The 288,358-nt window shown below is 45.0% G+C and overlaps 1 protein-coding gene across 1 annotated transcript; it reads right to left on the bottom strand.

Annotated features, from left to right (window-relative positions):
• Positions 1–48,951: 48,951 nt before the first annotated feature.
• ankrd50 (ankyrin repeat domain 50) lies at positions 48,952–246,861 on the bottom strand. The gene is made up of 4 exons (XM_072495683.1): positions 245,316–246,861; positions 155,122–155,351; positions 54,566–58,134; positions 48,952–51,067 (listed from the first exon to the last, which is right to left on the bottom strand). The coding sequence occupies exons 1-3, from the start codon at positions 245,774–245,776 to the stop codon at positions 54,569–54,571; spliced, it is 4,257 nt and encodes a 1,418-aa protein (XP_072351784.1). The 5' UTR covers positions 245,777–246,861; the 3' UTR covers positions 48,952–51,067; positions 54,566–54,568.
• Between the last annotated feature and the right edge of the window lie 41,497 nt (positions 246,862–288,358).

Genomic DNA, 288,358 nt, shown 5'->3' with positions numbered 1-288,358 from the left:
AGCTCGTTTCACTCCTTACAGATGCTGCCAAACCTGCTGAAACTTTCCAGCATTTTCTCTTTTGGTTTCAGATTCCAGCAAGCGCAGTAATTTGCCTTTATCCCACATTAAACTCATCTTCAAAGCTGAGCCCAAACTGTACAAATTCAACCCCCACAAAAACAGGAAAATGCAAAATAAAACATAGAGCCCCAACAATGCAATGATTCAACATGCCCGTCCCCAACAACTAAAAAAATCAATCACACTGCGGGTAACTCGTGCTTCTTAACAAAGGAGTCCGCCCCTCCAGACTCATCAAATAAAAAGTCACTCTTAGCCATGTGGGGTACACCACATCGAATCGGACTCCACTGTTGTGCAGAGAGGCCTTGGCTTTGTTGAATACAGCCCTCTTCTTCACCAGCTCTGCTCCATGTCTTGATAAAACCTGATGGCATGGTCTTCCCATTTGAAGTCATGATGCTCCCTCGCCCATCTCAGAACTCACTCTTTCTCTTTCAAGCTATGGAACTTCACTATTACCACACGTGGTGGATCCTCAGGGTGAGGCCTCTGCCGGACTGTTCAGTGGGCTTGGTCCAACTCAGGAGGGGATGGGAATCCATCCTCCCCCACCATCTATCGAACATCTCTGCAAAGTACTCCGTGGGAAGGGGCAACACAGTGGCGCAGTGACTAGCACTGCTGCCTCACGGCGCCAAGGTCCCAGGTTCGATCCCGGCTCTGGGTCACTGTCCGTGTGGAGTTTGCACATTCTCCCCGTGTTTGCATGGGTTTCACCCCCACAACCCAAAGATGTGCAGAGTAGGTGGAATGGACACATTAAATTGCCCTTTAATTGGAAAAAATGAATTGGGTACACTAAATTTAAAAAAAACCCAAAGTACTCCGTGGGCTTCCACCACCTCAGGCAGGCCCACAATTCAAACATTTTGCCTCCTGGACCGATTATTTAAATCATTTACCTTGGCTTTCAGCGATTTATTTGCTTTGGCCACCAGAGACATCTCCGCTTCCAGTGAGGCAATCTGATCACTATGTCTCGAAAGGGCCACTCCCATGTCTTTTATCATGGCTCCATGAGTTTTTACGGTTTCATTGTTCATCTCCAGAGTCACTCGGATGGGAGCCTTTATCGATTTACAGAGATTATCCAACACAACCCATCAATGTTTATTGGATTATTTCGCCAGCCTACTTGGAAGCACCTCAACCATTAGTAGAGTGACGGGAGCCCCAGAGGCTGCCTCCACCATTTTAGCTTCCAGCGAGCTTTGAGAGGCCTCCGATTCCACCGACCAACTTCTAATGTTTGCATTCTTTCCCCTGACTTTTCTGGACATTTCACTCATATAGGATCCATATCGCATGAATTATGTGAGCTTTCAAAAGAAAATACTCTGAAACTGAGATAAAAGGGCAAAATGTGCAGTATTCCAGCAGGAGCCACCTCGTGCACGTCTTCCCCCTACATTACACCACTGGCAGTCCTTTAGTTTGCTATAGCGCTGGTTTCCACACTCCATATCCCCACTATTGATGGCAGGGACTCAGTTGACTAGGTCCTAAGCTATGGAATTCCATTTTTAAATGTTTCTGCATCTCCACCTCTCTTTCCGGCATCAGATCCTTCATAAATTCTGCCTCTTTGACCAAGCTTTCAGTCACCCTAAATATAGTCTTTAGTTCAGTGTCAATTTTAGTCTGATTACGCTTGGTGTGAAGTGCTTGGGATGTTTTCCTGTATGAAAAGCACAATATCAAGGCTAGCTGTTATTTTGTTGCTCAGACTAGTTTCTATTGTTCTTTGTAGTAAGCTTACATCGAAAAGACATGATGCAACATACAGCTACATTGCAAGAGAGAGATACCTTCTTACTCTCTACCCTGCCTTCATGTGCACCAATTAAAAGCCCTTGCACACCCCACAGCAGTTCTTGATTGTGCCTTGCCAACTGCTCCAGCTCAGAAAATTATTTTGTGGTTATAAGAGAAAGTTTTGATTTTCTTCAACTCAAAAGGAAAAGGAATCAATGGCTGCTGCAGACCGAAGGGGTTAAACGTTTTGCCACAGAGGCAGCGAATAGGAGTCTATTCTCAGGTCAAGAATCCAAATCTGGTGAGAAACTGATTAAAGTCACAATTCTTTGCATGGGTGAGTCCTTAAGTGTTATGGAGACGGGTTCCCTGTCCAATTAGAGGCAGGGATGGAGGTTGGTCAGATGAAGTGTGGGACTCAGTTGGACTCCCCACAACAGCTGTCACTGAGGCTGTTAGTTGTCCAGAGGGAACACATGTTCCAATTGTGTCAAAACACTTCCACTTCACCAGAGGGAAACAAGATGTCACAGGCAAGTCAAAGGCCTGTCACTGGCTCATGGCTGCCCTTTGCTTTATCGATACTAACCTTGGCCTAATGTTAGAGACCTTGAGGGAGAGGAGAGAGGTTGTGACCTTGTTGGGTAGCAGGAGGAGGCCACAAGGTGAAACTTACATACAGGGAGCTGCCACTGTCAATGGCAGAAGTGAGATCAGAAGAATTTGGAAACAGTGCCGGAAAACGTTCAATGACCTCATAGGCCTGGAAAGGTGTATGCCACCCCAAACCTCTGGGCAGGTCTCAGGCCTTGCACCGACCAGCAGATGCACAATCTAAGGAGAGGTGCTGTTCATCTACCACATCACACCAAGGAAGCAGACAGTAATGGAGATAGCCAAGATGGTAGAATAGGGAGCAGTTATGGCATGACAAAAATGGGAACTGGTGATCACATTGAGCAATGTGGTCATTGAGAGAGCATAGTGCACCCTCCCCCATCTGATAGTATGTTTCATACTGAGTAACATTGAGTAGCCTCTGCACAGCAGTGGCTTCTACTCTCCTAAACTAGCTTATCATCTCTTCTTGGGTCTCCTGCAAATGCAAATATTCAACCCATTGCTGCCTTCCCCTGTCCTTCTGTGGACCCAAAGCAACAAGAAGGAGAAGGAAAAGCACAGTCACACATTATGAGTGCACCATCCACCCTCTCAGATATACTTGGTGGGTCATTGCACGTGGTTAGATGGAGTGGCACAGGGCAATGATCATGGCACTAGTGTGCAAGGAGGTAACAGAGCTGACAGAGGCCTCTTAAGGAAGGGAGAACAAACACAGCCTTGCTCAACTGAGCAGAGATGCAGGGCCTCGGGAGTCACTGGAAAGAAGGCTCTACCTCTATCAGCAGCAGGATGTGTTCCTGCATGTTGGAGTTCCCTGAGGCAGTGTGGGCTTTTGGGCAGAGAATGGAGGAGGCCATCCAGGTCATGTGCAACACATGGTTGAAGGCAATGAGCGTATGTGCTCCTCACAAAGAGAGTGGTCGACCTCTTGGTTAGCACTCAGTGCACAGGATCTCTGAGGTATTGGGTAGCATGGACATGTCAGCGGCATTTTTAGGGCAGAGATCTTTGGAGCCAGCTGTGCCCAGTTGGTGTCCTCTGCCAGACATCCAGAGTATTCAGCAAGGGCTGAGGATGACAATGAGGAAAATGAGTGTGCTACCCCTTATGGGCCATCTTGGCCTTCTGACTGTGGGACCATCCATGCAGCAGGACAAAGTAATGGAGGCTACCCCTCCAATGGTGCAACAGCCTCTGGAGATGCTTCCATGGGCACCTCCACGATGAAAACAAAAGCCACTTACAACTCGGCTGCAAGCTTAGACAAGTGAGCAGGCCCGCACTGCTTCAGGGAACTCCCAACATGCAGGAACACATCTCTTGCTGCTGATAGAAGCAGAACTTCCTTTGTAATGACTCCTGAGGCTGTACATCTGTGCTCCGCTGAGCAGGACTGAGCCTGTCCTCCCACCTTCCAAAGGAACTGACCACAGCTCCGTTAGTCTCTAGTACCTTTTTTTCCTGTGATGCCGCACGGAGAGTACAGCGTGGGAATAGCCACGCCTTGAGGCTATTGCCCCAATGAGTTAATGGGTGGGTGTCTTCTTTCTGTTTCTGTCTATTGTTTTCCTCTCTTTTCACTGTATAAATGATGAACTTGTAAGGCATGCATCTGGATCTCCTCTCATTGTTACCATGATAGGAAAAGAGTTATGAGATGGTGAAAGAGGAAGTAGAATTCACCACAGTGAGGGCAAAACCTCTGGGCAGATATACTTCGTTCACTGGCGGGAGGTAATTCAATATTCCAGGCTGTGTCTTCCATGGATGCGTTAGCACAGATATCCCAGACCCTCTTCCATGTCATGCCCCCCAAGCCAGCTCAGAGGGGTTCAGTAGAATCAATGTTGCATCAGGAGATCCGTTGCCACAAACCCTTTATGTCCTGAGCCAGCTCGTTGTGCAGCCGGTAAATCTGTCTCTCAGAGACCTCTTCATCCTCTTCTAATTCTTCCTTTATCACCACCTGCTTTACTCCGGGTGAACTGCCTAATTCCAGGTCCTCACCATCCTTAAGCTCCATGGCTCTCTGGAGAACCATGTCATGCAGAATGCATTACAGTGACTGAGACCCTTGAAAGAGGGTATTGCAGGGCACCAGGGGGCTGGTCCAGCCTCAAGAAGCACACCTTCAGAAAACCATTGGTCTGCTTCAATGGTGGTCCTAGTAAGCAGATGGGTTTGGTGTTATTGTCTGTGTGCTTTTGTCTGGGGATCACAGAGGGGTGAGTAACACTATGTTCTTGAGGATCTGTCTCTGCCCTCTGGAGGTTTGACTGAAGATCTGAATCAGCCTGGACTAGCAATTGATGAAGGAGACACGGCAAGTGAACACACATATAGAATCATAGAATCACTACAGTGCAGAAGGAGGCCATTTGGCCCATCAATTCTGCATCAATGCTCCGATAGAGCACCTTACATAGTCCCATGCCCTCACCCTATCCCAGTTATCCTGTAACCCCAGCTAACATTTTGGACACTAAGGGGCAATTTAGCATGGCCAATCCACATAACCCACACATGTTTGCACTGTGGGAGGAAACCAGAGCACCCGAAGGTAGCCCACGCAGGCTCAGGGAAAGAGTACAAACTACACAGGCAGTCCTAGGCTGGAATCGAGCCCGGGTCCCTGGCACTGTGAGACAGCAGTACTAACCACTATGCCACCGTGCAGCTCCCTGAAATCAGCACCTAAACAGGGACATGAACCCTGGACCCTCCTATTGAAAGTCAGATGCTCAACCGACGGAGGTACCCATGGAGAAAAATCTTGTATGATCGCTGACCAGCTAACGGCTGAAGGGCTGGCAGCCTTTTCTGCTGATGAATCTGATGCATTTGATGATGCCCTGCACTTGAACTAATCCCAGTGATGCTACTGAACCACACTGCCCTCTGCCCCTGTGAGGCTGTGTCTGTCATGAAATGAATGCGCTGTTGATCTCTGGCAAAGAGGGCATCAGTAAGTAGTGATATGCAGTTATGTTTTTGTGATGCTATTAAGGTCCACAGCTGATCCTTGGAAGGTGATGGTGAGCAGTTTTGTGAGGTGTGAGAGGTTTGACAGCAAGTGGCACAGATGTCAATGACCATCTGTCTGGAGAGGCACTAGATCATGGTCATCTCCAGTTAGCTCTATCTTTGGCAGTCGATCTGTGTTGAGGTTGTGGTCTCCAACTCATTCTTGCCCATATTTCCTCACCCTGGCCTCCTGTTGCTCAGGGTTCTGCCCTTTCTGTGGAGGCTGTTCTTTTCATTGTCACTGGACAAAAGATCTGCCAGTTGTGCCTCCATTGCCACCTGAAGCCTTCTTTTTGGGCAGTTGCTGCCCCATTGTGAATGAAATTAATGAATGAAAATGAATGTGCATTGTCCCCTGCTCTTCTGCCTCTATGATGCCATAGATGTGATGTCCCTGTTCAATGAATGTCCACTTTGTCCACCACTTGCACAGCGCCAGGTGCACCTCTTTTCTGTAGTGGTCAATTGTTTGGTGTTATTAGAGTCATAGAGGTCGACAGCACAGAAAACGTCCTTTGGCCATCACGTCTGCACCAGTCAAAAACAACCAGCTAACTATTCTGGCCCATAGCCTTGCATGCCTTAGCATCGCAAGTGCACATTTAAATACTTCTTAAATGTTATGAGGGTCTCTGCCTCCACTACCCTGTCAGGCAGCAGTAGGTTCCAAACTCCCACCACCTTCTGGGTGAAAACCTTTTTTCTCACATCCCCTTTAAACTTCCACCCCTTACCTTAAATCTATGCCCCTTGGTCATTGATCCCTCCACCAAGGGGAAAGGTTTCTTCTGGTCTATTTTATCTATGCCCCACATAATTTTAAACATCTCAGTCATCTCCAGCAGCCCCCCCCCTCCTCCCCACCCCTCACCCCCAGTCTCCTCTGCTCCAATGAAAACAACCACAGCGTATCAAATCTCCCTTCATAGCTAAAGCTCTCCAGTCCAGGCAACATCCTGGTAAATCTCCTCTGCACCCCTTCCAGCTATCACATCCCTCCTATAATATGGATTCCAGAACTGCACACAATAGGCTAGCTGTGACCTAATCAATGTTTTACACATTTCCAGCCTAACTGCCATGCTCTGAAACTCTATGCCTCAGCTAGTAAAGGCAAATATACCATATGCCTTCTTAACCACTGTATCCACCTGCTCTGCTGTCTTAAGCGATCGGTGTACATGCACACCAAGGTACCTCTGATCCTCAGTGCTTTCTAGGGTCCTGCCATTTATCATGTATTGCCTTGCTTTGTTTGTCCTGCCCAAGTGCATCACTTCACACCTCTCCACATTGAATTCCATTTGCCATTGATCAGCCCATCTGGCCATCCCGTCTATATCCTCATGTAACCTAAGATTATCCTCCTCACTATTTACCATCTCAATAATTTTCATATCATCTGCAAACTTATTGATCATTCCTCCAACATTCATGCCTATTTCCTCGCCATGATCGATGAGTTCTCCCGTTTCCCATTCGCCATTCCCTGCACCGACATGACCTCAGCCACGGTGATTAAGGCACTGCACAGCATCTTCACCCTGTTCGGTTTCCCTGCTTATATCCACAGCGACCGGGGTACATCGTTCATGAGCGATGAACTGCGTCTGTATCTGCTCAGCAAAGGCATCGCCTCGAGCAGAACGACCAGCTATAACCCACGGGGAAACGGGCAGGTGGAGAGGGAGAACGCGACCATGTGGAAGGCTGTCCTTCTGGCCCTGCAGTCGAGAAATCTCCCAACCACCCGCTGGCAGGAGGTCCTACCCGATGCCCTACACTCCATTAGGTCACTCCTCTGCACAGCCACAAATGAGACCCCTCATGAGCGATTGTTTCTCTTCCCCAGGAAGTCTACCTCCGGGGTCTCGCTTCCACCTTGGCTGACGGCTCCGGGACCTGTTCTTCTCCGGAGGCACGCGAGGAGCCATAAAACGGACCCCCTAGTTGAAAAGGTCTGACTGCTCCACGCCAACCCCAGTTACGCCTACGTGGAGTACTCCGACGGCAGGCAAGATACGGTTTCCCTCCGGGATCTGGCGTCCGCTGGATCCTCCACCACAGACGCCCCTTCCCACGCCGCTCCCCTGCAGGACCCGTCGCCCCCTACAACACACCCCCTTCCGGCCCTACCACCCGTTGGTGAGCTCCTACCGTGCGCCCCCCCTTTACACACCCCGCCGGCGCCGGCTCCGCTACCCCCGGCACTGCCGAGCTCCTCTGCCCCGACCCGGACCGAAGCTCCGACCTCTGTGCTCCCGGATGTGCCCTCAACCGGGACGTCCATGCCCGCCGCACCACCGCCCGAACTGAGGAGATCGAGGAGGACGATCCGGCCGCCGAGACGGATGGACCTATGATGGCACTTCACCCCCGCCGGACTCCTTTTTAAACAGGGGGTGAATGTGATGAACGGTTACTGCCTTATCATCATGTAAGGTGATGTCCCCTTTAAGACCAGGCTTGGAACCCTGGGGACTCCGCCTCTGGCTCCGCCCATCTGGGAGCCATACATAAAGGCCTGCCTCATGGTCTGTATAGCAGTCAGCTCTCGTCCAAATCTGTAGCATAGTTATTAGCCTAATAAAGCCTTCTTTACAGTTTAATCTCTAAGCATCATTATTGAGGGTACCTCACCAGCCTTCAGAACAGCGACCACGACACCACATAACCCTGCCATGGCAATCTCTGCAAGACTTGCCAGATCATCGACATGGATACCACCATTACACGTGAGAACACCACCCACCAGGTACGCGGTACATACTCCTGCGACTTGGCCAACGTTGTCTACCTCATACGCTGCAGGAAAGGTTGTCCCGAAGTGTGGTACATTGGCGAGACCATGCAGACGCTGTGACAACGAATGAATGGACATCGCGCAAGAATCACCAGGCAGGAATGTTCCCTTCCAGTCGGGGAACACTTCAGCAGTCAAGGGCATTCAGCCTCTGATCTCCGGATAAGCGTTCTCCAAGTTCAGGACGCGCGACAACGCAGAATCGCCGAGCAGAAACTTATAGCCAAGTTCTGCACACGTGAGTGCGGCCTCAACCGGGACCTGGGATTCACGTCGCATTACATTCATCCCCCACCATCTGGCCTGGGCTTGCGAAATCCTACCAACTGTCCTGGCTTGAGACAATTCACACCTCTTTAACCTGTGATTATCCCTCTCTCTGGATCTGTAATGACTTAATTACCTGCAAATGCTCTCATTCTAAGCATTGTTTTGCATCTTTGAATTTGTCTATATATATGTTTCTGGAACAAACCTCTTCATTCACCTGAGGAAGGAGCAGCGCTCCGAAAGCTAGTGTTTGAAACAAACCTGTTGGACTTTAACCTGGTGTTGTAAGACTTCTTACTGTGCTCATCCCAGTCCAACGCCGGCATCTCCACATCAAAGCTCTTAATGCGCTGCTTATGTGCTTCAAAAGGACATAGACAAGTTGGTGGAATGGGCAGAGATGTGTTAGAAGAGGTCGGAAGAACATGGGGAGACAATATAAAACAAGGGATGCAATTCTTAAAGGGGTACAAGAGCAGGGTGTATATGTGCATAGATCAGTGAGGGTGACAGGACAGAGAGAGAGAGAGCAATTAATAAAGCATATCTTATTCTGGGCTTTATTAATAAAGGCATAGAGTACAATAGCAAGAAGATTATGCTGAACCTCTCCAAGACACTAGTTAGACTTCAGTTGGAATATTGTGTACAGTTCTGGGTGCCATATTATAGGAAGAATGTGAACACATTGGAGAAAGTGCAAAAGAGGTTTCCAGGAATGGTTCCAGGGATGGGGAACTTCAGTTATGAGGATAGATTGGCGAGGTTGGGACTGTTTCCTTGGAGTGAAGAAGGTGGACAGGAAATTTGATAGCGGTGTTCAAAATCATGAGGGGGCTGGACAGAGTAGATGGGGAGAAAACTTTCGCCCTTGGAAAAGGATTAAGAACGCGAGGGCACAGATTTAAGGTGATTTGAAAAAGAAGCAAATGTGATGCGAGAAAAACTTTTCCACGCAATGAACGGTTTGAGTCTGGAATGCATTGCCTGGATGTGTGGTGGAGGCAGGTTCAATTGAGGCATTCAAGAGGGTATTAGATGATTTCTTGAATAGAAACAATACGCAGGGGTATGGGGAAAAGACAGGGGGATGGCACTAAGTCACAATGCTCATTTGGAGAGCTAGTGCAGACTCAAGAGCCAAATGGCCTCCTTCTGTGATGTAACAATTCTGAGTACAGTGATAACTGGCCTTAATCAGGAGGGGGAATGGGATTAACACCCAACCCAGCCCATCCTGGTGAATATTGCTCGTGTTGGGAATGACTTCATGAAACTAACACGCCAGCTGACACCAGAGTCCCGAAAGACGTGCTGTTAGTTGAATTGGACGTTCTGAATTCTCCTTCAGTGTATCCGAACAGGTGCCGGAGTGTGGTGACTAGGGGATTTTCATAGTAACTTCATTGCAGTGTTAATGTAAGCCTACTTGTGACACTAATAAAGATTCTTATTATTACATTTTCAGGCAACGCCCCTCCGCTCCCCCACCACCACCTCTGCCCCGTTCTCACCATCGGCGAGGGATTGGGGATGGGGGCGTGCAGAACCTGAGATTTCAGCCCACAATGCTTTGAGGAGAAAGAGCGGGATAGGCAGAAAGAAAACAAATTTGCAAAAGCCTGAATTGGGTTCAGAAGGAATAGAAGAAATAGAATCTGATCATTGTCAAACTATTGCTGAAGAAAATACTTGTTTCAAAAAGTTAAGAATGTCAAAATGCTTAGATGGAGAAGAGGTGATCTGTTAGCTTCTTACCCAATCAGCTGCAATATTAAATTGAAAACAATTTTTTTATTAGAGTTTTCCCATTTTTACAAATAATGCAATAAACCCTCAGACCTGTACAGTACAACATAAATGTTTTGCGTACATGAATACAGGAAAAGACAGGAGAACACCAACACAGTTGGTTCAACTTAATCATTAAGCTTCCGATTATACAATGAAAAACATCAACCAGAGAAGCTACAGGATGGGGGAGAAGAGGATAAAGCAATGAAAACATGGGAATATGATGCACACCATCACGTGCAGCAAGTTCAAGACGGTGCTACATAATTTATGGAGAACCTTGTCGGAGCAAGTCGGACATAACAGAATCTATAAATTTGAGAAAGGGGTACTTTATGCAATGTATCCGACTTAGAATGGAGTATGCAAATTAGGAACTTCATTGGGATACATTACATGATCATTTTATGCTAATTCCGAATTGAAGGATATTTATTGCTAATCCAGGAGCAAAAGATGTTCTTCCGTGCTACAAAAGTTAGGATATTATACAGCCTGGTCTGTTTTATATAAATTGGCATTAAAACTTTAAATACCTTGTTGGTATCCTCTGTCTTAATCATTCTATACCCTTGGAGTTTAACACAGAGTCGTAAAGTCAGCCTCTTCCAAGTGAGAAAAGATAGGTATCTACTTGGTTGGTTTCCAAACTCATGTAACTTTTGTTTGGTAAACTTCAAACTCCTCTCAGCACATTGAGTAAACAAGGAGCCCAGTGTCATTGGAATTGCATTAATTCCTTTCAGCATTGAACGGTTAGGCTCCTGCTTTACTCCCTCTCTGTTTCAGCCAGTTTTACTTCCAGCCGGCGCCATCACTCCAGCATTTTAGGCCTTTTGTTGGCCATATGTGAAATGACCAGCCCCCTAGAATAAGCCTTCCAGGTTTCCCCACAGGATAGAGAGGCTTACATCAGAGAGGGAATTGACTGAGCAGAAGAAATCAAATTCAGTCTTAAAGTGTGAGGTCAAGGTTATCCTTGAAAAAAGACAAGTCAAATCTCCAAGACCTAGATCTGCGGTAAATGTTCCAGGGAAACAGGAGAATGGTTGGAAACCACAACACTATCTATCGAGCAGGAAGCCATTGAGTGAGGAGTAGAAAACAAATTGAATTTTTCATCCTTAGAATGACGTGTTCTCCACACATCCAAACACCCCACCTCCTTGCAAACCAATGCTAGAGCCCTTGCCTGTTGGGTGGGGGGGATTTCTGGTTACTGGGAGTTTGTCTATCAGGGGGCTAGGGTGACAGCCCCCACCCAGGAAGGAATTAGCCAATGCCAAATCAGCTAAGCCCATGAAGCCTTCAGTAAAAAAAAATCAGGGGAATAATTTGTTGGACGATACACATTTATTATTGAGACAAAATCCTCATATACAAGTCCTTTGACAATCACATACCTACACCCCTTATCCTTCACACAGTCCTCCATTTTGAAAGGCACGTTTTTATCGGCTAACACTGCGACATTACAGCGACTGGTCGAGAACAAGGCAAAAATCACCTGCCCCACCCAGCTCCTCTTCAACTGTAAGTGCTCCTTTTCATCTAAATGAGTTTCTTGCAATAAAATCCATGTGAATTCTCTTTTCTAAGGAAAGACAAAGGCCAGAATTCTCCAGTTATATGCTGGCGGGGGAGATCTCAGGTCCCACCGGCAGTGCACCCCTGCCCCGCCGGTTTCTCAGCAGCCTGTGATGGCTAATTCCCATTGACAGTGGCGGAAACAAAGATTTCCACCATCAGCGAACTGCGCCTCGCCTCCTGCCTCCGAGAAACACATGGCTGGCAGGCCAGAGAATCCCGCCCAAGATCTTTATTCTCTTAGAACACAGAACATACAGTGCAGGAGGGTGACATTCGGCCCATTGAGTCTGCACCGACACACTTAAGCCCTCGCTTCCACCCTATCCCCGTAACCCAATACCCCTCCTAACCTTTTTGGACACTAAGGGCAATTTAGCACGGCCAATCCACCTAACCTGCACATCTTTGGACTGTGGGGGAAACCGGAGCACCCAGAGGAAACCCACACACACACGGGGAGAACGTGCAGACTCCGCACAGGCAGTGACCCAACGGGGAATCGAACCTGGGACCCTGGCGCTGTGAAGCCACAGTGCTAACCAATTGTGCTACCGTGCTCGTAATAGGACGATGTACTTCCTGCACAGTCAGGAGCAAATTTTCAAAGTAGCTCCCGCTATTGCTCATTCAACCAAAGAAAATATCCGGCAAAATGTTTGCGCCTCATTTGGGCCTGCACCAAAATATCCCTCCCCCAACTACCAGAGTTATCAGTGACATATTCTAACTTATTTTTCTTGGATAAGAGATCTGGTTGTACAAAACGTGAAGACATTAGTTCTAAGGGGGTATTCTTCAATGGATGTGGGTATCTGTCGGACTATCCCTACAACCTTGCCATCATTACACTCAGCAGTCATTCTCCTCAAAACGAGGATGTAAGATATACTAGAATGAGTACCAAATGCCCTTCCTGCATTCTAACCCCTCCCATTAGGACTTAAACCACTTGTCCACCCCCCGACTGTGGTCCTACTCATACTTACCATGGTTAAGGTAAGGAGACCATAAAGCATAGACTACCTATCATAAACGTGGGTAAGGAGAAGAAAAGACTGTGTGAAGGACAAGGGTGTAGGTGATTGTCAAGGGACTTGTAGATGAGGACTTTGTCTCGATAATAAAAGAAGATTTACCACACCACCTACACAGTGCACCCCTTAACTAGAAGGAGCTTGCTGAAAGATGTTCTCGATTCAAGACAAATTGACATCCTTGATATTCTTAAGGATAAAGCATTCATTAAAATGCTCGACTGCCAACACATCGCTGTTAAAATGATAAATAACAACATAAGATCAGGCAGGAATTATAATAACAATGGATAGAGTCCCGAGTTTACAGTGAACTGCAGATTGTTATTCCAGATTATAGCAGGCAGCACGGTGGCGCAGTGGTTAGCATTGCTGCCAGGTTTGATCCGGGCCCTGGGTTACTGTCCGTGTGAAGTTTGCACAGTCTCCCTGTTTTTGTATGGGTTTCGCCCCCACAACCCAAAGATGTGCAGGGTGGGTGGATTGGCCATGTTAAATTACCCCTTCATTGGAAAAAATTAATTGGGTACTCTAAATTAATTTTTTTTTAAATTCCAGATTATTGCATCCCACCGAGTTCATAAAAGCCAAGGCATTAGCTGGATTGTCGAATGTCTTCACAGAGTTGTCGCATACCACCCTCAGTGTAGCAAGATAAAGCAGGGCATAGTTTACTCCAACAGCCTTGAGTTGCTTTCGAACTTCATCGAAGCCTGTCGAGAAGTCTTGAAAGAAAGAGACCTTTGCCCCTCATAGAGCAAGGCCCCACCATGCTTCACCACTTCAAATAGTCTTTGGTGATCTCCAAAGTTATGAAAATGAATAATTATGGGCTGGGGGCGCTGATTGTCCCTGGGCCTCAAAGGCAGGATGTGATGTGCCCATTCCAATTTAAATATGCACAACTTTCATATCCAGTTTAAGAAAATGTGGCAGCCAGCTCTCAAAAAATTCAATCGGGAGTTTACCCTCCATTACTTCTGGCAAGCCGACTACCCGGACATTTTCCTTCCGATCTCAGTTCTCCAGATCATCCAGGATTTCTGATTTACCAAGTAGTTGATTTCTCAAGGATTGCAAGCGGGCCTCAATTGAGGAAGTTACATTTTCGACAGTCAGGATTCTCTCCTTCATATTGTTTCCATTTTATTGAGGCTCAAGTAAAAGAAAACGATGGCAGAGAGTATGAATAAAGAACTGTAATTTTTTCTCAAGATTCATGTAACATTTCTAAGAATTGTTCTCTCTTCTGCCATGGCGTACAATGCAAATCAAAGCACTTGAATACATTACGGCCTTATTATTCAATCTCATTTCTCAATAATTCTATGTTCGAGCAGCACAGGAAGATTGCAACAGGGTATTGGGATACAGGGAAGAGAGAATTACGTTACCCTTGTTAAATAATACACAAGATGCAATTTTGACTAAGCAGAATTTGTGCACAAAAAAAAGCATTTCCAAGAAATACTAGGAAAAGCACATCTGGTTGAGTGTCTGAAGCTATTTGATCCAATAAAGCTTGTTCTACTCCTTTAAATGGAGTCCTGCTTTCTCATTGATTGAGCATACATATATATATATATCAGACAACAGATGCTTATACAAAAGACTGCAGAACTTAGCGGGTTTGTGGTTGCTAGGAGCAAATAGCTTACAGTCACAAAGACTATATGAGAGTGGGATTGGCTGGACAGTGCAAGAATCGCATAGGATTCCTGAGCCACAGCCTTTGTTAAAATAAATACTTTTCAGTGGGACAAAGAGACACAGATGAAGCAGCAGTGCAAGAGTGGGGCTGTAATCTTTTGTGGAATAACTTTCATTTAGTTAAAATAACTGAGAAATTAAATATAAATACATATAAATATAATTAAATATGAGAAATTAAATGTAAATATAAAATAAAATGAAAAACTGATTTAAAATAGATTAAGCTGAAACATAAATGCAGACTATAGTGGCCTGTGCAGGAGAGCAATAATAATTGCACGACTTTTATAGCATTTAAAAATGTACAATTTTTGAATGAAGAACTACATGGATCACAAATCATCTCATTAAACAAGTATTAGTCTGGATAAAAGTGAACATTTTTGGATCAATCTATTTAACAAGGACGGGTTTTTGGTTCTGACATCTTCCAAACGGTTGGTGGGCATCATAGATGTTTCACAACGCACTAGGAGACAACTTAGTTTGTGGCAGCGCTGGTTCTAAAACAACAACCCACCCGAACCCCACTTTCCACCTCTTGGCGCATCATTTTAAATCTTCAAGTGCACATCCAAGTACATTTTAGATATGATAAGTGTTTCTGCCTCTGCCACCCTATCAGACAGCGATTTTCTAACTTCACAACCCTCTGGGTGTTAGAACTTCTCAAATCCTTCCTTACCTTTTCATTGACTACTAAGCCCCCTGGTTATTGCCTCTCTGCTAAGGGAAGGAGATCCTTCCTATCCCTTCTATCTCGGCCACTCATAATGTTTTTTTGAAAATATTTTTATTCGTTTTTTTAACATTTTATACATAAAACAAAAAACAAAAGAACAACAACCGCCCCCCCCCCCACTCTGTCAACCAACACCCCAATAACTCAAAATGTAGCCCCAGCCCTACGCCCCCAACACCCCCCTTCCCCATGCAGCTGACATTCACCAGCCAATTTAGGTTTGCTAGCGAGGTAGCCCCCATCAGAACCCCCTCCCCTACATACCTAGTACAAAAACCAACAGAACCCCCCCCCCCCCCAACACATTATCCCACTGTCCTCAAACCAACCCCTCTCAACCACAACATAAGAAAAAAAAGTCCAAACTCAGTTCAGTCCCAATCCTTCGCCTTCACGATCGCCTCCGTCTCCTCTGCCATCTCAAAGTAAAAGTCCCTGGAGTTATGCGTGACTCTCAACTTCACTCGTCCCGAACTGCACATTAATCTTATAAAGTGCCACCTTTGCCCTGTTAAAGGCCCTCCATCAGGCTCAGCGGCATGGTGGCACAGTGGCTGGCACTGCTCCTCACAGCACCAGGGACCCGGGTTCAATTCCAGCCTCAGGTGACTGTCTGTGTGGAGTTTGCACGTTCTCCCTGTGTCTGCGTGGGTTTCCTCCGGGTGTTCTGCGTTCCTCCCACAGTCCAAACATGTGCAGGTTAGGTGGACTGGCTGTGCTAAATTGCACCTTGGTATCCGAAAGGTTAGGTGGGGTTACGGGGAAAGGGTGGAGGTGTGGGCTTACCAAGGGCCATTGCAGACCTGATGGGCCAAATGGCCTCCTTCTAAACAGTAAATTCTATGATCATCTTTCCAGCTCCACTGTGACGTCCTGGTATATACCAATACCACTGGCCTTCCACCTCACCACTCTATTCTGCTTGGCCCACCTCAGCACCTTCAAATGATAGCTGTTGAAACAGACTATCACAGCTCTCAGTGGATCATTCACCTTTGGCTTCAGCTGGAGCGACCGATGAGCCCTATCCAGCTCAAAGAGGGTGGTCAAAGAGAAAATGCTGGAAAATCCCAGCAGGTCTGGCAGCATCTCTCCCTACAGATGCTGCCAGACCTGCTGAGATTTTCCAGCATTTTCGCTTTGGTTTTAGATTCCAGCATCCTCCGTAATCTGCTTTTATCAAAGAGCGAGATGTTCTGCTCCTCCCCCAACAACTTGGCAAACATCGCTGAAAAAAATCTCCATTGGCCTCGGGCCCTCCAGCCCCTCAGGCAGACCCACGATCTGCAGATTCTGCCGCCGTGACCTGTTCTCCAGGTCCTCCACTTTGGCTCTCAACCCTTTATTACTCTCCTCCACCCTCCGCAGCTCCTCTTCCAGCTGGTTGCTGTGCCCCGACAATGTCTCCTCCATTCCTTTCAACACCACTCCCTGCTCCCTCACCACCGTCGACACCTTTCCAAGAACTTCTTTTATCGGGGCCAGCGTGTCGGTCACCAACGTTTTGAGCGTCCGCATCACCTCCTTTCCATGCTGCTCAAAATGCTTGGCAAATGTCACTCAAACTCCACCGGCATTACCTCGGCCAGCGTGTCCACTATAATAACACCAGCCCCACCCGGCAAGCTTGCCCTCGCCATCTTTTCTCCCTCAGCACTCTGCATCAAACCCGAGCTCTTGGGCGGACTAGCGCTCGTACCGTTTTGTCCTGTGTTCTTCCATTGGGCTTTTGACATCCTCTAATTACCACAACTTAACTGGAAACTGTTTATCTAAATTTTCCCCCAAACTGAATGAAAAGGACCAAAAAACGAAAGCTCTATTGGGAGTCACCCAACCTGCGACCTCCACCTAAATGTTGCCACTGGATGTCCCCCCCCCCTCATAGCTTTATACAACTCAATTAAATCTCCTATCAGCTTCCTCTGCTGCCAAAGAAAACAACCCCAGCCTATCTAATCATTCCTCACAGCTAAAATTCCCTAGTCCTGATAACATCCTGGTAAATTCCCTGTCTTCCCTCGAGCTTTATTCACTGTGGATTCTGAAATGAACCTTTGTTTTTAAAATGAACAATGTGCTGCTGAATGCGAGCTGGGCTGGCCCATGCATTCAAAAACGGACTCACTGTCTAACGGAGGTAAAAGGTGGCATTCCTGCTAAAAAGGTGCCTGAGACCATCAGAGGACATTTGTGAATTGAATGGCTGCATTTGAAACAAAGGAGGTGATTTAACCCCCTCAGGATCAGAGTCTTAAACAAAAACCAGGGGCGGGATTCTTTGGAAACCGGCGGGGCGGGCAACTCCGTGAACCACTCCGGCGTCGGGCTGTAGCCATCTGGGATGGCCACTTACAACCAGGAACAGAGAAGGTCGCAAAGCATAGCGGGAAAAATGGACAATGCGAGATACAGGCAGGCTCAGAGCCTGAAATGTATATTTGCGAGTGAGGAATCCTGACGGTATCAAAACCCCAACCGATTAGCATTTGATGGCCCATCTCCACCAGACAAAGGACTGGTACTTGAGCCACCGGTACAGTCCCAGACATTTCGGCGCCACCACCTGTACTAGGGAAGCATAAACAACAGGGTCAATGGCCGCTTGGGACTCGCCCAGCCATCAAGGCGCCCGCCCATTTATTGGCTCGATTTGAACATAGTGATCGGGGATCACCCAATTAGTGGGGTCCAAATTGAAGGACCGCCCAAAAGAGCATGAAAACCCCCAAGCATAAGAAGAGAGTCCACCATGTGTTTGGCCTCTTTTGGACCTGGCGCCCCGGCAACGTCCATCTCCAATCGCAGCACCACCAGAAGCAAGTTCAAGTTCAACGCCCGCTACCAGATGGATGAGCCTAGCTCAGCAGCAGTTACTTCGGCAGACCCGATAGATACAGATCCGAACAACGGCGACTGTTCCTCTGACCTAAGCCGGGTGCCTGAAGTTAAGTACAGGTTGTCTTAGTCGATAGGTGTAGTTAACTAATAGTGTTTATGTTGCATGGCTAATTGTATGTAAATAAAGTACCCTTGACCTTGAACTAACTAACTCGTGTTTGGCTCTTTGATCGATAGCCGGTTGAACCTTGTGGTGGTATCACTTGATACCTGGCGACTCTTGAGCTTTAGGAAGGAGGGCAACCTCACTGATTGCCATATTTGCAGTAGGTATAAAAGGCAACAGGGCCAGCGCCAGAGTGGTTTGCGCCGCGCCGGCCGGCGTGGAAGGGGCTTGGCGCCACACCAACCGGCGCCGAAGGGCCTCCGCCAGCCGGCGCGAGTTGGCACATGCGCGGGAGTGCCAGCGTGTGCTGGCGTCATCCCAGCGCAGGCGCAGGGGGCTTCATCTCCGCGCCGGCCATCACGGATCGGTACACCAGCCGGCATGGAGGAATAGAGTGCCCCCACAGCACAGGCCCGCCCGTGGATCAGTGGACTCCGATCGTGGGCCAGGCCACCATGGGGGCACCCCCCCGGGGGCAGATCCACCTGTGCCCCCTCCCGAGGACCCCGGAGGCTGCCCGCCAAGCCAGGTCCCACTGACAAATACCTGTCGTAACATACGTCGGTGGGACCCGCCGCAAACGGGCGGCCACTCGGCCCATTGCGGGCCGGAGAATCGGCGGGCGGCCGCTGCCAGCAGTTGTCGACCGGCGCAGCACGATTCCCGCCCCCATCAAATCCCTGGCGCCGGAAAATTCGGCAGCCGGCGGGAGCGGGATTCGCGCCACCCCCTGGCGGTTCTCCGACCCGGCGGTGGGTCGGAGAATCCTGCCCCAGGATGTGGTTCATCAGCTTAAAATATTCGGTAAAAGGACCATATTGTGAACAGGCATTTTCCCCTTTTAATCTTTAAATGTTGTCCGCAGGAAGAAAGACGGTGAGAAAAGGTAAAAACATCTATGCCTTAAGAACCGGAGGCTGTAACACCATAAGATTTCCAAGCCTGTTTCTTTTTGGGTCCACCAATAGTGAACTGCTTTCCTAGTACCAACTAGTAACAAGCAACTAGTTTTGTGACCTGCAGAAAGTCCATCTTTTCGATATAATCCTGAAAACATCTGTGGCATTAAACTTCTGCTGTTGAATTCACCCAAACTACTCTACAGCAGTGAAGATATCATTTCACCAGCCTGCAAGACATGTTTTTCAGAACAAGACAATCATATGAATTATTTTTGTTTTAAAAGTGCACTATTCTCTTCAACTGTACTTTCCTCAAGTGTGTTTGTGTATGTGCATTTGTATGAGTGAATGGCGCAGTAATAGGTTTCTGGGCTAGTGATTCAATAAACTACGGGACGTGATTGCTGGCTGCGTGGAGCTCAAGTGAGAGCACAACGCGGCTGCAGAATCCTGGCAGAGGCCTCCAGCGAGCCTCCCGGCAGCCTCCGCACCTCGTGGGATTCACCGAAGTCCTGCGAGATGCTGGAGCCGGAACTCCGCCCCAAATGGGTGTGACCAAGTGCCGCTTCCGGAAGTAGGTCGTAAACCTACTTATGACCTACTCACCTGGGATCCACCGGCCTTCATTGATTCACCGGCCTCCCCAGGGAGAATACAGCCGGGCGCTGATCAGTGCTGGTCCGCACAAATGTGGACCAGTTGGAATGGCACTCGGGGGTCTCCCAGACCTTCAAAGACCCCTGAGTGGTCAGGATAAGTACAGGGTGGCTCTCTGGCCCCCCCCCCCTCTGGAACGCGGGCAACTTGGCACTGCTCAGCTGGCACCTTGGCACCACCACCCCAGCACAGTGAAAGTGCCTGGATGGCACTGCCAAGCTAGCAAGAGCATTACTTGGGTGCCAGGGTAGCAGTGCAAGGGTGCCTGAGTGCAAGAGTGGCACTGCCAAAGGTCAGGGGGTGTGGGGGCCCATTCCCATGAAATGAGGGTTGAAGGGTGGGAAAGTGCAGGGCAGGTGAGTAGTGGCCTCTGGGAGATTGGAGGGTGATGGGTGGGGGTCCAAGAAGGTGTCTTGGGGGGACCTGAAGAGGGGGTACCATTGGGACACCATAGTGGGGTGGCCTCACTTAGGGGTGTGGGGTAGTGCCTGTCATGATATGCAAACATGCAACCAATGAACACTCAGAATAGGACACAACCAATGGGCAGTCAGGACACTCAGAGGTGGCATCACCACAAGGGGGCATGACATAAACACTATAAAAGGGATGAGGCACTCACACCCTGCCTCTTTCCACAGACAGACATCTAGAGAGTTAGACAGGGTTGATCAGCCGCATCACACCCCAGCACATGGCTTAGAGCAAGCTGGTACAGTTAGACTGAGTTACTGCAGTTAGATTAGCAGAGAGTCGAACTCATTTGAGAACTGTGTTAATAGTTCAATAAACACATTGAACTCATTTCAGAGTCTGGAGCATCCTTTAGTTAAGACTGCATCAAGTAGCAGCCTGTGTTATCCGAAGCAGCATAACACAACATGATACCAGGAGTGACTGTTCAATCAATTTAGTTCAACTCAGCAAGATCCGTGACAACCAGCTACTGCATACAGGCACAATGGACAAGATTCAGGCTCCTCATCAACTCAGGACCACCGGCAATCTTAGTGCCAACTGGAGATCATTCAAGCAGAAATTTCAACTATACGTGGAAGCATCCGACCTCAATGGCGCGACCGATGCGCGGAAGATAGCTCTTCTACTCACCACTGTGGGTGACCATGTGATCGAGATCTTCAACTCCTTTCACTTTTCCGAAGGACAGGACAAAACAAAGTACCAAACCAACCTGGACAAATTCGACAGCCACTGCGAGGTGGACACCAACGAAATCTTCGAGCGCTACATCTTCAAGCAGAGGATGCAAGGTAAAGGCAAATCCTTCACCTCCTATCTAACTAACCTTAGACTACAAGCGCAATCCTACAACTTCGGTGATATCACTGACTCCATGATCAGAGACCAAATCATTTTTGGAGTCCACTCTGATCCTCTGCGAGAGCGAAAATCAAGCATATGACCCTGCCAGTCGCGATTGAAATGTGTACTGTGCATGAGCACTCTAAAAATCGCTATTCACAGTACAAAACGGCAGAAAGAGAAAAACAAGCCTCCCACGAGGTGGCGAGTGTTCAGGCCATCTCCCGGATGCAGCGCCTCCACATTGACAAAAGCGGCCTTTTTGCGCGCTCTTCCCATGCCTCGACGCATGCGCAATGCGATCGGGGACACGAAGCGGCCAAAAACCGCACTGCGCAGGTGCAGGCGTCTGAGAACCGCACCGCGCATGCGCAACGACGCACTGAGCGTCATGACGATGACGTGTGCGACTGCGGCACCGCCCATTTTTTAAAAAACTGCCCTGCAAGAGGCAAACACTGTTTAAACTGTGGGAAACCAAACCACTATGCAGCCCTGTGCAGATCTGCACCACCAGTCAGGAGCCAGCGCTCCCAATTCCGACAGCGGCGCATCAGAAGTGTGCAACACCGAATGCATGACTCTGATCCAGGCAGCGCGACGGATCCAGGTGATGAATACCTGGACAACACTTACTGAGTGGGCATTATTACGAAGTGAGAATACGCCGCACCGGACAGATCGAGAGTCCAATCAATCCTGGCCGTGGATTCCGAGGACGAATGGCATGCAGTGATGAAGGCCAACTACTGCCCCAACCAGTTCAAACTGGACACAGGTGCCTCCGCAGGTGGACTTCAAGAGAATCAAGAAGCCCCCCACAATCCTTCTAGCTGCCTGCATCCTCATGGATTACAATGGAAATGCAATCAAGGCACTAGGGTCCTGCCATCTATAGGTGGCCAGCCAACACACACAAGCAAGTTTACGCTTCGAGATTGTTAAACCAGACAGGGCGGCCCTGCTAGGTGCGCACGCCTGCAAGCAACTGAACCTCATTCAAAGGGTCTACACCATGACCCCGTCCCATTCGGATCTTCAGGCCAGCATCAACATCACCCTAACCCAGTACCCAGATGTATTTAGCAGGATGGGCACGCTGCCGTATGAGTACAAGGTTTTACTGCAGCCTGATGCCATGCCAGTGGTCCACACACCATGACGTGACCCTGCTCCACTGAGAGAGCGCCAAGGCAGAGCTCACGAATTCTACAACAAAAAGGCATCATCTCCATGGTCACTGAACCAACCGATTGGGTCAGCTCGACGGTGTGTGTAAAGAAGCTTTCGGGGGACCTACGCATCTGCATTGACCCCAAGGATCGAAACAAAAACATTATGCGGGAACATTACCCCATCCCGAAGAGGGAAGAAATCACGAGGGAGATGGCACACGCGCACTTCTTCACAAAATTGGACGCATCCCAAGGATTTTGGCAAATCCAACTTGAAGAATCCAGCAGAAGGCTCTGCACCTTCAACACACCTTTTGGCAGATTCTGCTACAACTGAATGCCATTTGGCATCATCTCGGCACCAGAGATTTTCCATCGCATCATGGAACAGGTGATGGAGGGAATAGAAGGGGTTTATGTCTACCTTGACGATATCATAATCTGATCCACAACCCCAGAGGAACATGTGTCGCAACTCAAGAAAGTATTCCGACGCATACATGAACATGGCCTCAAGCTAAACAGGCCCAAGTGCTGTTTTAGGACATCCACACTGAAGTTCCTGGACGATCAGATTTTGCTACACGGTGTGCGCCCGGACACAGACAAAATTAAAGCCATCGAGGCAATGAAAGTCCCAGAGGACAAGAAGGCAGTACTGTGCTTCCTGGGAATCGTCAATATCCTTGGCAAGTTCATCCCGCATTTGGCCACACACACCACGGCCCTACGCAACCTGGTGAAAAAAATCAACCGCCTTTGAGTGGAAGGCGGAGCACCGAACGGAATGGCTGGAGCTGAAAGCCAAGCTCACCACTGCACCCATCCTTGCATTCTTTGACCCAGACCGAGAGACCAAGGTATCCACAGATGCGAGTCAGGATGGCATTGGGGCGGTGTTGCTTCAAAGAGACAACACGTCATCCTGGGTACCAGTAGCATACGCGTCATGGGCAATGACACCCACTGAGACCAGATATGCGCAGATTGAGAAGGAGTGTTTAGATCTTCTCACTGGCATCCTCAAATTTCATTATAATGTCCACGGCTTGTCAACATTTACTGTTGAGATGGATCATAGACCTCTGGTCCACATCATCCAAAAGGACCTGAACGACATGACGCCTCGTTTGCAGAGAACTCTGCTCAAACTCCGGAGGTATGATTTCAATTTGGTGTACACACCTGGCAAGGAGCTCATCATCGCCGATGCATTGTCCCACTCCGTCAACTCACCCAGTGAACCACTGGAGATCATCCAGCACACTGAATTGCAGGTACAACTGTGTGCAAGCACTCTCCCGGCAACAGATGAGAAGATCGTTCTCATCCGCGAAGAGACGGCCAAAGACCCCCTGTTGCTGCGAGTCATTCACAACCTCAGCAATGGCTGGCAGAAAGGGCAATGCCCTCAATTCTACAACGTCAAGGATGACCTGACGCTGATCGGTGGCATCCTGCTCAAGCTGGACAGGATAGTCATCCCGCTACATCTCCAGAGCATGGTGCTGCGGCAGATTCATGAGGGACACCTGGGCCTAGAAAAGTGCAGACGCAGGGCCCGGCAAGCTGTCTACTGGCCCGGCATCAACCAGGACATCACGGACATGGTCCTGAACTGCGAAACCTGTCAGAGGTTCCAACCAGCGCAGAGCAAGGAGATGCTCCAACCACATGACCTGGAGACCTCTCCGTGGTCCAAGGTTGGCATTGACCTATTCCACGTGAATGGACGCGACTAGATCTTAATCATCGATTACTTTTCGAACTATCCTGAGGTGCTGAAGCTGCCAGAACTCACCTCACGGACCGTCGTCAAAGTGTGTAAAGAGACATTCTCACGGCATGGCATCCCAAACACCGTCATGAGCGACAATGGCCCGTGCTTCCACAGTAGAGAATGGTCCACGTTTGCCAAGAGCTACAATTTCAGGCATGTCACCTCCAATCCCCACTATCCGCAGTCCAATGGCAAAGTTGAAAAAGGGATGCACATCGTTAAGCAGCTCATCCGCAAGGCCTCGGACACCGCTTCCGACATACACCTTGCACTACTTGCGTACTGGGCGACTCCCTTGTCCACTGGCATGTCGCCAGCTCAACTGCTGATGAACAGGGACCTGCGGACGACGCTTCCAGTCATACAACTGCCCAATCTTGATCACCTCCCGGTGCTGCAGAAGATGCAGCAGCCAGAAGCAGGGCTATGACGCACATGCCACCGAACTGGACGTGCTATCCCCGGCAGACACGGTCAGGATCAAGATACCGGATGGTGGGTGGTCTGCTCCGGCTGTCGTTGTTTGACAGGCCCCTGTCATACGTATGGCTGATGGCTCCATTGTGCGAAGGAATCGAAGGGCACTGCGAAGAGTTGCTTGCTCACAACCACTTTCCCCTCCATTTCCACATGTTGAATTGCCATCTCCAGATACCTCGAACCACGAGGCCACCAGTCGTGCCTCCCACTCACCTGTCAAGACACCCTCATCCCCTCCACAACCTCTCCAGCGGTCGACGAGGGTCAGGCGCAAGCCTCAGAGACTGGACTTATGAGCATTTGTTTTGTTTGTTCTGTTCTGTATTCCTCAGCCAGTCACGTTAGACAGACACATTCACATGTATATCCATCTAAAAATAAAACAAAAAAAAGGGGGAGATGTCATGATATGCAAACATGCAACCAATGAACACTCAGCGTAGGAAGCCTTTAAAAATGGCGGCCCGATCTCTGAGTTCAGCTCCCCAGTGCTAAAAACAATTTGCAGTGTGGGCTAAACAGATGAGAAACTTCCCAAGGCCCAGAAAAGTGACTAAGTGTCATTGAATAGCAGTGAGCAACTCGCCAGCTAAAAGCCCACCACAAATTAACTTAGAAATGTTTGGGGAGAATCGTGCCCATCTTTTTTTTTAACCGCACAAAAAGCGTATTACTGGTTCTGTACACACTGGAGTTAAAAAATGCACATATCGTCGTCTCAGAAGTTCACTAATTACAGATAACAGAGAAAGGGGACAAGGAGTTCAGCAGTTCCCACTCACCCTATCGGTAGCACATTGGGCCGTAACCATCGAGCTCCAGGGTTTGTATTGGGCAGGTACCTCAAAGATATGTTGGGGAATCCCCTTCGGAAATTCTCGGGTAAGGTTTGCACGTCAATTTCCAGAAGTGTAAACTTACCCTGGGCAAGTGCTCCGTACTGGGAACCATCTGACAATTTGATTTAAAATAGTAAATTTGGAATGTTTCTGCCTGGATTACGCCAATAGTTACCTCGGAAAACTTAGAAGGATTATAACCACTTCTAACCTCCGGATAACTGTGTACAGGCCAAGGAGACTACCCGCCCATGGGACTCCCCCACTCCCCTCATCCCAGCTGTCTCCCCCTACCACCTGCGTGACCATCTGAAGTCTCTCCCACGCCAGGTTTTGTGGTGGGTGAGAGTAGAGAATCTTGCGGGAGAGAAAAGATAAATCTGCCAGTATGAAAAGTTTGCAATTGGCGGGTGCCATTTATCCAGCTGTGTAGTGGCGTGAATGTCATTTGCATTCATTAACACCCTGTGAACGTCACCAAAAAGCTGCTTGCCAGAATCTCCTCATGTCTTCCAATCTTTCATCATGCCAGCGGGAAATTACGTCAGCCTCAAACCCATTTGAAAATTAGTGGAGTGCGCAAGTTGGACCTCAGTTTGCTCAATTAGAGTGCAATAGACAGAGCCTGCATGCCATAGCGCTAGATCACTCTTGCTGCGGGGACCCAACACTGGGGTGGGGGGTGGGGTTGATCTCCTGCTCTTTGCTGATGTTGTCCACAAGAGCACTACTGCATCGCGGTAATCATGCAGGCCTCCACTGTCTTCTCCCCTGGTGGCTACCACCATTGTCCACAAGGACATCATTGTCCACTGTGCTATGGTACTCAGGCAGAATTCCACTGTCACCATCGAGCATTGCGACCGGAGGCGGGATGTGAGAGGAGATTGGGGATGACAAAGATAAGGCGGGGTGATGGGGAAGGAAGGCTGTGAAATGGCTGAGAGGGAGGGAAAGGGATGTAAGGCAGAAAGGCAAGGAGTTGGAGGAGGATGAGGAACAATGGAAGGCAGAGGGTAGACCAAGGAGTGGGACGCTGGGGCCCGATACATGAAATGCTGACAAACAAGGCGGTCAAAGGGATTACATGTTTTCGACTGGAAGAGGATGCACACAGTCTACCAAACAGGAGGGCGTTGTTAGTGTGGGACATGGGGGATGGGTTGCATGAAGAATCAGAAGGTGAGGGTGGGGGCTGATTTGTGAAGGGTCACTGTGGCCCTTTGTCGTCCTTTGTCATCATGGCAATGGAGAAACCTGTGAAAATCAAAGTCCTTGGCTTGGGGCTTGCAGTCAGGAGTTACAGAATATCGGCATTCCTGTGGCAATGTGGAAAGGAGTCACAGACGGCAGGTTGTCTAGGGGCTATGTGAACCGCATAGTCAAAGGCCACAGATAGGAGACAGTCTAGGGGTGCATAGGGCATGCAGCAGGAGAAATCATTGGGAACATGGTGTACTCCAGCTGCAGGGAGGAGAAAGGGCTGCAGAGGAAAAAAACACAGCTTGGTGTGCAGGCCCGTCTCACAATCACTGTTCCTAGGTTTGGCCATCTCTGTACTGGGCTGCAAATGGAATGGTAATGGTAACCGGGGGCATCGGCTGCCTGTAGATTGGAAACACATCATAAAGGGGAAGGTGGGGGGGTGAAGCTCTCCTGTTGGTTCACATTGGTAAGTGGCCTCAAGATGGGGTGGGTAGAGGGTCACATGGGCATGGGCACTTAATAGGAATATCCACCATAACAAGCTTGGGATCCAAGATTATTGAGGGAGGCTGGTGAACGACAGGAGGAATCACTACCTTCACATCGTGAGGTTATAAGTGTATATCAGGTGCAGTCAGTGAGAGAGGGAGTGTTGAATTTCCCCTGGAAATATAAGTGAAAAACCATCTTGCTGTACCACAGTACTGGTGCTGCCTCAAACCGATAGTACCAGAAAGTCTGATCAGGAGAGTCAGTGTGTGAGGAACATACTGCTGGACGAAGGGTCCCCTTCCAGGGCCGCTCTCTGACTGGTTGTTGCTGCAAGAGTGAACAGGAGTCGGCTTAGTCAGAAAGGAGGAAGACTTTCTTGGGAAGAAAGCTACTAAAAGTCAATGGGCGTGATTCACCGGCCTCGTTGCGCTTTCGCTCAAGCGTAACGAGGCCGGTGAATAGCAGGAGGCGCCAAAAACGAGGTCCGTGCCAGGCGCCAAACAGTTTTTGATGCAACCGGTCCGCTCCCATAGGCAAAATCAGGATCTCGCCGTAGCGTGGTGAGAAACCAATTATCACCACTCAAGCCCCATTTCTATACAATTAACGAGAGCCACTCCATATCCAACAGCCTCCCGTCAAGTGGTCACGCTGGCGCCAATCAGTACTCCTTTTGAAAAAGGTAAACCAGGCGGAAGGGCTTCTGTAGGGAGCTGAGGACGTGAGTAGACGTCTGTGCTCACAGGCAAAGAGCCTTGCGGCGCTGGGCTTGCCACCCCAGTGCTCAGTGTGGGGTGGGGACCCTCCACAGGGGTGAGCCGCCATGAGGGGTGTGTGAGCCTGGGGAGGTGGGTAGAGGGTCCGGGGGTCAGCCCGCATTGCAGAAGGTAGTGACAGAGGTTTCGCAAAAAAGTGTTTAATGTGCTATACAAACCCCACTCCTACGGTGCCACCTCCCCTCACCCCCCAAACCCTACCCCCCCCAACCCTTCCTCCCTCCCCTGGTGCCCTCAATGATCCTCAACGTGCTTGGCCCTCCTAGCTCTACCACTATGTCTTGGGTGTTTCCCCAGGATGCACATCAGAGGTGGAGGCTGCCAGATGCTTACCTCATCCGTGGCCTTATGTCACATTTCAGGAATGCCTCACTTCAATGTATGTGCCAGCATCACAGGGACAAAGCTGCATCAGCCACCAACCATGCACGTAGGGTAGGAAAAGCTGTGGACCCTTACATTTCCCATAGGTTTCATATTTAGAGCTTCATTTTCATGACCATTTAATTATTCTTGTCTTCAATATTTCATCTCAGAGAGGAGGCAAAAGGAAAAATAGATCAAAGGCTCAATGCTGCCTTTGCCAGAGTCCAATGCAATGAGGGCGGCGAAGGAGAGAAAGGCAACACCAAGCGCAGCTTCAGCAGGACACTCCACCTGAGGAACATGGTCAAGGGGAGCCAGAACATGAGCAGGAGGGTCGGGGAGAGACCAAGACAATGGAGGCAACTCATCAGACTTGGGGTTTAATGTCGAAGAGTCTCCTATTTACAAATGAACGGGAGGCAATGCTGGGCATGTCTATGCTTGTACTGAGATTTGGTACATCACATATGTCACATGCTTTGTGAAGACCTGATGCACATGTGGGGTTGGGGGCTATCCACTGCAGGTTCCTTTGAAGGTGGCTGCAGCACTCAATTTCTTCGCCTCTGGGTCTTTCTAGAGATCAACAGAGGACCTGTGAAGCATTTAACAGCCTGCAACACATTGATGCATAAAGATGGTCACAGATACCCTTTATAGGAAGGCCCATCATTATGTCAGGTTTGCTCTGGACAAAGATAGCCAGGCTCAACTATTCACCAGCTTCGCTGCCATCTTTGGCTTCCCCACAGTGTAGAGTGCAATAGACTGCACCTATGTGGCTATATGGGCTCCATATACATCTTGCACATTGGTGCATGGTACCTTGGCAGTTACCACCAGAGGCAAACCTCAATGAAACACACAGCGCTGCAGCGTGGGGGCCTGGCCAATGGGGATGCCCCATATGGAGCGGTTACTCCTGTGGTGGGAACAACATGGGAGCACCAATCAGAGACTTGGTAGCTTTAAGTTTGCTGCTAGGTTCATTCTGAGCAGAACAATACAGAACAACATCGCACTCTGATTGGTGAACTCCCTTTGAGAGCGGGAAAACAGATTGCCACAAATTGAGTGGTGGCGGAGACTTAGAGCAGTTCGGACATGGATCTCCTGAATTGGTGTGAAGTTTCTGAACTTTCATTGAGTAAAGGTGCAAAGCAACAGCCAGGTTTCTGGCATTGGGTCTGGCGAACAGCCTGAGGCAAAAGTGAGGTCGCCAACCGAACATCGGTCTGTGAGCTGCCAAGCCTACAGCAAAGCAAGGAGGAGATGCTGTCCAACGGCTGTCAAGGGGATCAGCAGGGTGTCTCTCGAACTCCAGACCAGGGCCGAGGAGGGTGGGCAACTAATCATAAAGATCAGAGGCCATCAGACCAGATAGTATACGTGGTCGTTGAGTTTCGAGGCCCGGCCAGCCAAGTGAGTACCGAGAGGTGAACAGAGCAGCAGTCAGGAGGTGCGAGGAAAGCTAACCATGCGCTGCCATAGTGTCTCGGGGAGCAGTGGCCAGCAGTAAGAGGTTAATTGAATTCTACCGGGAGGACATAAGTCACAAATCCTTTTGAAGATGAAATGAAACAATTCATTTCAATTCATCCATTAGTACAGGCTTTTTGTTGTCATACATTAAAGAGCATTACAGCAGTCTGTAAAGCAGTGCGTTTGGGTTTCTGTGCCTTGCATATTGTGCATTTCAATAATTCATTAACAGTACATTCATCCTTCGGGGTGGGGCACAACATCATTTGGGGTGGGGCTGAACGTCATTGGAGGAGGGCCACCACATCACAAGGGGGTGGGCTGTAACATGGGACCCCTGCAAAGAGGGAGAGTGTGGGGCTCCCAAAAGTGTAAGTCCGCCCCTTGTTTCTATGACTCCTACATCCTGAGTCACTCCCAGGTTCCTGAGATTTTCAAGGGGACAGTAGGTCTGCAGGGATGGCTGCTTGGGAATAAGGGGTCCCCACTGAAATACTGGCTGATGACACCAGTGTGTTTCCCTCAGATTCATTCTGAGGAGAGGTCCAATGTTGCTCACAGCTCCACATGTTCCTTTATAGAGCAGACCATCGGATTTCAGACCTTGTGCTTCAGATACTTGAACTACCCAAGTAGATCACCGCAATACAGTCCAAATGAGGTTTCCCACATCATCACACTGTATTGTGTCCTTCGCAATCTGGAAATGCAAAGAGGTGATCTCTTGCCAGAGGATGACCTGGAGGAGGATGAGAGTGCATTGGAGGAAGAAGAATAAAGTTAAGTGAGGGCATATAGCCAGATTTCTCCCAGCCCTCAATGACATTCCTTTTCATCTCAGGGGATGTCCAACCAATGCAAGAACGAGTCCTGCATTCACACTTGCACGTTGTGGTCTCATGAATCACCAGGCCACAATCTCTGCATTGGTCTGTGGTGCCCTGTGAATGTGCTCATTCTGAGAACTGAGAGTTCACTGAGGAACTAGAGCAATGCAGAAGACTTGAAACTTATGCTACCATCCAATGATACAAATGACTCTACAATGGAGATGAGGTTGTGCCTAGCGATCTCCTCTTCCTGTTCATGTTTTGTGTTTTGACACTATCACTGAGGAGTCACAAATGCCACTCGAGTATCAATGCTGATGAGCTGCCCTCACCCAATTGAGGAACAAGGGTTAGAAACGGTTACATCACGCGCTTCAAATAAAGTTTAAAACACATCGCCCTGTCTAGTGTGGAGACTAGGGGCTGGATTCTCCGTTTGCCGATGCCAAAATCATGAAAAGTGAGAAGGCAGAGAATAGCGTCCGACGCCGAAATCGCGGTAGACGCTGGTTTGACGTCAAATCGGGATGCTCCTGCACCCCAAAATGGCGTAAATGCGGTGCTCGCCGCAGGGGCTGAACATATAGTAGACATATCAATAGTGGGCCTGACATACGATGCTCCGATGCTCCGTGATTCATCTCGTCTGATGGGCCAATTTCCCAACGGTGTCGTTCACGTGTGCCCTCACAAATCGTGAACCTGGCATCCTGGCTGCTGAGCGAGAGAGGTGGAAGCAAATGGCGTGGAGTGATTGCTGGCTGCCGGCCCGGACACTGGCCGTGCTGGATGTGGTGGGTGGGCCCTGCCAGGGCTGGGGGAGGGGAGGTGGGGGGGAAAGAACAGGCTGAGCAGCCGGACTGCCCCCCTATGGGACTGGGGCAGTGCCCAGGCGCCGGCCGCTGAACACCCACTGACCGACCACCTGCCCCTGGGTCTACACAGTGGCACCAGCCGTATGGGTGCAGCAACCCCCTCACACCCCCAGCCATAGCGCCCCCTCCCCTCAGCACCAAACACTCCACCAGGTGACAACCCAGGCCACACACATGGCAGAAGCCAGTGAGAGCAATGCCAGCCAAAGGTCCCCTGGCAGCAGGGATGGGCGCCAGGAACTGGGGCACTGGTGGATAACAGGCCAGGAGTGAGGGGGGTGAAGTGGGTGAGGCTAAGGGGTGAGGATGAGGGATGTGGGCATCCAAAATGACGCCCGCACAGATCAATGGGAAATTGACCAACACAGAGACAGACAGGCTGCAGCTTGCAAATATACAAGGGCTGCAGCCCACACCTTGCAGAAACTAACACAGGGAAAAGGCCGTTGAAAGGACATCCAGGGACAATGGGCTCCAGGTAGAAAGTAACACAATGTGGCAGACTTGGTGGCGTCGGCTTCCTTATTTGGGAAGGCCTATGTGCCTCGGACACTAACAGCCATGCAACTGGGACCCGCCCCGCCATCAAGGTGTCCACCACCAATTGGTTGAGTTCGATCAGGGTGATCAAACCCTGATCGATCTATTGGACATCCACATGGGACCGCCCAAAAGCGCATAAAACCTGCAAGGGATAAAAGGTGCTGCGCAACACACCATCCGCTCACTCGACCACCGACGACAACAACCAGCCAAGGAGAGGACCATCCATGCCATCCACAGAAGGACCAGAGCCGGGGACACAGACAACCAGCAACAGACATCCAGCACTGCCAGACGACGGATTCCAGATAAGGCCATATGTGCTCTGCAGCTGCAGATTTACTGGCACGGGGCACCCTGCACAGTAGCGCAAGCCTCAATTCACTGATCCCGAAGAAAGACAAAGAACCAACAAAATGCGGGTCTTACAGACCCATCTCGCTGCTAAACACAAATTCCGCTTCTTGGGGATCCAAATCACTCATGACTGGAAAGGGACCCACAAGTAGAACCTGACCAGCCTGATGGATTAAGTTAAAAACGACTTGCAGAAATGGAACACACTCCCACTCTCCCTGGTGGCAAAGGTGCAGATGATCAAGATGAACGTACTGCCCAGTTTCCTCTTCCTGTCTAGATCCATTCTGATCTACATCCCCAAGGCCTTCTTCAACTCAATAGAAAAACTGATCATAGGGCAGCACGGTGGCGCAGTGGTAGCACTGCAGTCTCACGGTGCCAAGGTCCCAGGTTCGATCCTGGCTCTGGGTCACTGTCCGTGTGGAGTTCACACATTCTCCACGTGTTTGCGTGGGTTTCACCCCCACAACCCAAAGATGTGCAGAGTAGGTGAATTGGCCACGCTAAATTGCCCGTTAATTGGAAAAAATGAACAAGGAACAAAGAACAAGAACAAAGAAAAGTACAGCACAGGAACAGGCCCTCCAAGCCCGTGCCGACCATGCTGCCCGACTAAACTACAATCTTCTACACTTCCTGGGTCCGTATCCCACTCTTCCCATCCTATTCATGTAGAATTGGGCACTCTAAATTTATTAAATAAAAGAAAAACTGATCATGGCGTTTGTGTGTTTGTGTGTGGTGGGGAGGGGGAACGTAAGGATCCCTAAAAGGGTACTGCAGAGAGCAAGAACCATGGGGGGGCCTAGCCCTCCCAAACCTGCAATTTTATCACTGGGCGGCAACCACAGAGAGGGTAAAGGGGTGGATAAAAGAGCCAGAGGTCGAGTGGGTGCTCCCTAGCCATGGCAACACTTACACCCCCACCAAATACTCAACGAGCCCAGTGGTGATTGCAGTGGAACCAGCTGCGACAGCACTTCGGGCTAACTGAGATGTCCGGCAAAACCCCCATCTGCAACAACGACAGGTTCACACCCATGACAATGGACACCACCTTCAAAAGCTGGAGACAGGCGGGGAGGGGGGATGCTGACAGTTAGGGATTTCTACACTGACAACAGATTGACAACGCTTAAGGAACTATCAGAGACGTTCCATCAGATGGGGGGAACAAACTAAGATACATGCAGGTCAAAAACGTCTTACGCAGGGAAACGAGGACACAACCACAACAAATCGCGACTCGAGGACCAATCAGAACCAAATGCTGACCGGAAAACAAAAAACAAGCTGGGACCATTGTAAATATCGTAAGGTAACCGATGTAAATAACAGAAGTCAGCCGATGTACATATATTTCTCTTTATTTTTCTTTTATTTTCAATATACGTCCATGCTTAGCTTTGTTCTATATTACAAAAAATCCTCAATAAAAACATTTTAAAAAAAACTTATGCAACCCCATACACTGTGGCGCAGCTTGCTGATATCACGAAAACAATTGGGGTGTTCGAACTAACAGCGGATCTGAACGCCTTCTTTGAAATACCAGTCAACACAGGATCGTAAAAGGTCTAGACAGGTATCGCCCTTTCCACACCTGCCGCCCTAGGGGCTACAGGATAAGATAGTGTGGAGAACAGGAATGGGGTAGGGGAAGGTATTGGAAATGTATAAGGAGTTGATGGACTGGCAGGGAGCTCCGATAGGGGAGGGGAAGCTGAAATGGGAGGAAGAGTTGGGTAGGGAGCTGGAGGCTGGGTTGTGGGAGGACACCCGGAGGAGAGTCAATGCATCTTTGTTGTGTGCCAGGCTTAGCCTTATACAATTTAAGGTGGTCCACAGGGCATATATGACTGACCCATACGAGCAGGTTTTTTGAAGGGGTGGAGGATAGGTGTGCGTGGTGTGCGGGTCGGCCCGCAAATCATGTCCATATGTTTTGGGCTTGCCCGAAGTTTGGGGGATTCTGGCAGGGGTTTGCCGACGTCATGTTGGCGGTTCTGAAGGTGAGGGTGGTCCCGAGTCCAGAAGTGGAGATCTTCTATCAGAAGACCTGGGAGTCCAGGGGGCGAGAGAGGCCGATGTTTTGGCCTTTGCCTCCCTGGTAGCCCAGAGACGGATCTTGCTTGTATGGAGGGACTTAGAACCCTCAAAGTCGGGGGTGTGGGTGAGTGACATGGCTGGGTTTCTCAGGCTTGGGAAAATCAAGTTCGCCAAGGGGCTCGATGCTCGGGTTTGCCGGGAGGTAGAAGCCTGAGAAACCCAGCCATGTCACTCACCCACACCCCCAACTTCTTTGGAAAGGACAAAGCTGTCAGCAGGGGTGGGGGGAGAGGGGTTAAAAAGGGGAGACGGGGAAGTTGAGAAAGGTAGGGAGTAGGTCAGTGGGGAACTGTTGTTGCAGTGTTATTTATGTTTATGTAAGCCATGTTGGTTGGGATTTTTGTTCTTGGTGTGTGGTTGTTCATGGTGTTAACATTTATAATATAAATGCCTCAATAAAATATTTTTTAAAAAAGGGCTAGACGATGTAGAGCAGTGTTTTTCATACTTTTTAGCCCGGGACCCATTTTTACCAACTGGCCATACTTTGCGACCCACGCCGGCCGACCTGGGAAAGGAAGGTTGACAATCTCAAACCACGAAGGTGTGGAAAATGAACACCATCCAGCCAAACACGCACCCCGGCCCGGTATAGCGGAATGCGGGGAGCAGGAATAGGATTCGTAATCATAGAGGTTATCGGCCTTCATATGCTCCTCCCAACCCCAGAAGCAGAAATGAGCCCAGAGCAGACCCCAGGTATTCACCTACCTAGGGGCAGAGCTATAATTATGAGCAGGCAGGCCACTTTGTTAGAGAGTGTTGGGCACCCCGCCAACAGCCGCAAATGCAGTCACAATTCCCAGAGCAAAGTCCCGACACATACCACTGGAGGACCTGCCGACAGACCACAATAACCTCCAGAGACAAACCGGACAACCTATACAGACCGCATCACCAACTGGACACCGAACCGAGCGCATGACGGTGCCGGGCCTCACTGACTTGGGTATGTAACGCCAAATGGGATAGTAGACCCTGGTACAAGGTGAAGTAGGAGGCCGCCCCGTCGAATCCCGCGACCTCGGCAATACAGGGCGCACTCGAAAAAAGATAATGTTGATTGGCTTCGCAGGAAATGTGCAGGAAGTCTCAGAAACTGACCCATTATAATCTTTATTATTGTCACAAGTAAGCTTACATTAACACTGATTGGAGGACATGGTGTGCAACCGCCCGCCATCCTAGTCAACCTCCACCCTGAAGCGGAACACATCCTAGGCTCTGACTACATGCAAAAGTGCAATCTCATTGTTTGACTCAGCCAATTGTTGTGTATGGTTAATGGCCCAAACAAATGAACCACCGATAGAGCTAGCCACGGGGAACTACTAGACAGAATTTACACCATCGGAGAGTTATGGATTAAATCCACCGATATGACAGACGACCCAGGGGCACAGGGAATATTAGCGAAGCACACACACACAGGCATTTGCAAACCACAAACACAACTGTGGCCAGATGATAGGGGAAGTCATTACAGAAGACCCCGATCCAAAACCCCAAGGACAGTACGGCTTCCCTAAACAAGTCGAGAGGGATGTGGCCAAAGTAATTAGCAGCTTATTGCAACAGGGAGCTCACTAATAATTCCCCACTTTGGCCGCTCAGAAAACCGGATGGGTCACAGAGGCGAATGATCGATTATCGGGAACTGAACCGAACTACTACGATCAGAGCCCCCACAGTAGCGACTATTTCTGAAGTCATAATGAGGCAGGCCCCACACGCCAGGTATTTCATGGTGCTGGATGTCAGCAACGGTTTCTGGTCGATTCCCCATCAGTGCCAGTATAAGCTTGCCTTCATATTTCAGAGGCAACAATATTCTTGGACATGCCTACCACAGGGCTTCCACAACTCACCCTTCATATTCCACCAAAGACTCGCAAGGATCTGGAAGGGTTCTCAAAATCTGAGTGTTTGGTTCAGTATTGGAACGACCTCTTCCTCCAGACTGAAACCAGGGTGGGGGCAGGGAAACACCTTAAACTGCGAAGAGAACTGCTGAACCGCCTTGTAGTGATCTCTGTAGGTGCATGCACACAAGGAGTTAATGGGTAAATAGAAGCACCACATGATCACCAGAGGGCTGGACCAACAGGGGTATAAAATCAGCCACACGGGGTCTCTCTCCCTCTCTCTCGTGGGTGCACTGTGAACAGGGTAACATCAAAATCACATAGATAGTGAGTGGAGTTACGTTTAGTTATTATTGTTAAATCTCGTTAACCAATTCCTAGCTTCCATGTTAAGGTAAAGAACTCATGCAATAATAGTTATAGTTACTCAATAAGTCTTTGTTGTTACTGGACGAGTTTGTGTCTTCTTCAACAAGATTCAGAGGACCTCACCATCAACCAAGGATTGAGTAACACGTGTTATCGACCACGCAGGTAACACAACATGCCTCAATACACTGGGTCTAAAAGTTAACACCAAGAAAGCCCAGATTATGATATCACAATTCCCATATGTGGGGACAGTAGAGACTGGGAAGCAAGAAATAGAAAGAAAGCAAATTGAGTCAGTAACATGCCTTCCCCTGCCAAAGGGCCAGAGTCCGTTGTGCTCCTTTCTAGGCTTGGTGGGGTACTAACGAAACCACGTTGACGGTTTTGCCACTAAAGCTGCCCCTCTTTCAGATCTTTCAAAAACTGCCCCATGGGAATTGACTGAGCACCAAATCCAGATTGTCTTGGATTTGAAACAGGCCAAGCACTGCAAGTACCTGACCCAGACCTCGCCCTTGCAGTTGAAATAGTGGCCACGGCAGCACGCTTGCAGCCGTAGTTCTGCTAGAGCACCATGGGAAGCTCAGGCTGGTAGCCTAAGCCTCTCGACTCCTAACCCCAGTCAAACAGGGTTTCTCAGTATGCACAAAGCACTTTTTAGCAGTTCAACGTTTCCGCTACAGCTTCAGCCTCAACCCGCTAACCATTCTCACAGAGCACACCTCAATGCAGCTATTGTTGGGCGGCCGATCCAGGATGGAACAGTCAGCTAAAACCGTACAGCGCGCTGGAACCTCATGTTCCAGGGCTGAGACATCGCAGTAAAGCGTATCCGTGTCTCCACCTTCCTAGCAGACAATTTGAACTGCAGAAGGGAACCTCATAAGTGCCAGGTCACAGCGATAAATGACCCCAAGAAGCCATTTATGCTAAAACAAAAGGGGGAGGACCCAGGGAAACAAATAATCTGATCCTAAAAGTAATATGTAGACAGATCTTCTATTGTGGAGGATGGGAAGAGGAAAACATAGTGCGGCATTTATATAGAAAACAAGGAAGGCAAGCCCTGAGGAAATAGCCTTAAAACCTCCCACCTATATGAGTGCCTATGCTGCAGAGCTGGGAGTTGTAACTTACGTGGTCAGCAACCCTGAGCAGTTCCCCACACCAGCAGACATACACTCAAACAGCACGTATGTCTGCAATAGTTTAACTGACTTTCTGCCACTATGGGAAGCGAGGGGACTTGGCTCAGCAGACGGGAAACCTTTACCATTTGCACCTTTATTAAAATTCATTTTCCAAACTGCCTGAGGCCATGAGTATGGCATCATTAAATTTAAAGCCCATCATCGGACCTCCCCAATTGGGAATATAAGGGCGGATGAATTGGCCATACAGGGCACCCAGGAGGGACGGCCATGGCAACTCCCGATCACCGAACGGATCGATGCCGTGACTGTCAGCCAGACTAAGGTCGAGGACCTGAAATAAATTCAGGAAAGGGCACCCTACCTCCTTTGACAAATGGTGGGATACACTCAGCATACAGGATGTGCTAGTCCTTAAAAATGGCCGATATGTGGTCCTGACCAGGGACCAAAACCAAATTATCTACCAAAACCACAATGTCCAGGGCCACCAAGGGGCAGGAGCCACGGGTGAGCACATTAACAGATTGTGCTGGTGGCCAGACATAGACCAAGACATACGGTATTACGTTGAAAACTGCAGAGTCTGTGCCTAGAACAATCCCGACAAATATGCCCACAAGGGAGACCTGAGGCACACCTGCCCCACAGAGGTCCCCTGAATGAATTCGCAAATTGCTTACATTGGTCCCCTACCACCCAGTACAGGAGGTTACAAGTACATCCTGGTTGTTATATACACTTCTAGTAAGTGGATTGAAGCCTTTCCCACTTGGACCAATACAGCCAAGGTCACGATAGATAGCCTAGTGCAGCAAATCTTCAGTAGGTGGGTATAGATTCGAATCAAGACACTCACTTCACTGGCCAGGTGATGCAGTGGGTAATGAGGTTATTTGGAATACAACAAAAATTCCACGTTGCGTATCATCCTCAATTCACTGGGATAGTAGAGGGGGTGAAATGCATCCTTAAAGACAAGATCCGCAAGACCGTCCAGCAAAACAACCATACCTGGAACAAAGTCCTGCCCTTTTGTACTTATGATGGTGTGTAACTCAGTTTCCAGCTTCTCATGGCAGGGCAGCCCATGAGAGGGATTGAACCCCTACTCGGATTGGATTTAGCTGAATCTGAGCTCGCAGCCCTTAGCCATAAGTGCGCAGTTAAAATGCTGTTGGAAAACGTGCACAACTGGCAGCAGCCGTTAAAATAGGTAAAAAAGAAAAAGCAAAGTAAGGCCTACTTTGATGGTAAGGTGAATCCCATTGAATACGAGGTTAGGCAGAAAATAATGCTCCCAGTCTTCCGGCACATTCTTAACCCCTAACTACCTAGGACCGGGTACTGATGGATCCCGCAGATGGTATCATGTGAACCAAATGAAGGCATTTGGTCCCCCCTCACGAATTCCACCCATACCATATCACCCTAGAGGGAATTGAGACAGCAGACCCTGACCCCCTACCCCAGGATCTGGACCCCGATCCCTTGGTTCTAGTCGTACCCCCATGAACTCCAGACGAAAGACTTCGTCTAAGGGCACTCAGGAAAGGGAAAGGAGCCGCAATTCGTGTCCATTCAAAGGCACCTGGCACCAGGACCCCCGGAAGCGCCTGGTACGACGCTTTGACCGAGAGGCAGTAGAGAAGCAGGTTCCAAATAGTCAGAGCCCACCCACTTAAATCACATCCCCACACGGAATGCAGGGACTCTGCAGTTCCCAAGTGTAAATAAAATGTGTATTGCCCTTTTGAATTAATAACTTCAGGCCCTACAGCAAACCCCTTGCCCCCTTACACCCCCTACACATTTACGTCTTCCTGTTTTACGAAAGATGACCTCCACCATTTGACACACAATGTTTGAGAGATCCGATGTCCAATTCGTGGAACTAGTAGGCCTGATACCAACCGACTGATATCCATCATTATATATGCCTCGGTGATCTCACTACATTGGCAGGCCTTCGCCCGCCGTCTCTTATCACGTTATCCACCATCAAATCCACCATCGTCATGCATATATGTCTCATTATTCACACAGCTTCTGGCTGTGTGAATGAATCTGCATCTTACTCTTCCTACATCTTCTCTCTTTCTTTTCACATCATCATCATCTTCTCATCTAGCTTCTGCTTGTGCGGCAAAAGCCATGATTCATCAATCCCAGGAAGCAACCTCCTTAAATTAGAATATAGAGGGCCAGCCAGAAAACATTCTGGAAAGGCACAAAGATGGGTATAAAGATCAACCACCCAGGACCCTCCCGAGCGAAGACTCCGCCCAGAGGTAATAGAGAAGATCCAACAACAGACCAGAGACTAAAGGAAGCAGCGCAAGTCTCACCTTCACGGACGAAGGCCCTGAGACAACTGAGACCCAGAAAATTGGACCCGCAACTCGATTGAGTTCATTGGCAGTGATAGCATTAAGAATCGTAGGATTATTATTATTTGGGATAATTTAAGGGGTGACTGTTTTACTGTGTTTAATAATACATTTGGTTGACTCATTGTATTTGTCCTTTGTTCATCTCGCAAAGAAAGGCACCTGAGCAAAACGTTTGAGTAATAAACTGATCGAAGTATCTGAGGCTTTACAGACAACAGGGGCATGTTACTCACACTTATCAGTTCAAGCCTGAATGCTGCCCAGGACTTGCTGAATACATACAGGACTGCTTCAGTAACAGGAGTACTGCACAGTGCAATCATCAGCAAACATCCCCACTTTTGACTGGATGGAACATCACTGGTAAATCAGCTAAAAAGAGTTAAGGCTAGGGCTCTACGAACTCTTCAGGAACACATGAAGCAATTAGTTGGTGCTGAGATGATTTGCCTCTTATAAGCACTATTATCTCCCTTTGTTCTAGGTGTGACTCCAACCAGTGGATAATGTTTTTTCTGATTTAAATTTTGTTAGGACTCATTGATGTCACACTTGATCAAATAATGCTTCAATGTAAAGGGCAATCTTCTCACCTCAACTCTAAAATTCAGCCATTTGTCTTTTTGAACCAAGGCTGTAATAAGATCTGGAGCTTAGTGCCGTTGGTTGCTGAGGCCCTAAGATTTGATGTTTCCTCCCTAAACCTCTCTTCCTTCTTTAAGACACTCGCTAAAGCCTAGCTCATTCACTAATCTTTTTCAGTGAATTAATATCTCATGTGGTTCACGTTAAATGTTTTTAAAATGTGAAGTTCTTGGGAAGTGTTCATATGTTAAAGGAGACATACAAGTACAACTGCTCAATGGCAGGTGAAGCTCATCCTAACCCATCACTGTAAAACCTCTGGAAGTCAGGGGAAGAAAAATTGCTATGAAATCCTGCCTTCCCTCTGAATTTCATGGGCATTTGGGCAGGGAAGATTTAGGTCATCATTATATCAGACTGTGGTAGTCTGTGTAGAGGTATTACGGTACCTGGTAATGCTGGAACACGATTGGTAGATATTGTATGTTTCCTATTGGTCAAGCTGTATGGTAGCTTTGCCCTGCAAGGCGGGGTATAAGAGCCTATGCCGCCCCAGCAGCCTTCATTCTGTACCTGAGCTGCTGGGGGAAACATCTAGTTTATTAAAGCCTTCACTTGGACTACAACCTCACTTTAGTGGTCATTGATCGTGCATCAATTTATTGAGCTAGATTTAAAAGGATGGAGCTTCAAATCAAGCTGGAGTGTCTGCAACTCAGCCCCCACGCTGCAAACTCAGCGGCAATCTTCAAGCACTGGCTGGCGTGTTTTAAAGGATATCTCAGAATGGCCGAAAACACACCCATGGGGGAACAGAAAATGCAAGTCCTGCACTCGAGGGTGAGCCCAGAAATTTACACCCTCATCGAGGACGCGGAAGACTTCGATGCAGCAATAGAGCTGCTAAAAGGACATTATATTCACCCGGTAAACCAGGTCTATGCCCGATATCTGCTAGCAACGAGGTGACAAATCCCTGGGGAATTGCTGGAAGAATTCTACCGTGCGCTCCTGGTGTTGGGGAGAAACTGCAGCTGCCCGCAAGTTTCGGCGAGCGACCACACAGAACTCTTGATCCGGGACGCTTTCGTGGCAGGTATGCTGTTCTCCCAAATCCGCCAGCGATTGCTGGAAAAAGACACCCTAGGCCTCAAGGAGGCACTGGCCCTTGCAGGCTCCCTGGATATGGCCTCCAGAAACGCCCGTGCTTACGTTCCCGACCGTGCGGCAGTGCCCTGGGCAACATGGAACCCCTCCGCAGCCGACCCCGAGACATCCCCCATCCCCCCACAAGCTTGTGCTGCAAGGTGGCCTGGCAATCCCGGGGGGCCCCGCTGCTACTTTTGCGGGCAGGCCAAGCACCCCCGGCAGCGCTGCCCAGCCATCCACCTGCAAGGGATGCGGTAAAAAGGGCCACTTCGTGGTGGTATGCCAGGCCCGTGCGGTCGCCGTGGTCTCCGGCGGAGAATGCGGACAACCACCACAAACCTCTCCATGGTCCCCGTGCGGCCAGCGGGCGCCGCCATCTTCGTACTCCAGGGCCACGTGCAGCCCCCGGGCACCGCCATCTTGTACCGCGGACGCCACGTTCAATGGATGGGCGCCGCCATTTTGTGCACCCCCAGCCATGTGCGACCAATGGGAACCACCATCTGGATGGACTCCCAGCTTGGCTGACCGTACACCGCCCGAAGAGAACACTCAACTGCTGAGATTAGCCTCGGTGGTCAGTGGATCAGTCTCGGCCTCGAACACTCTCAACTGCTACAATAACAGTACTAATCAACGGGCACGAGACGTCCTGCTTAATCGACTCTGGGAGCACTGAGAGCTTCATACATCCCGACACGGTAAGGCGCTGTTCTCTTCTCGTCCACCCCGTTAATCAAAAAATCTCCCTGGCCTCCGATTCCCACTCAGTAGAGATAAAGGGGCTTTGCGTAGCAAACCTCAATCCAGGGAAGGGAGTTTAAATTACCGGCTCTACGTCCTTCCCCACCTCTGCGCATCCACACTCCTAGGTTCAGACTTCCAGTGTAATCTCCAAAGTCTAACTTTCAAATTCGGCGGCCCTATAACCCCCCTCACTATCTGCGGCCTCGCAACGCTCAAGGTCGACCCGCCTTCCCTGTTTGCGAACCTCACCCCGGATTGCAAACCCGTCGCCACCATAAGCAGCGGGTACAGTGCCCAGGATCAGATCTTTATGAGGTCAGAGGTCCAAAGGCTACTGCGGGAAGGAATCATTGAAGCTAGCAACAGTCCCTGGAGAGCTCAAGTAGAGGTGGTAAAGACCGGGGAGAAACATAGGATGGTCATCGACTACTGTAGCCACCTGAGTTGGCCACTTCCCGACTTAAAATGGAGAACCACAAAGGCTGAAGGGAAGTTCAGCCAACACAGGCAAAAACTAGCAGGCACAAGTTTACTGTGTATTAGACTCTGCAGAAACCCAGACAGCATCGATACAAGCAGCCATCTGCATAGTAATGTAGCAGCCATCTACATAGTAATAAGCGATCCCTGGGAACAATCGAAACATTTTAAGGTAAACAAGGCCAAGCCAGACTCCTCGGCGCCAGCAGGAGCCAACACAAAAGAGGTTAACAGACACTTAAAGACCGCCCAACGATCAGGGAATAGCTCCAGTATTGGAGAAATCGAATCAAGATATTGGAACAAAGTCCAATCACTTGAAACCAGGTATGGGGTCCGCCCCGAAGGGCGGGAAGCCGCTGGGGACTATAAAGCAAAGCCCCCAAGTTCAAATCGTCCTTCTTGACAGGGTCACTCAGCAACGCAAAGCAACCCCTGAGAGTGAACAGTCCAGCGGCCTCCAAGAAAGTCTCACGTCAACGCTCGCTACGAGATAGGCGCTCCTAGCTACCAGTCCATACCAGCTTTTGAATCCTGCAGTTTCAGAACCCGAACAAAAGGCCATTTGTTCCCCTGACCTGGTGGGCCAGTCCGAAGCTAAGTATAGGCCTGTTAGTGATAGAAATAGCCTAGAAAGTAGAGTTTATGCATGAGTAGCGATTTGTGTATAATAAATGTGCATTGATTTGAATCTTACTACTTGGTGTGTTGAGTTATTGATCATTACTTGAACTTGAACCTCGTGGCGGTATCATAAAGATACCTGGCGACTCTAGAGCAAAGGTTATAAAACAGAGCCCATTGAACCAACCAAAAGTCAGCAACACTACAGTCAGACCATCAACAGGTTTACGCAGCTGGACGCGTACCCTCTCCCCCGCATATCCGACCTGGTAAACAGGATCGCGCATTACAAGGTCTTCTCCACGGTGGATCTTAAGTCCGGCTACCACCAGCTCCCCATCCGCACTAGTGACCGCATATACACTGCCTTCGAGGCAGATGGGCGGCTCTATGACTTCTTAAGGGTTCCCTTCGGTGTCACCAACTGGGTCTCGGTCTTGAAGCGCGAGATGGACCGAATGGTTGACTGGTACGGTTTACGGGCAACATTCCCGTATCTCGATAATGTCACCATCTGCGGCCAAGACCAGCAGGACCACGACACCAACCTCCGAAAATTCCTCCAGACCTCAAAGATCCTTAACCTTACATATAACAAGGATAAATGCGTGTTTAGCACCGACCGCCTAGCCATCCTCAGCTACGTAGTGCGAAATGGAGTTATAGGCCCCGACCCTGAATGCATGCACCCCCTTATGGAGTTCCCCCTCCCTCACTGCTCCAAGGCCCTGAAGTGCTGCCTAGGGTTTTTCTCTTACTATGCCCAGTGGGTCCCTAACTATGTGGACAAGGCCCGTCCCCTGATCCAATCCACAGCTTTTCCCCTGTCGATAGAGGCCCGCCAGGCCTTCAGCCGCATCAAAGCAGACATTGCAACGGCCACGATGCACGCCATCGACGAGTCCCTCCCCATCGACGAGTCCCTCCCCTTCCAGGTCGAGAGCGATGCATCTGACCTAGCTCTGGCGACCACCCTCAACCAAGCGGGCAGACCCGTGGCCTTCTTCTCACGTACCCTCCATGCTTCCGAAATCCGCCACTCCTCAGTGGAAAAGGAGGCCCAGGCCATAGTAGAAGCTGTGCGACATTGGAGGTATTACCTGGCCGGCAGGAGATTCACTCTCCTCACTGACCAACGGTCGGTTGCTTTCATGTTCGATAATACACAGCGGGGCAAAATAAAAAACGATAAGATCTTGCACTGGAGGCTCGAACTCTCCACCCACAACTACAAGATCTTGTATCGTCCCGGGAAGCTAAACGAGCCTCCTGATGCCCTGTCCCGCGGCACATGTGCCAACGCACAAGTGGACCGCCTCCGAGCCCGCCACGAGGACCTCTGCCACCCGGGGGCCACTCGATTTTTCACTTTATCAAGACCCGCAACCTGCCCTACTCCGAGGAGGTCAGGACAGCCACCAGGGACTGCCAAATCTGCGCGGAGTGCAAACCGCACTTCTACCGGCCAGAGAAAGCGCACCTGATAAAGGCGCCCGGTCCCTTTGAACGCCTCAGCATGGACTTCAAAGGCCCCCTCCCCTCCACCGACCACAACACATACTTCCTGAACGTGATTGATGAGTACTCCCAGTTCCCATTCGCCATCCCCTGTCCCGACATTACCGCAACCACCGTCATCAAGGCCCTCCATAGCATCTTTGCACTGTTCGGGTTCCCCGCTTACATACATAGTGATAGGGGGTCCTCCTTTATGAGTGACGAACTGCGTCAATTCCTGCTCAGCAAGGGCATCGCCTCAAGCAGGACGACCAATTACAACCCCCGGGGTAACGGACAGGTAGAGAGGGAGAACGGAACGGTCTCGAAGACCGTCCTACTGGCCCTACGGTCCAGGAATCTCCCAGTCTCCCGCTGGCAGGAGGTCCTCCCGGATGCCCTCCACCCCATCCGGTCACTGCTTTGTACCACAACCAACCAAACACCTCACAAACATCTCATCTTCCCCAGGAAGTCCTCCGCTGGGACCTCGCTCCCGACCTGGCTGGCAGCTCCCGGACCCATCCTGCTCCGAAAACACGTGCGGGCGCACAAGTCGGATCCGTTGGTCGAGAGGGTCCACCTTCTCCACGCTAACCCCCAGGTGGCGTACCCCAACGGCCAACAAGATACGGTCTCTCTACGAGACCTGGCGTCCGCTGGAGCCCCATGCACACCCCAGCCACCAGTCCCACCCTCCCTCCCACCAGTGCACCTTACAGGAGGATCGATCCTTCCACCGGCCCCGCCTAGGCCCCCCCACCCACCGACGCACCCCGCAGACGCTCCCTTCCCAGGTCAACCGTTTTCCCCACCAGCGACGTCTACGGGTGTCGAAGCTGCCACAGAAATCGAGGCCACTCCCCCGGAGTCACAGACGCCCGAGCCTCCACTGGAGTCACCGCCGAAGCGTCGACGATCACAGAGGACAACCAGGGCCCCCAATCGACTGACTGCTTAATTTTAAAATGTATAGTTAATTATGAATCATAAATTGTAAATAGTAAATAGAATTGAAATAGTTACAAAACGCTGTACGGAGGTATTACGGTACCTCCATAACTATAATTTCTACCACGTTACCATGTTGTAATATGAGGCCACCCCCCCCCCCCGCCGGACTCTTTTTTTAACAGGGAGTGAATGTGGTAGTCTGTGTAGAGGTATTACGGTACCTGGTAATGCTGGAACACCATTGGTAGATATTGTATGTTTCCTATTGGTCAAGCTGTATGGTAGCTCCGCCCTGCAAGGCGGGGTATAAGAGCCCATGGCGCCCCAGCAGCCTTCATTCTGTACCTGAGCTGCTGGGGGAAACATCTAACTTATTAAAGCCTTCAGTTGGACTACAACCTCGCTGTCGTGGTCATTGATCGTGCATCACAGACCAACCATGATCTGCTGAGGTATGACTGAAAGTCAGGCCATTTGTTACTGCCACCTGTGTTCTCTCTCGAGGGCCTGGAAAGTTAAACGGAGAGAAAGATTTGAAGGCCAGAAAAAGACTTAGGAGGAGAAACATGTATAGGAGGGGGATGGGGGCTGCAGGAGGAAAAAACAAATGCAGAGTACTGAATTGAGGACAGCGAAAGAAAGTAAGAGTGATTGGAGTACAAAGAGAGCCACGATGACTAAAAAGATCATACAAAAGAAACCAATTATTTGCGGAAGAAAATGACAAACCTAGAGTTTACAGTAATACAATTAATATGACATGAGCATCAACAGTGGTATTTCAATATGACGTCTCCCAATGTATTGTTTTAACTATGGAGGAACGATTGGGAGAATCACTTCTAGAAATTACAGCAAATAACTAAATTCATCTGTTTACATTATTTACCCAACGTTTCCATGAAACTACAGTGGGAAGGTTAGAGCAGAGTATTTCAAACTTTTTTTCCAGGGACCCATTTTTACCAACCGGCCAGCCTTCGGGACCCACGCCAGCTGACCTTTGTGACCCACTGCGGCCGACCTTTGCGCCCCAAGCCGGCCGACATTGGCACAATTAATAAATCCATACCTTAAAAAAATCTTCATTCTGCTTTGTGCCCGATTTCAGCTTCTTCTTAATAGTCGGTTCACCAGAAACCCTGGACCTCACACCAGCACTGCTTTGTCATGTTGTGAACCCTCCTGAACAGCTCACACCAGCACTGCTTTGTCCTATTGTGGACCCTCCTGAACAGCTCACTCCACCACTGCTTTGTCCTGCTGTGGATTCTCCTGAGCCACTTTCTCCAGCAGGTTTAACTGTGAGATCCTGGCCTGTTTGTATCTCTGGTCCTCTCTTCCTTATAACAAAACGATCCATTTTAATTTTACTTGTTTGCTGCTCACAAAATGGAGGAATCGCAATCACGTCCAAAGCACATTTATTCAGAGTTTGGGGAGTGTGACCTGCTCTCTGCTTCGCTTCAGGTAGCTTCAGGTAGGAAGATAACATTGAATTAAAAAAAAAATCTTCTCCTGCGTCAGCGTGCTGATGTCAGGAAGAGGCGCTGCTTCTCGCTGGGTGCTGCACATGAGCACTGATGAGCGGGCTTGCATGTGCAGTGCGCACGCATATTTGTAAATGGTTACGGCCGTCATTTTCTTTTTAAAAAAAATTTAGAGTACCCAATTAATTTTATCCAATTAAGGGGCAATTTAGCGTAGCCAATCCACCTAGCCTGCACATCTTTTGGGTTGTGGGGGCGAAACCCACGGAAACACAGGGAGAATGTGCAAACGCCACACGGACAGTGACCCAGAGCCGGGATCGAACCTGGGTCCTCAGCGCCGTGAGGCATCAGGGCTAACCCACTGCGCCACCGTGCTGCCTCGGCCGTCATTTTCAAAGTCACTCTCAGCTGGCATTGTTAAAAGCTGGCTGCTGCGGCTGTTGTGCGTGAGTTCACGCAATCGGGAACGCCGCGATGGACGGCTCCGTGACCCTCCCGACACCCGCCCGCAGGTCGCGACCCCCACTTTGAAAATGCCTGGGTTAGAAGAGCCCTATGAAATCCTATTCTACCTCAACAAGTAAGCAGCACACGGCTGATGAGCAGCATGTGTACTATCAGTTTATGCAGTTTCAAATGACTTTTCACTTTTCAGTTTTTTATCTTTAATTAATTTTGTAAGAATGGCAGGAATGGAAGCTTGCTGTTAGAGAGAAGTAACATCGGTGATGATAATTAACACACAAAATTCTGAATCAACTATATGTTAAATCCAAGATTGCTTACATTGTTGTTTTGAGTCATTCTTTTGACTAGTATGCCACTCTCTCCACGATAGCATCAGAAAGTTAGAAAATCACACTTCATTGTAACAGTTCGATTTTTTTAAACAGTAAGAATCTCTCTTCAATTAGACAATTAACGATTATGGTTTGTTGCCCAACAATGTTTTTCACTTCATTCTTAAGCAAATCCATCCAACTGTTCAGGGCACAATAATGTGGTTAAAATAAAGTCAATCTGCTGAAAAGCAAATATATTTATTAAGCACTTTACTATACATAAGGACTTTTTGCTCAATATAATACAAGAAATAAAATAAAATCTTACAATGCAAAATTCAATGTACATTAAAGCTATTTACAACCAAATACAAAAACAAATGATTTAAGTGTAAATCTAACTAACTGAAATGCCAGTTAGGTGACTATTTGAATAAACAAAATAGATTTGCATAGCAAAACAAAACTGATTAAAAAAATAGAAACATACAGAATTGAAATACTGCCTGGAGTTAAAGATAGGAGAGTATGTTTGGAGGGAAAAAGCCACCTGTAATCCTCTTCGGTTGCTTTTCTTTCAACTGAATGAATGAGTTACTTTGGACATTTTCAGTTTAGTAGAATCAAATACGTAAGTAGACAGTCAACCCAGAGTTTTAGAGTCAAACTCCAGTGAATAAGCCCAAGACAAGAACAGATGTCATTTTTGACTCAAGCGTTCATGCTTCAAACGATTCAATCCTCCCCGCACCCCTCTCTAAATAATCCTCAACCCACCTCCCTAACAATGCTTGGGGAGTTGAGATACAAACTCAGTCATACTCACTCATGATTCAGTTCTGGGAATTTTCTCTTTACAGTATTTACATTGCAGGGGCATTAAACAAATGATATTTGTAATGAGTTTAAAATCAAAATATTAACTCCCAAAACTCCAAAGAGAGACATTCTCTCTGAAAATTTTAGCACCTTATGAATCAAGCTGACTATTGTCTAACCAGTACAATAATAAGGAAGGAATTTGTAAAACCTAATTAATAAGAAAGGCCGCAGGGATTATTTGAAACTTTTAAGCACCTTCCTCCTCTGGGTAATAAAACACAAACACTGCCCACAATGAAGCTCTGCGAGTTTATTATGGTTATTACTGCTACACAGTACCTGGGGCTCTGTTTTGAATTCTGCAATGCAATGATACATGATCAAGCCTGTAGAGGCAAAGTCAACATTTCCAAAATCTGAAACTGCAGTCTGTCGATCAGACAATAGTCCCACAGGGACAAAAATACTGTATTGGAATACAAGCTTCTCTAACTTTTCCCACAAGAGACTACTTTTAATACTCATATACAGAACATTAAATGATCTGGCCTGGAATCAGCTCCTTGTCTAATATGAACATGCACTACACCACAGTTGTCCTGCCATCTATACCTTCAACACCTTACACGTGACACCTTTTTTAAAACACAAAGTCACAAACATACAGAAAGCAATCAGCTTGTCTGTAACACGTTATGTAGCTGGGTGCATTCTGTCTCTTTCTTCCAAGAGGAAAGAAAACAACACACAAAATTCAATGCGTTCTTGTACTCCCATTATAATTTGTACATCCAACTTTCATTAACATAGGAAAAAGATCTCCCTTCAAAAATCACTACTCAATTTGAAGTCACCTTTTTTTATATGAGTTTATGAATGCAACACTGCATGACAGAAAACAAAAGAAGTATTAGATCAACAGTTCCAGATTCATTTTCAATTTCACATGGATGGCTCTGTAATGTCATCTCATCAAAACAATTTAATCAGAGGCCAGGGATAAAAACTCCATGCATGCTTATTCTACAAATGCAGATCTGAGCCCATAGCAATAGGTGGGCATATTTTGCTACAACCTTCAGATCACATCAATAGTCGTAGGACATCAGCAATGCTTTGCTTGCTCAGAATCATATCCTTCTATGGACTGTGACCAAATTCTAAATTCACATTCTGCATGCTGAATTCCCCTCAAAGCATCATAAAATAACAATAATTGTTAGGGTGTAACATATTGTTTTGTTATGAAACTACAAAACATACGAACAAATATAAAGCATAGGTGGCTATACTTAAAAGACAAACTTAAACATAGGTACAGTACAGACTTGTTTTATATGAAGCATTTATGTAGTTGTAAGACTTCTCCACTGCTGTTTTCACAAAACAAATGTGCTTTAAAGACTGATAGCGGGTGACTTCCTCAAAATCGAGCTGGTGTTCCACTGATTCTGCAGCTGGTTCAGTGCTTTTTTGATTCTGGCAGCAAAATATGATGGTAAATGCTGAAATTCACTGAAATCCATTAGATTTTTTCTGGAAAAAAATGGACAATGGTTAGATTTAAACACATTAATAAGCCACCAGGATTTTTCTTGAATTTGTGTAAGTTATCATGTAGTTTTTGCAGTTAAATGAAACAGTACTAATTGATTTCAGTATCAAGAAGTAAAATCCTGGCTTCATTTTTCGATCTCCACCCCAAGGTAACTGAAATGGCACGCCTCTTGCTACTACAATTAAAATGATCTAATTCATAGACCTGGGTATCATAATTGGGAACTATTTGGGTCTATGTGGCCCAGTTCTAAGGTGGCAGCAAATTAACTAACTCAATCACCAGTCATAACCTTTATTAATACAACATATTGGTGTTACAATATGATAGATGCAGATTTGTAATAAACTAGTCTAGTTTTTATCCAGCTAACCACTTAAGTAAATCCAATTGGTCTTTTCTACATCAGCTCCAGTGTTTCATCTTTTCCCATGAGAGTTGGTGGGTCAAATACAATTATACTAAATCTAACTCAAAAGATGGAATTCACAAACAGAAATTAGATTTTGAACCATGAATTGACCCTCATTTCGAACCAAATGTACACAGAAGCCAAATATATTCTCAACAAAAATAAATCAGGCACCATTGTCAATGGAATCATAAGTTTTAAGAAAGCAGGACTTGCATTGTTCGCTTGAAATCTCTCTTGAATTTATTTAATCAGTCAGAATATGATAGCAATTGTTTTCTTTAATTACATTTTTCAGTAAGATAGACTTATACACTTTTTTTAAAAATCGCTTCCAGTTGTGCATAATATTGGCAAGGCTGTATTCACTGTCTGTTCCTAGTTGCTCACAAAGGTGCTGCAAGCTCTCTTTGAACTGATGTACTTTCTCCCCTTGGATATGATGCTTCACAATGATAGAGAATTTTAAAATATTGGGCGGGATTCTCCTGCAATTGGCAGGGCGGCCCGTACCGACGCCAAGAGCGGCGCGAACCACTTCGGCGTCGGGCCGCCCGGAAGTTGCGGAATTCTCTGCAGTTCCAGGGGCTAGGCCGGCGCTGGAGGGTTGGCGCCACGCCAACCGGCGCCGCAGGCCGGCGCAAGTTGGCGCATACGCAGGACTGCCAGCATGTTCTGGCACATGCACAGAACCACCGGTGTGTTTCCTGTGCATGCGCAGGGGGTTTGTTCTCCGTGCCGGCCATGGCGGAGCCTTACAGAGGCCTGCGGGGAGGGAAAGAGTGCCCCCACGGCACAGGCCCGCCCGCAGATGGCCCCTCAGATGCATTTATAATAAAGGCAATCTAACAGCAACTTGAGAGGCAAGCACACACACAGCTAAACGCAGAAAACCAGTTGTTGCTGGTAGAGATACCCAGGGCTGGATTCTCCGCCGGCCGGATGCTCCGTTTTGCCGGCAGCCCGGGGGTTTCCCGACGGCGTGGGGCTGCCCCACAATGGGAAACCCCATTGACTAGCCGGCGTAACGGAGCATCCCGCCGGCAGGGTGAAACAGAAATGTGGTGCGGCGGGGTGGATAATCCAGCCTCCTGTTCCTTCACAGGACGAGCTTTGCAGTGTCCACTCTGACAGAATCAGCATTTAAATGACTGCAATGGTGTGAACGTGCAATACTGGTCTGTTATTTCTGAACTAAAATAGCTCAAATCGGGATGCTGAATACACATCTGTTTTTCAATAATAATGCAGTGTCACAAGGGATCAGAGTACAGAAGTAAAGATGCAATTGTATAGAGTCTTGGTGAGATTGCACCTGCAGTATTGTGTACAGTTTTGGTCTCATTGTCTAAGGAAGGTTACAGTTACCATTGAATGAGTGCAACAGATTTTCATCAGACTAATCCCAGGCATGGCGGATGGCAAGATTGCCTATATGCAGGGCCTAGCTCCCTGATCCCGTCAGTATTTGGCGTGCCGTAGTACTGGAAGAGTTGAGAAATAGATATCCAGTGCTTCTGGATATTGCACCAGCAGTATTGTGTACAATTTGGGGTTCATTATCTAAGGAAAGATACTTGTCATAGAGCAAGTACAAAAAGCACGGGGGGGACCATGACAAAGAGGATCTACAGAAAATCGACATGATGTTGCATGCATTAAGTCATTCCCCGATGGACAGAGCATAGAGCAGCATAAAGCTCTTTTGGCAATGCACTAGGGAAAAAGTTTCAAAAGATGTTTGTGGATTTAGGTACATGAAGGTTACTCCTGGCGCCAAAACCAATTTCCTGCCCATTTTCCCCTTCCTTGCCAGTGCCAGACTGTTCAGTTCTGTGGAGGAGCCATCAGCCTCACGCTTCGGACTCCAAAATTTGCTGTTATCTTTCAAATGAGGTCCAACAGGTTGGGCCTTTGGTGAAGTTCATTGGGCAGTTAGGGTTCACACTCTGTGCAGTGTCCTTCTGGTGAACAGAGTAAGTGGTCACATAAATGTCCCCATGATAAATTATTTTACAAAAAATATTAGCTTTAGCTCTTATATTAAACTACAAACCACCATCATATAACTAGCTAATTTATTCTCTTGCTGCTAACAGAACAAAACCTTTTTTTCTAAATGGGATAATTCTTTTTTGAAATTTATTTTGAAATGCTTTAAGACAAAGCATTTCATAACAACTAATTAATTCACTGTGGTTTGACAATGGCACGTTTAGTGCCAGCTTTACTATGCAAAGATGAATTATTACGCATCAGTTGTAAACAATTTAGACATCCACCAGTGCTGAATTTATTTTGATGAATAACTGTATCTGTATTGAACCTACATACTCAAGCTCCCACAACCTAAGAGTTGCGTTCCTATACTCAATATTTCCTTTAAATCTTCCAGTCTCAAGAATTATTGGAAAAATACATTTTCATAAAATAGTTCAATTGTGAAACCAGCTCGTGGTTGTATGAATTTATATATAGCACCAATAAAATCATACTTAATCCATCAGCTAAAGAAGTGTCCAGCACTAGTTTCTCATCCCTCCCACAGGTGAAACAAACTTGCTCTTTGAAGTATGCTCAACTATGAATGTGTGTTGAAGTTAAGATTTGAAGTCTGGATCTCCTGGGTAAGAATGCAGGGCATTTAAGGGATAGAATCTGTCTTCACCATCTGGGTGGCAATCTGCTGGAGTGGACTACTTGTCTGTTGTAGAATGGAAAATAGATCAGGTTACATAAAGGGCAATGACGTGCTCCATTTGTGTACCGCCAAGTGGTTAAACTGAAATTCTACCCCTTTTATTGGTATTATTTTACATACATTCCCATGATACGACTAGCTTCAGATCGAGGTAGTCTTCTATTAGCGATAGTTATAATATCAAGTGATTTGAATCCAGATATTGCCCACGACTGTTACTATGCGCTACTACTGGCTCACGTAATAGATCAAAACGCACTTAAAGATGTTGAACCTTCTAATAGGAAAGTTGAATATACAGCACTGAAAGATATCATAATATAAACATTTATATCCATTAGAGTTGCTCACAAATGGCAGTACCTGCTACAATGGAGTCTCCTTCTTGTAGTTAAAGCTAGGGTCCGTCCCTTCAATCTGTAATTTTAGGGCTTGCTTCAGACTCAGTTCAGTCTCTGCTAATGGATAACCTTCCAAACATTCAGTATGACCTCTTTCCTGTCCACTCCTTGGAACTGCAACCCTGCCCAGGAAAACAGGATTTGCTTGCAAATAATTTGGATTTGTCATTATTCCATTTCTTTTCTTTTGCTCACTGTGTTGTTGAATTAAGAACTGTTGCTGAGCCCTTGAAGTTTCCTGTGGACTGTGTGGAATCAGGATCTTGCATTGTGACTCGGGCGGTATTTCTTTTAATGACACTGCATTATTCTGTACCATTTTATTTATGGTTGTTCGTTTGTCTAGTTGTGTCATTTCATATTCCAAAACCTTTGGCTGAGATGAGCTGTTTTGCTTGTTTTGAGCTGATCTCTTCCCAGATGAACTAGTTTTGGTGGAACTTTCACTGGGTTCAATGTGTCCAGTTTTGCTACTTTTACTAGATCTCATATTGGGCTTAATTTGTCCCCAATCACAGTCACTAGTTGTGGAACCAGCATGTTGTCCTATGGAGCGTGTGGTAGATGTCGGAGATACAACAGACTGCCTGCTTCGACTGCGTGGCAAAGAATGCTGCTGTATCTGCTCTGTGAAGGACATGCCATGGAAACTGTCCATAGGCACAGTTTGGGCTGTTGCTGTGGATGATGTTGTGCGAAGTGAGGAGTTTTTGGAACTCTTCAGTGAATTATTGGACAATGAAGATTTTTGTCGATCAACTGTTGAATCTGGAGATTCAGAGGGTGAACTGAAAGGGTGTTGAGGGCCATTAGAAAATCCACGCAAGGCAGACTGAAGATCTCCTCCACCAGTGCTGCCAGAGCTATTTGATTTAATTGTCAAGGAGTGCATTTTCACAGTGACAGACTGAGGGGCTGCCTGTTCCATCGTATGAACTGGAGAAGGGCTACATCCATTTAGACTTGATGCTCCATACTTTTCCAATAACTTTATAATCTGTGCATGGCCACCTTTTGCTGCAACACGCATTGCAGTCCGTCCAAATTGGTCTGCATGGTTTGGATCAGCACCATGTTCCAGCAATGTCTGAACAACATCCACGTGCCCTTCCTGGGCTGCAATACAAAGAGCAGTAGCACCTTGGTTACATGTGTGATCTACCAATGCTCCATGGTCAATCAGCAACTGTACAACTTTCACGTGACCCTGCCATGCAGAAGATTGCAAAGCTGACCGCTTCTCATTGTCAGCAGAATTGACATCAGCATGATAATTTATCAAAAGCTGGGCCATTTCCAAATGCCCCTGCCAGCAGGAGACATGGAGAGCAGTTCTCCCCTCTGCATCTGTGCTTTCCACATTTGCTCCATTTTCTAATAAATACTCAGCCATTGCTAGTTGATTTTCAAGTGCCAAGATGTAGAGTGTTGGCCGGTTGTCAGCATCCTTGTAATTCACATCAGCCCCATGACTCAAGAGCAGTTCTACTATATCTCGATGGCCTTCTAATGATGCAACACGTAATGCATTCCTACCATCGTAGCCTCTCTGGTCCACGTTTGATTTGTTTTCAAGCATAACCTGCACACAGTCGTAATGGCCTTCCTGACCTGCTAGTATTAAAGGGACTCGACCATCATTGTCCACTTCATTAGTTCTAGCACCTTGTTCAATAAGTGCTTCGCATACTAGTCGATGACCCTCAAATGCTGACATATGTAATGGAGTCCAACCAGCATCATCTCTATGATTCTCATCTAGTCCTCTGTCCAGCAGAGTACGCACCACTTCGACATTTCCTTGTGCTGAGGCTATACTCAGTACTGTTCTTCCTTCACTATCAATAGTATCTACAGCTGCACCCCAAAACAACAATGTATTTACAACAGATGCATGGCCCATTGATGCGGCAGCCAGAAGAGGAGTACGACCATTGTTATCTGTGTGATCCACATCTGCCCCTCCTTCAAGAAGCAAATCAACAACGTCCACATGACCTTCATAGGCAGCTACTAACAGTGGAGTCATACCATCTTTGTCACAGTGATCAACTTCTGCTCCTCGGTCAATCAGCAAGCTAACTACTGATGCATGACCTTTACTTGCAGGGACGCACAATGCAGCTACTGATAGGGCTGTTCTTCCATCCACATCTTCATGATTGATCTCTGCACCATGATCTACCAGGTGTTCTACTATCTCTCTATGCCCCATGTATGCTGCTGCAATAAGTGCAGTTCTTCCTTCATTATCTGCTTTGTTAACCTCTGCTCCATGTTGAAGCAAATTTAGAACAATGTCCTCGTGTCCTCCCCATGCTGCAGCCCTGAGAGCAGTTCGACTGTCTGCATCTGCGCAATCTACCTTAGCTCCAGCATAGAGAAGTGCAGATACAACCTCCGTATGCCCTCCCCAAGCTGCTGACCTTAATGCTGTCCAGCCATCTTGATCAGTATGATTTATGTTGGCACCATGTCCAATTAGGCAATTAATAACCTTGGTATGGCCTTGCCTTGCAGAAAGTGTAAGTGCAGTCTGTCCATGGTTATCTTCAATTTCTAGATCAGCATCCCTAGATATTAGTAGGTTAACAACATCCAAATTACCACTGTAGGCTGCACTACCCAAAAGTGTTCTCCCATTCGAGTCACTTTGATTAACAGAAGCACCATTGTCTAGTAATGTTCGAATGGAGTCCTCCCGCTCTAGTGCCTGCCGTACAATACATGATGTGCGGTCATCATCACTGTTCACATGAGCTCCTGCTTTGACTAAAAGTTGTAGTATTTCCTGCTCTTTAGGAACCATTGTTGACAAAGCTCCTTTTACAGGTGTGCTGTTCCAGATCATCCACAAGGCCAAGTGATATAGCTCCAGCTGCAGGTTAGAATTAAGCAGGTGCAGTGCAAACTCCTGTACCTCCAAAGGGGAAAGTTCTTTTGCACGACATGTGTAACTCATAGCAAGCATTCTATGGCCCTCTGCTGCATTACACAAATATTTCTGTGTGCAGTGCTTCACGTCGAGCAACCACTCAGCGAAACTGTAATGAAACAGAATTTTAGTGCTCCCCAAGCCATCTACAAGAACCTTTGATAATATATCTAATTTCCGTTGAAATTCTTCAATTGTCATGGTCATGTTTTTTGTCCAGACTGCATGATACAATTCCAAAGTAGTTAACGGCCTACAGGCAGCCAAAATTACATTCAAAATAGGTTGCACTTTTGCAAACTGTTTTCGCACAAAAAGCCTCTGACAAAGCCAGAGATACAGTCCATTCAGTGTTCCTGGAATATCCCTAATCTCTCGCAGCATAATAAAACTTTCCACTACTCCATCAAGGACACGTTCGAGGTAAAGAAAACAGCCACTGCTTTTAATATGGAGCTGGTTCAACATTTCAGCTGTTTCTTTTGTCAAATGTTGTCTCAATGCTTCTTCCTGGTCCAAACGATACAGGATATACTGCTGTACGTCTTTTACAATGTAGGCTTTACGTAGATCATCCAAGCTAATTTTTCGGAAGCCTGAAAGAAAGAAAAAAGATTAAATGATGTGCTTTATGCAGCAGTTTATTGAGCTACTGGTTGCCCCTTTAAAAAATTTTTTTTAAAGTGCCCAAATACGTTAAACTCTTTCTGCAAAGCTGTCGTTGTTAAATATAGTTATGGACGATTCATTCCTTCATCTAGAAAATCTTTGAAATATTTTGAACTTACTGGTCCTGATTTTCAGAGTCGCACCAATTATACACTAGTAAAATAAAACCGATTGAAGTCTTGTTTCTTTGCTGTTAAAGTCAAAATTTGAAACACAAGGAAAATGTTTCAACATGATTGCAAGTTTACTTAGTGATGTGAAAAAAGGTAACAAGGTCTTTCAATTTAATTAACAACTTGTAATAGAAAATGGATTCCATATATTATTTTATTACCTGATGATTTTCTAAAATCCAGTATTCTCATTTTACCAAAGGTGCTTTGTTGCTTAATAGGTTGTGCTACTGCCTCTTGAGCCAGAAGCTCTGAGTTCAAGTACTACTCCAGGACTTGATGGCCACAGAAAGGGAATTCATGGCTCAGTTCAAACTGGTGTTAAGAGCCTATCCTCCTTGCTTTATCTTTGCTGTTTTCATTTTGATTCATGGATGATTAATGGACAAACATCTTTAAGTTGAGCAGGGGAAAAGGGGAACTCCAAGTTCCAATATAGTACACTGTGCTAGATTTGGACAGCAGAACTCAGACCTTTCAGCACCCGAATTAGTTCGATTGGTTGGCTGGAGGCCAATGAATTGGCCAAAAGACCATATTCTGCTGGTAACAGGCATTGCTTGGGTCCTGCCTGAGTGGAATGATTTTCAAAGAGCCTGGGGAAAGGCAATTGGAGACCTGGACACTTAGAGGAAAGGAACTGTCTGTCTCTTGTTTTCTCCAGAAAAGCTGTATTGTTGCTGTATTTCTGAAACTGCAGAGACCTGAATGAATCTACAGTGAAAACCATTACAGACCAGAAATAAAAATTGCGAACTGACAGTTTATATCAAAGAAAGGTGTGCTAAAAAACAACCATCTGAACCAAGGACTCTTATCTTTTTACTTTCATTATTATTTTAGCCCCCCCTCTTCTCCCTCTGTTTGTATTGTCATGGGAATGTCACTTTAAGAAACGTTTGTCTGCTCAAGTGGCTGCAGTATGGATGGAGCTGAGCTCTGGCTCTGGTTTTTAGTTACGCATTGAGAAAAAGTTTGGGTGTGTCTGTTTTTTGTTTTTGTTTTAGTGTTGGAGCTACAGCCAGCCAAAGGTGTAATTTTGATCTCTGCAATCGAAAGACTATCTCTAGATCATTTGGTGAATTCAGAGTGATAACTGCTTTCAGTAGAGAATTTAAACCTGATGTGCTTCTGTAAAAAGGATTTTTGTCTTATGGATGTTAAAAGGAAAGTTTAAGGATTATTTAGAGTGTTGTATTCTTTGGGGGGTGTATTTGAATTGATGGTTGCTAAGATGTTCACTGTGTTTTAAAAAGGTTAACTGAGTTCATAGAATAAACATTGTTTTGCTTTAAAAATTACTTTTAAATTTCTGCTGCACCACACCTGTAGAGTGGGCAGTGTGCTCCCCAAACCACAATCTATTAAAAGTTGTGTGTCAGGTGAACTCCATGATACACTCTGGGGTTCTCTAAACCCTGGCCCATAACAAATTGGGGGCTCGAGGGGGATGAAAGTCTATCTATTGGGTTGGCTTAGTGAACTTAAAGACAGTGAGGGGTGAGCATATTGTGGTTGCTTTTCAGGTGTGGTATTTCAGTTTAAGTAGGGAATATGTTGTGAACAATGGCTCTTTCAGAGGCTCTGAAGTTTTTGGGGGTGAAGACAGTCACACGCAGTACCTTACGGAGAGACTAAAAACAGTCTTTTAGAGTTGGCAAAAACATTGCCTGACAAAATGCGAAAAGATGAGGTAATTATGACGGGGGCTAAGCATTTAAAATTGCCTGAGATACAGTTTGACTCATTGGAAATAGCAAAAATTTAGTTATAAATTAAACAAATGGAACATGAGAAAGAATTAAAGCAGCTTGAATACGAAAGAGAGAGAGAGGAAAAAGAAAAAGAGAGCAAAGAATGGAAAACAGAAAGAATAGCCCTAGCAGAACAAAAAGAAAAAGAAAGGGAGATACAGATCAGGGGAAAAGATAAAAAGAGAGAGTTTGTACTTCAGAAAATGGACACGAAACATGATAGTCAGTTAAAATTGGCGGACATAAAGGGAAACAAACGTACAGTTGGAGGATAGTGATGAGGATAGTGAGAAAGAGTGTCATAGTCGAAGGCTTGGTGGGGATCAATTTAAATATGTCCACGCAGTGCCAAGGTTTGATGAGAAGGAGGTAGAAGCCTTTTTCTTTTCATTTGAGAAGGTACCTAAACAAATGAAATGGCCACAGGACATGTGGGTATTACTAATTCAAACAAAGCTGTTAGGTAAGGCTCGTGAAGTGTTTGCATCACTATTGGGGGAGGTATCTGGGACGTATGAGGTGAAAAGATCCATCTTAGGTGCATATGAACTAGTGCCCCAGACATAGGTTTAGAAATTTAAGGAAAGAATGTGGTCAAAATACATGGAGTTTGAAAGGATCAAACAAGAGTAATTTGATAGGTGGATAAGGGCTTTGAAAATAGACCAAATGTATGAAGCTCTCAGAGAAATTATACTTTTGGAGGAGTTTAAAAATTCAATTCCTGATGTAGTGAGAACTCACGTGGAAGAGCAGAGGGTTAAAACTGCGAGGTTAGCAGCAGAAATGGCAGATGATTAGGAATTAGTTCATAAATCAAAGCTTGGTTTCCGACATCAATTTCAGCCGGTGAGGGATAGAAACTGGGCACATGAGAAATACTCAAGTGGTAGAGGCAAAGATGATCTGATGGGAGATAATAAGGAGATTGTACCTCAGATTAAAAAAGAAATCCAGGAGGGTGGAAAAGACATGAAAAATTTCAAATGTTTTCACTGTAATAAACTAGGCCATGTAAAGTCACAGTGTTGGTGGTGGAAGAAAAGCACTGGGAAGGCTGATGTTGTAAAACAGGATAAGACTGTGGGGTTTGTTAAAGTGGTAAAGGAAAACCCAAGTGAAGCAAAGGAGGTGCAAAAGATTGTACAGCCTGATCAAGAGGTGATTGATAAGAAGGTCCCAGATCTCTTTAAATAATTTACTTGTGTGGGTAAAGTTTACTCATGTATATCAGGAGGAGCAGGTAAAGCAGTCACAATTTTAAGAGATAAGGGAGCTAGTCAATCTTTAATGGTAAGAGATGAGGAGTTATGTAGTTTAGGAGGAATATTGCCAGAAAAGGTGGTAATATGTGGAATTCAGGGTGAGAAGAGTAGTGCTCCATTATATAAGGTAAGGTTGGAAAGTCCAATGAAGAGTGGTGAAGTGGTAGTAGGAGTAATAGAGAAACTATCTTGTCCAGGAATACAGTTTATCTTGGGTAATGATATAGCTGGTTCGCAGGTGGGAGTGATGCCTATTGTGGTTGATAAGCCAGTGGAAAATCAGACAACTGAAGTGTTGAAGGACGAGTGTCGTGGGATTTTTCCGGATTGTGTAGTAACAAGGTCGCAAAGTCACAGGTTAAGACAAGAGGAGAAATCAAAGAGTGAAGATGAAGTTGAAGTGCAATTATCAGAAACGATTTTTGATCAGATGGTTGAAAAAGAAGAACAGGTGGAGGATAAGGCGGATATTTTTAGTTCAGGAAAATTGGCGGAGTTACAACAGAAAAATGTAGAAATAAACCGGATGTATCAGAAAGCATACACGGAAGAGTATGTATACCAGAGTGTTATTACCGTAAAAGTGATGTCTTGATGAGAAAATGGAGACCTTTACATATGCAGGCGGATGAAAAGTGGGCAGAAGTTCATCCAGTGGTATTGCCGGTAGAGTATAGAAAGGAGGTGTTGCGAGTTGCACGTGAGGTACCAGTGGGAAGTCATTTGGGTGTAAGGAAAACTCAAGCTAAAATACAAAAGCATTCTTATTGGCCTGGATAACATACGGATGTAGTTACATTTTGTTGATCGTGTCACACATGTCAAGTGATAGGGAAACCTCAAGCAGTGATAAAACCAGCACCCTTAATACCCAATCCAGCATTTGAGGAACCTTTTAAAAGAGTCTTAATTGATTGCGTAGGACCCCTTCCTAAAACGAAAAGTGGGTATCAATATCTTTGGACTATAATGGGTGTGTCTACTAGATTTCCAGAGGTCATTCCAGTACGTAATATTACGGCTAAAAACATTGTGGCGGAGTTACTTAAATTATTTACTAGATATGGACTACCCACAGAAATACAATCGGACCAAGGATCAAATTTTACCTCAAAGTTATTCAAAGAAGTTATGGATAGCTTAGGAATAAACAATTAAAATCAAATGCAAACCATCCAGAATTGCAGGGAGCATTAGAAAGGTGGCATCAGACATTAAAGAGAATGTTGTGGGCTTATTGTCAAGATTATCCAGAGGATTGGTATAAAGGAATTCCATTCGTACTGTTTGCAATTAGGAATGTACCTAATGAGTCAACCAAATTCATGTCCATTTGAACTAATTTTTGGTCATGAGGTAAGAGGACCATTTAAATTAATTAAGGAAAAATTGGTGAGTGAGAAATCAGAATTTACATCATTGGATTACGTGTCAAATTTTAGGGAACGATTAAATAGAGCAGGGGAATTAGCTAGACAACATTTAAAAGTTGCACAACATGTGATGAAACGGGTAGCGAACAAGAAATCCAAAGTTCGTAGTTTTGCCTGTGGAGATAAAGTTTTAGTATTGTTACCAGTGGTAGGTGAACCTTTAAAAGCAAAGTTTTGTGGACCGGATCAGATTGAAAGGAAATTAATTGAGGTGAATTATGTGGTAAGAACGTCAGATAGAAGGAAAACTCACCGCGTGTGTCCTGTGAATATGCTGAAAAGGTACTTTGAAAGGGGAGAGAAAAAGGAGTAGGTTTAATGATTCTAACTCAAAGTGATGAACCAAATCCAGATGACTGTGAATTTGACATACCTCAAATTGAATTGGAAAACGAGGATGGTCTTAAAAATTGGGATAAATTGTTGAGTTACCTTCCAGAGGAAAAATGGACTGACCTGAAAGAGTTATTGATATCACATGGGCAAGTTTGTGGAGATAGGTTGGGAAGCACTAAAATGGCTATACATGATGAAGATGTGGGAAATACTGTTCCAATCAAACAACATTCATATAGACTTAACCCTTTAAAATTGGCACAGGTTAACAAAGAGATTGAAAGTATGCTTAAAAATGGCATAATTGAAGTGGGTTGCAGCCAATGGAGCTCACCCATAATAATGGTACCAAAACCGGACAGTACCCAACGGTTGAGTGTGGACTAAATAAAGGTTAATGCAGTTACAAGAACAGACTCTGATCCTATCCCACACTTGGAGAATTGCATTGAGAAGGTGGGACAATCCGTTTTTGTTTCCAAATTGGATTTACTTAAAGGTTACTGGCAGGTACCATTATCCGAAAGGGCGAAGGAGATTTCAGCTTTTGTGACTCCAGATGGTATATACCAATTCAAAATTATGCCATTTGGCATGAAAAACACCCCAACCACATTTCAATGGTTAACTAACAAAGTCGTTCCAGGATTACCCAATTGTGCGGTATACATCGATGATCTGGTCATTTTTAGCCAGACATGGACAGAACATTTGAAGCATTTGATGGGAGTTAGTCATCGACTTCAGGAGGAGGGTTTGGTGATAAACCTAGCCAAAAGTGAATTTGGAAAAGCCCAAGTCACTTTCCTTGGCCATACAATCGGACCGGGTCGGATGGTCCCACGGGATGTGAAAACAAAAGTTATTGGGGAGTTTCCAAAACCCTTGACGCGAAGGGAAATAATGCGATTTCTGGGTATTACCGGAAATTTATACCGAATTTTAGCAGTGTGGTCGCCCCACTGACTGACTTGCTGAAGAAGCATAACAAATTCCAGTGGACAGCGGAGTGCCAACAGGCATTTGACGGCCTGAAGGCTGTGTTAACCACTGCTCCGGTGTTAGCCATCCCAAATTACACAAAACCATTCAAAGTGGCTGTTGATGCGAGTGATGTGGGTGTAGGTGTGGTGCTTCTACAAGATGACGATGAAGGGCTAGAGCGACCTACTGGTTATTTTTCAAAAAAATTTAATTCTCACCAGAAGTATTCCACGATTGAGAAGGAGACTTGAGCTTGGTGCTGGCTTTGCAACATTTTCAAATGTATGTGACCAGCTATCTGTCTGACACGATTATCTGTATTGATCATAATCCACTGACGTTTTTGGCGCGATTCCGGAATAACAATGCCAGACTGTTTTGACTGAGTTTATTGTTACAGCCATTTCATTTAAAAATAATACACGTGGCAGGACGAGAAAACGTGATAGCCGATGCTTTGTCAAGAATGTGATGACGAGTTACAGGAAGAAGAACTGAAATGGACTATGTTATTATGCCTGTTTGCGTGAGTTGTTTTTTTAAACGAAAAGTATATTTACTGTCTGCATTTCTTAAAGGAAAGTGAAAAGGTGAAAAATGAAACCATCTTGAAGTTGATGGTTTATTTTTTTTCCTTGGGGGGGGGGGGGGGGGTGTCATGGGAATGTCACTTTAAGAAATGTTTGTCTGCTCAAGTGGCTGCAGTGATGTCAGAGTGTGGGTGGAGCTGAGCTCTGGCTCTGCTTTTTAGTTTTGCTTTGAGAAAAAGCTTGGGTGTGTGTTTTTTTTGGTTTCGTTTTAGTGTTGGAGCTACAGACAGCCAAAGGTGGTGTAATTTTGATCTCTCTGCAATCTAAAGACTATCTCTAGATCATTTGGTGAATTGAGAGTGATAACTGTTTTCAGTAGAGAATGTATACCGGATGTGCTTCTGTAAAAAGGATTTTTGTCTTATGGATGTTAAAAGGAAAGTTTAAGGATTATTTAGAGTGTTGTATTCTTTGGGGGGTGTATTTGAATTGATGGTTGCTAAGATGTTCACTGTGTGTTTTAAAAAGGTTAACTGAGTTCATAGAATAAACATTATTGTTTTGCTTTAAAAATTACTTTTAAATTTCTGCTGCACCACACCTGTAGAGTGGGCCGTGTGCTCCCCATGCCACAATCTAGTAAAAGCCGTGGGTCAGGTGAACTCCATGATACACTTTGGGTTCTCTAAACCCTGGGCCATAACAGTATGTCATGTGTATGTGCGTGTAGAGGGTGGGATGAGTTAGGAATTAGATAATAGTTAACCTGTTGTATTTCCTGCATATTTCATTATAATTGTTATCAATAAACTTAATTGTGTTTACATTTATAAACCTGGTGACTATAGTTATTGAGCAGTTAAGGGTGAAAGACTTTGGGTGTTTTTTTCTCAAAAAATGTATTCATTTCTTTTTTATTAAATTTTTAGAGTACCCAATGCTTTTCTTCCAATTAAGGGGCAATTTAGCATGGCCACCTACCTGTACATCTTTGGGTTGTGGGGGCGAAACCCACGCAAACACGGGGAGAATGTGCAAACTCCACACGGACAGTGACCCAGAGCCGAGATCGAACCTGGGACCTCGACGCCGTGAGGCAACAGGGCTAACCCACTGCGCTGCCCTCCATGCTGCCCGGAATGAACACTCTAATGATGACCATGAAACCATTGTTGATTGTTGTAAAAACCCTGGTTCACCAATGTCCTTTATGGAAGGAAATCGGTCATCCCTACATGGTATGGTCTACATGTGACTCCAAACCCACAGTAATGTGGTTGACTCCTAAGTGCCCTCAGGGATGGGCAATAAATGCTGGCCCGGCTAGCGACGCCCACATCCCATGAACGAATCAAGAACAAAAAATGCAAAAAGGTTAGATGGCGAATGATGACTAAGCCATGGTTGAAGAAGTACAGACATGAGGAGGCAGATAGAGGTCATGGGGTGGGGAGTGGGAATTGATTGGGGAAATGAAAAGGAGGGGGAAGAGTAATGGAAGATGGGTACTGACAGAGGGAGAAAATTGGAAGCTGACCAAAGGTAAAAATACAACTTTGTTTGGGTGGCGGGTGCGGTGATGTTAAAACAAACTTATCTTTGCAGGGCCAAAGGAAGAATGCTACGCTCTTCCAGGGTGTCAAACTGACTTAGTTGGGTGTTGGCGGGAATGGGAAGCAGACTTTCTTACTTTTCTGGCAGGTGACAGAGGTTCTTGTTCAGCATATTTAGCACGAAGGGGCCTAACTTAGGTGGTGAGTAGAATTTGCAGGTTCTCATGAAGAGGCAAGGAGAAACTGTGAGATTCCTCATTGAGAATGACCCAGGAAGATAATTGTGCACCCAGGAGTTATTTAACAACAAATCTGCAAAACCACACGACAATTTAACACCATTATTATCCATATTCAAATATGGACTATGGCGTGTGCTGGGATCAAAGAACATTTGCTGTAGGAAAGGAGTCTATTCAGTCCATCATGTCGGTGTCAACTGAAAAATAAGCATTCCAGTCTAATACCACGTTCCAGTTCTTGGTCTGTTGCCCTGTAGATCACAGCACTTTAATACATCCAAATATTTTATAAACACCATGAGGGTTGCTGCCGCTACCACTGATGGTAAATTAATGTCCGTTCTTTAATTTAAGTAACTTTGGATACAGGTAATTTTCAGAAGTGATCAGCGGGATTCTCCAACCCCCCCCCACCGGATCGGAGAATCCCCAGTGGGCAGCACGAATCCTGCCCCGCCAACCGACGCTGGCTGCCGTATTCTCCGCCGCTGTTTTTCGGGCGGGGTTCACGCCACGCTGGTCGGGTCCCGTTGGCAGCGACCCCACCCTCGGCAATTCTCTGGGCCCCGATAGGCCGAGCGGCCGTCCCTTTTTGGCCAGTCCCGCCGGTGTGGGTTAGACGTGGTCCCACATGGCGGGACCTGGCAGGTAAGTCGGCTGGGGCGGTCCTTGGGGGATCCGACCCCGGGGGGGGGGACCCCGTATGGTGGCCTGGCTTGCGTTCGGGGCCCACCAATCTGCGGGCGGGCCTTTGCCGTGGGGGCACTCCTTCCTTCCGCGCCAGCCCCTGTAGGCTCCGCAATGGCCGGCACAGAGAATAGAATCCCCCGCGCATGTGCCAAAACACGCCGGCGGTTCTGCGCATGCGCGAGATCACGCCGGCCCTTTGGCACCGGCTGGCATGGTGCCAACCCCTACGCACTTTCGGGGGCTGTTGATGCCAGAGTGTTCGCGCCGGTTTTCCCGCCGGCATGGGGACTTAGTCCCTGGAAAGGAGAATCCCGCCTGATATCTCCTGACTTCCTTGCACACGCGCATGCTGACTCATCACTCCCACTTCGCTCCTGCTTTTGAATTCCAACATAATACAAAACATTGCAAAGTCCTATGTATCATAGAGGTGTAACGAGTTTTGTTGGTAAATTAAGATACTTTTGATAATGGAATATCACCAGTTTTCCATGTATTTTGAAATATTGTGATCCACCCAACAATATTAATAAATGATAGATGATCAATACATTATTTTTTGCAGGGGATGACGCATTTCAGTACAGCTTCACAGATTTCCCTGATTTTATACTTTATACTGATCTGCCATAGCGGTTATTCCTCAGATTCTTTGGCCCTGGATTCATCATTTTTCTTTGCAATCACTTTTTACCTGATAAGAAAAAATCTCAGATTGGACGTGCCAACACTTGAATAATTCTGCAGCACTTTTCCAAAAAGAAATAAAGTTTCCTTAGAACCCCTAGTGTAGATGGAGGCCATTTGGCCCAAGCCTGCATTGACTCCCCGCAAGAGCACTCCACCTAGACCCATTCCCCTGCCCTATCCCGGAATCCCACGCATTGATCATGGCCAATCCATCTAACCCGCACATCTTTGGATTGTGGGAGGAAATTGGAGCACCTGGAGGAAACCCAGGCAGACACGGGGAGAACATACCAACTTCACATAGTCACCCAAGGCCGGAATCGAACTCAGGTCCTTGGCACGGTGAGGCAACAGTGCTAACCACTGTGCCGCCATTTTGCAATACCCCAACATTTGGCTCTCTGGACCATTTCAGGTTTAGAACCAACAAGAATAGCCAATTTGATTTGACTGCTTGCAGCAAATCATTGCAAGATTTTATTTTTAAAATGTTTAATTTATTACTTTATCAGAGTTACAAAGCTAGAGCTTAGTGTGGACAGGGGCAACCCCCTAATCCAGCTCCTTGCCTGCTCCAAAAAACAATTCAAATTTAATCCAATTCATGGTCCCCACAAGAGGGACATACCAGATGCAGGCATTACACCTGACCTCACGCTCAATTTGAATTTTTTGGTTGTAGAGCTTCCCTGATTTTGGGATGGCATATGTGCCAAAATACCTTTTAAAAACAATGTAATTTTGACTTGTACGGCAAAGCTGAGCAAAAACATGACAGCTTCAAATGTTTCTCTCTAAATAGGATTTAAATGTTTTGTCCAAATCAGCATCGGCATTGACTCAGGAGTAGGAGATTCTTCTTCGCACTGCTATTGTAAAGAGATTTTCCAGTCTGATACAAATATCTTCAAATCATGAAAGTCATGCACCAGCAGCAAAAGGCTCCTCACAGCAATATTTTATTCACCATTCTAGGTTCTATAAGACAAAAACCTAATGTGATATATATCACATTTTCATAACTACTATGATATATTTCAGTTCTTTTTAAAGAAAAATACTTGGCTGAGAAGTGTTCTGGCAGAAAATACTTTCTTACCATTTAAATGTCAGCTTTAGAACATATTGTTCACTGGTCAGTGCATTACTTGAGCCATTTACAGTGCCAATCAACAATAAAGTGCACACCTAGACTGCTCCAGTCAGTCACTGATTGCCATCTAAGAGCACAGCAAGACATCGAAAGCAGCTGTACAACAAAAAGAGATATATTGTGAAAAGCTCTCAATAGCAATTATATCCTGAAGGGTTTGTCACAGTAAATGTGCTTTCCCATGGATGTTACATTCTTAAGTAATCAGTACCAATAAACTGCCTAGTGCAACACACTGTATCATCATGTCACCAGCCCAAGTGGAGACAATACTACAAAGGTAGTGCTATCGATAGTGCTGCAATGGTAATACAAATAAAGCAATGCTGGATGTGTTTTTTTGCACTGTAATTATTGAGAGAAAGCTGACTGGCTCAGAGATAGCAAGCAAAGGATATGTTTGTCTTTATATTTTATGCACCAAATAATTGTGAAAAATATTAAAGTTGCAAATTTGGCAACAGTGTGCACATTTGGGTGGGGTGTGACACTAAGAAGAATCATTCATTATCTGATTCTGCACTTCCCTGGAAAGAATTTTGCATCAAACTTGCATCAAATCAATCATGGGGTGAAGTCTATATATGAAAAGGGAACTCTTTTAAACAGCATGTCAAACGCATGAGTAAGCAGAAGGAAGGACTACAGAGCTTCTGGTGGTCTCAAATAGAAACTTCCGACTCTCAACAGGAACATATTTAATAATCAATACAGAGTGAAATCTATCTATAATGGCTACCCCTGGGACTAGCATCACTGTCTCTTTGGACCGATGGTTTCAATGGGAAGGTTTCTCTGAATGGCCAATTTATACTGTCAGGATGGATGGAAACTGCTCATTAGACATTTTTCATGATGCATTCCTTTCTTCTTCTTCTGCCTTTGAAGATTCTTCCGACCTCATACTTCCCCCTTTTCTGAAAGATAAACTATATGCTGTTTGTTGGTATGAAATAATTAATTTACCACATAACAAAACAAACTTTTTTTTGTCTTAAAATCACTGCCATACGTTGAGGTACAGTTCCAAGGGTTTTAAGTACCCAACAATCTCAAACACATAGCACCCTTGATGCATGAGTCGAACATAAGAGTAAGGGATTATGAGATCAATTATGTACTTATTTACGACAATGCAATCAAGGCAAGAAAACACGATTAATTGTTTGCCTACATAATGGGTGAGAATGTGGAACTTAAGGCCATATGGAATAGTTGAAGTAGACAACAAAGATATATATAAAGGGAGACTTATTGCATACATAAAGAAAGAGGGGATACAATGGAAAGAGACCCAATGGAAGCATAAACAAATACAGACTTCTTGGGCCAACTGGCCTGTTTTGATGCAACACTATCTAGCTTGGGAGTGCCAAGGTCTTTGTTGAAACAGTTGTGCAATTGAATCCCATTTTGAATGCTTGGTTGAACTCCAAGCTTCACTACTGGATTCAGCTCAGTGAGGGTTGTTTACACAACTGTCAAGCTTTCTTTGATTGGTAATTTTATGAGTTGAGAGAATTGTGCATCTTTGAAGTGGTTTATGATTGCCTGCTTGTTTTGATAGCTTTATGACTAAGCTTTTTATGGGGAATTTGAGTGGATGTTTATTTATTTTCATAGTTTCATGAGTATTTCAAAGTCTTCCCAGTGCTATTATATGGCGCATGAACCTTGTAAATGGTACACATTGCTGCCGCTGTGCATGTTTCTTAACAAATTCAGAAATGACATTCTATGTGATTGTGACAAAGGTAAATATCCGTCTTCGTCCTTTGACATGGTTGGCTGCACCCGCTTCTTCCAACGACTCTCCACTGTCATCCAGTTGGGTCAGACTGCACTTATCTGTTTAATTGTAGTCAGAATATCTCTTTCAATGGCTTCTTTTCCTGTCCCAGTACCCTTACCCTTGGACCCCTCCAATTTCTCTTCTACATGCTGCCCAATGACATCATCACCCGGAAGCACAGCACTGGTTCACACATGGACACCGACAGCATCAAGCCCTATTTCACCAGTACCTCTCTCAACTCCTCTAGTGTTGTTAAATTATCCAATTACTTATCTGATGTCCAGTACTGAATCAGCAGAGATTTCCTCCAATTGAATACTTGAAAGACTGAAGGCATCGTCATTGGTCCCCTGTCCAAACAGCGTCTGAGCAACTGTCCCCATCTCTCTCTCTGGCAATAGGCTGAGACTAAACCAGTCTGTTTGCAAGCTTGATGTCATATTTAATCCCCAAACAAGCTTCTGACAGACATCTGCATCCTCTTTTAAACGCTACTTTCTCCCGTGTCTGCGTGGGTTTCGACCCCACAACCCAAAGATATGCAGGTTTGGTGAATTGGCTACACTAAATTGCCCCTTAATTGGGTACTCTAAATTTATTTTAAAAAATGCTACTTCCATCTCCGTAACACCAGACTTTGCTCTTGCCGCCTCACATTTTCTGCTGAAAACTTCAATGATGTCTTTGTAACCTCAGAACATTATTATTCCAATACATTCCTGGCTATTCTCCAACATTCTACATTCTGTACAACTGAGGTCATCCAAATTCTGCTGCCCATGTTTTACATGTAACAGTCCCATTCAACTGTCACCCCTGTGCTAACTGACCAGTACTGGATCCTGGTCAAGCTTTGCCTTGATTTTAAATTTCTCATCTTTGTTTTCAAATATCTCCATAGCTTCATTCCTCCCTATCTGTGTAATCTAGTCCAGACCCACAACCCGTTTGTTTATCTAATTCTGGCATCTTGGCCATCTTCAAATTCAATGGCTCTACTTTTGGTAGCGAGGCCTTCTGCTACTTAGGCTTAAAGTTCTGGAATCCCCTTCCTAAAACTCTCTGCCACCTTACCTCACTTTTCCTCTTTAGTACACTCTTTAGAACCTACTCTTTGACCAACCTTTGACCACCTGCCCTAAAATCACTTAACGTGGTTCCGTGTCTAATCTAGCTTTATGTAAACACAAGAAATAAAGGTAGAAGCAGGCCATTTGACTCTCCTATTCCGCCATTCAATAAGATCATGGCAGGTCTTCTACCTCAACTGGACCTGCCCACACTCTTCCCACAAAACCGTTATTTTCTGAGTATCAAAACATCCTCGTCTTGAATATTGTCATGAAGATATGTCTTCTGCCGAATTATGATTATTAATCCACTAGCTGGAAACATGAACTGGACTTTTAGAAAACTTTTAAAAAACACAGATTAAAGTGACTTGAACGCGCAGCCAAGTTTAAAAAAAAATATTTGTTCAGGGGTTGCGAATGTCGCTGGTCAGCATCTATTGCCTTGAACTGAGTGGCTTGCTAGGCCATTTCAAAGGGCATTGTTAAGAGCTAACCACATTGCTGTTGGTCTGGAGTCACATGTAGGCATGGCCAGGTAAGGGTGGCAAATTTCCTTGCCTAAAAGACATTCGTGAACCAGATGGGTCTTTACGACATTTGCAATGGTTTCATGGTCATCATTACACTTTTAATTCCAGATCTTTACTGATCTTAAATTCCACCATCTGCCGCAGTGAGATTCGAACCCTGGTCCCCAGAGGATTACCCTGGGTCTCTGGATTACTAGTCCAGTAACAATATCACTACGCCACTAGCTCCCCTAATTTGGCATTACTGTACATTCCACATTCCGGCCCCATTGAGAGGGAGATGGCATGTCTGCAAGAATCCAAATATATTAATGAAACATATTTCCTATTCTATTAGCACAATGTCCAGAAACTCAAAACTGGGTGGAGAGAAACCACCAATCCTAATTACTTGAATAATGGCCCCCTGGCTAAGAAGGGTATTCCTAGACCTGACCTAATCATATTGCAATTGGAATACACAATTGGAATACACAATCATCTTTGAATTACCAGAGTTCAAGAGGGCTGTCACATGACAGCATGGGTGGCACGGTAGCATTGGTTAGCAGTTGCCTTACAGCTCCAGGGTCCCAGGTTCGATTCCCAGCTTGGGTCACCGTCTGTGCGGAATTTGCATGTTCTCCCCCTGTCTGTGTGGGTTTCCTCTGGGTGCTCTGGTTTCCTCCCACAGTCCAAAGATGTACAGGTTAGGTGGATTGGCCGTGCTAAATTGGCCTTAGTGGCCAAAAAGGGTAGGTGGGTAGGGTGGAGGTGTGTGGGCTTAAGTAGGGTGTTCTTTCTAAGGGCCGGTGCAGACTTGATGGGCCGATTGGCCTCCTTCTGCACTGTAAATTCTATGATTCTATGACAAGCCAACACTATGTTTTAAGTATGTGTTCTCAACAGAATGGAAACCAAGCAGCTGAGAAGCGGATCATTCCTCTCTCTTCACCCAACTTGCAAACTTTTGGGCCCCGACTGCTGTTGCTTGCAAAAGCACGGTGGCACAGTGGTTAGCACTGCTGCCTCACAGTGCTAGAGACCAGGGTTCAATTCTGGCCTTGCGTGACTGAGTGTGCGGAGTTTGCATGTTCCCCCCAATGTCTGCGTGGATTTCCTCTGGGTGCTTTTGTTTCCTCCCATTGTCCAAAGATGTGCAGGTTAGGTGAATTGACCATGATCAATGTCCAGGGTTAGGCAGGGGGTGGGTGTAGAGAAGTGGGCCCACGTAGTTTTCTTTCAGAGGCTTGCTGCAGGTTCAATGGGCCAATTGGCCTCCTTCTGCACTGTAGGGATTCTATGAACTGAACTCCATAGCTATGGCGCCAGAAGGATAGACAGATCATCCACCTGTAGTTTTAAACTGCCTTGACTCAAATCAGAAGACCACTGAATGAAAGTCACAAGACTACTGAATTCAGCCTGAAGCTACCAAATTACAGAACATGAAAACCTTTGAACGCTTATGGATTCCAATCTGACCGACGTATACTTCCCCACTCGTAATTTGTTTTTTTGTGTGTGGACTGACTGTGCACACATGTCTTTAGTAGGAAAAAACGGGCCTGGAGGATCTGGAACAAGGGGTCACAGCCTTAAGATATGAGGTAGGCCGTTTAGGACTGAGATGAGGGAAAATGCCTTTACTCAGAAGGTAGTAAACCTATGGAATTCTCTACCACAGAAGGATGAGGTGGCTGAATCATTGAATATGTTTAAGGAGGAAATAGACAGCCTTCTAGACTCTAAAGGTGTCAAGGGGTTTGGGCAGAGTGCTGATGCGTGGCATTGAGATAGTGGATCAGCCATGATCACATTGAATGGCAGAGCAGGGCTGAATGGCCTCCTCCTCCTCCTATTCTTCTCTATGCACACAAGTATTTTATTTTACTTAGATTGGTTTAAATATAATAAAGCTAATGTACTTTTTCGTTAAAATTCAAGAAAACCTGCCCTGTTGGTTCTTTCATGATCATTACATATAAACTGTTAAGTACTCACTGAACTGGCAAGTATATCCTTTTTCAAACAAAAGAAAACCTTTTGCGGTCAAAAGAGGAGAGGGCAAAGGAGGGAGTCACCCTCATCTAACCATAACAATATATTCAATAGTCCAAAGATTCACAACAATGTTAGTGAAGCAATCTCTTCTCATCTCAATCCTAAATAGCCAATTTCTTACCCTGAGACTATGACGCTGTGTTCTAGATTCTCAGATGGGAAACATTGCAGCATCTACTCTGTCAGCCGCTTTAAAATTTTCTGTTTCAATTAGATCACCTCTCAATCTGCTAACCTCCAGGGAATATTGGCCAAGTCTACCCCTCCTCATGGCTGCAGGGTGACCAGGAATGGGAATTTAACACCCTGAATATTCAGTATTTAGGAAGGATAGAAAAAAAGGAAAAGGTGGTGGGGTTGTATTGCTGGTTAAAGAAGAAATTAATGCAATAGGATATTAGCTCAGACTGTGTGAATGGGTAGTGCTGAGAACCAACAAGGGGCAAAAAGACATGAGTGGGAGCTTGTTTATAGACCCCCAAACTGTAGTGGTGATGTTGGGAATGGCATTAAACAGGAAATTAGAGATGCATGCGATAAAGGAACACCTGTAAGTATGGTGGCTTTAATCTGCATATAGATTGGACAAATCAAATTAGTAAAAATACTGTCAGGAGGAATTCCTGGAGTGTATGCGGGATGGCTTTCTGCACCAATAAGTTTAGGAACCAACAGAGAACAGGCCATCTTAGTCTGGGTATTGTGTAATGAGAAAGGAATAATTGGCAATATAGTTGTGTGAGGCCCTTGGGGGATGAGCAACCAGAATATGACAGAATTCCTATCAAGATGGAGAGTGACATAGTTGATTCTGAGACTACGATGGGGAACATTATTTCAAGGTATGACAGTGAATAGGCAGTGGCAAACATTTAAAGAGCACATGGGTGAACTGCAACAATTACTCATTTGTTTCTGCCGCAAAAATAAAATGGGAAAGGTGGCCAAACCATGGCTTACAAAAAAAGATAGTATTTGGTCCAAGGAAGAGGCTTATAAATTGTCTAGAAAAACAGTAGAGCTGAGGATTGGGAACAGTATAGAATTGTGAAAAAGAGGTCAAAGGGATTAATTGAGAAAATAAGAGTACATTAATAAACTTGTGGGGAATATGAAAAACTGACTGTAAAAGTTTCTATATGTATGTGAAATGAAAATGATTAGTGCAGACAGACACAGCCTGACCAACTAAATACATACTTTGGTTCTGTCTTCAAAAGGAGGACACAAATAACGTACTAGAAATGTTGGGGACCACAGGGTTTAGTGAAAGGGAGGATCTGAAGGAAATCAGTATTAGTAGGGAAATGATGTTGGGGAAACTGATGGGATTGGAAGCCTGATAATCTACATCCCAGAGTACTTAAGGAAGTGGCCCTAGAAATAATGGATGCATTGGTGGTCACCTACCAAGATTCTATAGACTCGGTCTTTGTTCCGACAGATTATGGGGTAGCGGATATTACCCCACTATTTAAAAAGGGGAGTAGAGAGGAAACAGGGAATTATAGACTAGTCAGCCTGATGTCAGTAGTGTGCAAAATGCAGGAGTCCATTATAAAATATATAATAACAGATCATTTGGAAAAAGTGGCAAGATTGGACAAAGTCAGCATAGATTTACGGAAGGGAAATCATGCTTGACAAATCTACCGTAATTCTTCAAGATGTAATTAGTAGAGTTGTTGAAGGTGGGAGGGGGTGGCTGTGGATGTTGTTTATTTGGATTTTCAGAAGTCTTTCAACAAAACTAAAGAGCATGGGATTGGGGTAATGTATTGAGGTGGATAGGAAATTGGTTGGCAGACAAGCAACAGAGTAGGAATAAACGGGTCTTTTTCTAAATGGAGGCAGTGACTAGTGGGGAACTGCAGGGATCAGTGTAGGACCACAGATATTCACAATATATATATTGATGATTTAGAGGAGAGAACTAAATGTAATACCTCCAAATTTGCAGATGACACAAAGCCAGGTGAGAGGGCAAGCTGTGTGGAGAATGCAGAGATGCTTCAGTGTGATTTGGACAAATTGAGTGAGTGAGCAAATGCATGGCAGATGCAGTATTGTGTGGATAAATGAGAGGTTACCCACTTTGGTAGCAAAAGCAGGAAAGTAGATTATCTGAATGGCTACAGATTGGGAGAGGGGAATGTGCAACACACCCACGCTGAAAATAAGCATCCGGTTCAGCCGGCGATGAAAGGCAGCAAATGGTACGTTGGTCTTCGTAGCAAGAGGATTAGAGTACATAGATACACAGAACATAGGAGCAGGAGACTTTTTGGCCCTTCGAATCTGCTCCACCATTCATCACGATCATGGCTGATCATCCAACTCAATAGCCTAATCCTGCTTTCTCCCCATAGCCTTTGATCCCATTCTCCCAAAGTGTATATCCAGTACAGGAGCAGGGATGTCTTGTTGAAAATATACAGAGCCTTGATGAGACCACACCTGGAAATGTGTCTGCAGTTTTGATCTTCTTATCTGAGGAAGGACGTTCTTGCTATAGAGGGAGTGCAGCAAAGATTTAGCAAACTGATTCCTGGAATGGCGGGACTGACGTATGAAGAGAGATTGAGTCAATTAGGATTATATTCACTGGAGTTCATAAGAATTTTTTGGGGGGGGGGGGGGAAGAGATTCATTGAAAACTTATACAATTCTAACAGTACTAGACAGGGTAGATGACAGAGGAGTCCAGAATCAGAGTCATAGTCTAAGGATATTGGATAAACCCATTTAGGATGGACATGAGAAGAAATTTCTTCACCCAGGGAGAGGTGAGCCTGTGGAATTTTGTAACACAGAAAGCAGTTGAGGCCGAAACATTGTATGTTTTCAAGGAGGTGTTAGATATAGCTCTTGGGGCGAAAGGGATTAAAGGCGGATATTGCGGAGGGGGTGGGGAGGGGAAGCAGGCCAAGGTTACGGAGTTGGATGATCGATAATGATCATAATGAATGGCAGAACAGACTTGAAGGGCTGAATGGCCTGCTCTTGATCCTATTTTCTATTTTTAAGACCCCAGTTGTGGACTTAACTGAATCACTTTCAAACTAAATCACTTTCAAACTCAATATAAAATTCTCTCATATTATGGTTACTCTTTCCTTGAAGCCCCTTTGCTACAATGTTATGAATTAATCCTTTTGATTACAAAATATTGGATCCAAAATGGTCGCTTCCCTTGTTGGGTTCTTGACATACTGATCTACAAAACCATGAATTCATCCTCCATACTTTTATTAAAAATTTGAATGTAATGGGTATTACATTAAAAGTATTAGCTGGTTCATATAAGCTTAGATCATTGAATTGAGGACTTTCCAAGGTAAAATGTTCCAATTATAAAGACTTAGCTCACAGCTCGAGCATGCTTTCATAATATGGAGTATATGTATTTAGCCATCCTGAGATGATTCTGTAAAAAATTCACATTTTCTCTTTAAAGACAAAACAAGATGATCCTTTAAACAGTCGAAATATTGGTGTGCGCGCATTTGTAATTGCCAGCCTTCTTTGATGACCAATAGAGCTTTTACTTTCCTCGAACCATGGAAACTACCACTGACCAAAGTATAAGACTTCAGCTTACACAATTAGGACAGACCTGGAATATTACAGACTGATGCTATTAGAAGGATGGTCAAGGACAAAAATATTATTTTCCTTGCAAAATGTCAATCATGAGGTACTATATTGAAACAAAATAAATTTGTATGACAAGTCCTCAAGTTTCAAAGAATTATGGTAAAACAGACATTTAAGCTACATTGATTACTCCCAACGACATGCATGTAAGACAAAGACAGCTGAAACTGTGATATATGCATATTCATCTGGTACTTAATACAGCTGTAATTTCTTATCATGCCATTTTAATTATCCCTATACACTCAATTTATACTTTTTCAATGTCATATTAATGTCTTAGGTTATGAGAACATTTCAATATAATTCTTAGTATACTAAGCCAGATAAATTGTCATGTAAACGGATAAGACCTCGACCTCATTTGCTTGATCAGCTCTTTGCAATGAATTTAACATAAAAGTTATGAAATTTATTTTTCAATTCTTGTAATTTGTGTTCTTGCTCTAACAAGCTGAACTCTTGCTGTTTCATTTGGAGGTCCCCCTTAATGGCTTTGAATAAGTGATGAATGTTAACTTGTCAGTACAGTCAGTCTCCACTTGTGCTTCTTTTCTATACAGGAATTCTGTCAATGTAAATGTGAATGATCTTGTAATCTCTTTCCTCGAGCCACTGCACATTCACAAGCATGTTCATCTCCTCTTTAATTTCTCACTACACCAATAGACACTGCTGGTCATCTTTCCTGGGTCCAAACATGTCAGATCATGAAACAGAGAGTATAGAATTAGCTTTTTCCAGCAGCCTTCAAGGCCCCAAGAAAGAACTGCGCAGTTGGCCTTGCTCTGCATCACAAGCTATAGTACATGTATATGCTTACCATTGACCGAAGTTCAACGTATGACCAAAGAATGCTATGTTTGTGATACCTAAACTGATTAACTGCCACTTACTGGGGTTTTCAACACATCAAATCAGAAAATAATTTAATGCAAGTTGTTTTGTGTTCATATTTCTTTTTCAATCATGTCACGATCTGAACTGTTATAAAAGTTTGAAAAGCATTTTCAAGGAAGGAAAATTGAAATTCAAGGCTTTTTCAAGACAACGGATCAAATTCAAGGCTTGTATGAACCCAGTGTTAATTCCTCTAATTTGTTGCAAATGCTTCACACATTCAAATCAACTGCCTTTAGCTTTGATTTATTTATCTTGTTCATGTGAAGCACCTTGCGATATTTTATTATGCAAAAGGTGTTATATGAATAAAAATTGTTATTCCTAAAGTTTCATTTTATGTTATTTGGTTAGTTTACCATGTTAGTTAGTAACTCTTTTTAGATTGTAGTTATCATGTTACTTGCACTGTTAACTTTTTTTTTGTTTGATGTGTAAGGGGAAAAATTGTGAATGAAAAATTTCAATAAAATATATTTTTTTTAAAAAATTGTTATTCCAAGAAACATAACGTCAGGCTGGATTTTCATGGAGTTGCAGAGATACCACAGATCTGTAAAAATGACTGATAGGACAGGATTCTGGGATTCCCGCCCCCATTCCCAGTGCCCCAATTTTTGGCTAGAAGGGTGTGGGCTCACCAGGCCTATCCAGCTCTATTGCGGTAAGGCATCTCCTTACCCATCCGCAAGTTCTGTGGAGTCAGGCCAGCTTCTCAAGGATCCATTGCTCAAGACTCTTCAGAGAATTTATGCATAATAGTCAGAGCAGGAATCTTTTGAAAGATATACTGTCTTGGCCATGACCCCCATAAAAATTCAAGCCCCTCCAAACGACTCCTGATAAACTCCAGATGTTAGGCTAAAGGGTATGAAAGTTACTACATAAATGCAGGTTTCTTGTTCCCTTAAATTACGGTACAAATCTTGTAAATGCAATACCCATGGCTCTCATCAGATATATGTACTTTGAACATTCAAAGGAACTTGTAAAGCACTGCTGAAGGCAGGATTTTTGAAGTAAATCTGCACATATCTGTGTAATTACTTGCAAAAGGTTCCACCTCCTACATTGCTTAATTTTCTCAAATACACACTATTTATTCCCTTCATAGAAGACACGGATGTACTAAGTTTAACAATACAAGATTGGCACAATGCACAAAGAAATATGGCCAACAATCTCTGCAAAAAAAGAATTTTTAACTTTACAAGCATTTTTGTAGCTACTCCATAGCTGTACTTGCGAAAAGCATACAGCTGCACATAATTTGAAAGGCAGAATATATTCAATGCAAAGAAATGTTATTTCATATTTTAAAAATTGTTCATTCCTATTCCAGAATAAATTTTAGTTACTTAGACCTCTGCAGTCAGAAATGTTCCGAATTTAAATTCTATTGACTACGCTGATAAAAAATAAAACATACTGGCTGAGATTTTCCATGCCGAGTGCCTACCCACCGCCATGCTATTTTGCCAGGGCCTGCCAAGAGCCCAAATGAATTCCAAAAGGGCTTCTTCCCATCTCCACTTGTATTTTACCCTGGTGGGAGACATGGCATTCTGCAGTTTTGCGAGACCAGTACATTTTAGCACTGAAAGAAAGAGCCTCTCCAGTACAAAGAATGCCCCATGACATTGCCACCAGCTGCCCCATCACCCCCAACCCACCGTGGCCTGCCTCACTGTCCCCAGCAGCCCAAACCCTATTTACTTGACTTTGAGAGCATATGCCCATTGTTGCACCCTCACCCTCCAGCTGCAACCCCAGCAGTGGCCACTGTCCCTGATGCCGCTGCTGAGACCGTTGAGCTGCCAGCCCTGTGATTGGATTGCAGTTCCTGAAGGACTGCCTTCCTAAATTGGACAGCAGCCCCAGCAGCAACCATTTAATTGGCTGCCGCCTGTAAAATATTGCACCATATCCTGATGTCTGCTAAAGAGGGTTCACAACACCCCCGGCCACCCCTAAAACCATTTTCAATCCTGATGGAAGAACTCTGCAAAAAGATTCTGGTCACTGAATTTATTGCTTTCGATCCACAAATTATTGCTTTGTTAATACCATGTCAAATTGGTTTACAATTTCAAGCAAATGACAATGATTAATGTCAACATCCAAGCACAGAGGGGCCTCAGAAAGTACACTATAAAGTTAAACATAAAAGCCCACACAGTCGAATTAACCACATTCAGCTACATTTCAACTGACATACACGCAATGGGGGAAATTAAATGCCTCCCTCTTGAGGCAGGTTTTGAAGGCAGGACGGCAAACTCCGCTGCCTGTGTCTATGTATCTATGTTGTATATTTATGTATGTCCTATTTTATTTTCATGTATGGAATAATCTGTCTGGACTGTATGCAGAATAATACTTTTCACTGTACCTCGGCACACGTGACAATAAACAAATCCAAATTTTAATTCAGTGGATGGATGTATCACAAGTGGGGATCCTGCTGCCTTCCCATCTCTGCCCCAATGAAGTGGAGGGCAGGAAGGCACATGGACAGCCACTAATGTCAACTCAAGAGCCTCATCCCATTGCATTGGCCTCTGATTGGCCAAATACTCCCCTGGAGAAGGCCACCTGCTAGAGAGCTAGTACCTGACTGGCACTTAATACTGTGAGCTCTGCAACCAGCAGGAGGTCCCACCACTGTCCCTGACTCTGGATTGAATTCCACCCAATATTTCCTTTGTTGCGGTTTCAAAATATCTATTTGGCTACAAACAATGTTCCACTGTTATGCAGTTTACTTTGGTGCAAATTACAAGCAGCATGCATGGACTTTCCAGATTTTAATGGCCAAAAAAACTCTGGCAATATGCACCAAGGTCTGGATTTTTGTGAAGGGGACGGGCAACTGGAGTTGAAAAAGATTTGCTGCAAATCGCCTCTGTTAAGGAAGCACCCTGCCCACTGCATTTTTGTTCCAGATGGCAGGGGTGAAATGGATTTGGGTCCGTCACTGCCATACGCAGGCCTCAGGTGGCAATGGAGGTGGACAGATGGCAAGGTTGGCAGGTTAGAACAGCCATCTACATTTACTGGGACATTGATCCAGGCCTAACCATGACTGTCAGGATCTAAAACTCTCACCTCCGTTCGGACAGGTCATTGACCCGAAACATTAACTCCATTTCCCTCCACAGATGATGCCTGACCTGCTGAGTCTTTCCAGAATATTTTGTTTTTAGTTCAAGTGCATAATACTGGTATCCTCCTGCTCAGGAATGAACACTGAAGTTCAATGACAAGTTAAATATCACTACAGGTCTGCATTTACGTTGCAGCGCCAACATTAGCTGCACAAGGTCCCACAATGGGATGGGAGCCTATTGACAAGATGTTTTTTTTTACATTTATGCGCATTCCCCTGCAATGAAGCATGAAATCACAGAATCATAGAAATTATAGTGCAGAAGGAGGCCATTCGGCCCATCGTGTCTGCACCCCACGTACTTACCCTACCCCCGTAACCCCCACTTAACATTTTTTAGACACCAAGGGCAATTTAGCATGGCCAATCCACCTAACCTGCACATCTTTGGAATGTGGGAGGAAACCGGAGCACCCGGAGGAAACCCGCGCAGACACGGGAAGAACGTGCAGACTCCGCCCTGTCACCCAGCCGGAATCGAACGTGGGACTCTGGAGCTGTGAAGCAACTGTGCTAACCACTATGCTACCGTGCTGCCCCCACAGTGATAAACTCGTGGCTCAATGGTCATGGTGTCAACTTAACCCAGGATTCAGATGATGTTAACCCAAGATTAGATCCTGTGAATGGTTTATAGAAGTTGCCTAAGATTCAATTTATGTTTCATAAATGCATACTTTCAATAGCTGCTGGTACTTTTATCAATGAACAGCGCACTTCATGCTTAACAGACTGGTACTGCACATATTATTACATATTGAAATTTCCAAAACCCAGTGATCATTGTCAGAAAAATCAATGCAAAGGCTGTATTGCATTGGGATAAGAGTTCCTGTACAATTGAACTCCATCAATTACATCACTGTAAAAGTCAAACCCTGGGATTTGCTTGGCTTGTATGCTGAATTTTATTGTCTATAGTGCTTTGTCTCACTTCGAACCACAATTTTCCAGGGGGAATGAACTTCTCAAGAATTAAAAATATTTTCTTCATTACTGGATAGTCATATTTGTGATAGGAATTTGGGAAACTTGTCTTTAACCAATATCCCTCACAGGGCACCTCAAGGCAAATACATGCTTTATTTTGATAAACATCTATTCATTGCAGTAGCATTCCCATAGTTTGTGCACATCAGCAGACGATTGAGTGCCACTGTCATAACTTACAGTCTGTGCCCCTGGAATTTTCCTCCTACATAATTGTTCGGATTTTTTACAAAACAAAGGAACCCGTGCTGACTTTCTTGATTTATTAATTTCCTCTTCTTTTCCATAAACAATCCTTACTCAAATGCATTTCTTGGTTTCCCTCTGAAGCCCTTGGTTATCAAAGGAATGTTCCAGTCACACAATACTTCAGAGCAAGGCATTCATCCCACAAGGGACTCAGTTCCCTACATCCTCCAAAAAAAAGTTCTATTGCACGAACACAGTTACTATAAAGTTCTCAACTTTCTCTTCATCCAGGCCTCCCCCAACACTCTGCTCAAAGGAAAATACGCAATACTAAGCTTCTGACAGCACCACCTCAAAGTTAAGATGTACAGTATACAATGCAAGACTCAATACTTACAAAATTCTGAAATATTCTTCTGGGCTAAGAAATAGAAATGTAGCTTTTATATGCAAGTATATCACAAAGTATATCAGCAAGTTGAAGTAGACTCACTGTGGAAGGGAAATTAACATAAATGAAATACTGCTGAAATATTCTCGTTTCGGCCTTATTATGAAAACACATTATCCTCCGAAAGATAACAAGGCCAAGGGCAAGAACATACGTACTACGTATTTCATCGTACATACCTTCCAAGGTCTATTTAATATAAACATGCCTGTTTACTTCACATTATAAAAACATGTTGTCTTCAATCGAATCTCAGAGTGCGGTGCCCTGGCTTTGCAGCTAGAACACTCTCTCTCCGCAAATATATTTGTGTAAATAAATTTCCTTAAATCGAACCTCGAGAAATTTGTCTTTATTAGGATTGCCACGACAAATTGGCGTAGTCGTTGCAGTTTCCCTAATTTAATGGGACGTGAACCCCGAAACGATTCTCTAAACAGGACTCTTTCAGCTGAAAGGGAGAGAGCCATAGCGCGACCCCAGCTGAAAGGGGGGGTCTGCGGCTCGGCAGCCTTAATTACTAGCCAGTGACTCATGCTAGGAGAGTTATCTTAATTAATAAATTAACGATAGCTGCATGGGAAGAAAAAGGTGCCTTAGAGACTAAAATTTAAAAAAAGACTGAGATTCGTGAAAGGATAAACACCGGTGTGCGCTCCCTGTAGTATTTGTAAATGATTTCCATGGTCGTTGTTATTGTTACATATATGTTCTAAAGTATTTTTCAGAAGGAACGATGAGCAATAAACTCGACGCCCCCTCACAGGTCATCCCGAAGCCTCGGTAAAGATATCCGGAGCGAGAAAGAAGGTGAACTCCTTAAAGAGGACAGATAAGGGGGTCAAAATGAGTAAGAAAATGAAAGGAAACAATAGTAAAGCAGCAGAATGAGGTATGAAAACCGCAGAATGAGGTATGAAAACCGGTATGTCCCGCATAGGAATCTAATGAAGCTGTCCCATCTCGAAACAAAAAACAGGGGAGTAAAAGTAAATAGAAGATTAAGGTAAAAGCGTAACAGATGGGTTCCTGTAGAAAAAGGGATTCAGATGTGTGTGAGAGATAAGGCTAACGGTTAACTGTGATATTTGTGAGCTGTGAGAATCTGTGTTTTGTTTAACCAATTAATTTTAGTCAAAGCATAAAGTGCTACGTGGGTTGTATTTTTTATCGTCTGTCATTGTGAGTCAGAGATTATAACTTAAGTGATTTTTGTTGAGATTTCTCTAATGAACGAAAACATTGCAAATTACGATCAGTTTAAAAGAAAGTGCCTTTACGAATAAAAGTAATTGAATATGGATAAGTTTTTAGATTATGTGAAAAGACGTAAATGGCATCATGCCAAGTTCTCCGCCCCTTAGATGCTGCAGGAAACATTAACCATTTCAGCAGACAGTTGATTTTTTCTGAACTGACAAAGAAAAAATATACGTCTCTAAGAATAGCTAATGCCTATAAAGTCAATCATTGGAAATTGACTTAAATGTGTGCTATTCATAGCCCCCTCCCAGGGGATGTTTTGCTGCTTCTAAAATACTCTTATGGTGCATCTTGGTCAGCTTTGAAGCTTTAGGATTGCAGTCCCACCTGGCATAAATGGGGGGCTGGGTTCCCAATAATGATAATCATTTGAATGAAGGAAATGAGTCCCTCGAATACTGGTTAGTAAATAGAGGGAAAGAGGCTATTCATGCAAGGGGCCAAGAAGCATTTAACCCCCCAGGAAGGATGTACCGCAACTAGCAACACCTGACCCTATTAGGCAGCCAGACACTCTGCAAATTAGGAACGGTAAGGTAATACATTGCATTGATAATGGAACGTTTATAGAACTGTCTCAAATACGAGCTCACCAGCTTCAAAATGTAATAACTTCTGAGCCTGCGCCCGATCGCTGTGTGTCTGTGTCCTATGCTGGCAGCTGAACGTTAAACCTTACAGTGCCACTGTTAAAAAAAACTGCAGGAATTCTTACAAAAGAATAATGACCCTTGGGCACAGCTATTAAAACACCTGAGAGAGTCCAGACGAGAGAATATAGTGACCCATTGCACGGCTTGGTATGCTCATGAGGATGAGCACACATACAATTTACAAACACAAAGTCACTAAGGAAAGCAGACCTCATTGCATATCACTCCTTTTTATTTTTCGGTGTTGTGGGATTAGGAATGTTAGTACAGTCGACCCATAGTCAGAGGGACCTTTTTAGGATGGGTTTAACTTCAGAACCCCATTTAACATTGGCCGTAAGACATCCCGCTAAGGCTCCTGCTATTTGTAATATGTAGTCCCTTATGTACATCGCGTCCAGCAACTGTAGGACCATCCCCATCACAGGACGACACAAAGTATTATGACATGGGCACAAATGCTGGGAATAATGATACCACCATTAGGAATAGCCACTAATGCATACAAGTATAGTGTTCAATTCTGGTCGCCACACCACCAGAAGGACATGGAGGCCTTAGAGAGGGTGCAGAAGAGATTTACCAGAATGTTGCCTGGTATGGAGGGCATTAGCTATGAGGAGCGGTTGAATAAACTCGGTTTGTTCTCACTGGAACGACGGAGGCTGATAGAGGTCTCTACAAAATTATGAGGGGCATAGACAGAGTGGATAGTCAGACGCTTTTTCCCAGGGTAGAGGGGTCAATTACTAGGGGGCATAGGTTTAAGGTGCGAGGAGCAAGGTTTAGAGTAGATGTACTGTAGCCTGAGTTGGCCACTTCCCGATTTAAAATGGAGAACAGCAAAGGCTGAAGGGAAATTCAGCCAACACAGGCAAAAACTAGCAGGTGCAGGTTTACTGTGTATTAGACGCTGCAAAAACACAGACAGCATTGATATAAGCAGCCATCTACATAGTAATGAGCGATCCCCGGGAACAATCGACACATTTTAAGGGAAACAAAGCCAAGCCAGACTCCTCGGCGCCAGCAGGAGCCAACACAAGAGGTTAACAGACACTTAAAGACCGCCCAACGATCAGGGAATAGCTCCAGTATTGGAGAAATCGAATCAAGATATTGGAACAAAGTCCAATCACTTGAAACCAGGTATGGGGTCCGCCCCGAAAGGCGGGAAGCCCCTGGGGACTATAAAGTAAAGCTCCCAAGTTCAAATCGTCCTTCTTGACAGGGTCACTCAGCAACACGAAGCAACCCCTGAGAGTGACCTGTCCAAGCTGCCGCATCACTGAAGTAAGTCTCAAGTCAACGCTCGCTACGAGATGGGCGCTCCTAGCTACCAGTCCATACCGGCTTAGAATCCCGCAGTTTCAGAACCCGAACGAAAGGCCATTTGTTCCCCTGACCTGGTGGGCCAGTCCGAAGCTAAGTATAGGCCTGTTAGTTGTAGAAATAGCCTAGAAAGTAGAGTTTATGCACGAGTAGCGATTTACTGTGCATAATAAATGTGTATTGATTTGAATCTTACTAATTGGTGTGTTGAGTTATTGATCATTACTTGAAATTGAACCTCGTGGCGGTATCATAAAGATACCTGGCGACTCGAGAGCAAAGGTTATAAAACAGAGCCAATTGAACCAACCAAAAGTTAGCAACAGTACGAGGCAAGTTTTTTTTACACAGAGGGTAGTGGATGCCTGGAACCCGCTGCCGGAGGTGGTGGTGGTGGAAGCAGGGACGATAGTGACATTTCAGGAGCATCTTGACAAATACATGAATAGAATGGGAATAGAGGGTAACGGACCCAGGAAGTGTAGAAGATTGTAGTTTAGTCGGACAGCATGGTCGGCACGGGCTAGGGGGGCCGAAGGTCCTGTTCCTGTGCTGTACTTTTCTTTGTATTTTGTTCTTTGTTCAAATAGGAGAAGTGATCAAAGAGGCCAAAGGAAAAAAGTAATACATGGGATTTATATTGAAATGGACGAACAAAATTGCCTGATAGAATTTTATGGCAAATAGGACGGTAAAGTGACCTGGAAAGAGGAGCAATGGCCCGCTACATTTGAAAGACAACAACGTCCCCGAGAGAGCCAGCATTTACTTCCTTCAATCCTGGCCGAGGTACTGGCACATCTATGGGCCCAACATAAAAATCATGTTGGAAAAGTGCATTCTGCCCCAGCGCATAGGGTGCAGTTACAGAAGAACGTTGCCCTGCCCTGCTTAAATACAGGTTGCCACCGGAAGCAGAAAAAGGGATAGAGGGAGTGATCAATGCACTATTACAGCAAGGGGTGCTGAAGAGAACACAAAGCCCCCTGTAACACCCATATACTCCCCATTCCAAAGGTAGGAAGACCCAACTAGTGGTGGTTTGTGCAAGATCTTAGAGCCATCAATAAATTTGTTATCACTATTGCTCCATTGGTGCCGGGCACAAATGTAATTTTGTCTTCTATACCACCAACAACGGATACTTTCTCAGCCTTTTTTTCCATACCATTGCACCCAGAAAGTCAATATCTATTTGCCTTTACATATCGGAATTAATAGTATTAAAAGAAACTTGGATGAGTGCCAGTTGTCTGCAGGTTCAACATTCCCTCAATATGACGACAATTTATTGATAGCTTCAGAGGGAGGGCTAGTTTGTCAACAGAATACCCTTTTGTTATTATCACATCTGGCAGCAAGAGGGCATAGGATCTCAATGGACAAGCTGCAATTCTGCCAGGAGACAGTTCAGCATTTGGGATTTCAGCAAGGACAGCAGAGGCTTGGGTCTGAAAGCGTACAGGCTGTAGCAAGGGTTCCAACTCCCCGCACGAAAGAGGAAACCTGACCGCATATAATGGCACATATTTTATCTGTGGACGTAAGGCGTACCCCGTGGTTACCAGAAAATTGGGAAGGCTCCTGCTATTTGGAATATGTAGTCCCTTATGTACATCACGTCCAGCAACTGCAGGACCATCCCCATCACAGGACAACATAAAGTATTATGACATGGGCACAAATGCTGGGAATAATGATACTACCATTAGGAATAGCCACTAATGCATACGAACTACGAGGCATCCTTGAGCAGGTAGCTAATGACACTGCAGAAGCTGTTAACCAGATAGAAACTGAGATGGTTGCTATAAGAGCGGTTGCCCTGCAGAATAGAATGGCTCTTGATTTCTTTGTTAGCTGAAAAGGGAGGCACTTGTGCCCTGATTGAAAGTGACTGTTGCACATACATCCCCGATAACCCAGAAAAATTGATAATCTGGTGGATTACAATCGGAGAGGTGACAAGATTATATGAAAATGAGGGATGGGACTTTGGCTTTGGGTGGTTAGGATCGCTGGGACAGAGGATTGTGCTCTGGATTATAATCGCCAGTGTAATCTTGACTATCGTATGGTTACAGTTTTAATATTGCACAAGATATTTTTATTGTACTGACACGGGAGAACAGCCTCCTTGCTACCAGGCTCATAACACGCAGGGAACTGTCATACGTCCGTTCTCCATACATTATAAACCACCCTTCTCTACGGAGGACACGATAATTTACTAAAAGGTGCAAGATCAACACGGAGGGAATTGTGGAAGGGACATTAACATAAATGAAACACTGCTGAAATATTCTGGTTTTGGCCTTATTATGAAAACACATTGTCCTCCGAAAGATAACAAAGCCAAGGGCAAGAACATATATACTACGTATTTCATCGTACGTACTTTCCAAGGTCTATTTAATATAAACATGCCTGTTTACTTCACATTATAAAAACATGCTGTCTTCAATCGAATCTCAGAGTGCGGTGCCCTGGCTTTGCAGCTAGAACACTCTCTCTCCGCAAATATATTTATGCAAATAAATTTCCTTAAATCGAACCTCGAGGAATTTGTCTTTATTATGATTTCCACGACACTCACTTAGTGCTAGGGCCTTGGATGGGGCAGAATTTGTAAGGAGCATCCAGGAAGGTTTCTTGAAACAATATGTAGATAGTCCAACTAGGGAAGGGGCAGTACTGGACCTGGTATTGGGGAATGAGCCTGGCCAGGTGGTAGAAGGTTCATTAGGGGAGAATTTTGGGAACAGTGGCCATAATGAAATGAAGCGAAATGAAAATGAAAATCGCTTATTGTCACAAGTAGGCTTCAAATGAAGTTACTGTGAAAAGCCCCTAGTCGCCACATTCCGGTGCCTGTTCGGGGAGGCTGGTACGGGAATTGAACCGTGCTGCTGGCCTACCTTGGTCTGCTTTAAAAGTCAGCTATTTAGCCCTGTGCTAAACCAGCCCCTTCGGTAAGTTTTGAGGTACTTGTGGATAAGGATAGGAGTAGTCCTCGGGTGAAGGTGCTAAGTTGGGGGAAGGCTAATCATAACAATATTAGGCAGGAACTGAAGGATTTAGATTGGGGGCAGCGGTTTGAGGGTAAATCAACATATGACATGTGGGAGTCTTTCAAATGTCAGTTTACAAGAATTCAGGACCAGCATGTTCCTGTGAGGATGAAGGATAAATATGGAAAGTCTCAGGAACCTTGGATAACGAGGGATATTGTGAGCCTAATCAGAAAGAAAAAGGAAGCTTTTGTAAGAGCTAGAAGACTGGGAACAGACAAAGCCCTTGAGGAATGTAAAGGAAATAGGAAGGAACTTAAGCAAGGAGTCAGGAGGGCTAAAAGGGGTCATGAAAAGTCATTGACAAACATGATTAAGGAGAATCCCAAAGCTTTTTGTACGTATATAAGGAGAAAGAGAGTAGCCAGGGCAAGGGTTGGCCCACTCAAGGCCAGAGGAGGGACTCGATGTGTGGAGCCAGGGGAAATGGGCTGCAGTTATACGGATTTCCACAACACTCACTTTGTGCTAGGGGCTTGGATGGGGCAGAATTTGTAAGGAGCATCCAGGAGGGCACACCTGGAATATTGGAATCAGTAATATCAGGTGAATAGGAACTAAGAATCAAAATGCTGAACAAAATCACCATAATATACCACTCCATGTATAAATTTGGTAATGTGCGTTACAAGACTAATTTAACACTCTCCTGGTATTGATAGCAGTGAGTCAAATGTTACATTATTGCATTGGAAGAGGCAAATTGCTACTGAAAGAATTTCAAATGAATTTTTTTATTAAGAGAATTTATTGGAGGTATTTCCAAATATATACAGACACATAAAGACTCAAAGAGCCATAACATACGAAACATGATGTAATAACACATATAACAATCTAATAAAATAAAATAGCAAACCCTACGTATATATAATTCCGCCTACACCACCCCCTTAAGTTCCTTTTCAGTATAACCATGAATTTTGAGTTATGTCCAGAGACCGCAAATCAAGCAGTTTTTGTTTCAAGCATGGGAAACAGAATCTCCCTTACCATATACCAAGAAAAGTCAAGTAAATTAACTACACGCTCGCTCTCTCTCCCTGAAATATTGGGTGAAATTTTATCAGTGTGCACTGTTCCCAATGGCAGAACCAGAAGTGTGCACCACTTCAGTTTTCTTGCTCTCTCCCAATTTACCATGCAGTTATGATATTTAAAGTGCTCTCTGTGCGCACAGTAGGGGAAGCTTTTCAGTGGTGAAGTCCACCATCTGCTGATTAATCGGTAGCTAGAGATGACGATAATAGAACCTCCTGGTGAAGTGGTGAGACTGTGCATCATGGTCAAACGTTCCATGCCCAACTCTACTGTCGTTGACACAAGACAAATTGAGAACAGAAAGGTGGCGCAAGCATTTTTCCAAACTTAAAATTCACTTGTAAATATTTCACACTTATTGGGTGTGACTTTATTCATGTGTGTGCATCATTGCTCTTTGTGAAGACGAGATTAGTCAAAGAACTAAATGAGACTTCATGTGACGGGATTCGCTGAGCGGATGCAGGAAAGGTGGCTCTCCTCCTGGAACTCAGAAAATTAGGCCACTAAACCTGTTGATATCACCCCTCCCCTCCAAGACCACCACAATTACCAAGAATTTTCCAGGTATTAATCTAGGACCCGAAAAGACTGTAGAACAGCCTAGAGAGAAAGACTGGGACATCGGCACGAGTCGGAGACGGCTACAGCCGACCAGACTGGGTCGCCAGGGCTCACGCTGGACTACCCACCAATAAGCGAGTTGATGGACAACCTGACTCAGGAGATACTAAAACACGGACTCCATCAAGGTCAAAACGATGGCAACAGTGAGGGCAGCAGTCACAGAAGCCCTGCCTCCTTCAAGGTGGCGCTAGAAAAAACAGAGCAGTGGTTGGAGGCACAAGAGGTGTCAATCAGCGAACCGGAGAAAGCGGCGACTGACCAGAGCGACCAAATCGCCTCTTTGGATACAGAAATGGCAAGGTCAGTGGCAATGCCGAGAGGCACTGAAGGGGAAGGTTGAGGAGCAAGAGACAGGTTGCACCGCCAAAACCTCCACATCATGGAGCTGCCGGAGGCTATCGAGGGCAGGAATCCCATGGAGTATGTGGCCCAGATGCTGGGTAAGCTTGTTGGGAGGGAGAGCATTCCCAAACCCCCGGAGATAGGTAGAGCTCACAGGTCACTCTGGCCAAAGCCTAAAGTGGGAGAACACCAAGGACCATCATGGTGAAACATCACCGGTACCAAGATCAGGAGAAGATTCTGAACTGAGCAAGGCACACACGGTCCTACCAGTGGGAAGGCCACGCGATAAAGAGTGTACCAGGACATTGGGGCAGATCTGGCCAAGCGCCACGCTGAATTTAACACAGCCAAGGCGGCCATTTACAAGAGTGGGGTGCGACTTGGAATGCTGTACCCGACCAAACCGAGGGTAACCTTCCAGTGGAAGGAATACTACATCATTGCACCAGTTGAGGTGGACGGGTTCGTGCACAGACACGGGCTGGGAAGGCAGCAACAGCGACAACAGTAGATAGGAACTTTGTGTAAACAACAGAAAAGGATAATTGCACAGGACAGAACGACCTCACTTTCAGCCTAGGAAGGGGTGAGAGCGATAGGGGCAGAGACAGGCGAGTGAAATGAGGGGGGGGGGGGGGGGAGACAACAAAAGAGAGAGACAGACTCAAGATTGGGAAACGGGTGGTAGAAGGGAGGGGTGGGGTGGGGTGGAATGCTGGCTACGACGTGCCGCACATTGAAACAACGAAAACAACAACGCCAGGAACAACCATTTTGGCGGATCCCCAAACAAAGGGAAACCCCGGAGGGGCACATCCACAAGGTAAGAATGGTTGACCCAGCAGGAGCACGAAGGGAAAACAGAAATGCCTCATCCTGGAATGTCAGGGGACTTAACAGCCCAGTGAAAAGATTCCACCTGAAATGTCAGAGGGCTGATATGATTGTCCATCAGGAGAGACACCCAAGGACCAACTGCGGGTAAGGAAAAGCTGGGTGGGTCAGACGTACCAATCGTGTTATGGGACAAGGGCGATGGGGTAGCCATATTTCTAAACAAGAGGACAGCCTTCTTCACAGTGACAAAAACGGTTACGGACCCAGGGGGACATTATGTCATAGTTAGTGGTGTCCTGGAAGGAGCACCAGTGCTCCTTGTAAAAGTATACGCTCCCAATTAGGATGACGTGGAATTCATGATTAAAAAAATCATGGCAGAAATTCCCGACATAAGACACACACAGACTCATCATGTGAGGGGAATTTAACTGCTTACAGGACCCACGAACAGATAGATCCAGCCCAAAATCGGGGAATTTAGCAAGTACTCCGCAATCGCAATCTCCGACCACGCTCCACACTACGCATATGTGAGGATGGAGACGGGGCGGGCTCAACGCCCCCCCATGGAGGCTGGACAAGGTCCTCCATGTTGAGGAGGCATTTTGCAATTAGATATCACAGGTCACGGACGGGAACGTTACCAACAACCAGAACGGGGAGGGTCTCACCCTCCACATTCTGTGAGGCGCTGAAGGTGGTGATTAGGGGGGGAAATATTTGCATTCAACGAGGGCAAAGACAGGAAGGAGGGTCTGCAAGGCCACAGCTGGTCAACTCCATGCTGGAAGGAGACCAGCAGTACTCCACGACCCAGACTGTGGAACTACTGGTAGAGGGGAAAAAATTACAAATGGACTTTGACCTGTTCACCACCTGGAAACCAGTGCACCAGCTCTGCCAGACACGGGAGACCTTTTATGAGAATGGAGGCAAAGCTCACCAGCTGAGGAAGCAGGCAGCCATGAGGGAAATAGGTCAGGTCAAAGGCAGGTGCAGCAAGCTAGTTGCAACGCTAGAACGGATCAATGAGGCCTTTGTAACTCTACCGTGGGCTATAGACCCTGGCAAAGGCCCTGGCTAGGCAGCTGCGTACTTGAGGTAGTCGCAGAAGATCAGACGGGTTTTGTCAAGGGCAAGCAGCTAACAGAGAACATCCAGGAAGAGAACACCAGAAATGATCATCTCCCTGGCCTGGACACAGAATATGCCTCCAAGAGTTACTGGAATAGTTTGGGTTCTGGCCAGGGTTCACCTCCTGGGTGAAACTGCTGTACAGTGCTCCCATGGCAAGCGTACAGACAAACACCACTAACAGCTGCACACAGGCATGAGGCAGGGATGCCATTTATCCTCGCTACTGTTTGCCCGAGTAATCGAGCCACTGGTGATCGCCCTCAGAGCGGCAATGGGGTGGAAAGGTATCCAAAGGAGTGACCGAGAGCATAGAGTCTCATTCTATGCGGAAATTCCTGCTCCTCTACACCCTGAACATCCAGGCCAGCATGGAAGAGATAATGAAACACCTAAAGGAGTTCAGAGCCTTCTCAGGTTACAAGCTTAACCTGAGCAAGAGATCTAAATAGCCCACGACTGGACATGGATCCGCAAATGGATCCTAATGAGTCTGGTGGAGGAAGTCAAAAAGAACCTGCAGAGGTGGGGCTCACTCCCACTCTCCCTAGCGGGGAGAGCGCAGACGATCAAAATGAACATGCTGCCCATGTTCCTCTTCCTGTTCAGATCCCTCCTGATCTACATCCCCAAGGCCTTTTTCAACACAGTCGACAAGTTAATCATGGTATTTGTGTGGGGCAGAAGTAACCCGAGGATCCAAAAGAAGGTCCTACAGAGGAGGAGAAATGTGGGAGGCCTGGCCCTCCCAACCTACAGTACTGCAATTGGACAGCCACAGCAGAAAGAGTGCGGGAATGGGTCAAGGCAACACAAGTGGAGTGGATGAGGTTGGAGGAGAGCTCTGGTGAAGGGACATCCCTCCAAGCATTGGCCACAACATCACTCCCATCTCCCTCCAGCCAGATACTCGAATAGCCGGTGGTTGTAGCCACACTTCGAATGCGGTACCAAATTAAGCAGCATTTTGGTCTAACCGAAATGTCCACCGTGACCCCCATCTGCAACAACCACAGGTTCACTCCCGCAACAATGGATGCCTCCTTCAAAAGGTGTAGACAGGACGAGGGGACTTTGACAGTTAGGGACATGTATACGGATGGTAGAGTAGTGACTCTGGGGGAACTCAGAATTGCAGCTCCTGACAGGAAACAAACAGATATATTCAGGTCAAAAACTTCCTCTGCAAGCAAACAATGACGTACCCCAAGATACCAGGACACTCACTAGCAGAATGACTGCTGGACGCAGGGGATCTCTTGGGGGTTGGGGGGGGGGGGGGGAGAAAGAGACTGTGCAGACATGTATGAGAGACTATTGGAGGTATGCTCACCCCTGGACGAGGGAAGGAAAGAATGGGAGAAAGAACGAGGCATAGAGATGGGGGAAGATTCTGGATCAAAGTGCTAATAGGGAAAATTTCACCTCCATGTGCACAGAGCCGAGTCTTACGCAGCTAAAAGTAGTGCACAGAGCGCACCTAACCAGAGACCGAATGAGTAGATTCTCCCCGGAGGTGGAGGACAAGTGAGAACAGTGCAAAGGAGGGTCAGCCAACCATACCCACATGTTCTGGTCCTGCCACAGACTTGCGGGGTACTGAATGTCCTTCCTTGAGACCATGCCCAGGGTTGTGGGGGTGAGTGTAGAGCCGTGCGCAAACGTGTCAATCTTCGAGGTGTCAGATCAGCCAGAGCTCTTCACGGGGAGGAAGACCGACGCCTAGTCTTTGTCTCCCTGATCGCCCATGGGAGAACCCTGCTCGGCTGGCGATCGGCTACACCACCTAAGGTGGCAGACTGGCTGTCTGACCTGGCAGAATTTCTCAGGATCGAGAAAATAAAATTCGGCATCCGTGAATCGGATGAAGGCTTCCACAAGATGTGGAGCCATTCCCCAACTGAAGTACAGGTAGACTATGTCAAATGCATTGCCCTCATCTACATAACTGGTCACCTCTTCGAAAATTTCAATCAAGTTGCTCAGATACAACCTGCCCTTAACAAAACCATGCTGACTGTTCTTGATTAATCCCTGCCTCTCCAAATGCAGATTTAATTCTGTCTCTCAGAATTGCTTCTAATAGATTACCCACCACGGAGGTTAGACTGACTGGCCTGTAGTTTTCTGGTTTATCATTTTCTCCCTTCTTGAATAATGATACCACATTGGCTACCCTCCAGTCCACCAGCACCTCTGTGGCCAGAGAGGAATTGAAAATTATTGACAGAGCCCCTTCATTGCAGCGTTAATGTAAGCCTACTTGTGACACTAATTCCTGTTATGGTTTTGTTAAGGGCAGGCCATGTCTGAGCAACTTGATTGAATTTTTCAAAGAGGTGACCAGGTGTGTAGATGAGGGAAATGCATTTGACGCAGCCTATTTGGACTTCAGCAAAGTCTTTGATAAGATCCCATATGAGAGACTGATAGCAAAGGTAAGAGCCCATGGGATCCAAGGAAATTTGGTAAATTGGATACAGAATTGGCTGAGTGGTGGGAAGCAGAGGGTGATGGTCAAGGGGAAGCTTGTGTCCAGTGGGATCCCCGCAGTGATCAGTGTTGGGGCCCTTGCTGATTGTGATTTATATAAATGATTTAGATATGAATGTAGGAAGGTTGATCTATAACTTTGCGGATGATACTAAAATTGGTGGGGTGGTAAATAGTGAGGCGGATAGCCTTCAATTACAGGGGGATATAGACAGGCTGGTCAGATGGGCTGATCAGTGGCAAATGGAATTTGATCTGGATAGGTATGAGGTGATGAACTTGGGCAGGACAAACAAGGCATGGGAATACATGATAAATGGCAGGACCCTGGGAAGCACCAACGATCAGAGAGACCTTGGTGTGCATGTGCACGGATCCCTTAAGGTAGCAGAACAGGTGTATACAGTGGTTAAGGAGGCATATGGTATACAGGTAGATACAGTGGTTAAAAAGGCATATAGTATACTTGCCTTTAATAGCTACGGCATCGAGTTTAAAAGCAGGGAGTTTATGCTGGAACTGTATAACACGTTAGGTAGGACACAACTATTGCGTGCAGTTTTTTCTACAATCCACATTATAGGAGGGATATGATCGTACTTCAATATATGCAAAGGAAATTTATCAGGATGTTGCCTGTGCTGGGGAGTTTTAGCTATGAAGAGAGATTGGCGTTGTTTTCCTTGGAGCAGAGGAGACTGAGAAGGGACATGATTGAGATGTATAAAATTATGTGGGGCATAGATAGAATATACAGGAAAAAACATTTCCCCTCACTGGAGGGGTCAATGACCAGGGGGCACAGATTTAAGGTAAGGGACAGGAGGTTTAGGGGGGATGTGAGGAAAAACCTTTTCACACAGAGTGGTTGAAGTCTAGTTCCGGTGTCTGAAAGGGTGGTAGAGGCAGAGATCCTCATAACATTTAAACAGCATTTAATTGTGCACTTGCAATACCGAGGCATACAAGGCTAAGGCCAAAGTGCTGTAAAATTGGATTTGAATATTAGGTGGTTGTTTTTGACTGGCGTAGAAGCAAAAGGGCCTTTTCTGTGCTCTTATTTATAATCTTTATTGTCACAAGTTGGTTTACATTAACACTGCGATGAAGTTGATGTTAAAAGGCCCTAGTTGCCATATTCCGGCACCTGTTTGGGTACAGAGGGAGAATTCAGAATGTCCAAATTACCTAAAAGCAAGTCTTTCAAGACTTGTGGGAGGAAACTGGAGCACCTGGAGGAAACCCACGCAGTCACGGGGAGAACGTGCATACTCCGCACAGACAGTGACCCAAGCTGGGAATCGAACCTGGGATCCTGACGTTGTGAAGCCATAGTGCTAACCACTATAGACCAATATGGCTCTATGACAACAAACCAACATATAAAAGAACTGAACCCCAGGGCGGCACGTGGCCCAGTGGTTAGCACTGCTGCCTACGCCGCTGAGGACCCGGGTTTGAATCCCGGCTCTGGGTCACTGTCCGTGTGGAGTTCACACATTCTCCTCATGTCTGCGTGGGTTTCACCCCTACAACCCAAAGATGTGCAGGTTAGGTGGATTGGCCACGCTAAATTGCCCCTTAATTGGAAAAAATGAATTGGGTACTCTAAATTTTTTTTAAAAAAATAACTGAATCCTTTACTTTTAATTTAAAATTTCAGACAGTGAAATAAATACCGATGATTGAATTAAGATAGAAGGTAAAATAAAATTTCCAATCTTTTAAAAAGCTATTTTCATGATCAGCCAAATTTTTACCACATGGAGAAATTTGACATTTGTAAAATATAAAATTACCCCGTCAAGGCCAGTGACGTTGTTTAGCAGTAATTATTAAGGTACTACAACGTTAAGAACACAATAGTAATATAATTCTTCTTACTTGTATTTGCCTCTAATATTTTATGATAGGAAAACCAGACATTGCAAAAATTCAAAAAGTTGTTACAGCATTTGATATGTGCACAATTTACACTGAGTTTATAGGAGTCAATCCCAAGAATTAATTCTGCCTGAACATTTCCTCAATTGTTGCTAACCTCACTCATTCAACAAGATATAAATTTTTCCAAGTGTTTTTACATTGAGACGAAGTGTAAGGGTAGAAGTTCTGATGACCTTAACAGCACACCAGAATTGCTGACAACATCTTTGGATTTCCATGTTAGCCCACATAAATGTGGAATTCCCACAGTTGTGCCTGTTTCTGTCGGGTAATATTTCATCATCAATACCACTGCAAAATCAGGTCCTATATTTCTCTTCAGCTAACAGAGAATTTAGTAACACTGGGAGCTTACTGTACATGGTTTATGTCATATTAACCATTCCAGATCCTCTATATATAATATATTTTGCCATTTATGACAGCCATTGCAGACCACCATGTGGATTTCAGTTGACCTTACACCATAAAAGGCCTGCAGACTGATTGTGCTAAGTTCTGCCACTTACAGGATGTCAGGACAGTATAATGATGCAAATTACCAGTTGAGTTCAGTCCCTCTTCCATGAGTAACAGTGATAGGTTAATTAATGTATTTTATAGGTACTCATGCCAGAGTCACCAGAGCCTTTTTTGAATTGTTTGGAATGCACAAATATTGTGCAGAAAGGTTGAACAAATAAAGCATGACAGGTGAAATGATGCCATTATTGCTTATTGCAGGATTAATCACAGTGGCTGTGTGCCTATTCAGGAGTAAGCAGATGCAAATTGACAGAAATGATAGTGCTGGAAAGAATGCTGACCTCAATTATGGCTGTGAGAGAGTTTAAGTAAATTGCAATAATGCAAGGACACAAAAGGCAAAAGAAGTTTAAATGATGTTGTATAATATATAATTTGATGTAGTAGGTTACAAAACCTATTTTCAACACAAGTTAAGTCTGAGGAAAATAGCATTTGTTTTTCGTAATGTTATGGGCTCATTTTTGTTTTCTTTAATTTTGTAACATTCATAGCTACTGTTCTGCTTTGTTACTCTTTTGCCTCTTCTGAAGTTAGGGTACTCTAATGTGCATACAGAAAAAGTGTAATACCTTATAAGAATGCACACATAACACTTATTATATCAATAGAAGATGTGTGCTAGAGTGTTATTTGCTCAATTGGTGAAAGGTCTTAGAGCCACATATTCTCTGCAGTGGTACTGTTTTCCTTCTATTCATTTCCTTTGTTGCAAATAACTAGTTCATTATATATTTCAGAAGATGACCTTTAGGTTTCGGAATTAAAACTTAACTCTAGAGAAATGGGAATATCTGATTGAGAAACTGATATATAAACCTGAAGTAAATACAATTTAAACAAGCTTAGAGTCAATTGTAATTAAAAACTATCTTGTCTCACAAGGTCAGAGTTAATAGTGGAAAGGGCTTGAACACTGAATGATCCATCTCTAAGCTTGTAATGGAGCCTGGAGAGAGGGGATTTGCATACATTAAAATATTATTTGTATGGGTTACAAAATCAAAGAGCTGCGTTTGTAGATAAACTAATTTGTTGCATTTCTGTTTGAACCATCCCAAAACATGCCACATTGCCATGGAAATAGGTGATTCAGGATGGAGACTTGGTTGGAAGGTTTTGTCTAAGATTTCATAAGATAAGGGACCTCATGGGGTGGGGGAAAGAGGTGTGGAATAGTAAGAAGTAGAACTAAATTTATATCAAGTCTTTATAAACTAGAGTTAACTGTGGTAATTGGTAGGGTGTTGAACGAGTACTTCACATTGGTCTTCACCCAAGAGAATGAGGAGGAAGGTATGGAACTCGGGGAGAGTGGCTGTAAGGTTCTTGAGCAAACTAACATAGGGAGTGAAAAGGCAATGGAGGTATTGGCAGGGTTAAAAGTAGGACAAATCTCCAGGTCCGGATGAATTGTATCCCATGCTGCTGTATGAGACAAGGGAAGAGATTGCAGGGACTCTGACCCAAATTTCTAATTCCTCTCTGGCCACGGAGGAGATGCCAGAGGACTGAAGAACAGCTAATGCGGCTCCACTATTTAAGAAGGGTTGTAGAGATAAGCCAGGGAACTACAGACCAGTGAGTCTCACGTCAATGATCGGGAGACTATTGGGAGAACATTCTGAAGGAGAGAATCTATCGCCACTTGGAGAGGCAAGGTTTGACCAGAGATAGTCAACATGACTTTGTCAGAAGAGAGGTCATGCCGAACAAATTTGATTGCATTTTGTTTGAGGTGACCAGGTGTGTAGACAAGGATAGTGCAGTTGATGTTGTTTATATGGATTTCAGCAAAGCCTTTGACAAGGGTGCACATGGGAGACTTATAAAGAAAGCAAATGTACATGGGATATAGGATAATTTAAGAAGATGGACTCAAAACTGGCTTAGTTGTAGGAGACAAAGGGTGATGACAGGCTGCTTTAGTGACTGGAAGCCAGTATCCAGTGGTGTACCAGAGATCTGCACAGGGTCAGCTATTATTTGTCATTTACATAGATGACTATCAGATGACTATGTGGGAGGTAGGATCAGTAAGTTTGCAGATGACACAAAGTTTTCCGGATGGTTAACAGTGAGATTGAGTGTCTTGGGATATAGGAAGATATAGATGGGATATAGTCAAATAGGCAGATTGGTGCAGATGGGATTTAACCCTGAAAAGTGTGAGTTGATACACTTTGGAAGGAGTAATTTGACAAGTATTCAATGAACAGCATGTTCAGTGGAACAAAGGAAGCTTGGTATGTTTGTCCAAAGATCTCTGAAGATGGAAAGACAGGTTAATAGGGTGGTGAAAAAGGCGTATGGGAAACTTGGTTTAATAATAGAGACATAGATTACAAAAGCAGGGAGGTCATGTGGAGTTGCATAGACATTTAGTGAAGCCACAGCTAGAGTACTGTGTGCAGTTCTAGTCACCACACTAAGGATGTGATTGTACTGGAGGGGATGCAGAGGAGATTCACCAGGATGTTACCTGGGATGGAACATTTAAGTTATGAAGAGAGGTCGGATAGGCTTGGGTTGTTTTTGTTAGTGCAAAGAAGACTGAGGAGAGTCCTGATTGAGATGTGCAAGATTGTGAAGGTCATGAACAGGGTGGATAAGGAGCAGCTGCTCCACTTAGTTGAAGGTCAGTCACAAGGGGACACAAGTTCAAGGCGAGGTGCAGGTGGTTCAGGGAAAACTTTATTAACCCAGAAGATGGTAGAGGCAGGTTGCCTCACATCCTTTAAAAAGTACTTGGATGTCATGTCATGACATTGAAGGCTATGGGCCAAGTGTTGGCCAATGGGGTTAGGTAGGTAGGTCAGGTGTTTTTTCACTAGACAATGCAGACTCAATGGGCAGAAGGGCCTTTTCTGAACTGTGTGATTGTGTTTATGTAGTGTTATGGTCCAGGCGTTTTCAGAACCCCAAAATGTATCATGGAGTTCAACCAACCTCCCCCTTTAATGCTATTGTTGCTTTTCCAAGCACACGGCTTGTTCTCCAGGTGTGATACAGCAATTATGGACAAATGGTTTTTAAACACAAAACCATGTTTATTCTATGAACTCAACTTAACCCTTTTAAATAAACATTGGATCACTTAACACCCCCTTACTTCAAAGATAATCCCAAAAATAATACAACACTAAATAATCCTTCAGTTATTCCTTTCAACATCCAAGAGAGACTTAACACCTTTATACAGAAACACGTCAGGTTAAAGGCATTACTTTTAGGAGTTTAAATCACCCAAATGATCCAGAGATAGTCTTTCATGGCAGAGGTCACAGCAGATCCAGCTCACTGCAAACACAGACACACCCCAGCTCTTTTCAAATTGAAACTAAAAAACTGCAAAATGGCTGATCTAAAGCCCAGTTCCACCCACACTCTGACATCGCTGCATTTCTTAAAGGCACATTGCTTAAACATCCATTTCTTAAAGGTACTCTCACATGACACCTCCACTCAAGAAAAAAAAACCATCAACTTGAAGATGGTTTCATTTTTCACTTTTGCTCCATCCACTAAGAAATGTACACAGTAAATATACCTTTTCGTTTTTTTTAAAAAGAACAACACATGCAAACAGGTCTAATAATATAGTCCATTTTTCTTTGTTCTTCTTCCTCCAACCGAAATCCTTCTCAATTGTCAGTCTCTTTGAACAAAGTCTCTGCACGATCCATCCATTCCTCTACTGCACGATCCATCCATTCCTCTACTCCTCGGCATTTCTCTTTAGAATCAGATACTTTAGTTCAATCTGACCACAGAGTCCCTTGCAATTCTCCAATACAGGAGCATTGGTGATCACAGCTTTCAGGCAGTCAAATGCCTGTTGAAAGTCCGCTGTCCATTGAATTTTTTTACATTTCTTCAGCAATTCCATCAGTAGAGTAATCACGCCACAAAACATTTGTACAACTGTTCGATCAAATTCACTCAGGCTAAGAAATCGCATTATTTCCCTTCGTCTTGAGGGTATCGGAAACTCCACAAGGAAAGTGATTTGGGCTTCTCCAAATTCACTTTCGGCTAGGTTCATCACCAAACACGCCTCCTGAAGTCGATCGAAGAACTCCACAAGATGTTTTAAATGTTCTTTCCCTGTCTGGAAGTTGGAAATAAAAGCAGATAGTTCCACTTTCTCAATGCAATCCTTCAAACATGTGATAGGGTAAGAGTCCATTCTTGTAACTGCATTCACCTTTCGATCGTCCACACACAACCGTTGGGTACCGTCTGGTTTTGGTACCATCACTCTGGGTGAGCTCCATTGGCTGCAACCCACTTCAATTATGCCATTTTTAAGCATACTCTCAATCTCTCTGTTAACCTGAGCCAATTTTAAAGGATTAAGTCTATATGGATGTTGTTTGATAGGAACAGCATTTCCCACATCTACATCATGTATACCCATTTTAGTACTTCCCAATTTGTCTCTACAAATTTGCCCATGTGATATCAATAACTCTTTCAGGTCAGGTCGTTTTTCCTCTGGAAAGTAACTTAACAATTCATCCCAATTTTTAAGAACATCCTCATTTTCCAATTTAATTTGAGGTATGTCAAATTCACAGTCATCTGGATTTGGTTCGTCACTTTTGAGTTAGAATCATTAAAACCTCCTTTTTCTCTCCTTCCCTTTCAAAGTAACTTTTAAGCATATTCACATGACACACTCGGTGGTTCTTCCTTCTATCTGGTGTTTTTACCACATAATTCACCTCACTTAATTTCCCTTCAATCTGATACGGTCCACAAAACCTAGCTTTTAAAGGCTCACCTACCATTGGTAACAACACTAAAACTTTACCCCCACTGACAAAACTACGAACTTTGGATTTCTTGACCGCTACCCGTTTCATCACATTTTGTGCAACTTTCAAATGTTGTCGAGCCAATTCACCTGCTCTATTTAATCGTTCTCTAAAATTTGACACGTAATCCAATAGTGTCATTTCCGATTTCTCACCCACCAATTTTTCCTTAAACAATTTAAGTGGTCCTCTTACCTCATGACCAAAAATCAGTTCAAAATTAGGTGCATCCCTAATTGCAAACAATACAAATGGAATTCTTTATCCCAATCCACTGGATAAGCTTGACAATACGCTCTCAACATTGTCTTTAATGTCTGATGCCACCTGTCTAATGCTCCCTGCGATTCTGGATGATATGCAGTTGATTTAAATTGTTTTATTCCTAAGCTATCCATAACTTCTTTGAATAACTTTGAAGTAAAATTCGATCCTTGATCCGATTGAATTTCTGTGGGTAGTCCATATCTAGTAAAGAATTTAAGTTTCTCCTCCACAATCTGTTTAGCTGTAATATTACGTACTGGAATGGCCTCTGGAAACCTAGTAGACACATCCATTATAGTCAAAAGATATTGATTCCCACTTTTTGTTTTAGGAAGCGGTCCTACACAATCAATTATGACCCTCGTAAAAGGTTCCTCAAATGCTGGAATGGGTATTAAGGGCGCTGGTTTTATCACTGCTTGAGGTTTCCCTATCACTTGACATGTGTGACATGATTGACTAAATTTAACTACATCTTTATGTAGTCCAAGCCAATAAAAATGTTTCTGGATTTTAGCTCGAGTTTTCCTTATTCCTAAATGACCTCCCACTGGTACCTCATGTGCAACTTGCAACACCTCCTTTCTATAACCTACCGGCAATACTACTTGATGAACTTCTGCCCACTTTTCATCCGTCTGCATATGTCCAGGTCTCCATTTTCTCATCAAGACATCACTTTTACGGTAATAACACTCTGGTATACTCACAGATTCGTCTTCATATATGCTTTCTGATATATCTGTTTTATTTCTACATCTTTCTGTTGTAACTCTGCCAATTTTCCTGAACTAAAAATATCTGCATCATCCTCCACCTGTTCTTGTTCTTTTTCAACCGTCTGATCAAAAATAGTTTCTGATAATTGCACTTCAACTTCATCTTCACTCTTTGATTTCTCCTCGTCTTAACCTGTGACTTTGCGACCGGGTTACTACACAATCAGGAAAAATCCCAGGATATTAGTCCTTCAACCCTTCAGTTGTCTGATTTTCCACTGGCTTATCAACCACAGTAGGCATCACTCCCACCTGCGATCCAGCTATATCATTACCCAAGGTAAACTGTATTCCTGGACAAGATAGTTCCTCTATTACTCAATCTGCGTCTGTAACTCACCAATCATATTTACCACACGCCACACATTCACATACATACACAGTAAGCTAATTTAGACTTTATTACTACCACCTAATAACTTACTATTTTCTACTCTAGTTCTTTTAGTCTCTCCCAGTATCCTGTACAACTTGGCATTCCTCTCTTTACCTCCTGGTTTCCACACCCTCGTCAGCTAGATTAAACACTCCCCAATAGCCCTAGCAAATCACCCTGTAAATCGATGCTATCTTTGTTTAGGTGCAACCCAACAACCTGAATATGTCCCATCTCCCACAGAGCCAATCCAATATCCCAGAAATCAAAAGCTTTCCCTCTTGTACCCTCTTTCCAATCAAATATTTGGATGCTTTATCTTCCTATTTCTATACTTACATGTGGTGCCTGGTGTAATCCAGAGAGAGATTAGTACTTGGAGGTCCTGTTTGGTGATTTTCTACCTAACTCCCTAAATTTTGTCTGCATGACCACATCCCTTTTTCAGTCTATGTTGTTGGTGCAAATGTGAAACAACTGTTGGGTGTTCCCCCTCCCCCTCAGAATGCTCTGCAACCGTTCAGTGACAACCTTGTCTCTGGTACCAGGGTAGCAACACACCATTCTGGATTTGCATCTGTGGCTACAGAAATGTCTGTCTATTCCCCTATCAAATCACCTATCATTAATGCTCTTCCATGCTGGCCAGGGGATTGCCATTGTATTTGTTATCGTTGATTGTTTGTTGGTGGGTGCAAATCTGGATGAAAATGTGAAAAATGAGAATAAAAATATATATATATATTAAAAAAATTAATGCTCTTCCAGTCTTTTTTATGCGTCCATGTTCAGCTCAACCAACCGTGGTACCATGGACATGGCTCTGGTTGCAATCCCCAGAGGAACCATCATTTGTATCTGCATTCAGAACTGAATACTGATTGGAGAATGTGATGCACCGATACGATTAAACCCATCCTTTTTTTTCTAGATTGTCTGGCGGTCTTCCCAGCATACTCCAGCTGTGGAGTAACCACATCTATAAACATACCACCCACAAAGCTCTCAAACTCACTGATGCACTGCAATGTTGCCAGTTGCTGCTCAAGACACTGTAATCACGACACTTCCTACATATAAGATGCTGGAAGTGCGGCATTCCCACATAGCACAGGATGTGCATTAGCGCAGTCCAGCTATTTCTTTATGGATTGATAATAAACATTCCTACTACTAGTAAACCTTGCTGCTGTTAATAAATTTTACTTCTACTAATAATAATAAACTTTACCGCTACTCACAAATCCTACAAAAAATAGAAGAGAAGACTTACTTCCCTTTTGGGCGGAATGTAAACATGGGGAAGAGAATTAACTTTTTCATGTTTTTAATCAGCTAGCTGCTTAGACTCATTCTCTTATACCACAACTATAGCTTATGCACAGACATAGTCATGTTTGGTCTCTTGCACTGGAGTTAATGTCAGTCAGTGACTTTAAATTGCTTTTTCAGACCATACAGCAAACTAAAGCAATGGCTAATGCTTTCTGTGGCTGTGCAAACTGCTTTTATGCACAGCTTCAAAATGGGAATGATCATCCTCCTCTTCGGGGAAAAGTAATGACAAATTAAATAATAGAATCTACAGTTAATGGGAAACCATGACTGTGTTAAAATAGTAAAAGAAAACACTGAGCATTCAATACTTCAGGATTCAGACCTACAGTGACCTTATATTTGCTGGTTTTGTTTTTCGAAAATATTTTATTGAGGCATTTAAAATTTTAACAATTTTTTTTATTTTTTTTTATATTTTATTGAAGATTTTTGGTCAACCATCACAGTACATTGTGTATCCTTTACACAATAATATAACAGTATAAGTAACAATGACCTGTTTTATAAACAAAGAATAAATAATATATAACAAAAACTAAAACTAAATGGCAACTGGCTTGTCTCAGATAAACACTCTCCAAAAATATGATTTAACAGTCCAATATACAATTATTTATAGCAACGACCTATACATATTATACAGTATATATTAACAACCCTGAGAGTCCTTCTGGTTCCTCTCCCCCCCCCCCCCCCCCCCCCCCCCCCCCGGGCTGCTGCTTCTGCCTTCTTCTTTTCCATTCCCTCTACCTTTCTGTGAGGTATTCGACGAACGGTTGCCACCGCCTGGTGAACCCTTGAGCCGATCCCCTTAGGACGAACTTAATCCGTTCCAGCTTTATAAACCCTGCCATGTCATTTATCCAGGTCTCCACCCCCGGGGGCTTGGCTTCCTTCCACATCAACAGTATCCTGCGCCGGGTTACTAGGGGCGCAAAGGCCAAAACATCGGCCTCTCTCGCCTCCTGCACTCCCGGCTCTTGTGCAACCCCAAATATAGCCAACCCCCAGCTTGGTTCGACCTGGACCCCCACTACTTTCGAAAGCACCTTTGTCACCCCCACCCAGAACCCCTGTAGTGCCGGACATGACCAGAACATGTGGGTGTGATTCGCTGGGCTTCTCGAGCATCTCGCACACCTATCCTCTACCCCAAAAAATTTACTGAGCCGTGCTCCAGTCATATGCGCCCTGTGTAACACCTTAAATTGAATCAGGCTTAGCCTGGCACACGAGGACGATGAGTTTACCCTACTTAGAGCATCCGCCCACAGCCCCTCCTCAATCTGCTCCCCCAGCTCTTCTTCCCATTTCCCTTTCAGCTCATCTACCATAATCTCCCCCTCGTCCCTCATTTCCCTATATATATCTGACACCTTACCATCCCCCACCCATGTCTTTGAGATCACTCTGTCCTGCACCTCGTGCGTCGGGAGCTGCGGGAATTCCCTCACCTGTTGCCTCGCAAAAGCCCTCAGAAATTTTAACAATTTTTAAACATCAAATTTCAATAAAAACAAAACCACAATATTATACCCAACAAATCCCCCCGGGCACAAACCACAACCAACATGGCTTACACCAACAGTGCCACCTACCCCATTCCCCCCCCACCCCAACTACCCACGCTGACAGCTTAATTTTTCTCAAAGAAGTCGATGAACAGCTGCCACCTCGGAGCAAACCCCTGCAACGAACGCTTCAAGGCAAATTAAATTTTGTAGAGTCTGAGAAATCCCGCCATGTTGCTAACCCACACCTTCAACTTTGGGGATCTGAGTCCCTCCAACCGAGTAAGATCCGTCTACGAGTCACCAGGGAGGCAAAGGCCAGGTCGCGGCCTCTCTCGCACCCTGGGCTCCCGGGTCTTCTGACACACCAAGGTCGCCACCTTTGGACTCAGAACCACCCTCATTTGTAATACCTCTAACATGACGTCAGGAAACCCCTGACAGGAACCCCTCAGCCTCGGACACACCCAAAATATATGGACATGGTTCGCAGGACTCCCTGCACAGCATCCACACCTATCCTCCACCTCCTCAAAAAGCCTACTCATCCGGGCCACAGTCATGTGCGCCCTGTGGACCACCTTAAACTGTATCAGGCTGAGCCTGGCACATTACGAGGATGCATGAACTCTTCTCAGGGCCTCCTCCCATAGTTCAACCTCCAATCCCCAGCCAGCTCTTCTTCCCACTTTCTCTTCACCTCCCTTATCGGGGAACCCTCCCACTCCATCAGCTCCTTACAGATCTCTGAGACCTTCCCCTCTTCTACTCCTGTTCTCGACACCACCTTATCCTGTAGCCCCTGGCTCGGGAAGGTCGAAACCTACCTCTGTACAAAATCCTTCACCCGCAGGTACCGGAACCCATTCCCACCTGGCAACTCAAATTCCTCCTACAGCTCCTCCAGGCTCGGGAAACCCTCATCAATAAAGTGATCCCCAAATCTCTCGATCCCTGCCCGCTGTCACCCTGAAATACCCCGTACAGCCCCCCCCCCCCCCCGAGCGAACCAATGATTATCACATATCGGTGCCCATACCGACGCCCCCTCTAACCCCATATGTTGCCTCCACTGTCCCCATACCCTCAGGGCTGCCCTACTACTGGGCGTGTGGAGTATCGAGCCGGCGAAAATGGCAGAAGTGCTGTCAACAATGCCCCCAAACTTGTGTCCTTACATGAGGCCGCCTCCACCCACTCCCATACCGACCCCTCCCCCCCTACCCACTTCCTTACCATCGCAATATTTGCCGACCAATAATAGTTGATAAAATTCGGGAGAGCCTGCCCACCCCCTCATGATGCTCCAGCAGCATCTTTTACACCCGCGGGGTTTTACCCGCTCAAACAAATACCGAGATCTCTGCATTCACCTTTCTGAAAAACGCCTTGGGAATAAAAATTGGGAGGCTCTGGAAAACAAACAAAAACCTCGGGAGGACTGTCATTTTAACTGTCTGTACCCGCCCCGCCAATGACAATGGGAGCACATCCCACCTCCGGAAATCCCCCCTCATCTGTTCTACCAGCCGCCCCAAATTCAATTTATGCAGCTGCTCCCACCTTATATTTGCTTGTTAATATATCTCTTTGTGACCAAAAGTAAAAATAGCTAAGAGATGCGAGTAGCATTTTTAAGGACTGAGCAAACATATATAAGCTATCAAACTGTACTGGTTTCTTTACTTTGCCTCTTCACTCCCCTCCAAGTTACAGAAATACCAGATGGGAATTCGAATAAACTCTCCTAAGACGAGCATTTGAAAAAAATGTTTCTCACAGGAATGTATTTTTCATAAATAGTAGTTTTAGAGTAGTCAGAGATGGCTCAGTTGTCAGCAATGTTGCTTTTGAGTTACAAGATTCCTGGTTCAAGTCCCACTCCAGGACTTGAGCACAAAAAAAAAAAAATCGAAGCCAATACACTGCACTGTCAGTCAGAGGTACAGTTTTTCAGTTGAGACATTAAACTAAGGCCCCATCTGTCTGGTCAGGTTTAAAATATCACATGGTACTATTCTGAAGAGCAGGGGACTTGGACACTGGTCAATATTAATCCCTCAATCATAAAAAGGAGATTATATGGTTATTGTCAAATCGCTCTGAGAGTTTTCTGTGCACATCTTTGCTGTCGTGAATGACTATGCTTCCAAAAGTACTTCATTGGCTGTAATGCAATTGAGACAAGCAGTAGCTATGAAAATCACTTTATAAATGCAAGACTTTCTTTTGTTGAATATAATATAACTTGCTAAAAACAATTTATGAATACAAATGAGGTCTTATGGTTACACTGATAAATATTATACTGATTAAACAATCAAAAAATTACTTGGATAGAGGAATGAAATTGGTCGTAGACAACACCTGATTTTTTCTTTCAAAGTAAAACTGGACATGGTGCAAAACTGGCTAGCCATTTTTTTTTTTTTTTTTACAAGTCCAGTTGAAACTACTAGTGAAGATCATTTTCGCCTCGTCTTGCAAAATATTGCCCAATCATACAAACAGTATCAATAAAAGCCAATGTGACCACTTGTCTTAACAAATTGATGCACATCTTCCCTATAAGCAAAATGGATATGTAAGATATTTAGAGGTGCAATATTGGACTTAGATCAAATGGGTGTTTGAGGGTGTATGACATGGAGGGATGAAGGTCCAGTTATGTTAGATGGTTTCCATGACAATGTATGTAAATAGATAGACTCATATTTGTTAATGGTCAAAAAAGTTCAATAGCGGTGTCCAAGTATCGGCTCAGTCAGCAGTTCCCTTGCAGGCTTTGAATTTTGGCAGAATTCTAGCACTGGAATAAGACATTCACATGTGAGAAAATGGTTGGACACAATAGCAATCTTTCACAATCAAGGTGTGCAGTAAAGACACCAATTACTCAACTAGGATCCAAGGTTTTGTTTCCAAATTGTGATGGTATTATTCCTTCTTTAATCTAACGTCGATTCTTATCTTTGATGCTTTTCAAAAATTTAAGTAAATCTTTTGTTAATTGAACAATTAATCACAATCTGTACTTAATTATTTTATTTGTTGACATCTGTCATAGCAGTATTAATTACATGTATACCCTCGGTTGTATCTTTGTGATTACTGGCTTAAAATAAACATGTTTTTGCATATTTTCTCTCCCATCCGCAAAATGTCAATAGTCACATCAGCTTCAAACATAAGCAGAGTCAGGAGTACCAGTCCTGTTGAACTTTTCTCTTGATTTTCATATTGAACAATTACCATTCATAATTTTTCCTTAGCTTTTCAGCATGTTTTCAAAGATAAAATCAAAATGTTTTCATTTTTTGCTTTCAATTGGATAACTGATTCTGAATACAGCTATCTCACTTGCCAATAGAACGTTTCCAGCACTTTACAGTTACTTGACAGTCACTTATAAATCTTCCCATTGGGCATTGAAAGCTTTTTTACATTGCAGGTTTAGTTGCCACCAACTAGCTACTCGAGTTACAAAAATGCTAGCAGCCTCCAATGACAGAAATTAGATACTGCATTCGGGCAATACCAAATACAGCTGGAGGTCTTAAGAAAGGGAGAATTCTCTCCCACAATCCTGTCAAAATCAGGCAGGATATGGAAGAACATGCAGGTAAATCTGTGCGATAAGGCTGACCATCACTTCCCTGCATCCCACATGCAAAATTGCGATGAGGGGAGAGGTAAGGTCCAGGTCCCGAGAAGGTCTTCAAATTGCCCACTTTACTGTCACTTCCCAGAGCTGCCATGAGGAAAGTGATGGTAAGCCTAAATAGATAGGACGGAATTTTCCAGCCACTCCACAGCAGTTTTCTCCCATAGTGGAGGCAGCTCATTATTGATTGCCACCATCCAGTCCTGTTGAAGTTGACGACGATTTATATTCAATCGCCCCTGCTGCTGTCAGGGAACCTGCAGCGATGGCCAACTTTGATGGGGCTGGAAGGACAGGGAAATTCCACCCGTAGTGTAAAAAGCCCTACACCATCCATTTTCTCCATTGGAGGGAGAAGGCCCTGCTGCAACACCCTCACTTTTCAGGTTTAGGCTAAGTATGTACTTGCTAAAGGACTCTTGATGACATCTTTGCTGTGCTCCTCTAGAGTCCCTTGCCGTCTCTTCTGGAGCTGCAACAGTATCCAGACTAGAATTTTCTACCGTTGCAATATTGTGCTCGTTTGCAACAATAGAAATCCCTTGGGAAGGTTCACCTGACATACAAAATGAACTCCAATCCAGAAAATAGAGCAAAGTCAGGGTAGATCCAAATGGATAATTCATTTACCTCAAGAGTTGCATGCTTGGGCAAAAACAGGCACTTAGTAAATATATACCTGTATGCCAAATCAGCCCACTACATATAAAAATGTAAAACTACCAGCAGCAAGGTAACTACCCTGATCAGTATTCTCGTGTTGGGTGTTCCGCTATACAGACGAACCAACACGGTTGTAGATGGTACAACTCTGTTTTATTACTCTTGATAACCACATCTGTAAACTTATGACTGTGGTTCGTAATTTACCCGTTAACCTGTGGACCTAGCCCTAACACTATCTTAGAGAGGCACTCAGCACATGGTGTATGTCTGAGTGGCACGCTGTGAGCTCTGTGCCCTGAGCTGTCTCCTGCTGGAATGAGCGGGAACTGTGGTGTTCCCAGTCTTATAGTGCGTGTGCTCTCACTGGTGATTGGCTGTGATGTTGCGTGTGTGTTGATTGGTCCGTTGATCTGTCCATCAGTGTGTGTGTGTTTGCACCATGATATGTTTATCTGAATATCATGACAAGTATTACATGGAATGGGAAGGAAAAATAGAAGCTCAGTTGTCAAATGCTATAATGAGTTGAATAGGAGTCTTTTCCATTCAAGCAGGGCTGTTTAAAATTACATTTTACACAGATCCCACAGGAGTATAGCTTTACTGTTACTCAGTTATTTCAAGAATTTAGTCATAGGTGGGAACTTTAATTTCCACTTCTACCTCAAATCTAGAACAACCACGGTTAATGGTCCAAACGTGCATGCAAATATTTGCCTTAGTTCTACCCTAAACTTTGTGTTTCTAATTCCTTCGATTTTGGAAGGAACCACAATGGGGAGTGGGTGGTTTTGACCTACGGTTAATACCAAGACTAAATTTCAGCAATCATTAAATTTATTTGCATTCTTGATAATGTTTTTGTTGCCAAAAGGTCAGAGAGCTAGGAATGTAAACCAGCTCTGAAAGTTCTTATAAAATGTTTAATGAAACTGAGGCAATTTAAATTTAATCCTTACAAGTGGGATTTCATAATGATAGGTTTTCAAGCTGGAAGACCAAACCTTTGCAACAGGAATGAAAAACACTTCATCCAAAGACATTAAAAGTATTAAAGGAAGATTTCATATTTATAACAATCTATTACAAGTGATCTGTAGAGGGAGAAGCTCATGATACAAACAAATGTTTAATGGTAAACCACTGATTGGTAAGAATTTAATTACATACTTAAATCAAATCTATGCAAAAATAATTTGAAGTAGTCTATCATTACTTGTGTTAATTCTGTATTCATAGGCTTGTCACTGAGCAATGCTTTATGCATTACTGTACCTTCATATTCTGGTTAAAAATTGCAACATTCCCTGTGCAAACAGACTTTACAAAATGGAATCCATTGCAAATTGGGAACAGGTACAGTGCAGACAATCACTAAAATGGCGAATGTCTAGAAGATATGCAAAACTAGTCTCAAATATCCTGAAGACAAGTTTTAATATACTATATTTCATAGAATTTTCAGTGCAGAAGGAGGCCATTCGGCCCATCGGGTCTGCACCAGCTCTTGGAAAGAGCACCCTACCCAAGCCCACACTTCCACCTTATCCCCATAACTCAGTAACCCCACCCAACACTAAGGGCAATTTTGGACACTAAGGGCAATTTATCATGGCCATTCCACCAAACCGGCACATCTTTGGACTGTGGGAGGAAACCGGAGCACCCGGAGGAAACCCACGCACACAAGGGGAGGATGTGCAGACTCCGCACAGACAGTGACCCAAGCCAGGAATCGAACCTGGGACCCTGGAGCTGTGAAGCAATTGTGCTAACCACTATGCTACCGTGCTGCCCAAAGCAAACTACTCAAAGAGACAACAGTCATGATATAGTGAAGTATAGCAGAGGACTCTGCATGCCAATTAATAATTAAAATGTAGCCAAGTTAACCGATAAAGTCTTGTGGGTAGCATTCCTGCCTCGGAGCCGGAGGCTCCAAGTTCGAGTCCCACTCAAGATAGCCATGGAAGATGCGTTTGCAATGTGATTCTTCAAATATGCCTGTGGGAGTGTCTTTTGGTCAGTCATACTTAATGTAGAGCGGTGCGTTCATGCTATAGCCTCTGACGACAGGCTGGCAACCTGTACTATGAATAACAATCCACGGAAATACATGTGCTTTATCTGCTTCATGTGTATTAAATAAAGGTAAAGAACATCCAAGCTGAGACAGGATGCCAAGGGAAGTTACACCAAGGAAAAGAGACAGAGAAACAAAGGAAGTGTGTCCAACTGGAGCTCCTGTCAAGACTGCTTGAAGGCTCTGGAGCTGCAGGTGGACTCACTTCGGAGCACCAGTGATGCTGAGGAAATCACGGATAGCACGTTAAGTAAGTTAGTCACACCGCAGATAAAAATGACTGAGGAAGATAGGGAATGGGTGATCACCAGACAGAGGAAGAGTTGGGAGAGAGTAGGAAGGCAGGGCTGGCCCTGCGGTCATGTCCGTCCAAACAGATATACCGTTTTGGATACTGTTGGGGGAGATGGTTCACTGGGGAAGGCAGCAGCAGCCAGGTTCATGACACTGTGGCTGGCTTTGCTGTACAGGAGGGCAGGAAAAAACGTGGCAGTGGTATAGTGTTAGGGGATTCAATTGTAAGCAGAATAGATAGGTGTTCCTGCGGCTGCAAACGAGACTCCAGGATGGTGTGTTGCCCCCCTCGTGCAAGGGAAAAGATGTCTCGGTGCGGCTGCAGAGCATTCTGGAGGGTGATGGTGAACAGCCAGCTGTTATATAGACACCACTGATATAGGTCAAAAATGGGGTTAGGTCCTACAAGCTGAATTTAGGGAGTTAGTCGTTAAACTAAAAAGCAGGGCCTTAGGTAGTAATCTCAGGATTGCTACCAGTGCCACGTGTTAGTCAGAGTACGAATGGCAGGATAGCTAAAAGGAATATGTGCCTTGAGGGATGGTGCAAAAGGGAGGAATTCAAATTCCTGGGACATCGGGACCGGTTCTGGGGGAGGTGGGACCAGTACAAACCGGACGGTCTGCATCTGGGCAGGACCAGAAACAAAGTCCAAGGGGAAATGTTTGCTAGTGCTGTTAGGGAGGGTTGAAACTAATATGGCAGGGGGGTGAGAACCAATGCAAGAAGTCAGAGGGAAGGTGGGGACAGAAACAAAAGGCAGTAAAGGGAAAAGTGGAAGGCAGAGAAACCAAAAGTCAAAAAGGGCCACATTACACCATAATTCTAAATGGGTAATAAATGTCAAAAAAACAAGCCTGAAGGTTCTGTGTCTCAATGTGAGTAGCATTTGTAATAAGGTTGATAAATTAACTGCACTGACTGTCATTAACGGAAATGATGTAATTGGGATCATGGAGACCAGGCTCCAGGGTGACCAAGGATGGGAATCTAACATCCAGGGGTATTCAATATTCAGGAAAGATAGAAGGAAAGGAAGGTGGGGTAGCGCTGCTGGTTAAAGAGAAGATTAACGCAATAGTAAGGAAGGACATTAGCCTGGATGATGTGGAATCTGTATGGGTAGAGTTGCGGAACACCAAAGGGCAAAATACGTTAGTGAGAGCTGTGTACAGACCACCAAACAGTGGTTGTGAGGTGATGGCATCAAACAGAAAATTAGAGATGTGTGCAGTAAGGGTACAGAAGCTATCATGGGTGACTTCAATTTGAATATTGATTGGGCTAGTCAAACTGGTAGCAATGCGATGGAGGAGGATTTCTTGGAATGTATAAGGGATGGTTTTCTCCACCAATTTGTCGAGGAACCAACTAGAGATCAGGCCATCCAAGGCTGGGTAATGTGCAATGTATGAGAATTAATTAGCAACGTTATGGTAATGATCCTTGGGAAAAGTGACCATAATATGGTAGAATTCTTCATTAAGATGGAGAGTGACACAATTAAGTCTGAGACTAAGGCCCTGAATTTAAAAAAAGCTAAATTTGATGGTACAAGACATGCATTGGCCAGGATAAGCTGGCAAAGGATATTTAAGTGGTTGACAGTGAATAGGCAATAGCACATGAATGAACTTCAACAATTGTACATCTCTGTCTGGCTCAAGAGTAAGACGGGAAAGGTGGCTCAACCATGGCTAACAAGGAAAATCAGGGATAGTGTTAAAACCCCTAAAGAGGAGGCATATAAATTGGCCAGAAAAAGCAGCAAGCCTGAGGGCTGGAAGAAATTTAAAATTCAGCATAGGAGGACAAAGGGTTTTAATTCCGAAGGGGAAAATAGATTGCGAGAGTAAGCAAGCAAAAAACATAAAAACTGACTGCAAATGCTTCTATAAGATATGTGAAGAGAAAAAGACTGGTGAAGACAAATGTAGGTCCCTTACAGTTAGAAGGTGAATTCATAATGGGCAACAAAGAGATGGCAGACCAGTTGAACAAATACTTTGGATCTGTCTTCACGAAGGAGGACACAAATAACCTTCCAGAAATACTAGGGGACAGAGGGTCAAGCATGAAGGAGGAACTGAAGGAAATCCTTATTAGTCAGGAAATAGAATTGGGGAAATTGATGGGATTAAAACCCGCCAAGTCCCCAGGGCCTAATGCTCTGCATCCCAGAGTACTTAAGGAAGTGGCCCTAGAAATAGTGGACGCTTGGTGATAATTTTCCAGCATTCTATAGACTGTGAAGAGTTCCAATGGATTGGAGGATAGTTAATGTAACCCCACTTTTTAAAAAAGGAGGGCGAAAGAAAACAGGGAATTATAGACCAGTTAGCCTGACGGTGGTAGGGAAAATGCTGGAGTCAATTATTAGGATGAAATAACTGAGCACTTGGAAAGCAGGAACAGGATTTGTCCAAGTCAGCATGGATTCACTAAGGGGAAATCATACTTGACAAATCTTATGGAATTTTTTTCAGGATGTGACCAGTAGAGTGGACAAGGGTGAACCAATGGATGTGGGGTATCTGGACTTTCAAAAGGTTTTTGACAAGGTCCCACACAAAAGATTAGTGAGTAAAATTAAAACTCATAGTATTGGGAGTAATGTATTGACGTGGATAGAGAACTGGTTGGCAGATGAGAAGCAGAGAGTGCGAATAAACATTTCAGAGTGGCAGGCAGTGACTAGTGGGATCCGGCAGGGTTCAGTGCTGGGCTGCCAATTCATTATATACATCACAATATACATTAATGATTTGGACGAAGGAATTGCATGTGATATCTCCAAATTTGCAGACAACACTAAGCTGGGAGGCAGTGGGTGCTGTGAGGATGCAAAGTGGCTGCAGGGTGACTTGGGCAGGCTAGCTGAGTGGGCAAATACTTGGCAAATGCAATATAATATATGTGTAAATGTTGAAGTTATCCACTTAGATGGCAAAAACAGGAAGGCAGATTATCTAAATGGTGGCAGTTTAGGAAAAGGGGAAGTGCAACGAAACCTGGGTGTCATGGTGGAACTGTCGCTAAAGATTGGCATGCAGTTACAGCAGGTGGTGAGGAAAGCTAACGGCATGCTGGCCTTCATAGCGAGATAATTTGTGTATAGGAGTAGGGATGTCTTGCTGCAGTTATACAGGGCCTTGGTGAGGCCACACTTTGAGTAGTGTGTGCAGTTTTGGTCTCCTGGTTTGTGGAAGGACATTCTTGCTATCAAGGGTGTCCAACAAAGGTTCACCATTCTAATTCCTGGGATGGCAGGACTGACAAATGAAGAAAGACTGGATCGACTGACCTTGTACTCATTAGAGTTTAGAAAAATGAGAGATCATCTCATAGAAACATAAAATCCTGATGGGACTGGATAGGCTAGATGTGGGAAGAATGTTCCCGATGTTGGGGACATCCAGAAGTAGGGGTCACAGCCTAACAATAAGGGGTAAGCCATTCAGGACTAAGATGAGGAAGAACTTCATCTCTCAGAGAGTTGTGAACGTGTGGAATTCCCTACCACAGAAAGCTGTTGGGGCCAGTTCATTGGATATGTTCAAGGGGTGAATGTGGCCCTTGTGGCTAAAGCAATCAACGGGTAAGGAGAGAAAGCGGGAGTGGGATACTGAATTTGCATGATCAGCCATGATCATTATGGATGGTGGTGCAGGCCCGAGGGGCCGAATGGCCTACTCCTGCACCTATTTTCTATATTTTTGCAGGCTAAATAGCTGGTTTTTAAAGCAGGCCAAGGCAGGCCAGCAGCGCGGGTTCAATTCCCATACCAGCCTACCCGAACAGGCGCCGGAATGTGGCGACTAGGGGCTTTTCACAGTAACTTCATTTGAAGCCTACTTGTGACAATAAGCGATTTTCATTTCATTTCTAAAGCAAAGAGGGGAAAGGAGTTAAGGAGAATGAAAGAACTGAAGAGAAAAGGACCAAATGACTTATTTTTTAAAAAAATGCCAAGAGATTAGTCTCCATGAATCAAGTCCTTAGATCAAGGGACCAAACTAATTCCGTCTCTCTCATACTTTGCATACAAAGCATCCTCTCCTTGAAAGGCCTTCCTCTGATTTATATATCATGCCCCCTTGTCCTAGGCTCCCCCATCAGTGGAAAGGTTTCCAACTACTCTAACATTCATAGATTATCATAGAATTGACAGTGCAGAAGGAGGCTATTCGGCCCATCTGCACTGGCTCTTCCTTTTGATATCCTAAAAGTCTCAATAAAATCATCCCTTAACCTTCTACACTCCAGGGTAGACGATCATTTTCTGTAATGTCTCCTCAAAATCTAACCTTTAGAATACTAGTAAGATTCTGGTGAATCTGCACTGCACTTTTCCAAGGCCTTCTTAAGAAGCAGTACACAGAGCTACACATAGCATTCCAGATTTGGTCTAACCAGGGCACTGCATAGTTGCAGCAATACTCGCTCTCCTTTATATTCTAGCCCTATAGCTATAAGGCTAATATTCCATTAGCCTCAGAATATTCTTTATACCTGATTACTTCATTTCGCAATGTGTGCGCAACGATCCCCTAAATCTCTTGGGATCGCCACTGTCCCAAGCTTTTCACTATTTAAATACCAGGAATTATCTTTCTTCGGTCCAAAATGGATGATCTCATACACACTTGCATTGTAAGAAGTCTTACAACACCCAAGTTAAAGTCCAACAGTTTTATTTGGAATCACGAGCTTTCGGAGCATAGCTCCTTCATCAGGTGCTTGCATTGAAACTCAATCTATGTCTCTTCATAATGTTATGTGCCTGCCTATTATCTGGTGTTGTCTGGAGGAACAGCATCTCATCTTCCGGTTAGGCACACCACAGCCTTCCGGACTCAACATCGAATTCAATAACTTCAGATGATTAGCTCTACCCCACATCTACCCCTTTGTTTTCATTCCATTTAATTTTAACTATCTTTTACCTTTTAGTTATTTCTGGTCTTTCTTTAAATATATATTTTCCTCCCACTCTTTCCCCCTATCTTATCCCCCATTTCCTTACCTTTTCTCCCCTTTGCTTCCTACTTTCCCCCCTTTTTCTCATTTTACCTCTTCCCCCACCCATGTCCCCCCACATATCCATCTGTCACAGCTTACCCTCTGAATTTAGTTTCTCTGCTGTTTGGCCTTTCACACCTTTCATTCTCTGGGGACTGTCATTAGCACTCTTTTCCCTTGGTTTCTGTGGCTATTACTCATCTTTCATTCCCTCACCCTACAGTATAAATATCTCCCACTTTGTATGCCTGTTAGCTTTGACAAAGGGTCATCTGGACTTGAAACGTTCGCTCTTTTCTCTCCTTACAGATGCTGCCAGACCTGAGATTTTCCAGCATTTTCTCTTTTGGTTTCAGATTCCAGCATCCATAGTCATTTGCTTTTATCCAGTATTATCTGGTGTTACCGCATAATAGTGAAAAGAAATTACAGCTCTGCCTGGAAAAGTACCATCTTTATTGAAAAGTGCAATACCTTTTTCTCTACTTGCCAATCAACACTTTGATGCCAATTAGCAACAGAAGGTGAATGATAATATTGTCACTATTATATTAATGCAACAGCAATGGGACGGACTGTAGGTATTCATTTTCTGCAATTACAACAATGTCTATTAAAAATAAACAGGTAGTCTGCTGCAGGATTGTGATGGTGAACTATTAATGTGGTTTGCCCCTCAAATTATTGTGTAACTAACCCAGTGGGAAAGAAGGTTAACTCAGTAGTTCAGCAGGAAATTATATCTTTTTGTAAATTTTTATTTCAATCATTAGAACCATCACCATATGTCTAAATTATTGAATCTTTAATAATGCTACACTTTAAAGTGCAACAAATGCACCTGACTGGTGATTTACCTGGTTCGGAAATCTTACAGATACTTGGCACATTATGAAGAAAAGCCTGCATTTGTTAGCATAAACAGCTTTCACCATGATTAGAAGCATTGTAAGTTAAAGCATGTATAGAATTTGTGCTGGCTTCAGAAGTAATTATAGATATATAACAAGAATTGGCTGGAGCAGGTGGAGCAGTCTAGTTATTTAAGATTCTTCAATGCACCTTTCATCTCAAGACGTTTTTATACCCTGTAAGTTTTTTTAATAGAAAATATTTTATTGAAGCATTTGTAATTTTCAGTTTAACAAATTTAACAAATTACCATTCTAAACAACCTAGCGCACGCAACCACATCATAACATACCCTCCCGCCCTAGGTTCCGAGCTATCCGTATATTAGATTCCCTGTCCTTATTTTACACTGCCATGCCTCCCATTTTCTCCCCCCCCCCCCCTTTCCCCCCACCCCCTTTCTGCTGATGTTCAATTTTCCTTAAAGAAGGCGATGAAGAGCTGTCACCTCCGAGCAAACCCCTGCGTTGAACCTCTCAAGGCGAACTTAACCTTTTCCAGCCTGAGAAACCCTGCCATGTCGCTAACCCACACTCCTGTCTTTGGAGGCTCCAAGTCAAAGAACAAAGAACAAAGAAATGTACAGCACAGGAACAGGCCCTTCGGCCCTCCAAGCCCGTGCCGACCATACTGCCCGACTAAACTACAATCTTCTACACTTCCTGGGTCCGTATCCTTCTATTCCCATCCTATTCATATATTTGTCAAGATGCCCCTTAAATGTCCCTATCGTCCCTGCCTCCACTACCTCCTCCGGTAGTGAGTTCCAGGCACCCACTACCCTCTGCGTAAAAAACTTGCCTCGTACATCTACTCTAAACTTTGCCCCTCTCACCTTAAACCTATGCCCCCTAGTAATTGACCCCTCTACCCTGGGGAAAAGCCTCTGACTATCCACTCTGTCTATGCCCCTCATAATTTTGTATACCTCTATCAGGTCGCCCCTCAACCTCCTTCGTTCCAGTGAGAACAAACCGAGTTTATTCAATCGCTCCTCATAGCTTATGCCCTCCATACCAGGCAACATTCTGGTAAATCTCTTCTGCACCCTCTCTAAAGCCTCCACATCCTTCTGGTAGTGTGGCGACCAGAATTGAACACTATACTCCAAGTGTGGCCTAACTAAGGTTCTATACAGCTGCAACATGACTTGCCAATTCTTATACTCAATGCCCCGGCCAATGAAGGCAAGCATGCCGTATGCCTTCTTGACTACCTTCTCCACCTGTGTAGCCCCTTTCAGTGATCTGTGGACCTGTACTCCTAGATCTCTTTGACTTTCAATACTCTTGAGGGTTCTACCATTCACTGTATATTCCCTACCTGCATTAGCCCTTCCAAAATGCATTACCTCACATTTGTCCAGGTTAAACTCCATCTGCCATCTCTCCGTCCAAGTCTCCAGACAATCTAAATCCTGCTGTATCCTCAGACAGTCCTCATCGCTATCCGCAATTCCACCAACCTTTGTGTCGTCTGCAAACTTACTAATCAGACCAGTTACATTTTCCTCCAAATCATTTATATATACTACAAAGAGCAAAGGTCCCAGCACTGATCCCTGTGGAACACCACTGGTCACAGCCCTCCAATTAGAAAAGCATCCCTCCATTGCTACCCTCTGCCTTCTATGGCCTAGCCAGTTCTGTATCCACCTTGCCAGTTCACCCCTGATCCCGTGTGACTTCACCTTTTGTACTAGTCTACCATGAGGGACCTTGTCAAAGGCCTTACTGAAGTCCATATAGACAACATCTACTGCCCTACCTGCATCAATCATCTTAGTGACCTCCTCGAAAAACTCTATCAAGTTAGTGAGACACGACCTCCCCTTCACAAAACCGTGCTGCCTCTCACTAATACGTCCATTTGCTTCCAAATGGGAGTAGATCCTGTCTCGAAGAATTCTCTCCAGTAATTTCCCTACCACTGAAGTAAGGCTCACCGGCCTGTAGTTCCCGGGATTATCCCTGCCACCCTTCTTAAACAGAGGAACAACATTGGCTATTCTCCAGTCCTCCGGGACATCCCCTGAAGACAGCGAGGATCCAAAGATTTCTGTCAAGGCCTCAGCAATTTCCTCTCCAGCCTCCTTCAGTATTCTGGGGTAGATCCCATCCGGCCCTGGGGACTTATCTACCTTAATATTTTTTAAGACACCCAACACCTCGTCTTTTTGGATCACAATGTGACCCAGGCTATCTACACCCCCTTCTCCAGACTCAACATCTACCAATTCCTTCTCTTTGGTGAATACTGATGCAAAGTATTCATTTAGTACCTCGCCCATTTCCTCTGGCTCCACACATAGATTCCCTTGCCTATCCTTCAGTGGGCCAACCCTTTCCCTGGCTACCCTCTTGCTTTTTATGTAAGTGTAAAAAGCCTTGGGATTTTCCTTAACCCTATTTGCCAATGACTTTTCATGACCCCTTCTAGCCCTCCTGACTCCTTGCTTAAGTTCCTTCCTACTTTCCTTATATGCCACACAGGCTTCGTCTGTTCCCAGCCTTTTAGCCCTGACAAATGCCTCCTTTTTCTTTTTGACGAGGCCTACAATATCACTCGTCATCCAAGGTTCCCGAAAATTGCCGTATTTATCTTTCTTCCTCACAGGAACATGCCTGTCCTGTATTCCTTTCAACTGACACTTGAAAGCCTCCCACATGTCAGATGTTGATTTGCCCTCAAACATCCGTCCCTCCATCCCAGCAAAATCCGTCTCCAGGCCACCAGGGAGAAGGCCAGAACATCGGCCTCCCTCCACCCCATTGGCCCCCGGATCTTCCGATACCCCAAATATTGCCATTTCTAGACTCGGAGTCACCCTCCCTTCCAGGACCTCTGACATGACGTCCGCAAATCCCTGCCAGAATCCCCTCACCTTCAGACACGCCCAGAACATATGCACATGATTCGCCGGGCTTCCCCCGCAGCTTCCGCACCTGTCCTCTACTTCCTCGAAAAACCTACTCATCCGGGCTACCATCATGTGGGCCCTATGAACCATCTTGAACTGGATCAGGCTAAGCCTGGCACACAACGAGGATGAATTATCCCTCTTCTTTTCCCATAGTCCGACTAACAGCTCCCCTCCCAACTCTTCCTCCCACTTCCTCTTCACCTCCCCGATTGGGACCCCTTCCCACTCCATCAATTCCTTGTACATCTCCGAGACTCTCCCTTCCCCAACCCCCGTTTTGACATTACCTTATCTTGTAGTCCCCTCAGGGGGAGGTGAGGAAAGCTTGGAACCTGCCTCCGGACAAAGTCCCATACCTGTAGGTACCGAAACTCGTTCCTACCCGGCAACTCAAACTCCTCCTCTAATGCCTCCAGACTCGGAAAGCCCTCCTCAATGAAGAGATCCAAAATCTCTCAAACCCTGCCCGTTGCCACCTCCTAAAACCCCTGTCCAGCCCCCCCCCCCCCCCCCCCCCCCCCCCGAACAAACCGGTGATTATCACAGATCGGTGACCACACTTACAGCCTCCTCCAATCTCATGTGCTGTCTCCATTGTCCCCACATCGTCAGGGCTTCCACTACCACTGGGCTTATGGAGTATTGAACCGGCGAGAACGGCAGGGGCACCCTTAGCAAAGCCTCCAAAGTCGTACCCTTACACGATGCCGCCTCTACCTGCTCCCACACCGAAAATTCCCCCACTACCCACTTCCTAACCATCGATATGTTGCCCACCCAGTAATAGTTCATAAAATTCAGAAGGACTAAGCCCCCTTCCCCGCGCCCCCGTTCCAAAATTACCTTCTCAGCCTCGGAGTCTTACCAGCCCATACAAAACCCAAGATCGCCACGTTCAACTTCCTGAAAAAAGCCTTAGGGATAAAAATTGGAAGACATTGAAAAATGATCAGCAACCTCGGGAGGACTGTCATCTTCAGAGTCTGCAGCCTCCCCGCCAATGACAGCAGGAGCATGTCCCACCTATGGCAGTCTCTTTTCATATGCTCAACCGCCCTGCCCAGATTTAACTTATGGAGCTGACCCCTGTGCCTAGCCACCTGAAACCCCAGGTACCTAAAACTCCTACCCACCACTTTGAACAGTAACTCCCTCAGTATGCTCTCCTGCCTCCGTGCCTGGATTGCGAACACCTCACTCTTACCCATATTTAACTTGTAATCTGAGAACCGACCACATTTTTCCAGTATCTCCATAATTCCAGCCATCACCCCCCAGCCGGTCTGTTATGTACAGGAGCAAATAGTCTGCGTAGAGCGAGGCCCTATGTCCCACCCCACCGCTCACTATCCCCTGCCAAACATTTGATGACCTAAAGCCCATTGCCAAGGGCTCTATGGCCAGAACAAACAGGAGTGGGGAGAGCGGACACCCCCGTCTTGTCCCCCTACACAAACTAAAGTATTCTGACTCTCGGGAACTCGGCTACCCTTGGGAACTCCAGGCCCCACAAGAATCGCTTCATACACTCCTCCCCGGCTGGGGGTTCCGATTTATAAAATCGGCTATAAAATTCCTGAAACACATCGTTCACCCCCTCCGGGTCCACAACTACCTTCCCCCTTGTATCCTTTACTTTCCCAATTTCTCTTGCCGTCTCCTGTTTCCTCAGCTGATGCGCCAACATCCTGCTGGCTTTTTCCCCTTATTCATACACCGCCCCCTTTACCCTCCTCAGATGCCCCTCTGCCTTACCTGTGGACAGGAGCCCAAATTCCATTTGCAGTCTCTGACTCTCCTTCAGGAGCTCCTCTTCCAGAGACTCCGCTTAGCTCCTGTCCACCTGTAAAATTTCACCTATCAGCCTGTCCAACTCCACCCGTTTAGTCTTCTCCCTGTGAGCCCGAATCGAGATAAATTCCCCGCTGATAACTGCCTTCAGTGCCTCCCACACCACCCCTGCCGAGATCTCACCTGTATAATTACTCTTTATGTACCCCCGAATGGCCTCCCTCACCCACTCACACACCTCATCCTCCGCTAGTAGTTCTACATCTAATCTCCATTGCGGCCGCTGGGCCTTTCCTTTACTCACTCGCAGGTTTACCCAGTGTGAGGCCTGGTCCGACAACACAATTGCTGAATATTCAGTATCCACTACCTCCGCCAGCAGCGTTTTGTCCAGCACGAAAAAGTCTATCCTGGAGTGCACATTGGAGTAGAATGAAAACTCCTTACTCCTTGGCCTCCCGAATCTCCACAGATCCACCCCTCCCATGCACTCCATAAACTCCCATAGCTCTTTCGCCATTGCTGACACCTTTCCAGACCTGGGAGGACTCGGCCTGTCCAGTCTCGGATCCAGGACCGTGTTGAAATCCACCCACATAATCAGTCAGTGCGAGTCCAGGTGCGGAATCTTCCCTAGCACCCACCTAATGAACTCAACATCATCCCAGTTTGGGGCATATACATTCACCAGCACCATGGCCATTCCCTCCAGCTTCCCGCTAACCATAATAAATCTACCCCCCGGGTCTGCCTCTATCTTCCCCATCTCGAATGCCACCTTTTTGTTGACCAGAGTAGCCACCCCACTTGTTTTAATGTCCAATCCCGAGTGAAACACCAGCCCGACCCATCCCTTCCTCAATCTAACCTGATTTCCCAGTTTTAAGTGCGTCTCCTGCAGCATGGCCACGTCCACCTTCAGTTGCTTCAAGTGTGCGGACACACGGGCTCTTTTGACCGGCCCATTCAGTCCACAAACATTCCACGTGACCAACCTGGTCGGGAGGCACCTTACCCACCTCCCCTGTCGATCAGCCACAGCCTCTCCTAGGCCAGCCCTTGGCCCATGCCTCGCACCTCACCTGGCCTGCCCTCCGGCAGCTACCATCATCAGCTCTTCTCCTCCACCACCCTAAAAGTCCCCTCCCAGTCAGCAGTCTACACCCCCCCCCCTCCTCATCTGCCCCCCCTCCCCCTCCCACCCTCCCTCCCTCCCACGTTGATCTTCAGCTCACCCCACACTATGCTTCCGTGAACTAGCTCTCCCAACTAGCCTGGCAGCCCCCGCCCCTGGGGGCCTAGCACCCTACCCCCCCCACAGATTCCCCTCTCCCGCTCTTAATGCAAACTCCCAAAACAACGGCAAGAAGCAAAAACAAAAACAATCCCTCTCAATGTCCGAGCACAAAGGTCCACCCTCCTTCCTTAACAAAGTATTGTCTGGTCAACTAACCTCAAACAGAACCGAACGAAAAACGGAAAAAGAAAATATATATACAGAGCGTCAAACGTCATTCCAAACATCGCAAATTAAACGTTGAACGTTTAAAGTGTTTACAAACATAGCTCATATCTCAGTTCCCCGCAGTCAGAGTCCAAGGTCTTCATATTCTCCCGTCAGTTTATTGTCTTTCATAAAGTTCGCCACGTCCTCCGGCGAGCCAAAGTACAGCTCCCGGCCCTCATAGGTCACCCATAGACGGGCCAGGTAAAGTAGGCCAAACTTTATTCCTTTAGCTTCTAGGGCCGACTTGACCTTGTTGTAACTTGCCCTCCTCTTTGCGAGTTCTGCTCCCAAGTACTGGGACACCCGGACCTCGGCATCTTCCCACACATACTGCTTCGTCTGCCTAGCCCATCTCATAATATGTTCCTCGTCTAGGAACCGATGTAGTTGTACCACCATCGCCCTCGGGGGCTCACGCCCCTGGGGTTTACGTATAAGTGTCCTGTGGGCCAGGTCCACCTCCAATGGCTTGTCGAATGCACCTTCCCCCATCAGCTTCTCCAGCATCTTCCCCACAAATGCACCAGCATCCGATCCTTCTTTCCCCTCTGGCAGACCCACGACCCAGATGTTCTACGTCCGTGAACGGTTCGCCTTGGTCCGCCACTTTCTCCAACAGTCGCTTCTGCTGGTCCTGAAGCACCCCGATCTCCGCTGCCATCAATGATTAAATAGACTGGGCCTTTATTGTCTCGAGTTTAGACGAATAAGAGGTGACCTAATTTAAACATACAAAATTCTTACAGGGCTCAACAGGGTAGATGCAGGAAGGATGTTTCTCCTGACTCAGGTTCTAGAACCATGGAATATAGTCTCAGAATATGGAGCAGACCATTTAGGACCATCATCTCTCATAAATCCATGCAGATTCTACCACTATTTTCTAAGTGTCCTGTTACCACATCCTTTATTGCAGAGTGTAGTATTTTCCCTATTACTAATATCAACCCAACAGGTCTGTAGTTCCCAATTTTCTCTCTCCCATCTTTCTTAAATACTGGGGTTACAAATATTTGTTTGGTAGAACAGAACTAGAGTATTGTTGAAAAAAAAAGACGTGTCAAAGTTTTTCATCCTGCAGTCCATCAGAACACTTCGCAAGAATACCCAGAATAAGATATAACAACAATTTATACTGCATGAGAAGATAATGCTGATTGGTTAGCAATTGGACGCTGATTAGTAAAGGCGCTTTCATGGCGAATGCACCAGTTGACTGACTGATCACTGCCAAGCATGTTTGAAATTTAAACCAGGCAATCTGACTCTAGGGAAGGAATCAGTAAATGACCGTTACTTATTTTGTTTCGCTGAAACTGTGATTCCATGATTGGACAACAATTGTTAAATAATCCTGTGTGCTAAGAAGTACACTGACAACCAATTTAAGATAATCAGCTGGGCTCACAGTGTGGTGCCTTTGCATGTACTGGAAGCTACATATATTAATATCACTGAATGGCTGCAGGGCATTCGGAAAGGGAAGGACAAACATACAGATATCATGGTACATATTGGCACCCCCTATATGGCAGAAAAAGGGATGAGGTCAGTTAAGCAGAATTTAGGGAGCTAGGAAGTAGGTTAAAAACCAGGACCCAACAGGTGGTAATCTCGGTACTTCTGCGTTTAAAACTGCGAGAGAGAGCCAAAAGTTTCAGTGTTTGAAACAGAGAGAGGAGAGCTGGGAGTTGCACAGTTTAAAACAGCAAGAGGACAGCCAGGAGTTTCAGAGTTTAAAACAGCAAGAGGAGAGTCGGAAATTTCAATGTTTGAAACAACGAGAAGAGAAAACAAGACTTGAGTGCTGAGCTCATTCTCAGTCCAGACAGGAGCGGAGCGCAGCTGAGTTTCATAAAGACCAAGGTCGGATTCATGTTCTCATTGACCTCGCAGTCAGCATCACAGAGAAGCAGTTGTGAGTTTTAAAAGTTTTTTTTAGGAGGAAGGGATTAATTGAAAAAAAAACACAAGTGAAATTCAGGGTCATTATAATAAAGTAATACAAGTAAAGAAAGTAGGGTAAGTGAAGTAAAGTTAGTGCAAGGGAGGCAAGTTAATAATATTCATAGATAAGCGTTTTTTTGTGAAATAATGGGCTTAAGAGTAGTCATGGCAGGAGAGTTTGCACCCATGATATAGACCTCCTATGCTATGTGGCAAATCATGGAAGCTCAAAGTTGGTGACTACGTGTGCAGGAAATGTGTCCAACTGCAGCCACTGGCTAACCACATTTCTGAGCCAGAGTTAATGGAGGATTCACTGCGGAGCATCTGCGATGCTGAGCAAAAAATGGATAGCATGCTAATGAGGTGGTCACATCGCAGCTGAGGATTGAACAGGAAGAAAGGGCATGGTGACCATCAGGCAAAATAGAGGAAGGCAGGTACTGCAGAAGTCCACTGTGGGCATCCCGCTTTCTAACAGATATATTGTTTTGGATACTGTTGAGGGAGATGACTGTGTAGTGGCAGCCAACTTCATGGCAACAGGGGTGTGTCTGGGGCACAAGTAGGGAGGAGGAAGAAAGTCAGGGCTAAAGTGGTAGGGGATATTTTTTTTAAATTTGTTCATGGGACATTGATGTTGCAGGCTGGGCAGCATTTATTGTCCATACCTAATTGCCCTTGAGGGGGCTAAGCGTCAACCAAGTTCCTGTGAATCTGGAGTTACATGTAGGCCACACCAGTTAAGGACGGCAGATTTTCTTCCCTAAAGGTCATTAGTGAACCAGATAGGTTTTTACGACAAATCAACATGGTTTCATGATCATCATTAGACTTTTAATTCCAGATTTATATTGAATTCAAATTTTACCATCTGCAGTGGTGGGATTTGAACCTGGGTCCCCAGAGCATTATTCTGGGGTCTCTGGTTTACTAGACCAGTGACAATACCACTATGCCATCACCTCCCCTTAATTGTAAAGGAAACAGACAGGCCGCAAAGATACTCCAGGATGGTATGTTGCCTCCTGGTGCCAGGGATGTTACTGAACGGCTGCAGGGCATACCGAAGGGGGAAGGCAAACAAACATATCGTGGTACACATTGGTGCCAACAATATAGGCAGAAAAAGGAGAATTTAGAGATCTATGAAGTAGATGAAAAAAACTGGATCCAGAAGGTAGTAATCTCTGGATTATTTTCAGTGCCACGTACTAGTGAGTATTGAAACAGAAAATTAGTCCACATCAATGCATGGCTGAAGAGATGGTTCAGGAGGGACGGCTTTAGATTTCTGGGACATTAGGACCATTTTGGGGGTCAGTGGAACCTGTACAAGGTGAGCAGTTTGTTCCTGAACAGAAATGGGACAAGAGTCCTTGCAGGGAAGTTTGTGAGTGCTGTTGGGGAGGGGTTAAACTAACTTGGCAGGGGCTGAGATTCTGAGAGAAGGCTCATGGACGACACATTAAATGAGTCAGGAAAGCACAGAATTTCTATACCTTGTGACTCAACTGGACAGGGAAGGGAGTAAAAGTGGAGGTGTCACAATTCTGATCAAGAAATCAATTACAGCAGTAAGGAGGCACGACATTTTAGAAGGCTCTCTAAATTAAGCCATATGGGTTGAACACAAACAAAAAAGGAGCAATCACATTGCTGGGAGTGTTCTACAGGTCTCCTAACAGTCCAAGAGAAATAGAAGAGCAGATATGTCGGCACATTTCAGAGAAGTGTAAAAGTAACAGGTTAATGATGGTGGGGATTTCAACTTCCCCAACATTAACTGGGGTAGTCATAGTGTAAAAGATTTAGAGGGAATGGAATTCTTAAAATGTATCCAGGTGCACTTTTTAAGCCAGTACGTAGAGGTCCTACAAGAGAGGGTGGCCGTCCTGGACGTAATTTTAGGTAACGGAGCCTGGCAAGTGGGTGCATCAGTGGGAGGGGCATTTTGCAGACAGTGATCATAACTCTGTTAGATTTAGGATTGTTATGGAAAGGACAAGGAATGGCCTGAAATCAAAGAAGGGAATTAAGGGAGTACAGGGCCAACATGTTCAAATCAAGAAAAAGGGTGGGACCAACAAATTCAGTGAATCTTGGATATTGAGGGATGTATAGCTCTGGATAAGGAGAAAAAAGGAAGCTTATGGCAGATATCGAGGGCTCAAAACACAGAAGACTTAGAGGTGCATGGATTTTGCAAAAGGAAACTTAAAAAGGAAATTAGGAGAGCAAAAAAGAGACATGAAACGTGGAATAAAGAAAAATCCTAAGTTGTTTTGCAAATATATTAAAGGTAAAAGAATAACTAGGAAAAGAGCAGGGCCCATTAAGGACATCAGTGGTATGTTGTGTAGAGCCGGAGGACATAGATAGGGTTCTAAAGGAATACTGTATGTCCGTGTTCGCTAGTGAAAGTGTTGGTGTGGGTATACAAATCAGGGAGAAGGACTGTGATAAAATTAAAGAAATTAACATCGACAGAGAGGAGGTTCTGAGTGGTCTTTCACACTTAAAAGTAAACAAATATCCAGGGCCAGATGAAATGTACCCAGGCTAATGAGTGAGGAAAGAAAGGAAATAGCAGGGGTGTTGGCAATGGTTTTCAATTCCTTTTTCGCCACAGGAGGTGCAGGAGGACACGACGATAGCCAACGAGCTACCATTATTCAAGAAGGGAGGAAGGGATCAACCAGAAAAATACTGGCCAGTTAGTCTAACCTCAGTGGTGGGGAAACTATTGGGAGCAATTCTGAGAGACAGAATTAGTCTGAATTTAGAGAGGCAGGGATTAATCAAGAACAATTAGCATGGTTTGGTTAAGTGGAGGTCATGTCTGACCAACTTGCTTGAATTGTTCGAGGTGGTGACCAGATGTGTAAATGAGAGCAATGCATTTGACGTAATCTACTTGGACTTCAGCAAGGCTTTTGATAAGGTCTCACACGGAGACTGATATCACAGGCAAATTGGATACAGAATTAGCAGAGTGGCAGGAAGCAGTGGCTGATAGTCTAAGGGCATTTTTCTGACTGGACTCCTGTGTCCATTGGGATCCTGCAGGGATCATTGTTGGGGCCCTAGCTATCTGTGATTTATACAATGAATGTGGGGGGGTTGATCAGTAAGTTTTCAGATTATACAAAAATTGGTGGGGTGGTAAATAGTGAGGAGGATTGCCTTTGATTACAGGAGGATATAGACAGGCTGGTCAGATGGCCTGATCAGTGGCAAATGAAATTCAATCTGGCTAAGTGTGCAATGATGCACTTGGGCAGGCCAAACAAGGCAAGGAATACATGATGAATGGCAGGACCCTGGGAAGCAATGAAGATCAGAGGGACCTTGGTGTGTAAGAACATTAAGAAGGCATGTGGCATTCTTGCTCTTATTTGCCAAGACAAAGTTTGAGAGCAGGGAGGTTATGCTGGAACTGTTACAATGTTGATTAGGCCACAGCTAGAGTATTGTGTGCAGAAATGGAATCTACATTATTGGAGGAATGTGAATTGTGGAAAGGGTACAGAGGAGATTGACCAGGATGTTGCCAGGGTTGGAGTGTTTTAGTTATGAAGAGATATTGGATAGACTGGGGTTGTTTCCCCTGATGCAGAGGAGATTCGGGCGGGGGGGGGGGGGGGGGGGGGGAGGGCATGATTGAGATGTATAAAACCATGAGGGGCATAGACAAAGTAGACAGGAAGAAAATTTTCCTTTGTTGGAGGGATCAATGACCAGGGCGCATAGACTTAAGGTACGGGGCAGGAGGTTTAGAAGGGCGGTGAGGAAAAGATTTTTCACCCAGAGGGCGGTGAGAATCTGGAACTCACTGGCTGAAAGGGTGGTGGAGGTGGAGGCCTTTAGAACATTTAAGGCGGCACGGTGGTTTAACACTGTTGCCTCAAAGCCCCAAGGACCTGGATTCAATTCCGGACTTGGGTGACTGTGTGGAGTTTGCACTTTCTCCCAGTGTTTGCGTGGGTTTCCTCCGGATGCTCTGGTTTCCTCCCACAGTCCAAAGATATGCATGTTAGGTGGATTGGCTATGCTAAATTACCTCTTAGTGTCCAAAAGGTTAGGTGGGGTTACTGGATTACGGGGATAAGGTGGAGGCGTCGGTTTAAGTAGGGTGCTCTTTACAAGGGCTGGTGCAGACTCAATGGGCTGAATGGCCTCCTTCTGCACTGTAGGGATTCTATGATTCTATGAAGTATTTAGATGTGCACTTGCGATGCCAAGGCAAACAAGCCTATGGGCCAAGTGCTGGAAAATGGGATTAGAATAGTTAGGTGGTTCTTTGTGACCAGCGCAGATGCTATGGGGATAGGGCCTTTTCTGTGCTGTAGACCTCCATGATTCTATTAATACACAAGGCCTTGTTCTTCGCAGACAGAAAGAACATGAATACACAGTTGTGTCTATTTCAGCAACTGTCACCAAGTTTAGGTCAAGTCTGCCCAACTGTACACCCCCATTTTCCTCAGTATCGTTGCCTGACAAACCAGAACCCACTACTCTGACACCAGTTGTTGAGCCATGCAATCATCTTTCTAATCTTATTTACCCAATGCCAATTTGCACATGGCTCAGGTAATAATTCAGTGCTTGTTATCTTCAAGGTTCTGCTTTTTAATTTAGTGCCTAGTTGATCATACTCTTTGGACAGAACCTCCTTCCTATCTAACATATGCTATTGGTAGCTCCTTTTCCTTTCATCCTCTCCTTACAAAATGTCAGATGCCCTTAATATTCTGGTCCCAGCTGTGGTCACCTTATAACCAGGTCTCTGCAATGACTATATAGAATCATAGAATCTCTACAACGCAGAAGGGGGATAACTCAGCACATTGAGTCTGCACCAACCTTCTGAAACAGCACCCTAGCTAGGCCCATTTCCCTGCCCCATCCCCATAATTTCACCTAACCTACATATCCTTGGATACTAAGTGGCAATTTAGCATGGCCAATCCACCTAACCTGTACAACTTTGGACTGTGGGAGGAAGCACCCAAAGGAAACCCACACAGACACAGAAAAAAATTGCAATCTCCATACAGTCACCAAAGGATGGAATTGAACCAGGGTCCCTGGTGCTGTGAGGCAGCAGTGCTAACCACTGAGTCACTGTGCCGAATATCTATATTTTGTTATTAAACTACGATTGTATAACATTTTCTCACACTTTATACAAATAACAAACATGCCCTCTTGGGTTTTTGAGAACTAGAAGGCAGTAAATTTAAGGAATGTAAATCTCCAAGTTGATACAATATGGCTATCTGGAAACAACAAGGATTTAAGTGAAATGGCAAGCTGAGAGCATAGCTTGAGCAATTAACACTAACTGAATTACCCATCTTCTCCACTTCAAAAAATATTGGGTAGGATTCTCCGGCCATGCCCGTTTGGCGATCGGAAATTCCCGCCCGAGGTCAATGGATCTTTACATGGTCCACCTCCTTCCTGTGGCAATCTTGTGACAGGTGGGGCAGAAGAATCCAGCCCATTGTCAACTTATTTTTAATAATATGCATACATAATTTTAAATTACATCATATTTATTTCTGTGTCTTATTAATTCTTATATCTTGTTATGAATGAAGCATGCATTCAGATAAAGAGCTTTTAATTCTGTTTCTCACCATTTTTTCCCACTCCCGTCTTTTTGCTGGTGCACTGTTATATTTGCACGCTCAGTCTCGCCCTATGATACTCTGGTCATCAACTGTGCATTCAACTGTTTGATCTTACTTACCCTATGTCAATTTTCTCGTGGCTCAGTTAGTAATACAGAGATTAGTACCTTTATGATTTCACTTTTTAATTTAGTCTCTAGCATACTCCCTTCGTCGTCTCCCAGTCACATGCTTTTGTCCCCGACTAAGGACTGAACCTGAAGTACCTAGCATAAGGGGTTTGACTGTCTCATGGAACAACGTGCCTATGTATGGTTCACTCTCCCGGATGCATCACAATGTCCGAAGCTTGGACTCCAGCTCATCAACTTGGGATCGATGTTCCTCATGCTGTAGGACTTACTGCAGATGTGGTTGCCATGTATCACATAGCTATCCACATGCTACAGCTGAAGCACAACCCATCCTGCATTTTTATTTTTAATTAATTTAGGTCTCAAGTTTAGAATATCACTCAATGATTATTCATAGTTATATTATGGAGGTTATCCAGTTATTTTAATATAAATTTAATATAATATTCCTATCTCCCCAGTACCATTTTAAACCAATTACCTACCTGCTCACACATACTTAATGCTTCTGGGCTTCAGCTCTAGGGCCATGCTATCTGTCTCCCTTTCTTAGACCACTCCTTTTTGTAAAAGGCTAGAATAGCAGCACCTCCCTCACTGCACCAAATTCCCAGATTTAAGTCCTCTGCCTCACTACACGCAGTCTCCAGCTGTGCCTGCATGTAACATTATTGATAAGAATTCACAATTCAAAGGTGAATGAAAACCTAGCTAACCTTTATAGAAGATAAATCATAATAACACTATTTGCATTCCACTACATAAGTATGTCGCTGAACTCAACTGTCCATTATCCTCAGACCTAACCAGCATGAATAAATAATTAAGGGAAAATATTTTTGGGAAATCAGAAAATTTAATTCAATAGAAGATCAAATGTGCATCACTGAACCAGCCAAGCTACAAAGTACCTGCAACCCTATTCTAACTACAACCGAGATTATATGGTTTTTTAAAGTTTTTTCAAAAATAACATTTAAACTAGGCTCTCAGTAACAGTATAGTGGCAGAGACTGAGGCACTAAATCATGCAGAGCAGATTTGGTTTATTGACAAGTTTATCAAACCTCTCAAATCTAACAAAAAGAAAAATATGAAATGTTTCATCTTGGTTCATAGAAAATGTTATTTTGCATAAGCTAGTATTAGGTTTACGAGAGAATATCTATATTTTATTAAACTACTTTGATTGTATAACATAGTCTAGTACTTTATATGTAAATCTCCAAGTTTATACAATATGGTTATCTGGGAACAACAAGGTTTTAAGTGATATGGCAAGCAAAAAGCACAGCTTGAGCAATTAACACTAACTGAATTACCCATCTTCGCCATTTCAAAACATATTGTCAACCTTATTTTTAGTAATAAAAATACACAATTTTAAATAGATTATTTGTGAATATCTTAGTTTCTTGCCATTTCAGGGTAGAGTCTCAGGGGGTTAATTTCTTGGCCGTTTCCACCAGCAGGATCTTCCAGTCTTGCTGAAGGTGACAACCCCCCCGCCACCCCCCCCCCCCCCACAGCGGGTTCCCTGGTGGCACAGCCCCCCCCGCAGCGGGTTCCCTGGTGGCACAGCCAGTGTGCAAAGCAAATGCCATTAATTTCAGCAGGACTGGAAGATCCCAGTCAAGGTCTTTTTTTACTCAACATTAATACATCTTAACCAGAATTGATTATGGTACATTACCAGAACATCAGCATCCGTTACATACATGAGCAATTCTAATATATTTTGCAGATTATAGTTCTAGTTCATGATCCTTCTCCTTTCGATTAGTATTGGATTGTTCAAGTGAGTACTCCAATACCCCTAGAACATTAGTCTCCATAATTCTGCCAATAAAACAACCAACCTAGATCTTCAACTCTCCCTTTGACTCTTCCAAGGACTGACCATCTCTACTTACAAAAATATAACCAATTGCTGCCTACATCCATTGGACGGAGTCAATGAAACTGAATGAGCGCTTTCATTTTTCAAAGCCACTTTTATGAAATAGTGGACGTGAATCTCCGGCCACGTTGGGCTGTCGCTTGAGCGCAACGCGGCCAGTGAATGCTTCCAGCTAGCCTCCCAACAGCTTCTGTGCCTCCCGGGATTCTGCAAAGCCCCACGAGGCGTTGGAAACTCACCCCAATGGGTGGGACCAAATTATGCTTGCGGAACGAGGTCGAAAGCCTACTTGCGACCTACCTGCACGGGATCCAATGGCCTCCTTCGATTCTTCGGCCTCCCAAAGGACGCTGCAGCTGGGCGCATATTAATGCTGCCCACACAAACGTGGACCAGGCGGAACGGCACCCGGGGGGTCTCCCGGACCATTGGAGACTCCGGGTGGTCAGTGTCAGTGCAGGGTGGCTCCCTGACCCTCCCCCTGGAATGCAGGCACCTTGGTACTGCCCAGCTGGCACATTGCCATTGCCACCCTGGCACTGCCAAGGTGACGGATGGTACTGCCAATCTAGCAGGAGGACTGCTTGGGTGCCAGTACAAGGATGCCTGAGTGCCAGGATTAAGAGAAGCCTTGCCCATAATAAAAAGGGTGGAGGGGGGGGATTTGAAGGGTGGAAGTGTGCAGGGCAGGTAAGTAGGGGCCTCCGGGAAGTTGGGGGGGGGGGGGTTGATGGGTAGGGCTCCTGGAAGGGAGGGGATGTTGTAATAGGACTTGGGGGGGCCTGAATAGAGGGGACCCCCAGGGACCCCATAGCGGGGTGACCTCACTTGGGGGGTGGGTAGTATCCATTTGTGTGGGGGCTGACATTGCCTGTGGGTGTGGAGTGAAGCTCACTTATAGATCGGGACACCCATTCAAAATGGCAGCCCGATCTCAGAGTTCAGCTCCCCAGTGCTAAAGAAAAGTGCAGCCTAAACCGGTGAGAATCGCCTCAGAGCCCAAAAAAGTGATGAAGTGTCATTGAATAGCTGTGGGCAACTCGCTAGCAGAGCTGGTGGGAAACACCCTGAAAAACCCGCCAAAAATTAACTTAGGGCCAGTATGAGTTCTTTGCACTTTTTCCAAAATCTTCATCTCCCCAAGTAAGTTGCAAATTCCATCTTGCTAGCAGCACGGTGGTGCAGTGGCCTCACCCCCACAACCCAAAGATGAGCAGAGTAGGTGGATTGACCACACTAAATTGTCCATTAATTGGGGAAAAAAACATTTAAAAAGTAAATTCCATCTTGCTGCTGCTCTATTGGTTAGTGACAGCATTTGAAGGATGTCTTGCAAACGTATACTTTACCTCGAATCAATACTCATCAGTTGCTCATGCTATTGCAGATCTCCAAACCTTTGATACTCAGTCATGCAATTGTGAAGTGATGAATACAACACTCTCAGTCTACCATATTGTCAAGTAACAGGATAAGAAAGTAACTTCCATCATGCAAAATTATTTTTTTTTTGTCCAGAACAGCAATACGGATAATATAATTGTATAAAATGTCTAACGATGGGCTGCGGAAAGATGGCCAGGAAACTGCTCTTCTATGAACTTGAAAATTAAAACTCCATTTATGTTACAGAGCTTCATGAGAAATAAGAAACATGCATTTACATGCCACCTTTTATGACGTCAGGACCTCCCAAAACACTTTACAGCCAATTAAGTACTTCTGAAATTTAATCACTGGTGCAATGTATAACTGGTCCATCATGCTTGCTTGTACGAATCTGCTAAACTGAAATTGCCAATGCACTTTACCTGTAGCTTTTAGCACTTGTTTTTCTTCTAGTTGTTTATCCAACTTTGTTAAATTTGATTGACTTGGTTTCAGAAGTTACCTGTAAAATCCGTTCCATATTCTAATAACCTAATAAAGGGGAGTGAGATTCTTTATACTGCTACAATTTCTATAAAACTGTCTGAACAGTGTATATGTTGGTGCCAAACTTCTCAGTGTCATCTAATGAATTTCAATTCTAGAACTTATAGCCTAGAATCTGCATCAAATACATTGAAAAGTTATAATTGCCAGCCAATTTGTGTAAAGCTAATAGCAATGAATTAAATGACTAGATTATCTGGTTTAAAAGTTAACTGAGGATAACATTTGGCCAGGGAAATGCATCTGTTCTTCTTCAAATAGTGCCATGGGATTTTTTTAGTTCAATCTCCAAAAAACTGCACATCTGACAGTGCGACCTCTAGTGCACCGAAGTACCAACCTAATATAAATGAGGCCATGTATGTACCAGTGGTTCTGGAGAAGTAGTTATGGTCATAATGAAAGTAAAAAATCTGCCTTCACCAATACTTAAACAGTGCTTTGATATTAATGGCCCTTTTATGGATCATTTCCCCAGAATCAGGAATGGGAATGTTTGAAATTTGACTTTGTAGCAAATCTGCATGCACACAATTACCTTCAAAATCACACGTATGCGGCTAAATTAGTTTTGCAACATAACCAGGATAAGTGCAACTATGTGGCATTTGGCGAAATAAGTAGAGGATATTGGGCTTGATTCTTACATTATAACAGCGACTACGTTTCAGAAGTATTTTACTGACTGTAAAGTACTTTGGGACATCAATTGGTCTTGAAGGGTGCAATATCAATGCAAGTTCTTTCCTTTGTTTTTTTTGCATTCAATCCAAGCTGTGCAGTAAAAATGGGAACCAACTGGGAATCTGCTTTATAACTTTTCCCAGCAGCCTGCTGTTGGAGAAATCATGCAACATCTCAGGAATAATCCTGCATAATACATTTTGATTGCGTTCAATTGGTACTTGGTACAACATCACATAGGGAATAATAGCACAATGGTGAGGTTCTAAGCTTAGAATTATAGAATTTACAGTGCAGGAGGCCATTCGGCCCATCGAGTCTGCACCGGCTCTTGGAAAGAGCACCCTACCCAAGGTCAACACCGCCACCCTATCCCCATAACCCAGTAACCCCACCCAACACTAAGGGCAATTTTGGACACTAAGGGCAATTTATCATGGCCAATCCACCTAACCCGCACATCTTTGGACTGTGGGAGGAAACCGGAGCACCCGGAGGAAACCCACGCACACACGGGGAGGATGTGCAGACTCCGCACAGACAGTGACCCAAGCCAGAATCGGACCTGGGACCCTGGAGCTGTGAAGCAATTGTGCTATCCACAAGGCTACCGTGCTTCAGTGTTCCTGGGTAAGGGAGAAAGGAAAAAACAGGTTCTTGTTCCTGATCACTACATGGAGACTTGTGCTGCAAAATGCATGCATGCTGATATCAAAAAGACTATTCTGTGATGGCTCATATGGTCAAATCATCCAACACATGAAAATGGCTATTTGAGTGATATATTGGTCAGTTACAGTGTTTTGGAACGAAGTTCCAACATTTGCTCTATGAAATGGACAGGAGGAAGCTAAAGAAAATTATTTCAGATACTTGGCCATATTTTAATGTTGTACATTACCAGATCATTGAAATATTGTCTGAAAACGACTGCCAAATGCATTCATTTGGCATTGCAATTAGGCTACAGAGCAAATCTGCTAATGCACCAAAATAAAGTATCCAAAAGAAATTCACCAACATTGAAGCAGAAATGTAATTTGTTCTCTCAAAATCAACTTTTAAGAACTTATGGGATATTTCAGCAAACACTGTGGGATGTTTAAGTGATAAACATTCCAGTCCTAAAGTGGCAACTGGCTGCTATGCATTTTTGGCACGGTCCCTTTCTTCCCCACCCCCTCCTTTCCCAAGATGGGATCCTTGCCAGGTATGACCGAAATATTACAATGTGTTCAGAGAGTATCTTGTAACATTCTTTCTCCCCTTGCTGATTCTATAAATACTAGTTTTTAAAGACGGTCATCAATTAAAATCAACACTTAAAACAGAATCTCAGTAACCAGAGAGTCGTGGGAACAAGTTGATTAGCTGGCTCTACATCTCTGGACCAGATACTGCTATGAATTAGCATACAGCTTAAATATCGGAGTAAAGGTTTATTTAGAATAAAAGTTGTTGCATGGGCAGCACGGTAGCATAGTGGTTAGCACAATTGCTTCACAGCTCCAGGGTCCCAGGTTCGATTCCCGGCTTGGGTCGCTGTCTGTGCGGAGTCTGCACGTTCTCCCGTGTGTGCGTGGGTTTCCTCCGGGTGCTCCGGTTTCCTCCCACAGTCCAAAGATGTGCGGGTTAGGTGGATTGGCCATGCTAAAAAATTGCCCTTAGTGTCTAAAATTGCCCTTAGTGTTGGGTGGGGTTACTGGGTTATGGGGATAGGGTGGTGGGTATGGGCTTGGGTAGGGTGCTCTTTCCAAGAGCCGGTGCAGACTCGATGGGCCAAATGGCCTCCTTCTGCACTGTAAATTCTATGATTCTATGATTAGCAGAAAGTAAAATTTGCTTTTGTTAATACTAACAGCAAAGGTGTGAAGCTTGCCCAAGCGCCATGGAAATTAAATGGAACATTTTGCTTTGGATGCTATTACTGCAGTTAATGCTCAACACTTTTCAATGCAATTAATATCTTTTCATACACTGGAATCTCTACTTAAATGAGCCCAAATTGTATTTTCAGCTTAGATTCAGCTTATTTCCTGAATCAGAGGTAAATAAATTCTCAATGTTTCCCTTCAAACATTGACTAAGAAAATAATTTCAGTCTGTTACATTAAATTATACATTAAACAGAGTTTATCTAATAATGAGAATTAGCTCCTACTCGAAGTACTATAACTGACTCTTTCCAACCAGTCAGATATCTAGTCTATAATCCTTAAAATTCATGTTCTGTATTAATAATGATGGCTGCAGATATTTCATTTCAGATTTAGTATATTCATAGACTTTGGGATTTTAATTTCTCAGATATTCAGAATTCTACTCATAAAATAAGTAAAATTGCTCAAAAAGCATCGCGTGGAGAAGATCAAGTAAATTAGAACAGGTACTCATGGTAATGTGAGCCCTCACATCTTTGATTTCATAATTACTTATTCATTCATCAATATAAAATACTCTACTGTATTTCCTGACTTTATTTTGCTTCCTTTAGCCAGGGAATCAGGATGCTCTGTGTTCTAAACACACATCTTTGGTAAATAAGAAATGTACTTTTGGAGAGCTGATTTAATCTTATTTTCTCCTCTTGGCTCAGATACACAATGCAACAGGGCATCAAAGTGCTTTGTCTACTGACTTGCCCAATGTGCCAAGTGAGTGCAGCTAAGCAATTATGAAAAATCTACAAAACAGAAAAACACAAGGCAAGCGGCCAATAGGGCATGTATCTTAATAGAGGAAGGTCGATGCTATAAACAGAGCTAAGTGATCCCGCAATAAGATGATTAGATCAAAGCTTTATTGTCCTGCAACACTTGAGACTTGAATGGTGAACAATTAAAAAACTAGATGCAACAAACCAACACTCAGCCCAATTGACTCTGCAAAGTCCTCCTCACCAACGTATGGGGACTGGTGGAGAAAAAAAAATTTTTTTTTTAAAATTTTGATTACTCAATTATTTTTTCCAATTAAGGGGCAATTTAGTGTGGCCAATCCACCTACTCTGCACATTTTTGGATTGTGGGGCAAAACCCACTCATGACACGGGGAGAATGGGCAAGCTCCACACGGACAGTGACCCAGAGCTGGGATTGAATCTGGGACCGCAGTGCCATGAGGCAGCTGTGCTAACCACTAGGCCACCGTGCTGCCCGACTGGTGTAAAAATTGGGAGAACTGTTCCTGAGACTAGTCAAGCAATGGCCTAACTTTGTCATATTCACAGAATCATACCTTACAGTGAACACCCCAGAATCCACCATCACGATCCCTGGGTATGTTCTGTCCTATGCACAGGACAGAATCGCTGGAGATGATGACACAGTTGTATACAAATTGGGAGTGGCCTTGGGAGTTCTCAACATTGGCTCTAGATTCCATTAAGTTTCATGGCGTCTGGTCAAACATTGGCAAGGGAATCTTCCGTTCATTAATACCTACCAACCTCTCTCAGCTGATTAATCAGTATTCCACCATGTTGAGCACCACTTAGAAGAAGCATCGAGGGTAGGAAAGGTACAGAATATATACTGAGTGAATTACTGCAATGTCCATCCCCAAGATTGGTTTGGTAGCCTCACTACTGACAGAGTTGGTTGCATCCTGAATGACATGGCTTCCAGACTGCGTCAATGGCAGGTAGTGAGAATACGAACATGAATGAAAAGTCTGTTTCACCATATCCTCATCAATCTATCTGTCATGGACAAATCTATTCATGGCAGAATTGATAGGAGTGACCACAGCACAGTTCTTGTGAAGGCCAAGTTCTTCATTTACACTGAGGACATCCTGCATCCTGTCAAGTGACCCTACCACTGTACTAAGTGTGATAAATTAAGTACCTACCAAATCAAAACTGCGCATCGACGAGGCATCGGAGCTCACCAGTAGAATTGTATTCCCCCACATTTTTAACCTCATAGCCCAGCATATCCTTCACTCTACTGTTACCATCAACTAAGGGGGTCAACCTTGGTTAAATACAGAATGTAGAAGTGCATGCCAGAAGCAACACAAGGCAAGCGGCAAACATGGCGCTACTAAACATAGGGCATGTATCTTAAACAGAGGAAGGTTGATGCTATAGACAGAGCTAAATGATTCTGCAATAAGTTAATTAGATCAAAGCTTTATTGTCCTGCAACACAGACCTGAATGGTGAACAATTAAAAATCGAATGGGAGGAGGAAGCTCCATAAACATGCCCACGCTGAGACATGGCAGAGCCCAGCACCAGTGCAAAAGTTAAGGCTGAAGTGTTTTCAACCATTTTCAGCAAGAAGTGCTGAGTGGACGATCCATCTGTCTCCCGAGATCTCTACCATCACAGAAGGTAGTCTTCCGTAAATATGATTCACTGGACATCCTGGTTTAGCACAGTGGGCTAAACAGCTGGCTTGTAATGCAGAACGAGACCAGCAGCGCGGGTTTAATTCCCGTACCGGCCTCCCCAACAGGCGCTGGAATGTGGCGACTAGGGGCTTTTCACAGTAACTTCATTGAAGCCTATTTGTGACAATAAGCGATTATTATTATTACATGCTGTTAAAGAATGGCTGTGTTCACTGGATACAGCAGAGGCTAGGAAACCTGATAAGTTCCAGGCTACAGTGCTAAAGACTTCCCACTCCAGGACTAGCTGTGCCTCGACCAAACTGTTCAAGTAATGCCAATCTACCCAAAATAGTGGAAAATATTCCAGCTCACCTGCTCTCAAGAAGTAGGCAATTCCATATCAGCCTGTTGCTACCCCTTCAATCTATGCAATACTTCAGAAAGACAGCTGAAGAAAAATAGAACTGGAGCCAATCTTTTATGAGATTTTATTTACAAAGTTACACATTTCTACCATACAAATCCTAATCCAACAAGCAATATTTATAGCAGCACAAGTGAATCTCCAGTTAATGCACACCATCTGCAAACAATTAATATACAATTAACAGTTTACTCTAAGTCATGAAAATGGTGATGAAATGGTGTTGCGTCAGTGCTACCAAATGCCACTAACCTGCTCACATATTCTCTGTTTGGGTTCCACCAGGACCACTTAATTCCAGGCCTCAAACAGCCTTTGTCCAAAGATGGGTAAAAGAGCGGAATTGCAGTGGTAAGGCAAGAGTGAGTGCCTCTGACATCAAGGCAGGAGGAATTGTCCGAATGTGGCATCAAGCAGCCCCAGCGAAATTGAAGTCAATGGGAATAAGGATGATCAGGCACATAGCAAGAGGGTTGTGGTTGCTGTAGGCCAATAACCTTTGCCCCAAGATAATGTCTCAAAGTTCCTCATAGCATTGTCCTCAGCTCAACCAACTTCGGCTCCATCTGTGACCTTCCCAGCATCATAAAGCCATAAGTAGAAATGCTCATGTTGGGTGTATAAATGCAAATCCTCAGATAATGAAGCAGTCTGTGTTTACAAGCAGCAAGACCTGGACACCATTCCGACCTGATCTGATATACGGCAAGCAACATTTGCGTCACAGAAGTGGCGGGCAATGACTATTTCAAATGAGAGAGAGCTTAATCAACTCAACGACATTTAAGAATCGCTAACCCAATCCCAACTCACCCACTTCCATTTTTAAGAGACTGGATGCGAGGGTGGACACCACTGCTTCAAGGAGGTGGGATGAGCATTTAAACACTATGCAGGTTGCATGCCTCAGATTTTACCTGTCTTTCATGTTTAATGTTGGGTAAATTCAGCAGATAAAGCGAAATGACGATTACTTTGTGCAAGAGGCAGATTGTCTCTCAGTACTGCTTTTGGGCCAGAAGGAGGGATGCTTTCACCTCAAAGACCCCATGAGGAACAGGGACTCCCAACACCCCAACCTCAGAAAAGATATGGAATGCCAACCCCACTAACTCAGCAGCATGCTCCCCATACCTACTCTTGTAACTATGGACTCCTTTTTCCCCACCTGGCAGGGAACCAAGCCTGTGAATCAGCTGACCTCTGGGTGAAGACCATGTTTTAAACAAAAAGATGTATACACTGGCATTAAAACACCATAATTTGCAAAATCCTCAACTTCCCCACCTACTCCAGAGTTAACTGCTTTTAAAGGCAATACAAACTGTAACAGAGCCTGAAATACAACAGCCTGAATTTACATACAGAACGTCCGGTGGCGGCATGTAGGAGGAAGTCGCACGTTGGGCAGCTCCTGCTTGAAGCTTGAATTTTCAGAATTTAACTCCCGGTCCCGGGGCAAGTTTTCAACAAATAAGTGCAGGAAGACATAAGGAAGGAGGGGGATGTCCAAAAACCAAAAGAAAGCCGCCAAGAAGAAGGGGCGAGTGAAGGTTTGCCGTCGAGCGAAAGGATCAGCTTGGCAAGTGGAAAGATAGCGGAGGCTGGGTCACTGGGTGGGGCCGCACTGTGCATGGCAGAAAAGATGGCCACGGTGATGGTTGTGGAATTTGAAAAACAGTTTGCAAAGCACATGGAGGTGTTGAGGAAGGAGACAATGGCGGCAATGAAGGTGCTGGTGGAGGAGGTGATTGCCCCAGTGATGGCAGGGGTGTCAAAGACATCGGCCGAGGTGCAGGAGCAGGTGAGAAACTGAAAGGGATGGAGGAGGCCTTGTCGAAACACAGTGATCAGCTCAACCCGATGGGTGTGGAGCTGCAGAGGGTGGTGGAGGCCAACAAAAGACTGCGAGCGAAGGTGGGGGACCTGGAAAACAGATCTAGGTGGCAAAATCTGAGGGTCGTAGGCCAGCCCGAAGGGCTGGAGGGCCCAAGGCCAACTGAGTACTTTGCCAAGATGTTGGTGGAGCTGTTGGGATAGGGGGAAGATCCCTCCCGGTATGAACTGGATCTGGCTCATCGGTCGTTGAGGCCCAAACCAAAGGCGAAGAGGTGCCAAGAGCTGTGACTATTTGTTTCCATAGGTTCCACATGAAGGAGAAGGTCCTGAGTTGGGCAAAGCAGAAGGCGCAGTGGGCTGGGGCTGGTATATGTATATACCAGGACTTATGCATGGATTTGGCGAGGAGGCGGGCGGCATTCGGACGAGTGAAGACGGCACTGTATAACAGCGGTATGTGGTTCAGTCCAGTGTACCCAGCTAAGTTGAGGGAGACCTACAACTCAAAAGACATGTAATTTGAAACGGTGGAAGCAGCGGAGACATTTGTGAAGGCAGGACTGGAGCAGACGTGAGAAATGGAACTGAGGATCGGTTTTGGACTGAGGGTAGGTCGGGTGAAATATTGTATATTGTTCTATTTATTATTTCACATTATTATTTGTGTTAAATGGGGTGAAGTTGCCTATTTGGGTAGCTTATGAGGTGGGATTTTTTTTGCAATGATAATTTTATGAGGTCTGTGTGTTTGCACTGGCTTTGTTTGTTTGAAGGGGATTTCTTTGTGGAGGGGATTGGGAGTGGGGCCTGGGCTGGGGCCACCACAATAGCAAGCTAAAGCTGGCTAGTGGACGGGAGTGTGGTGGGGGGAGCTGCTGTGGTCAAGCAGGTTTCAATGGGCCTCGGTGGTGTGAAAAGTGGGGGGAGGGGACCGATAATGGGTAGCTGTTTTTGAGAGGAAGTGGATGGGGGGAATTTTGGGATGGGGTGGGGGAGGAGTTCGATGACAACAAAGGGATCTGGTGGGCCAAGTCCTGTGGGCAGGGCCTGGAGATATGACGATGACGGATATGTGGTGGTGCATGGGGGGGGGGGGGGGGGGAAGAGAGAGAGAGAGAGAGAGAGAGAGAGAGAGAGAGAGAGAGAGAGAGAGAGAGAGAGAGAGAGAGACCGAGAGAGACCGAGAGAGACCGAGAGAGACCGAGAGAGACCGAGCGCGCGGTCAGGATAATTACGTGGAACGTGAGGGGTTTGAAGGGAGGGCCAGTGAAGAGGTTGAGGGTGTTTGCGCACCTAAAAAGTTTAATGGCCGATGTTGTCATGCTGAAAGAGACCCAGCATGAAGGTGAAAGACCAGATCAGGCTCAGGAAGGGCTGGGTGTGCCAAGTATTTCATTCAGGGTTCGGCAATAGGGCGCGGGCGGTAGCGGTTTTGGTGGGTAAGAGAGTGAAGTTCCAGATGGAGAAGGTGGTGGCTGAACAGCGGGGTAGACATGTGATAGTAACAGCTGCATTGGAGGGAAGGTTGGTGGTGTTGACAAGTGTGTATGGCCTTAACTGGGATGATGCCGGATTTGTGAGTAAGATTTATTCAAAGATAGACTTTTTTGTAGTAGAGAAGGCATTGCTGGCAGGGATTGGGGATCAAAGTATTCATTGATAGCAATCTTGGATCACGTGTCAGATTGGGTGGACATGGTGTTGGAAAAGGGTGTAGAGCAGAGAGGAGAATGGATGTGGGGTTGTTGGGGGGGCCGAAGTTTTTGTGAGAAGATCAGGAAGGTGATTGAGGAGTATGTCGGCTTTAACTGCACGGGGGAAGTATCCACAGGCGGTGGTATTGGAGGCCCTGAAGGCGGAAGTGAGGGGGGAGGTGATATTGTTTAAGGCCAGGGTGGATAAAGAGGAGAAGGAGGAACGTCAAAGGTTTATAGATGCAGATGCGGCACTTTTGGACAGAAGGAGGGAGTTTCAGGCTAGCTTTGATAGTTGTCCATGGGAAGGCGGTGCGGCAACTGAGATGGGTGAGGGGAGAAGACGGGCGCATGCTGGCAGGCCAACTTCAGAGGGAAGTGGCGACGAGGGAAATTGTCCAGGTGTGGGATAGGATGGGGAAATTGGTGGTGGCCCCAGATCAGATTAATAAGGTGTTTGAGGAAAATTTGTATCGGTCGGAGCCACCGGGGAGGATCAGGGGATGCAAATCCTGCAGGATGTTTGAGGTGAGGGATGCAGTTAGTGTCCCTGCTGATTTTACCTGCAGGAAGTGCTGCCATCTCCAGCTCCTCCAAGAACGAGTTAGGGAACTGGAGCTGGAGTTGGAAGAACTTCGGATCATTCGGGAGGCAGAAGGAGTCATAGATAGCAGCTTCAGGGAATTAGTTACACCAAAGATTGGAGATAGGTGGGTAACTGTAAGAGGGACTGGGAAAAAGCAGTCAGTGCAGGGATCCCCTGCGGTCGTACCCCTGAGAAACAAGTATACCGCTTTGGATACTTGTGGGGGGGGGGGGACTTACCAGGGGTAAGCCATGGGGTACGGGCCTCTGGCACGGAGTCTGTCCCTGTTGCTCAGAAGGGAAGGGAGGAGAGGAGCAGAGCATTAGTAATTGGGGACTCTATAGTCAGGGGCACAGATAGGAGATTTTGTGGGAGCGAGAGAGACTCACGTTTGGTATGTTGCCTCCCAGGTGCAAGGGTACGTGATGTCTCGGATTGTGTTTTCCGGGTCCTTAGGGGGAGGGGGAGCAGCCCCAAGTTGTGGTCCACATTGGCACTAACGACATAGGTAGGAAAGGGGACAAGGATGTCAGGCAGGCTTTCAGGGAGCTAGGATGGAAGCTCAGAACTAGAACAAACAGAGTTGTTATCTCTGGGTTGTTGCCCGTGCCACGTGATAGTGAGATGAGGAATAGGGAGAGAGAGCATTTAAACACGTGGCTACAGGGATGGTGCAGGCGGGAGGGATTCAGATTTCTGGATAACTGGGGCTCTTTCTGGGGAAGGTGGGACCTCTACAGACAGGATGGTCTACATCTGAACCTGAGGGGCACAAATACCCTGGGGGGGGAGATTTGTTAGTGCTCTTTGGGGGGGTTTAAACCAATGCAGCAGGGGCATGGGAACCTGGATTGTAGTTTTAGGGTAAGGGAGAATGAGAGTATAGAGGTCAGGAGCACAGATTTGACGTCGCAGGAGGGGGCCAGTGTTCAGGTAGGTGGTTTGAAGTGTGTCTACTTCAATGCCAGGAGTATACGAAACAAGGTAGGGGAACTGGCAGCATGGGTTGGTACCTGGGACTTCGATGTTGAGGCCATTTCGGAGACATGGATAGAGCAGGGACAGGAATGGATGTTGCAGGTTCCGGGGTTTAGGTGTTTTAGTAAGCTCAGAGAAGGAGGCAAAAGAGGGGGAGGTGTGGCGCTGCTAGTCAAGAGCAGTATTACGGTGGCGGAGAGGATGCTAGATGGGGACTCTTCTTCCGAGGTAGTATGGGCTGAAGTTAGAAACAGGAAAGGAGAGGTCACCCTGTTGGGAGTTTTTTATAGGCCTCCTAATAGTTCTAGGGATGTAGAGGAAAGGATGGCGAAGATGATTCTGGATATGAGCGAAAGTAACAGGGTAGTTATTATGGGAGACTTTAACTTTCCAAATATTGACTGGAAAAGATATAGTTCGAGTACAACAGATGGGTCGTTTTTTGTACAGTGTGTGCAGGAGAGTTTCCTGAAACAATATGTTGACAGGCCAACAAGAGGCGAGGCCACGTTGGATTTGGTTTTGGGTAATGAACCAGGCCAGGTGTTGGATTTGGAGGTAGGAGAGCACTTTGGGGACAGTGACCACAATTCGGTGACGTTTACGTTAATGATGGAAAGGGATAAGTATACACCGCAGGGCAAGAGTTATAGCTGGGGGAAGGGCAATTATGATGCCATTAGACGTGACTTGGGGGGGATAAGGTGGCGAAGTAGGCTGCAACTGTTGGGCACACTGAATAAGTGGGGCTTGTTCAAGGATCAGCGACTGCGTGTTCTTGATAAGTATGTACCGGTCAGGCAGGGAGGAAGGCGTCGAGCGAGGGAACCGTGGTTTACCAAGGAAGTGGAATCTCTTGTTAAGAGGAAGGAGGCCTATGTGAAGATGAGGTGTGAAGTTTCAGTTGGGGCGATGGATAGTTACAAGATAGCGAGGAAGGATCTAAAGAGAGAGCTAAGACGAGCAAGGAGGGGACATGAGAAGTATTTGGCAGGAAGGATCAAGGAAAACCCTAAAGCTTTCTATAGGTATGTCAGGAATAAGCGAATGACTAGGGAAAGAGGACCAGTCAAGGACAGGGATGGGAAATTGTGTGTGGAGTCTGAAGAGATAGGCGAGATACTAAATGAATATTTTGCGTCAGTATTCACTCAGGAAAAAGATAATGTTGTGGAGGAGAATGCTGAGCCCCAGGCTAATAGAATAGATGGCATTGAGGTATGTAGGGAAGAGGTGTTGGCAATTCTGGACAGGCTTAAAATAGATAAGTCCCCGGGACCTGATGGGATTTATCCTAGGATTCTCTGGGAGGCCAGGGAAGAGATTGCTGGACCTTTGGCTTTGATTTTTATGTCATCATTGGCTACAGGAATAGTGCCAGAGGACTGGAGGATAGCAAATGTGGTCCCTTTGTTCAAAAAGGGGAGCAGAGACAACCCCGGCAACTATAGACCGGTGAGCCTCACGTCTGTAGTGGGTAAAGTCTTGGAGGGGATTATAAGAGACAAGATTTATAATCATCTGGATAGGAATAATATGATCAGGGATAGTCAGCATGGCTTTGTGAAGGGTAGGTCATGCCTCACAAACCTTATTGAGTTCTTTGAGAAGGTGACTGAACAGGTAGATGAGGGTAGAGCAGTTGATGTGGTGTATATGGATTTCAGCAAAGCGTTTGATAAGGTTCCCCACGGTAGGCTATTGCAGAAAATACGGAGGCTGGGGATTGAGGGTGATTTAGAGATGTGGATCAGAAATTGGCTAGCTGAAAGAAGACAGAGGGTGGTGGTTGATGGGAAATGTTCAGAATGGAGTACAGTCACAAGTGGAGTACCACAAGGATCTGTTCTGGGGCCGTTGCTGTTTGTCATTTTTATCAATGACCTAGAGGAAGGCGCAGGAGGGTGGGTGAGTAAATTTGCAGACGATACTAAAGTCGGTGGTGTTGTCGATAGTGTGGAAGGATGTAGCAGGTTACAGAGGGATATAGATAAGCTGCAGAGCTGGGCTGAGAGGTGGCAAATGGCGTTTAATGTAGAGAAGTGTGAGGTGATTCACTTTGGAAGGAATAACAGGAATGCGGAATATTTGGCTAATGGCAAAGTTCTTGAAAGTGTGGATGAGCAGAGGGATCTAGGTGTCCATGTACATAGATCCCTGAAAGTTGCCACCCAGGTTGATAGGGTTGTGAAGGAGGCCTATGGAGTGTTGGCCTTTATTGGTAGAGGGATTGAGTTCCGGAGTCGGGAGGTCATGTTGCAGCTGTACAGAACTCTGGTATGGCCGCATTTGGAGTATTGCGTACAGTTCTGGTCACCGCATTATAGGAAGGACGTGGAGGCTTTGGAGCAGGTGCAGAGGAGATTTACCAGGATGTTGCCTGGTATGGAGGGAAAATCTTATGAGGAAAGGCTGATGGGCTTGAGGTTGTTTTCGTTGGAGAGAAGAAGGTTAAGAGGAGACTTAATAGAGGCATACAAAATGATCAGGGGGTTGGATAGGGTGGACAGTGAGAGCCTTCTCCCGCGGATGGAAATGGCTGGCACGAGGGGACATAACTTTAAACTGAGGGGTAAAAGAAATAGGACAGAGGTCAGAGGTAGGTTCTTTACGCAAAGAGTAGTGAGGCCGTGGAATGCCCTACCTGCTACAGTAGTGAACTCGCCAACATTGAGGGCATTTAAAAGTTTATTGGATAAACATATGGATGATAATGGCATAGTGTAGGTTAGATGGCTTTTGTTTCGGTGCAACATTGTGGGCCGAAGGGCCTGTACTGCACTGTATTGTTCTGTGTTCTAAATGTTCCTGGATGGATTGGAGTACCCAAGGCTGGGGGAGGAAGTCAGGGCCACACTAGAGGGGTTGATAGGGGAAACAGGAGATAAAGGAGGAAATTGGGAGGATGCAATAGGGGAAGGTGCCAGAGCTAGATGGGTTCCCAGTGGAGTATTTTAAAGACACATTGGTGCCACTGATGGTGCGGATGTTTGAGGAGGCGATAGAGAAGGGGGTGCTACCACAAACATTGGGGCTGGCCTCAATCTCCTTGCTGTTAAAGAAAGATAAGGACCCGAAGGAGTGTGGGTCATACAGGCCTATATCGCTCCTGAATGTTGACGCAAAGATACTGCCGAAGGTACTGGCAGTTAGATTGGAGGGGGGCTTCCCGAAGATGATAGGGAGGACCAGACAGGATTCGTGAAAGGATGGCAGCTAATCTCAAGTATTAAGTTATTAAATGCAATCATGTCACCGACTGAGGGAAAGGAGACGGAGATGGTGGTTGCGCTAGATGCAGAAATGGCATTTTTGATTGAGCAGAATGGGGGTATTTGAAGGTGATTCTTGAGAGGTTTGTGATCGGACCGAGATTTATGGAGTGGATAAGCTATTATATAAGGAAATGATGGCGAGTGTCCGCACAAATTACATGAGTTTGGGGTACTTTGCTCTGCACTGGGGTCCAAGCAGGGGTCTCCTATGTCCCCATTGCCATTTGCATTAGTGATAGAGCCTTTGGCCATCGTCTTAAGGAGCTCGTGACTGTGGAAGGGAATGGTAAGGGCGGGGGGGGAACATCGGGTATGTCTCTGTACGCGGACGATTTGATTTATATATATATATATATATATATATATATATATATATATAGATATTATATATACATATATGTATAATATATATATTTATATCAGAGCCGAGTACATTGGTGGGGAACATAATGGAACTTTTCTGAAGATTTGAGTCTTTTTCAGGATATAAATTGAACCTGGAAAAGAGTGAATATTAAGTTGAGGCAGCACTTTAAGCTGCAGGGGTTGGGCCGGGGGAGATGCCGATCAGTGAGAATTACAGGTTTGAGGCAGGGAGGCTGAATGGGAGGTTTCGGAGATGGGAGGAGAGGGGGATCAGGGAATTAAAAGACTTGTTCCTAGGAGAATGTTTAGCGAGGTTGGAAGCGTTGGGGGGGAAATATGCACTGGGGCAAGAGGAATGGTTTGGGTACCTACAGCTCCGAGACTTTGCTTGGAAGGAGGTTCAGAGCTTCCTGAAAGAGCCAATCCCCTCACTGTTGGAAGAGGTATTGACGGCAGGGGGAAGGGAGAAGGGGATGGTGTCGGCGATCTACAGGAGGATTTTGGGGAGGATGGGGTGTCCATGGAGGGGATTAAAGCTAGGTGGGAGGAAGAGTTGGGGGAGGCGATGGAAGATGGTTTGTGGTGTGAGGTGTTCCGGAGGGTGAACGCCTCAACCTCATGTAAGAGGTTGGGGCTGATACAGCTGAAGGTTGTGTATAGGGCGCATCTCATGAGGGCAAGGATGAGCCGACTCTTTGAGGAAGTAGAGGACGTATGTGAGCATTGTGGGAGGAGACCGCAAACCATGTACATATGTTTTGGTGCTATCCGAAGCTGGAGAAGTATTGGAGGGAGATTTACAGTGTCATCTCGGGGATACTGCACGTGTACTTGGAACCAGCGCCCCTAGAAGCCATTTTCGGGGTGTCAGACCTGCCCGAGCTGCAGGCAGATGCAGGGGCAGATGTTTTAGTTGATTTGACCAGAGGCGGCTTCTGTTGGGGTGGAGGTCAGCTTCTCCACCCTGAGCCTCGGCTTGGCGGGGGGACCTACTTGAATTTCTGAATCTCGAGAAGGTGAAATTTGAGGTGAGGGGGATGAAGGAAGGGGTCTACAATTCATGGAGAATGTTTATTATGCATTTTTGAGAATTGGTTGCCATTGAACTTTAGGGGGGAGGGAAGTGGGGGGGGGGGGTTTGGGGTTGGGGTTATTGTTGTCTTTGACTACACTGTTTACTGATTGACTGTTTATTTTTTACCTGGAACGTACAGGTGGATGTTTTGGTTTGTATATTGAGGGGGGGGTTTTGTTTGGGGGATTGGTATTGTGTTTGCTTTTTCATTTGTTATTTGTTTGATGAAAATGTTGAAAATGAGGAGAATTAAAAAAAATGAATTTACACACAGACTGCCAAAAAGCAAAACATTAACCTATTTTTCAGAGTGCCGCTTTATATAACTGTCTACACACATCTACAAGCTAGAAAAATGTTAATAAATGGATTAGGATAATAGAAATAAAGATGCAATAGGAAAAGCATACAATTGGCACCACCAATACTTAAGTGTCAGAATCACACCTAAATTAGCTATATCTGAATTCCAATCATTTGTACTGATTTGACGTTATTTCAGAGTGTTAGCGAAAAATAGGTGGTGAGCAAATTTAGTTCCTTTCTCCAAAGCATGTGCACATCCCCATGACAGGTCTATTTGCAATATGTAATTCCCAGTGCATTGACAGCATTTCCCCAGTGTAACAATTTGACCCACCTGGTACTGGCCACTATCACTTTATGAGTCTTTGAATGTGTCACAAAAATGCCCAGCTTTGTGGATGCAAACTGGTATGTAGATTTCAAATACAAAATGGGAACACATTGCTTTCTCACAACCTGGACTGCAGTGAAGAATGACCATTATATCATCTTTAGGAGGTTTGACTACCTCATCCATCTGACAAAACGTAAAAGGACATAAGGAAGGTAAGAGTTGGAAGAAGCAAAGAACAAACAAAGGGCAGGTGAAGAGGAAGGGCTAAAATAGGAAAAACTATGGCAGCTCCATAGCACAAAACTACTTGATGGAATTCTGAGCAGATGGCATATCATGTTAACATTATGAAATTATTTAGTGGACAAAATGGCACTGTTGTCGTCACAGATTCACAGAATTATTACAAAAAGAGGGTGGCTATTTAGTCTGTAGTGTTGCTCTGAATGAGCAATTCACGTACCATTCCCCGACTTCTCCCCATAACCCTGTATATATCCTTCTTTCTCAGATAACAAGCCAATTATCTTTTACATGCCTCAATTACTTGCCTCCACCACATTCTCAGGCAGCACATTCCAGATCATCAGTCTGTGTAACAAGCAGGATTAGGTGGAGGAAATGTCTCACCTGTGAACATTTTTGTCACCATTTTACTCCGTTTCCTGGCAGAGCAGATAAGCAACAGCCATGGTGGGAAGAACTCGTGATGACTTGCTAGAAGCTCTGCTATAGTCCGTATCAGGCCTGCTTGCCTTTGCTCCCCTTCTGCACAGTTGCAGCCTTCATCAACAGAATCTACGACAATGAAGAGATTCTGTGAAGGTGGTTTTATTCCCAACAGTGGCAAAAGTACACATCTGAAAAGAAGAAACATGGGAGATGTTACTTGAACTTCACAACTTTAAAAGCACACCACCTTTACACAGAAATGAGCAACGTAAATCAATTCAGATTTCAACATCTGTCAAATTTTATGCAAATACACATGCACTCTCTCCATAAACACTCCTCCTCTCTTTCATTTGCATGAACACATACTTTCTTGTGCCACGCCACTCCCATTCAGACCTCAATGCTAATCACGTGATTTGGTGAGAAAATGGGCATTCATGTAGTTTCCATACTTATCGTTCTGACTCAAATGACAAATTATCTTTCTCCTGACTAGTCTGGGAATACATTTCCACTTATTGTAATTATCCTCAGCTGGAAAAGGGCTAAATTTATGGAAATAAAATGAGTGCAGGATTAATCTCAGTTGTGAATCCACTCCGAAATGATACACTAATTCCATACTCGGTTCACTTATGGAAAAAAAAATGGCCACTTGAACTACAGCCACCAGAACTTTTGAAATTTACCCCAGCATGTTGAAAGCCACTGTGAAAGAGAAAATACACCTTTTTAAACAGAGATGTGCACCTCCCTCACGGGGCCATCCCATAATAACCAAATTGAATTGATATGAAGTTATCTTTCTTAATCCCATATTTTATAAACTACACCTGGTTAAATAGATTTATGAAAATCATAATGCATGAAAAATAGTTCATATATATTTTAATATAAATCTTGTAACAGGTATGGAAATTGACATTAATGAACCGGTTAGAAACAATTAGAAACAAAATCAAGCCTTTGGGGTGGCTACAACATCAGAATCATGATATATAGTAAAGTCAAATGTTCTGAATTTCAATAGTACTATTCCAAAGTTTACAATATGGCTTTCAGTGTAGTGCAAAGTATTTTCCAAGTAGTAGTCAAGATTTACTGATAACCAATTTGTATCATTACAGTCCAAACAAATGTAAACCTTTAAAATCTCAGCAACAGAAAATTTGCATCTTACTCAGGCGATTGGTGGGTGTTATCAGATCACCTGCCTTGAACATATGATCTTCTGTAAATTTCAAACCAATTGTACAAAGGAGTTTCAATGCGAAGGATCACTTTTCTATACTGTTACAAAAATCCAGTTCATGATTTATGCTTTTAGAGCATAATTTTTAGTTTTCGGAATTAAAGTTTTAACTATAGGTAAATGGGGGAATCAGATTGAGAAACTGATAAGCAACCCTGAAGTAAATACAATTCAAACAATCTTAGAATTAAATGTTAACCTATAGTTTATCTTACAAGGTCAGAGTTGATGGTGAAAAAAAAAACCTTAAATAGTCATAACATTCAAGGCTATGGACCAAGTGCTGGCAAATGGGATTACGTAGGCAGGTCATGTGCTCTTCACGCGTCGGTGCAGATTCGAGGGGCTGACGGGCCTCTTCTGTGCTGTATTATTCTGTCATTCTGTGATAACGAGTGACCCATTTCTGTACTTCTGAATAGAACCAGGGTGTCTATCGTTAACTCCATAAAAGCTAGCAGTTCAGAGAATCATAGAATTTACAGTTAGAAGGAGGCCATTCGGCCCATAGAGTCAACACCAGCCCTTGGAAAGAGCACCCTACCCAAGCCCACACCTTCACCCTATCCCCGTAACCCAGTAATCTCACCTAACCTTTTTGGACACCAAGGGCAATTTAGCATGGTCAATCCACTGAACCTGCACATCCTTGGACTGTGGGAGGAAACCGGAGCACCCGGGGGAAACCCACGCAGATACAAGGCTCTGCACAGTGGTCCACTGAGAATTGAACCTGGAGCTGTGAAGCAGCTGTGCTAACCACTGTGCTACCGTACTGCCCAAAACACTGATTCTGTATTACCTAGATTCTCCATTTGAACAATTTCAATAAAGTAGACAAACTTTCTGAACAATACTGGAAGCGGTTGGGGAAATTAAAACCATTGTATGCAGAAACGTTTTTGCTTCAACCACAATTGGTGAATTCTAGTGCTCAAAATGGATAGAATAAACCTCAAATTATCAAGAATGCATCGGTAGAGAACAGTTTTAATTACTTAAACACAAAGAAACAAAATGTTTTTCAACTATATTCCCAAATCTGAAAAGGTAGGAGGCGATTTATAGAGTGCAAACTTTTCTTGCATCTTCATATAAAATATTTTACTTCAGCTTTCATTGTCATCTTTTTTCAAAGTTTCCCCTTATTTCCAGTTACTTTTCTTAATTCCCGTTTCCACAGTTCCCTCCAAACTGTGTGTTTTCTAAGAATTTTCCCTACCTTTTTAGCTTGAAATGGTGAAAGAAATCAAAAATGTTCTGGGAATGAGGTTCATAAGACTCCACTAGAAATTGATTGAAGGGAAAATAATTATTTGTATTTTTGGTTAAATCATCCCAAAGCATATCACATAGCCAGAGGTAGTGATTCAGGGTGGAGCCTTGGTTAAATGTCATTGTGTTGATTCACCGTTTGCTGTCAAAAGCAGGTGGTTCAGTTTGGGGACAGAGAGGCAGTTCAGTTTGGTTTTCATGCTTTAGTTTGCAGTTAGTAGAAGAAATCTATAGTGGTCCTCCCAAAGCCTTGTGGCAGAAATCAGTCAGCTTGAATAATCAGCTGTGGGACCAGCTGCTAGACAGAAATTATGGAAGAATAAAGGGCACATTCGAACCAGAGGGTAATCTTGATGTTTTAACCTCTTCAGCAAGAAGGCAGTGAAGCCCATGATTGAACTGAAAAATCCATATTCATGAAGTAGTGGTTAGCACTGCTGTCTCACAGCACCAGGGACCCAGGTACGATTCCGACGTCAGATGACTGTGTGTGGAGTTTGCATATTCTCTGTGTCAGTGTGGGTTTCCGGTGGAGTTATAGGGATAGGGTTGGGGTAGTGGACCTGGGTAGGATGTTATTTCGGAGGGTCAATGCAGTCTCAATGGGCTGAATGGCCTCCTTCTGCACTGTGGGGATTCTATGATTCAAAGTTTGTAAAGAAAACGTAGAGAGTTGTTTTTGTCACCAAAAAGTTAATAAAGGACCCCTAAAGAATTTTACCTAATAATAATAATCTTTATTGTCACAAGTAGGCTTACATTAACGCTGCAATGAAGTTACTGTGAAAAGCCCCTAGTCGCCACATTCCGGCGCCTGTTCGGGTGAATGGAGGGAGTATTCGGTGTGTCCAATTGACCTAACAGTACGTCTTTCGGGACTTGTGGGAGGAAACTGGAGATCCAGGAGTAATCCCATGCAGACACGGGGAGAACATGCAGACTCTGCACAGCCAGTGACCCAAGCCGGGAATCGAATCTGGGACCCTGGTGCTGTGAAGCCAGAGTGCTTGGACAATAGCTGGAACACTGGGAGAATTAAAGTGAGATCTGGAGAACTGTGGCACACCTTTGGGTTTATCCCAGGAAAAGCGAATGAATTAAGATTTTGTACGAAAAGGAAACTCTTTGTTGCGTGGTGGGTAGGGGTGTGGAAAGTAAAACATTATAAGTTATCCGAGTTAACAGCATGGGTCTTTATAAGCTAAAGTGTGAAGTAAACTTTAATTATTTTTAATGTACGATAACATTTTCATTTCAGTGGGGGGGGGGGGGGCGTCACATGCAGACTGATGCATTATGTACTCTGGGATAACACAGGCTGCAACTGGATGCAGCTTTAACCAAAAGATACTCCAGACTTTGAAGTTAGTTCAATCTGATTTATTGAACCAGTAGCACAGTTCTCAATGTGTTCGACTCTCTGCTAACCTAAGTGTGGTTACTCTGTCTGACTGAACCAGACTAGCTCTTAGCCACATGCTGGAGGTGTTATACTGTACATACACCCTGACTCACTCTGGAGATGTTCATCAGTGGAAGGAGGTGGAGTGTGAATGCCTCGTGCCTTTTATAGTGAACTACCACCCCTGAGTGTCCTGCCTGCTTATTGGTCATGTCCTGTTTTCTGTGTTCATTAGCTGCCTGTCTATATATCATTATCTGCATGTCTGCATATCATGACATCTCCCTTTTTTAAAAAATGTTTTTTCGGCACATGGGAACGTACTTACATGTGGTGGCATATATTAGCATATTTACAAGCGGTGGCATATGTGAATGTATTTACATGTGAAGACAGCTGCCTAATGTGAGAAAACAGAACATAGCAAACAAAACAAATGTTCATAAGTCCAGTCTCTGGGGCTTGTGTCTGATCCTTGTCGATCGCCGGAGAGGTGGTGGTGGTGGGGACGACGCCTTGACAGGCGGGATGGAAGGCTGACTGACTGGTGGCCTCATAGTTCGAGGTATCAGGAGGTGGCAAAACAACAGACAGAAACGGAGAAGCAAGCGGTTGCGGGCAGGCAACTTTGCGCAATGCCCGTCTGTTTCATCGCACAACAGACCCATCAGCCATACGTACAAAATACGAGCGGGGCGCAGCCTGTCGAACAACGACAGCTGGAGCAGACCAGCCACCATCCGGCATCTTGATCCTGACAGTGTCTGCCAGGGATAACACGGGCAGATCGGTGCCATGAGCATCATAGCCCTGCTTTTGCTGGTTTCGGAGCTGCTACACCTTCTGCAGCACCAGAAGGTGATCCAGGTTGGGCAATTGTATGGCTGGAAGTGTCATCCGCAGGTCCCTGTTCATCAGGAGCTGAGCCGGCGACATGCCAGTGGCCAGTGGGGTCGCCCTGGATGCAAGCAGCGCGAGGTAGATGTCAGAAACAGGATCCGTGGCCTTGCAGATGAGCTGTTTCACAATGTGCACCCCTTTTTCAACCTTCCCATTGGCCTGCGGATAGTGTTGGCTGGAAGTGACATATTTGAAATGGTATGACTTGGCAAACATAGACCACTCGTGGCTGTTGAAGCACGGGCCAGTCACTCATGACAGTGAGTGGGATATCATGCCTGGAGAACGACTCCTTACAAGCCTTGATGACGGTCCGAGATGTGAGGTCTGAGAGCTTCGCGACTTCAGGGTAATTGGAGAAATAGTCAATAATCAACACGTAGTCACGACCATTAGCATGAAAGAGGTCGATGCCAACCTTGGACCACGGGGCAGTCTCTATTTCATGCTGCTGGAGCGTCTCGTTGCTCTGCGCTGACTGGAAGCATTGACAGGTCGCACAGTTGAGGACCATGTTCGAGATGTCCTGGCTAATACCGGCCAGTAGACAGCCTGCCTGGCTCTGCGTCTGCACTTCTCGACGCCCAGGTGTCCTTCATGGATTTGGCGGAGCACCAAGCTCTGGAGACTGAGTGGAATGACAATCCGGTCCAGCTTGAGGATACCATCAATCACCGTCAGGTCGTCCTTTACATTGTAAAATTGAGGGCACTGCCCTTTCTGCCAGCCATTGGCAAGGTGGTGCATGACACGCTGCAAGAGGGGGTCTTTGGCTGTCTCCTCGCGGATACGAACCACCTTCTCATCAGACGCCGGGAGGGTGCTAGCACACAGCTGCACCTGTGATTCAATCTGCCCGATGATTTCCAGCGGTTCACGAGGCAATGTGATGGAGCGGGACAATGCATCAGCGATGATGAGCTCCTTGCCAGGCGTGTACAGCAAGTCAAAGTCGTACCTTCTGAGTTTGAGGACGATGCGCTGCAACCGAAGCATCATGTCGTTCAGGTCCTTGTGGATAATGTGGACCAGAGGCCTATGATCCGTCTCGACAGTGAATGTCGGCAGGCCGTAGACAGTCATGAAACTTGAGAATGCCAGCGAGAAGACCCAGGCATTCGTTCTCTATTTGCGCATACCTTGTTTCGGTGGGCGTCATGGCCCTCAATGCGTAGGCTACCGGTGCCCAGGATGAAGTGTCATCGCGTTGAAGCAGCACCGCACCGATGCCATTCTGGCTCGCATCTGTCGAGATCTTCGTCTCCCTGTCTGGGTCGAAAAATGCCAAGACAGGTACAGTGGTGAGCTTGGCATTCAGCTCCAACCATTCTGCCTGATGTGCTGCCTTCCACTCAAAGGCAGTGGACTTTTTCACTAGGTTTTGTAGGGCCGTGGTGTGTGAGGCGAGGTTTGGGATGAACTTGCCCAGAAAATTGACCATGCCCAGGAAGCGCAACACCGTCTTCTTGTCTTCAGGGACCTTCATGGCTTTGATGGCCTTGACCTTGTCTGTGTCCAGGTGCACACCCTGCTGAGAGATCTGGTCACCTAGGGACTTGTGTCGACATGCCAAAGCAACATTTGGACCTGTTCAGCTTGAGGCCATTGGCATGGACACGGCGGAATATCTGCTGGAGATGGGAAACATGCTCTTCAGGGGCCGTGGACCATATGATGATGTCGTCCACGTACACACGAACCCCTTCAATGCCCTCCATCATCTGCTCCATGATGCGATGGAAGATCTCCGATGCCGAGACAATACCAAACTGCATGCGATTATAGCAGTATCTGCCAAACAGTGTGTTGAAGGTGCAGAGCCGTCGGCTGGACTCATCCAGCTGGATTTGCCAAAATCCATGGGACGCATCTAACTTGGTGAAAAAACGTGCGTGTGCCATCTCACTGGTGAGTTCCTCCCGCTTCGATGTGGTAGTGTTCACGCATTATATTCTTATTTGAGATCCTTGGGATCAATGCAGATGCGCAGGTCTCCTGAAGGCTTTCTAACACATACCATCGAGCTGACACAGTCAGTCGGTTCGGTTACCTTGGAAATGATGCCATGTTGCTGAAGATCCTTGCGCTGTGCCTTCAGGCGCTCCCTCAGCGGAGCCGGGACCCGGCGTGGTGCGTGGACCACTGGCTTGGCATCAGGTCGTAGCAGAATCTTGTATTGATATGGGAGATTGCCCATCCCGTCGAACACATCCGGACACTGAGCGAGGATGTCGTCAATGCCGGCCTGAAGATCCACATTGGAGGATGTCGTTGTGTAAACCCGCTGCAAGAGGTTCAGCTGCTTGCAGGCATGCGCGCCAAATACGGATGCCCTGTCTGGCTTGACAATTTCAAAACGTAACCGTGCATGGGTGCTCCGGTTGGAGACGAGTAGATGGCAGGATCCTAGTGCCGTGATGGCATTTCCATTGTAGTCCTGGAGCCTGCAGGCTGCTGGACACACCTTGGGGGGCTTCTTGATGCGTTTGAAATCTGCCTGTGAGAGGAGGTTGGCAGAAGCACCTGTGTCCAGCTTAAACTGGATAGAGCAGTGGTTGACCTGCATCACCGCATGCCATTCGTCCGCAGAATCCACAGCGAGGATGGATTGAATTTGTGATGAGTTGGATGTGGCATATTCACATTTGCTAATGATGCCCACACAGTAGGCGGAGTCCAGGCATTCTTCCTCTGGATCCGTTGTGCTTCCAGGATCAGAATCCTGTAATCGTTGTTGCACACTCTGAACGCGCCGTCGTCGGAATTGGGAGTGCTGGCCCCTGACTGGTGGTGCAGACCTGCACAAGGCTGCATAGTGTCCAGGCTTCCTGCAGTTTAAACATCGCCTGCCTCTTGTAGGGCAGTGTTTCTTTAAGTGGGCGTTGCCGCAGTTCGAGCACATCATGACGTCGGCATCCTGACGTTCCGCTCGTCGTCGCGCATGCGCAGTGCAGGTGTCGGCCGCTTCGTTATCCCGTTCGCATCGCGCATGCGTGGGGCCCCGGGAAAAGCGCGCAAAATGGCCACTTACATCAATGCTGAGGCACTGCATCCGAGAGATGGCCTGCACACTCTCTGCCTCGTGGGAGGCAAGTTTCTCATTTTCAGCCGATTTGTACTGGGCATAGCGATTTTTGGTGTGCTCATGCACTGTGCATGTTTCAATCGCGACTGGCAGGGTCATTTGCTTCATTTTCAGTAGCTGCTCTCTCAGAGGATCAGAGTGAACTCCAAAAACGATTTGGTCTCTGATCATGAAGTGACAATATTATCAAAGTTGCAGGACAGTGCTTGCAGGCGGAGGTTAGTTAAGAAGGAGTTGAAAGATTCATCTTTACCTTGAAGACGCTGTGTGACTATGTAGCGCTCGAAGATTTCATTGGTGTCCATTTCACAGTTGACTGTCAAACTTGTCCAGGATGGTCTGAAACTTTGTCTTGTCCTGGTCTTCAGTGAAGTGAAAAGAGTTGAAGAGTTCGATGGCTTGATCATCCGCTGGTGAGAGGAGAAGCGCAATCTTCCTTGCATCAGACGCACCCACGAGGTCTGATGCTTCGATGAACAGCAGAAACTTTTGCTTGAATGTCTGCCAGTTCGCACTGAGATTGCCGGAGATCCTGAGCTGGTGAGGAGCCCGAATCTTCTCCATGGCGCCGGGATACATTCGCTGGTCGTCACTGAACGGACTGAGGTAAACCACCTTGATTAAGCAGTCTCCTGGTAGCATTATGTGTTATGTACTCTGGGATAACACAAACTGCAACTGGATGCAGCTTTAACGAAAAGATACTCCAGACCTTGAAGTTAGTTCAATCTGATTTATTGAACGAGTAGCACAGTTCTCTAGGAGTTCGACTCTCTGCTAACCTAAGTGTGGTTACTCTGTCTGACTGAACCAGACTAGCTCTTAGCCACGTGCTGGAGGTGTGATACTGGACATACACCCTGACTCACTCTGGAGATGTTCATCAGTGGAAAGAGGCGGAGTGCGAGTGCCTTGTGCCTTTTATAGTGAGATACCACCCGAGTGTCCTGCCTGCTCATTGGTCATGTCCTGTTCTCTGTGTTCATTAGCTCCCTGTCTGTGCCTGTCTATCATTATCTGTATGTCTGCATATCATGACACAGACCAGACCGGGTAAGGGCAGATTTCCTTCCCTGAAAGACATTAGTAAACCAGATGGGTTTTTACGACAATCGGCAATGGTTTCATGGTCAACATTAGACTTTTGATTACAAATTTTTATTGAATTCAAATTTCTGCATGATGGGGTTCGAACCCGGGACCCCAGAGCATCACCCTGTGGATGGGCACAATTGAAATGTGGAGCTTGTTCAAGGAACAGCTACTGCGTTATGCCGTCATTGTCTACAGGAATAGTGCCAGAAGACTGGAGGATAGCAAATGTTGTCCCCTTGTTCAGGAAGGGGATTAGAGACAACCCCGGTAACTATAGACCAGTGAGCCTTACTTCTGTTGTGGGCAAAGTCTTGGAAAGGATTATAAGAGATAGGATTTATAATCATCTAGAAAGGAATAATTTGATTAGGGATAGTCAACACGGTTTTGTGAAGGGTAGGTCGTGCCTCACAAACCTTATTGAGTTCTTTCAGAAGGTGACCAAACAGGTGGACGAGGGTAAAGCAGTTGATGTGGTATATTTGGATTTCAGTAAAGCGTTTGATAAGGTTCCCCACAGTAGGCTATGCAGAAAATACGGAGGCATGGAATTGAGGGTGATTTAGCGGTTTGGATCAGAAATTGGCTAGCTGTAAGGAGACAGAGGATGGTGGTTGATGGGAAATGTTCAGCCTGGAGTTCACTTACTAGTGGTGTACCACAAGGATCTGTTTTGGGGCCACTACTGTTTGTTATTTTTATAAATGACCTGGAGGAGGGCGTAGAAGGATGGGTGAGTAAATTTGCAGATGACACTAAAGTCGGTGGAGTTGTGGATAGTGCGGAAGGATGCTGCAGGTTACAGGGGCATAGATAAGCTGCAGAGCTGGGCTGAGAAGTGGCAAATGGAGTTTAATGCAGAAAAGTGTGAGGTGATTCATTTTGGAAGGAGTAACAAGAATACAGAGAACTGGGCTAATGGTAAGATTCTTGGTAGTGTGGATGAGCAGAGAGATCTGCGGTGTCCATGTACATAGATCCTTGAAAGTTGCCACCCAGGTTGATAGGGTTGTGAAGAAGGCATACGGTGTGTTAGCATTTATTGGCAGAGGGATTGAGTTTCGGAGCCATGAGGTCATGTTGCAGCTGTACAAAACTCTGGTGCGGCCGCATTTGGAGTATTGCGTGCAATTCTGGTCGCCGCATTATAGGAAGGATGTGGAAGCATTGGAAAGGGTGCAGAGGAGATTTATCAGGATGTTGCCTGGTATGGAGGGAAGATCTTATGAGGCAAGGCTGAGGGACTTGAGGCTGTTTTCATTAGAGAGAAGGTTTAAGAGGTGACTTAATAGAAGCATACAAGATGGTCAGAGGATTAGATAGGGTGGACAGTGAGAGCCTTTTTCCTTGGATGGTGATGGCTAGCACAAGGGGACATAGCTTTAAATTGAGGGGAGATAGATATAGGACAGATGTCAGAGGTAGGTTCTTTACTCAGAGAGTAGTGGGGGGGGGGGGGGGGGTGCCCTGCCTGCAACAGTAGTGGACTCGCCAACATTAAGGGCATTTAAATGGTCATTGGACAAACATATGGATGATAATGGAAGTGTAGATGTGCTTTAGATTGGTTTCACAGGTCAGCGCAAAATCGAGGGCCGAAGGGCCTATACTGCGCTGTAATGTTCTATTGTTCACTCTGGTCTCTGGATTATTGGTCCAGTGACAATACCACTACACCACCGCTTCCCATCTTCACTGCTTCACTCCTTCAGCACCAAGCAACTTCTCATTCTGGGTGGGCTCAACCAATTCATCATGTTCTCTCCCCTCTGGGTTCACTGACCTTATATACTCCCCCATCTCTCCTTCCATGTAAGTTCCCAAACCGATATTCATAAGTCCCAGCCCCCACTGCCCCCCCCAACTGCCGCCATCCCCCTCCTGCCCTCAGCTCACTTGACTTTGCCGTCTCACGTAGCCTCGCAGTTCCATAATATCAATCACAGAGGCCATCTCTGATTAGTTCCGAATATCGCTCTCCATCTGGAACCTGTTTCCCCTCCCAACCCTACTTCCTGTGTGCACCCCTGGAAAAAGCTCCCAAATTCACAGTGTTTTGAAAAATACAACCGCTTAGGCCTTTGGCCCTCCATTCACCATGACATTTCCAATGCTACTAATTTATTGGACACAATAGACAAATCCATCCACCTTTCAAATCCCCATTAAAACAATTATTTTCTCTTCCATTTCTGGCCATTCTTCTGGCATGGTCCTCATTTCCACTTCCCAAATCCAAGGGACACAGTCTTTAACAAATATAATGGACAACTGGTTCAGTCACTCATTGCCAGACCTTCTGGATTGCATTAAACACCATAGGGTCCTGATCTCATCTGTCAAAATTGCTCACTGTTCCAGGATCATCTTGGGAGTGAAAAGGCAACCTCCCTGGCTTTTCTCTACTGAAAATCATCTTCTTAAACCTTTCTTGTTTCCTCCATCCTCGCCTCGAACGGTACAAGTAACTCATGCATTTCTTTATCACCAATATTGAGATAATTCAATGAGTTCTTCCCCATGCCCACCAAATCAAACTTCCTCTAAGGCCCCCTCCTGTCCTAGCCCTGAGCAGACACCTTTCTATAGTTTCTCTTCTAACTCCTATCATACCGTATCCAAATACATATTGACCATGAGACGACCTCCTGTTCTCTTCACCCTATTCTGGCTGAATTACTAACCAACTAACTTCCCATGTCAGCTTGGTGTTCCCTGCTCAGATTCTGCCACCTCTCCTTCAAATCGGTTATCGCCTCCACCTAAAAATCAAAACGACCCTTGACCCCCTCCACTCCTGCAAAAGAACTACCTTTCTGTAACCACCCTTATCTCTTCAAGGCTTGGTTCCCTCCCAAATCCCACAAAACTCTATGTTTGGAACCCTCCGATCAGATTTCGACCCAACTGTTCAAAGTCACAAATGACATCCTTCTTGATATGTCTGCAGCCTTTGATATGATTATCACACCACCCTCTTATACTGCCTCACCACTGTTGTACAAGCTGGGTGGGATGACACTCACATGGCTCAATTCTAATCTATCTAATCATAGCCGAGCATCATCTGCAGTGGATTCTCTTTCCGTTCCCACTAAGTTAACACTGGTGAACCAACAGATCTATCATTGGTTCTATCCTATTTAATATGCTGGTATCAAATTTCATTTTTGTAAAAAATGTTTGTATTAGTATTTCCAGTTTTTACAGAGTAACAGCTTAAGTGTATCTGATATTTGCAAACACGTTTGTGTCTTATTTACAATGGTTTTTACTGGAGGTTCCCCTCCCTCCCCCCTCATCGGTAGTTTACTTCCCCTCTGCCCTGGGTGCTACGTATTGTGTTCCGCTTCTTTCTGCTGGGGCTTTTATTTTTTGTTTAGTGTTGGCGGGAGGGGGGGGCCTTCTATTTCTCCCCTTGCCCCCACGCTTCGTTTTGTGCTTCCCTTGGGTTCCCTTCCCTCCCCTCCCCTCCCACCCCCTTCTCTTGTCTTCCTCTCTCTCTTCCCCCCCACAACCTTCCTTCCTAGTCACTGTTAGCCTCCAACAGGTCTTGAAACAGGCTAATGAATGGCCCCCACACTTTGTGGAAGCCCTTGTCCAGCCCTCGGATGGTGTACTTGATCTTCTCCAGGGGACGAAATTCTGTCAGATTCATCAGCCAGTCTGCAGCTGTGGGTGGTGCTGCTGATCGTCAGCCGAGCGGGATTCTCCGGCATGCGAGCCCTCTTCCCCATATGTAGTTCTGGCTGGTCCGACACCCCGAAGGCTGGCACTCTTGGACATCGTTCAACCCTCAGCCCCACAACCTTGGACATCGCCTGGAAGAAGGCTGTCCAGAACCCGCCAAGTCTGGGGCAGGCCCAGGACATGTGGGCGTGGTTGGCCGGTCCTCCCTGGCACTGTTCACATTTATCCTCTGTGGAAGAACCAGCTTATTCTGGTTTTACGCAGGTGGGCTCTGTGCACGACTTTAAACTGCATGAGACTTAGCTTAGCACAGAAGGTGGCGGCGTTGGCACTGTTCAGAGCTTCGCTCGAGTCCCCAACCCATTTCTATCTAGCTTCGTCCAGTGGTAGTCTTGCCCTATCCAGCAACCATCCGTATATGTTCCCACCATTCCCATCTCACCTCCCACCCCCCCCCCCCCCCTACTGTCCATGTTGATTAATTCCTTTAGTAGGGTGTCTCTCGGGGCCCTGGGGTAATTTGGCATCTCCTTGCGGAGAAAGTGTTTACTTTGGAGTTGCCCGGGCTCCTGTCCCGTCAGCAGGTCCAAGTCCTTCATCAGCTTTCGCAAAGTGGCGAGTCTGTCCCCCATGTAAAGGTCCCAAACCGCTAGTGTCCCCCCCATCCGGTCTCTTATTTTTAAAAATGTGGCTTCAAACATGGCTGGCGGAATTTGTGGTTACCGCAGATGGGGGGCAGATTTTTTGCGGGGGGGGGGGGGGGGGGGGGGGGGGGGGGGGGGGTGAACGAGCGCTGCTTTGTCGAGTGCTTGAAGGGTCCTTCCCTTGCAGGAGGACTCCTCCAGCCTCACCCATTCCATGTTTGGCAACGTATCCGTCCCTTCACTCTATCGGCTGTGGCCGCCCAGTGGCAGTACTGTAGATTTGGCGACGCTAGACTGCCCATGTTCAAACGCCATAATCATTTAGTCTACTTTGTGGAAATAGGCCTTGGGGGTGAAGATCGGTATGGATCGCTGCAGGGAGAGGAACCTCGGTAGTATGTTCATTTTGATCGTCTGCACTTTCCCCGCCAAGGAAAGTGGGAGTGCATTCCATCTCTATAGGCCCTTTTTTACTTCCTGCGTCAGACTGGTCAGGTTCCACTTGTTGACGTGTCCAGTCATGGGCTATCTGGATCCCCAGATAGCGGAATTTGTTTTGGGCTAGTTTGAATGGTCGTCCCTCCAGCTCTATCCCTCCCCCGTTCACGTTCACCGGGAATGCCTTGCTCTTGCCTAAGTTGAGTTTGTAGCCTGAGAAGGCCCTGCATTCTCTCAGAAGTTGCATGATTGTTTTTAGGCTGTTGTTCTTCTTAAAAAACACTTTGAAACACACCTCCCCACTTGCTGATGGGACAAGCACTCGGGGGTGAGGGGGTGGTGGAGAGAGTACAGATGTGAGGATTTGGGCAGGAGATCCCGGGGGTGAGGCTGCGGGTGAACCTCTCGAGTACTGGCGAGCTGGGACTCCTTGCCCAGGATGGTGGAGGAAGGACAGACAGCCAGTGATTTCACAAGAGGAATCGGACGTCTGCTTGCAGCGTTACAGCGAACCGGGGAATAGTGCTGATGAGATTGCTCACCAGGAAGCCAACACTGACTCGCTGGGGTGGGAATTGTCCTGACTCTACCCCGAGGGTCCATTCATCTTGACTCTCCTTTTTTAAGCTCATCATATCTTGAGTTCTACCAGCCGAGTATCGGGCTACCAGCCTGGGACCAATATTATAATTAGAGCATCGGGGTATCTCCCAGATGTGCTTCGAACAAGTTGGAGGGGCTGAATGGCCTCCTCCTGTTCCTCCATTTTCGCTTTTAGGCTATTCTGTGGGTCTGAGATGTAGCAGGTCAGCCGCATAGAGCAATACTCTTGTGCTCTCTGCCCCCTCTTTGTATGTCAAATTGCCTTTTACACTGCGTCAATGAAGCACAGCGTAATGTTTTATGTTAAAGATACTATACAAATACAAGCTATTGCTATTATTGTTCTTTCTGGACAAATGGCCATGCATCAGTGATAATGAACAGCCTATGTTAGCACAAAACAGAACAAATGACTCAGTAAAATTATATATTACCAGCTGGATTAAAAACTAAACCAAGAGTTCAGGTGACTGCTGCAAACCATTTCACATGTTGCTCACAATGTTATCTGTATCCCACAATCAGAATACTGATTCCTCAGGAATCCTTCAAACATTTCCATCAGGTGAGGTGCATGGCTGCTTATACAAATGCATTGCTGCATAAGGTTTTGGGGGTTGGTTTAGTGCATCAGTGTTTATTGATCATTAAAAAAAAAATCAGTAACCTAATTCCCTTAGTCTTGCTAGTCTGGCTGATGTAGCTGCTTTTAAATTATCTATGAAGATAATTTAGGGAAGGTGGTGGCATAGTCACTGGACTAGTAATCCAAAAACCCAGGGTAATGCTCTGGGGCCCAGATTCGAATCCCACCATGGCGGATGATGAAATTTGAATTCAATAAAAACCTGGAATGAAAAACCCAATGATGACCATGAAACCATTGCCGATTGTTGTAAAAGCCCATCTGGTTCACTAATGTCCTTTAGGGAAGGAAATCTGCCATCCTTATCCAGTCTGGCCTACCTGGGACTCCAGACCCACAAGCGATGCGTTGACTCTTAACAGCCTCCGGCTGAAATGGTCTAGCAAGCCACTCAGTTCAAGGGCAATTAGGGATGGGCAACAAATGATAGTCCAGCCAGCGATGCTCACATCCCAAGAACGAATAAAAAGAAATCAATTAGCAACATGGTGTTGATAATTGATCAGAATGAAGACACATGGCTATCTGGGAGTGCAGGTAGCTCAGGACTGGACTCAGCTTTGTAAGTTGAACTTTACAAATTTAGTGGGCAGGGTTAAGGTGGATTTTCCTTCCCCGATCGTTGGCAGACCGGGTGCACGGGGTTAAGATGAACATTTTGCAATAGTTTTTATTCTTGTTCCAGTCAGTGCCTGCAGGTCCTTTTGCCGAAAACGGGTTTTATGGGGATGGAAAGGCTGATTCTGTCTTTTGTGTGGACAGGTCAGGTAGCAATGATTAGGAGGACCGTGTTCCAGAGAGGGCAAAGGCTGAGAAAGTGCTGGGTTGGAGTAAGGAGATGGAGGCTTTGTGGGTGAAGATGGTTTCTGTAAGGGGTCGGGGTTACAGACGTTGGGAATGGCGCCGTTTCCGTTTGCCCGAGGGAGGTATTTGGGGAGTCCAGTGAATCCTGCTCAGCTGGCGATCGGCAGCACCACCCAAAGCTGCAGACTGGCTGTCCGACCCTTTGGAATTCCTCCAACTGGAGAAGAAGAGGAAAAAAATAAAAATAAAAAAATAAAATAATCGCCATCCGTGGGTCGGAAGAGGGATTCCACAAGTCGTGGAAGCCATTTAACAACTTGTTCCAAGACGTGCTCTTAGCCAGCAACCAGTAGAGCAGGGGCGGGGGAAGTGGGAGGTACGGACGAGCTACGGATTGTAAAGGAAAAGGAGGGGGAAAGGGAAGGGGCGGGACGGGGTAGGGTAAGCAAAAAACCATCAAAAAGACCGCAGGACACAAGTGACTTAGCCGTAAGAGACGGGCCACAAGGTCAAGCTGGAGTAACAATACGCCGGGCAATACATGTTAGGGCCAACACTGGGCAGTCCAACTAACGCAAACGGGGTCCCACAACTATGGGGGTGCGGGGAGGGACCTGTAACCTGTTAGTGCATGTAATGATCCATGTTTGTTTGCGCTGTGTTTGTTTTCTTCTTCTCGTTCTTCTTTGGCTTGTCTCTCACTTGTAATTTAAAATTTTTTTTGGTTGCTTTGCTTAATATTATGTGCGGTGATGAAACTTGTAAGTTTAAAGTACGAACTGGAATGTGTACCATAAAAATATGACAACCAATAAAAACACTTAAAAATTTTTTTTTTAAAGTTTAATTCCTAGATTCAATTGTAACAAAATTGGAGATTGGCATGAAGAATTGAAATGAAATTTAAAGAGTTGCAATGTAGGGGTTCAATCCTAGTCCCGGGTCAGTGTGTGTGTGGAGTTTTCACATTCGCCCGTGTTTGCGTGGGTCTCACCCCCACAAACCAAAGAGATGTGCAGGATAGATGAATTGGCTACGCTGAATTGCCCTTTAATTGGGAAAAAAAAAGAATTGGGCACACTAAATTTTTATTTTTTAAGTTGCAATGTAAATCCCCTACACACACTTTGCTTAATACAAGCTTAAAGCTCATTATTTATCTGCACCAACACAGATGGCTGCTCTTGAGCTCATCTTTGGAGTCTCCCTCCTGACTTCAAAAAACTTAAAACCCATTTACTTTATTGCCCAATCTAACATTTAGATTACTATTTGTGTCAGAAAGTACTTCTTTCTGCACAAGCAGCACCTCTGCCAAGTGAAATTCTAGATAGAAATTGTGGTTTTCCTTGAAATGATTTGCTTTTCTAATAGTTGAACAAAAACTGGCATGGGGTGCACAACTGTATATACTAAGATTTCCTGAGCAATTATGAACATTGAACTGAAAAGAGTTTCATGATGTAAAAACAACAAAAGGACAGAACAGTGGGTGAGCTTTAATCTATGAGACCAGTATCAAATTCAGAGCAGATTATAGGGACAACACAAATATTGGTTCTACAAAAAATGATCTTAACTAATTTCAACTCAACTACAGATGGATGCATGCCATAGAATTGTTGGAAATGAGAATGTCACCAATGTAAGAATGCCTCACTGAGATTGCAGTCAGGCCTCTTCTGAGCAGAGCAGAGGGAGCATCATTCTGTATCTAGTAGTGGTGAACCCGAATATGGGAATGCTGAATGTTGACATTGGGTGCAATTGATGTGCTCCTTTCCCCAGTACTGACATCCATCATTTTAAGCAGAAAATCTAAAGGTTTTCAAACATGGTGCATCAGAAACACCACTAGGATGCTTTATTCCTGTTCTTCACAACAAAAATACATTTTAAATTGAATGGATATATTGCCACCTCCTTAAATTATTCCACTTACTGAATGGATATATTTATGAATTAATTTCATCTATGCATAAATCAATTGGTTTATTAATGTGGGAGTAGAGTATCTGTAGAATTTCAAAGTCTGCAGAGGAGAATTAGATATACATCAGTTATTGGTAAATGAGTCGAAAGACTCCATTCCCCAGAAATGAGGAACCGAAGTAGGCCATTTGGCTCCTCAAGCATGTTCCACCATTCAATATGATCATGGTTGATCTGACTGCGGTCTCCACTTCATTTTCCTTCCTACCCGCATACCCTTAGACTCCCTTTTCAATCAAGAATCCATCCAACTCAGCTTTAAAAATATTTAATGACCCTCGCTCCATGGAGAAGGAAGTTCCACAGACTCACAACCTCAAACAATTTCTTCTCATCTCTACCTTAAATTTGAGACCCCTTATTATTAATCCAAATACTGCCACTGGAGGGATTGAGTTTTTAAAAAATATATATATTTTATTCCAAACGTTAACAATAACAATACCATATTCCAAAACAGTTAACAGTTTGTACATTTTTCCTCTTTTAATCCCCTCCCTCCAAATCCCCCCACCACGACGAACAGCTCCTCAAATTTCATCATGATCGGCCTCCACTGTACCTTGAAGACCTCTCCTGACCCCCTCAAGGTAAAATTAATCTTTTCCAACCGGAGAAACTCATACAGGTCTCCCAGCCATGACTCAACCCCCAGTGGCGTTTCTGACCTCAATTCAGAAGAATTCGTCACAAGGCAATCAGAGAGGCGAAAGTCACGACATCGGCCCTTTTTCTCTCCAGCAGCCACGGCACCCACAAAACCCCAACGATCGCCACCGTGGGATCCGGCATCACCTCAGCTCCCTCGATGAGGTCCCAAACACCACCTCCCAGAAGCTCTCTAACTTCTCACAGCCCCAAAATATGTGAACATGATTCGTCGGTTCCCGCCCACAGTTCTCCAGCCATTCATTACCCCTGGGCTTAAATCTGTGGTTCACATACAGTGGTGTCAGCACCGACATGTGGCCCAATTTAAAGTGCCTCCTCAACTTATTCCAGATCTTAACAGTCGACTCCACCACTGGACTCCCTGTACCTTCCTTTGAGCCAGCAAAAATGGGGCTTCACCAGAGCCCTCCAATTTGAGCCCCTACATGGCTCCTCCTCCAACCTGATTCACTCACCCCCTTCATCCCACCACCGCCTCACTTTCTCCACATTCGCTGCCCAATAGTCGTGCATCAGGTTCGGGATCAACAACCCCTCTCCCTGCCTCTGCCTTTGTAGCAGAGCCCTGCTCACTTTCGGCACTTTCCCTGCCCACAAAAAGTCCGATACTAGCACCTCCACATTCCGGGAAAAGGCCTTTGGGAGAAAAATCGTGAGGGACTGAAAAACAAACAGAAACCTTGGCAGTACATTCATTTTCACCACCTGCACCCTACCTGCCAATGTTAAATGCAACTTATCCCACCTTTTAAAGGCTCTCCCTAACCTCTTCCACTAACCCTGTTAAATTCCACCTATGCATTGTGGCCCATTCATGCATTACCCGAATCCCTGGATACCTAAACTGCTCCCTTGCCATCTTAAATGGTGCGCCTCCAGATTTGCCCTGCGTTCACTGGTAACACCTTTCTCTTCCCTACATTCAACTTATAGCCGGAAAACGCCCTGAACCTCTCCAACAAGCCCATAATTCTGTCCATACTTTCCAACGGGTCCAACACAAAACAGGTCATCCCCATACAATGATACCCAGCGCTCCCCAAGCACCTCCCCTCCCCCTGCCACCCCAATCCCTCGCCACTCAGCCGACACCCGAAATGGCCATTGCCAAGGGCTCAATCACCATTGCAAACAACTGCGACAGCCACGTTTCTCCTATGCAACCCAAAATACCCCGCACTCATCTCTTTCGTTCGAACACTAGTCATGAGGGATGCATACAACAACTCAAACCCATGCCACAAATTCTGCTCCAAACCCAAATCTTCCCAGCACTTCAAACAGTTACCTCCACTCTACCTGGTCAAATGCCTTCTCCGCATCATGGACACAATCACCTCTGGCTCCCGTTCCCATGACGGAGCCACAATTACATTCTGCAACCTCCTAATGTTACTGGAGAGCTGCCTCCCCCTCACAAAATCCATTTGGTCCTTAGAAACCACCTCCGGGATGCACCTCTCCAACCCACACGCCAACACCTTCGCCAGAACGCTCACGTCCATGTTCAGCAGCAAAATGGGCCAGTAGGAATCACACTCCAGTAGGTCCTTCCCTTTTTTCAGGACCAAAGAAATGGCAACTCCCCCTTTTCCACCAGCTCACTAAACATACCCACCAAGTGGGGGGCCAACTCCGTCGCAAACTGCTTGTAAAACAAGAAAAATGCACTAAACGACGCATAGCTAACAAATGAGTGGAAGAATAATTTGAGATGAAAATGCCATTATAACATAGCAAGATGTCGCCAAGCATAGTTTTTCGGATTGAATGCAATTATCCAATGATCATAAATTTGACATCAAACAATTCATTTGAAACATAATACGGCAGTCTTGTCCATCAGTTAAGGTCAAAATTAACAGTTTTTAAAAATTTAATTGTTTTTAAATATATAAATAAAAAGAGTACCCAATTCATTTTTTCCAATTAAGGGGCAATTTAGCGTGGCCTATTCACCTACCCTGCACATCTTTGGGTTGTGGGGGCGAAACATGGAGACAATGTGCAAACTCCACATGGACAGTGACCCAGAACCGGGATAGAATCTGGGACCTCGGCGCCGTGAGGCAGCAATACTGTGGCACCGTGCTGCCCTGTAAATTCACAGTTTCAATGTAGTGAATGTGGTACACTTGCTCATCCGATCTATGAGGAATCAAGTAAACCTTTCAATAAAATATCATGTTCTCTCTTATGTTTGATTCACAATTTCTCAGGTTTACATGGTGGATTACATGTAGAAAGCTAAAGTTTAAGAATACAATAAATTAATTTGATTTATTTACCAAATATCTGTGCTTGGTCTTATTACAACGTTTAGTCATATTCCAGCCACCCACTTAAACAACCGTTTTATTCAGAACCTTCTTCAAACTCGATGGCTACACTTAACAGCTATTCCAATTCATTTAAAGTAGGTTATAAAATATAACAATTCAAAAAGTTACATTACAAAAGTTTCATTGTCATACAATACAATATTACAATTTTTAAAAATTGGACCCAATTAATTTTTTCCAATGGAGGGGCAATTTAGCACAGCTAATCCACCTACCCACGCAGACACGCGAGAATGGGCAAACTCCACAGACAGCGACCTGGGGCCGGGATCGAGCACGGTTTCTCGGAACTGTGTGGCAGCAGTGCTAATCACTGCGCCATTATACCGCCTCAATATTACAATGTTTGATTTGTCGCACATGCTTCAATTTTTTTTAATTAATTTTTATGGGATGTGGGCTCCGCGAGCTAGGCAAGCATTTATTGCCCATCCCCAATTGCCCTTGGTAAGGTGGTGGTGAGCTGCCTTCTTGAACTGCTGCAGTCTATGTGGTGTAGGTATACCCACAGTGCTATTAGGGAGGGAGTTCCAGGATTTTGACCCAGCAACAATTGAAGGAATGGTGATATAGTTTCAAGTCAGGATGGTGAGTGACTTGGAGCAGAACGTCCAGGTGTTAGTGTTCCCATGTATCTGCTGCCCTTGTCCTTCTGGATGGCAGTGGGGGTGGAAGGTGCTGCCTAAGGAGCTTTGGTGAGTTCCTGCAGTCCATCTTGTAGATGGTACACACTACTGCTACTATGTGTCGGTGTTGGAGGGAGTGAATGTTTGTAGAAGGAGTGCCAATCTAATGGGCTGCTTTGTCCTGGATGGTGTCGAGCTTCTTGTGTTGGAGCTGCATTCATCCAAGCAAGTGGAGTGTATCCCAGCACACTACTTGTGTGGACCTGTGCCTTGTAGGTGGCAGACTGGTTTTGAGGAGTCAGATGTAAGTTACTCACCACAAGATTCCTAGCCTCTGGCTTGCTCGTGTAGCCGCTAGTCCAGTTCAGTTTCTGGTCAATGGTAATCCCCAGGAAGTTTATTATGGGGGATCCAGTGATATTGATGCCATTGAATATCAAGGGATGATGGCTTGATTCTCTCCTCTTTGAGATGGTCAATGCCCAGTACTTGTGCGGCACAAGAGTTACTTGCCACTTGTCAGCCCATGCCTGGATATTGTCCAGGTATCGCTGCATTTCTACATGGATTGCTTCAGTGTCTGAGGAGTCACGAATGTGATTGATTGATTTATTGTCATATGAAATGAAGTGCAGTGAAAAGTATTTTTCTGCAGCCAAGGGACTGAACACAGTAGACAAAAAGAATAATCAACAAAGTACATCGACAAATAAGTAATTGGTTATAGTGCGGAACAACAGTTCCAGTGCAGCGAAGTGTGCAGTCATCAGCCCATGACCTTATGCAGAAAGGAATGTCATTCAAGCAGCAGCTGAAAATGGTTGGGCCAAGGACACTATCCTGAGGAACTAATGCAGTGATTTGTGAACTAAACTGCTTACATTGCTTTTCTAGCAGAGACACATTAATGTTGTAAAGTTCATGGACAGAATTTCACCCACGACATGTGATCTCGCCGGGCAGAACCGGAAGCGGCCGCGAATCCCATTACCTTCCAAGATCAATCGTAATATTAGGCTGGCTGCCACTTCTCAGTTCCAATGGTCCAGTGAGGTCTGAGGGGGTGGGCACAGACCTTCCAATGGCAGCCCACCATAAAAGTTTAAAGATGTGAGCCTTCTGGGGGGTGGACACACACCTTCCAATGGCAGCCCACCATAAAAGTTTAAAGATGTGTGCCTCTGGAGCCGTCCGTAAGGCTGCAAATGCTGGATGACCGTGGGGAGATCCGGCAGAGATGACCAATGGTCTGCATGCCATGGGGTTGTATTTGGACCTGCATGCCCTCACACAGGTACTGACCTCAAGAGGTTACTGCTTGTGTGGGAGAAGGATGCGGCACACAATCTCTCTGATGGTGTCCATCCTTCGTTGGCAAGCAGAGAGGTGAGCACTCATCTCACAATAGTGGATGAGCTGGTTATCTCTGGGACCTCCTCTCATGGCATCCCGGATGAGGGCAGCATCTCATCCTCCTCGCTACCAGCAGTCCCCAGGTCATCCACCAAGTCCATGGCAACTGAGTGCCCTACCATGTCACCTTGCAAACGCTTGCAGACAGAGCTTGCTCAGGTTCCACCTGACAGAGGGTGACTGCTAAGGCCATCGGCGTCAGCACAGGATGAACATCAGCAACCTGCCTCATGCCACTGACTGCGAGGAGGGAGAAGCTGGTTGAGGTTGCGGAAGTAGGATGCATTTGCCAGTGTCTTTCAGAGCTCTCACCCCTCCCCACCTCCCCGAGACTCACTTTTGCCAACTTGCTGACCTTTGGGACCCACTTGATGGTTGGCACAGACACCTTGGGCCGAAGTGTGTCTATCAGTGCAGTAAAACTCGATGGCTCTTTGAAAGTGCAGAGGGGAGCCACAAAGTTGATGTCAATGTTTGAATTATGGAAAAAACAAGATTTGCATTTTACTAGCACCATCACAACTACATGAGTGCAATGTAGGTTGCAGCCAATGAAGTAGTCATTGCTGTAATGCCAATTTATGCACAGCAAACTCCCATAAACAGTATTGTGATAAAGAAAATAATTTTTTTTAATGTTGATTGAGGGATAAATATTAGTTAGGACATCAGGGATAATTCCCTGCTCTTATTCAATGTAGCCCCATGGAATCTTTTACATCCACATGAGAGGCAGAGCCTCCATTTAACATGGTATCTGGAAAACAGCATTTCTAACAAGGTAGCACCCTTGCAGTACTACACTGGGGTGTTAGCCTGGATGTAAAGGTGAACCCACAACTGTATGTCTGATGTAGATGCAAGAGCATTACCCACTGAGCCATGACTAACAGAGGAACTACTACAGAAATTTAGGCTTAACAGCCTTTAATCTTAAAGATAATCTTGCAGGAGAAGATGAAGTATGCTAATAAATGTTGGGAAAGATGGATCCAGAACAGTACTGTAAATTAAACTGAGAGTACGACAGAGGGATACAGGGTTAAACTCGAGAAGTCTGCTTTTAGGATTGATATCAATTTTTTCACTTATGATGCAAGATATTTGGGGGGGGGGGGGGGGGGGGGGAAAGAGGAGAGGATGGGGGGCAGCAGGCTTCCATAAAGTTCAGAGGATTTTCCTTCGGTAGATGTTGTGAAAGAGTCAGAGTGTAATTGTTCTATGCCAGGTTTAATCCGTTAAATGCAGTGAAGTTTGCTGTGAGTAACTCGCCTCTTGACCTCGAAAACCTGTCCACCATTTACAAGGCACAAGTCAAGAGTGTAATGGAATACTCTCCAATAAAGAGTGTAGATACCCGGGAACCCTACCACCTGGAGGTTCCCGTCCAAGTCACTCCCCACCCTCACTTGGAAATATATCGCCGTTCCTTCACTGTTGCTGGAGCAACATATGGAACTCCCTCCCTAACAGCACAGTGAGTGTACCTACCCCTCAAGGACTGCAGCGGTTCAAGAAGACAACTCACCATCACCCGCTGAAGTTAACTAGGGATGGGCAATAATTGGAGAGAGAGAGAAAGAGAGGGGAACGAGAATGGAGAATGAGAGAGGAACAAGAATGGAGAGAGCGAGAGAGAGAGAATGGAACGAGAACCGAGAGAGCGAGGAGAGGAGAAAGAGAGGACCGAGAGAGAGAGAGAACCGAGAGAGGGAGAGAACCGAGAGAGCGAGAGAACCGAAAGAGAGAGAGAACCGAAAGAGAGTAACTTCTCTACAGAAACAGGGACAGAGTCTCTTAGTGGGTGATCCTAAAAAGCTATAAAGTTAGTTGATTGAAAGACTTCAGTTCAGTTAAGAATCGGATTGATTGGCGATGATCAGGTATCCCTTTACTCGGCTTCAGTCTCGGCTGTGTGACGATTCTAAATTACAGCTAACTATCTGGTTTGCTGTTGGAATGTCTGCCAAATGGCCAGTCCACTCTGATTCTCACTCCTGGGTCGAACATTCTCTTGTATTTCCCCTCATAAAAAACATTTTTGTGGCACTCTTTCTGTTTGCCATCCTGCTGATCTTACCCAGTAGCTGGGATACTTAAGTTAATTTCAGGGTGTTCCATGACCCTTTTTACACCTGCTCGTGACCCATCCTCTCTCCTACAAAGAAGAAACATATCTCAAGAACAAAGCAGTATAAACATGATTTCTTGAGGTCTGGTTTCGACAATTGTTCCAATGCACATAAGGATGCAAAGTCCATGCGTTTTGCAGGGAAGTATTGGCAGACAAGGGGAGAAGTTTCAAATTTTGAAAGAGAAGTGGAGGGTAAAAAATTCATTTTGAGGTTGAGGCCCCAGAGTTATCAAATTGGAAATAACTCCAAATTAAGAGACTAAGTTACCGTAGCTGACCTGTAAAACATTAAAAATACAGCAAAAGCTGTCAGCATTCTGGAGTAACATCTCCCAAGTATCTAGTGCTGAGTAAAACACGCATATTGTTACTATTGCCCTTCACGACGTCCTACATGTGCAAGGTTGGATTTTCTGTTCTTATAAAGATGAAAAAGGCAAAAGGAACTGGCTGAAGTCTGCACCTGATATGGGTATTGCCCTCTCCTCCTTTGAACCGGATTCAAGTGAGATCATGAGGACCAAGCAGGCTCCCCTGTCGCATTAAAGATAAGTGTGGCATGTGTCGCGAAGGTCGGCCGGCATGGGTCATGAAGGTCGGCTAATTGGCAAAAGTGGTTCCCGGGGAAAAAAGCTGTAAAAACACTGTTCAGACAATAGAGAGGTGATGATGGAGATGGGGGCACAGTTAATCATTACACAAAGATCAAGGAGGGATAAAGTACCATAGCTGCAGTTATAGATGACCTTACTCGTGACTGTCCAGGATAGTCATTTTTTTAAAATCATAGAATTGCACAGCCTTACAGTACAGAACTATACAGGAAAGGTAAAATAATTGGCAGAAGCTGGAAAGCGATAGTAAGTAGATTCAAAGATTTTGAAAGTACTGTATGGAGAGGTTAGAGGTGGAGCGGCAGCTGATGATAGGTGTGCGTGTCTTTATTTGAAGAGCCAGCATAAGTGCAATGCGCTGATTATTCTATGCCATAAAGCTGTACGATTCTGAAACTGATTTGCACTGCACCTTCTTTACCAAATATCTTCACGTTCTTAACATTAGTAGGAAAGCAATGTAAATAATACATAATGGTACAGCCCTTCCAGAATTTGCTTATGTTAATAGTTTGTTTGATTTGTGTGTTGAGACAAATAAAAGGAATGCAGGTGGTAACGGTTTAGAATTTATTACAAAATAAACAGAACATAAACATGCAAAATGCATTTATCGCAAAAGCAACATAATAAACAACCCTTCAAATCTAATCAACATTGTTCATGTGGGTACTTGAGCTCCCAATGATAGTTGTTCAGGTTATGAGCAATTAAGACACAAATTACGTCCCAGAAATACTAGGGAATCAAGGGTCTAATGAGAAAGAGGAATTGAAGGAAATTAGTTTTAAAAAGCGCTGGAGAAATTAATGTGACTGAAAGCTGATAAATCCCCAGGGCATGATGATCTACATCCAAGGGCACTAAACGAAATGACCATGGAAATGGTGGATGGATACATTGATTGTCATTTTCCAAAAATTCAGCAAATTCTGAAACAGTACCACATTGGAGTGTGGCAAATGTAACCCCACTATTTAAGTCCCTGGTTGTGCACTCCGATCCTGCACGGATCAACTGGTGGGTGTATTCGCAGACATCTTTAACCTCTCCCTACTCTCTTCAAAGATTCCCACCTGCTTTAAGACTACTATCATACCGGTGCCAAAGAAGGACCAGGCAAAGGGCCTCAATGGCTCCCGAACGGTGGCCATGGCATCTATTATTATGAAGTGCTTCGAAAGGTTAGTCATGAGACACATCAACTCCAACCTTCCAGATTGCCTTGATCCATTGTCATTCGCCTACCGCCACAACCAGTCCACAGCTGATGCGATCTCCCCGGCCCTACACTCATCCCTGGAGCATCTCGGCAGCAAGGACATCTAATGTCGGGCTCCTGTTCATTGACTTCAACGCCATAATCCCAGCCAGGCTCACTCCCAAACTCGGCTCCTCCCTCAACAACTGGATCCTCAATTTCCTGACCCACAGGCTGCAATAAGTAACGCTAAACAATGACTCCTCGTCCATGATAGTCCTCAATACCCACAAGGCTGCGTATTTTTTATTTATTTATTTTATAAATGTTTTACCCAATTCTTTCCTTCCAATTAAGGGGCAATTCAGGTGGGCAATTCACTTACCCTGCACATCTTTGGGTTGTGGGGGTGAGACCCACGCAGACACGGGGAGAATGTGCAAACTCCACACGGATAGTGACCCGGGGTCGGGATTGAACCCGGGTCCTCAGTGCTGTGAGGCAGAAGTGCTAGACATTGTGCCACCTTGCCGCCCAGAGGCTGCGTAAGTAGCCCCCTATTATACTTCTTACACACACACGACTGTGCGGCTCCAACTCCATCTACAAGTTTGATGATGACACAATTGTAGTGGATCGGATTTCAAACAACAACATGTCAGGAGTACAGGAGGGAGATCCTAACCCTAACTCAGTGGCATGGTGCAATGACAACAATCTCTCCCTCAATGTCAGAAAAACTAAGGAGCTGATCATCGAATTCAGGAAGCAAAGTCATCCACGCCCATCTGTATCAATGGTGTCGAGGTGGAGATACTTGACAGCTTCAAATTCCTAGGTGTAAACAACAACAACAATCTTTCCTGGTGCATTCACATCAACGCTACGAACAAGAAAGCACAACAGCACTTATACTTCCTCAGGAAATTCGGCATGTCCACAATGACTCCTACCAATTTTTATCGGTGTACCTTGGAAACATCCTATCTGGTTGCATCACAGCTTGGTATGGCAACGGTTCGGCCCAAGACTGTAAGAAACTACAGAGAGTTGTGAACACAGCCCAGTCCATCACGCGAGCCTGCCTGCCATCCAATTGACTCGGTCTACACCTCCCGCTGCCTTGAGAATGCGGACAGCAGAATCAAAGACCCCTCCCAACCAGGTTATTCTCTCGTCCAACCTCTTCCATCAGGCTGAAGATACAGAAGTTTGAGAACACGCACCAATAGATTCAAAAACTTCTTTCCTGGTGTTTCCAAATTCCTGAATGGCTCTCTTATGGACTGAACTGATCTTTCTGCACATCTTTTCTACAGTTGTAGCACTATATTCCGTATGCATCACCCGATGGATATGTTTATGTATTTACATTGTGTATTTATCGTATGTTCTATGTTTTCATGTATGGAGCGAACTGCCTGGACTGCATGCAGAACAATACTTTTTACTGTACTCGGTACACATGACAATAAATCGAAATCCAAATCTAAAAAAAAGAGGGTGTGAAAAAGCAGAGAATTACAGACTGGTTAGCCTAACATCAGTAGTAGGGAAAATTCTATAGAGACTAATATAAACTATGCAATAACAGGATGCTTATAAAACACCAATGGGCTTAGACAAAGTCAACATAACCTACTGGAATTATTTGAGAAAGTAATTAGAATAGAAAAGAGAGAACCAGTGGATATGGTGTATTTGGATTTTCAGAAAGCTTTTGATCAAAGTCACACAAGAGGATAGTGTGCAAAATTAAAACGCGTGGGAGTATGGGTACTAAACTGATATGGATTAAGAATTTGTTAGCACAATGTTTTTCAAACTTTTTTTTCCGAGAGCCACCTTTGCCAACTGGCCGACCTTCACTTACCCAGTCTATCCTGAGTCGAGGCAGTATTTGGGACGCTAAAGCTTTCTTGCCCGAGGCAAGGGAGAGAAGAAAATATTAGTTTTATGTGCTGGCTGTTGTCTCTCACTCTGGTGCTGTCAGAAAATCACGTGTCGCTAAAGAAAAATGTAAAGTAACTAACTATGCTGGTACTCCGCCGCCAAAGAAACTTCAGCCTGTGTCTCAGGGTGGCTCGGTTGTTCTCACTTCCCAAGTATGCTGGTCTAATGTCCAGGACGGCCTTTTGTAAAAGGGACCTGGTCATTCATCAGTTAGAGTTTTCTCAGGTTAACAGGGTCTCCAAGGAGGACCCACACTCCCTTCCCACCCTTCTCCTACTTCAAACCAAACTCCCAGAAAGAAATTTTTCTATTTCTTGTTGTGATCCTTTTTATTAAAAAAACAGCCCATTGTGAAACTCTAAGGATGAAACACAAAATGCGAATCAGAAATGCAAGCACAAGATTTTGGAATTGCATGGGGCAGGTTACCCTGGGTTCAAACAACAGTTCCTCTGCATATCCACATTTCCCCCACCCTAAGACATCACATACAATGAAAGCTTCTCGTTTGAGTTAATACAGTCAGTGTTCACCTCTGGGAATTATAAAGTGGAGATTTCAACTTCTGTAAGGAGGTGTCCACAATAACAGAAAGCAAATCATCTTTACGAAACACACAGGGACAGCAGGAGGTGAAAGTGCCTCTCACTTTTAAACTTTCCCCCAAAGGCGTTGAAAGAACAAAATGCAGAACTTTTATCTGTGTCTAAGAAAGTCTTGGTTCCGCTTAGCTAACTGAACCTCTGACACAATCAAAATTGTGTTTCGTCTTTCTGGAGGTGAACTTCTAAAATTCCCGCAAAGACAGGACTTGAATTTTCTTCAGTATCATTAACATTACAGTTTCAGTGATGTTAGAAGAATAAAGGATTACCACTGATGCAGAACTACAAAAATGCCGCTCAATAAAAAAAAAAAATCTCTGAAGTACACAATTAAAGTGCGAGTGCCTGGCGGTTGCTCTCCTTCCAGTCCCCGCTTTCCAGCTCTCTGCTGCCAGTCCTGCACTCACAAAAACACTCCAGCAGCAGACTGGGACACACTTTCAAGCTTCCCACAGTTGAGAACCATTGCAAGAGGACATCAACATTTAAGACAGGATTTACCCTGCAGGCTACTGAATGCTGATGTTGAGAAACTGCATTCAAGGCTGTGCAGAATGCCGTGACTCGTTTGACAGCCACCCTCGACCCTCCTGTGGGTCGCAAGCAGCACTTTGAAAAACCCTGTAGGTTATAAATGGGTCTTTTTAAGAGTGGGGGGCAGTGCCTTCACAGGGATCAATGCTGGGGCCCCAGTTATTCACAATATACATCAACAATTTGGATGGGGAAATCACATGCAAAATTTCCAAATTTTCTGACAACACAAAACTAGGTGGAATTGAGAGTGGTGAGGAGGGTGCAAAGAGGCTTTAAGGCAATTTAGACATGTTGAGTGAGCGGACAAATACATGGCAGGTGCAGTATAAATGTGGATAATTGCGAAGTTATCCACTTAGGTAGGAAAAGCAGAATGGCAGTGCATTATATAAATGGTGATAAACTGGGAAATGTTGATGTACAAAGGGACCTCTGGAAGACCTTGTACACCAGTCACTGAAAGCAAGCATGAAGGTGCAGCAAGCAGTTGGGATGGCAAATTGTATATTGGCCTTCTTTGGAAGAGGACTGTAGTACAGGAGCAAGGATGTTGTACTGAAGCTGAAGAGGACCTTAGTGAGACCATACCTGGGGTTGTGTGTGAAGTTCGATCTCCTTACCCAAGAAAATATATACTTGCCACAGAGAGAATGCAATGAAGGTTCACCAGACTGATTCCCGTTTGAGTCAACTATTCTTTGGATTTTAGAAGAATAATAGGGAATCGCATTGAAATGCACAAAATTCTGACAAGGCTGGACAGACGAGATGCAGACCCAAGTTTCCCTGGGTTAGAGGGTTCAGAACAAGGGGTCATGGTCTCAGGATACAGTATAGGCTATTAAGGACTAAGATCAGGGGACAGCTCTTCACTCAGAGAATGGGGAACCTATAAGGCTTTGGAGGTCACTGAACTTTAAGAAACAAATAAATAGATTTCTAGACACTAAAGGCATCAAGGGGTATGGGGAGAGAGCTGGAGTATGGCACTGAGATGGAGGATCAGTTATGATCACACAAGGGCAAAGCAGGATTGATGGGTCGAATGGCCTACTCCTGCTCCCAATTTCTTGTGATGAATATAGGAATTTCAGATGCATTGTATTATAGGCATTTGGTGCAGTAAGGGTTAGTGTGTATGACTGCTGCAGTAGTGCTTTTAAATAATCCTAGTTTGAAAGGTTTTGGGAGCCAGAGGTGCAATTAATGCATTGTAAAAACTTGGGTGAATGGAGTTTGTATTAAGGGGGTTCCCTGTGGAGTTAATCAGCTTGGTAAGATGATGTAATTAATGGGAAGAGCCAAGGTACCAGGTATTCTGCAGAAAATGAGTTCAGTTGAGTTTTAGATTGAGATTTGAGCAGAAATCAAGCATTTGCTGTCACTGCAGTTCAGTTAAAGCAAAGATTGCTCTTTCTCAAGTAGAATATGCAGACAGTAATTCCGGAGTGCTAACGGTATTTGAAAGTGGATTGACAGCAGAGACAGTGTTGTTTGAGGAATGTAGCCATGTAAAATGGCTGCATTCCGATTAATCTGGCCAAAACCAGGTTAAAATGGCTAACCCGAAAGACTGCTGGGAAAAGCAGCCAAGAAGATACAAGCAGGCAGCTGCAGACAGGTTCGCATATTCAGCTCTGGGAACGTAGCCCAGATCGATACTCAGGGCTATCAACAGCCCTTCCACCCAGGTAACCGCAGTTTCATTCAGGACTGTTTACACCTAATATGATCAGGGGGTTGGATAGGGTGGACAGTGAGAGCCTTCTCCCGCGGATGGATATGGCTGGCACGAGGGGACATAACTTTAAACTGAGGAGTAATAGATATAGGACAGAGGTCAGAGGTAGGTTCTTTACGCAAAGAGTAGTGAGGCCGTGGAATGCCCTACCTGCTACAGTAGTGAACTCGCCAACATTGAGGGCATTTAAAAGTTTATTGGATAAACATATGGATGATAATGGCATAGTGTAGGTTAGATGGCTTTTGTTTCGGTGTAACATCGTGGGCCGAAGGGCCTGTACTGCGCTGTATTGTTCTATGTTCTATAACTCAGACATCCACAGTTAAATCGGCTATCCCCAGGAACAATTGCAACATATTAGCAATTGAATACCGGGCCAGACCTGTCGGCCTGCAGTGGCTGAAACAAAGACAGGTGAGCGACCACCCCCCGATCGAGGAATCGCCTCACCATTGGACACATCGACCCCAGAGACTGGGGACAGAATCCAATCACTTGGGACTCAGGGTCAAAGGCCGCCCCGGGAGGCAGGAAGCCCCTGGGCCCTATAAAAGTAAAGGTCCAAGTTCAGATCTCTCTCTCTCTCATCTTCGCCTGCTCGAGACCTTCAGAAGACCAGCCACCGGTAGCAGTAAGTTTGAATCCAACAATCGCTATTCGGTAGAGACACCTAGCCACCGACCTGTAGCAGCCCTTTTGAATCCGGCGGGCCAGATTTGATTGGACAAGCCATTCGTTTCCCTGACCTGGTGGGCTCTTCCTAAGTTAAGTATTGGCCAGTAGTGATAGGTTTATTGTATAGAAAGTAGTATTAGGGTATTAATATTGCTTGTTGTATATAATAAATGACCGTTGGTTTAATCCTTACTAAGCGGTGTGCTGTGTTATTAATCATAACCTAAACTTGAACCACGTGGCGGTATCATAAAGATACCTGGCGACTCATGAACAAAGGTGACCTAAACAGAGCAAATAGACTAAAGCTAGAAAGAGCAACAGGAGGAATAAAGATAACAATTCAGGGCATTGTGGCAGTGTATTGATTAACGTTGTTTAAGGGTAATTGTAAGCTTTTTTTCTTGGTGATATTAAAGAGATGTTAATGCTGTATAGGTAATAACATTAGTTTCATATATCATATGCCTATTTTGCGTGAAGTCAGTCTTGGAGCGAGGTATCCTTTCCTCAGTCTTTTAAAATTAAAATTAAATATTGGGGTTTCTGTCCAGTATCGTAGCCACTGTCTGGGATCATAATATTCTACGTTTCTAATTACATCTGCCCAAGGATGTCAGTAAAGCAATTGCTTAAAGCAACTTGATAATATAATTTCCGCCTTGACCAAAAGGTGATTAACAATTATTAAACAGAAAAATCCTATCAAAGGATAATAATAATAATATTTTTTTTAAAATTTAGAGTATCCAATTATTTTTTCCAATTAAGGGGCACTTTAGCGTGGCCAATCCACCTAACTTGCACATCTTTAGGTTGTGGGGGTGAAACCCACGCAGACTCGGGAAGAATGTGCAAATTCGACACAGACAGTGACCCGGGGCCGGGATCGAACCCAGATCCTCAGCATCATAAGCAGCAGTCCTAACCACTGCACCACCAATAATAATAATCTTGTTTGTCACAAGTAGGCGCACATTAACACTGCAATGAAGTTACTGTGAAAAGCCCCTCGTCGCCACATTCCGGCACCTGTTCGGGTACATGGAGGGAGAATTCAGAATGTCCAAATTACCTAACACCACGTCTTTCGGGACTTGTGGGAGGAAACAGGAGCACCTGGAGGTAACGCAGAGAGACATGGGAAGAACGTGGAAACTCTGCACAGACAGTGACCCAGGCACTGTGATGTAATTGAAAGAATTCATAAGTTATAAAAATAGAAAATTGCTAACACCATTGAGGCAAATAGCACAGATGCATTCAAAGGGAAGCTGGAAAAACACATGGTGAGAAAGGTATAAGTAATGATGATTGCATTTGACGAAGAGTGGTGGGGAGGAGGCCTAGTGCATAAAAACTGGCAAAGACCCAATGGCCTAAACACCCTGCTCATTTATGTAAACAAACTGCCAATGCATCAACAAATTTAAATTCACCTTGAAACAGATAAATAAGTCAGACACAGTAGATTGTTTTCCTCCTGCATGGGTGTGTTTGCTTGGGAATACAGTTTAAAATTATACTATATTCTGGGACTGAAATATTACATAACCCTGCATCAAGTGTCAGAGGTACATCAGTCATCTTTGTCTTTTATGCTTTCGAACCATTGGTTCGAATCTGTCTGAAAAAGGTGACAATTTGCAGACCTTGCAGTTGAGTGACCCAATATACCACGGCTCAAATGTTTTTTTTTCTATAGGTCCCAATGCGCAATGTCAAGAGGACTATGGATTTCTCATGTTATCCAACGAACACCGCTAAACAGCAGGTTAACTAATTTCTGTTCAAGACCTTCCTCTCTGCAAAAGAAAACCTATCAGTTATCCTACACAACAGCAAGCATACAATTCAATATAGTTATATCCCATCTGACACAAATTATATAATAGCAAGTTCTCGTGTGGGGGTGGGAGAGAGTGAGTTTCAACGCAGAAGTTGGATTGCACCAAGGGCTTGTACTGAGCCCCTTCCTCTTCCTGTTATGATATTCTAACTGAGGAAGAGCCATGGTCAATGACATTTGTAGATGACAGTGAACTATGTGGTGGGGGCGATGAGAACATGCCTGAGTATCTGGAGAACTGAAGAAAAGCACTGGGAGGCAGGAATATGAATATCAGTAGACCAAATAACCAATTTATGGGGTCAGTTTGAAAAAATGCCAGAGTGAAGGTGTCAAGATTATGGATGAAGAGTAAGTCGATAGTTTCAAGTGCCAGGGGTCAGTGGTGACAGAAGATGAAGTATGGAAATGAAAGCTGAGCAATGGATTAGCTCGATTGGAATAATTGGAAGTGCAGTGGAGCATAATACAAATTTGATTGAATTCTTTGAGGAAGTGACAAGAAGGGTTGATGAAGTTAATGTAGTGAATGTTGTGTACATGGATTTTAGCAAGGGGTTTGACAGAGTGCCACATTGCAGATTGGTCAAGTGAAAGCCCACAGGATACAGTGCAATGTAGAAAACTGGATAAAAAGTTGGCTTAGTAACAGGAAACAAAGGGTAATGGCGAATGGCTGCCCTTGCAATTGGAAAGTTGTTTCAAGTGGTGTTCCACAGGGCTTGGTGTTGGGACTCTTACCGTTTGTGTTATATATCAACAATTTGGACATGCACATGGGAAGCACAATTGGGAAATTTGCAGGCAACACAAAGATTGGCTGTGTGGTGGAAAGTGTAGCTGATAGCTATAATCACCAAAATGATATAGATGGGTTGGTGCAGTGGGCGGTAAAGTGGCAGATGGAATTTAATAAAGATAAGTGTGAGGTCATGCATTAGAGTGGAAATGAGGAAGAAATTTTTTACGCAGAGGGAAGTGGGATGCTGGAATTCCCTGCCCGAGTTGGTGGAGACCCTAAGCTCATTTTTTTCATGTTTTTATTGATGTCTTTCCATATTATACACTATGCAATCAGTAAGGATAACTGTGCCGATTACAATTAACGTGCCATTTTCCTTTGTGCCGCATGGATCTGATCTGCTTGGGCCTCAACTTCATTTTATTGTCTTCCCATAACCCTCAACTCCCTCGTGGATCAATAATCTATCTAAAGCAGCCTTGAATATATTCAATGACTCCGCCTCCAATGAAATGAAATGAAAATTGCTTATTGTCACAAGTAGACTTCAAATGAAGTTAATGTTAAAAGCCCCTAGTTGCCACATTCCGGTGCCTGTTCGCAGAGGCTGGTACGGGAATTGAACCGTGCTGCTGGCCTGCCTCGGTCTGCTTTAAAAGCCAGCTCTTTAACCCTGTGCTAAACCAGCCCCTCTCTGGGGAAGAGATTTCCGTAGACCAAGGCCCCGGAGATAAACATATGTCCTGATCTCAGTCTTAAATGGGAGATCTCTTATTCTTAAACTGTGCCCCCTTGTTCTAATCTCCCCCACAAGAGGAAACATCCTCTCAGCATCCATCTCAATCAGGTTCCCTCAGGAACTTATATATTACAACAAGATTACATCTCATTCTTTTAAACATCAATGGGAATAGGCATAGCCTGCTCAACCTTATCTCGTAAATTAACCCCTTCATCACAGAAATCAGTCAATCTTCTCTGAACTGCTAATTCAATTATATCCTTTCTTTAGGAGACCAAAACTGCACACAGCACTTCAGATATAGTCTCAGTAATGTGCTGTACATCTGCAGTAAAAGTTCTCTACTTTTATACTCAAATTCCTTTGCAAATGTCAACATTCCACTTGCCTATTTGCTGTACCCACATACTAACTTTTTGTGATTCATGTGCCACCACCCCAATTGTTCTGTGCCATGGAGCGCTGCAATCTCTCTCCACTTACAAAATAGGCTGCTTTTGTATTCTACCTGCGAATGGGTGCAGGTTCATATTTTCCCACATGTTCCATTTGCCAAATATTTGCCCACTTAGCCTATCCAACTTACTTTGCAGATATTTTTTTAAAATATTTTTTATTGGAGTTTTTTCTTTATGACAGGTGAATCTTTGCTTCAACTGCGTCCCTCCCAACGAGGTTATAAATAATTCGCATCACTTTGCTATACAAGTGGTCAAAATTTACATTAGTGTTATCAAGCGTATATGGAGAACAATGGGAAAACAAAAAAAGAACACATGGAATAAACTAATGAGATAAAACAGAAGTACTACAGCAAAAACAGGTGGTCTACTAACATTTCATTAACTGGTGTTCATAATAAATATAGACTAGCTTCATTTTCTGAGCCCCCTTTTTTTATTCGTTCATGGGATGTGGGCGTTGCTGGCTGGGCCAGCATTTATTGTCCATCCCCGCGGACATTTAAGAGTCAATCACACTGCTGTGGTTCTGGAGTCACATGTAGGCCAGACCAGGTAAGGATGACAGATTTCCTTCCCTAAACCAGATGGTTTTTTACGACAATTAACAATGGTTTTATGGTCATCATTGGACTTTTAATTCCAGATTTTTTTATTGAATTCAAATTTCATCATCTGCCATGGTGGATTCGAGCCCAGTTCGCCAGAGCATTACTGTGGGTCTCTGGATTACCCGTCCAGTGACAGTACCACTATGCCGCTGCCTCCCTACTTCTATACATTTCTTGAGACTACATACAGTTTACATTTTATTCAGCACATCCGTGGGCGGGCGCATGCGCCTTTTGGTGCATTGACCCATCTCTCCAAGAAGAGCTCTGGATGTTGCGATACCCAGAAGACTGCCATTGATGGGCATGGCTCCATCTTTACCCCCACCACTCTGGACATGGCCTCGAAGAGGGCGGTCCAGAACCCACTAGGCTTGGGGCAGGACCAGAACATGTGTGTGCGGTTGGCTGGACCCCCCCTGACATCGCTCACACCTATCCTTCATCTCCAGGAAGAATCTGCTCATGCATGGCCTGGTTAGGGGTGCAACACCTTTAGGTGCGTTAGGTTCAGCCCGACGCATGGCGTGGAGCTGACCCTGTGAAGGGCTTCGATCCAGAGTCCTCCGTGTATCTCCATGCTCAGCTGCTCCTCCCTTTTTTCCTTGTGTCTCGTCCAGTGGGGCCCTTGCCTCGTCTTGCCTCCTTACCTGAGAAAGGACATATTGGCACTGGAGGGAGTGCAGAGGAGATTCACTAGGTTGATCCCAGATTTGAGGGGATTAGATTATGACGAGAGGTTGAGTGGACTGGGACTGTACTCATTGGAGTTTAGAAGGATGCGGGGTGGATCTTATTGAGACATATAAAATTATGACGGGAATAGATAGGATAGATGCGGGCAGGTTGTTTCCACTGGTCGGGGAAAGCAGAACTAGGGGGCATAGCCTCAAAATAAGGGGAGGTAGATTTAGGACGGAGTGTAGGAGGAACTTCTTCACCAAAGGGTTGTGAATCTCTGGAATTCCTTGCCCAGTGAAGCAGTTGAGGCTCCTTCTTTAAACGTTTTTAAGAAAAAGATAGATGCCTTTCTAAAGAATAAAGGGATTCGGGGATATGGTGTACGGGTCGGAGAGTGGAGCGGAGTCCACAAAGATCAGCCATGATCTCATTAAATGGTGGAGCAGGCTCGAGGAACCAGATGGCCTACTCCTGTTCCTAGTTCTTATGTTCTAACAGTCGTCAGTATATGTCGCAACATTTACCGCCTCCTTGTAAGTCTGGTGCTAGTAGTCTGTCCAGCAGGTTGTGTCCGGCTATCTGGGGGAACATCGTGATCTGCTTGTGGAGGAAGTCTCGCAATGGTAAATACCAAACTTCATTCCCTTTTGGGAGCATGAGCTTCTCTGTTAGCTTGCCCAGTGTCGTTATTCTACAGTCGATGTACACGTTCTTTGCAGATACTCTACGTCCTCTTCGCAACTTACTTTCTTCCTGCCCCATGTCATCAGCAAATTTAGCAACTATATTCAGTGCATTCATCCAAGGCGTTTATATAGATTGTAAATAGTTCAGACCCCAGCACTGATCCACGTGGCACAACACAAGTTACGGCCTGCCAAAATGAAAATTACCCATTTATCTCTATTCTCTGTTAGCTAACCAATCCACTATCCATGCGAACGTCACTCCATGCACCATGGGGTCTTATTTTGTGTAGTTGCTTTTGATGTGGCAGCTTATCGAATGTCTTTTGGAAAAATCTACAAGACAGTTCAGACCAGCCTTATTATATAGTGCAGAAATGTTGACATCATCAAGGAGAGAGAACACAATGAGTAATCAGATACAGATGATGAGATGGATGTGTGGAATAATGAGAAAGGACAAACTCAAGAACCAGCGCATCAAGAAGTCATTGAAGATTGTGGCAGCATAAGAGGAAAATAGCCAGGAAGAGATTGAAAGAGTATGGTCATCTGTCGAGAGGGAGGAAACATGGAAATGCAACGGAGTTCCATAGAATCCCGGCAGTGCAGAACGAGCCCATTTGGTCCAACGAGTCTGCAACAACCCTCTGAAAGAGCACTCCACCTCGGCCTATTCCCGCACCGTACCCCCGTAACCCCAAGCACTAATCATGATATCAACCCAACGAGCAGATCATTGGACTGTGGGGGGACACCACAGTGCCAAGAGGAAACACACACAGATACGGGGAGAACATGTAAACTCCACAGTCACCCAAGGCCAGCATTGGAACCTGGGCCCTAGCACTGTGAGGTAGTAGTGCTAACCACTGTGTCGTCATTAGATGGGACTGCCAGGAAGGAGGAGAAATTAGCCTGCGGCCAGATGGAAAGATGTGGTGGCAACCTACTTAAACGCAGTGAGACTGGAAGAGGAATGAGTGAGTGACAGGAGGAGATGGGTGATTAACCAGCAGTGTGGTGACCCCAAGTAAAATGGGAGAAGCCAGAAGTTTATTAAGTTCAAGTCATGAAATTTCAATCCATAAAGGAACAGTGAATGTATCCACAATCTATATGTCATTAATGTGGTGAACTTTATGTCACTACATGTGTAGTGAATCCATAAGGGATGTTAGGAAATTCAGTGTCGCAATTAAACATCCTCAATCCACAATTCAACAGAATGCTCCTCTTCTAGAAGATTTCCTAACTCATAATGGCAGCACGGTAGCATTGTGGACAGCACAATTGCTCCACAGCTCCAGGGTCCCAGGTTCGATACCCGGCTTGGGTCACTGTCTGTGCGGAGTCTGCACATTCTCCCCGTGTGCGTGTGGGTTTCCTCCGGGTGCTCCGGTTTCCTCCCACAGTCCAAAGATGTGCAGGTTAGGTGGATTGGCCATGCTAAATTGCCCATAGTGTCCAAAATTGCTCTTAGTGTTGGGTGGGGTTACTGGGTTCTGGGGATAGGGTGCAGGTGTGGACCTTGGGTAGGGTGCTCTTTCCAAGAGCCGGTGCAGACTCGATGGGCCGAATGGCCTCCTTCTGCACTGTAAATTCTATAATAACATTCCTGTTGGATACAATAAATAAATTAGATGGAAATAAAAAACGAATTGCCAGAAAATGCACTTACTAAACAAATTACTATATTTAAAAAAGGTGGACATCTGGGGGACGATCTACCGGCCATGTTGCGCTCGAGCGAGAGTGCAATGCAGCCAGTAGGTAGATGCCGGGAAATTCCTCCTGCGGGCATCCTGGCAGCCTTTACACCTTTTTTTTTTCTTTTTTATTAAATTTAGAGTATCCAATTCATTTTTTCAATTAAGGGGCAATTTAGCGTGGCCAATCCACCTAACCTGCACATCTTTGGGTTGTGGTGGTGAAACCCACGCAAACACGGGGAGAATGTGGAAACTCCACACGGACAGTGACCCAGAGCCAGGATCGAATCTGGGACCTCTGCGCCGTGAGGCAGCAATGCTAATCACGGCGCCACCGTGCTGCCTGCCTTTACACCTTGCGGTATATACTCTAAGTCTCTCGAGGCGTTGCGATCAGAATTCCATCCAAAGAGGGCATGACCAAATGGCACGCGGCTAAGTGGGTTTTCAACGTGATTACCCAGGACCTACCGGCCTCCCGGAATCTACGAGCCTCCCCAATGAGGCCGCAGCCTGGCATCGTTCAGTTCTGGTCCACACAAATGTCAGCCAAGTGGAACAGCACTCAAGGGGATTCTCCCGGTCCATCGAAGGTCCTGGGTGGTCAGGCACAGGGCAAGATAGCTCCCTAGCCCTGTGTGTGGGGGAGTGACATTGGGTCATTTGGGGGGGGATGTGGGGTAATGCCCATGTGTGTGGGGAGTGACATTGCCCATGGGCGAGGGCTGTGAGAGACCCACAAGCTCACTTAGAGATCAGGGCACTTTTTCAAAATAGTGGTCCTTTCGGAGTTCAGCTCCCCAGTGCTGAAAAAAATTCGAAGTGTGGGCTAAACCAGAGAGAAACTCCCCAGGACTCCAAAAAGTGACCAAGTGTCATTTGATAGTGGTGGGGAACTCGCTGGCTCTCTCCCTGCAAAGCCCACCACGAATGAACTTAGAAATATTTCTGTTAAATTCCACCCCTGGTCTTTACATGTCTGGGCCTGGTATTACTGACTGTTTTGTGCGTCGAGCTCCTTGTGCATCGAGCTCTACAATATCAAAAAATACACGGGAAGATAGAAGAGGCAACTGAGTAGGAAAACATACTTGTAAAAGAAGCCAACCTACCCAGTGGCAAAAATGTTTTCCATTCTAGGAAATACTTATTTCTTCTTTTTACAATGATAAAAGCATTATAATCACAATTTTTGAAATGAAACAATCAACTTATTTAGACTTCCAAAACAATCCATTTCTGTTCAAGAACAATTAACATACATCAACGAGGCAATTTTTTAAAAACTTTTTCATGGGTTGTGCATGTCGGTGGCATTTGTTGCTCATCCCTAATTGTTCTTGATAAGGTGGTGGTAAACTGCTGTAAGTTATTGCAACTCAACTCAACTGAAAAACAACTGAATAAAACGGGACAAGAATTGGAAAGGACATAATCCATTTAGAAAGGACAAATGCTGTACAGACACCTAATGTCTGCAGGCAGACAGCAGAATATATACCCCCCCGCCCCTCCCCCAGACTCATCAAGATAGGATCAGAGCAGGGCTATGAGTCATGGCAGGGCCAACGGAAAGATTGTGCAGGAGGATCGGCACGGCCCGAATTAACTCCAGGAGAAACAATGGGATGGAAATGAGTTTTGCCCCGGCCAGACAAAATCGCACTATACTAATGGGAAAATGATTAAAGTTGTCCCCAATGCCCACTTGAGCCAGTTGCAAGAGATCCGCGGTCTCCGGAGACATTACGGAACTTTGTGGAGAAACTGATCAAGTCAATTTCATCCTGCCAGCAATTAGCAAGCCTTTGTCCTGGAAATCACCTGTGGGAGGGGCCAGTCAGTTCCATTCAGGTTTTCGCCCTTAAGAATACAGGATTCAGGGCAGAGGCTCTCTCTACCTTCGCTCTCTCTTCTCTTGCTACGGAGCTTCTACCAGACTACAAAACAGAAGGTCACGAACACCGGACTTCACAGGCCACTGCAATCCACGGATTATCGATACACCAACAGTGTTGTTAGAAAGGGAGTTCCAGAATTTCAACACAGTAGGTGAAGGAGCAGGCATTTAATTCCAAGTCAGAGTGGCATGTCTCTGCTGCCTTTCTGAGCGGTAGAGATCACTGATTTAAAAGGTGCATTCAAAGGAGCCTTGGCAGTTTGCTACAGTGCATCTTGTCCACTGAGGAAGCGAATGTTTAAGGTGTTGGATGGGCTGCTGATCAAGTGGGTTGTTTTGTCTTGGATGGTGTTAAGCTTCATGAGTGTTGTTGGAGCCACAGTCACCCAGGCAAGTGGAAAAGTATTCCATTACATTCCTGACATGTGCCTTGCAGGTGGTAGACGGGCTTTGGAGAGTCAGGAAGTGAGTTACCTGTTGGCATGTGGATATTCGACCACATTTCAAACCTATAACCACAACCACCCAGAAAAAGAAACGCAGCAGGTTCATGGCAGTACCACCACCTACAAGTTCCCCTCCATGTCACTGACCCGGACGTATATCACTATTCCTTCATGGTCGTTTGGTCAAAATTCTGGAACTCTGTACCTCACAACACTGTGGGTGTATCTACATAATACACCTGCAGTTTTCAAGAGCAATTAGGGATGGGCAATAAATGTTGGTTATGCCAGCAGTGCCAACATCCAATGAACCAACAAAAAAGAATGGGAGGGTAAGTAGCTTGCCACATGTCAAGACATACATGGGAACAATTACTTTTCTGGCAAGGCTTGGAGGATGGCCTATGTCTCTTGAACAGCTTTGTAAAGAATCAGTGTCTTAAGAAAGTGAAGACTGGTGGGAATGGATGAACATTTTAAAACCATCTATCGCCAACAGTGAAATGAGTACTGTGGGAGGGTAACATATGGGCCAGTGACTAGAAATGAGGCTTAGGCTCATGGATTCAAGCTTCCTTTCTCTACTCCTCGTATTGTGAAATCGTTTTGGCCCAAAAAGAGAGAAATTGTCCAACATTACAAAATATGTGGTGAATTTTGATTATGTCAATCCTAGCCAGATTAATCTTCAACCCACAAAAGGCCACCCATTATTTAACATAAATTGGCAAGTCTCATTCAGAGAGAGAGAAATCTGTCGATCTGGTACATGAATGGACAAATTTGATTCCCCTAGGATATGGACCTTGTAGGGTAACAGACTGGACCACTCACACCTTTCATCTTAAAGAGTATATAAAAAGTTAAAGTCCCATAACCCCTCTCCCACCTATCTTTTTCAATTCCAACTTGTAACAAAATCATCCCCTGGATTGGCATCATTGAGCAAGACATTTGTTTACTTCAGATAATTCTTTGAACATCTTTGTTTACACAATTTTTGATGATTCATAAGGGAAACTACTTTTAAATACCGCAATTTAAGTAATATCTATATGTAATGTTTTTTGAAAAAGCAGGATACTCTAATTTTTGTCTCTCACTACAAAAGGGATTTTTGGGCAGCACGGTGGCGCAGTGGGTTAGCCCTGCTGCCTCACGGCGCCGAGGTCCCAGGTTCAATCCCGGCTCTGGGTCACTGTCCGTGTGGAGTTTGCACATTCTCCCCGTGTTTGCGTAGGTTTCACCACCACAATCCAAAGATGTGCATGGTTAGCTGTGCTGCCTCACGGCACCGAGGTCCCAGGTTCGAACCCAGCTCTGGGACACTGTCCGTGTGGAGTTTGCACATTCTCCCCGTGTTGTGTGGGTTTCACCCCCATAACCCAAAGATGTGCAGGGTAGGTGGATTGGCCACACTAAATTGCCCCTTAATTCGAAAAATGAATTGGGTACTCTAAATTTAAAGAAAAACAAAAGGGACTTTTCTGCTAAAACAACAGTTATAGAAGCTTCACATTAATTATTTGAACCTAGTCAAATTACATCAAACTGATTTTGTTTATACTGAAGATGCTGTTGCATTTATAATGCAGTGTGAATTCCAGGCACTGATGTCAAAGAAAAGAAATTCCAAGATATACACCGATTCATACCAAAGCAGTTGTGTGCTCTCATCTCACATCAGAATAAAATAGAACTCCCAGCCAGTATATTTTAACTAAAAGCTCGGAGCAGGAGTAGGCAATTCAGCCCCTCGAGCCTGTTCCGCCATTCAATACGATCATGGTGATCTCATCGCAGCCTCAACATATTTTCAAAGAACAATACAACACAGGAACAGGCCTTTCGGCCCTCCAAGCCTGTACTGGTCGTGATACCAACCTTTGCCAAAACCCTCGGCACTTCCTGTGCCGTATCCCTCTAGACCCATCCTATCCATGTGTTTGTCAAGATGCCTTTTGAACGCTATTAACATATCTACTTCCACAACCTCCCCTGGCAACGCATTCCAGACACTCACTACCGTCTGTGTAAAAAACCTGCCTCGCACATCTCCTCTAAACTTTGCCCCACAGACCTTAAACCTATGCCCCCTGGTGACTGCCCCCTCCACCCTGGGAAAGAGTGCCTGCCCATCCACTCTATCCTGGTAAGCCTCCACTTCACCCTCTCCAAAGCCGCCACATCTTTCTGGTAGTGTGGTGACCAGAATTGAGCGCAATATTCCAAGTCCGGCCTTACCAAGGTTCTGTACAATTGTAGCATGACTTGCCAGTTTTTATACTCAATGACCCATCCAATGAAGGCAAGCATTCCGCATGCTTTCTTGACTACCTTGTCCACTTGTGTAGCCACTTTCAAAGATTTGTGGACCTGCATGCTCAGATCGCTCTGACTTTCTATATTCCTAAGAGTTTTGCCATTTACGATATATTTCCCCTCTATGTTAGACCTACCAAAATGCATTACCTCAGATTTTCCCAGATTAAACTCCATTTGCCATTTCTCTGCCCAAGTCTCCAACCTATGTCCTGTCAGTTCTCCATAAGCCTTGAACCCATTACTAATTAAAAATCTGCATCTCTTCAAATTTATTCCACCGTACTCTAGGATAATGAATTCCACAGATTCATGACCCTTTGAGAGAAGTCATTTCTCCTCATCCCGATTTTAAATCTACTACCCTTTAACCTAAAACTGTCATTGCCCCACAAGAGGAAGCATCTGCTCCAAGTCCACTTTGGCAATATTTTATCATCTTGTATGCCACAATAAAGATCTTTTTGCGTATTTATAAAATTCTTTAGAAGACCAGGCCCTACTTTGGAGGCAAATCCAATACAGAAGCTGTATCATTTTGTTCTTTTCATTTGGATTCTGTAATTCATAAGAACATAAGAACTAGGAACAGGAGTAGGCCATCTTGCCCCTCGAGCCTGCTCCGCCATTTAATGAGATCATGGCTGATCTTTGTGGACTCAGCTCCTCTCTCTGGCCCTTACACCATATTCCCGAATCCCTTTATTCTTTAGAAAGGCATCTATCTTTTTCTTAAAAACGTTTAAAGAAGGAGCCTCAACTGCTTCACTGGGCAAGGAATTCCAGAGAATCACAACCCTTTAGGTGAAGAAGTTCCTCCTACACTCCGTCCTAAATCTACCTCCCCTTATTTTGAGGCTATGCCTCCTAGTTCTGCTTTCCCCGACCAGTGGAAACAACCTGCCGCCATCTATCCTATCTGCTCCCTTCATAATTTTATATGTTTCAATAAGATTCCCCCCGCATCCTTCTAAACTCCAATGAGTACAGTCCCAGTCCACTCAACCTCTCGTCATAATCTAATCCCCTCAACTCTGGGATCAACCTAGTGAATCTCCTCTGCACTCCCTCCAGTGCCAATATGTCCTTTCTCAGGTAAGGAGACCAAAACTGAACACAATACTCCAGATGCGGCCTCACCAACACCCTATACAATTGAAGCATAACCTCCCTAGTCTTGAACTCCATCCCTCTAGCAATGAAAGACAAAACTCGATTAGCCTTCTTAATCACCTGTTGCACCTGCACACCAACATTTTGCGACTTGTGCACCAGCACACCCAGGTCCCTCTGCACTGCAGCATGTTTTAACATCTTACCGTTTAAATAATAATCCATTCTGCTGTTATTCCTCCCAAAATGGATAGCCTCACATTTGGCAACATTGAATTCCATCTGCCAGACCCTAGCCCATTCACCTAACCTATCCAAATCCTTCTGCAGACTTCCGGTATCCTCTGCGCTTTTTGCTTTACCACTCATCTTAGTGTTGTCTGCAAACTTTGACACATTGCACTTGGTCCCCAACTCCAAATCGTCTATGTAAATTGTGAACAACTGTGGGCCCAACACTGATCCTTGAGGGACCCCACTAGTTACAGGTTGCCAACCAGAGAAACACCCATTTATCCCCACTCTCTGCTTTCTGTTAGTTAACCAATCCTCTACCCATGCTAACACTTTACCCTCAATGCCATGCATCTTTAGTTTATGCAGCAACCTTTTGTGTGGCACCTTGTCAAAAGCTTTCTGGAAATCCAGATATACCACATCCATTGGCTCCCCATTATCTACTGCACTGGTAACGTCCTCAAAAAATTCTACCAAATTAGTCAGACACGACCTACCCTTTGTGAACCCATGCTGCGTCTGCCCAATGGGACAATTTCCCTCCAGGTGCCCCACTATTTCCTCCTTAATGATAGATTCCAGCATTTTCTCGACAACCGAAGTTAAGCTTACCGGCCTATAATTACCCGCTTTCTGCCGACCTCCTTTTTTAAACAGTGGTGTCACGTTTGCTACTTTCCAATCCTCTGGGACCACCCCAGAGTCTAGTGAATTTTGATAAATTATCACTAGTGCGTTTACAATTTCCCTAGCCATCTCTTTTAACACTCTGGGATGCATCCCATCAGGGCCAGGAGACTAGTCTACCTTTAGCCCCATTAGCTTGCCCAATACTGCCTCCTTAGTGATTACAATCATCTCAAGGTCCTCACCTATCATATCCTTATTTCCATCAGTCACTGGCATGTTATTTGTGTCCTCCACTGTGAAGACTGACCCCAAAATACTGTTTCGCTCCTCAGCCATTTCCCCGTCTCCTATTATTAAATCTCCCTTCTCATCTTCCAAAGGACCAATATTTACCTTAGCCACTCTTTTTTGTCTTATATATTTGTAGAAGCTTTTACTATCTGCTTTTATGTTCTGAGCCAGTTTACTTTCATAGTCTACCTTACTCTTCTTTATGGCTTTTTTTTTTAGTAGCTTTCTGTTGTCCCCTAAAGACTTCCCAGTCCTCTAGTCTCCCATTAATTTTTTGCCACTTTGTATGTTTTTTCCTTCAATTTGATACTCTCCCTCACCTCCTTAGATATCCACGGTCGATTTTTTCCCTTTCTACCGTCTTTCTTTTTTGTCGGTATGAACCTTTTCTGAACACTGTGAAAGATCGCTCGGAAGGTTCTCCACTGTTCCTCAACTGCTTCACCATGAAGTCTTTGCTCCAAGTCTACCTTAGCTAGTTCTTCTCTCATCCCATTGTAATCGCCTTTGTTTAAGCACAAAACACTAGTGTTTGATTTTACCTTGTCATCCTCCAACTGTATTTTAAATTCCACCATATTGTGGTCGCTCCTTGCAAGAGGATCCCGAACTATGAGATCATTAATCAATCCTGCCTCATTACACAGGACCAGATCTAGGACCGCTTGTTCCCTTGTAGGTTCCATTACATACTGTTCCAGGAAATTATCCCGGGCACATTCTATAAACTCCTCCTCAAGGCTGCCTTTACCAACCTGGTTAAACCAATCGATATGCAGATTAAAATCTCCCATGATAACCGCTGTACCATTTCTACATGCATCTATTGCCTGCCCTACCATCCTGTTACTATTTGGTGGCCTATAGACTACTCCTATCAGTGACCTTTTCGCCTTACTATTCCTGATTTCCACCCAAATTGATTCAACCTTGTCCTCCATAGCACCAATATCATCCCTTAATATTGCCCGGATGCCATCCTTAAACAACAAAGCTACACCACTGCCCTTACCGTCCATTCTATCCTTTCGTATAGTCTGATACCCTTGGATATTTAACTCCCAGTCGTGACCATCTTTTAACCATGTTTTAGTAATGGCCACTAAATCATAGTCATTCACGATGATTTGCGCCATCAACTCATTTACCTTATTTCGTATACTACGAGCATTCAGGTAAAGTACACTTATGCTGTTTTTTATGTCTTTGTTATGAACACCTTGATCAGTAACTTTTCGCAATTTATTTTTCCTCTTATCCTTTCTCCTAATTTTCCTGGTCTTTGAACCCATATCTCTACATAATAACCTGTCACGTAACCTGCTGCCTTGATCTCCATTAACCATTATACTGTTCATAGCTTTACACTTCCCTCCCCCCCCAACTTGCTAGTTTAAAGTCCTTGTGACCAACCTATTTATCCTATTCGCTGGAACACTGGTCCCAGAATGGTTCAGGTGAAGATCGTCCCAACGGTACAGGTCCCTCCTGCCCCAGTACTGATGCCAATGCCCCATGAAATGGAATCCCTCTTTCCCGCACCACTCCTTTAGCCACGTGTTAACTTCTCTAATTTTCTCAACCCTATGCCAATTGGCACGTGGCTCGGGTAGTAATCCAGAGATTATAACCCTGGAGGACCTGCTCTTTAATTTAGTCCCTAGTGTTTGATAATCCCCAAACAGGTCCTCTTTCCTAGTCTTACCTATGTTGTTAGTCCCAACGTGGACCACAAGAACTGATCCTCCCCCTCCCTCGCCAAAATCCTTTCAAGCCGATCAGAGATGTCCCTCACCCTGGCACCGGGCAGGCAACATACCATGCAGGACTCTCAATCTGGCTTACAAAGAATACCATCAATCCCCCTAATTATAGAATCCCCTACAACTACCACTTGTCTTTTTGCTCCCCCATCTTGAATGGCTTCCTGTACCACGGTGCAGTGGTCAGTCAATGCATCCTCCCTACAGCCCTCTTCCTCATCCACACAGGGGGCAAGTACCTCATACCTGTTGGACAAGGTCAAGGGCTGAGGCTCCTCAACTCCTAAACTCAGGATTCCCCCTTCCTGCCTCCCTTGCAGTCACACCACTCTGTCCCTGACCACTGTCCGAATTAACAGAATTTATTCTACCGGGTGTGACTGCCTCCTGAAACAAAGCGTCCAGGTAATGTTCCCCCTCCCTGATGTGCCGCAGTGTGTGCAGCTCGGTCTCCAGCTCATCAATTCTGAGCCGAAATTCCTCGAGCAGCCAACACTTGCTGCAGATGTGGTCACTGACGGTCTCAATGGGATCCACCAGTTCCATCATCATACAGCAACAGCACATCACCTGTCCAGCCATATTCAACTAGTTAATTAATTTAAATATATATTTTTAAAATTTTCTTTATAGAACCTCAAGGATAAACCCGAACACCGACAAAAACACTGCCCTCTCTCGCCACTCACCCGAACTCAGTCACTCACCTAAACTCGGATGCACTCTGTTCCAATCAACACTCCATGTCTAAAGGCACCCCTGCCACACCTTTTGTGCACTCACCTCTCCCAGCACTGTCCCGGCTCTCTCCTCCGGCGCTGTTTTCGCTGTCCCGGCTTTCCGCTCCAGCGCTTTAAAAATCTCCCGGCTCTCTCCTCCGGCGCTGTTTTCGCTTTCCCGGCTCTCTCTGCTCCAGTGCTGTTTTGCTGTCCCGGCTCTCTCCTCCTGCGCTTTTTAGATCTCCCGGCTCTCTCCTCCGGCGCTGTTTTCGCTGTCACGGCTCCCTCCTCCCGCGCTTTTTAAATCTCCCGGCTCTCTGCTCCCGCGCTGTTTTCGCTGTCCCGGCTCTCTACTCCCGCGCTTTTTAAATCACCCGGCTCTCTGCTCCCGCGCTGTTTTCGCTGTCCCGGCTCTCTCCTCCCGCGCTTTTTAAATCTCCCGGCTCTCTCCTGCGGCGCTTCGCTGTCCCGGCTCTCTCCTCCCGCGCTTTTTAAATCTCCCGGCTCTCTGCTCCCGCGCTGTTTTCGCTGTCCCGGCTCTCTCCTCCCGCGCTTTTAAAATCTCCCGGCTCTCTCCTCCGGCGCTATTTTCGCTGTCCCGGCTCTCCTCCCGCTCTTTTTAAATCTCCCGGCTCTCTCCTGCGGCGCTGTTTTCGCTGTCCCGGCTCTCTCTGCTCCCGCGCTGTCCCGGCTCTCTCCTCCCGCGCTTTTTAAATCACCCGGCTCTCTGCTCCCGTGCTGTTTTCGCTGTCCTGGCTCTCTCCTCCCGCGCTTTTTAAATCTCCCGGCTCTCTCCTCCGGCGCTGTTTTCAATATTTATAAGCCAATAGCCCTGACATTTATACTGCTAAATTCATTTTCCATTGCACAGTGAACTCATAGATTCACATAAAACTATTTGAACAATGTCAACAATTTTCGCAACCTATAAACAAATGGCATAACTTCAAAAGCCTGTGGCAATCAATGCAAACTGAGTGTTTCAGACTATTTGAGGCATGACTTGTTCAAAGCACCTTTAACTCAATTAATTCTGTGGATCAGGGCAAGAGCAGAAACCTTGATTGGATTGCACTAATCATTTCTTGTAGTACTTTACCAGTAGCAACTCCACATAATTTCTGTAGGGGTTTTGTATTCTAAACCTATAGGTGTGCTTTTAAATGTTTTCTTATTTACTACTGAGTGTGATGCTTCAAAACCAACTGAAACAAAGACATAAGTTTGGATCTTCGCTCACCAAGCAGGCAGCACGAGTCTGGAAATGTCTTGTCTTGCCACACGCGACTCAGGAGGAAGTGCATGGAGAGATACAACTTTCACTCCCGGGGGGAGGGGGGGGGGGGATGTCAGAGGCTGCCGAATGCCCACGGTGGGCTATTTAAAAGACCCATCTCCGTTCTCTAGGACTTTTGCCTCTCCTGTTTCCTTCAATTCTAGGCTCTCGAGCTCGCACACCCCATTACAGCCCCACCCAGTCTGCATGCTAGTTCCATGTCCCCATGTCAACTCATGCCAACCCATTCACCCAGCAACCACTCTTTGCTCTTACACCCTCCATGCCAACTCACCCAGTATACATCATGGGCAGTTCTCAGGAGCCATGCTGAGATGAAATACTGTAAAATGCCTTTACTAGAGTTAAAAAAACATTCATGAAAGCCCATTCAAATTTTTTTAAATCCTCTCCAGTATTAAACCCGTCAAAAACAAACCCATATTCATAACCTCACAAAGACTGCTAATTAGTTAACAACCTCAGAGTTGTCAACCAAACTGTGAACGTAGGACACCCCTTAGAGATAAATTACATGCTGTGGAAACAATCCATGATGAATAATGACATGATGATAGCCCTTGGAGAAATGTCAACAAAGAGCTACTGTAACTTCTAAAACAGATTTTTCCCTAACTCTCACTGGCAAGAGGCAGGCTTTTTTTTTTAAAGTTTAAAACGGCTAGGAATTTAAATAACTTCACAGCTTGATAGTTCTTTTGACCATATCTGCCCTTTTGCGAGCAAGTGTGTCTTCTCTAAAAATCTGAGACTCCCACACTGGAGTTTTAAGGTACATAGGATCTATTTAAACTCAAGTCACTACTTTCCCTTACCACTGAAAATGGGATATCAGAAATGGGGGCGGGACTTTCAACTCCAGGTCCTACCCGACATTTGTTTTTAAACTTAAAAAGTCTGTGGAGTCTCCACCACTCTGTAAAATGTTGGCCACTGTGAACAAAAGTTACCTCCTTAATGTCAATGTGCCATCAGTAGCAAAGCAGTGTAATTGCCGACAATACATTACCCATGATGCTCAAGAGATTCCCTCCCTGAAACATTGCGAGCTTTTGAGTCTCTTCCATCAGCTCCATGTTGCATTCATTCTGCACAATGGACTTGCCTTCATGAAATAAATTTAGTGTTTTATAAGTGGTCCACTTCAATGTTCTTAAACACAATGTACATAAGTAATGTTTGTATATTGCGTAGGAAAAATTATATTCCAGTGCTCCCTATTAACCCTTTCTCTTATTGCTACACAGTATTATTGTTGAGAAATGATAGACTGGAGACCTGTATGAAAGCCTGCTCTACTTTGGTTACATGCTAGATATGCTGGGGTAAATTTGCCTGGAAATGTTTCACTTCTGGAGGAACATAAATTAATCTAGCTTCCATGGTATGGCTGAATTGTGAACTTGCTTTTTCAGGTACTAAAGGTGCAAACTTTCATGATACCACATCATCACTACATTTAAAAGAAAATCCAGGAAATGCATGCAGTTCAAGCTGATAGAGCAAGCATAAACCTTTTTCTTTGCAACATGCCTTTCACCCTTCAGCTCTAATATTGTGTCACAAACTACACAAATTGATATTTGGGGACAAGACATTTGGAACCTTGTTGAACAACAGGATTCAATAGTCTATTTCCTCAACCAATGAGATTAGATAATAGAGAAAGAAAGAAGAGGAACGGAGGAGGAAATAGGGTCAAAATGATTCAAATTAGGCATGGAAAGAAAAATAAACTTTGGAAAAGAAAACTCAGAATAAGAGAATGAGAGAGACAGTCAGGAAGGAAAAGAAAGAATTTAAAAATCTTCCAAGAGCAATTTACCTGTCGCAATAAGACTCCATTATTTCAACTGTTCCCTTTCCGGAACAGAGAGGTTGAATAGGATTGCATAAAATTCATCATTAAAAGATTCTCTACATTGTCAAGCATCAACCCTAATTTATTATGCGGAGTTTAATTCATTTTAACAGTGCAAAGCATCGGGTAGGTTGACGACAAGATCCTAATTTTGCATGGCTAAAGACAGAGTGGTACAAATTTGAGCGATTTATCATTTGCAACTCACCAGGTATCTCTTTCTTGTCCAATTACTCTGTTATTTACACACTAATAACGGGATGCGTATTAAAGCTGCCTGATCTTTTAAGAATTTCTGGGCTGATATATTCATTCAAACATCGTTTTTCAACTGCTCCAACATTAAGTGGAGCCTCACACAAGGGCAGCCAGTTCTCAGAACCAGCAATATAAAATATTAAATGTTGAAAGAAACCACAATGTTATAAACCAGTCAGTCATGACATTCTGGCAGCTGCTTCAGGTTCATTCTTTTAAAATCATCTCCAGAAAAGATTAGAAATATTTCGCCAGGCAGTTTATTTCCAAGCATACTTCTGACAGAAGATGAAATGCAATGCCTTCCATCCACTACCACCCAGTTATCCACAGTGACCAATGTATTTGCATACTTCGTAAAAGCAAATTACTGCGGATGCTGGAATCTATACAAAAACAGAAAATGCTGCACAATCCAGGGCTGACAGTATGAGAGAGCGCAGAACTAATATTGAGTCTGGATAGCTCCATCCTCCCTCCATAGGTGCAGTCAGACCTGCTGAGATTTGTCCAGCTTTTCTGTTGTTGTACTTGCATACTTTGTTCCCTTATCCTCCTTTCTCTCAAAAAGGATCCTGAACAACAAAATATTGCAGGGAAATAAAGAGGCGGTAGTAAAAGCCAGTTATCCAGAACAGTCCGTACAGCAGTTCATAATTTCCTCATACTTCCTCCTCCCTCGTGCTAGCAATTAAAGACAGAAAATGTCTAATGCATCTTCAACAGCTGTGCACCAGATGAAGGCTACATTGAGCCTTTGATCCCACCATCCTGTTTTTTGAAATCTCTTTGCCGATAGATTCCAAAAAAAGCAACACTGATTAACATTTCATGAACAGAGAAAGATTGCCTTGAAAATGTTGTTCAACTTCCCTCCCCCAAAATGAAGCATTATTAGTAGCACACCCACAAATGCCATCATTGGTTCTTAGTGACGATGCATGCACCAGAACCTTGCAAATTGTGAGAGAAATATTACTTCATTATTTTTCTAATACAAGTTAAATAACATGCCAGATAAAAAGTAAAAACTCAAAGTACTGGGAAACTGCATGTCATGTGCTTGACAAATACTTAATGGAGGCTGCACGAGCCTCTAAGTTTCTTAACTCTTTTATTGATCTATATCTTTGCCCAATGCACAGCATCCCAACATACACAGCCTTTGTATGATGACAGCTGGAGGTGGTGATATTTTCCATTCTGGAAAAATGCCAAACACTAGGAAATGTTACATAGGCTGTCCTCAGAAAGAGAAAACACTACTAAAAACAAAGTAACTTAATATTTATATTCAGCAGGCAGCAATACAATCATAGAACAGTACAGCACAGAACAGGCCCTTCGGCCCTCGATGTTGTGCCGAGCTTTGTCCGAAACCAAGATCAAGCCACCCAACTCCCTGTCATTCTGAAAGTTCCTGAAGTGTTCGACTCCACTATCACAGCAGGCAGTCCATTCCACACCCTAACCACTCTGAGTAAAGAATCTACCTCGGACATCCCTCCTATATCTCCCACCCCGAACCTTATAGTTATGCCCCCTATATAACAGCTACATCCACCCGAGGAAATAGTTTCTGAACGTCCACTCTATCTATCCCCTCCATCTTATAAACCTCTATTAAGTCGCCTCTCATCCTCCTTCGCTCCATTGAGAAAAGCCCTAGCTCCCTCAACCTTTCCTCATCAGACCTACCCTCCAATCCAGGCAGCATCCTGGTAAATCTCCTTTGCACCCTTTCCAATGCTTCCACATCCTTCCCATAATGAGGTGACCAGAACTGCACACAATACTCCAAATGTAGTCTCACCAGGGTCCTGTACAGTTGCAGCATAACCCCACGGCTCTTAAACTCAAGCCCCCCATTAATAAATGCTAACACACTATAGGCCTTCTTCACGGCTCTATCCACTTGAGCGGCAACCTTCAGAGATCTGTGGACATGAACCCCAAGATCTCGCTGTTCCTCCACATTCCTCAGAACCCTGACGTTGACCCTGTAATCCGCATTCAAATTTGTCCTACCAAAATGAATCACCTCGCATTTATCAGGGTTAAACTCCATCTGCCAATTTTCGGTCCAGCTCTGCATCCTATCAATGTCTCTTTGCAGCCGACAACAGCCCTCCACCTCATCCACTACTCCACCAATCTTGGTGTCACCCTTCAGCCCTCTCCTCCAAGTCATTTATAAAAATCACAAATAGCAGAGGACCCAGCACTGATCCCTGTGGTAAATGATCAACAATACTCTCCCATTGCCCGGTCTAATTTGTACCTAATGCACAGTATTTCCAGTACATGTTACCTTTCCTTCCCAGCTGGGAAGATAGATAGGAGCTGTTATGCCTACAATTGAAACAGTAGCAATGCTATGCTTTCACAGCACTAGAGCCCTTAAGCACCTCTTCTATAATTACACCTGCCATTTTTATATGCCATTTTAACCAAGGCATTTCCTCTGAAGACATGCCCCTACTCAAAATGTGTCTTTGCTTCCAAGGGCTTTCTAGAACTATATATGCCACAGATATAAATAGCCATCTCCAATGACAAACTGTAATACAAAACTGTTTTGACCCCTGATTAACTCAGTAATTGGCTTGTTCCATTTTTATTTTGTTCTCAATGTCTAAGTGATGCAAGACCTCTAAGGAAGGGAGGGTAATGGGGAAAAATATACAAAGTACATATAAAGAGAAATCAAACATAAACACAGCAGTGGTTGAAGATTCAATGGCAATTTAGCTTGCCGTTTAATAACATTTTATTTATATATTGTTTTAGCATTAGGCAAAGCCAATCACCAGTATGAGAAAATGCCATTTTCTACATCTATGCCACTTATTACTGTCAGACGAGCCATCTCAGGAGACTGGGGCTACATACCCAAGACATGTGTTGTGCACTGGTAATATAGTGTCAATAGATATTATTACAAGATGTCTTCACATATTAAATCTTTGGAGCAACCCCTTGCTATCAAGGGTATGCATAAATGGATAAAGCTAGATCCTTCAGTAATCAGTTATCAATTACCTTCCATGTAAGGCAACTGACAGGGACTGAGTACCATTAAGTTTCTCATTCATCAAAAAATAAACTACTGTCTTATGTAGCATGTGTGATTCATACAGCAATAGGTAAGTTGGTAATTAGCGATAATCTACAAAGGACCATAGGTATTTCTCTCCATTAGGGAGAGGAAAGTGGTTATTATAACTTGAGGGACATTACTCCGCATCAAGCTTGGGCAAGGCAAGGAAGCAGGCCTCCATGAACTACCACAGCCAATACGGGGATTGAACTTGCACTGTTAACGTTATTCATCACCACACTCAGCCATCTAGCCCAGGGCGTTTCGAAGTATGGGTTGCAATCCGCGGGTGGGTCATTCGGGTGTCCGGAGGGTCGGTGAGCAATCTTTCACGGCATTCCTGCAGAGCAATCGGTCGTGGCCTTCCCTCAGCGGTTCCAATGCAGAAGTGCCCAAATGTCATTACCGGCATTTAAATTGAGAATGGTGGCCACTACCGGCATTTAAATGAGAACAAAATGAGGCTGTGTGCAGTCTTCCGACCATAAGCGGCAGCAGTGAGCAGGCCACGCGCCCTGCACACATGCTTGATGTCAAGTGCCCTGTATGTTCATGCTGTGGCACCAAATCACAGAAGAGAGCTTCTTCCATTTTCTAGCTGTTAGCAAGCAAGGCAAGAGGACTGTGAAAATGGATACTTTTGTTACATGGAGACGACGACCAGAGACAAATTGGCAAAGTACACACTGGCCAGGGTCTCATCAGAATCTGGAGAGCGCTGCACAGGCGAATCCACGGGAGGGCAGAGCAGTACTAGTGTTAGCTCTATACAGAGCTCCAGGGCCTCTGGTTAACAGCCTACAAAGAAGAAACTTGTGGTGTTGGGTGCTCTGGTGCACAGATGAGCCAACACAGTTGTATGTGGTACAACTCTATTTTATTTTAACTCTTATGATACAGTTCGTTCTGGATACTCTGCACGTGCTGTCTCCCTGAGTGTGTCATGTAGTAGGTCTGTCCTGGTCCTCCTCTGCAGCTAATACTGACCACCGGGGGTCGTGTCTGTGCTTTTATATCTTTCTGTCATTGGTTGTGGTGTTGTGTGTTCTGATTTGTCTGTTGGTGTGTCTATCATGATGTGTGTGTTTGAATATCATGACAAAACTTAACTCAGGAACAAAGCATTGATGATTTCGGAGTTGTGGTTTTGTCAACTGTACCAATGCAAATAAGGATGCAAAACCCATGTGTGTGTTATATACAAGGAAATACTGGCAAATGAGAGAAGAAGTTTCAGATTTCAAAAGAGAAAGTATGTTATTTTTCCCCAATTTAGAGATCTGTGGATTTCTCACAATCACATTAGTTCCCTTAATTCAAAAGTTAAATCTAAAACAGGGTAAATGAATGAAATTATCTAGAACAAAAACAAACAACAAAGAGGCTGGGCTCTTCCCTAGAAAATGCTATCTTGAGGTGCAATCTGTTAGAGGACAAAGATTAGGAAATGGTGTCAGAAGTAAGGAGAAAAAATGTTTCCAATTATGGGGAGTCAAAACTAGGAGCCATAAGTATAAGATAGTCACTTGCAAATTCAGCTGGAAGTTCTTTACCTCGTGAGTAGCTGTAATATGAAACTCATTAGCAAAGTGGTAATTGAGGGAAATGCCAGATGTATTTAAGGGAAATATAGATAAACAAGTGAGGGCAATAGGATTGGAAGGTTATGCTTATGGGGCTAGATGAAGAGGTCTTGGCGAAGAAGCAAAGAAAAAACAGTGGGGCCAATGGGCCGAAGGTCTGTTTCTACGTTGGAAAAAATTCTTTGAAATTCTATATAATACTCTTGGCTACATTGTTTGAGTACAAATGAAAAAGAATTCTAAAGCATCCAGTTATAACAACCATTTAAATTAAGTTAATGCCAGGGTGGCACAGTGGTTGGCACTGCTGCCTCACGGTGCCGAGGACCTGGGCTTGATCCCGGCCCCGGGTCACTGTCCATGTGGAGTTCGTCCATTCTCCCCGTGTCTGTATGTGTCTCACCCGCACAATCCAAAGATGTGCAGGGAAGAACAAAGAATATAGCACAGGAACATGCCCTTCGGCCCTCCAAGCCTGCGCCAATCACGTATCCTATCTAGACCCACCGCCTGTATCCTTCTATATCCCATCTGTTCATGTGCCTATCCAGATGAAGTTTTAAAGGTCGCTAACGTATCTGCCTCAACCACCTCACTTGGCAGTGTATTCCAGGGCACCACCACCCTCTGTGTAAAAAAAACTTCCCCCGCACATCTCCACTGAACCTTTCCCCCCTCACCTTGAACCTCTCTCCAAAGCCTCCACGTCTTTCTGGTAGTGCGGTGACCAGAATTGGACACATGAATTCCAAATGTGGCCTAACCAACGATCTATATAATTGTAACAATTTTCGTGCTTTTATACTCTATACTCCGTCCTATGAAGGCAAGCATGCCATATGCTTTCTTCACGACCATTTCCACCTGTGCTGCCACATTTAAGCATCTGTGGACCTGTACGCCCAGATCTCGGTGTCTCTATGCTCCTGATGGTTCTGCCATTTATTTTATAGCTCCCACCTGAATTAGATCTACCAAAATGCATCACCTCGCATTTGTCCGGGTTAAATTCCATCTGCCATTTCTCTGCCCAATTTTGCAGCCTATCTATATCTTGTTGTATTCTCTGACAATCTTCATCACTATTCGCAATTCCTGCAATCTTAGTATCATCTGCAAACTTGCTATTCAGACCCGCTAGGTTTTCTTCCAAGTCATTTAATATATTGCAAAGAGCAGAGGTCCCAGAACTGATCCCTGTGGAACACCAATAGTTGTAGACCTCCATTCTGAAAAACACCCTTCCATTGCTACCCTGTCTTCTATGGCCAAGCCAGTTCTGGATCCATCCAGCTAGTTCACCCCTGACCCCATGTGACCTGATCTTTTGCACCAGCCTGCAATGAGGGACCTTATCAAAAGCTTTACTAAGTCAATATAGACAACATCCACAGCCCTTCCCTCGTCAATCATTTTTTTGTCACCTCCTCAAAATATTCAATCAAATTAGTGAGACATGACAGTACGGTAGCATTGTGGATAGCACAATTGCTTCACAGCTCCAGGGTCCCAGGTTTGATTCCGGCTTGGGTCATTGTCTGTGCGGAGTCTGCACATCCTCCCAGTGTGTGCATGGGTTTCCTCCGGGTGCTCCGGTTTCCTCCCACAGTCCAAAGATGTGCAGGTTAGGTGGATTGGCCATGATAAATTGCCCTTAGTGTCCAAAATTGCCCTTAGTGTTGGGTGGGGTTACTGGGTTATGGGGATAGGGTGGAGGTGTCGACCTTGGGTAGGGTGCTCTTTCCAAGAGCCGGTGCAGACTCGATGGGCCAAATGGCCTCCTTCTGCACTGTATAATCTATGATAATGACCTCCCTTGTACAAAACCATGCTGTTTGTCGCTAGGTAGATTGGCCACCCTAAATTGCCGCTTAATTGGAAAAAAAAAATTTTAAGTTAATGCCTGTAATATAATGATGAACATTTTAACAATTTCTTAAACTAACAAAATAAAAATTCATCGATTGGTTTCAAATTAATTTGAGCAATGCCACTTTTGTTAGTCCATTTCTGTACCAAGGTAGGAGGTACATATACAACCCCACACTGCCTTCTTGCACAATATTATTAAAATTCAGAATTTTTATTCGGCACGCACCAGAAGACAAAGATCTCTCAATATTTTTAGGAAAACAAATGTCAACGGCTGCTTCCTAAAATTTCAAAAACTGATGTGGACAAAGACTTTAAAAAGGCTAAAGCTTTGTCTGACTGTAACACTGAACAAAAAAACTTCCTGGCAATATCCGTGAAGCTGAAATTTTGTTATCTCTGAAGATAAACGAATGACCCCTATGGCTGAGGTCAAATTCAACGGGAATTATACAATGTCCATCTACATTTCCTAAGACAGGCTTCGGCAACAGAGACTACCCGTCTGCATGGACAAAGAACCCTGCAAGCCCTCCCGTACCAGCCTCCCCGAACAGGCGCCGGAATGTGGCGACTCGGGGCTTTTCACAGTAACTTCATTTGAAGCCTACTTGTGACAATAAGCGATTTTCATTTCATTTCAACTTCCTTTGGACTCTAGAGATGGTTAATATCCCAACTATTAAGAAATTCAGATAAAGAAATATACATCTTTTGTCAAGCCAAAGTGGTCAGGTGGGAGTCATGTGACATGACCCCCTAGCTGGAGGAACCTGCAACACTGTCTTGCTATATTGCCCATCAATCTGCCATTTTACATCCAGCAAGTAGCAGCTCAGAAAAAGGGCTATGTCCAGGTTTGAATTGCTGGCTCCCCATCTACACTTTCTACTGGGATATCTCTACAGCCTACAGGAGTAATTCATTTCTATGTATCTAACCCATCGTGTAAGTCATTTCTACTGGAAAACTGAATCATCCAGTAACAGTCTACAGCTTGCTGACCTCTCTGAAAGAATACACCCCATTGGACTTTGATTCTGGACTCACATTAAACAATTTTTTATTCTCTGGACTTTGCCCTGTAAATCTTTTTCTGATCACTCTTCCTTTATTGTAAAAAAGGAGGCTTCCTTACACCCCTCCACTCCTGTTTGAGTGTAAATTTACCCGATCTCGAATTTGCAGTGGGGTTATTAATGGAAATTGGACTTCTGGTGATGGTGATGTGCTGAGCAACTGCACATCAGGTGGCTCTCCTCCAGAACACAACCGAATAGGCACTTTTAGTCGAAATTAGATCAAAAATTCGGACTGATCTCACCCACAATTAAGAAAGGGAGAGGATAGGAACAACATGCCAGAAAACGGGAGCTTGAGAGGCAGCAGAGATGGCAGGACCGGAAGAATAGGCCTCGAGCAGTATGGATGAGTTGGTGGACCCGCGAGGCGAGAGGTCCACATCCACCGGAGAGAGGTAACCCCCCACCTCAAGGTGGATGAAAGATGTTCTGACAAAGGAACTGAATTAGAAACCAATGAGAGCAAATGAGGGATTAAACCGGAGATAAGAATTCCTTAAAAGTAGGACCTCGTGGCAGAGGTCTGGTTTCTGAATTCTCGAACCATCTGTTTGTTTTTATTTAAAGAGATTTTGTTATGGTTTTATGCTATGTGTTCAACCCTTTTATGTATTGTTTGATATTTTGTTTCCAAGTTTTGATTGAGTTCTTATTCAAGTGAATAATTAGCAATAAAGGTTGTATTTTGATACCTCCATTCAACCGGGCTATCGACTCGTATTAGAGATAAAATAAGAGCCCCAACATATGGGATGCACTCCCGTTCTCCCTGGCAGGGAGGGTAGAGACGATCAAGATGAACGTACTGCCAAGGTTCCTCTTCCTGTTTAGATCCGTACCGAACTTCATCTGCAATGGCCTTGTTCCAAGGAATAGATAAAATTAGTGCGTGTGGTTGGGGGGGGGGGGGGGGGGGGGGGGGGGGGGGGGGGGGGGGGGGGGGGGGAATCCAAGAATCCTCAAGACTGCATTGCAGAAGAAAAGAAACATGCGTGGCCTGGCCCTTCCGAACCTGCAAAACTACCACTAGCCAGCCACATCCGAGAGAATGAGGGAATGGGTAAGGGAATCGATGAGAAATGGGTGATGATGGAGGAGTCCTCCTGCACAGGAATAAAATCTCCTGCACAGGAATAAAATCTCCGAGCCCTAGCCATGACGGCACTCCCATTTCTCCTCTTCCCCCCCCCCCCCCCTCTCCCCTCTCCCCTCCCATTCCACCCCCCCCACCAGCAAACTACATACCCAGCCCAGTGGTGGTAGTTACGTTAAAAACTTGGAACCAGATGAGGCCACACTTCGGCTTAACCGAGATGTCCACCCGGGCCCCATCTGCGCCAACCGCAAATTCCACCGGCCATGCTAGACGCCACTTTTTTTTTTTAAATAAATGTTTTTCGTGGGTTTTTGAACAAAGTATATTTACCGTTATGTACACAGGATAAATTTTTTTTTAAAATAACTGGTAGGGTATTGTGCACCAGCTCAACAGCAGCAACTCTGGCAAAATTATTTACAACACATAAGTAGGCCACTGTTTGTGGGTGGGGGGGGGGGGGGGGGTGGGGTGGAGACTGGGGAGGTAAATATACATTTGGGTGCCGGAGAAACAATTACAGTGGGCAATACTCAAATGGGTTTGGTGTTGTCGCATGCTTCTCCCGGACGGATCTCACTGCCGTCTCGCGCTCACCTCCGCTTCTGCCGTTCCTCCAGTCTTTCACCTTTATTCTCCTCGTTCCCTGCTCCTGGAGATGCCATCTTCGTTATTGTATCCCGTGCCTTCCTTCCGGTTCTCATTTCCCTGCCTCCCCACCACCTCCCTGGTTCTCCTCTCTTGTTCCCCATCTCTTCCCTCTCCTCCCCCCCTGCCCCTGCCCCCCCCTGCCCCCCCCCTGCCCTCCCCGCCCCGCCCCCTGCCCCTCCCCCCCCCCGCCCCCTGCCCCCCGCCCCTCCCCCCCCCACCTCGCCCCCCCCCCTTCCCGGTCTATCTCTCCCTCTCATGCTTTGGCTACTTTCCCCATATTCTTGGCTACTCTTCCGCTTGTTCGTTGGCCACAAACAGGTCCCGGAACAATTGCGTAAATGGCTCCTACGTTCTGTGGAAGCCGCCGTCTGACCCTTGGATGGCGGATTTGATTTTCTTCATTTGGAGAGATTCAGAGAGGTCGGACAGCCAGTCTGCAGCTTTGGGTGGTGCTACTGACCGCCAGCCGAACAGGATTCTACGGCGGGCGATCAGGGAGGCAAAGGCAAGGGCGTCCGCCCTCCTCCTCCGGAATAGATCTGGCTGGTCCGAAACCCCGAAGACCGCCACTTTCGGGCATGGTCAACCCTCATCCCACCACTTTGGACATTGCCTAGAAGAAAGCTGTCCAGTACCCCGCAAATCTGGGGCAAGACCAGAACATGTGGGCGTGGTTGGCCGGGCCTCCCTGGCACCGTTCACATCTATCCTCCACCTCCGGGAAGAAACTACTCATACGGGTTCTTGTTAAGTGGGCTCGATGTACCACTTTTAGCTGCGTCAGGCTGAGCCTTGCGCACGTGGAGGTGGAGTTGATCCTATGCAGTGCTTCGCTCCAGAGAACCACCCTATCTCAATCCCCAGGTCCTCCTCCCATTACTTTTTGTAGTGTCCGGTGTCCGCCCTTTCTATCAGTCAGTCATACACGTCACTACAGTTTCCTTTATCTAGTATGCTTGCGTCCAGTAGTGTCGGTCGTGGCGGTTGTGGGTACGGTCCTTGTCTCCTTTCGTAGGAAGTTTTTGAGCTGTAGACACCTTAGCTCGTTCCCCCTGGCTAGCTGGAATTTCTGTTAGTTCGTCCAGTGTTACGATCCTGCCGTCCGTGGTATAGGTCCCTGACTGTCAGTGTCCCTCCGTCCTGACCCCACCTATTGACGGTGGCGTCAGTCAGTGCTGATGTGAACCTATGGTTGTTGCAGATGGGAGCTTTGACCGGCATTTTGGTCAGACCAAATTGCTGCGTAGTTGGTTCCAGGATTAGAGGGTGGCTATCACCACCAGGCTGCTGGAGTGTTTTTGGGTGGGGATGGGAGTGCTGCCGTGGCGAGGGCCCGGAGGGAGGTCCCCATGCAGGAGGCCTCTTCCGCGCACACTCACGTGGCTTCTGACTCCTTAATCCATCCCCTTATTTGCTCGGCCGTCGCCGCCCAGTGGTAGAATTGTAGGTTTGGGAGGGCTAGCCCCTCCCTGAATTTTGTTTTTTGTAGGACCTTCTTTGGGATCCTAGCATTCCCCCCCCCCCCCCCCCCCCCTCCACCCCCCCATACGAACGCCATGATTAGTTTGTCCAGCACTTTGAAAAGGTCTTGGAGATGTAGATCAGAATGGATCTAAGTAGGAATAGGTACCTGGGCAGTACGTTCATTTTGATCGTCTGGGCTCTCCCCGCGAGGGAGAGTGGGAGTGTGTTCCATCTTTGCAGGTCCTTTCTTACTTCCTCCGTCAGACTGGTGAGGTTTCATTTGTGGATCCCTTTCCAGTCATGGGCTATTTGGATCCCCAGGTCGCGGAATTTGTGTCGGGCTTGTTTAAACGCCAGTCCCGTTACTGCTGCCCCCACTACCTGTGGGTGTACTGGGAAGATCTCGCTTTTGCTCATGTTGAGTTTGTAGCCCGAGAAGGCGCCAAACTCTTTCAGGAGCGCGACGATTCCGTCCATGCTGCTCTGTGGGTCCGAAACGTAGTGGGGCAGGTCATCTGCATAGAGTGAGACTCTGTGCTCTCTGCCTCCCCTTCGGATGCCCCTCCAGCTTTTTGCTGCTCTGAGCACGATTGCTAGTGGTTCGAATCGCTCGAGCGAACAGCAGCGGGGACAGTGGGCATCCTTGTCTGGTGCCCCTGTGCAGCTGGAAGTATCGGGAGTTGGTATTGTTGGTCTGTACGCTCGCCATGGGAGCGTTGTATAGGAGCTTTACCCAGGAGGTGAACCCTGTTCCAAGCCCGAACCGCTCCAGTACCTCTATGAGGTATTTCCATTCGACTCTGCCGAAGGCCTTTTCTGCATCTAGGGAGACGATCACCCTCTGGTGTTCTCTCTCCGGACAGGGTCATTCTTACGTTCAGCAGGCGCCTGATGTTCGAGGTAAGCTGGCTACCTTTGACAAAGCCCGTTTGGTCCTCTGCGACCACCTCAGGTACACAGTCTTCTAGCCTTTTGGCTAGGATTTTGGCCAGTATTTTGGCATCCGCGTTCAGCAGTGAGATGGGTCTGTAAGACCCACAATTCCATTGGGTCTTTGTCTTTCTTAGGTATCAGCGAGATTGAGGCCTGTGCTAGCAATGTGCCCCTAGCTAGCGAGTCTGTGAACATCTCCCACAGGTGCTGTCCAAATGTTTTGTAGAAGTCCACCGGGAACCCGTCTGGTCCGGCGCCTTCCCCGCCTGCATGGAGCTAACGCTGTCCATGGTCTCTCCCAGTGCTAGTGGTGCTTCCAAGCCCCGTTTTCTGCCCTCCCCCATGACTGGAATGCCCAGTCCATCAAGGAACCATTTCTTCCCAGACTCCCCCATTGGGGGCTCTGAGGTGTACAGCCTTTGGTAGAAGGCCTTGAAGGTTTTGTTGATCTTTTCTGGCTCGGTTTCTAACATGCCTCTGGTATCCCTGATTTGTAGACCCCACTTTTATGAAGTGGGGACAGGATGGGGGGGGGGGGGGGGGGGGGGGGGGACGCTAACGATTATGGATTTTTACATAGGGAGAAAGACTTGCAACCCTGGATGAGCTCCGACATTTAAAAATCAACTTTCACCACAAGGAGACGACGAGGACCCCTAGGGCCCCAAGAGACACAATGTTGGAGGTCCTGCTGAACACGGACAGAATGGAGAAAGAAGGGAAACTATGGGGACATTTGCAGACGACTGTTAGAAAAGGCGAGTACACCAATAGACGGAGGAAGACAGAAATGGGAAGACGAACTGGAAACGGAAGTTGGGTGGGGACTCCACCTCCTCCTGCGCAAGGCTAAGCCTCATGAAGTTTAAAGTGGTACACAGAGCACATCCAACCAGAACCCGAATAAACAGTTCCTTCCGGAGGTGGAGGATAAATGTGAACAGTGCCACGGAGGACCGACCAACCACGCCAACATGTTCTGGGCCTGCCCCAGACTGGTCAGGTTCTGGACAGCATTCTTTGAGGCGATGTCCAAGATTGTGGGGGTGAGGGTGGAGCTATGCCCGAGAGTGGCACTCTTTGGGGTATTGGACCAGCCAGGACTACATATGGGGAAGAGGGCCGATGTCCTTGCTTTTGCTTCCGTAATCGCACACCAGAGAATGCTGCTCTTCTGGCGATCAGCAGCACCACCCACAGCTGCGGACTGGCTGGCAGACCTGTCAGAATTTCTCCACCTGGAGAAGATCAAACACGGGGTCGGACGACGGTTTCCACAAAGCATGGGGGCTATTCATCCGCCTGTTCCAAGACCTGTTCGAGGTCAATAGTGGGCAGGGGGGGTGGGGGGTGGGCAATTAGGGCAGACAGGACCACACAGAGCAGATAGGAAGAAGGGGGGGTGGGGGGGCAACAAGGAAGGCACCCAGGAAATATCATGAGGGGACACGGGAAAAGACCAGAGAACCCCACCCCCCCCCCCCCCCCCCACCCCCCAAACCAGCAAAGCCAGAGGGGCAACAGCAACAGATACAAAACAAAAGCGAGCCTACAATATCTATGTCACAAGAAAGGCCCCAAGATAAAGTCCGAACAACAAAAAGGGGCGGGGGGAACGACAGAAGGGGAACACGTAAATTGTACATACGAATCGTCTTGCTCACCTATAGTGCACAGATGTACAATTCAATAAAAATATATATTTTTAAAATTAATAGAAATTGGATCACACCAAGACGGAGGGATTGGGAAATACTTATAAATGAGAAAATCTAAATTAAACCACGTTTCAGTTTACAGGTGAGATGAGACATTAGGGCTGTTTAAATCAACCCCCCTTCTGCCTAACAACATAAAACCCAAGATTTTTGAACATACTACTTATCACACAGAATTCATCACAAGTGCTGTTTATTGGTTTATGCACCGATTAAAAATGTATATGCATTACTACAAAAACCCGTTATTGTTCATTCTTTTAATCTTTTATTATTTCACAAGTAGGCTTACATTAAACACTGCAATGAAGTTACTGTGAAAATCCCCTAGTCGCCACACTCCAGCGCCTGTTCGGGTACACTGAGGGAGAATTCAGAGTGTCTAATTCACCTAACAAGCACATCTTTCGGGACTTGTGGGAGGAAACCGGAGCACCAGAGGAAACCCACGCAGACACGGGGAGAACATGCAGACTCCGCACAGATCGTGACCCAAGCCGGGAATCGAACGTGGGAACCTGGCGATGTGAAGCAACAGTGCTAATCACTGTGCTACCATGCCGCCCATTACTGCATTCTTGTACAGCAGAGTTTCCATTCAGTTTCAAGTTGAACCACTGGCCCCTTTGTAAAATGTCTATCCTAACATTATGCAACACAGGAGACAAGAAAAACCATCACCACCGCTTACCCAACAAAAAAAGCATTCTTCAAAATAAAGTAAAATTCGTCATTCTTTCTTTACCATGTTTGGTATGGACCCACTGAAGGAAATTAGAACTACTCTATTTATGATTGCTCCAAATTGACAACACTTGTACTACAGGAAGTTAGAAGATTGTCCAATCGTACAAAGAGCCTGAAGGTATTGTGTTGAATCAGCCTGTCACTTGTTTGTCGCTCCAGAGTGTGCATGATCCTCTTCCAGTTGCAAAATTGCTCCAAAGGTCAGGAGGACATTATTTTATTGTAATTGTCAGTGGTTGCATGCTCACCCGAGTCAGTAGGTCATGGGCTCAAGACTCACTCTCGAGACTGAAAAACAAAATCTAAGCTGGCACTCGGGTGCAGTACCGAGGACATGCTGCACTGTCGGATATGCCAATTAAGTATTAAACCAAAGCACTGCCTCTTCACTAAGTAGAGGTAAATGCTTTCATGGCACTTTTTTTTTTGAAGCGGAGTTCTCCTGATGTTCTGAACAACGACCAACATCACTGAAACAAGTTATCTGGTCATTGTCAAATGGCTACTCATAGGGAGCCTTGCTTTTCTGTTGGTTACCAAGTTCCTTACATTACAAACATTTAATAATGAGGACACAAAAGCAGAGCTGGCCAAATGAACTGGCAAATTACATTAAGGGATAGGTCAACAGAAATGCAATGGCAGACATTCAAGAGAATATATCAGAACACAGAATAGGTATATTTCATCAAGAAAGAAAAATCCCAAGGGGAGACCCACTATCAATGGTCACAGAAAAAAAGTTTAAGATAGTATCAAACTCAAAGAAAAAGTACATAATTGTGTACATAAAAGGAAAGCTTACAGGTTTACTGAGGGTTGTAGTCTTTTGGGTTGTATTTGAATTAATGGTTGCTTAGATGTTCACTGTTGTAAAAAAGGCTAACTTGCGTTAATAGAATAAACATTGTTTTGTTTTAAAGAAATACTTGTCCTTTTCTGCTATACCACACCTGTAGAGTGGGTCGTGTGCTCCCCATACCACAATCTATTAAAAGTTGTGGGTCAGATGAACTCCATGATCCATTTGGGGTTCTCTAAACCCTGGCCCATAACAATAAGGGAAAATAAGGAGATGGCAGGTGAATTGAACAGGTATTTTGCCTCAGTCATAGAACATAACAGCGCAGTACAGGCCCTTCGGCCCTCGATGTTGCGCCAACCTGTGAAACCACTCTAAAGCCCATCTACAATATAGAAGGATACAAGTAACATCCCAGATATAGCAGTGAATCAGAAAATGGAAGGGAGGAAGCAAATTACAACTATCAGGGAAGTGGTACTAAGCAAATTGTTGGAATTGTAGGCTGACAATTCCCTGGGTCCTGATGGACTTCATCCTAGGAACTTGAAAATGTGGTTAGATAGTTGATGCACTGGTTTTAATTTTCCAAAATTCGCTTCATTTGGAGATGGTCCCATTAGATTATAAAATGTTGAATGTAACTCCTTTGCTCAAAAAGGGGAGACAGAATGCAGGAAATTGCAGGCCAGTTAACTAAACATCTGTTTAGTTTTGTGAAAGGGAAATCATGTTTAATCAATTTATTGGAGATTTTTTAAATTAAGTTGTGATGTGGCTAAATGGGAATCAGTGGATATACTGTACTTGGATTTCCAGAAGGTATTTGATAAGCTGCCACATCAAATGTTATTGTGGAAAACAAAAGTTCATGGTGGAGGGAGTAGCATATTGGCATGGATAGAAGATTGGCTCAGAAACAGGAAACAGACTAGACATAATTGGGTAATTTTCTGGTTAGCAAGATACAATGAGAAATGCACCAAAGGGCAGTGGCCTCAACCTTTTACAATTTATATGACTTGGATAAAGGGAACAAAGATATGGTTGTTAAATCTGATGACAAAAGTAGGTAGAAAAGTTGTGAAGAGGGCAAAAGGAGGTTACAAAGTGACATACACAGGTTAAATGGTGGGCAACGATCTGCTAAATGGAGTACAATGTGGGATAATGGGAAATTTTCCATTCTCATAACAAAATAAAAATCATGAGATTTTTACTGACATGTTTTTCTACCGCAAGCTCGTCCCAAACTTCAACACTGTAGTTATCCCACTGATAGACGTACTACAGAAAAAATCATTAGTATTGTGGGCATCTAAAATGGCCGCCCGCAAAGGATAATAGAAATTGTGGTCAGGTTGGGGCACAGCCCCTGTATATTGTGCAGAGGAAACCAGACCTACACAGATACTTGCACCTGCTAACGGTCAATCACCCATTTCCCTTCTGCACTGTAAATTCTATGATAATAAGGTTCTATGACAATGGGACTCAGATTGAAACATAGCAGCAGTAACAGACTCGGGGGCGCCTATTCACCTTATTTGGGAATGCATACGTGCCTTGGACAATAACTAGGTACACGCCCCTAATTGGCAGAATTGATTTGGATGATCAAAATCCTATCGATCCATTGGATCCCGAGTTGGGACCGCCCAAAAGAGCGCAAACGATCAGAGGATAAGAGGAACTGCGCGACCAACATTCTGTCTCTTTTGGGACCGGCCTCTGCCCCACCAACTGCAGCACATCGACCAGCAAAGTTCAAGGACCGGCAATCGCTACCTGAAGGGCCAGCTGCAGCCTAGATGTACCGGACAACTTCCAGCTGCCACACGTGGGAATTCAGGTAAAGGCCTTATCTAACCTGCACAGAGCCGATCACTTGAGCTGTTAGGTATAGTTTAATGTGTAGCTGCATGTAGATTATTACGCATAGAACCAAGCCTATGTTTAATAATAAACAGTAATCAAACTAATTTACTGGTTGCGTGGTCATTTGTCCAATACACGGAACGTGCTCGCGTCTTGTGGTTATTATTAAAGATAAAAGAGCAACAGTATGGACCGAGAAAAATGCCAACAACTTTGGGAAACTGAAAGCCATTTCAATTTATTTTTTTTAAAGTGCTAGTAGCACCAGACCATTAACCAAGAACTTAAAAGTAGCCATCAATGCTAGTGACCTTGGGCTAGAGGCTGTCCTCCCTCAGGAGGACAAATCTGAAAGAAAAGTATTTCCCCAAAAAGCTGAACAAACATCAAAAATGTTAGTCCACAGTAGAAAAAGGAACCCAAGGTTTATTATTGGCTCTTAGACACAGATAAAAGACTGAAATGGATAGACAGACAAACCACAGTCTTTACCAATCTTTGATCTGGAGGAGAAATTCAAAACTCAAAATGCAAGATTATTCCATTGGGAGTTTGTCTTACCAAACATATCACCCAAAAATCTCTAAAGTAAAGGAAAACCAAATGTGTTTGTGTGGACACCCTGTCCAGAATTTAAAGAGACCCAGTTGGAAGTCAAATACTCCCAACCAGAAATTTATTTTGTGATGGAGACGTGTTACGAGGCTATGCCCCTTTACTTTTGAAAATAAGATTTTTGAACTGGCTGGAACTTTTGCAATTTGAATTGAGGCAGAGAAAACTGCTTAAAAATGCAAGGCCATGTTCCAAGGTGGAAGTGATAAGCCAACAAATCACTCTCAGGGGAGTGTGAAGAGAGAGACATTTCCTATAATCCAAACACCCATTAAAACATCAGACTTAGGCACTGGTTGCCATCCCGAGGAAGTTTGTAGCCCAATATTTACATGTTTCATGTCTTTTAAAATAATATTCTGCTTTTCAACTGATAAAAATGAATAACCTCACGCTTCTCCACATTATATTCCATCTGGTGCCTCTATATCTATTTACAGCCTCATGGTGCCCTCTTCACAACTTGCAATCCCCAGCTAGCTTTATATCAGCAGAAAACGTTGATACATTATTCTCTGACTCTTTGTCTAACTATTAATATAGATTGAAAGTAGCTGAGGCCCCAGCACTGATCCTTGCGGCACTCTGCTGGTCGCAGCCAGCAAACCAGAAATACCTAATTTATCTCTACTCATTGCTTCCCGTCTTTTAATCAATCCTTTATCAATGCTAATATATCACCTCTAACTGAGCTCTTATCTTGAGTATGAACCTTTTATGTGGCACCCTACTGAATGCCCATCCAAGTATACTATATATACTGGTTCCTCTTTATACAGCCTCGAAGGTACTTCCTCAAAAAATATTTAATAAACTTATGGGCAGCACGGTGGCGAAGTGGGTTAGCCTTGTTGCCTCACGGCGCCGAGGTCCCAGGTTCGATCCTGGCTCTGGGTCACTGACCGTGTGGAGTTTGCACATTCTCCCCGTGTTTGCATGGGTTTCGCCCCCACAACCCAAAAGATGTGCAAGGTAGGTGGATTGGCCATTCTATTGCCCCTTAATTGGAAAAAATGAATTGGGTACTCTTTAAAAAAAAAAAAAAATTCAATATATTTAATAAACTTGTCAAACAGGATTTCCTTTTCATAAAACGGTGATGTTAGTGTTGACTTATTCTCATTCTACAAATTACATTGTTAAGACTTCCTTAATGGATACTGCAACGGCTATGGTACTTAAGACTTGCGCTCCAGAACTTGCACCCCCCTAGCCATGCTGCAACACTGGCATCTACTTGGCAATGTGGTAAATTGCCCAAGTATGTCCTGCACACAAAAAGGAGAAATCCAACCCGGCTCATTATCGCCCCATCAGTCTACCCTCAATCATCAGTAATTTAATGGAAGGGGTCATCAAAAGTGCTATCAAGGAGCACTTGCTTAGCAATAACATGCTCATTGATGTTCAGTTTGTACTCTGCCAGGGCCACTCAGCTTCTGACCTCATGGCCTTGGTTCAAAAATGGACAAAAAAATGGAGTTCCAGAGGTGAGAGTGACTGCCCTGGCACCAAGGAGCCCTCGGAAAACTATACAGTCAATGGAAATGGGGGGGGGGGATTCCCTGCTGGTTAGAGTCATACCCAGCACAAAGGAAGATGGTTGCAGTTGTTGAAGATCAACCATCTCAGTTCCAGGACACCACTGCAGGAGTTCCTCAGGGTAGTGTAGTGTTCATGCCCAACCATCTTCAGCTGCTTCATCAATGACATTCCTTCCTTCCTACACAAGGTCAGAATGGGGTGTTCACTGATGGCTGCACAATGTTCAGCAACATTCATGATTCCTCAGAAACAAAAACCGTCCATGTCAAAATGCAACAAGACCTGGACAATATCCGTGCTTAGGGTGACAAGTAACATCCATGCCACACTAGTGCCAGATAGTGGCCATCTCAAACAAGAGAGAATCTAACCATCGCCCCTTGACATTCAATGGGATTGCCACAGCTGAATCTCATCAACTGGGAGTTACATTGACCCAAAATTGAATTCTACCACTTTCCCAATGACTGATGTTAGGCTAACTGGCATGTAGTCCCCTATTTTCCCTCTCCCTCCTTTCTTGAATGGCAGTGTTACATTTGCTACTTTCCAATCTGCTAATCATAGAATTCCTACAATGCAGACGGAGGCCATTCTGCCCATCAAGTCTGCACTGAACCTTCGAGAGAGCATCCTATCTAGGCCCACTCCACTGCCCTATCTCCATAACCTCACCTAACCTATACATCCCTGGACACTAAGGAGCAATTTAGCATGGCCAATCTACCTCACCTGCACATCTTTGGACTGTGGGAGAAAACCGGAGCACACAGTGGAAACTCACGCAGACACAGAGAATGTGCAAACTCCACACAGTAACGCAAGGCTGGAATCAAACCTGGGTCACTTCCGCTGTGAGGCAGCAGTGCTAACCAATGTGCCATCATGCTGCCCTGTCACACTCCAGAATCTGGAATTTTGGAAAATCATTGCTAACACATCCACTCTCTGGAGCTATCTTTTTTTATAACTCTCGGACATAGGCTATCAGGTCCTGGGGATTTGTCAGATGTTTGTCCCTTGATTTTCTCCAGTAAACATAGTGACTGGAAAGAACGGTGAGACTATCAATGCTCACCATGATTAAGGAGAAACTTTCAGCATCCTTACGTGCAAAATTAAACAGTGTGATCAAGAACGTTACTATCAGAATTGTTCTGTCTCCAGAGGTTTCACTGTAACAGTAGCTTGCCAAAAACTCTCAGTATTCAAACATATTAAGATTGCATTGCTTACCCATTAGATACCAACATGCCGGAAAAAGTTAGAGCTTGTCTATTCAAATGTAAGTGAATCTTCAACCCAGCATTGCATGCCTCAATTGTTGCCAAACAGCCTCCCCTGCACTGAAAATTTAATTCTAGAAATGTGGAGTTTCATTCAGATTAATTACAAGAGATTTTTTTAAAAATTAAAACATTAATATCCGGTTTTGCTTTGCCACTTCATCTTTTGCTTAACCCATCTTTCTTTTCTTTTACCTTCTGCACACGATTCATAATGAAATTAAATATTTAACCCCACACATCCAGGTCTAGATACTGCATGTCTCCGTCAGGATTCTTCAATTTGCATGGTTAAGCAGACACACCGTAGCATGTCCTGTTCGCACAGGTTCCAGATGCCCTGCAGAGGTTATCATGCAGTTGTGACTTTCCAATCATTGCAAGTCACAGTGCAGGTCCACAAATAATCAATCTGTGGGTAATTCTAAGTATAATGAACAGCTAAGCCCAGGTGGACCACAAAATCCAAACCATCTTGCCAGGCATGTTACGCAGTATAACTAGGTGTCAAGTAAAAAAGGGAGACGAGATAATTGAATGCATGGTTGAATGAAAGGGGATTGAAGAGATTTTAAAAGTGGAAGGATTTCAGGGGGTACCATGCAGGGAGCAGGACTGATGCAGCTGAAATTTCCATGTTCTTACAGTCAAAGGGAACATACTTACCACAAGATTGTTTTTCTTTATATAATCAGTTCTTGGAAAAATCTATACCCAGTGCTAAACATTACAGTGCATGCCAAGGCATGGCTCCCATGCAATCTCTTGGGGAGGAGTTAAAGAGTTAGTAACCCTCATTGTTCTTCATAGATTAGAACTGGAAACACAAGTTCAAATCACATTTACTTTTCCTTTAACTAAATTTCAAACTGAACGACAGTAGATGACACTTTTGTTTTATTTAATTAATTGGAATAAAACTCCTCAGAATTACATTTGTGCTAGTGGGCCTGTAAAAAATTATACATTCATTTTACATAATTAGATAAAAATGTACATGTAAACAAAGATTCATAGCATTTTGGAGTGTTTATCAAAGGAGAGTAAACACACCAAACAGCTGATGTTTGGCATATCTGAACTGGTTAACACCAGTAGACAAGTCTGCACAAATCACTAAGGATAGAAAAAGTATTAACAAAAAAAATGAAAGATGATTATAGTGTATAGTAATTTCATTCAACATCTGCCGTACATTGAGAACAGGACAAAGGCTAAACACACCACAATTCATAACATTTAGCAATGTAGACTTTCCAGCAAGGCATCAAAGTAATACATGTCGCAAATGCTATTTCCTTGTTAAATGCAGAAACTGAAACCATAACTATTAAATATTAAATCCAGGAAAGGGGGGCTCAGTCCAAAAAATGGTGGGTAGGGGAAGTGGAGGGTCAGCTCAGGTCGCCCTGAAAAGGCCTGCCTCTCCTGGTCTGTGTGTGTGATGGGGGGTGTCCTGTGCAAGGCTGAGTCTGAGTTGTTTTTTTTAAAAATAGTTACTCTGGAGTTAGAAGTGATTTTTCTCCTCTTAACGCTTTCAGTGTACCTATCAGGATAAAACTGGCAGATCAATCCAAAATTAGCGATTTAAATCACTTCTGTTGGATGGTTTGCAGCCTAGCGGTATTGTCCAGAGGAAGTTATCCCTTCTAGGAAATTGCCAGGTAAACCCTTACATGGGAACTTACTAGATGGATTCCCCAGCAAATCACCAGGTACCCCCAAAATGCGATACGGGGGGACCAGAAAGCTATGGGCCACACTTTCTTTATTGAGCATTCAGATATAATAACTCACTCAGATATAACTCAAATACATCAAATTTCTTGCAGGTGTCATGGCTGAAGGCACACAGCTACACTCACTTCCATGGCATAAAAACAGCACCCTCTTCAAATTAGTTTGATACCAAGGTATCATTTAAATTCAAACATAAATTAAACAAAACCCAACTTTTAGTTTTAGTTTAAGCATGTCAAGACATGGAACAGTTTCATATTTCTAATGCGGAATAGGTGTTCTCAGATTATTTATGAAGTTATGTTTTGTTCATGAATTCTTACTACTTTTGTGGTAGACAGAAGACGAGAGATCGCATTGCACTTCCTTAAGGATCATTAAAACACAAATTAATACTGAAGGTATGCTGCCTCCATGAGTTTTCAGGCCAGACCGGACACAGCCATTCCAAGAATGCAGCCGAAAAGATGATTCCATTTTGACCACTAGAAGGAAATTTCAACTGCAACCAATGCTAAAGTGTCTTTCGTACAGCACAGACTTAGAAAACCAAATATTCAGGGTGGCAGGTGGTGCAGTGGTTAGCACTGGGACTGTGGCGCTGAGGACCCGGGTTCGAATCCTGGTCCTGAGTCACTGTCCGTGTGGAGTTTGCACATTCTCCCAATATCTGCGTGGGTTTCACCCCCACAACCCAAAGATGTGCTGGTTAGGTGGATTGGCCATGCTAAATTGCCCCTTAATTGGAAAAGAAAAAATAATTGGCTACTCTAAGTTTTAAAAAAATATATATATTCTAGCACTGGCTTACAATTACGGATTTCTTATGAAAATCACTGGAAAAAGGTAAACTATAAAAATCATGCAGCTATGCAATGAAAAGGCACTAAGAGAATGAAAATAGCTCAGTGAAATCAGTGAGGTGAAAACATTTCAGAATCAATTAGAAAATGCAGTACAATTTTTCAGATACATCAAATATAATTTCAGTTGATCTATTTGTACTCTGCTTAATATACTCACTGACAATTTGCCTAAAAAGAAATATGACCCAAATACAAAAGTCAATTCTGAAACATTAGCTTGAAGATCAAAATATATTATTTAAAATGTTACGTTTAGTAGATTCATATCCCCTTTCATGTTAAAATTTTGAATGAAGGGTTTGTAGTTTGTTCATTTATTTGGTTAGGCAATTTACCAGTAAGTATAGCAAGCAAAGTAAGCAAAGATATTACATTTTGTAATTACAGTATTCTTCTGACCACCTTCCTAGTTTACCCTCCATAAACATGAGCTCATCCCTAACTTGCACCAAGTCCAGTTCACCCACCACACATCAATTCACTGACCCATTTGTTCCTGGCTCGGCAATACCTCAATTTCAAAATTCTCAACCTTATTTTCAAGTCAATCCATGGCCTCACCGCTCCTTATCTCTCACCTACAATCCTGAAATTGCTCCATTCCTCCAAATTCTGGTCTGCATCACTGCTGGTCATGCTAGACTTAGTTGCCTCGACCCCCAAAGCTCCAAAACGGCTTCTGCTTCAACTTTCCTCTTAACAACCTACCTCTTTGACCAAGTTTTACATTATCTGCCCTAATCTCTCATGTTCACCTCAGTATCAAATTTTGTTTGCTCCTGTGAAGCGTGAAGTGGGACACTTTACTATGTCAAAAGCACTATATAAATGCAAGGTGTCACTATTCACTGTTTCCACCTCTCTAACACAAAAAGAAACTCCTTCTGCTGTGGCCCATCCTCATTTATACTGCAGGGCAGATTTCACAGCAATGCCAAGCAAATGAGACTTCACAAATGTCATTTTTGCAAGTTAACCTGAGGAGATCAATACATATTAGAATACAAAGGGCTCTCCATTGTGTTAACAGATTTTACATATCTATTATGTTCTGGTTATCTTCTATGATTAGTGCTATGGGATCCTTTACATCCACAGACATGTAAACAGTGTTTAATGCCTCAGCCAAAAACATTAATATTAACGACCCTAAACTATAAAACACGGATGTGAAACAGATTGTTTTACAAATTTTTTTTCCCCTAACCGGTTTACATGTCAAAAATTTTCAGACAGTGGACACAAACTAGAATAGCAAATAAAACTGTTGATTGAAAAAGAATCAGTAAGTGTCTGAGTCAGTAACAAAAGCTTTGTTCATAAATTTGACATGCATTTGTTAAAGTTATCTATTTCATCATAAGCCACTCTTGTCTTTTTGATGTTTGTAATAATTACTATAGATTACAGACTTTCAGTATGAACAATAAGCCAAATAAGGACATTTTACACATATTGTATTTAACTATTTCATTCGCCATATAATTTTAACAGTCTATGAGCAATTGATTCTCACAGAAAAGATGACCAAATTCAAAAGCTGAGGCAGCATTGTCAAGGCCCAAGGGCAACTAAACAAAAATATCTGATGCAGTGAACAGAGCGGAGGTAAACCGAGTCAAAATATACTAGCATCCTCTATAGAAGTCAATATTGTGTTATGGGCCAGGGTTTAGAGAACCCCAAAGTGTATCATGGAGTTCACCTGACCCACAACTTTTTTTTTTCTTTTTAAAAAAAAAAAAATTTAGTGTACCCAATTAATTTTTTCCAATTGGCAATCCACCTACCCTGCACATCTTTGGGTTGTGGGGGCAAAACCCACGCAAACACGGGGAGAATGTGCAAACTCCACAAAGACAGTGACCGAGAGCCGGGATCGAAACTGGGACCTCGGCGCCGTGAGGCAGCAGGGCTAACCCACTGCGCCACCGTGCTGCCCTGACCCACAACTTTTAATAGATTATGGTATGGGGAGCACACGGCCCACTCTACAGGTGTGGTTCAACAGAAATGGAAAAGTATTTTTTAAAACAAAACAATGGTTATTCTATGAACTCAAGTTAACCTTTATAAAAGATAGTGAACATCTGAGCAACCATTAATATAAATACAACCCCCAAAGACTACAACACTAAGTAAACCTTTAAGCTTTCCTTTATAACATCCAGGCGACTTCAAAACAAAACCTTTATCAGAAGCACATCAGGTTAAAGTCACTACTGAAAACATTTATAATTCTGAATTCACCAAATGATCAAGAGATAGTCTTTTGATGGCAGAGAGAACAGCAGTACACCTGCTTGGTCTGGCTTCAGCTCCAACACTGAAAACGAAACTAAAACACACCCTGCAGCCTGTTCAAAAACGAAAGTAAAAAGCTGACAGACAGCACAGCTCCACCCACTCTGACATCACTGCAGTAGTAAACACCCATTTACAGATATTTGTATACACACCCATTTATAAACACCCATTTTTTAAAGGTACTCTCACATGACACCTCCCCCCCCCCCCAAGAAAAAAAATAAACCATCAACTTCAAGATGGTTTCATTTTTCACCTTTTCACTATTCTTTAAGAAATGCACACAGTAAATATACTTTTTCGTTTCAAAAAATAACACACGCAAACAGGTATAATAACATTGTCCATTTTTGTTCTTCTTCCTCCAACTGAAATCCTTCCTAATTGACAGTCTCTTTGAACAAGAAGATCTCTGCACGATCCGTCCATTTCTCTATGCCTTGGCATTTCTCTTTAAAGTCAGATACTTTAGTTCAATCTGATCGCAGAGTCCCTTGTAATTCTCCAACACAGGAGCATTGGTTATCACAGCTTTCAGGCGGTCAAATGCCTGTTGAAAGTCCGCTGTCCACTGAACATTTTAGCTGTAATATTACGTACTGGAATGGCCTCTGGAAACCCAGTAGACACCCCCATTATAGTCAAAAGATATTGATTCCCACTTGTCAATTTAGGAAGCGGGTCCTACGCAATCAATTAGGACCCTTGTAAAAGGTTCCTCAAATGCTGGAATGGGTATTAAGGGTGCTGGTTTTATCACTGCTTGAGGTTTCCCTATCACTTGACATGTGTGACATGATTGACAAAATTTAGCTATATCTTTATGTAGTCCAGGCCAATAAAAATGTTTTTGTATTTTAGCTGGAGTTTTCCTTATTCCCAAATGACCTCCCACTGGTACCTCATGTGCAACTCGCAACACCTCCTTTCTACACCCTACCGGCAATACTACCTGATGAACTTCTGCCCACTTTTCATCCGCCTGCATATGTAAAGGTCTCCATTTTCTCATCAAGACATCACTTTTATGGTAATACCACTCTGGTGTATACTCAGATTCCTCTTCCGTATATGCTTTCTGATACATCAGTTTTATTTCTAAACCTTTTTGTTGTACCTCCGCCAATTTTCCTGAACTAAAAACATCCACCTCATCCTCCACCTGTTCTTGTTCTTTTTCAACCATCTGATCAAAAATAGTTTCTGATAATTGTACTTCATCTTCATTCTTTGATTTCTCCTGTCTTAACCTGTGACTTTGTGATCTTGTTACTACACAATCTGGAAAAATCCCAGGATATTCGTCCTTCAACACTTCAGTTGTCTGATTCTCCACTGGCTTATCAACCACAGTAGGCAATACTCCCACCTGCGATCCAGCTAAATCATTACCCAAGATAAACTGTATTCCTGGACAAGATAGTTTCTCTATTACTCCTACCACCACTTTACCACTCTTCACTGGACTTTCCAACCTTACCTTATATAATTGAACACTGCTCCTCTCACCCGGAATTCCACATATTACCACCTATTCTGGCAACATTCTTCCCAAACTACATAACTCCTCATCTCTTACCATTAAAGATTGACTAGCTCCCGTAGCTCTTAAAATTGTGACTTCTTTACCTGCTCCTCCTGATACACAGGAGTAAACCATACCCACACAAGTAAATTCTTTAAAGAGACCTGGCACCTTCTTATCAATCGCCTCTTGATCAGGCTGTACAATCTTTTGCACCTCCTTCGCTTCAATTGGGCTTTCCTTTACCACTTTAACAAACCCCACCGTCTTATCCTGTTTTACCACATCAGCCTTCCCAGTGCTTTTCTTCAACCACCACTGTGACTTTACATGGCCTAGTTTATTACAGTGAACACATTTGAAAATTTTCATGTCTTTACCACCCTCCTGGATTTCTTTTTTAATCGGAGGTACACTCTCCTTATTATCTCCCATCAGATCACATTTACCTTTACCACTTGAGCAGCACGGTAGCAGTTGGATAGCACAATTGCTTCACAGCTCCAGGGTCCCAGGTCCGATTCCGGCTTGGGTCACTGTCTGTGCGGAGTCTGCACATCCTCCCCATGTGTGCGTGGGTTTCCTCCGGGCGCTCCTGTTTCCTCCCACAGTTCAAAGATGTGCAGGTTAGGTGGATTGGCCATGATAAATTGCCCTTAGTGTCCAAAATTGCCCTTAGTGTTGGGTGGGGTTACTGGGTTATGGGGATAGGGTGGCGGTGTTGACCTTGGGTAGGGTGCTCTTTCCAAGAGCCGGTGCAGACTCGATGGGCCGAATGGCCTCCTTCTGCACTGTAAATTCTATGATAATCTATGATGTCCCCAGTTTCTATCCCTCACCGGCTGAAACTGATGTCGGAAACCAAGCTTTGATTTATGAACTAATTCATAATCACCTGCCAGTTCTGCTGCTAACCTCACAGTTTTAACCCTCTGCTCTTCCACATGAGTTCCCACTACATCAGGAATTGAACTATTAAACTCCTCCAAAAGTATAATTTCTCTGAGAGCTTCATAGGTTTCTATTTTCAAACAGACTTGATCCATCTATCAAAATTACTCTTTTTGATCCTTTCAAACTCCATGTATGTTTGACCAAATTATTTCCTTAAATTTCTAAACCTTTGTCTGTAGGCTTCAGACACTAGTTCATATGCACCCAAGATGGATTTTTTCACCTCCTCATACATCCCAGATACCTCCTCCGGTTGTGATGCAAACACTTCACTAGCCCTACCTATCAGCTTTGTTTGAATCAGTAATAACCAAAATGGTAACCTATGTGTAGAGTAAGAGGAAGTGAATATGGTTCTTAATGAATACTTTGCATCTATCTTCACAAGATAGGGGGCAGTACAAACACAGAACATACAGTGCAGAAGGAGGCCATTCGGCCCATCGAGTCTGCACCGACCCTCACTTCCACCCTATGCCCGTAACCCAATAGCCCCTCCTAACCTTTTTGGTCACTAAGGGCAATTTATCAAGGCCAATCCACCTAACATGCACGTCTTTGGACTGTGGGAGCACCCGGATGAAATCCAAGCAGACCCGGGGAGAACGTGCAGACTCCGCACAGACAGTGACCCAGCGGGGGATCAAACCTGGGATTCTGGTACTGTGAAGCCACCGTGCTATCCACTTGGGCTACCGTGCTGCCTCACCACATTGTAGCGAAGGAGGAGTGTGGCATATTGGATGTGATAAATATAGGAGACAGGAAGTATTAAGGGGATTAGCATCCTTGAAAGTAGATGAGTCATCAGGTCAGATGAAATGTACCCCAGGCTGTCAAAAGGATCCAAGGAGGAAATAGCAAGCTCTGACCATCATTTCCCAAACCTCACAGGATACAGGTGTGTGCCAGAGGCTTGGAGGACTGATAACATTGTACCCTTGTTTAAAAATGGAGCAAGAGATAAGCCGATTAATTGCAGACCAGTCAGTCCAGCTGCAGTAGTGGGAAAATTACTGGACTCAATTGAGACACAGGATAAACAGTCACTTAGAAAGGCACTGAGTAATCAAGGACAGTCAGCATGGATTTATTAAGTGAAGAATGTATCAGAGTAACTAGATTGAATTTTCTGAGGAGGGACACGGGTGATTGTATCAACGGTGAGGGTATAGCTGTTGATAGTCTATGTAGATTTTAACAAGGTTTTTGACAAGGTTCCACATGGCAGACTGGTTTAAAAAAGTGATCATGGCGAATGTAATAAGCTGGATACAAAATTGGTTCTGCGGCAGGTAAAAGGGCAATGGTTGATGGGTATTTTTGCGACAGGAAATATGTTTCCCATGGGGTCCCCTGCTTTTTGTGGTGTATATTAATGATTTTTACTTAAATGTAAGAGGCATGATCACAAAGTTTGCATATGACACAAAAATTGGCCACGTGATTGATGGCAAGGAGAAAATCTGTGGACTATAGAAAGATATCAATGAACTAGTCAGGTGGACAGAAAAGTTGCAAACGGAATTCAACCTGGAAAAGTGATAGATGATGCATTTGGGAAGGTCAATCAAAGCAAAGGAATACACAATAAGTGGGAAGATAACAGAGGTGTTGAAGAAGTGAGGGATCTTGGAATGCATGCCCACTGATCCCTGAAGGTAGCAGGATGGGTCAAGAAGTTGGTTAAGGAGGCATATGGAATACTTCACTTTATTAGCCAAAGCATAGAATAAAAAGCCTTCAGGACGCACGACAACGCAAAATCACCGAGCAGAAACTATAGCCAAGCTCCGCACACGAGTACGACCTCAACCAGGACCTTGGATTCATGTCGCATTACATTCATCCCCCATCATTTGGCCTTGGCTTGAAAATCCTACCAACTGTCCTGGCTTGAGACAATTCACGCCTCTTTAACCTGGAATTACCCCAATCTCTGGATCTGTAAAGACTTAATTACCTGCAAATGCTCGCATTCAAAGCATTGTCTTGCATATTTGACTTTGCCTGTATACATGTTTCTGGAACATACCTCTTCATTCACCTGAGGAAGGAGCAGTGCTACGAAAGCTAGTGTTTGAAACAAACCTGTAGGACTTTAACCTGGTGTTGTAAGACTTCTTACTGTGCTCACCCCAGTCCAACGCCAGCATCTCCACATCAAGAATAAAAAGAGCAGAGGGGGGAGGGGGTTATGCAGGAGCTATATGAAATACCAGTTAGGCCACAACGCGAGTACAGTGTGCAATTATGGCCATCTTATTACAGAAAGGATGTAACTGCACTGGGGAGGGCAAAGATTTATGAGGACATTGCCAGGGCTGGAAAATTGCAGCTATGAGGAAAAAAAGGTAGGCTGAGGCTCTTTTCCTTGAAACAGAAACAGCTGAGGGGAGATTTGATTGGGGTGTACAAGGTTGCGAGGGGGCTGAATAGAGAGAATGGGAAGGACCAGTTTCCCTTAACAGTGAGGTCAGTGGCTAAGGGGCATAGATTTAAAGTGATTTGTAGAAGGATTAGTAAGGAGATGAGGAAAACCTTTTCATCCAGTGGGTGATAGGGTTCTTGAACACATTGGCAGAAAAACAAAAGAACCTTCAATTATGATGTGCCAGATTACAGGAGTCTCCCAGAGGGGGGTAAGGGGCGACACAGTGTCAGGCACAAGTGAGCCCTGTACCCTACTGCAGAGAGCCTCATGAGCACCCTCCGCTCCTGACACTGGGCGGCTGACAGCCTTCGGACACTCGCCCTCCGGGCCCGAATCCTCCACCACACTGAGCACAGCGGGCGACACGGGCTCTCCAATCAACCCAGGGCCTGCCTTGATCCTGCCACCGGGATCATCGACAGGCAGGATCTCCTCAGGCTCCTCCCGGGATCGCAGGCCAGCTGGAGTTGGTGGTGCAGATGCATGCTCCGCCCCCGCAGCCTGGTCACCGGAAGACCCCAAAAATAACTCCGGAAACAGGTCAGGGATGGTGGCAGAGGTGTCCGAAGACAGCGGCTGAAACAGAGGGTCTACCAAACTATAACCTGCTAAGAACCAAAGAAGCAGGGGGTTATCGCTGACCCCCTCCCCAGAGAAATTGAACAAGTCCGGGGTGCTAAATTGTACTGGGTGGAACGAGCCCTCTAGGGTCCCGTCCGACGCCATGGACTGGCCATGCTAAATTGCCCCTTAATTGGAAAAATGTTTTTAAAAAGGAAATCCGGCATAGACACAATGCGCTGAGTGGCCTTCTTCTGTACTATAATGATTCTATAACAATTCCATGATCAATATTCTGCATTATCTGTCCTTTAGGGAAGTATAACTGCCGTCCTTATCTGGTCTGGCCTACATATGACTCCAGACCCACAGCAATGTGATTGACGCATAAATACCCTCTGAAATGGGCTGGCAAGCCACTCAGTTGTATTCAACCGTTACGAAGAAAACACAAAGAAATGAAACCAGACGGACCACCCAGCATCTATACACTGGAAACGATAACGGCAAACCCAGTCCTCTCGACCCTGCAAACATTTACTTACTAACATCTGGGGGATTGTGCCAATATTGGGAGAGCTGTCTCACAAACTCATCAAGTAACAGCCTGACAGTCATACTCACGAAATCATACCTTACACATATAGTGTCCCAGACACCACCATCACATTCCTGGGTACGTCCTCTCTCACTGGCAGGACAAACAGAGGACCAGGTCAAATATGCTGATGGTCACATATCAACCCCCTCAGCTGATGAATCAGTACTCCATGTTGAACACCACTTGGAGGAAGCACTGAGGGTGGCAAGGGTGCAGAACGTAGTCTGGGTGGGGGACTTCAATGTCCCATCATCAAAAGCGGCTCCATAGTACCACCACAGACCAAGTTGACCAGATCCTAAAGGACATAGCTGCTAGACTGGACTGTGGAAGGTGGTGAGGGAACATATGGGAGGAAAAAACAGTTTAGCTCATTAGCACCTACCTGCCTGCCGCAGATCTATCTGTCCATGACAATATCAGTAGGAGTGACACCGCACAGTCCTTGTGGAGAAGTCCCGGTTTCACATTGAGGATACCCTGCATCATGTTGTGAGACACTACCATCATGCTAAATGGGATAGACATTGAACATATTTCATAATTTAGAATTGGGCATCCATGAGGCACTGTGGGCCACCAGGAGCAGCACAATTGTATTCAACCACAATCTGTAACCGCATAGCCCAGCATATCCCCATATTCTACCATTAGTACCAAGCCAGGGAATCAACCCCGGTTCAATGAAATATACAGGAGGGTATGCAGGAGCAACACCATGCATTCCTAAAAATGAGGTGTCAACCTGGTGAAGCTACAACATTGAACTACTTGCGTGTCAAACAACAAGCAGCAAGTGATCGACAGAGCCAAGCAATCCCACAACCAATGGATCAGATCTAAGCTCCGTAGTCCTGCCACACCGAGTCGTGAATGGTGGTGGGCAATTAAACAACTCACTGGAGGAGGAATCTCCACAAATATCCCCATCCTCAAACATGGAGCAGCCCAACAATTCTGTGGAAAAGATAAGGTTGAAGCATTCGCAACAACCTTCACCCAGAAGTGCCAAGTGGACGATCCATCTCTGCCTCCTCCGGAGGTCTGCAGCAACAGACGTCAGTCTTCAGCCATTTGGTTCACTCCACGTGATATCAAGACAGCTGAAAAGGCCTTGGGTCCTTATTCCAGCAATAGTCCTGAAGACTTGTGCTCCAGAATTAGTCACGCCCCTAGCCAAGCTGTTCCAGTAGTTACAACACTGGCAAAGAAATACATCAAATCCAACCCAGCCAATTAACGCTACATCGGTCTACTCTCAACCATCAGCAAAGTGATGGAGGGGGTCATTAACAATGCTATCAAGCGGCACTTACGCAGCAAGAACCAGCTCACGGATGCTCGGTTTGGGTTCCACCAGGGTCACTTAGTGCCTGACCTAATTACAGCCTTAGTTCAAACATGGACAAAGGAGCTGACCTCCAGATGTCAGATGAGAGTAACTGCCCTCAACAACAAGGCAGCATTTGAGTATGGCATCAAGGAGCATAGCAAAACTGAACTCAATGGAAATCAGCGGCAGGCTAGAATCATTCCTAGCGCAAATGAAGATGGTTGTGGTTACACTAGGCCAGTCATCTCAGCTCCAGGACACAGCAGGAAGGCCACAGGGTAGTGTCCTAGGCCCAACCACCTTCAGCTGCTTCAATTACCTTCCTTCCATAGCAAGGTCAGAGGTGGGGACGTATGCAAATGACTGCACAATGCTCAGCACCATTCATGGCTTCTCACATACTGAAGCAGTACATATCCAAGCACAGCAAAACCCGGACACTATGCATGTTTGGGCTGACAAGTAGCAAGTAACATTTGCGCCATACAAGTGCCAGGCAATAACCATCTGCAATAAGAGAGAATCCAACCATCACCTCTTAACAATCAATGGCATTACCATCACTATATCCCCCACTGTCAACATTCTGGGGGTTACCATTTACCAGAAATTGAACTGCATGAGCCATATAAAGACTGCGGCTACCAGAGCAGGTCAAAGGCGGGGAATCCTTCAGCGAGTAACTGACCTCCTGACACCCCCCCCCCCCCAAAGCCTGTCCACCATCTCCAAAACACAAGTCAGGAGTGTAATGGAGTACTCTCCACTTGCCTGGATAAGTGCAGCTCCAACAACACAAGAAGCTCAACATAATTCAGGACCAAGCACCATTATTAAGGGCAGTTAAGAATCAATCAGATTTCTGTGGGTCTGGTGTTACATGTACGCCAGACCAGGTAAGATCAGCGGATTTCCTTCCCTAACAGACCTAAGTGACCCAGATGTCCAAAAAAGGTTAGGAGGGGTTACTGGGTTACGGGGATAGGGTAGAAGTGTGGGCTTAAGTGGGATGGTCTTTGCAAAGGTCGGTGCATACTCAAAGGGCCGAATGGCCTCCTTCGGCACTGTAAATTCTATGAAACCAACTTTCAATTCCAAATGTTAAGTGAATTTAAAATCCATGAATTGCCATGGTGGGATTTGAACCCTTGCTCTCAGCTTATTAGCCTGGACCTTTGGATAAATAAAGAGAGATGAATGGTTGCTTACTGTACAGGACTTGAACACTACTGAAAAGAAAAATGTTGTCAAAGCTAACATACAAATTAAGAGTAGGACACTTTGCCCCTCAAATCTGCTCTGAATTCAATAAGAACTTGGCTGATCCGATTGTGGCCTCAAAGGCAATCATGGGAAGGCAGAATGTGGTGTTGGCTCACTTGTTCGTCAAGAATCTATCGACCTCTATCCTAAAAGTATTCAATGACCCCATTTCCACCACTTTCTGGGGGAACTTTTTCATCTTGTACTAATCAGGCTAAGCTCATGATTGCTAAATTTCAATGACAACAAATCAACACCCTCTTTCTTGTGTAGTATAAATTGTGATTGTTGAAAATTTAACATTCCTGTGTCTGTCTTGATGAGTGCAAGGCGAAACCCTTCAATTACATGTCTCTTTTCAGCAATAATTATATTGTTGTATTAATGACTTATTGATTTGATCCTGACCTTCCCTAACATTGGAACAAAGGTTTGCACATCAGCAGAATGGAAACTGCATTGCTGGTCCACCCAGCCTGCAGACAGACTCAAAATAACAGGCCAGATGACAAATGCTGTTGGCAGAAGCTATTTAACTCTGCTGCCAACTGATTTTTTTTTAAAGGGCTTTCAATAACCTTGCACTTGCATTGTACTATAATAGTGCCTCAGCTTTCTGGCATGCTGCTTAAAATTTCCATTTCAAACCAAAAACGTTTCAACAGTCTTTCCTTATTAGCAAGGCATTTTACCAGAGTACCACTACATCAGGAAACTGATTGGGGGAACGTGCAGTTTACTAGCCCCACCAACTGTCAACATATACAAAATATACGGGACTATTCAAGATCCTAAATGCGTGTCTGTAAGTACTTTCTAAGTTATAGGGTAATGTTATCCAAGGGAGCTTGTAAATTTTAATAAACCTTCAGAAAAACAAATTCTAAATGACATTTCTTCTGTGGTTGGTATATGCGAGTCAGTAATGGCTTGTTGCAACTCAGGCTAAGCCTTTACACCTTCTGACAGTTACAGTATAATAGTCAGTTTCTGTGTTAGTATCTATACACAGCAACTTCTGGAATGGTATTTTTTTCAATTAATTTACAGGATGTGGGCATCACTGGCTAGGTCAGCATTAATTGCCTGTTCCTAAATGCCCTTGAGATGGTGATGGTGAGCTGCCTTCTTGAACTGCTGCAGTCCCTGAGGTGTAGGTACACCCACAGTGCTGTTAGAGAGGGCCCGCCAGGATTTTAACTACAAATGGCACAGTTTAGCAATACACAATATTTTTCAAAAATAAAATATTTTAGTGGCAAATGTGAAAAACTTCTAATTACATTTTTGATAAGAACATGATACAATAGAATGATTATGACTTCTAACAAACAGTAACATAGTCTTTTATAAGACTCAAAATTAATGAGGCAACAATCTCCAGGATTTTTGAACTTTTATACTTCGCCAGATCATGTTTCTGGTAGTGCAGAGATCAATCTTCTAAAGCTGCCAGAGCACAATTAACTGGTTAATCATGGCCTGATGCTACCAGCTAGATCATTATATCAGGGATGCATGCCATTGATTTTATTTTGTCTTCCGTTCAATAAAATCAGATTTGACTGAGGGCAGCACGGTAGCATTGTGGATAGCACAATTGCTTCACAGCTCCAGGGTCCCAGGTTCGATTCCGGCTTGGGTCATTGTCTGTGCGGAGTCTGCATATCCTCCCCGTGTGTGCGTGGGTTTCCTCCGGGTGCTCCGGTTTCCTCCCACAGTCCAAAGATGTGCAAGTTAGGTGGATTGGCCATGATAAATTGCCCTTCGTGTCCAAAATTGCCCTTAGTGTTGGGTGGGGTTACTGGGTTATGGGGATAGGGTGGAGGTGTCGACCTTGGGTAGGGTGCTCTTTCCAAGAGCCAGTGCAGGCTCGATGGGCCGAATGGCCTCCTTCTGCACTGTAAATTCTATGATTCTATGACTGTTAATATCTGTAATAACTTGCTATACAAAGTAAACCTAAACTCATGAAAATAAATTATGGTTTCATAGTCACTTAAAATACAGAAATAATGGCAATAACAGACAAGGTAAGAGAACCCCAAGGGAAAACAAACTGAGCAAAATGCTAGTTTAGAGCGAATGGATGTGGCTCCCATGCACAGTGTTTTAAGACTTTGCTTTCCCCCTCATCCAAGTTTAACAAAAGTCTCGTTATTTTACATACATGGCTCACATAGTTCTCTATATAATGATCATTCACAAGTTTCTGGGATGGTTGGAGGAAAAAAAGAGCAAATTGTTCTCTTCATTGCTTTAACTGATCAATACCAGAGCAGTACGTTTACTGGAGAGGCCAAGAGAACAGAAGGTCTCATAAATGTCAGTGAACTGATGCTGTGTTTTGAAGGATCAACTGCTGATGAGCACTGCAACTTATGTTGCTGTTTAGCACAGGGCTAAATTGCTGGTTTTGAAGGCAGACCAAGGCAGGCCAGCAGCACGGTTCAATTCCCGTAACAGCCTCCCCGAACAGGCGTCGGAATGTGGCGACTAGGGGCTTTTCACAGTAACTTCATTTGAAGCCTACTTGTGACAATAAGCGATTTTCATTTCATTCATGAATGGAAGAACAGCAAAATGTCACTACCAGAAAGATATTTTTCTCTTTCATCAGATTTCTGTAAGTAACACAGAAGTTACAATAAAATCAGTCAATTTGCGATGCTCTTCTTTATGGATGGCAATGTTAGAAAAGGGCCAACCAAAAGAGGTGATCTTTATTGCTTTAGAATAAGTACATTGAATGTATATTCTACCTGAATTCGTAGGCCTGTAGCCAACTACACTTCACTTTTTCACTCCATATGAAGCAGTTTCACCGTTGCAATTTCTCAAATGTGGCATGTTTACATGCCAAGTCCACCAAATCAAATTTTAAAATATTGCACAACGCACCTCAAAAACATTGTCTGATGCAACTTCTACTTTGCACCAACTGCAGCATTACAAGTGACACAAATCAAACTTTAAAAATGTATTTTTTAACAAGGTAGCAGAGCATTAATGAAAAGCAGTATTGAAATACAATTTGATTCTAGATCTTGATAACAGGGCACGTCATTTTCAACATTTAAAACAGGGGCACAAAATTGGGGAAATGGAAGTGAAGCACAGATCTGCCACAATCTAAATGAGTGGTAGAACAGGTGCAAGGGATTGAATGGCCTCCTTCTGTTCCTATGTTCTGGTTAGAGAATGAGGAACTTTCATTGCCAGTGTTTAATTATTAGTCTCTATCCGACACCAGCACTTTAACAGTGTTAGGTCTGTTTGAACGAGAGCAAGAAAGAGCCACCGTTTTTTTGGTATTAAATTGACTTCGTTGGAATCAGCACAATATTTAGGAGTTACACAGATACACGTGTCTTCTGAACCATTACATAACCCCTGGGGTTTTTAACTGCATATGTATATAATTATTACCCAGGAATAAGATCATCCACACCTATTCAGAACTAATGTCCATAGATTTAAAAAGCAGACACCATCAGCAGAATGCTATACATTTTTTAACGATTCTGTACCTTTTAAAGGCTTCCCCAGGATTCCTCTCACATTCGCCTGCCTGAAGCACGCTGTGAACGGCTGGTTCTCGCAATTTTTCTTCATATCCCTGGACCAAGCTGCTATTGCGAATCTGGGAGACGAGGTTTCGAATGAAGTTGCTAACACAGAGTGTGTCTGCGTCCTGAGCTTTACAGAAGTGAAAGGCAAGTGCCTGACGATGCAACCCCCGCTGCACCAGCTGCGGGCAAGTGGGCCAAACCAGTTCAGTGCACAGTGCTGTTTTACCGCTGCCGGGACCTCCAACAATCAGGATACCTCCGATGCCTCCTGTGTTTTTCCCAAGGAGACCACCATTCCCACTGCTATTGGAGATCCCAAACGTTTTGCCACTGTTTTTTTCTTGAAGACAATGCTGGAGTTTATGGAAAACCCACTCCCTGCAGAAAAACCTCTTTCCTTGCAATAAACTCGGAGACATGTTTGCGTGCAGTGGTTTTCTTTGTCTGCGACGTATATGCACGAAAGAAGAGTTAACAAACGTATAAAAAAGACCAAATTAAAGGCAGTCTTGTCTGAGAATTAAGGTTCTGTTCTGTTCAAAAAGTCCACAATTTCTCGTTACTATTCTCTACAGTAAAACACCTGCAGCGAAATCTGAGCCATTTTCTTCCGCTTTTGTTTCTTTGTCGGTTAAACAGTGACAAATCTAACTAGCATTTTTACTATGTGATATATATTAGCGACATAATATCGAGTGATCGTTGGATACAATATCCATCCATTGTATTTTTTTCCTCGTTGTCTGATCGTTTGATATTTTTTTCTATAGATCCAAAAACTATCAATATCCTCACCCTTCTAACCATATCTTCACCGGAGCTCCATACAGATTATTTAATCCGCAAATCTACTGCAGTTGTCCATGATCTTCGGTAGACATCCACATCGTTAATCCAACGCAACAAAGGTTCTTGGGGGAGAAACGAAGCTTCAATGGTGTAGGACTGGTATCCTTCCCACCCTCGCCAAGTGTTACATTTAGGGTTCACATGATTGGTAAACCCCAGCAACAAACTGCAGTATCTCAAACCAAATGCTTCCCTCCATCTCCTCCTCCTAGTTCCGTGAGCGGCCCGCAGACTGGAATCCTGACTTTGGGATGAGGGTTGTCTCAGTACAGCCGGAGTGAATCCATCAACAGTTAAAATAAAAGCTGCTGGGCAGACACTTGTCCTGAGTTAACCTCGCTCATGCTGTCCTCGCTCCCCGCCCCCGGGGTGCCCCCCGGTCTCCTGACCCCGCTCTCACACCCGGTGCTCTGTGCGTTCCTTCTCTAACCTCGACGCCTCTCTCCTCGCGGGAGCGAAACGTAACTCGATCCCTGGGCAAAAGGTCCCCTTTATACCCCAAGGTCTGCGGAATGGGACTCGGTGTGTGTCACTCTCTGACCGGGACTCGGGGTGACTGTGACTGGGGCTCGGTGTCTGCGTCTCTCTGACCGGGTCTTGGTGTCTGTGTCTCTCTCTGACCGGGGCTCGGTGTCTGTGTCTCTCTGACCGGGGCTCGGTGTCTGTCTCTCTCTGACCGGGGCTCGGTGTCTGTGTCTCTATCTGACCGGGGCTCGGTGTCAGTGTCTCTCTCTGACCGGGGCTCGGTGTCTGTGTCTCTCTCTGACCGGGGCTCGGTGTCTGTCTCTCTCTGACCGGGGCTCGGTGTCTGTCTCTCTCTGACCGGGGCTCGGTGTCTGTGTCTCTCTCTGACCGGGGCTCGGTGTCTGTCTCTCTCTGACCGGGGCTCGGTGTCTGTGTCTCTCTCTGACCGGGGCTCGGTGTCTGTCTCTCTCTGACCGGGGCTCGGTGTCTGTCTCTCTCTGACCGGGGCTCGGTGTCTGTGTCTCTCTCTGACCGGGGCTCGGTGTCTGTGTCTCTCTCTGACCGGGTCTTGGTGTCTGTGTCTCTCTCTGACCGGGGCTCGGCGTCTCTCTCTGACCGGGGCTCGGTGTCTGTCTCTCTCTGACCGGGGCTCGGTGTCTGTGTCTCTCTCTGACCGGGGCTCGGTGTCTGTGTCTCTCTCTGACCGGGGCTCGGTGTCTGTGTCTCTCTCTGACCGGGGCTCAGTGTCTCTCTCTGACCGGGGCTCGGTGTCTGTGTCTCTCTCTGACCGGGGCTCGGTGTCTGTGTCTCTCTCTGACCGGGGCTCGGTGTCTGTGTCTCTCTCTGACCGGGGCTCGGTGTCTCTCTCTGACCGGGGCTCGGTGTCTCTCTCTGACCGGGGCTCGGTGTCTCTCTCTGACCGGGGCTCGGTGTCTGTGTCTCTCTCTGACCGGGGCTCGGTGTCTGTGTCTCTCTCTGACCGGGGCTCGGTGTCTCTCTCTGACCGGGGCTCGGTGTCTGTGTCTCTCTCTGACCGGGGCTCGGTGTCTGTGTCTCTCTCTGACCGGGGCTCGGTGTCTGTGTCTCTCTCTGACCGGGGCTCGGTGTCTGTGTCTCTCTCTGACCGGGGCTCGGTGTCTGTGTCTCTCTCTGACCGGGGCTCGGTGTCTCTCTCTGACCGGGGCTCGGTGTCTCTCTCTGACCGGGGCTCGGTGTCTCTCTCTGACCGGGGCTCGGTGTCTGTGTCTCTCTCTGACCGGGGCTCAGTGTCTGTGTCTCTCTCTGACCGGGGCTCGGTGTCTCTCTCTGACCGGGGCTCGGTGTCTCTCTCTGACCGGGGCTCGGTGTCTCTCTCTGACCGGGGCTCGGTGTCTCTCTCTGACCGGGGCTCGGTGTCTCTCTCTGACCGGGGCTCGGTGTCTGTGTCTCTCTCTGACCTGGGCTCGGTGTGTGTGTGTGTGTGTCTCTCTCTCTCTCTGACCGGGGCTCGGTGTCTGTGTCTCTCTCTGACCGGGGCTCGGTATGTCTCTGTGACTGGGGCTCGGTGTGTGTGTGTGTGTGTCTCTCTCTCTCTGACCGGGACTCGGTGACTGTGTCTCTGACCGGGACTCGGTGCGTCGCTCTGTCCGGGGCTCTGTGTGTGTGTGTCTCTCTGACCGGGGCTCGGTGTCTCTCTCTGACTGGGACTTGGTGTCTCTCTCTCTGACCAGAGAACCTCCCCCTCAGCCGGCGTCAGTTACTGAGCCCCAGCCGGCGTCTCGCGCTCACTCTGCCAGTGGCTCGCGCTCCTACCGTCCGTCTCTCGCGCTCCCCGCATCTGTCTGGCCTCGCGGAGCAGTCGCTCCACTCAAAATGTAAAGTGGAGCGGCTGCGCGAGCATGTTGCCCCGCCCACCCTGCTGCACTCTGGGACCTGCAGTCCTTTCCCCAGCGACACTTTTGCCAGGTGGACACCTCGAGCACCACGCTCCTCCTCGTGCAGCGGCGCCCGTCATGCTCTGGGCGACATGGGACGCGCGATGTTTTGTGGGATTCGCAGTACCCCCCGACAGGACTGGGAGCGTTCGGGACGGAGCGAAGGCCACCTTGAAACAAACTACAACTCCCTGGGTGCACCGCCCCACCCTCTGGCACCTGCCCAAATCCACAGCTATGTTCACGGTTTTTATTCAGGAGGAGAGAAGAAAGTAGTTGACAATAAAGTGATTAGAACTGCTGTCTGGAGGAAAACAAATCTGAAGAAAAAATATGAAAAACGTTATTCGAAACATTAGCTTTGTTCATTTCTCCACATATGCTGCCAGACTTGCTGATCAGGTTTTTCCAGCACTTTCTGTTTTATTTATGAAAAAAAATGAGTCTTTATTAGAATAACACAGTTCAATGTAACTTGAAATGTATTAAATTATTAATGGACACGACAGGATAAACAGAAATATGATTGTTACCAGTGGAGTCCAGAATTAGGAGCCACAGACAACAGTGTAAGATATAGGTGGGCAGGATGAATCTCTACACGGATATTTGTGAGGCTGTGATTTTCACTTCCAACTTTAGTGGCTAAAGTAAAAACAATGTCGACATTTAGGATTAGATTGGGTAGGTGGATTGAGGAAATGTGACTGGAGGAATACAGAAACATCATAAATGTGATTGAAACTGTTTCCATGACTCGTTGGGTCCTATATGGCTTCTTTCTGCATTGTAACTTTCAAGTGTTATGTGCAGGTTATTTTTTTCCTCAGTCATATAAAGTGAGCATCAGATCAGGTTGGGAATGGAAAAAGTTAGGGAGAGTTGAGGCCATGAAGATATTTGAAAATTAGAATGTGAATTTTAAATCCGATATATTTTCAGTTGGGTGCCAATATAGGTCAGTAAGCACATGGATGACGGGTAAGTGGGCACAGGCTCAGATGCGGGCGAACAGAGTTTTAGATGAATTCTCGTTAATGGAGGCTGCAGAATGGGAGGTTGACCAGGAAAGCAACTCTCCTTGCTATTTTGTTTCTGTCTTTGTCACCAATAATTGATTCAGACATTTTCAAGGAATAAACTGTGTCAATAAATATATATTTTTCGTCAGTTAATGTATTTTGCTACTGGGCAGCTGCAGGTGGAATAGCCTACATCAGGCAGAGATTGGTTTAGAAAGCTATACTGGAAGTTTCAGCTCATTGGAATATTCACCATCCATTAAATTCTTGATGTGCCTGAATCCCAGGTAAATTGGCAAGCAAAAAAATGTTGCTCAGCTAATGTGTTTAATCATTTTTTAGAATAAACACTTCAATTCACTGGCCTATTAATGTTTACTAAAATAGATCGGAACTTACAATCACAGGAGAAATAACACATCCAAAGGACTGGTTACAGTGAAATGTATTTATACTTGAATTATACAACATAATAGATAATGGTAACTTTTAAAATCTGTATTAACAAAGTAAGCTATGGATGTTGGTGTTATTGGTATAATCACAACAATTCACTTGAAAACAAAGTGGTGAAAATATGTGTTCTTCGGATGCCCTATGCAGTCTTTTTCGGTTGAGTTCTGTTCTTTTTCTGAGGCAAAGCCCATTGCCGATGACATCACCAACACTCAATAGAATACAACAGCTTGTATTTACATAGAGCTGTTAATGTCATACAACAACCCAAAATGTTCAACACAGCAGAAATAGAGGGATTAGAAGTGATGAAGTGAAAAGTGGAAGAGCAAGAGAGAAGATGTGATCAATCAAAAAGTCAAGATTATGCCAAAGTGGGATTTAAAAGCCTGAAAATTGCACAAGACAGAAGGCTGATTGAGTTTTGATGTTGATGTGCAGTTTAAGACCAATAATGTAGTTCAATATGTACCCAGTAGATGGAGTGTGTCAATGAGGTAATGCTATCATTAATTTAGTAATGTACTGGCTGTGGTGTGTGTGGACAGCAAGTATGTGCTTGTAAAGGCATGTGTCAAGGATAGTAATTGTCATACAACACAAATGGTTTATTTTCAGTTTTATTTAGAACATTGGTGATCTGGCTTGGAGCAATGGCAGCTACAATAGATGAGGCAATTAAATCTATTTGAATGTATGATCTGCATGCCTTTTAGGACCTCATTGTTCCTTGTCCTGTTTGCATTTGGTGCACACTCTCATCTGTCCTCATTCACTGCAAAATTGGCTAAAAGAGGCTTGATGAGGCAATGTTTGGGGTCATACGTGAGCAATAAAGTGTTATATCTCTGCATACAGTGGGGAGGAATATCAGAGTATTTTCATTGTCTAACCATTTCATGTGATAATGATAGTGCCAAAACAGTACCTGAAAATCTTTTCACACTTCAGAAAAACACAATAAGCAATCCTCAGATAGTAGATAAGATTGGTTAAATGGACATTTTTGTTTTATAAATTTAGTGTACCTAATTAATTTTTTCCAATTAAGGAGCAATTTAGCGAGGCCAATCCACCTACCGCGTACATATTTGGGTTGTGGGGGTGAAACCCAGGCAAACACAGGGAGAATGTGCAAACTCCACACGGACAATGACCCAGAGCTGGGATCGAACCAGGGACCTCGGCGCCGTGAGGTAGCAATGCTAACCACTGTGCCACCATACTGCCCTGGTTAAATGGACATTTGGTGATAAAATGTGATTTCCTCAACATGAATCGTGAACTCCCAAATGCTTTCATAAACATGATCTGTTTTAAGTATTGCAGATAATGAAGTCCATAGGACCATTAAAATACAGTGTAAAAGGACTGTCAAGAAGTCTCTGAGGAAGTCATAGCAGTAATGCCAACATCACCATCTCATAAATCATTGGGGAATCTATTCAAAGCCAAAAGATTTAGTTTAATATCATGAATTTTTTTCAACATAAACCGAATATAGATTCGCAGTTTTTGAACCTCATTAATAGCTATCTTTATGGTTCACATGCTATTAGAAAACCATAGAGATGAAAAAAATGTATTCCTGTGTTTTATAGATTATAGTAAGGAGCTTGATAAGGTGAAACATGAAGAAATGATGAGCACGTTAAAGTCTCTTCATCTTGATGGCAAAGATCTTCGCGTGATAAACCTTTATTGGGAACAAACTGCAGCTGTAAAAGTTCAGAACAAACTAAGTGATTTTGTGAAGATTAAAAGAGGGTTTGGACAGAGGTGTGAATTCTCCCCAGATTTATTCAGTTTATACAATGAACAGATTCTTCGAGACATTAAAAAACTTCCTGAATTATTATTTGGAGGTTACAACCTTAATAATGTAAGATACGCTGATGAGACCATTCTGTGACTGCCTGAAGAGACACAACAAAGATTTTGAATAAAGTAGTGAGTGAAAGTGAGAAAAAGGGCTGAGCGTAAATTGCAAGTAAATAAAATGTCTAGTAGTGTCCAAAATGGGAATCATGCCAGAATATAAAATTGCAATGATGAATGAAAGACCAAATAAGTAGTCACATTTTGTTACCCAGGAAATATGTTAATATTGGACGAAAAGTGCGACCAAGAAGTAAGTCAAAGAAAGGGTTGGAATGGCCAAAGATGCATTTCAAAATTTTTTAAAGGTTTTGACCAATTCAAAATTAGCAATGAAAACAAATCTGAGAGTCCTGGAATTCTACATACACCAATTTTGAGTGTTGGATGTCAGTAAAGCAATGCAGAGAAGAATTGAGGCTGCAGAGTTATGGTTTTTGAGGCGAATAATGAACATATGGATAAGTCACACTACCAATGAAGTGGTGTCAGTAAAATTGGAGCCCAAAAGAACTCTGCTGAATAAGATCAGGAGGAGACAGTTGGAATTTCTTGGACACGTAATAATAAAGATGATCAGGAATGATAATGCTGATGGGAACAATAAAATGTAAAAGGGGTCAAGGTGGATGAAGAATTATCTCTCTAAAGAACTTCATAAATGGATGAATGTACCACCAGCGAAGATGTTCTTTACTTCTAGAGCAAGATTAACATGGAGGTCCATGGTCGCCAATACACTCTTCGGTTTGTTACTGGAAGTCACAGCGAATAGCTTAAAACATTGGGTGGCACGGTAGCACAGTGGTTAGCACTATTATTTCACAGCGCCAGGGACCCGGGTTTGATTCCCGGCTTGGGTCACTGTCTGTGTGGAGTCTGCACATTCTCCTTGTGTCTGCGTGGGTTTTCTCCGGTTTCCTCCCACAAATCCCGAAAGATGTGTTTGTTAGGTGAATTGGACATTCTGAATTCTCCCTTAGTGTACCCGAACAGGTGCCGTAATGTGGCGACTAGGGGATTTTCACAGTAGCTTCATTGCAATGTTAATGTAAGCCTTCTTGTGACACTAATAAAGATTATACATTGTTATTTTAAAAATCTGCCGGTTATATGTGTGAAACAAGGATCGACCCTTGCACCAAGGTCATTATTCACTGAAACAGCTGCCTCCTTTGTAGGATGAAATCTAAACCACATGCCCCAGTGAAGTAATTATTTTCACCTCCAGATTTGAGTTATTCAAAATATGGTCATGGCATTTAATTTAATTTTAAAATCGTATGAATAATAATTGACAGGCAAGGATCCTTTGCTCTACCAAGCCTGTCCCACACAATTACAATACCTTGTTTATCGCTATATATAGGCCCCCTCCCAAAAATGTAAAGATTTCAGTTATCAGTTTCAATAATCAGTTTAATCATTATTGTCATTTGTAATATATTGGAATAATTTAATATAACCAATGGACAATGTCATGAGGAACGGGGAAGGGAATTGGGTCCCCATTGGTCAGGCATGTCCATGTTCTAATTCTCTACCAGGTACTTCTTCAATCCTTAGCTTAGTCCTTTCACTTTTTCAATGAGCAGTCTCCAGATTTTCTTCCGATCTTCAAATGCTCAGAGATATTTGGACAACTTCTCCTTGTGAATTATTACTCTTTGTTTCTATGCAGTCAGATCCTAGTCCAGCATGTCCAGTGGATGGTTGCAGTAATTCCTGAGAACTACAGCGCTGGCCAACTGCTCCAGGTGGTTGCACAGTTGTCACAATGGCAACATCTGATTCTGTAGGTTCTGATGATTTCTGTTGTACCTGTTCCAGACACCAATCTGCACTTTCACATCAAATTGGGCCATGGCCTGGAATTCTGCCACCATGCATACAGTTAGACCTCCTAGTAGCCTGGCCTGTCTCCTAAACCACACTCCAGCCCACTCACCAGGAAGACAAACAAGTATCAGAACACTTCAGTAGTTTAATAGAGGAGACAGTTTAGTCTCTTGTAGCTCCAAAAGGTCCAGTTGTAAAAAAAAGACTCACCTTCTGTCACCGCCAACTGGCTGCTTTTCTGAAAGTTCTCCAACATCTCGGGATAGTGGCATAGTGGTTAGCACTGCTGTCCACAGTGCCAGGGACCAGAGTTCGATTCCGGCCTTGGGTGACTGTGCAAAGTTTGCACTTTCTCCCTGTGTCTGCGTGAGTGTCCTCCCACAGTCCAAAGATGCGCAAGTTAGATGGATTAGCCATACAAATTGCCCCTTAGTGTCCAAAGATGTGCAGGTTAGGTGGATAGGTCAATGTGTGCCGTTTCGGGGATGGGGGTAAGACTGTACCTAGGTAGAGTGCCCTTTTGAAGGGTCGGTGCAGACTCAATGGCCACCTTCTGCTCTGTAGGGATTCTATGGATTCTCTATCTCCCTGGTCACAGGCACTCTCGTGTGAACAAGAGATGATGCTCTTGCTTCCAGCCTATAAGTTATCTGTACCGGGCACTGGTCCCCTCATCATTGCACACACCTACCCTCTGTTGCGGAAATGTTCCTGGTGCTGGGTTCTGGGCATTCGGATGTTTGCTGCTTGGTCCATGTTGTTGCTTCCTGCAGTGCTCAGGCACAGTGTCCAGGCATCATGGTCTGATTGGGGTGCTATGCAATTACTGTCACATATCACATGGCATGCCTACCCATGGGAATCGACTTGAGAGCTGTGAAGTGCTCACTTAACTATGATTGCCAATTCCCTATTAGCAATAGCCTTCACCCGCGCAGCCAGAGGCCTTCACGGTTTGTGGTAGTTATCGGTGGTCAGTGAGGTAGACAGGCAGGGACTACCCCCGTAACAGGTATACACGATCAAGGGGGTGGCACGGATGACCCGCGGATGCTGAGACCTCCCCCCACCCACCCCCCCCACCCCCCCCCACCCCCCCCCCCCCCACCCCCCCCACCCCCCACCCCCACAGATGGCGGCACACCCCGACCGAGACTGGGGCCCTGGGGGCTTCCCCACCCCCAAGCATCAGGGCAGAAACCCCAATGCCCCGGGCTCATTGCCCGGGAGTGAAAATGGTTACTTACCTCCTCGGGTCCCTGCAGCAGCCATTCTACCAGCTTCACCTTTTTAAAAAGGTGTACTAATTAGTGCCCAAGTGACCACTTGTTGGGAAGGCAGTAGATCACGGGAGGACATTAGATAGGGAGTCTCTCCCGTTAATTGGTTAGAGACTGGCCTTAAGTGGTGATTATTGATTTCTCGCCATGCTACGACAGGATCCTGATTTCAAAGCAGGCCAGTTATATCACAAATCGATCAGCGCCCGGCACAGTTCACAATTTTAGCCTCTCCCGTGACCTAATAATTATAATAATAATATTATAATAATCGCTTATTGTCACAAGTAGGCTTCAATGAAGTTACTATGCACCTTATCAATTGCCTTTTGGAAATCCAGGTGTACTACATTTACTGGTTCCCCTTTATCTATTTTGCTAGTTACCTCTGCAAAAAAAACTCCAAAAAATCTTTCAAACAGGATTTTCCACGTTGACTTGTTCTAAACATACAATACTTTTCGAAGTGCCCATGTTTTACATGATGCCATCAGACTGCATGGAGTTTGAGGTCAATGTTGAACAATCCCAGGGCCATTCACCTCTATATACTGTATACCACGGTGCTACCACCTCTGTCAGTGGGACAGAACATAGCCAGGGATGGTGATGAAGGAGTCTGGGATACAGATTGTTAGAAATTCTATGGTGAGTCTGACTATGTCAGGTTGTCTCTGCAAGTGCTCTCCTGATTTTGGCAAACATGTTACTAAGGAGCACTTGCAGAGTAGACTGGGCTAGGTGTGCCTTTGTCATATCCTATCCCAAGGTCACTGCTGGGTGGTCTGTCTGGTTTATTCTTATTCAACTTTGCTGTGGCATTTTCCATTTCAGAGTGCAGTTAAGAGTCAACCACATTTCCATGGGTCGGTAGTCACGTGTAGGTCAGACTGGAAAAGGACAACAGACTTTCCTGCCCTGGAGGACTTTGGTGAACCAGATGAGTTTTTACAGCATTCTAGTAGCTTTATAATCATCATTACTGATTCTCACTTTATATTCCAGATGTATTAATTATTTGAATTTAACATCCCTCAGTTGTTGTGGTAGGATTTGAACTTGTATCTCCAGAGCATTAGTCCTGGCCTCTAGATTATGTTTCCGATAACATGATCACTATGCCAATGTTCCCAGCTGGTTGAGTTGTGTGGTGTCAGAATAGCACCAATTCAATATGTTTGGGTGAATGAAGGGGACACAACTGCAGGGTCCATACCAATTAAGAATGCTGAGCAGGTGGTGCTGTCTATCACAGATAATCAAGGCAGGCCTATTGTCATGAGAATGCCGCTTTAAGAAATGTTTGTCTGCTCATGTTACTGCAGTGATGTCAGAGTATGGGTGGAGCTGAGCTCTGGCTCTGCTTTTTAGTTTCACTTTAAGAAAAGCTTGGGTGCGTCTGTGTCTTTTTGATTTCGTTTTCAATGTTGGAGCTGAAGCCAGACAGAGCAGGTGTATTGCTGTTCTCTCTGCCATGAAAAGACTGTCTCTTGATCATTTGGTGAATTCAGAATTATAAATGTTCTGAGTAGTGACTTTAACCTGATGTACTTCTGTTAAAGGTTATGTATTTTGTAAGTCTTCTGGATGTTAAAAGGACAGCGTAAGCATTACTTAATGTTGGGGGTTGTATTTGAATTGATGGTTGCTAAGATGTTTTAAAAAGGTTAACTTGAATTCATAGAATAAACATTGTTTTGCTTTTAAAAAATACTTTTCCATTTCTGCTGTACCACACCTGTAGAGTGGGCCGTGTGCTCCCCATACCACAATCTAGCAAAGGTTGTGGGTCAGGTGAACTCCATGATGCACTGTGGGGTTCTCTAAACCCTGGCCCATAACACTATGAACAAAATGATGTATTTCCCTAAGCTTTTCTAGTATATGTTGTGCAGTTATAACCTGGGAATACATTTCATGATGCAAATAATAATGAGTATATGATGTCTTTAAACTGAGAATACTATCTTACATTTATTTTACTGATTTTTCTTTTCATTTTTAATGTTACACATGACACCCCTTCTGTAATAATTATGTACCAAATAGTAACCATAGATTGATCCATGATTTTTTTTTTCTGTCCCGTACCAACCTCCCTGAACAGGCGCCGGAATGTGGCGACTAGGGGCTTTTCACAGTAACTTCATTTGACGCCTACTTGTGATAATAAGCGATTTTCATTTCATTTCATAACCTTTACAAGGACAAGTGGACATTTAACTTTGCTAGTGTCAATGTTTTGAGGAAAGAACCATAATTCAAAGAGCTCTACTGGGATTTAATAACTAGGTAAGCTGAATTACATGAATTATTTAGTGTTGAGGTTAGTTGAAAAAGCACAGTGATTGCATAATGGAGATATTGTTGTTGAATAAACTGGACAAAGATATGGATGAGCCAGCTGACCAGATATTGAAAGTGTTGTCGTATTGGATGGATGTAGTTGTCAAGTTGAATAAAATTCAAAGGTATATGCTTACATCATTGGGTATTGTAGAATCCACCAAAGTAGCATGCATAGACAAGCAGGTAGAAAACAAAGACTGGGTTTATTTCGATGTACAATAACCTACACTCCCCGAAGAATCTCCCTCCATGACCTGCACCCAGGTCGGAGTTTATATACTGGTGAGGTTTCACCTCGTTAAAGGGGAAACACCACCCCCAATTACCGGGGAAGTTCAGATTCTGTGGAGGTCACGGGGAATCTGATAGTCCTTATATTGTGACTTCCACAGGGGTTATAACAGATATATTAGGACTCCATTCAGCATTAATTTAAATACACATAATATATGGAATACCATGTCCATAATTTACTGAAAAACATAGATACACTTGAAAAGATTCAAAGAATGCCAACCAAAATGGTTCCAGGTAATAGATTAGGTATGTAAATTATACTGTCATTTGATGAAGGAGATCAGTCTGATGTTTTTTTGGGAGAAATGGAGGAATTAGCTAAAAGCTCCTCAAATTATGTGGAGATAAAGACTACAAAGGAATGTGTTTATAGTTAATTTTAAAAAATCATTTGTGTACCATTTTTAGCTGACTGGGTACTGTGTTAATGTTGAATTGCACTCTTGTTTAGAAAATTTGCTAATCAATTTATTTTAAATGGGTTAATCATGTTCTTAAAATAGTGAACCTACAGGGATTTGCTCAAATATGTCGACCAGTGTATAGAAGAATCTTAACATCCCACAGCTGTTATTTATAAATTATAGTAAATACCAATTCAAGGAAACTTTAAGTGAGAAAAAGATCGAGGACTAGCTGCCATGCCAGTTTGTAGACTCTATACCCTGAGTTAAATTGATACCAAACTAATCAGAGGACCATCATCCCCACTAGATTTAAAAAAAAAAAATTTAGAGTACTCAATTATTTGTTTTTCCATTTGAGGGGCCGTTTAGCGTGGCCAATTCATCTACCCTGCACATCTTTGAGTTGTTGGGGTGAGCCCCATGCAAACAGGGGGAGAATGTGCAAACTCCACACAGCCAGTGACCTGGGGCCGGGATCGAACCTGGGTTGTCAGCACCGTGAGGCAGCAGTGCTAACCACTGAGCCACCCTGCCGCTGTATCTCTGCTGAATGTAGAGGCTTTTCATGAAATTAAACTTGAGCTGCTTTCATTCTAAGTCAACATCAAAATACTGGCTATAGTTTAGAACAGATTGGCAACCTTACTTGGAAGTCCAAAGAACTGTCATGGAATAAGTGGGGGAAAAATACAGTAGTGCAGGAAGTGGTGAAATACTGAGGCTCAACAAAGCAGAGTAGGGGATCTTGTTTATCACAGCTGTACAAAGAATCATGATTTGGGAATGCTTGATATTGATATTGGGTGCCAACAATTAAAATTTGTTCCAGTACCAAACCCTTTGTAAAAATTCATCAACAATTCTAAATTGTAAAAATAAAAGAAGAAATATGCAAAAATCTTGATAAGAGTCTGGCAAAAAAATTGAAGGGAGATAAAAATGGAATGTATAGAGGCTTAAAATGAAATGAACTGGTTTGGAAAAGGAGCTTTTTCTTTCCTACTTTTTTTCTGCCCCCGTGAATGCCAGAAATGATATTCATAAAATTCCATGGTGAATTATCTATAATCAGTCTGTTGCTGTAGACCAAAAATGCACACTTCATGTGAGCAGTTTTAAGCCCCTGTCATTCTGTTCCCAACTATAAGTCTGCATGATTAGCTTTGTGAACATCAGGGAGATCACATCACCTAAGAGTATTGATAGCATTGCCTGAGTTTCTGGACACATGCATCAGCTAAGTTTTGAAAAACAGTGCTGTAGATGAAATGATACTGTTGCCATTAGTAATGGTCTGGGTTACCTTTTTAAATGTTCCAAATAGATGTTGAGGCGAAAAGGGTTTTTAAAGCAGCTGCAGCTCACATAGATCTGAATCCAATCTGATTGGAACCCATTCTGAGATTTTTTTTAACTTCCATTTACAACACAGGGCAGGTGTCAGTCAACAATCTGATACCATCCAAAAATCTTCCTACTTCAGGGACATGCTGCAATGTAAACAAGATCAAATTTGATTGTGCACAATAGATCCAAACTGTATTTGACCTGGAAATGTGAAAGTGTTTTTGAGTAATGAAGAGCAGTAAAGAATATTTTGGTATGTAATAATGTATTTGCAGTACCAGATTATTTGGTTAGGATTAGTACATGATCCAATTTTTAGTGGGTTTTTGTGAGGCCCAATGAAGTCAACAAAATATCTGTTATCGCCACTGAAAAAACATTTGAAGAATCCAAATTTTGCTTCCCCAGGAGTTTAGTGTGCAACTGCACTGTATGATATGTTAGTAAATCATTGCAGACTAGAAAAGTTTCGGGTTTGATACCTCACCTTTGATGAGTTACACATTAGTTGAGTAATGTAGCAGCAGAAAGTTGCATGATACTGCAGCCCAGCACGTGTCATTGTGTGCTTTGGACAGGAGCAGGGGAAGGGGGTGGCATGGTGGCACAGTGGTCAGCATTGCTGCCTCACAGCCCAGGGACCCGGGTTCAATTCCAACCTCGGGCCACTGTGTGGAGTTTGCACATTCTTCCCGTGTCTGCGTGGATTTCCTCCGGCTGCTCCGATTTCTTCCCACAGTCCAAAAATAGGCAGGCTAGGTGGACTGGATATGCAAAATTGCCCTGAGGTAGGGTTACAGGGATAGGGTGGGGGATTGGGTCGAGGTTAGGATACTCTTTCAGAGGGTCGGTGCCGACTCGATGGGCTGAATGGCCTCCCTCTGCACTGTAGGGTTTCTATGATTCTATGAAGGGAAGAAAGTGGAGAAAATATGAAAATTTGCTATTCTACATGTAATACATATAGTACTAAATAGCTTAGATGACAATTATTTAGTCTCAAGCTTCACTCAGAGTTTATGCTTTCTTTTGAACTTGATTCGATTTATTTTTATTTGATTTTGGAATGTGCACATTTCTGGCATTTATTGCCTATCCATAATTGCCATTGAGAAAATGATTGTGAGCCACCTTCTTGAAATACTACAATCCATGTGGTGTAGGTACGCTCATAGTGTTGTTAGGAAGCCTTCCAGTTCTTGCTATACTCTTTTCCCATGTGATTTGTTAGGATTTTAATGATCTGCTGTTTTAATCCATAAAAGATGCATTTATTCATGAAGGCTGCTGCAGTTGTTTCTGAAAATGTAATGATGCATAAAAAGTCTATCACTCAATAAGGTAAATGGTTTTAGCAAAGGAGGTCTCAATTGAAACCAATGCCTGAGTAAGATTGTGTGTGTTTTAATGTGAGGTAAGAGTGACTGCCCTTGATATCAAGGCAGCATTTGGCCAAGTGTGCCACCAATGAGCCTGAGCAAAACAAATGTCAAAGGAAATCATGGGGAGAAACTTTCCACTGGTTGCCGTCATATCTAGCACAATGGAAGATGATTGTGATTGTTAGAAGTCAATCATCTCAGTCCCAGAACATCATTGCAGGAGCTCCTCAGCGTAGGGTTCTCGGCCCAGTCATCTTCAGATTCTTTATCAGTGATCTTCCCTCCATCATAGGGTCTGAAGTGAGTATGATCGCAGATGATTGCACCATGTTCAGTACCTTTGGTGACTCCTCAAATGTTGAAGTAGTCTTGGTCCACAGGTAGCAAGACCTAGACAACATTTAGGCTTGGGCTGATGAATTGCAAATATCATTTGCTTCACACAGGTGCCAGGAAATAATAATCTCCACCAAGAGAGAATCTATCTATCTCCCCTCGACATTTAATTGTGCTATCATTCTTGAATCCCCCACCATCAACATCCTCAGTGTTATATTTTTAATAGAAACTTAACTGTACTAGCCATACATAGCAGTGGGGAGTGGGGGCATCCCTGTCTCGTCCTCCAGTGCTGTCTAAAATAGTCCGAAGTCATCCTCTTCGTCCGTACACTTGCCACAGGAGCCTGGTACAGTAACCTGGCCCAGTCAATAAAGCCCCTCCCAAATCCGAACCGCTCCAGCACTTCCCATAAATAATCCCACTCAACCCGGTCAAAAGCTTTCTCCGCATCCATCGCGACTACTCCTTCCACTTCCCTACTCTCCGAGGGCATCATGATCATTTTTAACAGCCTTCTTACATTGGCCACCGGCTACCTGTCCTTAACGAACCCGTCTGATCCTCCACAATGACGTTTGGTACACTGTCCTCAATCCTGGAGGACAACATTTTGGCCAACAGTTTGGCGCCTACGTTCAACAGGGAAATCGGCCTTTAAGACCCACATAGCTCTGGTCCATGTCCCATTTCAGAGTAAGCAGAATCGTGGCCTGTGACATCGTCAGGGGCAGAACCCCTCTTCCCCTAACCTCGTTAAACACCTTCAACTGCACCGGTCCCAATATCCCGGAGAACTATTTATAGAACTCAACTGGGTACCCATCCTGTCCCGGGGCCTCAATCGACTGCATGGCCTTCAAGCACTCCACTATCTCTTCCAACCCGATCGGGGCCCCCAGCCCTTCTACCAGCTCCCTGCCCACCTTTGGGAACGTCAGCCCATCCAGGAAGTGCCTCACCCCTCCGGCCCCGCAGGGGATTCCGACCTGTACAAACTGCTGTAAAAGTTCCGGAAGGCCTTACTCACCCCTGCCGAGTCCCCAACTAAGCTCCCATACCTGTCAATAACTTTCCCTATTTCTCTAGCTGCCTTCCTCTTTCTGAGCTGCTGTGCAAGCATCCTGCTGGCCTTCTCACCATGCTTGTATATAACCTGACTGATCCAGCCTTTCCTTAATCTGACCTGGTCCACTACTCTAAGGTGCATCTCCTGCAACATTACCACGTCCGCCTTCAGTCCCCTCAGGTGCGCAAACACACGTGCCCTCTTTACCAGCCCATTTAGCCCACGAACATTCCAGTTGATCAGCCTAGTTGAAGGGCAAAGTGCTCCCCCCCTCCGCCGATCAGCCATCCTCTTTCTTGGGCCTGCCTCCAGCCCCTGCGCAGCACCTCCTCCGGCCCGCCCCTCGGCGGCCCCCACCTCCGACCTCCTCACTGTCCCTCCACCGCAGTCCCTCCCTCATCAGCAGAACCACTCCCCCCTCCCCCCCCCCCTAGCAACACTACTCTAAAACCTAACCCATTTAGTAAACTAAACATATGCACACACCCCGCTGTTCTTCTGTGAGCTAGCTCACCCAGCTAGCTTGGTGGACCCCGCCAAGAACCCCCCCCCCCCCGCTCGTACAAACAAATTCCCTCATCTAACAATCCCCCGACAAACACCCAGCAACACGAAAAGACAAAAAAAAAAGCACCATCCACCGAAATCCAAACAGGCATGTCTCCATCCCACAAAAGTGCACGTCAATTTAAAAAAAAGGGACATTGCCAACATCCACCGAAAAAATAACCCGAAAACGGAAAATCAACTCCCCCCCTTCTTAAACAGAACTCCAAAAACAGAAACGAAACAGTAAGGGGAGACAAAACAAATTTAAAATAGAAACAAAGGGCCCAATATAGGCCAACAAGTTGCCTCAAAGTTCGAGAGATCTCAGACCCCCACCAGTCCTTTACTTTTAGCAAAGTCCAGCGCTTCTTCGGGCGACTCAAAATAATGATGCTGATCCTCACGTGTGACCCAAAGACGAGCCGATACAGCAGCCCGAACTTCACCTGCTTCTTGAAGAAGATTGACTTTACTTGGTTAAAGCCTGCCATCTTCCTCGCCACCTGCACACTCAGGTCCTGGTACACCCGCAGGATACTCTTGTCCCACTTACAGCTCCGCGTTCGTTTGGCCCACCGAAGAATACATTCCTTGTCCAGGAACCTATGGAATCTCACCACCATTGCCCTTGGAGGGTCCCCCACTCGCGGCTTCTTCGTTAGAGCTCTATACGCCCTGTCCACCTCCAACGGTCGGGGGAATGCCCTCTCCCCCAGCAGTATTTCGAACATACCCGCTACATATGCCCCTCCGGGAGCTCTACAATTCTTAAGTTTTGCCGTCGGGAACAATTCTCAAGGTCCTCAACCTTCTCCAGAAGATTTTTCTGCTGGTCCCGAAGTATCCCCACCTCCAGCTCCACCGCTGTTTGATGCTCCTCCTGCTCAGCTAGCGTCGTCTCAACCTTCTGGATCGCCCGATCCTGGGCGTCCAATCTGTGCTCCAGCCGATCGATCGATTCTTTAATCGGGTCCAAACATTCCCGCTTCTGCTTGGCAAAACCGTCCTGGATGACCTGCATCAACTGCTCTGTTGGTCGCTGCGCCGCCACCCCAGGGGTCCGGTCCTCGGCAATGCTGTCTCCTGCTGCAGCTTCAACACAGCTCTTGGCTTTTCATGCACTTCTGGTTCTTTTCTCCATACACTGAGACATGGAAACAGTGCCCAATTGCCTCAGCCTTCGAATTCACCGTTTAAAACTAGAAAAAGGTCCGGGGGAAAGGTCCAAAAGTCCGACCAGAGCGGGTGCCACAAAATGTGCAACTTACTCCTTCATAGCCGCCACCGGAAGTCGAGAGGCAACTTTATTGAGACATATAGAATTCTCAGCGGGCTTGACAGGGTAGATGCTGAGAGGTTGTTTCCCCTTGTGGGAGAGTCTAGGATGCCTAATCGCAGAGTAAGGGGTCGCCCATTGAAGACAGAGATGAGGTGGAATTTCTCTCTCAGAGAATAGTGAATCTGTGGAATTCTTTAATGCGGAGGGCTGTAGAGGCTGGGTTGTTATCTATGTTTAACTTTGAGATGGGCAGATTTTTAATCAGTTAGGGAATCCAGAGTGATGGGGATAAGGCAGGAAAATGGAGTTGAGGGTTGAGAATTATCACGTCAGTTATGATCGCATTGAATGGCCTACTTCTGCTCCTATGACTTATGGCCTTATAAGATGTGTGTAATTCAGTAGGTCTCATGAAGAGGTTCTGAGTCTTATGTGGTTTAACATTAAGTGTTTATTAACTACTTGTAATCACGTACATAGGTCTAAGCTAGGAGCTGTCTCCATACTTGCTTTATACACATCTCTGTCCATTGCAAAACTGCCCTCTAGATTCAGGTCATGTCTGATTTTACATCACTCGGTGGGCGGTACTGCCCCCAGTCCCATATTAACTCCTTCTCTGACAGACCTTATACTACACCTACTCCCAAGTTGGGACCACAACCTTTCACAATATACATTAACAATCTGAAGAAGGAACTGAGGGCACTGTTGCTAAGTTTGCAGATGATACAAAGATATGCAGGGGGACAGGTAGTATTGAGGAAGCAGGGGAGCTACAGAAGGACTTGGACCAGCTAGCAGAGGGGCAAAGAAGTGGCAGATGGAATACAGTGTGGAAACGTATGAGGTTATGTACTTTGGAAGGAAGAATGGAGGCATAGACTATTTTCTAAATGGAGAAATGATTAGGAAATCAGAGCACAAAGGGACTTGGGAGTCTTTGTTCAAGATTCTCTTAAGGTTAATGTGAAGGTTCAGTCAGCAGTTAGAAAGGCAAATGCAATGTTAGCATCATGTTGAGAGGGCTAGAATGCAATAGCAGGGATGTACTTATGAGCTGTATAAGGCTCTGGTCAGACCCCATTGGGAGTATTGTGAGCAGTTTTGGGACCCTTATCTGAGTAAGGATGTGCTGGCCTTGGAAAGGGTCCAGAGGAGATTCACAAGAATGATCCCTGGAATGAAGAGCTTGTCACACGAGGAGCGGCTGAGGACTCTGGGCCTGTACTCATTAGAGTTTATAAGGATCAGGGGGGATCTTATTGAAACTTACAGGATACTGCGAGGCATGGATAGAGCGGACATGGAGAGGATGTTTCCACTAGTACGAAAAACTAGAACCAGAGGGCGCAATCTCAGACTGAAGGGACGATCCTTTAAAACAGAGATGAGGAGGAATGTCTTCAGCCAGAGGGTAGTGAATCTGTGGAACTCTTTGCCGTAGAAGGCTGTGGAGGCCAAATCACTCAGTGTCTTTAAGACAGAGATAGATAGGTTCTTGGTTAATAAGAGGATAAGGAGTTATGGGGAGAAGGCAGGAGAATGGGGATGAGAAAAATATCGGCCATGATTGACTGGCAGGAAGACTCAATGGGCCAAGTGGCCTAATTCTGCTCCTATGTCTTATGGTTTTTATGCTCGTTATCCAACATATTTACATTGCATCCATGTTCAGCCAATATATTTATATTAATTTTACTACCCTTTGTCCCCTGCTCAAGTCCCTATGTTTAAAAAATAGCCTGGAATTAAATGTTTAATGATGACTGTCATAATATACACCAGTATATCATGGTGCAGATACACACACACTGATGGACACACAGCAAGACCAATCAACACACACAACACTGCAGCCAATCACCAGTTAGAGCACACACACTATAAAGACAGGGGGCATCAGAGTTCCCGCTCATTCGGGATGCAGCCTCCTACAAGGACAGAGCTTACAGCTTACAGCACAGATCCTCGCCATGTGCTGAGTGCACAGACTGCTTCGGACAGGCATAGGTCTTTATTTTAATCTAACATCGTGTTAACTCACAGTGAAAGTATGTTCAACAGTTTCTAACTGAATAAAATAGTGTTGCACAATTTTAAGTGTTGGTGGCCTGTATGTGTTCCACGGATCCAGAGCACCCAACACATCAATGACCATGAAATCATCGTCGATTATCATAAAAAACCATCTGGTTCACTAACGTCCTTTAGGGAAAGAAAACTGCCATCCTTACCTGGTCTGGCCTATATGTAACACCAGACCCACATAATGTGGTTGACTCTTAATTTGCCTAGCAAGCCACTTTGTTGTTGCCAACCGCTACGATGTCCACAAAAAAGAATTAAACCGGACTGCCCACCCTACATCGATCTAAGCACTGGAAAAGACAATTGCAAGGCCGGTCCTGTCGATGCTACAGAGTCCTCCTTATTAACATCTGGAGGCTTGTGTCAAAATTGGGAGAGTGGGGCGACATGATACTCTCTACTGGGACTTCAGCTTTGAATTGTCTTCACTCTTTGCAGACCCACTTTGTCCATTTTCCTTGCAGTTGCCAGAAGCTCCTCATTAGTCAGACCAGCTAACCACTCACGATACCAGGGCACCTTGAATGGAAGTCAGCCAAGAAATGAAGCAGGAGCAAAACAGCCTCAATTTGCACCGGAAATCGAATTTGGGCTTTGGAGCTGTGAAGCAACAGTGCTAACCACTGTGCTACCAGGGTCAACCCTGGTGCAAGAAACAGCACCAGGCATACCTAAAAATAAGGTGTCAATGTGGTGAAATAACAAGACAGGACTACTTGTATGCCAAACAACATTAGCAGCAAGTGATAGACAAAGCAAAGTGATCCCACACCAAAGGATCAGATTTGAGGTCTACTGTCCTGTCACATCAACCATGAATGGTGGTGCACAATTAAACAACTCATTGGAGGAGGAGGCTCCACAAATATTCCTGTTCTTAATGTTTGGGGAGCCCAGCACATCAGTGCAAAAGATAAGGATGAAGCATCCACTCCAATCTTCAGCCAGAAGTACCGAGTGGATGATCCATCCCGACGTCCTCTGCAGGTATCCAGCATCACAGATACCAGTGTTGCATCAATTCAACTCACTCCACAAGATATCCAGAAATGGCTAAAGGCACTAGATACTGCACCGGCTATGGATCTTGACAATATTGCAGCAATAATACTGAAGACCTATGCTCCAGGACTTGCCACCTCCCTAGCCAAGCTGTTCCAGTACAGCTATAACACTGGCATCTACCTAGAAAAGTGGAAAATTTCCCAGGTGTGTCCTGTACACAAAAAGCAGGAGAAATCCAAACAGGCCAATTAGTGCCCCATCAGTCTACTCTCCATCATCAGTTAAAGATGGAAGGGGTCATCAACAGCACTATCAAGCGGCACCTGCTTAGCATTGACGTTCAGTTTGTGTTCAGCCAGGGAGATTCAACTCCTCACCTCATTACAACCTTGGTTCAATCATAGACAAAAAGAGTTGGATTCCAGAGGTGTGGTGAAAGTGACTGCTTTTTACATCAAGGCAGCATTTGACCAAGCGTGGCATCAAGGAATCTGAGGAAGACCTAACCACCTTCACCTGCTTCATTAAGGACCTTCCTTCCATCATAAGGTCAGAAGTGGGGATGTTCGCTGATGACTGCACAATATTGAGCACCACTCACGACTCATCAGATGCTGAAGTAGTCCATGTCCAAATGCAGCATGACCTGGACAATATCCATGCTTGTGCTGATGAGTGGCAAATAACATTTATGCCACATAAGTGCCAGGCAATGATCGTGCCCAACAAGAGAAGATCTAACCATCGCCCTATGACATTCAATCTCATTACCATCATTTAATCCCCCACTATCAACATTCTGTGGGTTACCATGGGTCAGAAACTGAACTGGACTAGCCAAATAAATACAGTAGCATAAAGCGCAGGTCAGAGAGTAGGAATCCTGTAGCAAGTAACTCACCCCCTGGCTCCCCAAAGCCTGTCCACAATCCACAAGGCACAAATCAGGAGTGTAATGGAATATTCCCCACTTGCCTGGATGAGTGCAGCTCGAACAACGCTAAAGAAGTTTAACACCATCCAGGGAAAAGCAGCCTGCTTGATTGGCGTCCCTTCCACAAACTGTCATACCCTCCACCATCAAAGCACAGGGGCTGCATTGTATACCATCTACAAGATGTACTGCAGGGCCTCACCAAGACTCCGTATGCACCACCTTCTAAACTGCCACCTAGAAACTCCCCTCCAAGCCATCACCACCCTGACTTGGAAATATATTGCTGTTCCTTTAGCATCGCTGGACCAGAATCCTGGAAATCCCTTCCTAACAGCACTGTTGGTGTACTTACACCACATGGACTGCAACAGTTCAAGAAGGCTTTCACCACCACTTTCTCAAGGGCAATTAGGATAGGGTATTGAATGCTGGCCTAGCCATCAAAGCCCATATCCTGGAATGAATGTTAAAAAGGTTTGGACAGTCTGGAGGCTTTATAATCTTCTGGATCAGTTGAAGGGGTTGTAGATTCTGTGTACCGGGTAAACCTTCATGAATAGGATTTTCCTTTGGATTTGGTCATTATTGCACTTGATAGGTTTATCTTAAATCTCTTTTTTCATCCTTTGGAATTGATCTGCTTCTTCTCAACTCCTCATACGGTGTTAACAATGGTCATTGAGTTATCCCGTTCCTTACAGGGAGAATGTACTAACAGCTCATCCATAGTGCTCATTCTGTTTTTCTTCCTATGTGTAGTTTGCCATTTTGCATGTTGGGATGAAAGATAATAAGAAGTCTTACAACACCAGGTTAAAGTCCAACAGGTTTGTTTCAAACACTAGCTTTCTGAGCACTGCTCCTTCCTCAGCAGTGCTCCGAAAGCTAGTGTTTGAAACAAACCTGTTGGACTTTAACCTGGTGTTGTAAGACATCTTACTGTGCTCACCCCAGTCCAACGCCGGCATCTCCACATCAGGATGAAAGATGTCTCTTCCTATTTCGGCGTCGATTTCGGCGTGAGAACAGCTGGTGAGTCAGTTTCAGCGGGAGCATTGCCGAAGGAGGTTGCTGGGAGGTAAGTCAACCTTTAAAAGCACTTGTCTTTGCAGGGGCAGGCCAGTCGATTTCGGCGTGAGAACAGCTGGTGAGTCAGTTTCAGCGGGAGCATTGCGGAAGGAGGTTGCTGGGAGGTAAGTCAACCTTTAAAAGCACTTGTCTTTGCAGGGGCAGGCCAGTCGATTTCGGCGTGAGAACAGCTGGTGAGTCAGTTTCAGCGGGAGCATTGCGGAAGGAGGTTACTGGGAGGTAAGTCAACCTTTAAAAGCACTTGTCTTTGCAGGGGTAGGCCAGTCGATTTCGGCGTGAGAACAGCTGGTGAGTCAGTTTCAGCGGGAGCATTGCGGAAGGAGGTTGCTGGGAGGTAAGTCAACCTTTAAAAGCACTTGTCTTTGCAGGGGAAGGCCAGTCGATTTCGGCGTGAGAACAGCTGGTGAGTCAGTTTCAGCGGGAGCATTGCGGAAGGAGGTTGCTGGGAGGTAAGTCAACCTTTAAAAGCACTTGTCTTTGCAGGGGCAGGCCAGTCGATTTCGGCGTGAGAACAGCTGGTGAGTCAGTTTCAGCGGGAGCATTGCGGAAGGAGGTTGCTGGGAGGTAAGTCAACCTTTAAAAGCACTTGTCTTTGCAGGGGCAGGCCAGTCGATTTCGGCGTGAGAACAGCTGGTGAGTCAGTTTCAGCGGGAGCATTGCGGAAGGAGGTTGCTGGGAGGTAAGTCAACCTTTAAAAGCACTTGTCTTTGCAGGGGCAGGCCAGTCGATTTCGGCGGGAGTGGAGCTGGCTGGTTAGTCAATTTCAACAGGAGCTGAGAATTTTTCTTTTTTTTTAAAATTAGTTTTTTAGGCGGGAACAGGAAGTCGACCCGCGGACGTCTGGGAAGACCCTCACCAATAAATTCTGGTGGAGAGGAAACCCGAGACACTACACGTGTAGTGTCTCCCACCCACCCTCCTCCTCTAACCTAATAATAAAACCCATTGGTCTGAGGTAAGTACCATATTTTATTATATTATTATTATTTTTTATAAAAATTTAATTTTATTAAAAGCCAGATCTTGGTAGAAAGTTAGAGGAATGGCAGGGATGGGAGTGCAATGTTCCTCCTGCAGGATGTTTCAGGTGAGGGATGCAGTTAGTGTCCCTGCTGATTTTACCTGCAGGAAGTGCTGCCATCTCCAGCTCCTCCAAGACCGAGTTAGGGAACTGGAGCTGGAGTTGGAAGAACTTCGGATCATTCAGGAGGCAGAAGGGGTCATAGATAGCAGCTTCAGGGAATTAGTTACACCAAAGATTGGAGATAGGTGGGTAACTGTAAGAGGGACTGGGAAAAAGCAGTCAGTGCAGGGATCCGCTGCGGTCGTTCCCCTGAGAAACAAGTATACCACTTTGGATACTTGTGGGGACGACGACTTACCAGGGGTAAGCCATGGGGTACGGGCCTCTGGCACGGAGTCTGTCCCTGTTGCTCAGAAGGGAAGGGGGGAGAGGAGCAGAGCATTAGTAATTGGGGACTCTATAGTCAGGGGCACAGATAGGAGATTTTGTGGGAGCGTGAGAGACTCACGTTTGGTATGTTGCCTCCCAGGTGCAAGGGTACGTGATGTCTCGGATCGTGTTTTCCGGGTCCTTAGGGGGGAGGGGGAGCAGCCCCAAGTCGTGGTCCACATTGGCACTAACGACATAGGTAGGAAAGGGGACAAGGATGTCAGGCAGGCTTTCAGGGAGCTAGGATGGAAGCTCAGAACTAGAACAAACAGAGTTGTTATCTCTGGGTTGTTGCCCGTGCCACGTGATAGTGAGATGAGGAATAGGGAGAGAGAGCATTTAAACACGTGGCTACAGGGATGGTGCAGGCGGGAGGGATTCAGATTTTTGGATAACTGGGGCTCTTTCTGGGGAAGGTGGGACCTCTACAGACAGGATGGTCTACATCTGAACCTGAGGGGCACAAATATCCTGGGGGGGGAGATTTGTTAGTGCTCTTTGGGGGGGTTTAAACTAATGCAGCAGGGGCATGGGAACCTGGATTGTAGTTTTAGGGTAAGGGAGAATGAGAGTATAGAGGTCAGGAGCACAGATTTGATGTCGCAGGAGGGGGCCAGTGTTCAGGTAGGTGGTTTGAAGTGTGTCTACTTCAATGCCAGGAGTATACGAAACAAGGTAGGGGAACTGGCAGCATGGGTTGGTACCTGGGACTTCGATGTGGCCATTTCGGAGACATGGATAGAGCAGGGACAGGAATGGATGTTGCAGGTTCCGGGGTTTAGGTGTTTTAGTAAGCTCAGAGAAGGAGGCAAAAGAGGAGGAGGTGTGGCGCTGCTAGTCAAGAGCAGTATTACGTTGGCGGAGAGGATGCTAGATGGGGACTCTTCATCCGAGGTAGTATGGGCTGAAATTAGAAACAGGAAAGGAGAGGTCACCCTGTTGGGAGTTTTTTATAGGCCTCCTAATAGTTCTAGGGATGTAGAGGAAAGGATGGCGAAGATGATTCTGGATATGAGCGAAAGTAACAGGGTAGTTATTATGGGAGACTTTAACTTTCCAAATATTGACTGGAAAAGATATAGTTCGAGTACAATAGATGGGTCGTTTTTTGTACAGTGTGTGCAGGAGGGTTTCCTGAAACAATATGTTGACAGGCCAACAAGAGGTGAGGCCACGTTGGATTTGGTTTTGGGTAATGAACCAGGCCAGGTGTTGGATTTGGAGGTAGGAGAGCATTTTGGGGACAGTGACCACAATTCGGTGACGTTTACGTTAATGATGGAAAGGGATAAGTATACACCGCAGGGCAAGAGTTATAGCTGGGGGAAGGGCAATTATGATGCCATTAGACGTGACTTGGGGGGGATAAGGTGGAGAAGTAGGCTGCAAGTGTTGGGCACACTGGATAAGTGGGGCTTGTTCAAGGATCAGCTACTGCGTGTTCTTGATAAGTATGTACCGGTCAGACAGGGAGGAAGGCGTCGAGCGAGGGAACCGTGGTTTACCAAGGAAGTGGAATCTCTTGTTAAGAGGAAGAAGGAGGCCTATGTGAAGATGAAGTGTGAAGTTTTGGTTGGGGCGATGGATAGTTACAAGGTAGCGAGGAAGGATCTAAAGAGAGAGCTAAGACGAGCAAGGAGGGGACATGAGAAGTATTTGGCAGGAAGGATCAAGGAAAACCCAAAAGCTTTCTATAGGTATGTCAGGAATAAGCGAATGACTAGGGAAAGAGTAGGACCAGTCAAGGACAGGGATGGGAAATTGTGTGTGGAGTCTGAAGAGATAGGCGAGATACTAAATGAATATTTTTCGTCAGTATTCACTCAGGAAAAAGATAATGTTGTGGAGGAGAATGCTGAGCCCCAGGCTAATAGAATAGATGGCATTGAGGTACGTAGGGAAGAGGTGTTGGCAATTCTGGACAGGCTGAAAATAGATAAGTCCCCGGGACCTGATGGGATTTATCCTAGGATTCTCTGGGAGGCCAGGGAAGAGATTGCTGGACCTTTGGCTTTGATTTTTATGTCATCATTGGCTACAGGAATAGTGCCAGAGGACTGGAGGACAGCAAATGTGGTCCCTTTGTTCAAAAAGGGGAGCAGAGACAACCCCGGCAACTATAGACCGGTGAGCCTCACGTCTGTAGTGGGTAAAGTCTTGGAGGGGATTATAAGAGACAAGATTTATAATCATCTAGATAGGAATAATATGATCAGGGATAGTCAGCATGGCTTTGTGAAGGGTAGGTCATGCCTCACAAACCTTATTGAGTTCTTTGAGAAGGTGACTGAACAGGTAGACGAGGGTAGAGCAGTTGATGTGGTGTATATGGATTTCAGCAAAGCGTTTGATAAGGTTCCCCACGGTAGGCTATTGCAAAAAATACGGAGGCTGGGGATTGAGGGTGATTTAGAGATGTGGATCAGAAATTGGCTAGCTGAAAGAAGACAGAGGGTGGTGGTTGATGGGAAATGTTCAGAATGGAGTACAGTCACAAGTGGAGTACCACAAGGATCTGTTCTGGGGCCGTTGCTGTTTGTCATTTTTATCAATGACCTAGAGGAAGGCGCAGAAGGGTGGGTGAGTAAATTTGCAGACGATACTAAAGTCGGTGGTGTTGTCGATAGTGTGGAAGGATGTAGCAGGTTACAGAGGGATATAGATAAGCTGCAGAGCTGGGCTGAGAGGTGGCAAATGGAGTTTAATGTAGAGAAGTGTGAGGTGATTCACTTTGGAAGGAATAACAGGAATGCGGAATATTTGGCTAATGGTAAAGTTCTTGAAAGTGTGGATGAGCAGAGGGATCTAGGTGTCCATGTACATAGATCCCTGAAAGTTGCCACCCAGGTTGATAGGGTGGTGAAGAAGGCCTATGGAGTGTTGGCCTTTATTGGTAGAGGGATTGAGTTCCGGAGTCGGGAGGTCATGTTGCAGCTGTACAGAACTCTGGTACGGCCGCATTTGGAGTATTGCGTACAGTTCTGGTCACCGCATTCTAGGAAGGACGTGGAGGCTTTGGAGCGGGTGCAGAGGAGATTTACCAGGATGTTGCCTGGTATGGAGGGAAAATCTTATGAGGAAAGGCTGATGGACTTGAGGTTGTTTTCGTTGGAGAGAAGAAGGTTAAGAGGAGACTTAATAGAGGCATACAAAATGATCAGGGGGTTGGATAGGGTGGACAGTGAGAGCCTTCTCCCGCGGATGGATATGGCTGGCACGAGGGGACATAACTTTAAACTGAGGGGTAATAGATATAGGACAGAGGTCAGAGGTAGGTTCTTTACGCAAAGAGTAGTGAGGCCGTGGAATGCCCTACCTGCTACAGTAGTGAACTCGCCAACATTGAGGGCATTTAAAAGTTTATTGGATAAACATATGGATGATAATGGCATAGTGTAGGTTAGATGGCTTTTGTTTCGGTGCAACATCGTGGGCCGAAGGGCCTGTACTGCGCTGTATTGTTCTATGTTCTATGTTCTATTGTGTGGGTGTGACTTGCAATTTAGCTATCTGTGCTACGACATTCTCATTGGTTCGCTTCTTTGTCTCACTGAGGTGTGCTGCAGTTGATTGATGGCTGTTTCTCTGTTCCAGAATTATCTAGCTTACAGTTACACTGGCCCGAAGTTGTAGTATCTGTGTCATGGTGTCTTGCAGTATCTTACCAACAGATGTTGGAGGTGCAAATTGAGGCTGTTTTGCTCCTGCTTCATCGCTTGGCTGACTTCCACTCAAGGTGTCCTGGTACCGTGAGTGGTTAGTTGGTCTGACTAACGAGGAGCTTCTGGCAACTGCAAGGAAAATGGAACAAGTAGCTCTGCAAAGAGTGAAGACAATTCAGAGTTGAAGTCCCAGTTGAGAGTATCATTTTTGTTGAGATGCTCGGGAACTTGAAGTTCTGTGTAATTGGTGATAGAGGTTATTTTAAGGTAATCTGCCATTTTATAAGATCGGAGTAACACAGCCATTTCTGGTCAGAAGAAAAAAAGAATGGTTAAGATGACATTTGTGACTTCAAAGATTTGTTTCCAACCATACCTGAATAGTTCCAGAGTCATGCCTATAGACAGAAGTTGGATTTCTCCAGGCCCGTAGAGGGTGTGTGCCATACACAGCCATAGGTCTCTTGGCCACAGTTCCTTGTCCGAGAGAACACACTGGCTCCCATTTCCAACTTAATATTTCTGAGATGAACAATAACTGAGATGTCCGCATTTCAGAATGAAAATCCCTGATCTTTGACTCCACTTAAGAAGCATGGTTGCATTTCCACATTGCCTCGGGCTCGTGAAGCATCTTGGGATCATCTGTGTGTCTGATTGTGTTATTTTTGCAAAGCTTTTCGAAGTGTCCTATGCTATGCTGACACTGGCAGACATTGATCACACCCATGGGGTATATTGGGTCCACAGCATTGACATGGTTGTCCACCTTCCAGTGGTCAGTTAGGATATTGTTCCCCTTGGCCTGGAATGTCGCTGCTCCTCTGCTGTTTTACTAGCTGGACATTGGGGGTTATTCTTTACCATGACTTGCTTTTACCCCTTAAGATGGATCTGTGTCACAGTTGCCTCACGGCGCCAAGGTCCCAGGTTCGATCCTGGCTCTGGGTCACTGTCCACGTGGAGTTTGCACATTCTCCCCCCTGTTTGCCTGGGTTTCACCCCCACAACCCAAAAAGATGTGCAGTGTAGGTGGATATGCCAAGGTAAATTGCCCCTTAATTGGAAAAAATAAATTGGATACTCTAAATTTTAAAAAAAAAGATGGATCTGTCTTGTAAATGGATTTCAGATTGCCTGACAATCTGAATGACCTTTTCATGTGTCAAATCTCCCTTAGTTTGACGCAGGTCTCAGAATGCATCATCTGACACTCCGATAACAATTCTGTCCTTGATTAGCTCTAATTTCAGGTCACCATAGTCAGAACCTCCTTTATGAACGAGTCAACAGGTTCTCCTGGCTGTTGGATCATTTGTTTTTTCTAAAGACCATTACGGTGGCACAGTGGTTAGCACTGCTGCCTCACAGCTCCAGGGACCCGGTTCAATTCTGGCCTCGGGTGACTGTCTGTGTGGAGTTTGCACTTTCTCCCTGTGTCTGCGTGGGTTTCCTCCGGGCGCTCTGGTTTCTTCCCACAGTCGAAAGATGTGCAGGTTAGGTGGATTGGCCATCCTAAATTACCCCTTTGTGTCCAAAAGGTTAGGTGGGGTTACTGGGTTTATGCGGATGGGGGTGGAGGCATGGTCTTAAGTAGTGTGCTCTTTCCAAGGGCTGGTGCAGACTCAATGGGCCGAATGGCCTCCGTCTGCACTGTAAATTCTATGATTCTACGATTCTATATGAGCAGAAGTAGGTCATTCTGCCCATCAAGTCTGCTCTGCCATTCAATGAAATCATGGCTGATCTGATATAATCCTCAACTCCACTTTTCCACCTTATCCCCATAGCCCTTGATTCCCTTACTGATTAAAAATCTGTTTATCTCAGCCTTGAACATACTTAATGACCCAGCTTCTATTGTCCTCTGCTGTAAAGAATTCCAACGATTCACCAGTCGCTGAGAAAAGAAATTCCTCCTCATCTCTGTCTTAAATGAACAACCGCTTATTCTGAGATTAGGGGTCCTAGACTCTCCCACAAAGGAAAACAACCTCTCAGCATCTACCCTACCAAGCCTGCTGAGAATCTTGTATGTCTCAATAAGGTCACCTCTCATTCTTCAATGAGTACAGACCCAATCTACTCAACCTCCCCTCATAAGGAAATCCCTCTGTACCCAAGATCGATCTAGTGAACCTTTTCTGGACTGCCTCCAATACCAATATATCTTTCCTTAGATACTACACATCTAGTATTCCAGATGTAGTCCAACCAGTGCCCTGAAAGCCTTCCAAATTTTTATAATCCATTCCCTTTGAAATAAAGGCTAATATTCCACTTTCTTTCCCTATTACCTGCTGAACTTGCAAGCCTTTTGTGATTTATAGAACATAGAACATAGAACATAGAACAGTACAGGCCCTTCAGCCCACGATGTGCCGACCATTTATCCTAATCTAAGATCAACCTAACCTACACCCCTTCAATTTACTGCTGTCCATGTGCCTGTCCAAGAGTCGCTTAAAAGTCCCTAATGACTCTGACTCCACCACCACCGCTGGCAGTGCATTCCATGCACCCACCACTCTCTCTGTAAAGAACCTACCTCTGACATCTCCCCTATACCTTCCTCCAGTCACCTTAAAATTATATCCCCTCATGACAGCCCTTTTCGCCCTGGGGAAAGGCCTCTGGCTATCCACTCTATCCATGCCTCTCATCACCTTGCCCACCTCTATCAAGTCACTTCTCTTCCTTCTTCGCTCCAGTGAGAAAAGACATAGCTCCCTCAACCTTTCTTCATAAGTCATGCCCTCCAGTCCAGGCAGCATCCTGGTAAATCTCCTCTGCGACCTCTCCAAAACATCCACATCCTTCCTATAATGAGGTGACCAGAACTGGACACAATATGCATGAGGACCCTCTGAGAATTGTAAGAAAAATCGAGTAATAATAGTGGGGGATTTCAATTTCCCCAATATTAACTGGGATAATCAAAGTGTGAAAGGCTTATAGGGAGTGCAATTCTTAAAATTCACCCAGGAGAGCTTTTTATGCCAATACATAGAAAGTCCGACAAGGGAGGGGGCAGTGCTGGATCTAGTTTTCAGGAATGAAGCAGGGTATACGGATGAAGTTTCAGTGGGGGAGCATTTCAGAAACAGTGACCATAATTCAGTAGAATTTAAGGTGGTTCGGAAAGGGACAAAGATAGACCTGAAATTAAGGCTCTTAATTGGGGAAGGCCAATTTTAATAAAATAAGACAGGATCTGTCCAAAGCTAACTGGGAGCATCTACTTGAGCAATCTACATCAGAGCAGCGGGATTCATTCAAAAAGGAAATCGAGAGACTATAGGGCCAACATGTTCCCAAGATAATGAAGGGTGGGAGTAATAAGTCCAGAGAACCCTGGATGCCAAGGAATATCTAGGATTGTATAAGGAAAAAAAGGGAGGCTTATAGCGGATACCGAAGACTCAAACAGCGGAAACCCTAGAGGGATATAGAAAGTGCAGGGGGGGTACTTAAGAAAGAAATTAGGAGAGTGAAATTGGGGCATGAAAAAGCATTGGTTGTAAAATAAAGAAAATCCAACAGTGTTTTATAAGCATATTAAGGGCAGGAGGCTGACCAGGGTAAGAGTAGGGCCCATTAGGGACCAACGTGGCAATTTGTGTGTGGAACCAGAAGATATAGGTGAGGTTTTAAATGAGTACTTTGCATCTGTATTCACTGAGGAGAAAGATGGCGTAGATATAGAAATCAGGGTAGCACATTGTGATTTACTTGAACAACTTAACATTGAGAGGGAGGAAGTATTAACAGTTTTAATAGGTCTAAAAGTGGATAAATCCCCAGGACAGATGAGATATATCCCAGGTTGCTGTGGGAAGTATCCCAGATTGCTGTGGGAAGTATCCCAGATTGCTGTGGGAAGTAAGGGAGGAGATTGCAGCGGCCACAGGAGAGGTGCCAGAGGCCTGGAGGAAAGCTAATATGGTGCCATTATTCAAGAAGGGGAGTAGGTGACATACCAGGAAATTACAGGCCAGTCAGTCTAACCTCAATAGCGGGGAAACTACTGGAAAAATTCTGAGGGACAGAATTAATCTCCACTTGGAGAGGCAAGGATTAATCAAGGATAGTCAGCATGGTTTTGGCAAAGGGAGATCATGGCCAGGATTCTCCCCTACCCGGCGGGGCGGGAGGTCCCGGCGGGATGGAGTGGGGGGAACCACTCAGGCGTCGGGCCGCCCCAAAGGTGCGGATTTCTCTGCGCCTTTAAGGGCCAAGCCCTCACCGTGAGGGGCTAGGCCCGCGCCGGAGTGGTTGGCATGCCGCCGACTGGCGGGAAAGGCCTTTGGCGTCACGCCAGCCGGGGCCAAAAGGACTTCGCCGGGCGGCGGAAGTCTGCGCATGCGCGGGAGCGTCAGCGGCCATTGACGTCATCCCCGTGCATGCGCAGGGGGGGTTGTCTCTTTTTATTTAAAATAATTTTAATTAAAGTTTTCTCAAAATATCAACAACTCCGGGGCGTGCCTAGCCCCTGAAGGTGCGGAGGATTCCGCACCTTTTGGGGCGGCCCAACGCCGGAGTGGTTCACGCCACTCTGTCCCGCCGGAGTTGCTCGTCCCGCCGATTACGGCAGAATCCCGCCCCTGTTTAGTACTTGGAACTATAATGTTGTGGCTAACACAGAAACATGGTTAAAGGGGCAGGATTGGCAGCTGATCGTTGGAAGATATAGATGCTTCAGGAGAGATAGAAAGGGTTGTAAAAGGGCAGTACGGTAGCATAGTGGTTAGCACTATGGCTTCACAGCGCCAGGGTCCCAGGTTCAATTTCTGGCTTGGGTCACAGTCTGTGTGGAATCTGCACATTCTCCCCGTGACTGCGTGGGTTTCCTCCGGATGCACTGGTTTCCTCCCATAAGTCCCGAAAGACGTGCTGTTAGGTAATTTGGACATTCCGAATTCTCCCTCCGTGTACTTGAACAGGTGCTGTAAGAACAGATTATTATAAAGGGGTGGGTTAAGGAAAATATTATAGCCGTACTGTGGGAGGACACCTTGGAGGGCTCATACAATGAGGCAACCTGGGTAGAGCTCAGGAACAGAAAGGGGGCAATCTTAATGTTGGGGGTTTATTACAGGCACCCCAACTGCGAGCGAGAGATAGAGGAGCAGATCGGTAGAGAGATTTTGGATCGGTGCAAAAGTAACAGGGTTGTTGTGGTCGGGGATTTTAACCACCTATATTGACTGGGATTCATTTAGTGCTAGGGGCCTGATGGGGCAGAGTTTGTAAGGTATATCCAGGAAAGTTACTTTCATAATAATAATCTTTATTGTCACAAGTAGGCTTACATTAACACTGCAATGAAGTTACTGTGAAAAGCCCCTAGTCGCCACATTCTGGTGCCTGTTTGGGTACACTGAGGGAGAATTCAAAATGTCCAAATGATCTAACAGCACGTCTTTCGGGACTTGTGGGAGGAAAGCGGAGCACCTGAACCACGCAGACACAGGGAGAATGTGCAGACTCCGCACAGACAGTGACCCAAGCCATGAATCGAAGCCACCGTGGCTCCCGCCTAGCTTTTCCAACTCCCCCCCTCCTCACTCAAACAAAAATAAAACAGCAACCGCTGACAACTCATTACCCCTGAAAGAAGTCGATAAACAGCTTCCACCTCAATGTGAACCCCTTCTCCGCCCCTCGAATGGTGAACTTGACCTTTTCCAAATTCAGGAACTCTGCCAAATCACTCACCCATATCCCTGCCTTTGGAGCCTCCGAGTCCTGCCAACACAACAAAATCCATCTCCGGGCTATTAGGAGGCAACAGCCAAGACATCGCTTCTCTCCCCACCTGCACTCCCGGTTCCCCCAACACTCCAAGTATCGCCCCCTTTGGATTCGGAGCAATCTCTACCTCCAAAGTCTTTGACATTACGTCCAAAAATCTCTTCCAAGACCCCCTCAACTTCGGAAAAACCCAAAACATATGTACATGGTTCGTCGGCACTCCCGGACACTGCCCACACTTATCCTCCACCCCCGGAAAGAACCGATTCATCTTGGACACCGTAATGTGGGCCCTATCATAGAAAAGCTACAGCACAGAAGGAAGCATTCAACACATTTTGTCCATGGCAGCCTGAGGACACCGCAGTACCCTTTCTTGGGCTGCATGGTAGCACAGTGGTTAGCACTGTTGCCTCACGGCGCCAGGGTCCCAGGTTCAATTCCTGGCTTGGGTCACTGTCTGTGCAGAGTCTGCACGTTCTCCCCTTGTCTGTGTGGGTTTCCTCAGGGTGCTCCGGTTTCCTCTCACAAGTCCCGAAAGACGTGCTTGTTAGGTGAATTGGACATTCTGAATTCTCCCTCGGTGTACCCGAACAGGTGCCGGAGATTGGCAACTAGGGGATTTTCACAGTTACTTCATTGCAGTGTTAATATAAACCTTCTTGTGACACTAATAAATATTATTATTAATCCCACCTTCCTGCACCCGGTCCATAGCCCTGTACATTAGAGCACCGAAGGTGCAGATCCAGGCACCTTTTAAACATTTAGTGTCTTTGCCTCCACCACTAACTTGGGCAGCGAATTCCAGGCTTCCACTACCCTCTGCGTAAAACGTTTTCCTCATGTCCCCCTCTATACCTTCTGCCACTTTTCTTGAATATATGTCGCCTGGTTCGAGAATTCTCCACCAAGGAAAACAATTTTATCCGGTCCACCTATCTTTTCCCCTCATAATTTTGTATACCTCAATTGAGTCATCCCTCAGCCTTCTTTGTTCCAAGGAAAATAACTCCAACAAATCCAATCTCTCCTTATAACCACACTTTTCTAGCCCTGGCAACATTCCTGTAAACCTCCTCTGCACTCTCTCCAGAGCAATATCGTCTTTCCTGTAATGTAACAACCGGAACTGTACACAATATTCCAGTTGTAGCCTCACCAGAGTTTTATACAATTCTTACATTATATTCTATATTCTATACCTCTGCCAATGAAGGGGAGCATTCCATATGCTTTCTTCACAACCTTGAGTACTTGAACTGCTACCTTTAGAGACCTGTATACATGTACGCCAAGATCTCTTACTTCATCTGCCCCTCTTAGTATACTCCCGTTTATTATGTACTCCCTGCATTTGTTTGACCTCCCTGAATGCATGACCTCACATTTCTTGGTGTTAAATTCCATCTGCCACTTTATCGCCCACTCCACCAATCCATCTATATCATTCTGGAGTTTATAGCTATCCTCTACACTGTCCACCACTCGGCCAATCGTTGTGTCATCTACAAATTTTCCAAACGTGCTCCCACGTTCACATCCAAATCATTAATATATAACACAAACAGTAAGGGTCCCAAGCACCAAGCCCTGTGGAACACCACATGAAACAACTTTCCAATTGCAAGGGCAGCCATCAACCATTACCCTTTGTTTCCTGTTACTAAGCCAACTATTTATCCAGTTTGCCACATTGCCCTGTATCCCACAGGCTTTCACTTTCTTGACCAATCTACCATGTGGGGCCTTGTCAAACGCCTTACTAAAATCCATGTACACCACATCCACTGCATTACCTTCATCAACCCTTCTTGTCACTTCCTCAAAGAATTCAATCAAATTTGTGAGGCAAGACCTTCCTTTAACAAATCCATGCTGACTATCCCTGACTTGTCCATGCCTTTCTGAATGACAGTTAATCCTTTCTCTCAGGACTGATTCTATTAATTTGCCCACCACAAATGTAAGACTAACTGGCCTATAATTGTTTGCCATTTCCTTCAATCCCTTTTTAAACAATGGAACCACATTTGTATTTCTCCAATCCTCTGGTACCTCCCCTGTGTTTAGTAAGGATTGGAAAATCCTTAGAGCACCCTCAAAGCATCAGCTGTCTCCTCCCTGACCTCCTTCAGTAGCCTTGGAAACAATCCATCTGGCCCTGGCGACCTATCAACTTTCAAGGATTTCAATCCTTCGAGTATTTCCTTTCTCTTTATGAATCCAGTATTTCCCAGTGTTCCTCTTAGACTACTATATCTGTAAACAAGAAGACAAAAAAAATCATTTAAAACTCTTCCCACAGCCTCTTCATTGTAATGATATGTAGAATATTATTTGTGTATATTACACAATAACCAAACTGTATATAAACATTAGTGTCTGCATGCATAGATTACAATTCTAGTATCCGACCACAGGTGGCGTAGCTACAGGCGAACGTTACTGGAAGACACTCACATGTGAGGGACACAATCTGGACAGCAGGCACAGACTGCAGTCACAAATCGAGCAGCTCTTGAGTCAACAGTCATTAATAATAGTTAATCAACTGTAAACTTAGTAGACATCATAGAAACCCTTTAGTGTTTTAGTCAGTTAATAAACAGTTTTGTTCATGTACAAAGCCATATGTTCTCTGATCACTTCAACTACAAAGATCTCGCCATTCATGCATACAGTGAACATTACATTCATCTACACACAAGGTCCCCTCTTTATCTCTGATAGGTCCCACGTTTTCCTTAACTAACTTTTTACCATTAATATATTGGTAAAACATCTTTAACTTTACTTGCTAATCTTTTTTCTTGCCCTCTCTTTGATTTCCTTATTCCTATTTGATTTTGTCCCTGCACGTTCTATATTTGTCCAGGCTATCTGCAGCGCTTAATTCTTTGTGCCTATCATGTGCTTTCTTTTTCTGTTTGATCTTCCCCTGTATTCCTCAGACAACCAGCGGGTGTCTAGATTTGGCAGTACCACTCTTACCTTTGGAGGGGACATGTCGATTTTGTACATTTAGGATCACTCCTTTTAATGCTTCCCACTGGTTTTCCACTGATTTATCCTTTAGCAATGCTGGCCAGTCTACCTCAACCAAGTTCCTTCTCATTTCTACAAAATGTGCCTTCCTCCAATTCAAAATTTTTACTCCTGCTTCATCTCTGTCCTTTTCCATGGTAATACTGAATCTAACTGAATTGTGATCACTATCCCCGATATGGTCACCAAATGTCACTTCACCGACTTTCCCTTTTTCGTTCCCCAAGACTGGGTCCAGAATTGCATCTCCTCTCATTGGGTGAAAAGATTTTCCTACATGAATTTTTCTCCCTCAGTTCCCCTTATGTTGTTTGATTCCCAGTTGATATTGGGATCGTTAAAGTCTCCTATTATTATTATCCTCTTGTTCTTACTGGCAGAAATTTGCCTACATACTTACTCTTCTATCACCCTTTCACAATTTGGGGGTGTATAGTATACCTCCAGTATGCACCACCTTAAATTGAATAAGACTTTGGACGGGATCCACCGTCTTTGGTCTTTGGCGGCAGAGACGGCCCGCAAGCGGGATCGAGATCCTGCTATTGTCAATGGGATTTTTTGTTGACTGCATCCCTCATCACCGGTCATGGGACCGGAATTTCCCACCGGCATGAACAACCGGTAAATCACATGTAGCACACAATTTTATTCACCCTCCACAAAGCTTCCCTCCACACTCAGGCCCCCAACGTCCCTCCCAACTCCTCCTCACACTTACGCCTGACCTCCTCCATGGGAGCACTCTTCCACTTTATCAGCTCCCCATATATATCGCAACCCTGCCCTCCCCAATTTCATACTCAGACAGAAGCTTATACTGTAGCATTGGGAGCGTCAGAGTCAGAAACAAAGCCACCTCCTTCCTAATAAAGTCTCTGACCTTCAGATAGCTGAACCAATTCTCCCTTGGTAACTGGTGTGTCCCCTCCAACTCCTCCAAATCTGCAAACTTCTCTGCCATGAACAAATCCATAAAGCATCGTATCCCCGCCTGCCGCCATCCCCCTGAAATTCTGGCCAATAACTTAATTTTTTTAAGTTCACTCCCGCTAGTTTTTCTGACTCTACACTCATTGGGTATGAAGCTAGACTTTCACAGGATTCAATGGAATCTTCTGCTGCAATGTGGACTTTTATTTCTGCCTTCTTATTCCATTCCTGCTTTGGAACCTTTCTCTGGTGATCTCTTTCTGCAACTCAGTTTCTGCTGCATTCCATCAGGACAATTTTCCAGGTCTCTGTCCAGTACAAACTTCCCTCTAGAATTGGATCATGCATTCCTTTACATCACACTGTGGGTGGTACTGTACCCAGTCCCATATTAACCTTTTCTATGCCAGCCCCTTCTACTACAATTTATAAAATAATAATAGTCAAAACCAGCCAATATGGTTTTGTGAAAGGGGAATCATGTTGGTCTAATTTATTATAAGAACTCATGGTGTTGGGAGGTAACATGTTAGCATTGATTTGGGATAAATGAGTAACTAATGGAGTACCACAGGAATCAGTACTGGGTCCTCAACTATTTACAATCTGTATTAATGACTTGGATGGAGGGACCAAGTGTATAGTAGCTAAATTTGCTGATGACACGTAAATAAGCAAGTTGTGAAGGGAATACAAAGAATCTGCAATGGGACATAGATGGGTGAAATGAATGGGCACACACTTGCAGTTAGAGTATAATGTGGGAAAATGTGAGCTTATCCATGCTGGCAGGAAGAATTGAAAAACAGAATATTATTTAAATGGAAGGAGACCGCAGGAATCTGGTACAGAGGGATTTGGGTAACCTGGTACATGAAAAAAAACCTGTCTGCAGTTACAGCAAGTAATTTGGAAGGCAAATGGAATATTGGCCTTTATTCCAAAGGGAATAGAGTACAAAAACAGGGAAGTGTTGGTCATTTGTACAGGGGCTTTTGGAGAACGCATCTGGAGTACTGTGTATACTTTTGGTCTCCTTACTTCAGGAGGGATATACTTGCATTGGAAGCAGTTCATGGAAGGTTCACTAGGCTGATTCCTGGGATGAAGGGATTGTCTTATGAAGAAAGGTTGAGCAAGTTTGGCCTATACTCGTTCGAGTTTAGAAGAATGAGGGGTGATCTTATTGAAACATATAAAATCTTGAAGAGATTGACAGGGTGGTGCTGAAAGGATATTTTACCCTTCTCAGAGTGTCCAAAACTAGGGGACAAAGTGTAAAAATAAGGGTTCCCCGTTTAAGACAGATGGGCACAATTTTTTTCCCTCAGGATCGTTAGATTTTGAATTTCTCTCCTTCAGAGAATATTGAAGGCCGGATCATTGAATATACTCAAGACTGAATTTGACAGATTTTTGATCAACAAGGGAGTCAAGGGTTATGGGAGCAAACAGGAAAATGGTATTCAGGCCATAGTCAGATCAGCCAGGAACACATTGAATAGCGGAGTAGGCTCAAGGGCCAAATGGCTTACTCTTGCTAGTATTTCATATGATTTCAATTCTTCCTGACTCTCCAAAGCCTGTCATATATCTACAAAGCGCAAGTCAGAAGTGTGATGGAATACTCCCTATTTGCCTGCTTGAGTGCAGTTCCAACAACATTTGAGAAGCTTGACACCAACCAGGACAAAGCAGCCCTCGTAATTAGCACCCCATCCACCACCTTGAACATTCATTCCCACCACGACCGATTCTGTGTATACAATATGTACTACATCAACACACCAAAGGTTCTTGACAGCAACTTCTCTACCATCTAGAAGGGCAAGGACCAGCTATATGGGAACACCATCAGGTGCATGTTCCTCTCCAAGCCACATACCATTCTGGCTTGAAACTATATCATCATTCCTGTCACTGGGTCAAATTCCTGGATCTCTCTTCCTAACAACACCATGGATGTACCTGCACCACATGAACTGGAATGGTTCAAGAAGATAACTCATCACCACCGTCTCAAGGGCAAGTAGGGATGGGCAATAAATGCTGGCACATCCCAGGGAAGAACAAAAATACTGCTGATACCGTTATGGTTATGTCTTCATCTGACACATTGTAGCTTCATTTGATCAAAGGGCGATTATAATGATTGGTTCCAAGGTTAATATTCTGCAAACTCAGCTTTTGTAAAAGCCACAAACTGTGTCCCCCCTTAAGGAAGACAGATAAATAGAAATTTGACAACGGCTCAAATGTAAGGTTTTCTGATGATTGTATCAGGTGAGAAAATATGATTTTAAAACATGCATTGTAATTTTAATTTAGTACAATATTATGTAAAAGATGAAGTTTTGTGTTGTAATGTTAACTTGTGGCTGCTGTTGAGTAAAAAGTGCAGAGTTTTGCTCCTTTACCAAGACACCTTGGGCGGGATTCTCCGATCTTGGGGCTAAGTGTTGACGCCATCGTAAACGCCGGAGCGTTTTCCTATGGCGTCATCTGGCCTCTAGGATCATCAATCCTGCGCCGCACGGGGGGCCAGCATGGCACTGGAGCGACTCACGCAGATCCAGCTACCGATACGGGTGTCAGGACAGGCGCCACAGGTTCACGCATGCACACCATGGCCGGCGCGAGTTTGCGCATGCGCGTGGGTTGCCTTCTCTGCGCCGGCCCCAACGCAACATGGCGGAGACCTACAGGGGCCCGGCGCGGAGGAACATAGGCCCCCATTGGGATAAGCCCGCCTGCCGATTGGTAGGCCCCGATCGAGGCCAGGCCACCGTGGAGGCCGCCCCCGGAGTCGGATCCTCCCCCCCCCCCCCAACCAGGCCGCCCCCTGCAGCATGAACGCCGAGGTCCTGCCGGGTAGGACCACATGAGGATGACGCCGGTGGGACTCGGCCTAACTCGGCGGGCACTTGGCCCATCGCGCGGGGAGAATTGCCCCAAACCAGCGCTGCACCGACCGCGCCGGCGCCAATGGTGCCGATTCTCCGGTCGCCGGAGAATCGGCGGACCGGCGTCAGAACGGCGCCGCGTGATTCGCGCCCCCCCCCCGGCGATTCTCCAACCCAGCGAGGGATCGGAGAATCCCGCCCCTTATTATTCCTTGAACACACTCCATACAAAACTCTATCACCACGCACGCTCAAATACCACCTGCAACCCTTTCCATATCAGTGTCAATTATTGGATACTTAACACCAATTTGACATGTAATTGGAATGTCTCTTAACCCATTCCTAACATGTCATGCCAACACTTCTAAATTAGATGATTATACACCTGTAAATGGAATATTTTATTCTTGCAATATATCATGTTGATTTTAATGAATATAATTTCGCTAGGTTGTGGGTATTTGAACCTTAGCAGAGGATATAATTTGAATAAATGAAGAAGCATAAAGGGCAATTGAGGTATTCCTGAAGGTTCAAAACTGCCAAATCAATAAACTACAAATATTGACACACTTTTCTCAAATCCCTTTAACTTACATTGGACCGGCCAGTTTGCACTCTACCGTCTATGGTTGTTTTACGACTGAGGATCATTTCCTTAGGGAAGAGGAAAATGCCAATGTATTCCTACAGATTGTACTAAATCATAAGTCTCCCAACTGTTTCCAGCAAGAGTTCTGACAGCCTAAATTGCTGTTCACTTGAAAATCAGATTGTATGCAAAGGTGATTTTTATTATTTTCATTTTGCGATCCCCTAATTTACAATGGAAAATGTAAGACAGAAAATGCTCCCCTATGTGGGCTGTTGGACTTGAGTTGTTTTAATATCTTACCAATTTGTTTTCAAATTTCCCGTTCTTTTCTATTCTCAAGTTTCATTGCAAGTTGTGGGATGGCCCAAGAGTCTTCTTGTACCATACTCGAGCATGAGCTTGAAAGTGAATGGTGATTATTTGACTGGGAAAGCATAACCAGCCTGATCTTGTCTTGACCCAGGACTTCCCAGAAAATGGTACAAGAAACAATCATGAACTTTCACTCTCTTGCTTGGGCACTGAGTTGCAATGCACGTAACACAATCAAGGTTTGAACCTGATATCTTCTGGTCAGTATGTTCAACTACTCCTTGGATAGCCTCACTGGAACAGACCTTGACTTTCTGTAATAGTATAAAGTGACTTCAGTGGAAATCAAAATCAGGAGAAATGTAAAATGACCTGCCGACTCATTAATTCTGAAGGCGACAAGAGAACCAGTTTAAAAGGCATAACTGGTTTTAGGCTGGAGAATTGAAGCATAGAATGCAAAAGCGAGGAAGTTATGCTAAGCTATTATAAAACA

The sequence above is a fragment of the Scyliorhinus torazame genome, chromosome 3 (assembly GCF_047496885.1).
Source record: "Scyliorhinus torazame isolate Kashiwa2021f chromosome 3, sScyTor2.1, whole genome shotgun sequence".
Lineage (NCBI taxonomy): Eukaryota > Metazoa > Chordata > Chondrichthyes > Carcharhiniformes > Scyliorhinidae > Scyliorhinus > Scyliorhinus torazame.
The sequence above is the reverse complement of the archived record's forward strand: the minus strand, read 5'-3'. Positions and strand labels throughout refer to the sequence as shown.

Excerpts from the sequence above, each read along its gene's own strand:
- ankrd50 (XM_072495683.1), bottom strand. The coding sequence starts at position 245,776 with ATGTCTCCGAGTTTATTGCAAGGAAAGAGGTTTTTCTGCAGGGAGTGG. Across the intron at positions 155,352-245,315 it reads CCTGGGGAAGCCTTTAAAAG|ATGTGTACTTTTGCCACTGT; the intron begins GTACAGAATCGT and ends TCTTCTTTTCAG. Across the intron at positions 58,135-155,121 it reads GGTGACAAAAATGTTCACAG|GCTTCCGAAAAATTAGCTTG; the intron begins GTGAGACATTTC and ends TCTTTCTTTCAG.